This window comes from Papio anubis, chromosome 12 (assembly GCF_008728515.1).
Source record: "Papio anubis isolate 15944 chromosome 12, Panubis1.0, whole genome shotgun sequence".
In the NCBI taxonomy this organism is placed as follows: domain Eukaryota; kingdom Metazoa; phylum Chordata; class Mammalia; order Primates; family Cercopithecidae; genus Papio; species Papio anubis.
Genome location: NC_044987.1, coordinates 103,424,578 through 103,697,651, shown reverse-complemented (window position 1 = coordinate 103,697,651; position 273,074 = coordinate 103,424,578). Strand labels below are relative to the sequence as shown.

At 42.9% G+C, this 273,074-nt stretch overlaps 5 protein-coding genes and 1 pseudogene across 62 annotated transcripts; 3 read left to right on the top strand and 3 right to left on the bottom strand.

Annotated features, from left to right (window-relative positions):
• Positions 1 to 1,698: 1,698 nt before the first annotated feature.
• Positions 1,699 to 22,521, top strand: MAPK8IP1 (mitogen-activated protein kinase 8 interacting protein 1). 2 transcript variants are annotated; one of them, XM_003909979.4, is made up of 12 exons: positions 1,699 to 1,994; positions 14,163 to 14,268; positions 16,225 to 16,539; positions 18,065 to 18,146; positions 18,432 to 19,244; positions 19,426 to 19,501; positions 20,049 to 20,221; positions 20,515 to 20,624; positions 20,784 to 20,900; positions 21,037 to 21,107; positions 21,217 to 21,315; positions 21,713 to 22,521. In XM_003909979.4, the coding sequence occupies exons 1-12, from the start codon at positions 1,894 to 1,896 to the stop codon at positions 21,783 to 21,785; spliced, it is 2,136 nt and encodes a 711-aa protein (XP_003910028.1). In that variant the 5' UTR covers positions 1,699 to 1,893; the 3' UTR covers positions 21,786 to 22,521. The 2 variants fall into 2 exon arrangements, with proteins under 2 accessions (XP_003910028.1, XP_017803925.1); XM_017948436.1 differs by lacking the exon at positions 1,699 to 1,994 and adding an exon at positions 12,569 to 13,034.
• Positions 22,522 to 22,597: 76 nt separating this feature from the next.
• C12H11orf94 (chromosome 12 C11orf94 homolog) lies at positions 22,598 to 25,589 on the bottom strand. The gene is made up of 3 exons (XM_003909983.5): positions 23,191 to 25,589; positions 22,910 to 22,983; positions 22,598 to 22,750 (listed from the first exon to the last, which is right to left on the bottom strand). Exons 1-3 carry the CDS (start codon positions 23,289 to 23,291, stop codon positions 22,629 to 22,631), a joined length of 297 nt encoding a protein of 98 aa, XP_003910032.1. The 5' UTR covers positions 23,292 to 25,589; the 3' UTR covers positions 22,598 to 22,628.
• A 96-nt stretch (positions 25,590 to 25,685) lies between these two features.
• On the bottom strand, positions 25,686 to 34,831 carry PEX16 (peroxisomal biogenesis factor 16). Of its 9 annotated transcripts, none has more exons than XM_021925847.1 (11): positions 33,712 to 34,829; positions 33,419 to 33,505; positions 31,900 to 31,976; positions 31,367 to 31,500; positions 31,132 to 31,232; positions 30,268 to 30,348; positions 29,978 to 30,130; positions 29,793 to 29,865; positions 29,481 to 29,600; positions 26,929 to 26,993; positions 25,686 to 26,206 (listed from the first exon to the last, which is right to left on the bottom strand). In XM_021925847.1, the coding sequence occupies exons 1-11, from the start codon at positions 33,821 to 33,823 to the stop codon at positions 26,115 to 26,117; spliced, it is 1,095 nt and encodes a 364-aa protein (XP_021781539.1). In that variant the 5' UTR covers positions 33,824 to 34,829; the 3' UTR covers positions 25,686 to 26,114. The 9 variants fall into 9 exon arrangements, 6 of the variants coding, with proteins under 6 accessions (XP_021781539.1, XP_021781540.1, XP_009184487.1 ...); XM_021925848.1 differs by having other exon boundaries at positions 33,470 to 33,505; XM_003909981.3 differs by having other exon boundaries at positions 25,692 to 26,337; positions 33,470 to 33,505.
• Positions 34,832 to 39,193: 4,362 nt separating this feature from the next.
• Positions 39,194 to 45,339, top strand: LARGE2 (LARGE xylosyl- and glucuronyltransferase 2). Of its 3 annotated transcripts, XM_009186222.3 has the most exons (15): positions 39,194 to 39,308; positions 39,399 to 39,542; positions 39,636 to 39,745; positions 40,051 to 40,133; positions 40,403 to 40,526; positions 40,751 to 40,922; positions 41,026 to 41,130; positions 42,275 to 42,387; positions 42,458 to 42,583; positions 42,678 to 42,833; positions 42,947 to 43,107; positions 43,547 to 43,825; positions 44,152 to 44,301; positions 44,409 to 44,604; positions 44,862 to 45,339. In XM_009186222.3, the coding sequence occupies exons 2-15, from the start codon at positions 39,461 to 39,463 to the stop codon at positions 45,075 to 45,077; spliced, it is 2,073 nt and encodes a 690-aa protein (XP_009184486.1). In that variant the 5' UTR covers positions 39,194 to 39,308; positions 39,399 to 39,460; the 3' UTR covers positions 45,078 to 45,339. The 3 variants fall into 3 exon arrangements, with proteins under 3 accessions (XP_009184486.1, XP_009184484.1, XP_009184483.1); XM_009186220.3 differs by having other exon boundaries at positions 39,399 to 39,745; positions 43,677 to 43,825; XM_009186219.3 differs by having other exon boundaries at positions 39,399 to 39,745.
• A 3,578-nt stretch (positions 45,340 to 48,917) lies between these two features.
• On the bottom strand, positions 48,918 to 240,309 carry PHF21A (PHD finger protein 21A). Of its 47 annotated transcripts, XM_031653481.1 has the most exons (21): positions 238,557 to 238,739; positions 237,552 to 237,610; positions 236,731 to 236,923; positions 210,501 to 210,541; positions 208,781 to 208,892; positions 202,843 to 202,979; positions 197,225 to 197,257; positions 195,847 to 195,933; positions 98,063 to 98,269; positions 88,980 to 89,231; positions 87,676 to 87,765; positions 83,132 to 83,425; positions 70,474 to 70,572; positions 66,772 to 66,823; positions 65,966 to 66,045; positions 65,449 to 65,509; positions 62,419 to 62,582; positions 54,495 to 54,650; positions 52,841 to 52,916; positions 51,986 to 52,089; positions 48,918 to 50,586 (listed from the first exon to the last, which is right to left on the bottom strand). In XM_031653481.1, exons 6-21 carry the CDS (start codon positions 202,894 to 202,896, stop codon positions 50,329 to 50,331), a joined length of 2,067 nt encoding a protein of 688 aa, XP_031509341.1. In that variant the 5' UTR covers positions 202,897 to 202,979; positions 208,781 to 208,892; positions 210,501 to 210,541; positions 236,731 to 236,923; positions 237,552 to 237,610; positions 238,557 to 238,739; the 3' UTR covers positions 48,918 to 50,328. The 47 variants fall into 47 exon arrangements, 45 of the variants coding, with proteins under 45 accessions (XP_031509341.1, XP_031509373.1, XP_031509353.1 ...); XM_031653513.1 differs by lacking the exons at positions 236,731 to 236,923; positions 237,552 to 237,610; positions 238,557 to 238,739 and adding exons at positions 167,700 to 167,797; positions 239,775 to 240,309 and having other exon boundaries at positions 195,847 to 195,912; positions 208,781 to 208,907; XM_031653493.1 differs by lacking the exon at positions 208,781 to 208,892 and having other exon boundaries at positions 236,731 to 236,954.
• Positions 240,310 to 240,837: 528 nt separating this feature from the next.
• On the top strand, positions 240,838 to 263,755 carry LOC101009147 (annotated as a pseudogene).
• The last annotated feature ends 9,319 nt before the right edge of the window (positions 263,756 to 273,074 follow it).

Here is a 273,074-nt window from a genome sequence, read left to right as displayed (position 1 = left end):
GAAGCTCCTCCTGCTGGCCTCCTTCCTACCAAGACCTGGGCCTGCCTTTCCCTCTTGCCCTTCTCCTGGCTTCTCTCTGATAATGGCTTTGGGTTGACCTTTGGATCTAAGGTATCTTTGTCTTGAGCAAAAAGTTCTGGAAGAGGGAGTTGTCCTTTACATACACCCCTGACCTGCTGAGAATGTTCCATAGCTGAGGCAAGTCCGCATTCTAAGGAACGATTAGTAGCCATGATGGCAGGACTACTTTCCTGAGAGGAAAAGCCAGGTGCCATGGCAGCAGATGGTTACCGTGAAGGCCCAGTGAAAGGGGCCTGAGCCGAAAGCTGAGAAAGTAGTGGCCACCCCTCTGGGCCCCAAGGGTAGGGAAAAGAGAAGCAGCCATGACCTTTGGCTCTAGGTCCTGGGATATTCTCAAGGCTGGAGGTTGGGGGTTGCCTTCTGCAGGGCAGGTGCCTCCAACTCCTTACTAGGTGCTGCACTGAAGGAAAGGGGCCAGCATGACTGGTCGGCGGTCCAGATTTGCAAATAGGACTCCACGAGTTGTGGCACAGTTTGCACGTTTTCTGCCCTATCCTCCCCTGGGGACAGGGTCTCCAGGGTTCTCTTGAGGGACCAGAGAAGCCAATGAGGTTTGGCCAGAGGCTCTGTGATCCACCAAAGCTAGGGCCCTAGCCTTGGCAGTCCATACTCTGTGAAATAACTCAATCGGGAAACACAGGGCCTTGAAGGCCTGAAAGTCCAGGCTTAACACCCTCTTAGGGGAAAGACAATGAGGAAGAAACCATGGCCAAAGACTAGCAGGGATGGAGGTGCCAGAGGGAACAGAAACAACCAAAATGACCCCAAGAAGTCAACAGTGGGAGCCGAGGGAAAGGCCCCAAGCCTTAGAATGTGTGTGTGTGGGTGCAGAAGAGGGGTGCTTTGCAGGAAATGAAGTTGAGGCGCTAAGAAGAACGCTGGGAAGGTCCTGGCGAGAGACTGAGAATCCCGGATGGCTCAATTCACCACGAGTAGCTGCTTGGGGCTGAAGAGAGGTTTGGGTCAATCTTTAGAGAGGACAGCCTCTAGGGAGAGTCTTTGGGAGGGTCCCCTCAAGGTAAAGGGACAGGACCGGGGTGAGGCCTGGATCCCAGCGCAGGAGGTGGAGTGTTGCCGGGTCTCAGTGGCAACACATTTGTGTTACGTTACATTCTCACAACAACCATGAGAGGGACCGTTATTGTTCCATTTCGCAGATGAGAAGACCAAACCTTAGTGCTCTGAAGTCACTAATGCAAGGCCCCACTGTCCAGTCACTTGTGGAGCCAGTGAATTCACACCACCTGACTCCAAACCTGTACGCTATAAGAGCCCACTGACATCCTCTCCTTTCTCTGCCTTCCTGCACGACCCTCCTTTTCCGCCTGCCTTCTTGGTCTCTGCTGCGGGGAGCCAACCTGGATCTTGGGGTCCAGTGTCCTGCCATTAGTCATCTGATACCCAGGCACTAAGCCCACCCGGAGGGATAAGGCCCACACCGGCCACGGGGTGGAGGAGAGTCGGTGTCGGATTTAGGGCGGGGCTGAGCCAAGCCCAGGGCCGCGGGGGCCGTGGCTTCAGCACCGCGGAGAGCGCCATCTCCGGGGGCGGGGCTGGAGGGTGGGGGCGGGGCCGGGGCGGGGCGCGCGAGACCCCGGCCGGGGCCCGGGGGCGCGCGCGGGGCGCTCTCGCCAGTCCCGCGAGCCGTGCGCGGTGCGGTGCCGCGCCCTGCCAGACACAGGTGCGCCCGCCGCGCCCGCCTAGCCCGAGCCCTGCGGCGGAGGCTGCCCCCTCGCCGCGCCTCCGCCTCCTTCGCAGCCGCCGCCTCCTCCGCGCCGCGCTCCGCCCGGATGGCCAGGGCTGTGCCCGAGAATGGCGGAGCGAGAAAGCGGCGGCCTGGGCGGGGGGGCCGCGTCCCCGCCCGCCGCCTCCCCGTTCCTGGGGCTGCACATCGCGTCACCTCCCAATTTCAGGTGAGAGTCCCTAGCCGCCGCGCGCCTCGCCCTTCAGCCGGGACTGATTCGCCTGGGCTGCCCTGCCCGCCCCCCACCCCAGAACCTCGGGAACCCGGGAACGAGAGGGCAGAGTGGGAATGGGGTCTCTTCCCGGGACAGAGCCCCACCCCGCCCCCCAAGAAGCCCCGCCAGCCTCAAGTCCGGACTGGTAGCCGCTGCATGTTCATGAGGCTATTCCCTCCGCCATTCCTTGTCCTAGGCTGGGAGGTCTGCGCTGGAATTGGAGGAGGGGGCTCGGAGGCCGCCTTCTCCCCGACCTCCGGGCTGCGGCAGGGTCTGGGGTCGGGGCGATCCCGGAGCGGGCAGGCAAGCTGCATCTTAGCCTGTGCCCAGTTCGAAGGTTTCTGAATAGAGCTGGGAACAGCCTGCAGGGGCGGGGGTCGCAGTTTCCTGGGGCAACGACGTTGTTGGTGCTGGGAGGAGGATGTCTTGGGCCCCTCCCCGAGCCCTGCCTGCCCAGATGGGCCTACCTGCCAGGCCTGGCCGCCAGGCCCCTCTGGATTGGGCAGCACCGACCTGGGCAGGTGTGTCTCTCAGGGCAGGCGCTGAAGGCTCAGCCTCAACCTGGGGAATCCTAGGCCTGGCTGTGGGAAGGGAAGTCGGCTTGGGAGTAGCCAGGGCCAGCGAGGGTGTGGAGGGAGATCCCTGCTGGGTTAAATACCCAGAACCCTGACCTGAGCTCCCATTCCACCACCCCTACCCCCCAATCTGGTGTTAGGCCCGTTGCATTTCAGAGAAGTGAAGGGTGAGTGTTGTGTGGAGGAGGAACAGATGTACCTCCCCCATAATTCTGACCCCTAGTTGGTGGGGAGGAAGAGGCCGAAGTCACTGCTCCCGGCCTAGAGAGGGAGGCTTAGACATACCTCATTGTTTCCCCATCTCAAGAACTGGTGCCTTCGCCTCTCCTGGGGCACCACCCAGCCAGGCTCCAGCTGGGCTATTGGCGCCAGCCCCTCCTGGGAGCAAGGGGTCACTGGCTCCCAGGTCCTCAGGTGGGCAGAGACCCCTGGGGATCTCTAATGGCATCATCAAACCCAGAAACCTTCCCCGAGGCCGTGAGCTGAGCTGGGAGGATCAGAGGGAGCCAGATGGAGGAGGCCGGGCCTGAAGGCTCCAGGGCTGCAGCTCTCTGATAATGCCTTAGACTCACAGGCTGAGGTCTGAGACTCCACCTGGCATGGCACATGAGGCCTCCATGCAAATACTGCCTCCTCACCTGGAGGCCTCTACCGTGGAAGCACATGGGGCTTAGAGGGACCTGGGTTCAAATCCTAGCTCCACTACTTTCTAACTGCATTACCCAGGCAGGTTTTTGTCCTCTCTGGGTGCCATCTGTTAAGTGGGCTCATTAATATTGATTCTTGCCTGGAAAGGAGAAAAAGCACATCAGGTCAGTGTTCAACAAGTGTGTCAGCCCCCACACTCGCAGACAACACTACGGCTCGCTGCTGTCCAGAGCATCTTCCCAAGGCCCCTCCCTTAACCCTCATAACTGCCCCAAGAGAGGGTAACGGTCTGCCCATTTTATAGACGAGGTGATTGAGATTAACAAAGGCAGGGTGGCTCCTCTGGGGACTCCAAAATAGTCAGAGGCTAAGGCCACACCGGGACCCAGGTCTGTGCGTGTTCAATCCTCTCTACCTCCCGGCCCTGCCTCTGGCCCAGCGGGCAGCTTTTCCTCCTCAACCTGCTTCCCCAGGTGTCATGGATGCTTTAGTGAGAGGAGCTGAGGAAGCAGACACCAGCCAGTGAATGTGTGGCCAGCTCTGCGGCACATGGGACGAGGGTGGCAGTAGGCCACGAGGTTGAGGCGTGGGCCAGCCCTCTGGGACATGGTGGCCTGGCTGCGGAGACAAGGCCAGCGCGTGGGAATAATAAACGTCAGTGTCTCAGGCCCTGCTGGCCTGCCCCACTGCTCCCGAAGCCCCCGCTGCCCTTTCTCCTGGCCCGCCTCTCACTGTGCTTGGCTGGGCTCCACTTAACCCTGGGTGGGTGGGTAGTGCTTTCTTGTGGCTCTTTGGTGGAGTCATGGATCCAGCTGGCCTGGGTTTGGATCCTGGCTGGCCCTTCTTAGCTGTGTGCCCTGACACTGGGCATTTAAGCCCTCTGAGCCTCTGAGATGCCAGCACTGGCCCCTGCTCAGGATGATCCTAAGAATCAGATGAGATAACATGTGTTGAGTGTTTTAAGGGCTGAGGAGAGCCACCTGTAGGCAGGGCTGTGTGTATGCACACGCACGCAGGTGCCTTGACCCCCGGTGCCACTGTCAGCTCCCAGAAGACACAGGGGTTCTGTACCCAAACTTTGGTATCCCTGTTGCTCAGCACAGGATAGTTACTCAGTAACAGTGGTAAGCGCTGACATTTGGAAGGCACTCAGTTCACCCAGGCACCATTCTAAGAGCTTCCTATGTGCAAGAGTATTTACTCCTCGCAATAACTGTATCAACAGAGCGTTGTTATTATCCACACTTGCATGAAGAAACTGAGGCAGAGGGAGGTTAGGTAAGTGGCAGAGCTTGTAAGTGGCAGGCAGTCTGATGTCAGAGCCACCTCAAAAAGAAAGAGCCCTGGAGTACTGGAGGAGCGTGTGTGGAGGGGTGAGCATGTGGGCCTGACCTGAAAGAGTGGGAGCATTCGTTTGTTGGTGTTGGCTGAAATAAATACGTGTTGATTTTTGTTCTGATTATAGAAATGCGCCAGCTGGTTATAGTGGTTGGTCACCTTTGGGTGTGGTATGGGGCGAGGGATTTTCGCTTCGTATTTTACATCCTTTTTTTTTTTTTTTTTTTTGGGGGGGGATGGAGTCTCGCTCTGTCGCCCAGGCTGGAGTGCAGTGGCATGATCTTGGCTCACTGCAACCTCTGTATTCCGGGTTCAAGCGATTCTCCTGCCTTAGCCTCCCAAGTAGCTGGGATTACAGGTGCCCGCCACCACACTCAGCTAATTTTTGTATTTTTAGTAGAGATGGAGTTTCACCATGTTGGCCAGGCTGGTCTCAAACTCCTGACCTCAGGTTATCCACCTGCCTCAGCCTCCCAAAGTGCTGGGATTACAGGTGTGAGCCACCGCGCCCAGTGTCATACTTTTACAGGTTGAGTATGCCTTATCTGACATGCTTTGGACCCAGAAACGTTTCAGATTTCTAATTTCTTTTGGATTTTGGAATATTTGCATATGCATAATGAATGAACTTGGGGGTGGGAACCCAAGTCTAAACATGAAATTGGTTTTTTCTTATATATCTTACACTTATAGCCTAAAGGTAATTTTATATAATAGTTTAAATAATTTTGTGCATGAAACAAAGTTTGGATTGCACCTGTCACGTGGAGTCAGGTGTGAATTTACCGCCTGTGCTGTTGTGTTGGTCGCGAGCATTTAGGATTTTAGAGCATTTCAGATTTCAGGCTTTTGGATTAGGGCTGTTCACCTGTATTTGACTTCTTATTTTATCATGAGCATAGGTTACTTCTGTGTCTTACAAAATAATAAAAGAAAATTCAAAATTGAAGTGATACATGTTCATTATAAAGAAAACTCTAGAAAAGAGAATTTAGAAATTTACACAGTGGAGACACTGGCACTGGGTAGGTGGGACAAAGAGGAGGGACAGAGGGACAGTTCACATGGGAGGAACAGTAGAGACAAAGGGGGTTTCATGGGCAGGAATGGAGCGAGCGGCCTGTCTGTGGTGTGTAGAAGGGGAATCTTGGATCAGAGAGAGACCTTAGAGACCAGGTCATCCAACCAGCTCCCTCCCCTTATGAAGAAACAAGACAGAGCGAGTGCTCCCCCAAGAGCACACAGCAAATTAGTGGTGAAGCTGGGACAGAGCTGAGCCATGGCTGCCTGGATGGTTTCCGTCTGCCCCACCACCCTGCCTCAGGGATGAGAGATGAGGCCACCGAGAGGCTTCTTCCTTCATTCACTCAACAAACGTTTGCACTTTGCCTAGGTCACCAGGGAAACACTGCAAAGGCCCAGACGTGGGCCTGGCCATCATGCTGGTGGTGGTGTAGAAGGACGACAGACAAATGGACAGACGGCTTTACAGATGGGCTGGTGGGTGTGATGATGGCTCAGGTCAAGGGACCCAGGCTCAGCGGGTCAGGACAGGCCCCCAGAGGCAGGGACATTTCAGCTTAGGCCTGGTAGACGCATAAATATCACCCAAGGGTGTCACTGGAGTGAAGGGCTGAGACCAGAGCCGTGGGCAGGGTGCCTGGTGCGCAGTCTGGCGGGAGGGTGGAGAGCAGGATGTGCAGGAACTTGTAGGCCATGTGAGGACGCTGACCTCTTCACTGACAGAGGAGCCGGCAGGGGGTTAGGCAGGGAATGACAGGGTCGGACAGATCCTCTAGGACAGGGGCGTCCAATCTTTTGGCTTCCCTGGGCCACATTGGAAGAAGAAGAATTGTCTTGGGCCACATGTAAAATACACTAACACTAACGATATCTGATGAGCTAAGAAACAAAAACAAAAAATCACAAAAACATCTCATAATGTATCAAGAAAGTTTACGAATTTGTGTTGGGCCGCATTCAGAGCCATCCCGGGGCTCGTGCATCCATGGGCCAGGGGTTAGACAAGCTTGCTCTAGGAGGATCACCTGGCTGCTGGGTAGAGTGTGGCCGGGGGCCTAGCCATCCTGCTGGTAAAAAGGAGGGACAGGTTCAGGGTGTGAGGAAGAGTTAGGGGGCAGATTAGCCCACTTGGTGAGGAATAGGGAGTGGAGAGGCAGTAGTCTAGGATGAGGCTGGGGCTCCTTGGTGGGTGGGGTGTCCAGTGGGAGACCAGAGGGGTGGTGGGCAGCGTGCGAAAATCATGTGGGGACCTGCTGAATTTGAGACTGGGGATCATTGGAGGACCCAATTGGAGGATTCATACAGTCAGTTGGTTTTGGGTCTGGAGCTCAGGGGAGAGGATAGGGCTGGGGCCAAAGACCCTGGGAGTCTGAGTGTGGAGGGATGGCCACTGAAACCTCACAGAGGACATCACTTTCCAGGGAGACTGAGCAGAGGGCAGGAAGATGGCCAACCAGTGGCCTATTCAGCCAAACATGTTTTGCTGGAGGTGAGGAGGTGCTGCCGGAGCTGCCTCATGCCCAGGACTGCCCTGGCCTGGCCCCTGATGGACCTTGGATGTGGGGGCAGAGAATGTTGACTTGCCTCACACAGCCTGGCAGTGGCCAGGGCAGAATTTCAACCCCAGGTCGCTGATGGCAGAGCTTCAAAGTTCATCTCTGGATTGCTGGAAATGAGCCACAACCCACTTCTAACCCGGGGCCCCCATGGTTCCCACAAATTGGGTCACAGCCACCATCCACACGTAGTTCTTAACCATTCTACGATGCCATCTTTGTTCCCTGGCCCCACTCTTGTATTCATTCCAAAATAGCAGGCACATCTCTGAGTGCCTTGCCTTGTTCCACCACTGAAGATGCCAGCGGAGAGCTTGTGGCTCCTGCTGTCATGGTGCTTGCAGTGCCTCTTTAATAGGCACTGATTTAGCACCTAGGGTATGCAGGGTCTTGGGCTTTGTGCATAGATAGGAGCGAAGGTAGGGAGTCAGTGCCCAGGTGAGTATGATGGCCCCGCCCTCAGGAAACTCACAGCTCTGGGGAGGGCAGGCAGCCCAGCAGCAGACAGGGAGCCCACGCTAGGCTGGCATGGCCCAGGATGAAAGTCTGTGAAGGAGAGCAAAGGAGAAAACAGCGTCCCAGATTCTACCCCATCTCACAACTCAGTGTCCATGTGAGTGTTTCTTCCTGTGTGCGATTCATCCTAGGGAGACCACTGGATCATATATTCTGTCTTTTTGCTCATTTTATTTGTTGCTGTTTTGCACCTTAATACGCAGACTTTATAATGTTCATTCCAAAAGACTGCATCACATTCCGTCCACTGATGGTGACGGTGGAACCAGCCCCCGGTGCTGGCGACGCAGGTGTTTTCAGTTGTTTGCTATGATGAGGAAGGAACATCCTGTGTGTCCCAGTTCTTCTCCAAACAATGTGGGATTGTTTCCTCAAAGCCGTTTCCCAAAAGTCGAATCACTGGATCCCAGAGTTCTTGCAACATATCGTCACGAAGATGTTTAAACAGATCAAACACGTTATACCCCAAGTGGGGCTGTCCCTCGGGGCTCATTTCTTTGGTTGGATTCAGTTTTCGTTGGAGATGACCCCCGTCCCCGTATGGAGGTGGTCAGGAAGGGAGTTCCGACCCAAAGAACAAACCCAGCCCAACCCCATGTTCACCCAGAGCCGGGTGGTGCAGGTAGAGACAGGGCCTGAGAGGGATGCTGGACCTGGCTCATCCCCACCCCACCATTTCAGCCAGTGCCATCTTCCCGGACGACCTGACGTCCTAGTCCAGACTCCGGTGTAGGTGGGAACACAGGAAGTTGATTTGAAAAGTGGACTGACAGAGATTTCCAAGGCAAAAATCCAGAGAGCCCCGGGACACCTGTGGTTAATTCATTCAGCATTTGTTAAGTACCTATTAGGCACCACACATGTTGATCGAAACAGATATGATCCCACCCATATGGATTAACTGACTCCAAGGGGAGGCCACCACGGGCCGCATAACCCAAAGGTAAAATTACAGTGATTCGGAACCACAGCCAGGAGGGACTCCGAGAGCCCATAGCAGGGCGGTTTGGCTTGGTCCCAGAGGTCAGAGAAGGCTTGCAGAGGAGACCATGCTACTGCTTTGGGAGCTGCGTTACTGGGGGAAGAGATAAAGGCGGGAGGTGGGAGGATTGAGGGGAAATGATGCTGGTTGGAGGGAAAGGAGGCTTTACAGAGCCTTCAGGCCACAGATGAGAATTTGGGGCCCTTCCCCTAAGGACCTGAAGAAGCTATTAAAGGGCTCTGAGCTGGGGAAGAGGGACCAGACCAGATTTGTATTTCAGGGTCAGCTTTGCTGTCATTGCCTGGTGGAGAGTGGCTGGTAGAGGAACCAGAGGGAAATGGGGAACCCACATAGGGTTGAGCAGCCAGTCAACAGGTGTCTTGATAACTCATTGGGAGCCAGCTTCGTTCTCAGCACTTAGAGGGCTGCAGAGAGGCAGGCTGGACCCCTGGACCACACGGGCCCTCTGTCACAAGAGAGGCCTGTGGGGCATTGTGGCCAGGACCCAAGGTCAATCAGTTGGCATCCTTACCTCACCACAGCGCAGCCAGGAATGCAAAGGCCAAAGAATGGCATCCAAACAGCCAATGCCTGGCTCAGATTCGGCCTTGCTCAGCTAAAGCCTCAGCATTTTACCACTTAACCCTTACTTTACATACACTTCTAACTCAGCCTACTACTGAGCTGAAATAGTCCATCAGAAAGGGCAGGACTGCGGTCGGTAGAAATGCGACCCAGCAAGGCAGGGGAAAAACGCCGGAAACCAACATCAGAACACAAAAGGCATGTTTGTTCAGGGCCATTTAGGAAAGCACAAGCTCAGGGTGGGGTGGGAGCAGGGGCTGGCATGGCCAGAACTGTGAGGAGCTGGCAGGGCCAAAAGCAAGGACTGAGGCAGCAGGGTAGGAGGAATCAGGTGAATGCAGGAACAGGGGCCTCACGTAGAAAGGTCGGGGCGGTCTCCAGAGACCAAACTCATGGCTCAGAGCCACCAAACGTTAATATGGATGACGTCTGAAGGATCACAGCACCCAGGATAGACAAGCAGGTCTGAAGGGTGGGCAGGGGCTGCTTCCACAGGAGGCTGCTGAAACTTCCAGACCCAGAGGTGAGGGAGGCTGGCCTGTGGAGGGCTGTAGGATTCAGTTTGGAGGCCTGCTGGTGCTAAGGCTGCCATGAGCAGGGTGGATCAGGCAAGACAGGAGGAAATAGCCCTCTTTTCCCCTTCCTTCTCCCCTCCATCCTTTCCTCCCTCCTCCTTTCCCTCCTTCCTTCCCCACATTGACCTTCCATGAGCCTTCAGGGACCAAGCATCTGTTTAGCCTTCTCTCCATAAAGGAACCCCCCAGGGTTTTGGCTGGGAGGCCAGAATATCTGGTGCCTGGAAAAGAGGAAAGGGCAGAGTCTTGAATGGGGGGTGACTTGCAGAGGGGACTCTTTGACCAATCAGTCCCCCTGGATCCTGGGTAGTGACCTCCTACTCACACAAACTCCATTCTGCTAACCCTCACCAGCCCTCTGAGGTGGGTGGGCAGGGATTGGTGGCTTCATCCTGTATGTGGGAAACTGAGGCATAAGGCACCTTATGTCTAAGCCTTAGTGTTCCTCATCTGTAAAATGGGAAAAATGGAACGAACCCTCTCCCAAGGTTGTTGCAATGAGGATTAAGAGAGATGCATGGCATAAATGTTGAGGCCAGGATAGGGCAGCTTCAACGTGAAAGAGTCAGGATTTATTTCAGGCCTCCCGCTTCCAAGCCTGATACGGTGATCATTCTTCCATCCTGCCTTACTTATGAGAGGCACCCAAAAAGTTAGACAAATCATCCCCCTTAACCCACCCCAGTAGGGCCAGGGATCAGCCATGGGTTCTCTGACTCCCAGCCCAGTATTCTTTCCAGCATTGCCCAGTTAAAGCCCACTGCCCTCAGCTGTACCAGAAGATGCTGCTGTCCTTGCCTCACCCAGACCTATTGTCCAAGGAAGTGGGAATATCAGGTGATGTCGAAGGTGTGGAAGTGAACTGAGAAGCCTCTAACCCAGGTCTAAGCCAGACCCCGCAGGCCCTGCTCCAGCCTGCAGTTCGAGAGGAGCAGGTGGAGGCGGAGGCTGTCCTTTGACAGACATCTAGCAGGCTCATGCTGAGCACCCAGTGTGTGCAGGATGAACTCGCCAGCTCTGCCCTCCAGGAGCAAGGGGAGGAAGGGGTCTTGATCACCTGCTGGGTACAGTATAGGGTCATCAGTCAGGGTGCTGTGTACAGGCCCCATCCACCTTTGGAGCAACCAGGGTTGGGGAAGTGGGTGTTTCTGAGGGAGGGCTGGCCCTGTCTGCTGCACACACTACTATACATCCAGGCAGATGGTGACATCAGCCGCATGCAAGGGCTGGGAGGGCTTCCTGGAGGAATGGGCTTAACTGAGCACTCTTCCAGCAAGCATGCTTTGAGAGTCTGCCATGTGCTCCATCTGAGCACTGGTTTTGACACAGGGCCCACGCGGACTACGCATGGAGCCGGAGGCCTTGTCTGCAGGCACAGGAGCCTGCTGCTAGCGGAGAGCCTTGAGGGTTCCAAGTGGGGCGGGAGGGATGATGGCATTTCTGGCAGTTTTGTCTGATTGTCTGATAGTGGCAGGTGAAGTGGGATGGTGCAGGCATGGGGAGACTGAGGCAGACAGGCCAGTGGGGACATCTGGGAGGGCAGAGGCTGGACTAGGGCTTGGCAATGAGGAAGAGGAACCACGTGTGAGGAGACACAGATATGTGCAGGGGGGCCGGGCGCCTTGGCTCCTGCCTGCAATCCCAGCACTTTAGGAAGCTGAGGCAGGCAGATCACCTGAGGTCAGGAGTTCAAGACCAGCCTGGCCAACATGGTGAAACCCCGTCTCTACTAAAAATATAAAAATTAGCTGAGCGTGGTGGTGCACACCTGTAATATCAGCTACTCAGGAGGCTGAGGCAGGAGAATCACTTGAACCCAGGTGGCGGAGGTTGTGGTGAGCCAAGATCATGCCATTGCTCTCCAGCCTGGGTGACAGAGTGAAACTCTGTCTCAAAAAAAAAAAAAAAAAAAGTGCAGAGGTCACTGACAGAGCAGGGGCATTTGAGGGCACCTCTGGGTCAGCAGTCCTGCAGCTCTCCCATGCCATCTGAGTCCCAGGGCCTCCCCTTTGCACCACTGGCCTTCTCGGTGACCATCTGGGCAGCCAGTGTGAATTGAACACTTACTTGGTGTCGGCCACTGGGTTACTGTCCCTGAGCTAGAGATGCCACCCTGTCCTGGACGGATGCAAGAGGGCTGCTCTGGCTTCTGGGCCAGGCCCTCCTCCCCAGTTCCACCCCAGCTGGCCGGCCACACCCTCCCCATGGCCCGGGGAACCACCACCCTTGGGCTGCAAGTCAGAAGTGACCCTACAGGGCACCTTGTCCATCCAGCCCCCATCCCCCACCCCTCTGTGCAGTGCCCTCCAGGGGCCTCCAGGTTCTGTTTATGTCACTCCAAAGGGACAGGAAGCTCGTTACCACCCAGCAGCCCTTCCAGCTCTGCTCTAAGGGCCCAAACACTGGCCCGCCCTTAGCTATGGCTCTGGCACCTCCTGCATCCATAGGCCCTGCCTTCCTGGGTCCTGAAGGCTTTGAGCCCTGGCTGCAGGAGGAGGCAGCCCAGATCAAATCCAGTCTGGATGCATCCTGGGCCCACAGAAGCCTCCCAGATGAGGTCGGAGGGCTGAGCCTATGGCAGTGCGAACGGAGTGTTCATTCTTGAGGTGTTTGGGAAGCGCCCCCTCATCTCCCACCTGGCACCCTGACTGGGGCACTGGCCCTTTAAAGCCAATCAAGGGCTGGCTTTTGGGGGGAAACATCCTAGATTTCTGCCATCTACTTACAAGCCTGGGCCAGGGAGGGGGGCCACCTCAGTCCCCGACAGGGGCATTGGAAGGGCAGGTGGAGCCAGTGGCATTGATTGAAGTAACCTGATCCCGTGAGGGAGGCGGCCACAGTGACAGCAGCGCAACGGCCAGCCGGGAGGAAGCTGCCTGCAGCTGAGGGCTGCGTTGGGAAGAGCTGGGGCTGGGACCCGGGTCGGCAGCTGCAGCCTCCTCTCCTGGCCTATCTATTTTTAATGAGCTCCCCAGGCTTCTGCAGCGGGCAGGACGCAGAAAGAGAGGCCCAGGCGGTGGAGGCCAGAGGCCCCCAGCCCTGCCCTGAGCCCTGGCCCCCGCACCCTTCCGGGCATGAGAGGGCAGCCCTGGGGCCCCGCAGCCCCCCTGCCGGGCAGGGCTCTCCATGCAGCTGGTGCTGAAGATGGATTCGAGCCCAGACAATGACAGCTGGTTGGAGGATCAATGGGAGCGCTGGTAGGGGCTACCGGGGCTGGCGGGGGTGGAGACCAAGCTGGGGTGAGCTCCATCGAGCTCAGGGTCTCTATTTGGTCTGATTGAGGCGAGCGGCAGGGAGTCTGGGCCTCCTAGGTTCCCCTGGGGGCTAAGCCACCATCTCTCCTGGGTGACCTTGGACTCGTGGGTTTCCCTTGCTCTGTGCCTCAATTTCTTGGACTTATCTGGGAAAAGCCTCATACATTCTTCCCAACTTCCCAAATGTTCTACCCTCCAGCAAGCCAGGCAGAGTGCCCAGGACTAGAGGTGAGCAAGAGACAGGCTGCCTTGCAGTGGCTGGCCCAGCTCTGCATTCTGAGGTGGGGACTCAGGGCTGGCCTAGGGAGAGGGGGGTTCTGGTGGAGCTGGTTAGTGTTCTAGTGCCCTGGTGCTCTGAGCTATCTCCTGAGCTTATAACACCTCTGATTCCACCTGGGGCTTTTCCTGACCCCATGTGTGCAGCCTCCTGTTCAGGGTCCTTACGATGGAAAAGGAGAAGATTTTGTGGTTGAAGAGATGAGACCACCAAGTGCACAGCATGAGGCTATAGTCCTTTCTGGAATAGGCTGAAACTACCCACACCAGATTTTCCTTCGCTTGTTCCCTGGGCTCAAGGGGCATGAGTCTTCCTGAGCTGGGGCGTAGGGCCCTCCTTTGAGGCTGCTGCCAGCGCCTCGGGTCTTGCTACTGCAGAGATTGCACTGGGAGCTCTCCTACTCCAGGCTTGCTGCTCTTCTCAACTCCATGGATTCTCCATGGTGAACTGGCCTTGGCACCTGCCTTGACCCTGGGAGGAGGCTCTGACCAGTTAGGCCTTCTAAGCACTGCCTGCTGGTTGGCAACAGAATGACAACTCCCAGGGAGGAGCTGGAGTAACCCAGAGCCTCCTCTTCCGCTGCCACCCTAGGAGGATTGCCTTTTGGCCCGAGCCCCATGCTCTTTCCCTGCCTGCTGACTACCCCCTGCATTGACACAGATGGACCCCAAATCCTGTCCTCTGGGGGCTGTGTTCGGCCTTCAAGAGGCTGCCCCCTGAAAGAGGTAACAGGGAGATGTGAGCGGGCATAGCAGTGCCCCTGAGTTGTAACTTTGGCTTCCTGTCCCCACCAGGCTCACCCACGACATCAGCCTGGAGGAGTTTGAGGATGAAGACCTCTCGGAGATCACTGATGAGTGTGGCATCAGCTTGCAGTGCAAAGACACCCTGTCCTTACGGGTAAGGGTGAGCTCCCAGGAGCTCCTGAGTGGGGTGGCAGGAAGACTAGGGACAGGGGTAAGGGCATCCCCATATCGATAAAGGGGTTTCAGGTCTGTGCTGGCACCCTCATGAAATGAAATGATGTGCAAGAAACATAGGTATACTGCTTGGCATGTCTTGGGTGTACAATCAGAATTTTATTTATTATTATTATTATTATTATTATTATTACTGCTGTCGGGGACTAAGGCAGGAAGTAGCTCCTTCAGCTGCCCACAAGATGAGAGAGGTAGGAAGTCTTGAGACCTAGGGCATTAACAATTAGGACCAGACTTAAGGGAGACTCAGGGCTACCCTAAATCCTTTTGGGAGCAGCCCTGGAAAGGGCCTGAGGCAGACAGGGTGGAGTCTGGTAGAATCTGCAGTGCTTTGGGGCAGGAAGAAACAGCCAAGGCACTCCTGGAATAACTCCTGTGGCTGCTGGCTGCTATACACCAGACAGATGGCACTGCATGGCCTCCCAGACCGTCTCTGGCCCCTAGTCCTAAAGGCCCCCACTGAGGAGTTTGCCCAGCATTGCTGCTGGTTTGGGCCCTTGGCTTTGTCCTAGGGAAGATGACTTTCTCCTGTCCCTAAAGATCTGAATGCTGCCAGGAGGTCCCCAGCACCTGGGGAGCTGCGGTCAGATGGGGATCCCAACTATGTCTTTTCAGAACAGGAAGAAGGGGCTGGCTAGCCAGGAAATGGAGGACAGAGCACAGGGGTTGGTTTTAGAGCCCAGAGCTCCTCTGAGCCCCCCAGAGGGCAGGTAGCCAGATATGGTGTCAGGAGAGTGGTTACCATAGGAGCATGCATTATGCCTTGGGGAGGGGGTGCCTGTCTCTGTGTTGACCTCCTGCTACCCCCAGAGACTCAGTAAGCTCTGCCAGGCAAGAGGAAACCAAGGGGTGTGGATAACCCCCTGGTCCCCAGTACCCCAACCTTCCACTCTCCGGCCAGGCCAGGAAGAGGCAGAGGCCTCTAGATTTGGGGAATGGTCTCAGGGCCCTGACTTAACTTCTCAAAGGTCAGGCACCTGTTCTGGACTCTCACCCTGCCCTCTCCCCCAGCTGCACTAGCAGAGCCTTGGAGAGGGTTGCCCCCCAGCTAGGCAGGGCCCCCAGGCACTACTGGCCAGAGGTGTGCCCCTGAGGGGCCTCAGACAAGCTCCAGCGGGCTTCACACACGTTCCAGTGAGTACTCAGCTCTCTTGGAGGTTGGGAGGCAGTAGTGTTGTCCCCACTCAACTGATGAGGGGCCTGAAGGGTCAGGGGATCTGTCCAAGGTGCCAGGGAGTTGGCGGCAGAACTGGAGCTAGGATGGGGCTCTGCATCTTCAAGGCAGACTCATGGAGGGCCTATCTCGGGCTGGAGGGGCCTGGGCCGGCTGGCTTAGGACGGGGCTTCCACCGCCTTGGTTCGGGGCCCCGCTCGCCCCTCCCCCTCGGCGTCCCCTTCCCATCCCTTTCAGGTCTCCGCCGTTCCTTGCCTGGCTGAGCCTCAGTTTTTCCCGTTTTCCTCAAGTCGCCTTCAAATACTCCCCCCCCCCCCCCCCCCCTCCCCCCCCCCCCCCCCCCCGAACTCCTTGGCGACCACTGAGTCCCCATAGCAACAGCGGTGACTTCACTCTGGGCTCGGCTTACAACCCCAGTGAGGTCACCGGCCGTTGCCAGGGGAACGGGAGGGCGCAAGGAGTCCGGGGTGGGGACTGTGGGGAGGTGCAGGCAGTCAGAGGCACGGCTGGAGCCGGGAGGCGGCGGCCTCGCGCTTCCTAGCGGCCGGCGGGCGAGAGCGCCCCAGTCTCCAGCGGCCCCTGCTCCGCTCCCCTCGTGCCCCCTTCGCGCAGCAGAATGGACTCGCCCGGGAGGGGGGCGGTGCAAGCGGCCTCGGCCCCGCCCCGGCCCCGCCCCCTGACGCCCCTCCGTGCGCCACGCAGCCCCCGCGCGCCGGGCTGCTCTCTGCGGGCGGCGGCGGCGCGGGGAGCCGATTGCAGGCCGAGATGCTGCAGATGGACCTGATCGACGCGGCGGGGGACACTCCCGGGGCTGAGGACGACGAGGAGGACGACGACGAGGAGCGCGCGGCCCGGCGGTCGGGAGCGGGGCCGCCCAAGGCCGAGTCCGGCCAGGAGCCGGCGTCCCGCGGCCAGGGCCAGAGCCAAGGCCAGGGCCAGGGCCCGGGCAGCGGGGACACGTACCGGCCCAAGCGGCCCACCACGCTCAACCTCTTCCCGCAGGTGCCGCGGTCTCAGGTGAGGTGCCAACGCGGGGGGCGGCGCCCTGGGCCGCCGCGGAGATGTGAGGGGGAGCGCAGAGGGGCTGCAGCGGAAGGGGACACCCACGGGTCCAGTGTCTGGGGACAGCGCCTGCATAGAGGCCGCAGTGGCTTGCTCCCGGGGGTGGGATCCGAGCAGCGGGCAGAACCATCCTTAGGAAGAGGGCTAAGTCCAGCTGGCCGGGCTTGGAGCCTTGAGGCGGGATTGAAGGAGGAAAGGACTGGGGTTTGTAGAGGAGTAGGGAATTAAGAGAATGAGGCTTTGAGGGGTTCGAAGGGTTTGGAGCGTGGGACCGCAGGCTGTGGCAGGGTTTCTCCTTTAGGGTATGGGGTTCCTGATGAAAGCGGGGTAGGAGCAGGGCCTGGAGAAAAGGGCATCCGAAGTGGTCATCGTCGGGGAGGCCATGGGAGATTGTGGCGAGGTGGGGATGGGGAGCTCAGGGGCCACAGGCCGTTTGAGATCTGGGCAGCTGGGGATTCCCAGAAGGCAGGGGAGAGGAATGGGGGATGGAGCTGCTTGGCTAAGTTGGGGGCCTAGGGCCCCTGGGAGGGTGGCTGGATGCCAAGGAGAGTTGAATAGGGTTGGGGGAGCCGGCTGTGGCCCTTTGTCTTCCAGGCTCATCAGGAGCGGTGCAGGGAAGGAGCTCCTGGGAGGTGGGGCTGCTGGGGCTGCAGGGAAAGGCTTGGTCCCTTTCCCAGGATCCTGTGAATGGCTTTTGGCAGCCTGGCTCAGGAACGTGAGGGCTTGGGAGAGAGCTCCCAGGGGAGGGAGCCTCCGTGGAGTGGAGGGAGCCCTGTGTGGGCATTGTGGGGAGGGGTCCCGGGGCTGAGAATGTAGAATGGGCAGCCCGGGATACCCAGGAAGGAGGGCTGCTGACAACTGCATCTGTCAGTCCTCAGTCACGTGCCACTGTGGTGCGGGGTGCAGGAAAACTCTGTTACGGATTTGTCACTGGGATGATTCATCCCTGTCCCCCAGGCCAGCTGCTGGGGAGACCCTTCCTTGTGCTTTTTCCAGGCTCTACCAGAAGGTTCCCACCCCTTCTAGGCCATAACTTCCCAAGCTCCAGAGCAGAGAATCACCTGTCTCTGACTTGGGCTGGATTTGAGCATTTTCCAAGTAACCCTCAGTGTCTGGGACTGGGTATCTGACTGTGTCTCCAGAGAGCTCCTGCTTCTCTTCTCCCCCACCTCCTACCCCTCTTGCCACCACACACATTGACCATCACCACCTTTGTTAAGGGTGATAAGAGCATCTCCCTGAGGGTTGACCAGCTTCCCTGAGCAAGGCGGAGGGCCATCCGGAGCCAGCAAGCCTGGCTGTGACTTGCCACCCTTCCTGCCTGCTCCAGAGGAGAGTTGGGAGTGAGGCCTTTGACAGTGGAGGCGGGGTGAACACAGCAAACGGCCCTAGGGATGGCCTGAGGGGGCAGGGCCGGGGCCTCCCTGTGCCGGGCACTGTTGACCACTTCCATCACAAGAGCCTTTTGTTCCCCGCACAGGACACACTGAATAATAATTCTCTGGGCAAAAAGCACAGTTGGCAGGATCGGGTGTCTCGATCATCCTCACCCCTGAAGACAGGTAAGTCAGGGCCCTTTTCCTTACCTGGACCTCCGCCTGCCCTGACTCAGTCCCCACTGCAGAGAGCAAACCCTGCAGTCTCCAAAGGGCTGAGTAGAGGTAAACTGTCCACCCACATCCCTGCACAAGCCCATCCAGGGGCTGAGATCAGTGGTAGCGTGAGTGAGTTGACTGGCCCCAGAGAGGCTTTGTCTTGGTTTCTGTGTCACCAAGCTGAGAGTGGCGGGTGCAGGCAGCTGGGAGTTGGGAGAGAGCCCCTGCCTTCATGACCTGCCTGCTCTCCAGGGGAGCAGACGCCGCCACATGAACACATCTGCCTGAGCGATGAGCTGCCCCCCCAGAGCAGCCCCGCCCCCACCACAGACCGGGGCACCTCCACCGACAGCCCTTGCCGCCGCAGCACAGCCACCCAGATGGCACCTCCGGGGGGTCCCCCTGCTGCCCCGCCTGGGGGTCGGGGCCACTCGCATCGAGACCGAATCCACTACCAGGCCGATGTGCGACTAGAGGCCACTGAGGAGATCTACCTGACCCCAGTGCAGAGGCCCCCAGACCCTGCAGAGCCCACCTCCGCCTTTCTGCCGCCCACTGAGAGCCGGATGTCGGTCAGCTCCGATCCAGACCCTGCTGCCTACCCGTCCACGGCAGGGCGGCCACACCCCTCCATCAGTGAAGAGGAGGAGGGCTTCGACTGCCTGTCGTCCCCAGAGCGGGCTGAGCCCCCAGGCGGAGGGTGGCGGGGGAGCCTGGGGGAGCCGCCGCCACCTCCACGGGCCTCTCTGAGCTCGGACACCAGCGCCCTGTCCTACGACTCGGTCAAGTACACGCTGGTGGTGGATGAGCACGCACAGCTGGAGCTGGTGAGCCTGCGGCCGTGCTTCGGAGACTACAGTGACGAGAGTGACTCGGCCACCGTCTATGACAACTGTGCCTCTGTCTCCTCGCCCTATGAGTCGGCCATCGGAGAGGAATATGAGGAGGCCCCCCGGCCCCAGCCCCCTGCCTGCCTCTCCGAGGATTCCACGCCTGACGAACCCGACGTCCATTTCTCCAAGAAGTTCCTGAACGTCTTCATGAGTGGCCGCTCCCGCTCCTCCAGTGAGTCAGCAAGGGGAAGCAGTTGGGGGGTGGGGGTTCCCTAGTGGGACAGAGCCAAAATGCGAAGTGTTCTGGGAGGCGACCCCAGGCCCCATCTGGTTAGGACTGAGGCTTCTACCTGCCCCGCTAAACCTGGATCAGAGCTTCAACCTCCCATCCAGCCACACCCCCTCATCTGCAGGTGCCGAGTCCTTCGGGCTGTTCTCCTGCATCATCAATGGGGAGGAGCAGGAGCAGACCCACCGGGCCATATTCAGGTGAGAGCCATGGGCTGGCTGGGCCTGGCCACGCAGCAGTTTGGGCCACACACCACCCTCCATTTGTCACCCCTACATGGCCTCAGCCTAACCCCTGCCATCAGCATTCGTTGATCCACTCAGCCCTGGGAGGACAGTGTCCACTCTCTAGGGACTCAGAGTATGGTGACAAAGAGGATGGCTACAGTGAGGGATCCCAGGACTGTGCACCTAGTCTGGTCGGGGGCAGGGCACCCAGGAGGGTGACCAAGAGGATGCCTGCCCACACCCCACCTGACCCTTCTCTAGACAAAAGCCTGCGCTTCCCACAGCCTCTCCATTTTAGAGGGTCCCTGCCCGCACCCTCCCTTGGCCTGTGTTTCCTCAATGGCAGACGCATGTTTGCTTGACCTTGCTCTCCCCTGGGGTTAGCACTGCCACAGGCACACAGGATGCTTTTGCAAATGTTTACTGAAATGACGATGCTGCTGTGGCTCCCAGACCTCAGAGTCGGCCTGGCCTGACAGGCCCTGGTGCCGAATTTCTCACCTGTCCTTGCTGGGGACAGGTTTGTGCCTCGACACGAAGACGAACTTGAGCTGGAAGTGGATGACCCTCTGCTAGTGGAGCTCCAGGCTGAAGACTACTGGTACGAGGCCTACAACATGCGCACCGGTGCCCGGGGCGTTTTTCCTGCCTATTACGCCATCGAGGTCACCAAGGAGCCCGAGCACATGGCAGGTAGTGTTCCCTGCCTGGCCTGTGCCCCCAGCCACCACATCTGTCTGCCCTGACTTGCTGCTGGGTGAACGTGTACTCCAGATCTTAGCCAGACAGGTGGGGGGCTGAGTGGAGGTGATTTTAGGTCCTTTTCACGATCGAGCAAAGTGAGGCCCGGCCAAGTTGGGCAGCCAGGGATTGTGGCAGCCTGTGTGGGCTCTGCCATTCCCTGTGCCTCACCCGCCCTCCTTCGCTTGGCTGCTCAGCTCCCTCCTGCTGTTTCTGCCCCTCCTCAATTCACACTTGCTTTCCAGCCCTGGCCAAAAACAGTGACTGGGTGGACCAGTTCCGGGTGAAGTTCCTGGGCTCAGTCCAGGTTCCCTATCACAAGGGCAATGACGTCCTCTGTGCCGCTATGCAAAAGGTACCTGAGCCCTCTCCCTTCTCCTCCCTTGGATGCTCCCTGGGGCAGAGGAACACAGGTGTCTAGAGGCAGTAAAGGCCTCAGGGTTCAGGCCCTGGGACAGGAGGGATCAGCAGAGGAACAGACAGCAGCTGACGTGGCTCCGTGTGTCACCTATAGATTGCCACCACCCGCCGGCTCACCGTGCACTTTAACCCACCCTCCAGCTGCGTCCTGGAGATCAGCGTGCGGGGCGTGAAGATAGGCGTCAAGGCCGATGACTCCCAGGAGGCCAAGGTGACTTCTCCCAACCCAGCCCCTTCCTTCCATGGCCCCCAGCTTTCCCCCAAGACTTGGAGTGAAGAGGCCGTCTCCTCTCACCCTCATTGCAGGCCAGGTGACCGCCCTCTTGCTTCTTTTCTCCCTCCTGTAGGGGAATAAATGTAGCCACTTTTTCCAGTTAAAAAACATCTCTTTCTGTGGATATCATCCAAAGAACAACAAGTAAGTGGGGGTGGGATAGCAGTGGAGGAGGCACAGGTGGTCTGCAGCCTTCAGGTGGTTGGGTGTGGGCCGAGCCCCTGTCCCAGCACAGACAGACCTGTCCCTGCAGGTACTTTGGGTTCATCACCAAGCACCCCGCCGACCACCGGTTTGCCTGCCATGTCTTTGTGTCTGAAGACTCCACCAAAGCCCTGGCAGAGTCCGTGGGGTACGTGTGCATCCTGCTGAGCAGCCAGCCCGAGGGAGCACACCTCATCCCAGGCCCTAGGGCTGCTTCCTGGCGCTCAGCTTTGCCCCTTGGTTCCCCCGCAGCTCTGGAGAACCATCTCCAGACCCCAGTGCAGTGGCCTGGAGGGAGGGTGGCAGGGCAGGGCGAGCCTGAGGAGTGGCTTCCAGGCTTGGTAGCTGCTGAGCCACGTCTTCAGCTGACATCTTACTGGGAAATGCAATGGCAATTCTGTAGAGAACAGAGCCAAGTGGCCCCAGCCAGAGGAAACAGAGCCACATTCAGGCCCCAAGGCTCCGGTGGGAAAACCCTGGGTCGGGATCCCATTCCTCCCTTGCCAGTGGCGGTCTGAGCCATCTGTGTGTCCCCTGGCTTCTAGGAGAGCATTCCAGCAGTTCTACAAGCAGTTTGTGGAGTACACCTGCCCCACAGAAGATATCTACCTGGAGTAGCCGCGCAGCCCCGCCCTCTGCGTCCCCCGGCCCTCAGGCCAGTGCCAGGACAGCTGGCTGCTGACAGGATGTGGCACTGCTTGAGGAGGGGCACCTGCTACCACCAGGGGATGAGGAAGTGGGGGCTGCTGGCCCAGGGTAGGGGAGGGTGGGGCAATGGGGAGAGGCAAATGTGGTTTATTGTAATATATGGGATTAGATTCATCTATGGAGGGCAGAATGGGCTGCCTGGGGATTGGGAGGGGCAGGGCTTGGGGGGCAGGCCTCTGGCAGAGAAGGATGTCCGTTCCAGGAGCACACGGCCCTGCCCCATCCTGGGCCTTACCTCCCCTGCCAGGGCTCGGGCGCTCTGGCTCCTGCCTTGATGAAGCCCGTGTCCTGCCTTGATGAAGCCTGTGCCACCTGCAAGTGCCCACCCTGCCCCTGCCCCAACCCCCACCGAAGAGCCGTGAGCTCAGGCTGAGCCCAGCCACCTCCCAAGGACTTTCCAGTGAGGAAATGGCAACACGTGGAGGTGAAGACCCCGTTCTCAGCTCTGTCATTTGCGGGACTTTGGGTGGCTCCTGCCACTGACCTCACCGGCATGCTGGCCTGTGGCAGGCCTAGGACCTCAGTGGGGAGGAGGAGCTGCCGCAAGGCCCTGTCCCAGCAGGAGGGAGGCTTCCTGACTGACACAGGCCAGCCCCATCTTGGTCCTGTCACCCTGGCCCCAACTATTAAAGTGCCATTTCCTGTCTGGACTGCAGTGGATGTATCTGTATGGACCCCTCCTGTCCCCATCTCACTCCCAGCCCAGGAAAGCCAAGCCTTTGTCATGTGTAGTATCTTTATGGGGGCCTTGGGTCATAGGTGTGCGTCGTAGTAATACTCAGCAAGGTCGGGCCCATCCCGCTTGCGCTGCTGGGCCCGGGACAGGAGGGGTCGAGGCCCTCGCGGCCACGGGTGCTTGGGGAGGATGCCATAGTCTAGAGAGAGAAAGGAGGGCGTGGGTGGGAGGGGCAGCTGGCACCCTTGAACAGATGTGGTTTGGGATGACAAGCCCCTGAAGGCTGGACTTGGGGCACCCCTTAGGGGAGTCTCCACTGTCAGGGAGGGGCAGGGGAAGGGGACGAGGGAGATACTACCATCCACCAGGCCGGAGAGTGGCTGCGAGAGTTCCAGGGGTGCGGAAAATGCCTCAGGAACAGACTGCTGAGACCTGTGGGAGAGGTTGGGGTGCTCGGCCCTGGGCCAGAAAGCCACCGCCACCTCCTTGTGAATGGGGGGATGGCCCAGTGTGGGGGCACTTGGCAAACCCTCCAACACCCAGGGTACCAGGGCCAGCCAGCCCCACTCCAGAGAGGGGAGGGGCAGCACTTCTGCTGTCCAGCCCGAGTGCCCTGCCCCTCCGTGCCCCAGGAGTCACCTCAGAGGCTGGGAGTGAAGCAGTGCCACTGCCAGGATGAGGTGGAGGAAGAGGCTGAGCCCAGCCCGGGGGTGCAGAGCCCCCAGCATGGCGAGAACCATCTCCTACACAGGTCCCAGCTCCTGTCGTCCCTCTCCTGGCAGGACGGAACCTGTTGCCAGTTCCCAGGGCCACCTCACAAAGGGCCTTCATTCCAGGCCTGCGTCAGCACCTGCAGGGCCAGCAACCTCCACCCTGAGGCTTTTGTTCTTATTGATGCTGTTGGCTAATAGGTGCCAAACCTGATCTTGTTCTAGTGTCGCTGCCCAGGGAATCAGGGCACACACTGTACAGTCAGATCTCAGCTGAGGTCCTGACCTTGCCTCTTGGTAGCCGGACAAGTCACTTCATCTCTGTGTGCCGGAGTTTCGTCATCTGTGATGTAGTCCATAACACACCCTACAGACACAGGCCCTCCGAAGAGGGCAGGGGCTCCTCACCACCCAGAGCCCCAGCCATTCAAACAGCCTCCCCAACTCCCGCTAGCATAGCAGGAGGTACGGGCAGGTCCTGCCAGCTGAGGAGCCCAGAGTGGGTCTTTCAGTTCTGCCCGTCTCAGGGTCTACGTGAGAGGGAGTGTCCAGGCTCCCCATGTCCCCGGCTCAGGACCTCCCTCTCTCGGCTGCCTGCAGCTTAGAGCGGCCTGAGGCTAGATGGATGGCTTCCAGACGTGGTGGCAGAGCTCTGGACCTGCCCCTCAAATGCAGGCTTCAGGAGGGCAGGGAGAGCTTTGTTCACTGGAATCTGCAGCCCTGGACCCCTGGTAGGCGCCCAGTGAGCACGTGCAGCTCGGCCCTGCACTGGACATCCTCCCCTCGCAGGCCTGGGCTCAGCTGCAGGTGCCACCAGAAGGCCTCTGGCTGGCTCCTGGTTCTCCACTCAGCAGCCAGGCTCAGTCCACTTATACCTGCAGCGCGAACCTGGCTCACCAGAACCACAGCAAGCCTTCGAAACAAAGTTCCTGGCCCCACCCAGATCTGTAGTATCAGAACCTGAGGGGTGAGCCCAGGGCTCTGGAGCTTTGGTAATCCAGTTGCTTGAGACGGCCAACCTGCTGGCTGGCCTAGCTGCTCTCCTCTGACGGCCGAGGGCCCCAGGGAGAGAAGTCCCTTGCTTCCAACCCTGGCTCCTCCGGTGGCCTCATTCATGCTCCTGGTCCTGAGAACCCAAGGCTGACAAGTTATTGGGGTTCCTTCAGCCCAGTCACCCCCTGCATGTTGTCCCTGCACTCACTTCCCAGTGGCCACCTCCCTTTGTAAGTCCTGGAGACAACACGTCTCCACGAGCCTGCCTCAGCATCCTGTGCACACCAAGGCTCGCTCTGCCAGGAACCTGGAATTCTGTCCACTCTGCCTAACCCCAAAGTCCCTCGTCCTTTCTGCTCCTCGTCTCCTAGACACCATCTTCCTCCTCCACGCCAGTCCCCAACACTAGCTGGGGTTACCCCAATCTCCCTCTCTCTGCTGCCACTGCCATTGCCCCTCCCACTGCTACAGACCACTGCCTCCAATGTCACGGCCCCCATTCTTCCACCTCTGCCCGCCAAAGCATCCTCCACCAGGCTGCTGGAATTTTTACAACACAGGCCCCTCCCTGCCTACCACAGACCAGGTCCAAGTTTCTTCCCTGGGTATGTGATGCTGTGTTCAGTTTGGCCCTGACCTTCCCCTCCAGCCTTCAGCTCCCACCTCCCAAGGCTACACACAGCGGTGACCCCGGGCACACAGCCGCCCCGTGCAGGCTGCCTATCGAAAAACTGGACAGTTCTACCGGCTTCAAGCCTGCCTGAGTCAAGGCTTCGCCGATGGAGCCTGATGAAACCCTTCACCTCTGTCACCACTGCAGGCAGGCAGTCGCCACTACCGGGCCACCCCCAAGCTAGACCCCACTCTGGACATGCCACCTCCTCCCAAGCCCCCAGTGTGGCACCTGCATCCACGTGCCTGTCTCCTCTGTTGGTGAGAGGCGGAGGACAGGGGTCCGTGCTTCACTGCTGGTTTCTGATGGCTGGGCATGTGCCCAGAAACGCCTGTTCCACTAAGCTGGAGACCATGGGAGCCCAGGCAGCCCCTTCTCCTGCCTGTGGGTGAGGGCCTGGGGGGCGCTCCTCAGAGGGCCCTGAGGAAAGCAGCGTGTCTGGGAGGAGCTGAGGCATGGAGGACCCAGGTGCAGATGGAGCCCTCTCTGTGGGTTTGAAACTCTAGCAGGAGAGGCTGGCTCTTCACAGGGCCAGTGGCTGAGGACAGGCTAAGGTCAGGGAGAAGAGCAGCCTGCAGCCCACCCTGTCCAGGCCCTCCCCCATAGCAGCTTACATGGCTCCAAGTGGACCCGACCTCTGGAGCCTGTAGGGCGAGTGTGGGGAACCCCCGCTCATACCCCCTGAACTGGCCCTGGCTTCCTCCCCAAGCCCGTCCAGCTCCCACTCCCTCCCCAGTGCTGGCCGGTGCCGGACGTCCTTTTTCTAAGGAAGAAAAGCCTTTTACTCTCAACCAAGGATGCAGGGCTTGAAGTGCCACTTGCGTGGGAGCCAGGCTCACTGTTCACCAGGCTCTGTCACAGGGAGGCTGCTGACAACACCATGGCCTTGGGCTGCCAGAGCCACACGGCCCTGCAGAGCAGGGGCAGGCAGAGGGCCCCGGCCATAAGACACGCTGGGCAGCGTTCGGTCATCACCCAGGTTCAGCCTTCCTGCCCTCACCAGGGGCCAGCGAGAGAGCAGCAGTGTTCGCTCCTGTGGCTGCCGAGGCAAGCGGCTTCCCGGGCTCCATGAGGTGAAGTTACCGCTTTCGGTGGGAGAGGAGGCTGGATTCCACTCCTAGTGAAGGCTTCTTGGCCCAGCAGTGACAAGGTGCGGGTTGCAGTGGCATCGTCACAGGAGGGCGCAGTCAAGGGGGTCCCGGGAAGAACGCTGGTGGCGACCAGGGCTGTGTGCAGGGCCTGGCCGGTAGGCACGGAAAGGCCGCACGCTGGGACGCTGCTGGAGTCAGTTTTATTAGGGAAGGGGGCCCCCTGCCCCGCCCCTCCCCACACCCTCCTTCCGGGCGGTCTGTCAGCCCCAACTGTAGAAGTAGATTTTCTGCCAGGTGGGCAAGTAATCCATGAGCGGCCCTGCAGTGGGAGAGGGACACGTCAGGGCGGGCCAGACCCCAATCTGCGCTGTGGCGCCACGTACAGCACCTCACCCCTGCGGCCCAGGAGCCCGGCTGGCTCTCTTGCCCTGCCCCTAGGGAGGCGGCATTGCAGGGGACTCTGGCACCATTTACAGACGAGGACCCTCAGGCCCAGGGAAGCTCAGCCAGGGTAGGCACTGAGGGGCCTGAGTCAGGTCCAGTCACCCAGTGCAAGCCCAGTGGGCCTCTGCTGAGGGAGGATCTCAGCAGCCCGGTGGACTGCTTCTCCACCACTGAATCCCCCCACGATGAGATGGTCCCGTATTGCTCCAGGATACTGTGACCAGAAAAAGGCTGGCAGCTGATGTGGTCTAACAGTCGCCCCACCACTGGACACCCTCCTTCCAGCCACCCCTGGCTCCTCAGGCCACCCTGGCTTTGGCCAGGGTAGTCCCACCCAATCCTGACTTCCCGACTTCCTCTCCTGACTGTGCCAAGAATCGAATTGCAAGGAGACACAGGAGTCAGGAAGATGGGGCACGCATGCGCCTCCCAGCACTACAGCCATCACGTCCCCGCCCCAGCTTACTTGTGACCAGGCCAACGCCAGGGATGTGGTCGGCCAGCAACTGGAGCAGGAAGAGGATCCTGGCCCTGGCGGAAGCAATAAATGGGGAGCAAGTTGAGTTGGGGGGGGTCCCTGCAAACCAGGAGGCCCAGAGGCCTTCGCTTTTGAATGCAGCGCATTCCCAAAAACAAAGGTGACTTTTTTGGGAGCTAGGACAGAGCCCGGTACACACAGGCGAGACCTCTGGAGTTGGCTCTGGCCTCCGCGCCCTCCACCAGCTCAGCTTCGGGGTGGCCGCTGGCCCACAACACCTCCTCCCATTCCTCCTTCAACTTCCACTGACATCCAACACCAAAGGCCTCTGGAGGGTCATGTGTGGAGCAGCGCCCGGGCAGTATGGAGGCGGGTTCAGGGAAGACAACCCCACCCTGCCCTCGGGAAGCCCCCAATCTGGCAGAAGCGCTGGCCTGCATGGAAACCTCATAAGCCACCAACAAGAGTAGTCAGGACCCCGGGAGGGGACACAGTACTGAGGAGGGCACATTTTGGTTCAGGGGAAGGGCAAGGGCCAAGGCCCTGTTTTAAGAGATGAGGGTTTTCCACAGGGGAACTCGGGTGAGATGAGGATGCTGATGACAATACATAGTACTAGGTGCTTACTACGCCCCATGCACTGCCGTATGCGTTAGTCACTGAACCCCCGAAAGTGGGTGCTGTCATCATGCCCACCTTACAGGTGAGGAAATGCGGCACAGGGCATCAAATAACTTGCCCAAGGCCACACATCTGGAAGGCAGCCTGGCTCCTTATGTGTCTGTCTGAGCAGCAAGAAAAGAGGAAGGCTGGCCGGGTGCAGTGGCTCACGCCTGTAATCCCAGCACTTTGGGAGGCCGAGGCGGGCGGACCACCTGTGGTCGGGAGTTTGAGATCAGCCTGACCAACATGGAGAAACCCCATCTCTACTAAAAAATACAAAATTAGCCAGACATGGTGGCGCGTGCCTGTAATCCCAGCTACTTGGGAAGCTGAGGCAGGAGAATTGCTTGAACCCGGGAGGCGGAGGTTGCGGTGAGCCGAGATCACGCTGCCAGCCTGGGCAACAAGAGTGAAACTCCATCCCAAAAAACAAAACAAAAGAGGAAGGCCGGCTGGGCGCAGTGGCTGTAATCCCAGCACTTTAGGAGGCCAAGGCGGGCCTTTGTTTCCCCAAAGGACAGGGAGCAGGGTCCAGAGAGATGCCAGGGTGCAGTCCGGAAGGAGCAGCCTTAAGGTTTTTTTTTGTTTTAAAAAAAGAGACGGTGTCTTGCTTTGTCACCCAGACTGGAATGCACTCACACGATCTCGGCTCACTGCAACCTCAGCCTCCTGGGTTCGAGCGATTCTCCTGCCTCAGCCTCCTGAGTAACTGGGACTACAGGCACCTGCCACCACGCCTGGCTAATTTTTGTATTTTTAGTAAAGATGGGTTTCACCATATTAGCCAGGATGGTCTCTATCTCCCGACCTCATGATCCGCCTGCCTCGGCCTCCCAAAGTGTTGGGATTACAGGCGTGAGGCATCATGCCTGGCTAAACTATGCCAGTTTTATTGTTGTTGTTTTCTGTTTTGTTTTTTTTGAGACAGGGACTTACTCTGTCACCCAGGCTAGAGTGCGATGGAGTGATCATAACTCACTGCAGCCTCAACCTCCTGGCCTGATCCTCATGCCTCAGCTTCCTGAATAGCTGGGACTTACAGGCACACACCACCATGTCTGGCTAATTTAATTTCTTTTTTTTTTTTGTAGAGATGGGTTGCCCAGGCTAGTCTCAAACTCCTGGCCTCAAGCAAACCTCCTGCCTTGGCCTCCCAAAGTGCTAGGATTAGAGGTGTGAGCCACTGCTGCCCAGCCTATGCCAGTTTTTATGCAGTTATTAGGTCCTAGACAAAGGGGGTCCCGGGAGCCTTGTCTGTCTCACAGTCCCAGCCACTGCACAGGGTTCCCCCATCAGACTGTGGCCTAACCTCATGCAGTCACAGTGGCACTGGTCCCAAGCTGCCCCCTGCTCAACCCAGCAGGCCTCTCTGAGGCTGGGAGCTCTGGAACCTCACAGGTGACTGAGTGGGGGCTGGGCCAGGCAGGGAAGGCCAGGGGAGACCATGGGTTTGGGATCTAGCTCTACCACTGGCCAGCTGGGTGTCTTTAAGTTGCCCAACCTCCTTGAACCTCCAGGTCCTCCTCTGAGAAGTGAGGATAAGCCAAACTATTTGGCAGGAAGAAGTGGAAATGAGCTAGAGGCCATGGGCGCTCACCCTGTTGCCATCCCTGTGGGCCACCTGGCAATGCCCTCAGCCCTGCCCTCAGTGCCTCTCCTGCCAACCAATGTTTAAGTTCCTGCTCAAGTGGCCTGATGGCCTGGAGAGCTCTGTGGGCGGAATGGCTGGCATCGGTTGATTGCCACCCAGACAACACACAGTGGGTGCTCGGTGAAGCCGGGATGAGGCGTGGGGGAGGGAAGGCACCAGCAGGGACCGGAGCACCAGTGCCCGCCTGCCGGCCCTCTCCCTGGCTGAGGGTGGCCTGGGTGCTCACTCGGAGAAGCGGTCATAGAACGGAGAGCGGAGCAGGTAGTACAGCAGCAGGATGGTCCGGCGCCGCAGCTCCCGCCGTTCCCTCCGGGTCAGGCCCCTTCTGTCACTCAGGAGGCTCAGGCTGGGAGGCAGGTAGGACATGGTCAGGGCCAGGGGCATGATTTAGGCCCACGGAAGGGGAGGAGCCATGGGCTGGGTGTCCAGAGGGGCAGCAACAGGAGGAGCAGGGGCTGCTACTGCCCTGCCTACGTGAGGCCGGGATTGTAGCAGAAAGCCCAGAGGAGAGTGGAGCCCCGGGCGGGCCCAGGCTCACCTGGTCACATCCACAACACCAGCCAAGAGCCAGGGTTTCCACGACCTCTGACCCCACAGCCCCAGGCTGAACACTGACGGCCAAGGCGTCAAGGATGTCTCCAGCACAGGGACCTTGCTCAGCGCACCCCCCACTCAATCCCCAGCCCACAGTGCCAGCCCTATCCTGCCCCGCGCTAAGGATACAGTGCAGCAGCGGCCGGGCAATGTACAAAAACTCTGCGATGGTCTCCTGCAGCCCCAGGGGGGTGGGGGTCGCACTCAGCTCCTCGTGGTGCTGCTGCTGCCATCCCTCCCGCTGCTGGGGAGCTCCCCAGTGCCTGGAGTGCAGGGACGGCGCTAGAACACAAGGGCAGCAGATGAGCGAGCCAGGCCCAGGCTGGGGCAGGGGAAGGTGGCTGCTGACCAAAGCCAGTCCCTCAGGCCCAGGCAGACACAGCACCTAGGTGCCCAGGCCAGCCACATCCTCCACTTACTGTTCTGGAGGGTTCGCACCACCCGGTTTGACCGCTTCCCCACGTAGGACTGCTCATGGCTGCCATGGCTGTGGTCACCATCTAGCAGGGATAGACAGAAGGCCATACAGTCAGAGGGACATGCTTCCAGCGGAGCCTGCAAAGAACATGCATGCAGTGAATGCTCAGGGGCTAAGGGGAGAACGGATGAGCTTCTACTATGGCAACAGCTGAGTCAAGGGAACTACAACTGGGGTGGTGGCTCAGCACGAGACCTGTCCACAGAGGAAAGCACTCTGCAGCCCTCCCTGGCCTGGGGAAAGCTCAGCATAGCTGTGGCCAGAACCAGCCTCCTGGAACCCATGGACAAGCAAGGCAGGGAGGGCCCAGCCTGACCACATCTATGGGGACCACAGCACCAGAGGGGCTGTCTCCTCTCAATCCTTTGCCTTCAAAACAATCATGATGAGAGGCAATGAACTGCCCCCACTCAATGTCCAGAGAGTGAGGCCCAGAAGCTGACAGGATGGGCTCAAAGCCTTGAAGGGACAGATGTGGCAGGTGCCCTGCCTTCTGCCTCTACAGGCTGTGGCTCTGGACACAGAACCAGGCCCAGAGGCAAGGTTGGCAGCATCCCATCTGTTCCCTCTTCCTGCAGGCCACAAAAATGAATGACTCTGGCCATGACAAGTACTGGGTTTGTGTTCTGATTTTGTCCCTAGCCGCATCACTGTCTTCTTCATCGAATACAGAGCAATGAGAACAGAGGTGGTGGGGTCAGGTGTGCTCCAAAAACAGATACTACTGTATTCATGCTGGTTGGATCTAAATCCTCAAGTTAGTCCCACAGCCCATTCCACTCTAGGGCTTGGGGAAGTAGCTCACCCGGGGGCTGTGCCTGGGTCTCTCTGTCCAGTGGAACGATGGGGGGTGAGGTCTGGAGGCCAGCCTTGAACCAGAGCAGCAGGAGCATCCGCAGTACAGCCCTGGGTTGGGGAGTATGTCAGGGCTGTGGGGAGGTGGCTAGCCGGCGGGAGGTCAGGGATGCTCTGCTGAGCACCATCTGTGTAGTTGGCCTGCGTCACCCCGACCCAGGACCCCCTCCACAATCCCAACCTACTTGGCCAGTTGGATGAGGGCGATGACAAGCCAGCGGCCCACTTCGCCCCACACCTTGGCAGCTCCCATCTCCATGAACACCTCCACGCACTCCAGCACGCTCAGCCATGTCAGCAGCTTCTGCTGGGACAGCGACTGCAAGAACCCCAGGCCAAGAAGTCAGGGGGCTGCCTGTAGTCCCAGGCCCTTCTCCTAGGAGGGAGCTTCTCTGACAAGAGATGTGGACCTGCCCCTTTCCAAGACTAACTGTGCAGGTGTGAGTTCAAACACCAACTCCACCACTAACAGGCTGGGGGACCTGAAACAGCTGACTCTACCTCTCTTCATCTGAGACAGTCTCTTCATCTAAGACAGTCTCTTCATCTAAGATGGAATACTCACACTTTACAGCTCCCCTAATGAGATGGTTGAGGCTCAGATGGACATAGGCCTGCCTCATACTCCATGAGACATGTGCTGCATGCATGGGCTAGCTGCTACTATTTCATTCCTGAGTCCCCATGCTTCCCACCCTGTTCCTGGCACAATTCTCACCACAGGCAACTTTTTCCGAAGCTCCTTCCGTAGGATCCCGTCATTGAGCAGCACAAGCAGGTTAGAGGCGGAGTACACTGAGGGGTAGAGTGTGGCCTTGAGAGGCTGGCTCTGCAACCTCCATCCCTCTCACCTTCTGCCCAGAGCTGCAGGGATCACCTGTCACCTGCTCTGCTCAGACACCCACAGACTATGTGGAAACCAGCCTGCCTCTCCACCCACTTCCTCAGCACTCCCCTCTCCCCAACATGATCTCACAAGGGTGGTTGGACCAAGAAAGGATGGGTCAATCTCAGTGACAAGCCAGCTACTGCCCTGTCGGATGGCACTGGTCATCCAGCTGTCCACAACTGCCCATTGCTCTCTGAACTGCCACAGATATGCGGTCCTTCCTCCTGGCCTTTTCTCTCTCGGCAGCCTGTCCCTGAGGGTCTATTCCACCTCCACTTTTCCTTTTTCTTTTTTTCTTTTTTCTTTTTTTTTTGAGACGGAGTCTCGCTCTGTCGCCCAGGCTGGAGTGCAGTGGCCAGATCTCAGCTCACTGCAAGCTCCACCTCCCGGGTTTACGCCATTCTCCTGCCTCAGCCTCCCGAGTAGCTGGGACTACAGGCGCCTGCCACCTCGCCCAGCTAGTTTTTTGTATTTTTTAGTGGAGACGGGGTTTCAGTGTTAGCCAGGATGGTCTCGATCTCCTGACCTTGTGATCCACCCGTCTCGGCCTCCCAAAGTGCTGGGATTACAGGCTTGAGCCACCGCGCCCGGCCCACTTTTCCTTTTTCTTTTCTTTTTTTTTTTTTGAGTCAGAGTTTTGCTCTTGTTGCCCAGGCTGGAGTGCAATGGCACGATCTCGGCTCACTGCAACCTCTGCCTCCTGGGTTCAAGCGATTCTCCTGCCTCAGCCTCTCAAGTAGCTGGGACTACAGGCACCTGCCACCATGCCCAGCTAATTTTTGTATTTTTAGTAGAGATGGTGTTTCACCATGTTGGCCAGGCTGGTCTCAAACTCCTGACCTCAGGCGATCCACCCGCCTCTGCCTCCCAAAGTGGCTGGGATTACAGGCGTGAGCCACTGCACCTGGCCTCACCTCTGCTTTTCAAAACCCACTTCATTCTTTCAGGACTGTGACAGCAGTCACTGGACAAACACTCTTGAGGTAGTTACAATCTGCGAATCCTGGAATCTGGGAGATCTAGACTCGAATCTTTGTTCTGGGACCATCAGTAAGTGTTCTGTAACCTCACTGAACTTCTTCCTTAAATGGACAGTGAGGACAACAACAGTTCCACTTAATATGACTGTAGGGAGGATTAACAAGTAAAGGTAAGAAAGGTACTTAGCCCAGCTCCTGGCCAGTAGTGAATACTCAGATAAGGTCCCCAGGCTGTCTCTTGACTTAGGGACATGGAAGGCCCAGGACAGTGAAAAACAGACCTTGTTCCGATTCAGTCATAGCACAAGGAGTCTAACGGGCAGTCCAGGACCTCGGGTTGGGGTGTTCACCCGCTCTGGGGAACTCACCTGGGGCCAGGCAGCCGATCCCCCATCCCCCACCCCCAGAGCCCGGCTCACCCAGCTCTGACAGCTCGTGCGAATCGGCGAATCGACCTGGGGAGAGGGTACAGAGGGAGGTGTGAGTGAGCATCTGCCTTACATTTAGTCTTCAGGTCCCGGACGTCCCCTCCCTACGCCCTTTGGGAACCTGGATGGGTCTTCTCAAGCACAGCGATCACTACCCTGACTCCGCAGGGAAGGGGGCCACTGGGGTCATAGGTCAGGGCCCAGAAGGAACGGATCAAAGGTCAAGGTGGCACCTGCCAGCAGGTAACTGAGGCCCCGCACTGCCGTCTCCAGCTGGGCCGTGGCGGCCGGGTGACGAGTCACGTACTCCTGGTAGCGGAGGCCCAGGAGCCGCAGCTTCTCCATCCTGCCCTCGGCACCAACAGATCCACGGAAGGGCCGTACGACAGGCTGCGGCGCCCTGCTTCCTGCGCCCTCCTTCCTGCTTCCGGTCTTAGGCCCACCTCTCGGTTGCTTAACTTCCGCGGGCCAGAAGGCTGGTGACTTGAAGAGCCGGTGAACCACCCTTCACCCCATCTCTTGAACCACTTCCCACTCGGGTAGCGCTTAGCAACTGAGGGCCCAAACCCGGCCCCCTACTCCCTCAAGTCATTGGTTAGCACGCTCACCGCCCCTGACCCGCCCAGTGTGATCGGCACCCAGCTCTTCCGTTTACTGGGTTGGCTGCCTTTGCACCTGCGCAGTTAACACTCCGGGAAAGCTGGGCGGCAGTCAGAGCAGTTCATTCTAGAGAAGGGAGCTGAAGCGCCGAGTCTTTCCAATGGAACGCCGAGAGACTCGAACGGCAGGGCCAGACTTTAAAGGGCTGGGAGATAGCGGGTTCTTGAAAACAGTAGCCTCGATCAGATTCGGAGAGATGCGGGCGTCTAAATGCAGTCGGACTGTGTCTCAGAAGGCGCGCGTTCGGCCAGTATCCCCATCTCCGTTTCCTCAACAAAGGTAGTGCCGGGGAAACTGAGGCAGTAAGGAGTCCAGCCCCTAGTGCCGTCTGGATCCCCTAGACAGCACAGGTTGTGCTGGGTTTCGGCCCCAGCTCCCGTATGCACTGTGCCCCCCAAGGGCGCGAGCCTGCATTCCCACGTACGCGAAGAAAGCCCTGGCCCGGGCTTCTCTCGGCTAGGGGGCCCTTGGGCGGGAGTGTCCCTTCTCTGGGTCTCGGATTTCCCGATCTGTAAAATGGTTTGAGGGCAGACTTGATCCTTGAACTCAGAATCGATCTCAGCTTTTCGGCCCTCGGACGCACCTCGCAGTCCTCAGCTGCGCCCCAAGGGAGGGGGCGACTCCTGCGGAATACCTTCCCAAACCAAGCAGCCTCCCTGGAACGGGTGGCATCAGGAGAGCTGCGGCGAGTGGTGGAGGGAACGGGCGCTCTGGGGAGGCAGCCGCTGATTGGCTGCGGGGAAAGGGGCGTGGCAAGGGTGAAGCAGTGGGCCAGCGGATTTATGGTACCCTGAGAATAGTAATAGTAATGCTTTTTTTTTTGAGACGGAGTCTCGCTCTGTCGCCCAGGCTGGAGTGCAGTGGCCGGATCTCAGCTCACTGCAAGCTCCGCCTCCCGGGTTTACGCCATTCTCCTGCCTCAGCCTCCCGTGTAGCTGGACTACAGGGGCCCGCCACCTCGCCCGGCTAGTTTTTTTTGTATTTTTAGTAGAGACGGGATTTCACCGTGTTAGCCAGGATGGTCTCGATCTGCTGACCTCGTGATCCGCCCGTCTCGGCCTCCCAAAGTGCTGGGATTATAGGCTTGAGCCACCGCGCCCGGCAGTAATGCATTATTTTATCTAATCCTCTCCACCAGATATCTCCAGATGAAGAAAACATCCGTTTAAGAACGCCCGGCCAAAATTTGAGTGCTGGTCTTTTCTGACCTCAGAGACTAGGCGGTTTCTTTTTATTCATTTTTTTTTTTAACTTTAATTTTCTTTTTAGAGACCAGGTCTAAGCATTACACCTCACCAGGAAACCACAGCCTTCCTTCCACTGCCTCACCCCACCCTACTCCATAGCTTAGTTTTCTTCTCTATCAGGTGGGGGATTAGAGCTGCCCTCTACTCACATCAAAGAACGACGACGCAGGGAAAGGTGACCAGGGAGGAGGTGGTCATGGGCATTGTCGACATCATTTCTGGCCACCCTCTGGGTGCCAGGCTTGCTTACCCTCCTCCCAGCAACCCTAAGTTGCCATGAACTGTTCACAGATGGGAAATTAGAGGCCAATAAGGAGGGGAAAGGATTTGTCCCACATGGCACAGCAAGGCACTGGCCAAACGGGCCACAACGCAGGTCTCCAGTGGCAGTGACCTCTCTCCTACTGCCCACAGCCCACAAGAACTGTGACATGTTGAGGCTCCTTGGTCATGAGGCCAGTTAGCAACTGGGATTAGGACCTAGGCTCAGGGCCCTCAAGGTGAGGCTCCTTCTCCTTTCCTCTGCCCCACCTTGTTTTTTGTTTGTTTGGTTGTTTTTGAGACGGAGTCTCACTCTGTCGCCCAGCTGGAGTGCAATGGTGCAATCTCAGCTCACTGCAACCTCTGCCTCCCAGGTTCAAGCGATTCTCCTGCCTCAGCCTCCCAATTAGCTGGGCCTACAGGCACCCGCCACCACGCCCAACTAATTTTTGTATTTTTAGTAGAGATGAAGTTTCACCATGTTGGCCAGGCTGGTCTCGAACTTCTGACCTCAGGTGATCTGCCTGCCTCAGCCTCCCAAAGTGCTAGGTATGAGCCACCATGCTCCAACATCTTAATGAACTTGTTCCTCAAACCTCCAGGTTGGCCACTCCTCCAGCCCTCCCTCTGCAGCTGTGGAGAGGGTGTGGAGGGAGAATTTGAGGTTCTTCAGCACTCCTTGGGCTGGAGGTCCTGTTTCTGAGGAGAGCAAGGTGTGGAGGGGAGAGGGGCCGACTCCCCAGGACAGAATAGGTAGGGGCTTGGGCTGGAACCAGTTTCTCTTCCCTCCCTCCAGAACTGGGAGGGGGAGCATGGGCCCAGCCAGGTTGGCAGCAGCAGGTCTGCCTGAATTTCCTCTCTAGATCCCAAGCCTGATTAGGCCCCAGAGACAAAGAGTTGCCGTGTGTGCAGGAGGCTCCTAGGGTGGCCCCTCCCCTGCTCCCTGGCCCCCTGCCTGGACTTGGCCGTCTTGTTGGGCTGGAAGGATTTTTGGGCAGGTTGAGCTGTATCATATCTCCTTCAATTTGCCCCAAGTCACAGGGGAAGAGAGGTAGACCAGTCCAACATGTACAGATGAGAGTACCAGAGGCCCAGAGAGGGAGCCTCACTGGTCTAAGGTCATACAGCAAAGTCCTGGGCAGAGCTGGGTCAAAATGGGTCTTAGGCCAAGAGGAACAGCACCCATTTATATGCCCATACTTGTCTCTTTCTCCCTCCACGCCCCTAGAACAACCCCTTGGGGGCCTAGAAGGCATCTCAGCACTTCAGTTTCCCTGAGTGGTGAGGCTGAGCCAGAAGAAGGGCCAGCATTGTGAGTGACCACAGTGAGATCTGCAGACCCAGCTTCCTGCACTGACTCCCCCGGCCCCTTTACTGAAGATGCATCCTGGGCCAGCCCCCAACTGTGTGTGTGCTCTAGCGGGTCCCACATGGTGTTTGTTTGTTTGTATTTAGAGACAAGGTCTCTGTCACCCAGGCTGGAGTGCAGCGGTATGATTATGGCTCACAGCAGCCTTGACCTCCTGGGTTCAGGTAATCCTCCTACCTCAGCCTCCCGAGTAGTAGGCGCATGCCACCACACCCGGCTAATTTTTGTATTTTTTGTAGACATAGAGTTTGGCCACATTGACCAGGCTAGTCTCGAATTCCTGGTCTCAAGCAATTCACCCGCCTTGGCCTTCCAAAGTGCTGGGATCCCTGGCCTGGTCCCACATGTTTAACCCCCACAAACAGTCTCTGTTGAGGGTCCTGGAGAGGGAATCACGTTCCCCCACCCCAACTTTAGGCTAGAGATGAAGGTCAGGGAGGCTGGAGGCTCAAGCTCCAGATGCCTGAGTGGCCCTTGCATGGCCCTTCTCAATTCCCGGGTATACAAGGAGCCGCCGTCAGTCTCCATAGCAACCATTATCCCTGCCCTCCAGAGACCCAAAGCCTGACCTTCCCCATCTTCCAGAGGAAGGCTCCTGGCCTCACAGAGGAGGAGACTGGGGGGTCTCAGGCTGGGCTGCTTTCCACAGCTTCTTTTTTTTTTTTTTTTTTTTTTTTTTGAGACGGAGTCTAGCTCTGTCGCCCAGGCTGGAGTGCAGTGGCCAGATCTCAGCTCACTGCAAGCTCCGCCTCCCGGGTTTACACCTTTCTCCTGGCTCAGCCTCCCGAGTAGCTGGGACTACAGGCGCCTGCCACCTCGCCTGGCTAGTTTTTTGTATTTTTTAGTAGAGACGGGGTTTCACCGTGTTAACCAGGATGGTCTCGATCTCCTGACCTTGTGATCCGCCCGTCTCGGCCTCCCAAAGTGCTGGGATTACAGGCTTGAGCCACCGCGCCCGGCCGTTCCACAGCTTCTTTTGAGTTTGCCTCACTTTTTGCAGCCAGAAGTTGGGCAAAGGACACAGACTGAACCCCCTTTCCAGGGTCATGGGAGGGAGATTCTCATTCCAATTCACTTTCCACATGTATTGAGCACTTGGTATGTGCAGGCCCTGGTTGGGCACTGGGGACTGGACAGACAAGGTTCCAGTCCGGTGAGCAGCTTACATTCTGGGAGGCAGACCAGCAATAAACAAGCAAACAACTTCAACTTTCCATGAGTGCTAGCCAGCCCTGGGAGGCTCCGCTGCCAGAAGGAACGTCAAGGGCATGTCCTGGGGCGGGAGACCCTTCCGGAGGAGGAGCAAGAAAGCTGCTTCTGCAGCGCTGAGCCTGGGGAAGGGGGATGAGTGGGGCCGCTTGAGACGGGAGGGGCCGAAGGGTGTTCCTGTCTAACAGGTCACTTAAACTCTCTGGGGGAGAATCAGCCCGCATCATAGGATTAATCGAGGGTAGTTAAACCCTTAGCACAGGGCCTGGCACGCTGTTCTGGTTTAGGGTCCAAAGCGCCCTCCACCCCTTCCCTGGCCTGCTATGGGGTGCGAGGGGAGAGGGAGGAAAGATGAGCTCCAGGCCGGGTCGCCCCGGCACAATCACGACGATTTGGACAAGAGTGGGGATCCCCGGCCCAGCCCAGGCAGTTTAGGCCGCCCGCGTCTGGGGCCCCTCGCCAGCTCCCGGGCGGGAGGCGGCCTTCACAAGGGCGCTTTGTCCTGGAGGCGCCGGCAGGGCCTGGCTAGGCCACCTGGACTGAGAGTGGGGGAGTTAGGCGAAGGCTTCAGGTGCCTGGCGGCTCTGGGGCAGGTGTCGGCCGGCTCCGCCCCTGTCCCCAGAGCAGGTGTCCCGGACCCCTGCGGCCTGCATTCCAGCCCCCTCCCCCTCCCTGGTGTCGAACTCCGGCCGTGTCTTTGATCCCCGGCCCGGGGACACTGGCCCCTCCCCTTGGGGAATGAGGGGAGGAGACGGGGCCCCAGAGCGGGGGCAGGGCAGGTAGCGGGGCCTGGGCCTTCGCGGGTGGCTGCTCCAGCTTCCCCAGCCCTCCCCGCGTCCTGGTGGGAAACTCAGCCCAGAAGGAGTCTTCGGGGGCTCCTCGCGGGTTGGGGAACCGTCGGACGCTGGCGCAGGGGGCGGGGCAAGGACCCCGGGGGGGTCACCCCGCCCCTTCGCGCTCAGCCCTGCCGAGATGAAACCTGAGCCCAGGTCGGGGGCGGGACCGGCCCGCGCCTCTCTCCCGGTCCCCGCACCCTGGCAGAAGGCGGCGAGCGCAGGGCCCGGCCGGGGAGCCGCTGGAGCAGGTGAGGGAGGGCTTGGCGCGAGCCGTACAACCCGGCCGTCGGGCCCCGCCGCCCAGGGCTGAGTCTCCTATCTCTCCCCTCGGTCCGCAGGGCCCGCGATGGAGCCTGCAGCCCCGGGTCGCGCCCCTCCCTGAGCGCCCCCGTCGGCGGCCATGCTGCCCCGAGGGCGCCCCCGGGCGCTGGGGGCCGCCGCGCTGTTGCTGCTGCTGCTGCTGCTCGGATTCCTCCTGTTCGGTGGGGATCTGGGGTGTGAGCGCCGCAAGCGGGGCGGGCGAGCCGGGGCCCCGGGATGCTTCCCCGGCCCGCTCATGCCACGTGTCCCCCCAGACGGGAGGCTGCGGAGAGCCGCCGCCCTCGACGGAGACCCGGGGGCTGGCCCCGGGGACCACAACCGCTCCGACTGCGGCCCGCCGCCGCCGCGGCCGTCCAAGTGCGAGGTAGGTGCGCGCGGCCCCGGCGGCGGGAGTCCCGGGGGCGCCGACCCCCAGCCCAGCCTCTTGGACAGCTACGAGAATCACAACACCTGGCGTCTGTCCAGCACTGGCCAGCCGGCTGGGGCGCGCCTCGGACGTGCAACTTCTCTGCTCCCGACCTCAGTTTCCCCATTTGAAATGAAGGGTTGGCTCCTGCTGCCCCGTCAGCACACTCTCGCCGTCTCTGCTGCGGGGTGGGGCAGCTCAACCATGGGTCCTCACCGCCTCGCGAAGGGGGGCCTGCTGCCGACCTGGGCGTCCCTCCCCAGCTCTTGCATGTGGCCATCGTGTGTGCGGGGCATAACTCCAGCCGAGACGTCATCACCCTGGTGAAGTCCATGCTCTTCTACAGGTACAGCCAGGTGTCCGTGGAGGAGGGTCAGGAGTGGGGAAGGGACAAAGTCTGGGACACGCTGCTGGTCTCAGAGCTTCAGCTTCCTCATCTGTGACGTGGGGACAGTGTCCTCTTCCTCCCTTGAAGGGCAGTTGTAAGAACATCCTGAGCTGGGCGTGCAAAAGCTCTTTGCAGATGGCGCTTCCATCTGTACGCCCCTCAGGGTGGGGCTGTCCCATGTTGCTCCTGCTGGGGCCTCTCAGGCTTCCTCTCTGCCCACCCAAAAGGAAAAATCCACTGCACCTCCACTTGGTAACTGATGCCGTGGCCAGAAACATCCTGGAGATGCTCTTCCACACGTGGATGGTGCCTGCTGTCCGTGTCAGCTTTTACAACGCTGATGAGCTCAAGGCAGGGGCCCAGCCCTTCCCCACTCCCCCTAGCTGTGTCCACCGCTTTCCTCTCTCCAGGGCGTGGTGGGGTTGGAGAAGAGAATCCTCAGTCCCATCCACCTACTGAAGCGCAAACCCCTCTCTTTTTGGGGTTTACCCCCTCTCCTCTGTGTCACTCCAAGCATGTGTTCTGGTGCTCATAGGCCCCTCTGCCATCTCATCCCCTGCCTTTCCCCCACACAGTCCCAGGTCTCCTGGATCCCCAACAAGCACTACTCCGGCCTCTATGGGCTAATGAAGCTGGTGCTGCCCAGCGCCTTGCCCGCTGAGCTGGCCCACGTCATTGTCCTGGACACGGATGTCACCTTCGCCTCTGACATCTCGGAGCTCTGGGCACTCTTTGCTCACTTTTCTGGTGAGAGGCCTGGGAGCCTGCCTGGCCTGCCCACAACCCCTGCATCTAGCCCTGAGCCCAGGTCCTGTGGCAGCCTCAGCTCCCTTATGCCCTCCCCTCCCAGACACGCAGGCGATCGGTCTCGTGGAGAACCAGAGTGACTGGTACCTGGGCAACCTCTGGAAGAACCACAGGCCCTGGCCTGCCTTGGGCCGAGGATTTAACACAGGTGGGGACAGTGGTGAGGGGAGGCAGGGGGGGTGGTCTGCTGGTCCTTGGGCCCCTGGGGTTGGGTGGGGCAAAGAATGCTAGGAAGCCCCCCAGGAAGAACATTGCTGTGAAAAGAACCCTGGATGAAGAAACAGACAGCAGTTCCAACAGTCCTGTGTGTGCTGGATGACTTTGGCCAGCTCTCCTGCACCCTCTGAGCCTCAGTTTTCTCGTCCATTAAATGGAGGATAATTTTAACAGCCCTGGGCTCACCAATGTGAGAAGTCGGCCATGGATGTGCTCTGTAAGCTGGACAGCGCCTCCTCTTCACCCCCAAGAGGACTGACTGTTGACAAAAGTAGTCTACGAGCAAGCTGGGTGCAATGGTTCATGCCTGTAATCCCAGCACTTTGGGAGGCTAAGGTGGGAGAATCGCTTGAGCCCATGAGTTCGAGAACAGCCTTGGCAACATAGTGAGACCCTTGTCTCTACAAACATTAAAAAATTGGCCAGGCGTGGTGGTTCATGCCTGTAATCCCAGCACTTTGGTAGGCCAAGGTGGGCAGATTACTTGAGGTCAGGAGTTCGAGACCAACCTGGCCAACATGGTGATGTGTAGATGGTGAAACCCTATCTACACTAAAAATACAAAAATTAGCCGGGGGTCGTGTCACATACCTGTAATCCCAGCTACTTGGGAGGCTGAGGAGGGAGAATCACTTGAACCCAGGAGGCGGAGGTTGCAGTGAGCCGAGTTCACACCACTGCACTCCAGCCTTGGCAATAGAGCGAGACTCTATCTCATAAATAAATAAGTAAATAAATAAAAAGAATAGGTGTGGTGGCATACCTGCAGTCCCAGCTAGTTGGTGGGGATTGTGGTGGGGTGCTGAGATGGGAGGTTTGCTTGAGCCTGGGAACTCAAGGCTGCGGTGAGCCGTGATTGTGCCACTGCACCACTCTAGCCTGGGTGACAAAGCAAGACCCTGTCTCTAAAAAACAAAACAAAACAACAACAACAAAAAACAAGTGGTAGTCCATGATCATGTCTGAACAGTCAGAAAATACCAATAAGTCAAAAAACAAAGGATACCTTCGTGACCCCCATGTCCCCCAGGAGCTGGTCGTCCCAGGTGGGCATGACAGCATCTCTTCATTGGCAGGTGTGATCCTACTGCGGCTGGACCGGCTCCGGCAGGCTGGCTGGGAGCAGATGTGGAGGCTGACGGCCAGGCGGGAGCTCCTTACCCTGCCTGCCACCTCACTGGCTGACCAGGTCTGGGGAAGCCTTGCCAGGTGGGGTGTGGCAGGCTGGGGGCTGGGGTGTCATGGGTGTCTCTGCTCAGGACATCTTCAACGCTGTGATCAAGGAGCATCCGGGGCTAGTGCAGCCTCTGCCTTGCGTCTGGAACGTGCAGCTGTCAGATCACACACTGGCCGAGCGCTGCTACTCTGCGGCGTCTGACCTCAAGGTGAGTGGGACAGGAGGCTGCATGGTGGTGGGGGGCCATGGATGGGGACTCCTGCTCCCTGCTCCCATGGCCCCAACACCCTCCTGGGTCCCAGGTGATCCACTGGAACTCGCCAAAGAAGCTTCAGGTGAAGAACAAGCATGTGGAATTCTTCCGCAATTTCTACCTGACCTTCCTGGAGTACGATGGGAACCTGCTGCGGAGAGAGCTCTTTGGGTGCCCCAGCCAGCCCCCGCCTGGTGCTGAGCAGGTGCGAAGGAGCTACCTTCCCCTGCTCCTCTCTGCTTTGGTGGGGCCCAGCCTTGTCTGGGGGATGTGTCATTCTGCCCTACCCCTGGTCCTTGTCACCCCTTATCCCCTCAGTTGCAGCAGGCCCTGGCACAACTCGACGAGGAAGACCCCTGCTTTGAATTCCGGCAGCAGCAGCTCACTGTGCACCGTGTGCACGTCACTTTCCTGCCCCATGAGCCGCCACCCCCCCGGCCTCACGATGTCACCCTTGTGGCCCAGCTGTCCATGGACCGGTGAGGGTGCAGAGGGCAGCCCAGGGAGTATGGCATGGGCTGGGTTGGACATTTCTGAGAGGGGGTTCCATCTGGCAACCTGATGCCGTGGTAGTGAGCTGCCTGGCCCTCAGGGAGTTCCAGAAGTTGGAGACATTGGATATGGTGGAAAGAGCTTGGGCTCTGGAGTCATTCAGATGCCCGGAGCTGTCCCTCGGTCGCTGTGGGACCATGGGCAAGTCTTCGTATCTCTGGCCCTTTGTTTTCTCTCTCAAATGAGAAAGTACCCACCTGGTGGGGGTAGTTGTGAAGATTCAATCAGATTGGCTCTGTAAGTATTTGAAGGGTGCTCAGTAAGTCACTTGAGGAGGTGGCAGCAGCAGCTAACTGGGGCGGTTTTCCAGGCCTCCCTGAGCTGTGCAAGAAGGGCAGAGCTGTGCTGACCTCCCCCTCCCCATAGGCTGCAGATGTTGGAAGCCCTGTGCAGGCACTGGCCTGGCCCCATGAGCCTGGCCTTGTACCTGACAGATGCAGAAGCTCAGCAGTTCCTGCGTTTCATCGAGGCCTCACCAGTGCTTGCTGCCCGGCAGGACGTGGCCTACCACGTGGTGTACCGTGAGGGGCCCCTGTACCCTGTCAACCAGCTCCGCAACGTGGCCTTGGCCCAGGCCCTCACACCTTATGTCTTCCTCAGTGACATTGACTTCCTGCCTGCCTATTCTCTCTACGACTACCTCAGGTGGGCCAGCAGGCAGGGAGGGGAACAGTGTATGGGGTAGATGTGGACAGGGCACACGTGGGACCCCAGGCTTCCATGTCCCTGCTCCTTTCTGGGCCTCAGTGGCCTCTGTCAAGTGGGGTTTGTATTAGGCTGTTTCTCTAGGCTGTCAACAGGGAAGCCAGGGCCAGCTTCAACAGCAGCTCCACCTGTGGTTGTATCCACCCATAGCATTGGACAAGATGGCCCATGGTGGACGGGTCCTGTGGCTAACGCCCTGATGAGGGTCACTGGCCCAGTCCTGGAGGCTCCACTCTTCTCCCCTGCTCATGGGTGCTCCTCCTCAGGGCCTCCATTGAGCAGCTGGGGCTGGGCAGCCAGCGAAAGGCAGCGCTGGTGGTGCCGGCATTCGAGACCCTGCACTACCGCTTCAGCTTCCCCCATTCCAAGGTGGAGCTGCTGGCCTTGCTGGATGTGGGCGCTCTCTACACCTTCAGGTAGGAGAGGCTACTTCTCTGCCCACTCCACTCACTTGCCCACACTGGCCCCCACTACCCACAAGCTCCTAGCCTCAGCCTGGCTCCCACCTGACCCTGCTGCACAGGTACCACGAGTGGCCCCGGGGCCACGCACCCACAGACTATGCCCGCTGGCGGGAAGCTCAGGCCCCGTACCGTGTACAATGGGCGGCCGACTATGAACCCTACGTGGTGGTGCCACGTGACTGTCCCCGCTATGACCCTCGCTTTGTGGGCTTCGGCTGGAACAAGGTGGCTCACATTGTGGAGCTGGATGCCCAGGTGAGGAGGGCAGCTTGCTGCCACCACCTTTGATTCGAGCACCTCCAGGTCCAGGGAACTCATGACACCTGCATGGGGGACCACACTGCTAGGCGGCACTGTTACAAATATCCTCCTTCTGTAGAACTAAAATCATCTGCCCTTTGGCCCTTGCTTTAGCTCTCAGGGGCTACAGGGTAAGCCTGTTTTCGGGAGCTGCACCTTCCCCGCAGGCCAGGCAAGCCAGGCAGCCACTGCTCCTCTGCCCCACCCTGCAGGAATATGAGCTCCTGGTGCTGCCCGAGGCCTTCACCATCCATCTGCCCCATGCTCCAAGCCTGGACATCTCCCGCTTCCGCTCCAGCCCCACCTATCGTGACTGCCTCCAGGCCCTCAAGGACGAATTCCACCAGGACTTGTCCCGCCACCATGGGGCTGCTGCCCTCAAATACCTCCCGGCCCTGCAGCAGCCCCAGAGCCCCGCCCGAGACTGAGGCTGAGGCTGGGCGGGCACTGCCCCTTGTCTTAGCATTGGGCAGACACCAGGGCAACCCGGCCTGCCCTCCACCATCCCTGCTATTTAAATTATTTAAGGTCTCTGGGAAGGGCTGGGGCTGAGCATCTGTGGGGTGGGGTCTTCCCCTTGCTGCTATTGTTTGGCTGGGGTCTGGTCTCCCTCTGCCCCAGCCAGTTTGGGGCTGGTTCCCCCATCTTCAATCGTTCATCCCTTTTTCATAATTAAAGTTTTAAAAAATCCTTTTTGTGTTCCTCCTGGTTTGGGGGAGCAGGGGCACTCTGGGGCTAGGGTGTCAGTGCATAAGGGAGGTGCTACATCCAGCTGGGGTCACAGGAGGGCCTGGGCCCTTAAGGGCAAGCACTCCCCCAACCCTCAGCCAGCCAGTCAGGGAGGGCAGAGGCTGGGACTGGAATGTGTCCTGCCCACCCTCCCCTGCCCCAAACCCAACACCAAGAGGCTGAGAGGCTTTATTTGGCTTTATTTAGTAAAATGTTAAAATAAATAAATACAAATTGATCAGCTGCTCTGTATCCCCCCCACCCCCTCAAAACAAAAACCAAACAAACAAAAACAAAAACTTTGAAGCACAAAACTCCAAATACAAGTCTACCAAGACTGAAATCACAAAGGGCATGGACAAGAGACAGGGTTGGGGTCTGGCTGGCTCTTCTCTGCTAGGAGCTGGCTGACCTCTGGCCTGCCCGTCCCACCCCGCCTGACTGCAGCTCACCCTGGGCTGAGGACCCACGGACATCAGAGAGAGGTGGGGGCCCAAAGGCTGCTGGGGAAGGGGTAGGGATCTGGGGTCCTCAGGAAGAAAGGGCCTTGTGGGAGGGGGTGCCAAGTGGAACTGGGGAGCCCTGCTTCCGTTTAGAGGAGCTGTTTTTCAGAGTTCCCACCCTGGCTGTCTGGAGGGCAGCCCCAGCTTCCTGCCTCTCACTTTAGCAAGGGGGCCAGAAGACTGCCCAGGGCTGCCCACTCCCGTCTTGGAGAGGAGCTGACTCAGAGGACAGTCTAAGTTAGGGTGAGAATGGGAGTCCTGCTTCCTGCCAAGGGTGCCCGGCCGAGGGACAGGAGCACCCAGCCGAGGGACAGGGGCGAGGTTCACACAGAGCAAAGTTGCCTCCACTCAACAGAAGCCACGGGATCTGGAGAACCCAGGCCCTGGAAAATGCACCTGGGCCACCATCCATCCCATTACCCTAGGAGCCTTTTGCCCCTGGGTAAAAAGTCTCCTAAATTCAGCCCTTTAGATAAGTAAGAAGGACCACGCCCTGTACGGGAATGAAGGTAGGAAACCACGAAGAGTGTGTGAGCTGAGAGGTGAGAGTTTGGCGGGAGTGCTCTGGATAGCCCTGAGAGAAGTGGTTACAGGTCAGAGGTGGCTGGACTGGCGCAGCCGTAACACGGAAGCGCGCCGTGTGACACGTCACCCTTGTGGGAAGTCAGCGTGCAACGCCCCCTGGCGCACAATACACATCACTCGCCGCCGCGTTTCATTGGGCCTTTGCTGCCGGGCAGCAGCAGGATGCATAAGGTAGGAAAAGTGCGATGCTTACGTAGGGAAACAGGCAAGGCCGCCAGTAGAGGTCAGGGCGCCCTCCTACCTGTGGACTGCCCCTTAACTGCCTCCCTCCTCTATGCTGTGGGTAAGGTGCAACCAGCAGGCTTACCCCAAAAGGCCTGATAAGGAAAGAATAAATCAAAACCCCAGATGAGCTCAGCACAAGTGAGACAAGACCCAGCAGGCTCCATGAAAGAAGGAGGACCCACAGGCAGCAAGAACGCAGAGGTGGAGATGACAGCAACATGGCCTCACTGTCACCAGGGTGCAGCGCCTGGTCAGGAGCTGGCAGGGGACGCCCAGTCATCACCGCCACCAGGGCGCAGTGCCTGATCAGGAGCTGGCAGGGGGACGCCCAGTCATCACCGCCACCAGGGCGCAGTGCCTGATCAGGAGCTGGCAGGGGACGCCCAGTCAGGGCCCAGTGGGCAGCTGCTCCAGCTCTCTGAAGTGACTGCAAAGCCAGCTGGTCTCAAAAGTGGCTGTCAAAGCAGCTAAATTCTGGGCCATGGGGAAAGAGCAGCGGAGGGAAGGAGGAAGAAGCAAGTGGAGGTGGCTGGGGTGGGGCAGTGTCACGAGCGTATGTCTCAGGTGGTCACAGGCCCCCCCCCCCAGGTCTGAGGGAACAGTGAAGGGCAGGGAGATTGACTGCCAGGGGCCTCTTCTTTACAGTAAAGCGGTGTTTTGGAATTTGAGTCCAGAATGTAGGTTTGGGGGCTGGGTTGCATCTCATACTCCATACTAGCTGACTCCCAAAACAGCTCACATCTGAATGTCAGGAAGAAACCACAGCCCAGCTGCAGGTGAGGTCGGAATGTACTCGACACTGCTGAGGACGGCAGGCAAAGCCCTGGTCAATTCCTAGCCCTGTCCCCCCAACCCCTGAGACTCCTCAGGCAGCTCCTCTCCGAGCAAAGGCCTCTAGTGATGATGGCTTCCCAACTTCTTTCAGAAAAAGGTAAGTTAGGTGTTGTGTGGCAACCCCCAGATGGGCCCGGACAAGTTGAGGGGAAGAGCTCTAGACAGGGCAGACAGCCTGCTGCTGGTCTCTGATCCTCTGCCAACGATTCCTCCAACTAGTCCAGGCATCTCCAAGGCTCCCTGACTAGACACAGCACCTCGGTTTCTGAATGAGAAAAGCGAACTCTCCCCCTCAGCCAATCAAGCAGCCAGGGCCTAACTCTGAGGCCTGTTCAGTCAAACTTAATTCCTTCTTCTGAGGCCCTTGGGAAGATGAATGGCGACGGCTGATAGGGATGAGACACATTTTCCTCTAAGAAGTGTCTCTTCTCTGTTCTATTTGCTTTCAGATCTGTCTTTGTCTCTCTGGGCCTAACTGGGTGGGAGAGAAGCCGATGGGACCGTTTCTACCTCTCCTAGACTCTGGCCATTCCCAGGGCCTGGAGTGGGCTTGGGGGAGATGCTCCAGCAGGGCCAGGGTACAGAGCCTCCACCGCCCTCCCATCAGCCAGGGGCACGCAAGGGGCAAAGGTCTCCAGCGAGAGCACGCATCTGACACAATTTACTTCTGACGAGCCAAGATGAGACAATGGTCTGAGCCTTTCACAACCCTGGTTTTCCCAAGGAGAGGCCACAACCAGCCAAGCCAAGGCGAGCGCAGTAATTCTAGCCAAGGGTCACCCAGGAGGTTTGTGGGTGGGTGGAGTGGAGTAAATTTCTGGTGCCTGGAGCCAACAGGCAGAGAAAGGAGCAGGAGTCTCAGACCTCTCCCCAAAGGCAAGACAGAGCGAAGTCCACGCTGGGGCTCTGTCTCAGAGACATAACCTCAAAACATGTCACTCCTCCTCTGTTCTTTCTAAGCACCAAGGACTGATGCAGCCAGCCTGCACTCCCGCACCCTCCTGTCACGGCCAGGGTGCGTGCGCACCACTGAGCTCCGCTGGCCAGTTCCCTCGGAGGTGTCCCCCAGGCACTCATAATGCTGGTGGCTGAAAGACCAAAAGCAGCACCAAAGGAAGGGATCTTATTTAGGCACCAGCCTTTTGCTCTAGCAGAATCTGAGAAGACCACGGGTAGGGCCCTGATACCATCCACACTTCCATTTGGGCTTCACAACAGGAGACAAGATCCCTGCACCAAGAAGAGAGCACGGTCTTTTCTGAGGAGAGAGAAGGGTGGGGAGCTCCGCCTCTGTCCTTCAAGGAGACTGGCCCACCAGTCTAGAGACACACACACGGCAAAATGTCATTGTGATCAGCAGGGTCTGTGCTAAAAAATTATAACTACACGGCATTTTCTCCAGTTCTGACACCTTTTTAATAGAAATCACTGTTTTTAGGAAACAAATAGCACTTTTGTAATTTTTTTTTTACAATGTTTCTTACCTTCATCTTAATTTAAGTAACACTAGGAAGACCTCAATATCTTTTATTTTCCTTTTAATTTAAAAAAAAGTTGTTTTTTTTTCCCCAGATACAAAGATTTTTGCCCTTGCATAAAAAAACAGTGCCCGAACGATGACACAAGGACTCACAAAGACTCACGGGACCTCACTGACACTATGATTCCTACTCTACCATGCAAGGTCTCGGCTACCCTTAAATGGACTGTCAGCCTGAAAAACAGCTTTTCTATTCCTTATTTTAGTTTTTGTTACCAAGAAAGTAAAATGAACAGTAAAATAAAACTTTCCTTAAAGAAAAAAAGAACAAAAACAAAAATTAAAAAAAGAGAAAAGAAACGTCTCCATTCAATTCACACACACCTGGGTCGCGTGCTGCTTCACTCAAGATCTTCTCTTCTTATAAATATAGAAAAGGGATGGAGCTTGTTTTCAAGTAAAATCACTGATTCACCTTTTTTTCCTTCCTGGACACACACATCCTTCTTCCCTGCCTTGGGCAAGGGCCAGCGGCCCGGGCTCTGCTTGTTCTTGGAGAGGAGACAGCGGGATAACCACGGGGATGCGCGATTCACCAAGCAGGGAAGGAAGGAGACTGGCCAGGCTTCAGGAGTGGTGGGGTTACTGCGCAGGGAGCAGAGCGCAGGGGAGAAGAACCTACTGGCTGTTCTCGGTGTGGGTCTCCCCTTGCACAAGTCCCCCGCCAGACGTGATTAAATACTGCTTATTTGATACACTGTCCCACCCCCGCGCTCCCTCCAGCCACTCCCCTTCCCTCTTCTGGGCACTGGGGTTGGTTAAATCTCAATTCCTTTTTTTGGTTTTATAGTAGCGAAAGTTTAGAAACAGGAAAGCCCACACACTCTTTGGACTTGTCTTCTCTACCTAAACAAACGGCTCGGCAAGTAAGGATCTGAAACCTGCTCTCCTCCCTCCGCCCGTCCCTGCTCCCCACCCAAGAAAACAGAAACAAACCCATCGTGGCTGTGGAGGCTGCTGCAGGCACACACTGGTGTATAATAGAGAGAGTAAATATATTATTTCACTTGGCATGGTGCTGGCAAAGAACCTCCAGCTGGCACTATTTCATGTAACATGGTCCAATCTTTGCATGTACACACAGAATAAGAAGGATCAATTGGCAAACTCTGGTGCCACCTGGCACAAGCATCTTCTCTCTCTGGAACCAAAGAACCAAAAGAACTCTGCACTTTCCAGAAATCCGGCTCTGCTTTTCTAGAGTCTTCAGTGTTCTGCTCTCCTCGCTGCCGGGATCCCGTGGCTTCTCCTAGAGGGGCTCTGTTATTTAGTCTCTTCCCCCTGGTTACAGTTCGCTGTGCAGCTCTGGGAGGAGGGGGAAGGGGCCGGCGTGGAGGCGGCGGCGTTGGCAGGGGGGGTGCAGTCCGGGCCGTTGGAGATGGCCCCCACAGTGGCCTCAGAGTCTACAGGTTTGGAGAGGTCGATGCCATGGATGAGGCGAATCAGCTGTTTTACCTTCTCCAGGGAGCTGTGCATCTCCTTCTGCCGGGCCAGAATGGTGTTCTTCATTTCCATGCATTTCTGCAGCAAATGACAAGGGCAGTGGCACTGAGCCGCCTCGTTTCTAACAGGCCTGGCAGCCCCTGAGAGCAGAGCGCCTTCTCTCTGCCCAGGGAAAAGCAGCCCTCCTGACTGCTGTGCAGCCCCTGGGCCTTGCTGTGCTCCTCAGTGGAGTGGGCGGCTACCACCTAAGGAACAGGGCGGGTGGAGTGGGTAGGCTGGAGGGGTCCAAGAGGCAACAGAGAGAAAGAGAGCATGCGGGCACCAACACGCGGGAGTACTAACGCTTAAAAACAAACCGGCAGAGCCGCCATCAGACTTCCAAACAAAGGTTGTTAAAAAAAAAAAAGTTCCCACAGCTGCCCTGCAGCCTGTTTGGGCAGGTTTTGATACGCTTCTGTCATGCTAACTGGGGAGCCTTCAGGACTGGACTGAGCTCTCCAGGGTGGAAAACACGCAGTGCTATCTGGATTCCATCTGAGAGCAGCAGGAAGTGAGAGGACAGGCCACCAGCATTTAGGAGGATCGAAGCCCCAAGAACAAAGGCCTGCAGCCAGCACACCTACTGCTCAGCCAGGGACTTGGGAGTCTTCTGCCCTTTTGCCCTCAGCCTCCCACACCTGCTGGCTTCTATTTTAGGCAGGGAAAGAGATGAAGGAGGTGTTAAATCTGCATGCCACGGGTAGGTATGGTGAGGAGGAGAAAGCAGGTAAGCAGGACAGTTCAACTGCCACCAGGTACAAGGCACCACCTGGTATCCGTGAGGGCTGAGGTCACTTCACTCCAACAAGGGTGACCTACTCAATGGAAAAGAAGACTGGCTCCTTGCCTAGGAGGAGCCTCTGTCCCCTGCTGCAAATACAACCCTCTTTCCCACTTGGACAGGCCGGGCTGGGCAGTACTTACTTCCAATACTTGTCTCTAGAAAGCCCGCTTCCTCACACTGGTCAGGAAAACCGGGAAATGCAATCAGCATGGTGTGGAAGAAAGAGCGAGGGAGGGCCGTATGGATGGGCCCACTCACTCAGGTGACTAGGAAGAATCACATGAGGGGACCTGGTCTGTGTCTGCTCAGTGTCAGGTGAGGCGCTACGCTCCCCCCACACACTGTCAGGAATACGCAGGGCTGTGGCTACACTGTTGTAGCTGTTACTTATTCAGCCTGAAGACTGAAGATCCTCTTTCAGATTAAAGCCAAGAGAATGTTCCAGAGCTTGGGTAAGGCACCACCTACCAACTGGCCGCCTGTACCTGAGGGCTGCACTCTAACTGGATGGCAAACTGCATTTGCCCAAGTTAATCACGTTAATAAACAGAAGGACCTGAAGCAGCCTGGGGCCCACACGTACTGTTACGTATATGGAAAGGCCTAGGTCTCTGCACCTATGTATCGACTGCTGAAGGCCTGAGGTTTACTTACACTTATGGAATTGCTGAGCTGTTTCACCTTTTGCTCTAGTTGTTCTCGTTCTTGTTTTAAATCTGAACTCCATTTAAGTAACTTCTGTTTCTCTTCTTCTTTTGCTAAAAACAAACAAACAAACAAACAAACAGTTTTTGACAATTAATTCTTTGAAAAGGCCACTGTGCTCAGGATGCCTGCCAAAGAAGATATTTTCCCCAGAGCTCCCATGAGTCCCACAACCAGTGCAGAGAGTCTGCCCACCTGGACTTTTCCTTTTTCTGTGAACGGTATGCTAAGAAAACTGTCAGTGCATTGGGTCTGGCTTTACATAAATGAGATACCACATCTCATTTCTTTCCCCCAAGAAGTGCTAACAGGCCAGGCATGGTAGCTCATGCCTGTAATCCTAGAACTTTGGGAGGCCAAGGCAGGTGAATCACTTGAGCCCAGGAGTTCAAGACCAGCCTGGGTAACATGGCGAAACCCGTCTCTACCAAAAAATACTAAAGTTAGCTGGGCATGGCAGTACACCCGTAGAGTCTCAGCCACTCGGGAGGCTGAGGTAGGAGGATCGACTGGGCCCAGGAGGAGGAAGCTGCAGTGGGCTGTGATCACGCCACAACACCCTAGCCTGGGCGATACAGTGAGACCTTGTCTCAAAACATAAATGAATAAAAAAAAATGCTACAGAAGTTTTCCACTTTATCTAATAAAAGGTTTTCATTTTTTTGTTTCCTCCAATAGTTAAGAGCAAAAGGTTTTCATTTTTAAATTTAAATTTCCTTTTGAGAATAAAACAAATACTGCCAATATTTTTTTTTTTTTAACAAGGGGAAGCTTACAAAAAAGTAGGTATGGATAACTCCTTACCTGCTTTGTAGGCAATATAGGAATGAACAATTGCTAAAGTTCCAGGCCATGGAATTGCTTCTTCCTTCTTCAGCATCTGAAAAGATTTTTAGAATTTTACCTTGAGAAGGAGGTTTAAACACACATCCTCTATGTAACAGCTAGCAATGGTATTGATGGCTACTGGCAGATAAAATCCAGGAAGGATTTATGGTAGCAGTGTTGCAAAACCCTGGTCTACAGTTTCTGGACTAAAAAGTTCCAAATATCAGCTTAGGAGAATGAAGTTCAAGGCAGGAAAAGCCAGGACACTTGAGCCCAGGCTTAGAAGGAGCTGGGACTTGGCTGGGCAGTCCTATCTTTTCACGCCATATGACACCCAACCACTCCCGACAGCTAGAACCACGCACACAAAAGCCACACATCAGCATGATGGTAGCAGCCACTGGCAGTTTTGTCCTTGACCTGACATGGGCTGCCTGTCTCAATTTTAGATTTCTATGTCCCTCAAAGATAGCCTGACCAAGGAAATTAAATATTAGTTCCAAATACTAAAGTATAATCTAGACCCTATGTCAAAAATCATCAGAAGGTCACAAAGCAGCATGAGGAGGAGGACGGTGAGAGAAGTGTTCCGCTGCACCACAGGCTGCAGGATGAGGACAAGATTACCAGGGAAAACCAGAATTCATTCAAAGCAAGATTCCAAAGAACTGAGCAGGATCCCAGGGCTTGCTGAGCTATTGAGCTTGCTTATTTATTATTTATACTTTGCATACTTCTAAAAAAGACTTGAGACAGCTTATAATAAAATCATAAAGACATAAATATACACGGATAGTTGAAAAAAAGGCAACCAGAAACCAAACAGAGAAGGAGGGAGGCAAGGACAGTCAGAAATATGTTTGCCTTTTAAGTCTGTAAAATATTGACAGCACTTTACAGTTAGTTCTCTGAGCCTGAAATAGGTTAAAAGTGAAATGGGTGTTATTTTATTATTATTATTATTATTATTTTGAGACAGAGTCTCGCTCTTGTCACCCAGGCTGGAGTACAGTGGTGTGACCTCTGCTCACTGCAACCTCTGCCTCCCGGGTTCAAGCGATTCTCCTGCCTCAGCCTCTCAAGTAGCTGGGATGACAGGCGCCCGCCACCACGCCCAGCTAATTTTTATATTTTTAGTAGAGATGGGGTTTTGCCACATTGGCCAGGCTTGTCTTGAACTCCTGACCTTAGGTGACCCGCCTGCCTTGGCCTCACAAAGTGCTGAGATTACAGGCGTGAGTCACTGCGTCCAGCCCAAGGTGTTATTTTAATTAATCAACTGGGTACTTTCTCTTAATTTTATTCCCAAAGAAGAGTTTTAAAACCATATACTTGGTCTAGACCATTCCTAGAGAATGAGGCACTCTGGACTTTTAAGGGTCTTGACTTTTAAAGAGAAGATAAATCATTTCAAATACAAGGAAGCGTCTATCCAGCTCAGTAATAAGGCAGAGAGTTTCTGAGGGAATGAAGGCCATGAGCCTGCATGCTGTGTCATGAACAGGGAAGATGCAGCCTGGAGACCGACTGGGAGAGGGAAGAGACTGCCATTCCCTGGGAAAGGAATTCCTCCTGATGGCCGTGTCTTTGTCCTCCTTGGCCCTTCCCCCGTCAGACCCACCCACAGTACCTGGTCCTGACATCTGGGACAGATCCACATGCCCTTGGGAATTGTTTTCAGAGGGGGGTCTAAGCAGTCCAAATGATATACACGGGAACACGTGTCGCACATCAGTAACTGGCCACTTTTTCTGCAAACGCTGCAAAAATCCTCATGAATATCACCCTATAAAGTTGAGAGGAAAGGTAAGAAAAAGGACAAAAAAGGTAAAATTTTAATGTTAACATGCACATTCTAGATGCATATAAATGTTTTCGGACAATCAGCTGCCTCGGTCCAGGAGTACTCAAGAGAAGTAGGAATCACCATTAGCACAGGCCCCTACTCACTCCATATAGCTAAGGCTCCCCGAGTGGGGACAGTACAATAGTCCCCCCTCATCCATGGGGGCTATGTTCCAAGACCCCCGGCGGATGCCTGAAACCTCCGTACTGAACCCTATATATATGTTTTTCTACACATGCAAACCCACGATAAAGTTTAATCTATAAATTAGGCACAATAAGAGATTAACAACAGTGACTAAGAAAATGGAACAACTATAATGATATACTGTAATAAAAGATGTGAATGAGGTCTGTCTTCTTTTTTCTCTCTCAAAACATCTTAATATTTTCAGACTGCAGTTGACTATGGGTAACTGAAAGAGTAAGAAGTGAAACCTCAGATAAGGGAGGACTACTGTATACTTTTTTTTTTTGAGACGGAGTCTCGCTCTGTCGCCCAGGCTGGAGTGTAGTGGTGTGATCTCGGTTCACTGCAAGCTCCGCCTCCTGGGTTCCCGCCATTATCCTGGCTCAGCCTCTCGATTAACTGGGACTACAGGTGCCTGCCACCACACCCAGCTAATTTTTTGTATTTTTAGTAGAGACGGGGTTTCACGTGGTAGCCAGGATGGTCTCGATCTCCTGACCTTGTGATCCGCCCACCTTGGCCTCCCAAAGTGTTGGGATTACAGGCGTGAGCCACTGCGCCCGGCAGGGACTACTGTATTCTTAAAATTAAGAGTTTACAGGAGAGGTCTATAGTCGCCTAGGCCAAAATTAACATTATAGGCGATACCTAAGAGTTTATTATGTTTTAGTAGAGGACAACCTACGTATAGGCATGGAAGTCCATTCATCAAAGTGTTTCACAATATGATACAAACAATTCTCATCACCTATCAATTTTGGGGGGAGTTTAGAAGGACTGGGAAAGAAGACAGACAAAAATTGGAGTTTTCTTGCTTGCTCAAGAAGAAAAAAATACAGTGAAAGTTCAAAGGGGAAAATATTAAGTCAGAACAAATTAAATTCATATGCGAGTTCTTTCTAAAATGAAGAATTTAAAAAGCCAAAGCAACAGCTGACAATATTCTCCTAAAACCAGTATTTTGTGTTTGCTGTTCAATGGGCCATTCTATTCTGGGAGGCTTTATCCCTATAAAAACTTCACCAGCTGGAAAAAGATGAGCAGCCCCAGTCTGTTGTGCCAGTCCTGTCTCTCTACCACCCCCATCACAGTGATAGTTATAGGACCCAGGTAAGTCTGCTGGAGTCTCTGAACAGAAGGCACCATCAGAATAAAGCAGATCTACTCAAAATTGGAAGAGGAGAACATAGCCAAACAAAAGAGCTATTGAAGAGGTCTTTTCCAGTGAGTCAACCCCTAGCTCATTCTCTGGATGGGATTAAATCCACTGAGAAGGACACCAGGGAAGGGAAGACTGAAGGGAAGTGCCAGAGGTGACCCAGCAAGTCAAGCCAATGTGCCGCTGTGGATTTCCTGGCTATTCTGCCAGAGGGTCTAATACAGAAATTATGCACAGGATGAATCCCTCCTTTCTATGATGTAATCCCTCCACCATCACCACTGAAGGAACACATCATCATGGACCTACAATTTCACTCCAAGGGAAACTTGCTCTGTAATCCACTAGGGTATCTGGCAGCCCAGAAAAGAGGCTACAAAAGTTTTAAGATACATCATAGTGTGGATGGATTTTAATCTTTTTCTTTTTTTTTTTTTTTTTTTTAAGACAGAGTCTCTTGCTGTGTTGACCAGGCTGGAGTGCAGTGGCACGATCTTGGTTCACTGCAACCTCCGCCTCCTGGGTTCAAGCGATTCTCCTGCCTCAGTCTCCTGAATAGCTGGGACTACAGGCGCCCACCACCACGCCTGGCTTATATATTTTTAGTAGAGACAGGGTTTCATCATGTTGGTCACGCTGGTCTCGAACTCCTGACCTCATGATGCGCCCACCTCGGCCTCCCAAAGTGCTGGGATTACAGGCGTGAGCCACTGCGCCTGGCAGCTTTTAATCTTTCTTAGTAGGAAAATGTGACCCCTGGACAGTAAAAAAAATACTTAACATATGTTCTAAAATATTACATGTGAATGTAGCCTAATAGTTTAACTTCTAGGCACCAAAAGAGGTAAGGTTTCATCCCTAGATCAACTACGATTTTCTTCATTATTAAAATCAGGCTGAGGGCTATTCTCCTCTAGAGGGTCAGCCTTTCTTGAAACTTATCCCTAAGTGGTGAGTCTGCGTCTTTAGAAAGTTTATTTAAAATGTGTGATTTTAGAGACTGTTTTACGTGAACCATAGAAAAAATTATCAGTGATGGAGTGAATGAGACAAACTGGGCATCTTATTCAGCGGCACTTGGGATAAACGAAGAGGTGTTCACTTTCCTTTGCTTCTGAGCAAGGAGACCATCAAGAAATAGAAGGCAGAAAGACAGAAAATAAAAACTAAATTATTATTTAAGTTCCCAAAGGAAACTTCCTATCTTGTTTATAGATCCTGTGATTTTTGGTGTTAAGATTCCTTTTCACTCTTAAAGTTACTGAGGATTCCAGAGAGCTTTTATATGAGTTATATCTATTAATACAACTTAGGTAACAGCAAACAATTTTTTTGAGACAGGGTCTGGCTTTGTCACCCAGGCTAGAGTGCAGTGCTGTGATCTCGGCTCACTGCAGCCTCGACCTTCCAGGCTCAGGTAATCCTCCCAACTCAGCCTCCCAAGTAGCTGGGACTACAAGCGCATACCACCATGCCTGGCTAATTTTTTAATTTTTTTTTTTTTTTTTTTTTTTGAGACGGAGTCTTGCTCTTGTGCCCCAGGCTGGAGTGCAGTGGCTGACATCTCGCTCACTGCAAGCTCCACCCCCGGCTCACTTATTCTCTCCTTGCCTCAGCCTCCCGAGAAGCTGGGACTACAGGCTCACCACCTCAGCCTGGCTAATTTTTCTTGTATTTTTAGTAGAGACGGGTTTCACCGTAAGCTAGCTACAGATGGTCTCATCTCCTGACCTCGTGATCCGCCCGTCTCGGCCTCCCAAAGTGCTGGGATTACAGGCTTGAGCCACCGCACCCGGCCTAATTTTTTAATTTTTTGTAGCGATGGGGGTCTCACTTTATTACCCAGGCTGGTAAAAACTTTTAATTCTGAATTACAGAACCATGAAAAATTACAAACATAGTATATCAAAACATTTTTAAACTTCAAAACACAGAGGTACACATTCCATTAGCTGCCAGAGTGACATCATCATCACACATCATGCAATATCAGGTAAACTCCACTGTTCCGTCTTGAGAGAATGAGAATGAAAATGGCAAATGACAGTTTAGTATCATTGTGAAAATAGTTTTGATTTTATGACTCCCTGAAAGAGTCTCGGGAACTCCCAAACTACACTTTGAGAACTGCTGCCCAGAGAAATGAATATAAGATGCCAAAACATTTTATCCATACAGAACCGGTTCTTTGCCTAAAAAGAGCAGAGGAAGTGCTACGGAGGCACCATGCCAGGTCAAAAGGCTTAGGCTTTGATGACTGACCAAATTATTACTATAAACCAGACAGTAGGTAAGTTGAAAGACAGCTGGCCCATGATGCTTGGCTAGGCGCTGAGGAGGTGTGTTTTTAGGAAGCACCATGGCAATATCAACTGCAATTTCATTAAGTGATAAAAAATTTTTATAATTATATTAACGTATCTTCCCTTCTCATAAAAATGATGATAGTGGCAACAAGGTACATCTAGAGGATTAGTGCCTGGTAGGTCCTGTATTACACCAAGTCCCTCAAAATGGTTATTGATCCCTAGAAATGCCTGCCTCTCAAGTGTTATTGTTTAATTAATGTTGTTGGAACTTATGCTACCCAGCAGCAAACATACAGAGCCCTGTGTGCTGATTTTAATCACTGCCACTACTGGGATACGGTAAAAGGAGAAGTCAATTATCTTAAAAATATGTTCTGCTGAGTTTAACTTAGGGAGTTTGTTAAAAAAGCTTTCTTTTACCTTTAGATTTCTGAAAAGAAATATGTTTCAATTTTTAGACAAAACCTGGCAGAAGCTCTTAGTTTGTGAGTTGATGAGTGGATCCTTTGGGTTCAATCTTTCTAAGAAAACCATAATCCCATTTGGCCCAAAAAATACAACAAAAACAACATTGTTTAGGAGAGAGACTCACATGCAGAACCACAAAATCATCTGTCCCCGAGTATTTGTGTACCACCCTAGAGGGAGAGCTCTACCAAGAGGCCAATGAGCTGGCGATCCTTTGGCAATACTTCAACTGAGAAGAAGTTGGGACAATCTTTGGCGCTAGCAAACAAGATTTCTGAGAGAGACCCTGCTGCTTATTAACAGGACAGTTAGAAAACCTGTCAATTATTAATGCCAAAAGTTGGGAAAGCTGGACAAAATGCTGAATCTTTAGAGAATGATGAATCTGTAACCACCAATGACGTCTAAGGAAGGAAACAAGGAAACCTGTCAGAGAACAGAATTATTCTATGACCCTAGTCCTCCAAAGATAACATTTTCTTTGTTGCCTCTGGAATTTTAACTCGGAATATTCATATGGCATTCTGCTGCTCCTTGGAGAGGGGTGTGCCATTAGGAGGTTCTGAGAACCTTCAAGTTCAAAGGACATTTCATCTTAGGATGGTCAATGGCAAGCTCTGTAATTCACCAAATAACTGAGACATGTGTGAAGTGAAACTCTTTATTTCCCTCCCCAGATCTGCTCCTCTTAATCTTTAGTAAATGGAAGCTTCATCTTTCTAGTCATTTAGGCCAAAAACTTTGGATTTCTCCTTGACCATTCTTTTTCTCATAACCCATATTCAATCCTGATGGCTCTTCAAAATATATGCAGACGTGATCACTTTTCTCCATCTCTGCTTCTTCCATCAAATTAGGCCAAGCTATCATATCATATTTCTTTCCTTTTTTTTTTGAGACAGGGTCTTGTTCTGTCACCCAGACCAGAGTGCAGTGGTGCAATCATGGCTCACTGCAGCCTCAACCTCCCATGCTCAAGTGATCCTCCCACCACAGCCTTGCAAGCAGCTGTGACTAAAGGGGCACACCAGTATGCCCGGTTAATTTTTGTATATTTAGTAGAGACAGGGTTTCACTACGTTGCCATCACACCTCGCTAATTTTTTAGTGTTTTGTAGAGACAGGGGTCTTGCCATGTTGCCCAGGCTGGTCTTGAACTCCTGGGTTCAATCAGTCGCCCACCTTGGCCTCCTAAAGTGTTAGGATTTACAGGTGTGAGCCACCGTGCCTGCCCATCATCTCTTGCCCGGACAATTGCAATAGCCTCCTAACTGGTCTTCCTGCTTCCATCCTATTTTCCCTATAGGCCCTTTTCTTCTGCATATTTTAGACACAGTGATCCTTTTTAAAATCCAAGTTGATTTTGCGTACACCTTAAAAATAATAAATGCAAGCAAGAATCATTAAAGGATGCTAAAAACATTAGGTAACAGTTTGTTGGGAACAGTTTTTATATAGACTCAAAGCTATCTCCACCACAGGAAAAAGGCACATTTACAGGTAGAAAAATCTGACAGAAAACTATCTGAGGAGACGCAAGTTAACATCATCAACAGGAGAGACTGACAACGTGTGCCTCCTGCTGTGATGCCCTGATAACGACCCATCGTCACTTATTAGCGCTCCTGCAAAAATGCATACCCTGAATCTACTGCTGAGAAAAAAAAATCACACAATCCAAACGGAGACGCATTCTACAGAGGAACTGGGTATCTTTTTAAAAACATCAATGTTATGAAAGACAAGGAATGAGAAACTCTTCCAGAATAAAGGATTACCAAACAGACAATATCATGACAATAAATGTCAAGAGTAATCTTGAATTGGACCCTGGAGCAGAAAAAACAAAGTGTCACAAAAGCAAGTAAGGGACAAATGGAGCAATCTGAATATGGACTGTATATTTTATATAGTAATATTTTACTAGTGTTAAATTTCCTCAATTTGATAAAAGCATTGTAGCTACATAAGACAGTATTTTTGCTCTTAGGGGATATATAGTGGAATATTTTAGGGTGAAGATTCATGAAGTCTGCAACTTCTTGTTAACTGGTTCCCCCAAAATAAGTGTGTATGGTAGGTGAGAGGCATATGTGGCAAAATGTTAACAACTGGTGAATCAATGTGAAAGATATACATTGGTTCTTTGTACCATTATGGTAACTTTTCTGTAGGTTTGAAAATTTTCCAAATAAATATTGAAAAATTATGTCACTCCTCTGCCCAAAACTCTCTAATGGTCTCCCATTTTACTGAGAACGAAAGCCACAAAGTCCTGCGCAACTGGCCCGGACACCTCTGAGGCCTCATTTCCCACCACCCTGGCCAGCTTGCTCTGCCCCACTATCCTGGCCCTCTTGCTTTTCTTTCAAGATGCCACGCACACTCCCACTTCAGGACTTTGAACTGCTGTTCCCTCTGCCTGGCAGGCTCTTTCCCCAGATCCATGGTTCACTCCTTCACTTCCTGTCAGAGAGGCTTCACCACTCTTCATAAACATCAGCCTCCGGCCAGTATGCTGTATGCCCTTAATCCACTCCAATTTTGTTTTCTTTTTAAGAGATGGAGTCTCACTCTTGTCACCCAGGCTGGAGTGCAGTGGCGCAATCTCGGCTCACTGCAACCTCCGCCTCCTGGGTTCCGAGATTCTCCTGCCTCAGTCTCCTGAGTAGCTGGGATTACAGGAGTGTGCCATGCTCGGCTAATTTTTGTGTTTTTGTAGAGACGGGGTTTCACCATGTTGGCCAGGCTGGTCTTGAACTCCCGACTTCAGATGATCCGCCTGCCTCGGCCTCTGAACGTGTTGGGATTACAGGTGTGAGCCACCACGCCCAGCCCCATTTTTCTTCATAGCACTTATCATTACCTGACATATTATATATTCACTTTCTTATTATCTGCCTCTTCAGATGAGCTCCTTGAGGACAGGGAGTTGGTTTTTTCCCTGCTGTGTTCCCAGGCCCAAGAACAGCACTTGGTCAGCAGAGTAGCACTCAGTAAGTATCTGCTGAGTGAATTCTGAGCTTTGTTGAGGTTCATTTAAACATTCAGAGCACTAGTTCACATTCCTGCAGTTTGTGGGTGAAGGGCTACTAAGTATTTGACAGGTTTTCAAGAAGCTGTTTCTGATCAACTCTGCTGAATACATTTGCTCTAAAGAAAACTTTCCACTTCTGGAATTGTATTTGAAGCAGCAAACAAGGGCTGCTGGGGGACCGTATGCCTTGTTCACTTTTCCCCACTCCCAAAACACTGATGACAGAAACCTGCACACCTCTCAATTGTATGAGCTGATCTCCCCGCCCCATCTGTTTTCTGAGAACTCATTCACAGTAGATCAAATTCAGACTCTGAAAGCTGGCTGAGTTCCATGAGGTTATATTTAACATGTTTCTCAAGGACATGGAAGGCCTGGAAACTCAAAAGAAAGCTGCCTTACATGGTATAACAAGCATTCTATAGGGTTTAATTGCTGTTCCAGGGTTAGTCAAGAAGGTGCAAGTCGGTAAGGAGACAACATATGATAACGCTTTTCCCAATTTAAGCTCTCAGAAAGACAGTGTGCTTTTCCCAAGTTACTTACGTCTGTGGAGGTGGGGCTGGGCAGGGACACAGGCTGAACAGGTGCAGGGAAAGTGAATGTGGTCTCTGTCTTTTCATTTTCAGGGGAGTCAGGATGACTGGATTGGGGGGATGTTGGGGTAAGGGCTCCAAACCCCAGCACTGCATTGTATTTTGGAGGACGACCTATATACCAAGAGAAGGGAACAAAAGGGAAAAAGGGGGAGGGAAAGAGAGGGGGAAAATGATCTTACATACCTTTGGCCAGTGTTCCTCATTGGCTAGCATGGAAAAGGAAGTGAGGTAGCAGACAGAAGGTTAATTCAACAGTCCCAAAGGAAGGAAGAGAAGCAAAGATTTAAATGTCATTAGAAACAACTACATGACTCTCAAGAGAAGGGAGGATAAGAGAGCTCTGGAGAATGACAGAAGGTGCTGGCTGATATAGAAAGACCTCACCTTGGGCAGATTGTGGTGAAGTTCCTGGACTATTGCAATTTGAGATTTCTAGTGCAAGAACCAAGATAACAGAGCTCAGTGGGAGCCGGGGCCAGGAATGAGTTTATTTTTATTTTTATTTTTTATTTTTTTGAGACGGAGTCTCGCTCTGTCACCCAGGCTGGAGTGCTGTGGCGCGATCTCGGCTCACTGCAACCTCCGCCTCCTGGCTTCAAGTGACTCTTCTGCCTCTGCCTCCCGAGTAGCTGGGACTACAGGCACATGCCCAGCTAATGTTTTGTATTTTTAGTAGGGATGGGCTTTCATCGTGTTAGCTAGGATGGTCTCGATCTCCTGACCTCATGATCTGCCCATCTTGGCCTCCCAAAGTGCTGGGATGTGAGCCACCCCACCCGGCCGAGTTTACTTTATTTTTTCATATCTTTTGCATACTGTTCTCTAAGTTTCTCTGCAATCAGCATTCTCACAATACTATTAATGATTCTCAGTTCCCACAGACTGATTTATTTAGGATTTCTGCTTTTCCTTCTCTCTTCTGTCTGCATTTTATGAGGGTGGAGACAGGCAAAATTCAAGTTAACTATTCTTACCCCTTGCTGGTAGAGCTACTGAGAGGTATGTTCTGGGAGGAGCTTGAAACCTAAGAGCTTAAAAGATGCTCTGGGCTTAGCAATGAATTTTTAAGTATGAATTTTAAAGTATTTCTGTCCCTGGATACCCTCCCCAGTTGACTGGCAGCTGTCTCTCCATTTTACATGACAAACATCCTGATGAACTACATCTCTAAAAATTGGAGCTGTTTAAAAGTCTCAGGAAAGGCCCTGGCATCAGCACTCCTGAGACATCTGATTTGTATAAGAGCGTTTTGACTCAAACCTCAAGGCTACAAAGCAACTTAAATGAGCCCCATGGGTACAGAAAGTCTAGGGCAGCCACTCTTGCCTCACCACATATCTAAGTCAGGGCCCTTGTCTTCTAAGGGCCAAGGTCATTGCTTCTAAGCTATGAGTGATCAAATGTATATGCCCAATATACCAAGGGGAAAAAAAGGTACAGAGAGGTACGAAATTGCCTATAAGCACTGGTAAATGGTATGTAGGATCATGACTTTGCCAACAGTTATGATTTATATTAGGATTATGCACAAGAGTCATGATTCTGTCAGATGTTACAAAAATATTACCTCTCTGTGTTAAATTGGTGATGCCTACAGTACAAAGACAGTTCTTACTGGTTTGTCTTTTCTAGGGAGTTCAGTGCTGCTGGAAGGGGAAGAACAAGATGAATGCTCTCTTGTTTACCCACAAAAGGCATATCCTAGGCACTGTGGATGCAGGCTTTTATCCTCTGACCTTGGCAAGAGATGCCAAGGTCTTTCTGGCTCATTTAACCCCTGTCCTCTTGGCAGATGCTGCCCACTATCAGGCCAATTATTGTGGCCTCTGGCTGGGGGGCTCCTTTTTGAGAACTGCATCGGGGTCACTAAAAAAACCACCAAACACAAAACAAAACAAAAATAACTTAGAGTACTGGTTACTGTGGCCCAGGAATCAATATAAAGTCATGACTTACAGTTTCCCATCTAAATATTTTTGAGTACTTGAAGGACAGGACTGATGAAACATTAGAATGGGTTACTAAGGGTGGCTATGATATCTTTTTTGTGGGGAGGGAATGGTAACAGTGTAGTCCTGCCTAAGGCAGACAAAGGGTCAGGATGACCTCCTGAGCTTCTAATAGCTCTGAGACTGTGTGTGCACATGCAAAAATTAGTATGCTACTCCACTCACTCTGCAACCTTTCTAGCCTGGAACTGTAATTCAGGGACACATTACCATGTGGAGAAAAGGACCTTGGGATGTATTACTGACATCAAAGAACATTTCAGTACCTTGTTTATGAGCTCAAACCCTGAGCTGTTAAGACCTATTTAGACCTGCATGGTGAGAGATGCTGCTCCTGCTGCTGTTTTTTCTGCTCTGCCTAAAAGTAAGATTCTGGAATGTCCATGGGAAGGTCTGAAATACGGGATTGGAGCTCTTTAGGAATCTGTTCTTTAGGGAGCCTGTTTTGAGAGTGACCTTTACTTCCTTAGTTGGAGATGTCCTCTTTTCAAAGATTCTAAGTTCTCAAGTGTGGCTATCTCTTTCCTTCCTGGAAAGTCTGCAGCTCCAAGAAACTCAGCGTCACACTCTGGCCTTGCCAGCAGTAGGACAACCAAGACACTATTAGGAATACCTTGGCAACGGCAGTGCTCTGTTCTGCTTAATAACACTCAAATGCTTCCTTTTACATGGGGTTCTGTTCACTGTGCTACTCATGGATGGCCTGGCAGGCTTGGGGCAGAAATGCTACATTAAGCCATTCCCCTGAGTCAGCTTTGCCAGAATCCTAGTAAAGTCAGCTTTTGATTCAACATACAGAACTCTAATAAGAAATCTCATTCTCTTTTCTCTCCCATTCTCAGAGAACAAAACTATTTTCAAAGGATAGAGGAGTTAGGTCCTATAATGATGGGAGGAGGGAAGGAGAAGAAACACACACAGAAAGCAAAAGCAACAGCAGCAAGGGAGAGATATAAAAAGGTCCTCACCTCTCTTCCGGGTCCCAGGGTGCATTGTGCTGTTTAGGTATGTGACTGCACTCTTCTTACGCTTTGAGGATTGAAGAAGGAAAGGTGACTGTTGAATAGTGTGGTTATTACTAATACTGGCACAAGCTAAAGATCAAGCACGGCATGACTGTCAACATGCCAACTAGTTAGTGCTAATCATCCTAAGGTCTCAATGCTCAAGGGTTTTATTGTATGTACTTGGCTCTCAGAGACTATCTCAGAGAAGTCTGCCTCTCTTGCCGATGACAGTTGTATTGAAGTCAGGATGAATTAAAATTTTAAGGTGGGCGTGTATCTGCTGAAACTTAGGGAAAAAAACCTAAGGGGTAAGCAGTGACTAATAAAAATGATAAGTCAAAAAAAATCTACCACTTCACAGAACTGGCCAAGTACAATCAGGGTGCTGTTCTTCAGCAGGTTTTCAGAGAGGAGGCACCGAACAGCTTATAAATAAAACTGGAACATGAGGGAAGGGCCAGGCGCTGGCCAGTAATACCTCTGGCTCAAAGACTGCTCCGCTGTAGACCGGATTTGCTGTTGTTCTTCTTTTTCGCTCTTGCCTCTTGCTTTGGATTTCTTGAGAGAAGAAAAAGTTTTGATTAAAAGAGAGACATGGAGAACCTAAAAAACTTAACTTCATTGTTTTATCTATTGGTTTTCCCATAAGAAATCAGAATTAGGGACAAGTCTCTGTCTCACTGAAGCCTCAACAGAGGCAAGCACACTACTGGCAGCAAATGTGTAGGACCAGCTACTCTCACCTGCAAGACCACGCTGTCCCACACGTGGCTCTCTGTGGAGAGTTTAACAATAGACAGCCCTTGTAAACAAGCTGTCCTGATTTTTAGACTGCTGTATATTCAGGTCTGGATGAGCTTTATCCATAAGACTTAAACTGAATAACCAAAGTTCACCATTCTTGAATTAAATAAGCAGGACAGGTACAGCTTTGTAACTGTTCTCAACATTCTGATAACCTGGAGTGACCAGAAATTATAGACTTGTTGGAAGAGCGCTTGCTACTTTGTGCTGTTTGGAAAAAGAAGAGTTCCCCTAAATGAACAGAAGTCACCTTAATTTAGGCAACTGGCGAGGTTTTCCCAGGACAGTAGTTTGGATAATGATAGGAACATTAGACAGAGGGAAGGCAATTTTCCCACTAAAGGAAATAAAGTCCACACTGGCTGAATCATACTCTATTTGTGTTCCAATTTTCTATTCTAGGAATTCAATCAAACACCATTTTCAGGAACAAAGCTGTGGGCCAGAAAAAAAGGCAGTGCCAAGAATATCTTCTCTTACCTTCTAGATGGTCATGTGTTACCAACCCTAGAGACACCATGAAGGCAAGTTTCTGTGCCAGAGAAACAAAAGAAGAATATACTTCAGTCTGGGTTCTCACAAAGCCAATTGCCAGTTCCTAGTAGGACATTAGGGAAAGCCAGCCCAATGGGCAGGTCACATATGAACGCACAAGAGCAGACATTCTCTAAGGAGCCATGGAGATCCTCTACAGCAGGGGTGTCCAAAATCTTGGCTTCCTTCAATGTGGGCCACATTGGAAGAAGAAGAATTGTCTCAAGCCACACATAAAATACACTAACACCAATGATAGTTGATGAAATTTAAACAAAAAATCACAAAAAAACCTCACGATGTTTTAAGGAAGTTTACAAATTTTTATGGGGCCACATTCAAAGCCATCCTGGGCCACATGTGGCCCATGGGCCACAGGTTAGGAAGTTTGCTCTAGAGGCTCTCTGGTCTAACAGGGCCAAAAGAGAAGGACTGGGGCCTCATCTTCTTTCTCAATGACAGAAATCAGTATCTTGTGCGATCCGAGTTCCCCGCCCCACAGAAAAATCCTCTTAAAAAGAAGAGGATTTCATACTCACAAAACATGCAGAGGGTTTTAAAGAGCCTCCCATTTAACAAGCTCCAAATTCTGAGTGTTTCACTTGTCACGACTGGGTCCCAGTTTCTCACATTTATACTGCCACAATGCTAACTCACAGCTAAATGATTTTTAGGACAATGCTAACTCACAGCTAAATGATTTTCAGGAACGACAGCAGGTGTTTCTGCTGAATACTATGATTTTTCAATCACACGTGAACCTAAAATTATGGAGCAATTTCTCTTTGAAGACCACTCTTAGGACTCCATCAGAAACTAAGCTGGTGAAAATACTGGGCCCCGAAGATGGAATGTTAAGACTCTTCAAGCCGGAGAGGGAAACAAATTGATTTCTATTCTTTTCTTTGCTTGCATGTGGTCTGAAAAGCGTGTCTTCATTTTCTGTTGTACTACTGCATGCAGTTTCTAAATATGCCAAATAATACATTATCAATTTCTTTCTCTGATGAATAAAGAACATCTTCAATTGTAAAAGACATACTCCTGTAGACTTATTTATACCACAATTTGATCTTTAAAAGTCCTGACATCTTATCCTCGATATTATGCCACTTTGGCCTGAAGTGATAGGGTCAGTCTATTTGAAAATAAACTTCTTCACCAAGCCACTTGAGAACACAGAAATGTCCTTTACTGGTAACTTCAGAGTCCTGAAGAAATGTTTTTATATTATTTCTTATTTCAAAAACTTAGATGGGTACCTATCCCCTTGACAGCCAGATTAGTCCGGTAAGAAAAAGCAGTCTTGGCCTTTCCAGTTTTCTAAACTGTATGTTGAAGTGACATACACTTTGTGGTTGCCAACTGACTACATTCCTAATTTTCACTATTCCTTAGAAATATAATCAAGATCAAGAGGCTCTCCCCTAACTGTTGCTCTTTTGATGAAGCAGTGTGTGGACTGATATTCAGCTGCACCCTCTTTTAAGCAAGTAACAGCACCCTTCTTGGCCACTCACACCCAAATCATCTTTGCCAGTTTAGATCAAGTTCACAAAATAATTAAGTGAGAAAAAAATTCCTCTCTTGTGGAATAAATTTTTTTTTTTTTTTTGAGATGAAGTCTCACTCTGTCACCCAGGCTGGAGTGCAGCGGCACGATCTCGGCTCACTGCAACCTCTGCCTCCTGGGTTCAAGCAATTCTCCAGCCTCAGCCTCCCGAGTACCTGAGACTATAGGCATGTGCCACTGCGTCCAGCTAATTTTTGTATTTTTAGTAGAGACAGGGTTTCGTCATGTTGGTCAGGCTGGTTTTGAACTCCTGACCTCAGGTGATCCGCCCATCTCAGCCTCACAAAGTGCTGGGATTACAGGCATGAGCCACCATGCCCAGCCTAAATTTTTGATGATAGAATAAAAAGCTGCCAAGAACTTTTACCTCATATATGTACCCCACCTATGCCAAGAGCTAATTTACTTTGTTTATGGCAGTGATTCTGTCCAAGTAGAAGGTGAACTATCTGCTACTACACATGATGGTACTTGCTTGCCCACACTGGGTCTCCCTCCATCACCTAGGCTGGAGCGCAGTGGCACCATCTCAGCTCGCTGCAGCCTAGACCTCCCGGGCTCAAGTGATCCTCCCACCTCAGCCTCCTGAGTAGCTGGGACTATAGACATGCGCTACCACACCTGGTTACTTTTGTTTATTTTTTGCAGAGACAAGGTCTCACTATGTTTGCCTAGGTTGGATCCTTCAGTTTCCTTTGATAGGGAAATTCTGCTCAATTTTTCCTCCTCAGAGCATAATACTTGTTATTAATTCTGTGGATGATTTCACAAGTTCCTCAGCAATTTCTGTGGCTAGTATTTCTTTATCGCTCAAGTTTTGGCCCTCTTTTTAAAGATAAAATTAAAAATTCATTCATTTCATATTAGAAAGAATTATATTTTGTACTTGTTTTAGGAAACCTGAACTGGCCCAATAAATAACTACTTTAAAAAAATGGCATGAAGCTTTGATGACTTTATGCCACTATTTCACATGGTTTCATTATGAAGAATGCACTAAGGATAGAGGCAAGTGAATTACTGGTCAAATGAAATCTAACTGTCAGATATTCATAATCATATTACCTGTCTACATTTTCTGTTTATAGCTGCTTATGCAAAAGCATCAAACTGAAAAAATCTCCTTGTCTAAGGACATACAGATTCACATTCTATATTTTTATCAGGGTCTTCTTTGCTATTTATGTTTATAATTGTATTCTAAATTGTGGTATAGATGTTACTATTTTCATCCCTACTTTTATGCTTCAATGGATTACTTTTGAGCTAATTCATTTTGGGTTTGGTGTTCTAATGTAATACAATGGTTATAACAAAATGCACATTTAATAACTGCAATTGATAATATAAATACACATTAGCTGAGTGAACTGGATATCTTATAAATGTTGGCTGAGACAAACACAACACAGTAATGATTAGGAACGCAATGGGACAGCTGGGAAAATCATCGTTCATCTTAACATTTCGAATTTGTAACATGCATATGAAGAATAATGTTTTAAAAAACTTTTCCGGCCGGGCGCGGTGGCTCAAGCCTGTAATCCCAGCACTTTGGGAGGCCGAGATGGGCGGATCACGAGTTCAGGAGATCGAGACCATCCTGGCTAACACGGTGAAACCCCGTCTCTACTACAAAATACAAAAAAAGAACTAGCCGGGCGAGGTGGCGGGCGCCTGTAGTCCCAGCTACTCGGGAGGCTGAGGCAGGAGAATGGCGTAAACCCGGGAGGCGGAGCTTGCAGTGAGCTGAGATCCGGCCACTGCACTCCAGCCTGGGCGACAGAGCGAGACTCCGTCTCAAAAAATAAAAAAAAAATAAAAAAAAAATAAAAAACTTTTCCTTTGATACAATCAAAATGCCTATGTACAAGTGCATGGACCCTCAAGACTACAGTCTAAGAATTCCACTCTAGACCAATTTGACTTGGCAATAACATTGCTGAATAATAAAAGTGCATTAGAAGATGAACATCAAGTTCATTTCATCATTCAGAGAGTAGGTGCCCCTTCTGGTACATGAGAATAAACCATACACCATAGACTGCAACCTGCCTTTGGAAACACAGGCCTACCTGAGGGTTCTCCTCCCGTTTTGGTTTGGGTGCAGCAGGTGGGGTGACGGTGCGGTTCTCTGTTTGTTTCTCATCTGTTTCTGTGTGAGATTTAACTGTCTAGGAAAGAAAAATTAAATAAAAATTCAGAATTTGTTTTTTATTAAAAGGGTGAAGCAATCAGAAGTTTAATAGTAGCGGCCGGGCGCGGTGGCTCAAGCCTGTAATCCTAGCACTTTGGGAGGCCGAGACGGGCGGATCACGAGGTCAGCAGATCGAGACCATCCTGGCTAACACGGTGAAACCCCGTCTCTACTAAAAAAAAAAATACAAAAAACTAGCCGGGCGAGGTGGCTGGCGCCTGTAGTCCCAGCTACTCGGGAGGCTGAGGCAGGAGAATAGCGTAAACCCGGGAGGCGGAGCTTGCAGTGAGCTGAGATCCGGCCACTGCACTCCAGTCTGGGCGACAGAGCGAGACTCCGTCTCAAAAAAAAAAAAAAAAAAAAAAAAAGAAGTTTAATAGTAGCAAGAAAGAAGACAACATATTCAAATGTGGAACATATTAATACAAAAGTTAATACTATAGATTTCATGGGGGGAGGGGCAACTAAAATGTAAAGCCCCAGTTGAAGTTATTATATTGCATGGCTACATATGGATCTATAAATACAACTCTAAATAAGGTATATGGAAAGAAAAATACAATTTAATTCCTAAGTATAAAAATATGGTACAGGTTGTCCTTTCTGATTTCCATGTATTTTAGGATGTGGGGGTAGTTTCCCAGAAGCAAGCCTGCTGGTTTTTTTGCTGCTGTTGTTGTTGTTTTGAGAAGGAGTTTTGCTCTCGTTGCTCAGGCTAGAGTGCAATGGCACTCAGTTCACTGCAACCTCCGCCTCCTAAGTTCAAGCAATTCTCCTGCCTCAACCTCCCTAGTACCTGGGATTACAGGCACCCACCACCACACCCGGCTAATTTTTGTATTTTTAGTAGAGACAGGGTTTCACCATGTTGGTCAGGCTGGTCTTGAACTCCCGACCTCAGGTGATCTGCCCACCTCAGCCTCCCAAAGTGCTGGGATTACAGACATGAGCCACCCACTGTTTTTATATTATAGGTCAAGCTCCAGCCCACAACCTGCTTAAGATCAGAATGATATTGAAAACAACTTACATACATAGCCTTCTATTTCAGAACACTTCCAGTCATAATCTCAGAGAGACTGCAGAACTACCCTTACATGGAATATTAAAAATCTGTCTATATAATCCATCAGAGGAGAGATGCAATTGCTAAGAGTGGGCCATCTTGCAAGAGGCTGACTTCCTAATTTTTCCAAGCCTCTTCTTCCAGAAGCGTCTACTCAAGCAGAAGAAACACCAGTTGATTACCATCTTCAAATACTAAAGGTAGCTAGCATACTGGTAGACTGGGCTTGCACTACTATTCTCTTTTTTTTTTTTGAGGCGGAGTCTCCCTCTGTCGCCCAGGCTGGAGTGCAGTGGCCGGATCTCAGCTCACTGCAAGCTCCGCCTCCCAGGTTCACGCCATTCTCCTGCCTCAGCCTCCCAAGTAGCTGGGACTACAGGCGCCCGCCACCTCGCCCGGCTAGATTTTTGTATTTTTTAGTAGAGACGGGGTTTCACCGTGTTAGCCAGGATGGTCTTGATCTCCTGACCTTGTGATCCGCCCATCTCGGCCTCCCAAAGTGCTGGGATTACAGGCTTGAGCCACCACGCCCGGCCTATTCTCTTTTTTTTGAGACGGAGTCTCACTCTGTTGCCCAGGCTGGAGTGCAGTGGTGCGATCTCGGCTCACTGCAACTTCCACCCCTCCAGGTTTAAGCAATTCTCTGCCTCAGCCTCTGGAGTAGCTGGGATTACAGGCACGTGCCACCACACCTGGCTAATCGTTTTCTTGTATTTTTAGTAGACTGGTTTCACCATGTTGGCCAGGCTGGTCTTGAACTCCTGACCTCATGATCCACCCGCCTCGGCCTCCCAAAGTGCTGGGATTACAGGCATGAGCCACTGTGCCCGGCCCCATTACTTTTCTTACCATGACCAATGGCTAACTCATTTTATGAAGTTCTCTGTAAATACTCAAATAATTTTAAAACAGGAAATATAAAACTGTAAACACAAACCTAATTTACTTTTTCAAAATTAGAAAAAATGTGGAAGTAATGCTCCTTTCATATGGCAACAATAATTAAATAAGTGAGAATAAAACTGGTTATTGATGGGCAGGGGCTACATGAGACTTTGGTCCTACAAACAAGACATCTAAAGCTCTCAAAAATCATTATGCTGGAAATATTTTACTAGATCTGAAAAACTAACACAAGCACAAAGATCTTTCATTTTCTTTCCTGGTCACTTCCATATCTTCCTTCTGCTTTTATATGATTACGTAAGGAAAGCGTAAGCATCTGCCTTATCAATACTGTGGCAACCAGTGCTCTGGGGCACAAAGGCTGCTTTGCATTTTTTCCCCACTGGTGTTCTCTCATATTTCCCCCTTTATACTAAAAGCTATGTAAGAATGGGAATTGTTTTATGCACCTCTTGTTTTTGCACCCCTTTGCGCCTATTATGGTACTTCATGCAGAGCAGGTGTACAGTAAAGAGCTGATTGGTCTTCTGAGTGAAGAGTATGATCTAAGGGACAATCACTCAGGTCTTTCTCTCTCCATCACACACACACACACACACACACACACACACAATTTTTAATCAAAAAGGACACATTTCCTCCATAAAACAAACCACCAATGGGAAAGTAGTTTACAGTGACATTTTAAAAGTCCTGGATGCCCAGAAAGCTTATTTTCATGTCTCTTTGAATAGGAAGGACAGAAGTATGATGGAGGAGGGAGAAAAGAAGGTCAACTATAAGGGTGTGCTGTTCCATTCCAAGGCTGTGTGAAGTCTCTTGGAGTCTCTTACTTACATTTCTAAGGCTGAGTAAAGCAATTAGCGGCAATGCTTTTAAGGAAGGGCAAATCAATTCCTCTCCACTAAAAAATTACCCAAGGTTTAAATTTCTCTCTCTCATGCAAGAAAAAGTATGATTATCTCAGTGCTATATAAATAATACCAAAAGTATCCAAAAACAAAAATACAAATAAAACAATCAAGACATTGGTGGTAGTGGAGGGTGTCTTTCATTCATGGATCTCTTGCTCTGGGGGAAGCCAGCTGCCATGTTGTGAGCAGCACTACGGAGAGGCCCAGGTGTGACGAACAGAACCTCCAGCCAACAGCCAGTGAAGAAGAAGTGAGGTCTGCCAACAACCATGTGATGAGCTCAGACGTGGATTATTAAGCTGTAGCACAGTCTTAAAATTACTGCAGCTCTAGCCAACTAGTTTGACTGCAAACTTGTGAGGGACTATCAGCCAGAACCATCCAACTAAGTTACAGACCAGAAGGAAATGGGTTAAGATATTTAAAGTGCTGAGCAAAAAAAACCCCTATCAACCAAGAATTCTATATCCTGCAAAACCATTCTTCAAAAATGGAGAAATTAAGACACTCCCAGATAAACAAAACCAGAGGACATTCACTACTAGTATACTAGTTCTAAAAGAGATGTTAAAGCGAGTCCCTTCAGGCTGAAATGAAAGGACACTAGACAGTAACTCGAAGCCATATAAAGAAATAAGAACTCCAATAAAGCTAACTAGATGAATAAATATAAAAGCCAGTGTTATTATTTATTTTATTTTTAACTTCTCTTTTTGTTTCCTATATGACTTAAAAGACAAATGCACAAAGTAATTATAAATCTGTATTAGTGGGTACACAATGTATAAGATATAATTTGTGACAGTAACAACATAAAGTGGGGGCAGAACTGTATAGGAGCAGAGTTTCTTTTTCCTTTATTGTCATTGGCAAAGCTTTTATTATTTATTTATTTATTTATATTTATTTTAGATTTGAGGGTACAACGCAGGTTTCTTACATGGATATATTACATGATGCTGAGATTAGGGCTTCGACTGAAACCATACAAGCAGGGTTTTAAAAATCTGAGCTGGGGTTAATTCAAACTAGACTGTTAAAAATGTATGAATGTTAACTGTAATCCCCATGGTAACCACTAAGAAAATAATTATATACAGAAACAGAAATGAGGAAAGCATGAAAATGACACACTAGGAATAAAAATCAAACCAAAAGGCAGTATTAGAGGAAATGAAGAATAAAAAACATAAGATATACAGAAAACAAATAGCAAAATGGCATTAAGTCCTTCCTTATCAGTAATCACTTAAATGTAACTGGATTAAACTCACCAATTAAAAGACAGACTGGCAGAATGAACAAAACACATGATCTAACTATATTCTGTAAGAGAGACTCATTTTAGAGAAAAAGACACAAAAAGGTTGAAAGTGAAAGGATGTTTATAATGAATGGCTATAGGACTATCAGACAAAAGTGACTTAAAGTCAACAACTGTTACAAGAGACAAAGAAGCTCATTATATAATATACTGACAAAAGGGTTGATTCAAAAAGATGATATAACAGTTATATATGTACCAAACAACAGAGCCCCAAAATATATGAAGAAAATTTCGAAAGAATTGAGGACAGAAATAAACAGTTCTACAATAATAAATGGAGACTTCAATATCCCACTTGAAGTAATGGATAAAACTTGTGCAGAGATTAAAAAGGACATAGGGAACTTGAACAACACCATACACCAATTAGACTTGTCAGGCATATGAAGAATACTCCACTACACAAGAGCAGCATCCATATTTTTATCAAGTGTACATGAAACATTCTCCAGGACAGATTATATGTTAGGCCACAAAACAAATATTAATAAATTTAGAAAGACTAGAATCACATAAAGTATCTTCACCAACCACAATGGAAAGAAGCTAGAAATCAATGACAACAGAAAACTGGAAAACTCACAAGTGTATGGAAATTAAACAATACATTCTTAAACAAGCAATGGGTAAAAGAAGAAATCACTAGGGAAATTAGAAAATACTTTGAGAGAAATGAAAACAAGGCCACAACATACCAAAACTTATGCGATGCTGTGAAAGCGGTACTCAGAGGGAAACTTATCTGCTAAGAGTCTATATTAAAAAAGAAGAAAGAGCTCAAATCAATAACCTAACTTTACAACTTAAGAAACAGAAAAAGAACTAAATTCAAAGCCAAAAAAAAAAAAAAAAAAAAAAGAAATTAAAAGACTAGGATGAGGATAAATGAAATAGAGAAGAACAACAAAATCAACAAAATCAAAAGGTGATTCTTCAAAAAGAATAACAAAATTGACAAACCTCTGGTTTAGACTAAGAAAAAAAGAAGATACAAATAACTAAAACCAAAAATGAAACTGAGGACATTACATCTCACAGAATTCAAAACGATTATAGGAGAATATACTGAGAAACTGTACACCAACAAACTAGACAACATAGGTGCAATGGAAAATTCCTAAAAACACACACATTACCAAAATTGACTCAAGATACAGAAAATCTCAACAGACCTGTAACAACTAGAGATTGAAACAGTAATCAAAATTCTCCCCCAAAAAGAAAAAGTACAAGATCAGATGGTTTTATTACTGAATTCTACCAAACATTTGAAGAATTAGCACCGATCTGTCTCAAATTCCAGAAAATACACTCTTAAATCATTCTACGAGGCCAGCACTACTCTGATACCAAAGCCAAAGACACCAAAGAACAGAAAATGGGCTGGGTGCAGTGGCTCACGCCTGTAATCCCAGCACTCTGGGAGGCCAAGGCAGGAGGTTAGCTTGAGCTCAGGGTGGTTCAAGACCAGCCTGAGCAACATGACAAAACCTGGTCTCAAAAAAAAAATAATAATAAAAAATATATAATATATATATTTATATATAATATATATATATAATATATTATATAATATATTTTTATATAAATATATATTTAATATATATAATATAGATTTTTATATATAATATATATTTAATATATAATATATATATAAAATTAACCAGGCATGGTGGTGCAGCTGTAGTCCCCATGCTTGGGAGGCTGAGGTGGGAGGATCACTTGAGCCGAAATCGTGCCACTGTACTCCAGCCTGGGTGACAGAGCAAGATCCTGCCGTGTCTCAAAGGAAAAAAAAAAAATTAAATTATAGGCCAGGCTTGGTGGCTCATGCCTATAATTCTAACACTTTGGGAAGCCAAGGTCGGGGGATCACTTGAGCCTGGGAGTTCAAGACCTGCCTGGGCAAGAAAGTAAGACCCCATCTCTACAAAAAAATGTAAAAAAATTAGCCAGGGATGGTGGTGCATGCCTGTAGTCCTAGCTACTTGGGAGGCTGAAATGGGAGGATCACTTGAGTCTGGGAAGTTGAGGCTGCAGTGAGCAGCAATTGCACCACTACACTCCAGTCTGGGTAACAGAGCGAGACCCTGCCTCCAAAAAAGCAAAAACAAAAAGAATAGAAAATTACAGACCAATATCCCTTATGAATATAGATGCAAAAACTCTCAACAACAAAAGTTCCTCAACAAAACACCAGTAAACTGAATTCAAGAGCATATTAAAATGATGATACACCATGATAAAGCCAGATTTATCCCAAGAATGGAAGGGTGGTTCAACGTAAGAAAATCAGTATAATATACCACGTTAATAGAACCAAAGGGAAAAAAAAAAAAACATGACATCTCAATTGGTGTAGAAAAGGCATTTGTCAAAATGTAGCACCCCACTACACACACAAAAAGGGTTAACTATGTGAGGAGATATATTAATTAGCTTGATTATATTAATCATATTACTATGTATATCAAACCATCTTATTGTATACCTTACACATGTACATTTTTTATTTAAAAAATTCCAGTATCTGTTCATAAAAACACTCAGAAAGCTTGGAATAAAAGGGAATTTCCTTGACTTTAGAAAAAACATTTATGAAAACACAGCTAACATCATACTCAATGGTGAAAACTTTCCACTTGAGATCAGCGACAAGACAAGAATGTTTGCTTTCACCATTGCTATTTGATATTGTACTGGAAGTTTAGGTCAGAGCAATTAGGCAAGAAAAAGAAATAAAAGACACCCAAATTGGAAAGGAAGATGTAAATCTCTATTTGCAGATGACATGATTCTACACAGAAAAAAACTCAAAGAATCCATAAAACAAATACTAGAGCTAATAAATAAATTCAGCAAAGTTGTAGGGTACAAGATCAAGACAAAAATCAGCTGTGTATCAAAGGACTGTATCAAGAAAGCAAAAAGGCAAACTACGGAACGGGACAAAATATTTGCAAATCATGTATCTGGTAAGGGTCTAGTATCCAGATTATACAAAGAACTCTTACAACTCAACAACAGAAAAACAACCCAATTTAGAAATTGGCCAAGGATTTGAATAGACCTTTTTTCATTGATGTACAAATGGCCAAGAAGCACATGAAAAGATGCTCACCATCATTAGTCATTAGGGAAATGCACATCAACACTACTTCGCACCCACTGAAATGGCTATAAATGAAACAAAAAGGAAAGTAATAGGTGTGGTAAGGATGTGGAGAAAATGGAACGCTCATATACCGCTGTTGGGAATGAAAAATGATTCAGTTGCCGTGGAAAACAGTTTGGCAGTTCTTCAAATAGCTGAGCAGAATTACTGTATGACCTAGCAATTTCTACTCCTAGGTATATACCCCAAAGAACTGAAAACAAGTAGTCATTCAAATGCTTGCACATGAATGTTCACAGCAGTACTATTCACAATAGCCAAAAAGTGGAACCAACCAATGTCTTATGATTTCCTAGGTCTATCAAGAGATGAATGAATAAACAAATTGTGGTATATACCTGTCATGGAATATTATTCAGCCATTTAAAACAGAAGAGGGCACTGATACGTATTACCATATGGATGACTCTCAAAAACATGCTAAGTGAAAGCAGCCAGACATAAGAATCACATATTGTATGATTCTATGTATATGAAATACCCAGAACAGGTAAATCTATGGAGACAGAAAGCAGATTGGTGATTGCCAGTGGCAGGGTGGAGGGCAAAAGTTAAGTAACTGCTTAATGGATACTGGGTTTTATTTTGGGGTAATGAAAATGTTGTAGAACTTAATAGAAGTGGTGGTTGCACAATACTGTGAATATACTAAATGCTACTGAACTGTTACTCTAAAATGATTAATTTTATGTGATTTCACCTCAATTTTTAAAAAAACATTAGATTAGAAAACAAAAAAGAATTCATAGATATCTCTTTGATGCACCTGAAATTTGGTCTCTATCTGAGATTATAAACCATTACGCAGACTCGAAGTTGTCTTGCAGATGTTATTTTCTGCCTATATGGTGTTTAAACAGTTACCAGTATTTTAACAACTAGGCAACTTTTAAAAACATCTGGATTTCAGGCTTTTCTTGAAAAAGTCTCCATGTGATAAAACTTTGTTATTGCCAAGAAGCAGCTGCTTCCTTGAGCTGAAGCATATTACTGTGCAGTTTGCCACAGTTTCTTCCATTTTCTATTGTCAATTATTATCACGCTTGTCTTACTTATTATTTTAAAGGGGAATTAAGAATAAACGTGGGATATCTCTTATACTCATGTTCCCACTGAAAGTGGAAAAATAAATAAAAAATCCAGTTGTTTACTCCTAGCCTGTTTCACTCACTTACATCTCCTCTTCGAACCCACGGTTATCAGAATTTGCAACTCCTATTCTTTTTGGTATCATAAAAGAATCCAAAAACTCTGCACAAACCTAGAATGAAGTTAATCAAGTACACTTTATATACCTGTCTGCATGAAAAATCAAAGTTAGGCAGATGCAAATAAATGTTCAAATAATTTTGTTCATCCAGATTGGGATTGAAGGCAAAGCAAAACTCATGGTTTGGTCACTTGGATCTATTTTCCCTACTATAGCACCAGTATTAAACTGGGGTAACGGGAGGCATCAGCACGGGTTTACTAAACAGGGAAAACAGAAATTTGAAGATAATACATCGGATAATATTATTATCTTGTAAGTACTCCTCTTTAGAAGATACTGTGCAGATTCGTATGAAAAATATTTATGGTAATGTGGCAATTTTTTCCCCATAGAACCTTGGATATTTTTCAGTAGCTCCACCTTGACGACATACATAGAAGTCTTTGTTGCAGGGTGTGCAGTGGGGTGGAGAAGAAAGAAACATAATTCCTGAGAACTCCATCAGGCACAGTCTAATAAACATTAAATACCTTATCTCATTTCATCACCAACAGGTGTTAGCCCCATTTTAGAGCGCTGGAGAGGATAAGGACACAAAGGGAGGTGATGTGGAGGCTCTATCATAAGTCTTCTGGCTTCATCTACTTTTCTGTCTAAAACAAGTCTTCAGCTTCAGAGATTTTTAAACCTTACCACTTGTTTTCTCAGAGCCACAATGTAATGTGGTTTCTAACAAGGGATAAGATCTCTTATCTGGGGTGGATAAGGAAGTTGGTTATGTCTGACAGGGGAAGGACACATGAGACCACTGCTGTTAGGACTGGCATTGCCTTCTCCCATTCCTATGCCAATGTGGGAGGCCATGCTTCCTTCGCCTGGAGACACAGCCTCAGTGCCTGCTCCAAACACACTAGAAACTGAGTTCCGTGAGGGTACAGGCTTTAGTTTATCCACCTTACATATGGGCACCACATGCAGCATAGCAACCAGCACTTAACACATTTTTATTAAATGAATAATGTTATTATCTAAAGGGAATAGCAGAAAGCAAAAGGGAACCCATTTAGCCTGGTCATAGAGAGAACGTTGGATACAGGTTTGGTAACTCTGTGAACAGGTTCTTCCATGGCTACAAACATTACGTTGTTTTACCTTTAGCTCTAAGATCTATGAGATCTCTTACTGGCTATAAATGTGATATTGGAAATGAAATATAAATAGAAAAGAAGGCTAGTTGAAAGAAATAAAGTAAGAGAATCCAGAGAATGCAATCTAGTGTAAAGAGAGACTCTACTGATTGGGCTTGGTAACCTCTAAGACTATTACGCCAGGCTGCCCAGCAAACTAAAATAACAATGACTGAATTCCTTTATTAGACCAAAAAGAAGAGAGAACATTGGCCGGGTGTGGTGGCAGGTGCCTGTAGTCCCAGCTACTTGGGAGGCTGAGGCAGGAGAATGGTGTGAACCCAGGAGGCGGAGCTTGCAGTGAGCCAAGATGGTGCCACTGCACTCCAGCCTGGGCAACAGAGCAAGACTTCGAGAGAGAGAGAACATGAAATTTACTGCTACAAAAGAAATTATTTTAATTCTTAAGAATTCAAGGATATCTTTTTGTAATATTATAATTAAAATAAAAAGCTCTATCAACATGAAGGCCAGGACATGAAAAGATGTTTAAGATCTATTAAAGTAGGAAAAAAACCAAATTACAAAATATATAGTTTGATTTTGGTTTTTGCTTAAAAAATGTTTTACATGTACATAGAAAATATCTGGGGGACGTGCGTGGTGGCTCACGCCAGTAATCCCACCACTTTGGGAGGCCTAGGCAAGTGGGTCACCTGAGGTCAGGAGTTTGAGACCAGCCTGGCTAACACGGTGAAACCCTGTATCTACTAAAAATACAAAAATTAACCAGGTGAGGTGGTGGGCACCTGTAATCTCAGCTACTCGGTAAGCTGAGGCAGGAGAATTGTTTGAATCTGGGAGGTGGAGGTTGCAGTGAGCCGAGATCCCACCACTGCACTCCAGCCTGGATGACAAGAGTAAAACTCTGTCTCAAAAAAAAAAAAAAGAAAAAGAAAAGAAAAAAAAATCTGTAAGAATATAATCTAAACTGTTAATAGTAATTAACTCTTGGGGGTAAAATTATGGTAAAAGTTTATTCTCTCTTTAGATTATGCGGAAAAGCACTTTCTACAATTTATATTTTTGTAATGTCTGAATTTGTTTTAAAAATGAACTTGTATTATCTTTGTAATCAGAAATGTAAAAATGAAACCAAAATAATTTGTCTCCTAAAATACCTTTATCAAAAAAAGAGGTAAAGAGAAATAATATTTAATAACCTAAAATAGTGTTGTGAAACCAGGTTCTGAGGAACACTGAGGCTCCTCAGAGGTTCTTTGAGAGCCAGCGCAAGACAACATGTCCCCACCCAAACTCATAAGCTTGAGCATCTGACTCTCAGTAGCTTAATACCAAAGTTCTGCTGTCAATAAGTTTGAAATTTTCTGTTTTAAAATATGTGTAAATAATTCATTTCTGGGGCTGGGCGTGGTGGCTCATGCCTGTAATCCAGCACTTTGGGAGGCCGAGGCAGGCAGGTCACCTGAGGTTGGGAGTTTGATACCAGCCTGACCAACACGGAGAAACCCCGTCTCTACTAAAAATATTAAAATTAGCCAGATGTGGTGGCTCACGCCTATAATCCCAGCTACTCAGGAGGCTGAGGCAAGGAGAATCGCTTGAACCTGGGAGGTGGAGGTTGTGGTGAGCTGAGATTGTGCCATTGCACTCCAGCCTGGGCAACAAGAGCAAAACTCTGTCTCAAAAAATAATAACACGTAATTTATTTCTGAATGTTTCTGAAAGCACTTCCTGGGGTTTGAATAGGTTCCCCAGGAATTGAGATGTGTTCTTGTGTTTCCTAAGCACAGATTTTGATACCTAGAGCTTCTTGAGTGCAAGGTCTACTGCATTTGTGAGCTGCCTGGGTATAAGGCCTAGTACTCTATGCATAGGTGCCTCTGCTCAAGAAGACTAAGGCAGCAGGCAGCATCTGAACAGCCTCTCTGAATCATGGTCCATCCAGAAGCAGAAGATTCAGGATCACCACAGACTATTTTCAGATAAATGAGAAGTCAAGACTGAACAATCAGAAATAGGTCGATGACTTTTTAAAGCAACTTTCTTGAGAGAGAATGCTTTTCTTTGCCAAATTCTTCTTTCTCATCACTAGTCATTTTTCAAATAGGATACGGCGACTGCCTATAAATCCTTTTTGTTGTTTTCAGAGGTCTTTCTGCTACAGAACCTTCAAGTATTTTTGCAGGTTACTTGTATGTCTCTAGCCTCGTTTTTTAAGATAAAATCTGACTTCAGGAAATATAAATGAAATGTTTCAATATTTGAGCTAAAATGTCTGCATCCTCTAAAGTTAACAGAATGCTTTTTGGAAATTTTAATTTTTTTTGTTTGGCTCCCCGTTATCTGTAACAATCAAAGAAAAGTCTTTGAAATGAAATCCCTTTCCCTGTTTTGTTTATTCTTTCTGACTTTCACAGTCCTGTCTTCATCTGGATTCTTATTGGACCGAAACTAACATGGCGTTTTCTGTTTACTACCTCATCTGTTTCCTGACGGAGGGTAGCAGAGCCTGTGAATTTCCACATCAGAACCACCAGGGGGAGCTCACTCACACAGGAATCCCAGCCCATCTACGAGGGGATGGTTGGAAAAGCAACCCAACTTTCTTCAGTAAGAAGAATGACCCTTTCTGCACGTGGATGAATTATCGCACATAAGCGACATCTTACTGACAATGGTGGTGAGATGAAGAGCCCTTGAGAAAATGTATTTAGAGAAAGCCCAGCAGCCAAATGCCTCAAAGACAAGGCTACTGCCCAGAGCAGGTACATACTCTGCCTATACCTGTTTTTCAAGACTTGGCTTGCTAAGCTGTACAGTTTGAGGTCCAGCGAGTCTGGTCCCTGGAGTAGCTATCACAATGCTGGTGAGCTGGGCCATGGGGAACGTTTTGGCTATGGTTGCAGTCTGCCCATTGACGACACGGACGGGGTGGATGGAATTCTGGGATGTGGGAAGGGTTGTGGGGGTGAACTTGGTCAGCATGACGGGCCTCTGGATAAGCTGAGGAGCTGCGAGCATGGGAGGTGGTGCTGGGGCAATAGGAATGTTATTCTGGGCCACAGGCTTGGGTCGAACCTATAGGGGAAAGAGAGAATAATTATTGTATTACTTAAGCTGCTCAAGTCCTATAAAAGCAAATCTTCCACACTCTATGTATGAAATAGTATTTAATATACTTACTAATGTTCATTTTGGTATATTAATTCTATAGACCTCAGGGCATATAATCTTATATAAGACTCATCAGCTCTTGAGGTTCATACCTCACCCTAGAACACAGCTTTTGATTCTAAACCCTGAGCTCCCTCTTCTACACCATGCCACCTCTTCTGGTTGAGCTCAAAGGCCTAATCCAGAGACTGGTTCCACCCAGAACTTGTGCATAGTATAGTCATAATGTTGCCAATAGCCTTAACTCACATTTGAAATTTCTTCATATCCACAGCTTCAGCTCACCCCCATTTCTGGCCCTCTAACTCCCTGTTCTTGGCCACTCCTCCTCTCGGTCTCCTTTGTGGGCTTACTCTTCCTCTGCCTCATCCTAAATGTGACTATTTCTTAGGATTTTTTTCCATGGTACCCCTTTTCTTCCCAATGTTCCCATTATTCCTAGGACCTTTCGCCCATGTCATGGCTTCAATTACCATCTGTGTACTGAAGACTTTCACATTTTTACCTCAGAACCTGAGACATTTCCTGAACTTCAGAATTATATTCAACTTGAGTATCTCATAAGTTCAAAATCAACATATCTATGACTCATTAATTTCTTCTTCCAATCCTCTCTTCCTCCTATAATTGCCTCAGTAAGAGACCTTTTCTTGACAAACTTTGGAATCACTCTTAATGATTTTTTACTCCACCCTCTACTCTCTAAATACTTCTCAAATCTGTCTACTTCTATCCTCACTCCACTATCCACTATCCTAGTTTATGTGTGGCTCACTGAAAACAGTGAAAAAAAGTTACAGTTAAAAACATGAGGTCAGCCTTGCTTGGGTTCAAATCCTGGTTCTACCACTCACTGGCTGTGTAACCTCAGGTAACATACTTGATTTTTATAAGCCAGTTTTGTTGTTGTTGTTGTTGAGATGGAGTCTCGCTCTGTTGCCAGGCTGGAGTGCAGTGGCGCGATCTTGGCTCATGGCGGCCTCTGGCTCCCAGGTTCAAGTGATTCTCCTGCCCCAGCCTCCTGAGTAGCTGGGGCTACAGGCACACGCCACCACACCCAGCTAATTTTGTATTTTTAGTAGAGACAGGGTTTCACCATGTTGGCCAGGATGGTATCGATCTTCTGACCTCAGGATCCACCCGCCTTGGCTTCCCAGAGTGCTGGGATTACAGGTGTGAGCCACTGTGGCCAGCCATAAGCCAGTATTTTTCAAACTTTTAAAACTGTGACCCTGTGGGCAAAACCCTTTCCCCTTAGGCATGAGGTTTGACCTTCAATTAACTCTTTAGCTCTGCTCTCCTGGAAACCTGGTAAGGGTAAGAATGTCAACTATATTACTAGGCAAAATTGCTTATGATAAAAATGACCCCTTACTGGCCGGGCACAGTGGCTCACACCTGTAATCCCAACACTTTGGGAGGCTGAGGCTGGTGGATCACTTGAGGCCAGGAGTTTGAGACCAGCCTGGCCAAAATGGTGAAACACCGTCTCTACTAAAAATACAAAAATTAGCCAGGCATGGTGGCACACACTTGTAATCCCAGCTATTTGAGAGGCTGAGACAGGAGGATTGCTTGAACCCGGGATGTGGAGGTTGCAGTGAGCTGAGAGAGCGCCACTGCACTCCAGCCTGGGTCACAGAGTGAGACCCCATCTTAAAAAAAAAAAAAAAAAAAAAAAAAAATTCCCTTATTGCTAAATCAAATCTGGATGGGCTTGAGGGGACCCCATGATTTGGGCTTCCCTAAGTGGGGTGACTCTTATAACTTGGGCACATCCATTATGGGGACCTTGAAAGCCATGCCTATGTAGTTTTTTAAGATACATTGGCTCCTGTGGGCATAAGGCTTCTATGCCAAGGTGGCTTTCCCATTGTCTTAAGCAAGCAGCTTATTTCCTTACACCTGAGCTATCCTTGGACCGCTGTAGGGACTGCTGTATGGACTCATTGAAGACAAATGTCTGATGCTATCTTGCTCACAAGCTGTGGTTTCTGTCCTGTATCATTCCAAGTAGACTGGTGCCAAGTGTGGCCCATGAAAGTCTTGTTGCTATGAATGTTTGGCTGAACTTAAAATGACCCTATGGTGGGTGCTACTAACAGTAAGAAATGTATTTTACTCTGTAATCAGCATGCACCTCTAGACATGTATCTCTAAAAACAAAAACTTTCTGAAATAGAGAACACAGTATGTGCTATGTACTCTTAACAGTTCCTATTCTATTCTATTCTATTCTATTCTATTCTATTCTATTCTATTCTATTCTATTCTATTCATTTTATTTAAACACTCTGGTTACAATCCACTAAACTGCTTTCACAACAAGTGGGTCATGATCCACTGTTTGAAAAACATGGACTAAATCTTAGATTCCTTACCCTAAAAAGAGTAATACCTATTTGCATAGGGTTGTTGTAACAATTAAAATAGATACGCCATGTAAGTGCCTAGCATAGTACCTAGTATGTAGCAAGATTCTCTAAACATTGGTTAATACCATTATTGACAATGTCTTAACTCTTCTTCCTGCCCACAGTCTTGACCATTCCCAATTTATTCTCTGCACAGAGGCAAGAAGAATTTTCTAAAACATAAATCTGACCACATCAAGTGCTTGCCTGAAAAACTTTAATGAATGCCTGCTGCTCTTAGGGTAAGGCCCAGGTTCCTGCATAGCCTACAATATTCCACCAGCTCTGGCCCCAGTGGACTTCTCCAACCTCAACTCTAACTCTAGCTTGCATGAGCCACATGGCCCTCTGTGCTCAGCCACAGCAAACCTCCTTTGGTTCTTTAAACTTAACGCATTTCTCCACCGTGGAACTGTATACATGTTCTGTCCTCTGCCTGGGACATTTTTATCCTTCTTCCAAAGTTTTATTAGGCTAACTCAGCTAGGATTTTAGGTCAGAATGAATGTCAACTCATCAAAGAAAGCTTGAAGGAACCTTCTCTAATACTCTAATAGGCAGGTAGGCCGGGCACAGTGGCTCAGGCCTGTAATCCCAGTACTTTGGGAGGCCGAGGCAGGTGGACCACCCTGAGGTCAGGAGTTTGAGACCAGCCTGGCCAACATGGCAAAACCCCGTCTCTACTAAAAATACAAAAATTAGCCAGGCATGGTGGCGCATGCATGTAATCCCCAGCTACTTGGAAGGCTGAGGAAGGAGAATCGCTTGAATCTGGGAGGTGGAGATTGCAGTGAGCTGAGATCACACCACTGCACTCCAGCCCGTGTGATGGAAGCAAGACTCCATTGCAAAAAAAAAAAAAAAAAGGCAGGTATCCCTCCCACGGGCTCTCTCAGACTACCCTGCGAGGTATTTATTAAGGTATTTATTAAGAATTTATCTGATAAACAAGTGAAATCATCTTATCTAGTATTAGCATTGCCCAATCTCTCTCCAGAGGCTACTTGGAAATCATTTACACCACTGAACCACAAAACTCCTTCTTCTTCTCTCTTTGTCTGAAAACTAGGGCCTCAGATGGGAACTCTCACAGCCTTTCTACCAAGGAAGTCAACACTCCTCAAGGCCCAGAATGGGGAAATCTTGACATTTTGCACCGGGAATGGTGAAAGTTAGCCTAATTGCTGGAAGAACACTCTCAGGAGAATATGGTAATGTAGGGCTGCTCGGGCCTAGGGAGAAAGTCCTCTGTACAGACCCCTAGCCCGAGCCTTTAGAAGCAAGGCTTTGCCTTTATGCATGATGCTCAATCCTTAACCATCCTTTCCAGGGTAGAACTGAAGAATGGTTTCTACTAGTTGGTTTAGCTGTTGTTTCCTTCCCTACTCTTTTTGGCATGTAGGAAAGAAATAAGAAGTGTTAATTGCATTCTTTCCCCACTGCCAGGCAGACTTTGGCTAAATTCTTCTAGTAAGTTCAAGGTTTATAATGATTTTAATTATTTTAAATTTAGAAAATGTTCCCTTTCCTTTACTTCCCCCTGCTACTACCTTTGGTCATTGTTAATATACCATGATGACAAAATAAGCTTCTTCATGGTACATAAATCAACAGTCAGAATTTTTAGCTAAGTGGGATAGACAGCTGGGCTGACAAGCCCCATTACAGCTACTTAGAAAGAGCCCATGAGGGTTTTTGTCCCATCTAACCTATCATTGGGCTTGCCATTGGTTTACTCACCTGTGGAAGAAAGTTTGGACGTGGAGTGAGTCTAGGAGGGGGGATAAACTGTGGTACTTTGATGGGCTGAGGAGGTGTTGCCTGAACCTGCTAAAAAAATGAGGAAGATCAATAAACCAGAGAGAACAATCACGCTTCAGTATCAAAGCTAGTATTTTTAGCATCACTACTCTTTGGATCAGACAATATTTTCTACAACATTTCATCATAAGTTCATCATCTGAATTAACATTGCATTAGGAAACTTTTTAATTCTCCCACCTGCGTGCTTTACCCTATAAAACGAACCAACCACACTTCTGTTTCCTCCTACACCTAATGGAGAACAGAGCAGGCTCAGTAAATCTTAGACAATTTTCTTTGACACTCAAGAACTTTTGCACTAATATATTTTAAAAGTCAAGACTGGATCCAAAGTAAAATCAACCTTGCTGCTTAGCCAAATAGGCTTTTTCCTGATATAAGCTAACAGTGAATGGCTTTATTCCTACAGAAAATTTTCTAACTCTCAGTATCTGGTTGAGTGACCTGGTTGCTTCTCTAAAAATTCCTGGGTAAGTGGTGAAGCTTCACTTTATTGTTCTCTAGTTTCACTCACCACTGGTATCATTCAAAAGCCACCAAGAGCTCTTAGGTGCCATTTTAAAGGAATTTTACATCAAAACTTAGATACATTTCTCCCAAGCTTCTGAGAATATCAGTTTTCTAAATGGCTCGATCCTAGAACTCTCATGAAAATTCTTGTTCAAGTACTTCCTCCTTAAAGGGATTTTTTTTTTTTTTTCCTGAACAAAACTTGGGCACTGACGCGGTTAATTTGTGAGTTTCTTGAATATTTTTAAAGTGCCTCAACTAACTCCAGTACTTTCTGGGTACAATCAATTTAAAGGGATATTAAACTAAAAGAATCATCAGTGAGTTTTCACCAAGGCAGTAATACAGCATAAGAGAGTTTAAGCACTCAAGTTTCACAGGAAAACACTGTAGACAGAGTGAAGGGAGAGGGAGAGATAAATGAAACAGTGTGTATGCCTCTGTGAAGGAAACCTTCTCCCTAAAATCAAGTCATACTTTGACGTCAGATAATGCACTGAATTTGGTCCTTGGTGTCAGGACACTTCTGTAGTGATTTGAGCAGATAGCAGAAATGCCATATTCCCTTCTCAGCCCCAAAGGGGAATTTGGTATGCTAGAAGAATGATGGAAACTGAGAAATCCAGCAGGAGCCTAGAAGGGATATACTACACAAATGCATATCCTAACCACCTCATGTGATCACACATGAGGAGCAGCTGCTGGCTTACCAGAGTGACTGTGTTTTTTGCCACAATTTGGACAGCCTCTGCCCCAGGCCCAGTGACCTTACTAGACGTCTGGAGGTTGACTGGTGTGTTCTGCACATCAGTGCTGAGCACAGCCTTCTGACTGTTGATGGCGGTCACCATAGCAATGGTAGGTCTCTGGCCCACCACAGAGGCAGGCATGGTCGCAGTTGCTGCTTTCAAGACGAGAGGTAGTGTCTTTGTGGTAATCATAGAAGCTGTAGTTACAGTCTTCTAGGAGACAGGGAAAACAGATATTAAGACACTAAATCTAAACTAAATAATAAACTAAATCCCACTAAACAATATGCTGCTAAACCTCGGAAGAAAACAAAACAATAATTCTCATAATCAATCAAGTTTCTCTGTAGAACACAACATTTCTTTAGTGTACATACAGCACACTCCTTACTACAGAGAAAGGCAATCTCTAGTTTTCAAGAGTTCTCATGTTGGTGTCACTTGTAAATGGGTAAGTGGATAGTAATAACTGCAGACTAATTCAGGCACAGGGTTTTCAACAACAAATGGGGTAGGTGTACAGATACAGAATGTGAGTATACTTATTTCTTTTAGTTTTTCTAATTCTTTGCTTGCTCTTAATTAATTTAAACTTTGTACTAGTTGCAAATCAATAAGCTACGTATCATCTCTATCCTAACTGCTACAACCTCAGCAATATGAAGAAAGCCACCATATAATTTTGGATATCTGCTTCCTGAGACACAAAGGCTGGGGTAAAAGGACAGTGTCTTTTTCTTTCCTTCTTTCTTTCTTTTTTATGGTGTCACCCTGGAGAGACGGAAGGGAAACTCAACATAAGGATTAGCATGTCACCTCTGAGGCAGTTACCTTGAAGGCAGTGAGTCCCAAGCTCCAGATAATGAAACATATTAGCCAACGAGTATACAATAAATACCAGTTCTTGATGCCAAAGGGATATTATGAGTTACTACCTATAATCTTTTCTCTGGAGAACTGCTGCAGAGGTGATCAAAGATGCAATGAAACATGACAAGGTGGAAACAAACATCTGAGTTTTAAAAGCCTGAGAGATCAGAAGATGAACTGAGGTGAGAGGACTTGACTGATGCTCCTTGGAAGTGCTATTGCAGCTTTGAAGCTGCACTTCTCTACACCTTTTACTAGAATAATTAAAGGAATCAGTTACAAAACAAACAAAAAAAATATAAACTAACTCATTACATGGCCTAAGCATCTATCTGGAGATAGATAGACATTTCGGGAACATGAAAATTTACCTGGTCAAACTCATTGATTCTGATTTCGATACTACTCCACCTTTACTGTGTATTTGCACTGTCTGATTTGGCAGCTACTAGCCACAAGTTGCTATTTAAAAGTAAATTGGGCCGGGCGTGGTGGCTCAAGCCTGTAATCCCAGCACTTTGGGAGGCCGAGACGGGCGGATCATGAGGTCAGGAGATCGAGACCATCCTGGCTAACACGGTGAAACCCCGTCTCTACTAAAAAAAAAAAATACAAAAAACTAGCCGGGCGAGGTGGCGGGCGCCTGTAGTCCCAGCTACTCGGGAGGCTGAGGCAGGAGAATGGCATAAACCTGGGAGACAAGAGCTTGCAGTGAGCTGAGATCTGGCCACTGTACTCCAGCCTGGGTGACAGAGCAAGACTCCGTCTCAAAAAAAAAAAATAAAATAAAATAAAATAAAATAAAAGTAAATTAATTGGCCCAGTGCAGTGGCTCACGCCTGTAATCCCAGCACTTTGGGAGATCGAGGCAGGTGGATCACCTGAGGTCAGGAGTTCAAGACCAGCCTGGTCAACATGGTGAAACCCTGTCTCTACTAAGAATATAAAAAGTAGGCCAGATGCAGTGGCTCACGCCTGTAATCCCAGCACTTTGGGAGGCCAACGCGGGCAGATCACCTGAGGTCAGGAGTTCAAGACCAGTCTGGCCAACATGGCGAAACCGCGTCTCTACTAAAAATACAAAAATTAGCCAGGCGTGGTGGCAGGCACCTGTAATCCCAGCTACTCGGGAGGCTGAGGCAAAAGAATTGCTTGAACCCAGGAGGCAGAGGTTGCAGTGAGCAGACATCATGCCACTGCACTCAGCCTGGCGAGAGAGCGAGTCTCCGTCTCAAAAAAAAAAAAAAAAAATTAGCCAGGCGTGGTGGCAGGCACCTGTAAGCCCAGCTACTCGGGACGCTGAGACAGGGGAACTGCTTGAACCCAGGAGGCAGAGGCTGCAGTGAGCTGAGATCGCACCATTGCACTCCAGCCTGGGCAACAATAGTGAGACTTTGTCTCAAAATAAATAAATAAAAATAAAAAATAAATTAATTAAATTTAATTAATTAAAACAAAAACAAAACACCAGCTCCTCAGTTGCACTAGCCACATTTCAAATGTCAAAAGTCACATGTGGTTAGTGGTGACCAAACTGAACAGTAGAGACAGACGGTATTTCCAACATCATAGAATGTTCTATCACTGTGCAAGACCAGTGAAAAGTACTTCCATTCTCTCAGAAACACATCTGGACAACTTCCCTTATGAATTTCTATTTCAGTGTCTATGCTTTTCTACTTCAGGGTATTAAGTTGTTTGCTTCTAGGGAATTATTTATCTCCATTTTTCTGCCTTACGCACATATACACATATTATCTAATCTTTTAAGATCATCACCCAAATCTTTGTTTCCTCTTCACTAAGTGGCTTATTCTCTTTGCCATTGCTCTTTAAATGTGAAATGAGAGTAAAGGGGGAACACTGATATTTATTTTGGGGTGCAGTGGATTATCTATCTTTGATCAGTGATGAAAACCAAATAAAAGCCAAATGCTATTTATTATTAGAAATGGTATATTAATAGTAGTATAACAACAAGGACTGACTGTATTATCAGCAATTTGTAGTAAGTGTTTTTGCCACAGTGTATTAGCCCTAGTTTTCCATTTAAAACATGTTGATTTAAAGAACTTCTGAAGTGGTGGTCCAGTCACACCAGATGGCATTCAATCCAGTGCTACCACGGATTGTGGGAGTAAAGTGCTAGTCAGAAGAACTCACTGACATGGATTTTAAAGACACGCATGTTGTTACTGCTTTAAGAGAAGTCAATATACTTTTGTTTCAAGTAAATCACCAATATTTTGAATAACTCTAAACTGATGAGTCTACAAAATACTGACTAAAGCCTCAAACTCACCTGAATTGTATACTTACCATTAACCCAATGCTTTAAAAACACTGAAACCTAACAAGTTTGTTCACATCTTAGGTTAGCAGTTTTCTTTTATAACTATGGTTACGGCTGATTTCACTACATGATTTCTAGCATCTACATACCTGTTTGTCTACTATCCAGGCACAAGACCTAGTACTGTATGCTTCAGTGAAAACTTTTTGAAGAATATATTTACTATTTATTGACACCAAGACCCAGGTAGTGCTTAGATCTTTACCCCTAGTCTGGTGCTTCTTCTTTCCCAGGTATTAGGGAACACAAACTAAGCTCCTGAGTTTAGATGACAAAAGGAATTTAGAACTTTGAAATGCAAGTCTAATGAAAAGGTCTGAACTGTTCTGGAAGGAGGAAGAAGAGACATAGAGAAGAAAGGTGTCCAACAACAAATTTTTATTATCGCTGTTGTTGTTTATTTATTTTTGAGATAGGGTCTCACTCTGTCACCCAGGCTAGAGTGCAGTGGCACAATCACGGCTCACTGCAGTCCTGACCTCCTGGGCTCAAGTAATCCTTCCACCTCAGTCTCCTTAGTACCTTGGACTAAAGGTAGGTGCTACCACACCTGGCTAATTGCCACCACACCCAGCCAAGAGATTTATTTATATGAAAGCTGTGATTTGTTTTTAGCTAGTTAACAGTGTCTAAGTATGATCACCTTTAAGAGAAGGTAGCTATTTCTCCAGTTTCACGAAGGGGTTTTTTATTTTGACAAAACACAAACTGCATGAGCTAGAAATTAATGCAGAAATACATGGCATGGCACATACTGCCAATAGCAAAATCCTTATTTATTTATTTATTTATTTGCTAAGTTATTGTTGTTTGCCTGCCAAATATGAAGTATTGATTTAAAACAGATGGACTCAGGCTGGACACAGTGGGTCACGCCTGTAATCCCAGCACTTTGGGAGGCCAACATGGGCAGATCACTTAAGCCTAGGAGTTTGAGACCAGCCTTGGCAACACAGTGAAACCCTGCCTCTACAAAAAAATATAAAAATTAGTTGGGCATGGTGACGCACACCTGTAGTCCCAACTATCTAAGAGGCTGAGGTGGGAGGATCACCTAAGCCTGGGAGGCCAAGGCTGAGGTGAGCCGTAATTGCACCACTGCACTCTAGCCTAGGTGATACAGTGAGACCCTGTCTCAGAAAAGAAATAAAATATAATAAAACAGATGAACTCCAATGTACAAATCAGAATTTAAGGGATTATTACTATGGGATCTAACTAACCTCCACATCTATTTTATATTATTTTGCTGGTTTAATTTTGAATGCAGTCATGTTGTATACTCAAACAACCACAAATAGAACCCTTCTCCCTTTTTTGTCTCCAAAAGTTTCTTTTCCATTTGGTTTTATTAACTGCTCTCTTCTTTACATTTGCATTATGCCATTAAAAATTAGAGGGCTGTGAATATAAGTTGGAGAGCATACCTGTATTTAACTGTTCTATTCTTTCACTTTTTCTGTAGATTGGAAAACTTTCAAAGTAAACATACAAGCATGAGTTGGCGTTAACTAAGTAAAGCAAACTGTCCCCATTCCCCCTCCCAAAAAGCATTCCTGATTGCTTCCTCTATGCCTTGATATACACCAATCACCCGACTTAGAATAAAAAAACTTTCTCCTCTTAGCATCTCCTCCTGGCCCACTGATTGCTACTTAATGTTTAATTCTTTCTGAAGTTGTGTATTTAATATATGTCATATATAACCTCCCATTTGTCCTTGTCCTCACGAACCTTCTGACTTCCCTATGACAGTTACAAAACCCAGAAGTTTTGGCATGCTTTGGAGGGCTTGGCCTTATCTCCTCTCCATCGTTTCGTGGATCCCACGCTCCAACCACACCAGCCTACCTACGATTCCCAGGGCATGCATTTACTTTTTTGACTCCATCTTTTTGTTCATACTACTCTCTATACCTGTGAAGCTCTTTCCCCTTTGCTCTATCGCTAAAATCCCATTCATCTGTCAGGGTCCTGCTCAGATGCAACCCTCCTTGACATGTACTTTCTGATCCCTCCAGTCAAAATTACTCTGTCTTCAAAATTCCTCTACATCTTAAATTTTTTAAATTCTTGAAGAAAATAGAAACTCTCTAAATTTGTGAATTTAGTCTCCACATTACCTAGAACAGTGCTTGCACACAGTAGGAACGCCACAAATATTTACAGAATGAACAAAAATTACTAAAAATGATATACCAGATTTCTGGCAGGGACCACTGCTCTTTGGATACCAGAATCTACCACATAGACTGGTAGTACCAATAAATAGATTGGTAGTGCCAAGCGCAGTGGCTCATGTCTGTAATCCCAACACTGTGGGAGACCAAGGTGAGTGGATCACTTGAGCTCCGGAGTTTGAGACCAGCCTGGGAAACATGGTGAAACCCTGTTTCTACAAAAAATACAAAAATTAGTTGGGCATGGTGGCCTGTGCCTGTAGTCCCAACTACCTGGGAGGCTAAGGTGGGAGGATGGCTTGGGGCAGGGGTTTCAGTGAGCTGAAATTGTGCCACTGCACTCCAGCCTCAGCAAAAGAGCCAGATCCTGTCTCAAAAACAAACAAACAAACAAAAACTAAAAACCAGATTGGTAGTTTACCTGTAAACTCAAAAACCAAAAACTTAGAGGATGCTTTTGGTTTTTATCATTAAACATTTTCACTAAATAAAACAATATTTAAAAAAGGTTGGCCAGGTGCGGTGGCTCACGCCTGTAATCCCAGCACTTTGGGAGGCCAAGGCGGGTGGATCATGAAGTCAGGAGATCGAGACCATCCTGGCTCACAGGGTGAAATCCCGTCTCCACTAAAAATACAAAAAAAAAAAAAAAAAAATAGCTGGGTGTGGTGGCAGATGCCTGTAGTCCCAGCTACTTGGGAGGCTGAGGCAGGAGAACGGCATGAACCTGGGAGGCGGAGTTTGCAGTGAGCCGAGATCGCACCCCTGGGCGACAGAGCGAGACTCCATCTCAAAAAAAAGGTTAGCAAAATCAATTAAATATATCAGGTGGGCTACTGGATGGAGAGGTGCTATACAACACTGTTTTGGAGGTAGCCCTGGGCCTCTCACCATCCACCATCCCAAAGCAACACAGACTACCAGGGAAAGGAAAAGCTATTATAAGTATTTTGGAAATGTTTCCTTTGTTGTGTGTGTGTGTGTGGTTTTTTTTTTTTTGGAGATGGAGTCTTACTCTGTCGCCCAGTGTGGAGTGCAGTGGTACGATCTCGGCTCACTGGAACCTCTGTTGCCTGGGTTCAAGTGATTCTCATGCTTCAGCCTCCTGAGGAGCTGGGATTACAGGTACATGTTACCACGCCTGGCTAATTTTTGTATTTTTAGCAGAGATGGAGTTTTGCCATGTTGGCCAGGCTGGTCTCAAACTCCTGACCTCAAGTGATCCACCCACCTCGGCCTCCCAAAGTGTTGGGATTACAGGCGTGTGCCACTATGCCCAGCCTTCTTTGATTTTTATAACATAAAATGTTACTTGCACAGAATGTTTCCATGGGTTAAGACAGAAAACTCCTACGTAACAGGAAACAATGAATTCTACCACACTCCTTCCAGGTAAACATTTTCTGATCAACCTGTACTTTGGAAAGAGAACAATCTAACCCAATTCTGTTTAAAACTTAAACAAAAAGTATCCTCTAAGCAACCTTTCAGAACCAATACAAGTGCTGGTAAGAAGATTTTTAAAGTCAGTTTTGAATGCCTAATTTCCAAATAGCCTTGGGGTGGTGATTAGGGTAAAAATTATGTAGGCTGTCCTAGCTATCTGATTTACAACAGGGATTTTTCTTTTTCCTTCTTTGGTTTTATACAGTATTGGCACTGCTTTTTTCTTTTTCCTTTTTTTTTTTTTTTTTGAGGCTGGAGTGCAGTTCTATATGACCAATAACAATGAATGGCAGTATAGAAGAGTAGTTGAATGGACATATTTTTCGGCCAGAACATCTAGGTTCAAATCTTAGCTCCACCACATACCACCCTCCATGATCTTAGGTAAATTACGTGACCTCTCTGTGCCTTAGTTTTCTCTTCTAAAAAACAGAGATGGTGGGCCGGTTGCAGTGGCTCACGCCTGTAATCCCAGCACTTTGGGAGGCCGAGTTGGGCAGACCACAGGGTCAGGAGTTCGAGACTAGCCTGGCCAATATGGTAAAACCCTGTCTCTACTAAAAATACAAAAATTAGCCAGGCATGGTGGCACGCGCCTATAGTCCCAGCTATTCAGGAGGCTGAGGCAGAAGAATTGCTTGAACCCGGGAGGGTGGAGGTTGCAATGAGTCAAGATTGCGCCACTGCCCTCCAGCCCGGGCGACAGAGTGAGACTCCGTCTCAAAACGACAACAACAAAACAAAAACAAAAACAAAACAGAGATAGTAATCATAATAACTTCCTCTTAGGATTAGGGTGAGGAGTATGTCCATTATATAAAGTACTTAGGAGACTGCCAGTATACAGTAACCTCTATTAAATGTTAACTCATCTTTAGTGTTCTTATAAAAAATTCATTCTTTACTTGCAAAATGTTGCACATGAACCGGTCCAATGTCCATAAACAGTGAACAGCCAAGTGAATTATACTCTTTTACTCTACATATAAAGACACAACAAAGACCTGGTGTTGGCTGTAAGAGGTATCCACGCTTAGATTTCAGAGGATCCCAAAGTCCCTGAAGTGTGCAAAAATGAGTGTATTAAGTGAATGTATATTCTTCTGGAGAGGGATCTATAGCTTTCAACAGAGTCATAAAGGGATCTGTGACCTTTGAGGATCCAAGTATCATTTGGAATATCATTTCCAAATACGCCCTTTTTGTGTATCCTGATTGCCTCACTATTCTTAAACTGTATGCTTGTTTAAATGCCCTTTTTGGTAAAAACATCTGCACAACTACGCCAAGTTAGAATTTTATTAAGCTCCCACTTCTTTAGTTTTGACCTGTAGCTTTCATTTCAGATTCCCATCAGTGTATTAGAACAAATTTATTTCCTCATAAATATGGGCTTAAAAATGAGTGTTTCTATGAACAGTGCAAATATAGCACTCTTCTTTTTTTTTTTTTTTGAGACGGAGTTTTTCTCGTTGCCCAGGCTGGAGTGCAGTGGTGTGATCTCAGCCTACTGCAGCCTCTGCCTCCTGGGTTCAAGTGATTCTCCTGCCTCAGCCTGCCGAGTAGCTGGGATTACAGGCGCCTGCTACCAGGCCTGGCTAATTTTTTCGTATTTTTAGTAAAAATGAGGTTTTGCCATGTTGGCCAGACTGGTCTCAAACTCCTGACCTCAAGTGATCTGCCTGCCTCAGCCTCCCAAAGTGCTGGTATTACAGGCATAAGCCACTGAGCCCAGCCACAGCAACTTCCAAATGCTTCTTTCTATCTGGTCCCAAGAGCACTGATCCTGGAATAGCTCTAGGCCTACTTGCTAAGAATTCCAGAAAAGCAATTCCAGAAGAGGTCAAGTCATAAACTTTTAGAACAAGTGTAAATAAATACCTCGAAAAATTCAAAATAAGATTTTAATTCTGCTGTAAAGCAGAGAAGTGATTTTTCTTTGTTATTGACTACCTTTCTCCCCTTCTTCAGACAGGTGGGAAATCATTTGATTTTTGCTTCTTAGTAATGCTATTTCCTTCTGCCAATGATTTCAAATGATACTTATCTAGGTTATGATATAAAAAAGCAATCAAAATAACTTTTGTTTAGTTCTAGCTGAGCTCAGTATAGTCTGAGACAGGACCCAGTTCTATATGACCAATAACAAATCAGTCTACTATCTGCAGCCTGCAATGTTCCATCCACACGTTTACCTGTGAAGCAGTCAGGTTGGGAGAGGCTGCAGCTGACTGCTGGGTGTGGTGGTGGTGGTACTGCTGCTGTTGTTGTAGTTGCTGTAGTGGTTGCTGCTGTGCTGTTTGTAGTTTGTTTTCAGATTGTGGCAATGGCTGTATTTGGAACTTGTCCGGTTGTTCTTGCTTTACTATCAGGTTCTTCCGTAGCTGTTCAACTACTCTTTTCTACCAAATGAAGACAAAAAGAAATAAAATATATTATAATACTGCTCTATCAGCTGCATAGAAATATGCTCTGACATCTTTCCTGTAACTAGCTTCATCTAAAACTTATTACATCTAAATTTACACAGGTTCTACATATGAAGAGCTTAAAGCATTTAATATACATTATTGCTAATACAAAACTGATGGTGTAAGAAATGTTTTATATATATAGGGCAACTGAGGCAACACAGCAGAGGTCAGATGTCCTGTTATTAACTTAGCATGCTGAGGGCAGTATACAATGTAGCAGTAAAAAGCAGGACTCTGGAGCCATCCTACTTCAACTCCAATTTCAGTTTTGCTACTCACAGCTCTAAGATGTTGGGTAAGTTTATGAACCTACCTGTGCCTCACTGTCTTGCTCTTTAAAATGAGGTGGTTAACAGTACCCTTGAGGTTTTTATGAGCACCAAATGACTTGTTATATGGAAAGTGCTCAGAACTGTGATTGGCACGCTGTTGGTCATTATTATTATTATTAGAGATAGGGTCTCTCTATATTGCCCAGGTTGGAGTATAGTAGCTATTCATAGGTGTAGTCATAGTGCATGCACTACAGCCTTGAACTCCTGGCATCAAGCAATCTTCTCACTTCAGCCTCCCAAGTAGCTGGGACTACAAGCACACACTACTGGGCCCAAGTTATTATTTTTTGCATATGATAACACAGATACTAGCCCTAGTAATTTTTATTAAGCAAACATCATGTATCTGTCCCAGTTGAAAACATTCAACAGATTGTTAAACAAAGAAACTTTGATCCCAGTAACATGTCATATAAACAACAGATATTCTAAATTACTGAAATGTGTAACTCATGAGCAGGACTTCTTCGCTGGGACAGGTTCTGTGGAGGTATACACGTTTGTTTAGGCAGAGTAGGGATTTAACTGCACGGAGTGAAAAATTAAAGTCAAAATTCTTCAAACTTCCTAGGCCTTGCTCAAATCCAAGAGAAATGTGTTTCTGGATACCTTCATTATTATAACACATTTCAACAGAATGTAAGCCCCATGTGTTCAGGGGCTTATTTTGTTCACAACTATACTCTGCACTTAGAACTATATTGCTGGCTGGGCGCGGTGGCTCATGCCTGTAATCCCAGCACTTTAGGAGGCCAAGGTGGGTTGATCACTTGATGTCAGGAGTTCGTGACCAGCCTGGCCAACATGGTGAAACCCCATGTCCACTAAAAATACAAAAATTAACCAAGTATGGTGGCACATGCCTGTAATCCCAGCTACTCAGGAGGCTGAGGCAGGAGAATTGCTTGAACCTAGGAGTTGGAGGTTGCAGTGAGCCGAGATCATGGCATTGCACCCTGCACTCCAGCCTGGGCGACAGAGTGAAACTCTGTCTCAAAAAAAAAAAACAAAAAACTATACTGCTGAGTAAATGTCCTTGTTCTCTTTACATGATGTGTAAAGTGGTGGGACCAAAGACCAACAAACTGCTCATAAAGCACGTAATAACTATTTGGGGGCCATATTTGGGCTCTGACTCTCCTGCCCTAATGGGAGGAAGAAGGTATAAGCAGCATTCCTCTCATATCTCATATACTTTCAAGTTAGTTCATTAGCGGAGGTGTGCTATTTCTGAAAAAAATAGATTGTGATTTTCTAATATAGATCATGAATGAAGAAAAAGAAGTGAACGAAGAGCTTTAAATAGATGAAACCATAAGAGCCAGGTTAATTTTCAAATACCTGCTTATGGCTATAACCAACTTCATCCCCCATATTCTCTAAAAAATGCAAATCTGTGCATTACTCGTTTAACATATTTGAACATTAAAATATGTATAAAATGAATTTCTAAAACATTTAAGTAAAAAAAAATGTTTTCTTGAGAGTTGTTTTTGTTTGTTGATTTTTTGGTATTTTTCTCTCTTTTTTTTTTTTTTTGGTTTTTTTGAAACAGGGTCTGGCTCTGTCACCCAGGCTGGAGTGTGGTGGCACCATCTTGGCTCATTGCCACCTCTGCGTCCCAGGCTCAAGCGATCCTCTCACTTTAACCAGCCGAGTAGCTGGGACTACAAGAGTGTGCTACCATGCCCAGCTAATTTTTTTATTTTTTGTAGAGATGGGGTTTTGCCATGTTGCCCAGGCTGGTCTCAAACTCCTGAGCTCATGCAATCTGCCCACCTTGGCCTCCCAAAGTGCTGGGATTACAGGCATAAGCCACCATGCCCGGCCAAGAGGCTTTCAGAAAAGTATTTTTATTATTGATTCTTTTCAGACAACTAAAATATCATATAAAGGCCAATTTTTTGGGAAAAAAAATTCTGCTATGCATCACGTTCTGCTAGCACTGCCTCTCTAAGAAAATATTTTTTTAAATGATGCAGAGTTTAAAGTCTTTGCAAAACTACCTGCAAATTAATACAATATCAAATGCTTATAATAATTAACTTTCAAGTCTTCAAAATTGTATTTCTCCATTATAAAAGGCAGAATAATTAAACTGCTATAGTTTAGGAGAAGGCGAAGTAATAGCAGTGGTGCTGCAGATAATGTTGAGAATCTCATATAAATTTTATTGCTTGGTGACTGCCAGAACATTTAGACATTTAAAAATTAAATAATTATTTAGAGTTGCTTTCAGTCTTCCTCCCCATCACACATCAAACATATTAACGAACTAGCTAACATGCAGCAACAGCAGCCAGAGAAAGGAACCTCAAGAGCTCTTACAAAACAAAAACAACAATGAAAAACAAAACCCAAAACAGATCAAATCAGAGGAAGGAGATAAGTCAGGAGGAAATAATACAACATAAACATGACACCTGCCAAAAAATTAACTTTGGACAAAAACGGCACAGGAAACTAATTACTATACCAGTCACAAAAGGAAAGGGTGTTTTTTTCTCCTCTACAGCCATCCTTAGGAAATACAGTGTGCTCTCCTACTCACTGCCCAGCTAAAGTAAACTAGAAGCAAGAAACAAAGCCCAGAACCTGCTCCCAATGTCGTGTACAACAGAAGGGAACAGTAGGGAAAGCAGGAGCAAGGGATGCGGGCTAGAGTACTACTCTTCAGCCATATGGCTAGAGCAAGGTGACGACCAATCAGAACCAGAATCAGGAGCGTGGGAGTCAAGTGAGTCACACTGCATTCACAACTGCTCCTCCCCCAGGACCTGAAACAAAGCTGTGGAAGCTTGGGGTGGGGGCTGGTGGGGGGACATGATCAAAATACTTGCAAACTTACATCAGTCCTTGAGAGGAAAGGGAAAAAAAGGAAGAAGAAAGAGAAAGAGCCCTGCATTACAGGTCAGATCATATGAGCTGGGTAAAGCTTTTCTTTAAAAGATAGCTTTGGTATGTCAAACTGCCACTCAGAAATGAATTGTCCCTTACTCCTTGCTGTGTTCACCAGATGAGAATACTGCATGTGTGGTTATACATGTCTGTCGTTATCTGTGGGGAAAAAAAATAAAAATTAAATCAAGGTTTGGAGGAAGCACTGATGCCCTCTGTCACTTAAATATGGATGACTGCACTTAGAAACCAGTAACTGAAAGCCAGGTGAGTTCTGCAGCAGAGGTGCTCCTTAGGTGTGGAGACCCTGCAAGCTCTTCCAAGGACTGGGAGTAAAGGAGAGTTGCTGTGCATATTAGCTGGCTTTTCTAAGTCTCACAATCCAGTCTCGTTCTAGCTCAGTCTTGCAGCTCTGGCAAACACAGCACTCAAATGACTTCAGAGGGACCCTGGATTTAGGTCAGTACCACTTCTGGGTGGCAGCAAGAGAATATGGCGAAAATATCTCAAAAATCCTAGCTGTGTGGTGTCATCCAAGGTTCTCACTGCCCCCTATACAAAGGATATCCTCTCATCTCCACAGGAGATGAGCCTATATTTTTACTACTATGTGTTTTAAACGAAGAAGTTATGACTGCTGCTGGTCATCAACGAAGGTTATACTGGCATACATGATTTGATATTTTCAAAGGTATTCACGTATAATGGAGATCTTTAAATGTAGCTAACTATATTGGAACATTATCCTGAAGCTTTGAGAAAGGGCTAAATTTCACAAACTGGCCATTCATCATTCACTGATAAGTTAATGAGAGTTAAAAGAGAGGGAAAAAATCAGGGAAATGAAAAAAGAAAGCTCGAAAGAACAAAGGCAGAAGCAAGAGGGGGAGAAAAAAATTAATAACTTATCATCTTTTCTTAATATATTTCTATAAACAATGAGCCAATGTGCCAGGCCTCCAGAACTGCTAGTACCGCCCCCTTCAATCCATCTGTCAAGAACTGCTCCATAAACCCAGCGTGTAACACGGAGCCTTAGATTCCCTTGACATTCACATCACTGGGTTTCATCAGGGTTTGTTCAGGCAGAAGAGTTCACAGAGCCTCTGACACTTCAAGTCACAGTTTCCAAGACAGGTAGTCACAGTGATCAATATTGTGACATTCAGTGATACTATCAACGTGTTCACACGACAGCAAGACAGGTCCTGAAGAAAAATACGGAATTTTATAGGTCTAATACAACAGAAAATCAGGTTCGTTTTTCCACCATCTAAGTCAATCGTTCCATGTTCCATGGCTTTTTTCAACAGAGAAGGGAGACAGAGAGATGGAAAGACTGCCCCCACCCCTCCAATCAACCCACTAGTTTATTTCTATCAAAAATTGCTCCCACAAATTTTAGAAAGCTTCTCTCAAAAGGAACTTCAAGACCCTGCCCCGCACAACTGGATGTCAGTGCTTCAAGTCTCTGCTTTTTCACACATTCAGTCATACTCAACTGGTTTGTGCTCTACATGGCAGCATCTGTTGCATATCAATTATTAGACGGCCACGCCCACTCAAGACATCTTCTTACACAGCATTGCCTTAAAGATGCATCCTTTTATTCCTTCCACAAGTCAACATGCAATCTAAAAATACAACCTTCACTCTTTATACCAGAGGCTGATAGAGACTTTAACTTTTCACAAATCCAGAAAGTTATCAAATCTTACTCAAAATCTTTCTAGGTCTTCAGACACACCAATTGCTCAAAATGAAACCAAGGATACTAAATTTTACATGCACAGAAAAACTAACCTGGAGAAATATTTATTTGTTGATGAGATCAGAACTTACACAAAGAAAAAAAAAAGACTTTCTACTGTCTAACTAAAACTCAGTCATTGCATTGATAAGTCACACCAACATTCATCAATGCTGAGGATACAGGAAGGAGACAGGGCAGTCTTCAGAATGTGCCACACAAGTATCCTCTAAAGAAGAGGGGATGTGTTACTGTTGTAACATTAGAGACAAAATTACAATCTAGAGTAAAAGGTATGTATTGTTTAATGGAAACAGAAACTAAGTGAAGATTTCACCATTTTATGAACAAAAACACAGAAGAGAAACTCAAGATAAACTCCCTCCTTAATGCAAGTAAAATTCAGTAAGAGAATCTGCACTGGAGTTATTGGAGGGGATAGTCCAGGGGAGACGCAGGATAGAATTCTAACAGAGGAGGACGGGGAGGAATACTAGTGGCAGAAGCTATAAAAATATACTTAGCTAAAATAATAGCACTTTTTTCATTTTGTAAGAAATAGTTGGCCGGGCGCGGTGGCTCAAGCCTGTAATCCCAGCACTTTGGGAGGCCGAGACGGGCGGATCACGAGGTCAGGAGATCAAGACCATCCTGGCTAACACCATGAAACCCCGTCTCTACTAAAAAAATACAAAAAACTAGCCGGGCGAGGTGGTGGGCGCCTGTAGTCCCAGCTACTAGGGAGGCTGAGGCGGGAGAATGGCGTAAACCCGGGAGGCGGAGCTTGCAGTGAGCTGAAATCTGGCCACTGCACTCCAGCCTGGGCGACAGAGCGAGACTCCGTCTCAAAAAAAAAAAAAAAAAGTCCATATCCTTTTAAAACACCACCTGTTTGACAGAAACAGCATCTACAACCTCATCTTTCACAGTGAACTGGATATGATGTCTACAAAAGAAGGTCTGTTTCCTGGTTTTGAGATTTGAGGACATAATTATTTTACAGTTCTCAAGTTGTCATGGAATTTATAAAGCACAAATAAATTAAGAACAGCAGCAGTTGTAATTATCAGAGATTTTTTTCAGTAAAGTTCAAAATTCTCTGCATGGATGTTTAACAGATGGCAGAGAATGCATATGTCATGGTATTGATTAGACTTTGGCTTACTTTTTTAATTAAAAAATATTCTTTGGGACTTATTCTTCCTTCAAAACACACATACACACACACACACAGAGGTATTTATATCAATGGATTTTACATCCCATCTCCACAGGAGATGAGACCCTTTACTAATATCATTAGGATTTACAGTCCATCTTTCTAAAAATTTAGACTTTAGACCTTTAATTTGCTAGCTTGATTGAAATGCAGTTTACTTATTAATTCACTCACGCTCTAATAAGTAAACTCAACCCCATCTTCCCCCTAACTTGATAACTATGACTATACAAGACTAATATTGATATAGTCAGACTTTGCCTAAATTTAGGAACCCTTCTGAAAACCTGGGACTGCCTTTAATTTGTGTCAAACAAGAAAGAGTGTTGCTGTTGTACTCGAGAGAGATGTGACTCCTAGAGAATTACAGATTCTAATATGTAACATATGATGATGCTGGGGCAAAACAGTATAAAGACATAAACTACAATGGAACAATGCATACTAGGAATGGTAGTTGTAATATATTTACATGCGATAAAAGACCAAAAAGTCCAGATGGCTTACATTCAAGTTTTCTACATTTCTTTGAAGTACTAAACTATATAGTCCTCCCTCCTTCAGAAAAATGTTGGGAATCAAATGAATTAATGGTGGGGAATGCTTAGGAAACTGTTAGGGGCAATGTGAAAAAAAGGGATAATAACCAATGAATTATACAATTTGTCTAGTATGAATTTTTAACTCAGAGCAACAGCTAATTAAATGTGACTTTTATTTCCAATGTCAATTGTATTTCAGTCACTTGATTTTTAACATCTAATCATTTTAATGCTAGTTCAAACTATGTTTGGCTATTTTTTTTTTTTTTAAATGAGAACAGCCAAAAAGAAAGTACAATATCAAAGCAAATGTTACCTGTTGCCTTTTAATCTCAGAAATCAAATATATTAGTGTATATATCCCTGTGGTAATCTAGGTACATCCCAGATTTCTTGTACCTCTATAGCGGTTCAGGGCCATAATTATGAATGCATAAAATAGATGCCCAATTTAAATGTAACCTGGGCCAAGCACAGTGGCTCATGCCTGATAGTCCCAGCTACTTGGGAGGCTGAGGCAGGAGGATCCCTTAAGCCCAGGAGTTTGAGGCTTCAGTGAGCTATAATCATGCCACTACATTCCAGCCTGGGCAACAGAGCAACACTCTATCATAAATAAATAAATAAATATATGTATGTATGTAACCTGACCCATCAAAGATCCTAGACACAGTAATGAGGACTATGGGGAAAAAAAAACATAAGAACCATTTATAATCTGCACAATTTAGCTGTTTGTTACCATAAAAAAGCACCTGAGGCCGGGCGTGGTGGCTCACGCCTGTAATCCCAGCACTTTGGGAGGCCGAGGCGGGCGAATCACGAGGTCAGAAGTTCGAGACCAGCCTGGCAAACATGGTGAAACTCCGTCTCTACTAAAAATACAAAAAATTAGCTGGGCGTAGTTGTGGGCACCTGTAATCCCAGCTACTTGGGAGGCTGAGGCAGGAGAATTGCTTTAACCCAGGAGGCAGAGGTTGCAGTGAGCCAAGATCACACCACTGTACTCCAGCCTGGGTGACAGAGTGAGACCCCGTTCCCCCCCCCCCCGCAAAAAAAAAAGCACCTGAATCATTATGTTTGTACCACAGTAAGATATAACATAGAGGCTATTAATTTGTACATTAAGCTCCAATAGAGCAAAATGTCTGTCCCTCTGTAACTGTCTGTTTACAGAACATCACTGTACATACCACCAGCTAGTCATTCATCATTACATGGCTGTATCCCACAACCTAAAAGGCAGCACTGCCTTGTTAATATCAGAATTGTCTTGGACACTACCGAAATGCTCCCATTCTCCTGCGCTGTTGCTGCTGTGGTTTTCCTCACAAAAGAATGCTGACTGGAGATGGCTGCACAGTAGCTGTCCCTGACAAGTTGGATATGAAAATACAATTTAAGTACAGTGATGATGCTAAATGGGAGGAGGGGAAAGGAGGAACAAAACCAAAGCCCCTATCATTTTATGGAACACTGCTCAGACAAAACAAATTGTTTTACCTACTCCAAGCCCTAGGTACCATTTGAGACAATGTAGGAAGTCCCATTTTCACAGAAACACAAGACAGAATCAGATGCTAGACGAGGTAAATATAACAGATTATTTAACCAAATTCTATGCAGAATACATCCACTAAGAAATAGATCCATTATTTTCAAAGATGAGGATGCCGTTTAAGAATCCTCAATTCTGTATGTTTTCTTAAAAGACAGAAAAAGACAATAGTATTAGAAAAACATATTGTAGCAGGCAGTATATATCATGTAGAAAATATTCTATGATGAAATGTAATATTTGCCTTACATTTAAACAAAAGTAATGCTTGTAAATAACTAAACACTGGTATTTTTAATTGGAAAGTATTTTAACCAAAGTACATTCTGAACATCACACTCTTGATGCTTAAAATCATAATTAAAAAATCATCTACAGTAACAGCATAGACACATACATTTTAAAAGATTCTAAAGCTGCTAGGCCAGGCGTGGTGGCTCATGCCTGTAATCCTAGCACTTTGGGAGGCTGAGGCTGGAAGACCACTTGAGACCAGGAGTTCAAGACCAGCCTGGCCAATGTGGCAAAATCCTGTCTCTACTGAAAATACAAAAATTAGCCAGGCGTGGTGGTGGCACAATTGTAGTCCCAGCTACTCAGGAACCTGAGGCATGAGACTTGCTTGAACTCAGGAGGTGCAGGTTGCAGTGAGCCATGATCCTGCCACTATACTTCAGCCTGGGCGACAGAGCGAGACTCTGTCTTTAAAAAAAGAAAGGAAAAATTCTAAAGCTGCTGAATGCTACCCTCTTAATTTCACAAAGTATTCCCAATTTCAGTAGTTAAATTTACCACCAAATATTTGTTATAATCACTGAAACAAAAAAAAAGAACAATGTTACAAATTTACTTTCTGACAAGACCCCTCATCAAACAACAGGGAGGGTGCAAGTTTGTCACAAGTGTAGCCTGCCAAAATGATGGCTGATTAACTTCATGGGATTGGCTCTTCCAAGACATGTGACAAAGGATAATTTGCACTTCTCTGTATTTAGTCTGAGTTTACTTCATCAGAGACACAAGAAACCTGAACTCATCTTTCAGAATTTCAGAACACATGCGCTTTTGTTTGCTTTAAATCATTAGTACTAGAAATTTTATTAAAGAGAGAGGTTCAGCAATGTAGAAGAAAAGCATGAACGGTCTCTTAATGAATAAAACGAATTTGGTTAAAAATTTAGCTGGGGTGGGATGGGCGCAGTGGTTCATGCCTGTAATCCCAGCACTTTGGGAGGCCGAAGCAGGCAGATTACGAGGTCAGGAGATCAAGAACATCCTGGCTAACATGCTGAAGCCCTATCTCTACTAAAAAAAAAAAAAAAAATTAGCCAGGCATGACGTCGAGCACCTGTAGTTCCAGCTACTCAGAAGGCTGAGGCAGGAGAGTATCTTGGACCCAGGAGGTGGAGGTTGCAGTGAGCTGGTATCACACCACTGCACTCTAGCCTGGGCGACAGAGCGAGGCTCCATCTCGAAATAAATTAAAAAAAAAAAAAAAATTTTATCTGGGCACAGCGGCTCATGCCTATAATTCCAGCACTTTGGGAGGCCAATGCAGGAGGATTGCTTGGGCCCAGGAGTTTGAGACCAGCCTGGGCAACAAAGTGAGACCCTGTCTCTACAAAAAATACAAAAATTAGCCAGGTGTGGTGGCATACACTGGTAGTACCAGCTACTCAGGAGCCTGAGGCTGGCTTGAGCCCAGGAGGTTGAGGCTGCAGTAAGCCATGATCGTGCCACTGCACTTTAGCCTGGGCAACAGAGTGACACCCTGACTCAAAAAATAAATAAATAAATAAAATTAAAAGAAAAAGAATTTAAGTACCTCATTAAATATTAACCATGAAGAAAAACATTTTTCACAGGTGAGGAAAATTACAAAATCTAATTACAAAGTCTAATCCACAAATTTCTACACAAATATTTACAGTCTTCACACCTGAACATACACATGTATGCACCCACTACCACAAACATACACACACCCCTCTCACCTTTTAGAAAGGATGGAATGGCCACAGTAAAAATAATTATAGTGTTTTCATCTTTTTTTTTTTCCCCCCCCAGACAGCATCTCACTCTGTCACCCAGGCTGGCGTGCAGTGGCATGATCAGGGCTCACTGCAGCCTTGACTTCCTAGCCTCAAGTGACCCTCCCACCTCAGCTCCCCAAGGAGCTGGGACTACATGAATGTGCCACCACGCTCAGCTAATTTTTTGTATTTTTAGTAGAGACATGGTTTCACCATGTTGCCTAGGCTGGTCTTAAACTCCTGGACTCAAGCGATCCACCCGCCTCAGCCTCCCAAAGTGCTGGGATTACAGGTGTGCACCACTGGACCCAGCCCATTTTCATCTTCTTCCAGTATACTTAAAAGTACTGAAGCTGTGGCTCATGCTTTTACTATACTGTTCTTCAGTTTCTATATACAGCAAAAGTACTGACATGCAGGGTCAAAAGAGTATAGTACAATGAACATAAAATCAGTCCCTTGATTTTTGTTTTAAAGAAGACTTCATTTTTAGAGCAGTTTTAGGTTCAGAACAAAACTGAACAGAAAGTAGAGTTCCCACATACTCCTGGCCTCCCCACCCCACATCTCCCCACTATCAACAAGCTACACATAGTGGAACATTTGTTACAATTGAACCTACACTGACACCTCAATACTGTGGAAGTCCACAGTTTACACTAGTGTTCACTCCTGATGCTGTTCATTCCATGGATTTAGACAAACACATAATGACATGCAGCCACCATTATACTATCACACAGAATAGTTTCACTGCCCTGAAATTCCTCTATGCTCTGTCTACTCAGCACAACCTTCCCTTACCCCTCTGGCAACCACTCCTCTTTTTACTGCCTCCACAGTTCTACCTTTTCCAGAATGTCATAGAGTTGGAATCATACAGTATGCAGTCTTGCCAAATTGGCTTCTTTCACTTAGTAATAAGCATGTAAGGTTCTTCTATGTTTTTCAGGATTTGGTAGTTTATTTCTTTTTAGCTCTGAATAATATTGCATTGTCTGAATGTATCACAGTAGTACCTTGATTTTTTCCATATGGTCTAATGTAGTATCTAGTGAATTCTATAACAGTTACATAAAAACAAAGTAATAATATCAGATGGATATTACTTGCCAGGAAGAACAATGAGGCTCTGAGTAAGTGACTAAACCTAGGTCACAAATCAGGGATAGAGTCAGACTTAAAGAGTTCTAACTCCTGATAACTAATTCCATATTCCCCCCTCAAACCCCCAACACCAGTATCTGGCTTGCTGGTAAGGATCTGGAGCCCTCACACCTGTAATACAGCTGCAGTAAGCCACAAAAATATATAGCTAAAATCTTAAAATTACACACACACACACACTTTTTCTCCTCCACTCTGCTTCTAGAAAAAATAAGTAGAGAGGCAGTATTGTGCTGTAAAAATAATACAATGGGTCGAGAAACTTAGGTTCTGTCACTAAACAAGGTTTGTGACCTTTGGTCAGTTATTTACCCAATCTTGGTCTCAGCTTCTGCACTCAATCTCTAAATTATCTTCTATTAAAATTCTATGAATCTCTGAATGGCAAGAATACAACTTCCTGATGTCTATCTTTACTTCTATAGCACTGCACAGAGAAAACAAATGCTCACAAAGATGATCCTGACACACCTAAAGAAGCTAAATCATTAAAGAACAGTTTCATTCAGGGGTTGAAATCTCACTCACACGAACATGTAAACTGATGATTACATTTTCCAAGAACATGTAATAGGATGATTACCTATTGCCAGGCAAGTAATATTAATACAAGACAATGAAGCAGGCCAGGTGTAAGATACTAGGCATGACATGGACTAATGTCAACTGGAGAGGTAGTGCCCTAATAACACTAATCAATGAACTGCTTTTAATATTGTAAGTCAAACAAAGTATCTTTGCTGATAGATAAAGCCCATAGGCTACCAGTTTTCAACCCTCACATGGTAATTACACTCACTGAACTGTAACTATTAGGAAAGTGGAATTAGACATTACTTAGAAAAATTTTCAGCCGGGCGCGGTGGCTCACGCCTGTAATACCAGCACTGTGGGAGGCCGAGACAGGCAGATCACGAGGTCAGGAGATCAAGACCATCCTGGCTAACACGGTGAAACCCCGTCTCTACTAAAAATACAAAAAAAAAAAAAAAAATTAGCCGGGCGAGGAGGCAGGTGCCTACTACTCCCAGCTACTCGGGAGGCTGAGGCAGGAGAATGGCGTGAACCCAGGAGGTGGAGCTTGCAGTGAGCCATGATCGCACCACTGCACTCCAGCAATAGAGCAAGATTCCATCTCAAAAAAAAAAAAAGAAAATTTTTCGACAACACAAGGTGAACCAAAAATGATTTTAGATAACCAGAAAATTCAAATGGCCTTCTGACTAATCAAAATTTTATCATAATGAAAGAGCTGGGATGTGACTTTAGTGGGAAAATGCACAGACAAAAGGCAAGTTACGAATGAGTTCTGAGAAGAATATGGTAAAATAAAATAACTGAAGACACAGGGAGACACACAACTATAAACAAAATATAACAGTGGAAATGAAAATGGTAGTAATATGTTTCATAATGGTGCCTACTTTATCAAAACAGCTTAAAGTAGCTTACAAATAATTTAACCCCTGTCACATAAGACTGACACAAGGATAAACTGAAATCCGTTCCTCTACCACTGAACCGCAGCTAACTCAAGTGGTGGAGAAAGCAGTTGTTTCAAGAGCTGTACAGTAGGGGTCAGAAAACTGAAAACTACCTTGCTGAAGCTATCTAGGGAATTACAGTAAGCAAAATGTAATAATCTCCCTTGGAATCCAACCAGAACACTGAAACTAACATCTTTTACACTTAACTGGTTCTCATTTCTGAGTACTCTGATTTTTCAAACTTATTTAATTTACATGATTAAGAAAAAAGAATTCATGTTATAAACATATGGACTATTTAATAATTTTTCAAGAATCTTACTTTCTGAGTAGATCCTAAATGAAAAATGATGGTACTATTTTCCACAAATATTTCCCTAATGATGTGATTTTTCTGTGTGCTTGTGTAAGTAATCACATATTTACGCAGCACTTTATGATTGTAAATTTTCAAACCCTCTTATCAAATAAGACTCTCAGAACTGTGTGGGGCTACTTATGTTAACTGTCATTGATTCAGATGGGGAGAGTGAGGCACATGGTGATGGGTGACCAATCAAAAGTTACACGGTTCCGTGACAGTAAAACTGGGACTAGAATATGGAATCCCTACCCTCTGGAAAACTAGTTTGAATGAAGCTCTGTTCACTAACAAAAAGCTGGAGCTCATTTTTCTGAGCCAACTTTTCTGGGGCTGACAGGAGGTTGGGTGGCATCCAAGCAGACTGACTGAATGCAGAGTACACTAGTATGGGGAGCTGGGCCAACAGGGAGAGATGTCCCTTTCTGGTCATAGTCTCTAGATACAGTCAACTGCCAGGAAACAGAGTCAGGCTGTTGAGATCCAAGGAACCAGAGTAACCTGTACAATAAACTGAAAGGGCCAAGCAGGAGAGGAGCCAGTGGATGCAGTGATGCTGGGAAACGGGACAGTCAGGGATGAGGCTCGGGCAGCTAGCGAGATGGTTCTGGAGCCTGCTACACCGACAGTGCCTATCTGAGGTGAATATCCTAGAAACTGCTCTAAGTACTTGGAAGGGCTGGGAACGTTCCTAAAGGGACTGGACAGAGCTAGATAACTTGCTCCTAAGTGCCAGGGAGACTGTACTTCTGTCATCCAAGACAGTCTCTTTGGCAGAGCTGCTGAGCAGGGATAAATGCTGGAGCCAACCCAACAACGATATACTTGTCTACGGAGTATGATGGACAATTTTAAGATTCTGTTGCTAACCTTCCAGCCTCAAGCCAAAAACTTCAATTCTGGAATAATGACTTCAATTTTTAAAATGGAATGGACACTGGCAACATTTAGACTGGGTAAAGTGCTGGGCTCTGGTGGGTTTTTAAAGAAGTCATAGCAAACTTTACTTACCATCCACTAAAGCTGGATTTAAAAATTTGATTCACTAACAGGCTTATCTTACTGCCATAAAAACTATGTAGCTATTTGTCTTTTGAAATAGAGCTCAGATAATCAAAACCCATATGCAAAGGGCCTGTGGAAATACCATTACAAACCACACAGAGAGGTTTTAAAACCAGCCTCCCTGTTTTCAGAGCTGCTACTAGGAATCCTGGCTGCCCCTCCTCCACCTATCAGGCAAGACCAGGGCTCAGTCAATAGGACTGCTGTGTAAGTGACGCAGCCATCACTTCTGCTTAGTCTCCACAGGCCTAATGTATGTGATGCTGAATTTACTTATCTCAGTAGGCAGCACAGCCTCACCAAGAGTGGTTATGTTTTAGGCTTTGTAAGAACAAGATGTCAGGGGTTTTGCTGTTGCATCATTCTGCAACACCTTATTTCAACTCTGTGCTGAGCTGGCAAAAGCACTAAATCAACCCGGCTCTGCAACCCAGCTCTGCTTAGCTTACCCTTCAGATGTTCCAGTAGTAGGACGACTTTGCAATATTCACTGGCAACGTGACACACTAGTAACAGTTTGTCTAGTCATCACACGCGTTGAATGTCTCCCTGGTATTTGTCCTCGTCCCTCTGTGCTGCATTTTCTTTACTAAATATTTCTGATAATATTTTCAACCAAAGGACATACGAATCTGACTCCATCTTGAGCCCACAGAAATGTGTATAATCTCTGTGCTATATGCAGACCTGGGAGAAAGACCTAATTGTCAGACCGTACCCAAGCGTCCGAGAGTCTACTCCGCTTAGATGTTGAGAATGAGAAGAGACAATTATTTCCATCCCATTTATAAGAATACAGTTGATTTAAGGTTGGCTGCTAAGGCAAGTGTGATAGACTTGCTTGGAGAGAGCATGGATATTTGTTGTCTGATGGGATACAGTGGAACGAACCCATTCATCGCCAGGATATCAGCTTTACCACTAATCAGAGGGGAGAAAGCACTTTTAGGAAAAGAAAATGGAACAAATTGAGTGGAAAAGAAGAAGTGACACAAAGTGCAATGCTTAACAAGCAGGTGCTCTTGGTGGCTGAAGGTGCTCCTGTCCTAACAGAGACTTCCCTAACAGGAAGGAATCATTCCTACACAGGGGTGCATACCTATACTTCACAGCGTGTTTGTTTGTGTGACAGTTACACTGTCATAATTTTAGATGGTTAAACCTCTGCTCCAGGGTTTATGAAAGATCAGAGCACTTGTCACTCTTGGTGCAGGTAGAGTGAGATAGAGTGGTTGAGCAGTTCATTTTTCTTTATAATTACACTCCATTAACCTTCCACATGAGAGCTCCCCTGTGCTTTCATACCAGCAGCACCAACTGGCTGCATTTGATAAGGCTCTACAGAGTCTGCAAGACCAGCACATGTAACAAAAGGAAGACTTTAATACTGCAGACTTAAGCAGAAGCTGAACGCAGCTCTGTTACTTATTGGCACACATATTCAGCTCAATTATACATGTGTAGACAAAAACAAACCAAAAACATAAAGCTGGAAACCAGCAAACAAATGATGGGAGCTTATTTAAATCAAAAGTGATTCAAAAACCTTCTGGTAATCTTCATAATATTCAAACCCCAAATTTATTATTATTTTCAGTGTATGTCTTTTTTTAAAAAATAATTTTTATTTATTTATTTAGAGACAGGATCTCCACTCTGTCACCCAGGCTGGAGTGCAATGGTGTGATCATAGCTCACTATAACCTCAAACTCCCAGGCTCAAGTGATCCTCCCACCTCAGCCTCCCAAGTAGCTAGAGCTACAGGCACACACCACCAAATCCAGCCAATTTTTAAGTTTTCTGTAGACACGAGGTCTCACTGAGTTGCTCAGGCTGGTCAGAAACTCCTGGCTTCAAGTCACCCTCCTGCCTCAGCCTCCCAAAGTGAGCTACCATGCCTAGCCATTATTATTTTTCTAATCTTTGATAATGCGGCATCCTATTAAAAACATAGGATCTAGTACTCAACGTACTAAAACTTACAGGTTGACACATTATACAGTGATCTATATTACAATTAGATCACATTGGTCTCTACAAGCTACATGTGGTAATTTACTTGCTAAAGTATTTCTCTTTATGTGTTGCTCACTAACTCACTTTAAAAATACACTGGTTAAGAACTAGCACTAAGTCTGTCTCTATCCTTGACAGTGGCCACATAAATGATTTCCCTTTTTGAGAGAGAGAGAGAGAGAGAGAGAGAGAGAGAGAGGTATTCCATTAATAATGCATTCTCCTGGAGTTTTTAATGCAGTGCCAGGAATGCTACTTTCCATACGCACAAAGGTAGATTAGTGCTTTTTCTACCCTGAGCAAAGGCTAGGTGTACATGCTTGAGCAGATAAAATGAAAGGCAATTTTGAAAGTAGGTGTTGGCACAATTAATCTTGAATAGGATCCCAATTATTTGTGAAACAAAAGGTAGCTGTATTTATAACTCTGCCTTAACCAATGGCATTACAGCCTTCACAGCATCTCAGAATAAAGTTTCCATCATAGCAGTTTGTGTTTCTGAGTATATCCCTAATCACAGTAACCTAAAAAAGATCAATAGTTAACCTAACAATACTGCTCACTACTACTTTACTTTCTTTGGGCACAAATGTATCCATTGTAAATGTTAGGCTATGGTACAGTGAATGTGATAATCACAAAATTAAAGTATAGGAAGTCAAGTGGTACACCAATTTATTCATCAAATGCCACATTTAAAATACTTTTCCAGAGATATAAAACTATCACAAAATCTTGGTTTTGAAAATTAATAAGATGCTTAGTACTTCTGAAAGTGTTTGGCAGAGAAATGTTTGTTTATATTTACATTTTGAAGATGGATGATTAGATCTAGGAATTCTACTACACTCTTCCTTTTTCCTATGCTTGATGTATGAAACTGAGGGATTTTTTCCATGAATGTTTTTCCTTTGCTTAATACCATTACAAACTTACGTTGCTCTATGTTTTCATGACACTTATCACTAGTGTATCCTTTTTAAAAATGCTTTTCTTAACCCAAATATCAGATGTGTACTTGCAATGAACAGTACTATACTTCTTAAAATCCAAATATAAAAGACATCATTTTACTATCTTCTTGCTGCACGTTATATGCTAGAGGATTCAGCAAAATGATGTTGAGTAACGGTATGCTAAAAGATGAAGCCAGCCCATGCCTACGTAAAACAGCTCCCGAAAATGTTGGTTTCTCAATGTCTAGATTCAGTGACAATCAAATTTCTCCTCTGCCTAATGACGTTTTTCATTTCCCAATGAAAAGAATTTCTTTCACTAAATGCTTGTTTTGCAGCCTTAAGAGTGGCAGACAAATTAAAATTCCACTCTCTATAACCACGTTAAGAATCAGACAAAAGCCAATCTACCTGTTCAGGATCTGTTGTTCTGACTCATTGTTGGGCCATCTGTTTATGTGTGCTGCTTGTCTCATGGTGCAAATCAACCTGCTGCTGGGCAGACCTGCCTCATGCTGCAAACTCATTTTGCAATTTCAACCTCCCTCACCAGCAATAGGTCCTCTTATCAGCATCTAAAACCACCACTTCAATCAACTCGAGTCAGACCTTATTCTACTGCTCTTGTATAAAAAAGTGATACACCACAGGCCCATGTGCAAACAGGTCATCTCTGAACACTGGGCTTGTAAGGAAGATGGCAGCATGGTTTTGCTCCTATCGAAACATTTTAGTACCATCAGTAGCAATCAGCCTGCTACCCAGGAATACACATGTACTACTGTGGAGAGAGGCTAAAAAGATTACTGAATCCCAGAGGACAAGAATATGAACTACAAATACAAACCATTCTAGTCTTCTTTGTTTTAAAGATTGGTAACTTATTCACAGCTAGGTTTCCATCTGTGTTGTTAGCACACAAATTTAAAGCAGTTTAGAAAAGGTTCTCAGAACATCCTTTCAGTCATCCACAAATATCAATTTGCCTGCTGCTTTGCAAGCACTGTGCTAATCACTGTCTCCTCTTAGATGTGAAAGGATGTTAGGGCCACGGATAGAGCGGTAGGCAGTATAAGGTTTGAAGACAATATTAAATGAATATGCCTACTGAGTATATGGTATTATAATAGATGTAGTATATTAAAAAGTTAAAAAATTATTTAAGAAGTTTCTACATCTATTTTAGGAAACAGAAGATGTACATGCAAAATAACGCTACCATTTCTTTTTCTTTTTTTTGAAATGGAGTTTTGCTCTTGTTGCCCAGGCTGGAGTGCAATTGTGTGATCTTGGCTCAGTGCAACCTGCGCCTCCCGGGTTCAAGTGATTCTCCTATCTCAGCCTCCCAAGTAGCTGGGATTACAGGTATGTGCCACCACGCCTGGCTAATTTTGTATTTTTAGTAGAGACAGAGTTTCTCCCTGTTGGTCAGGCTGGTCTCGAACTCCAGACCTCAGGTAATCCGCCTGCCTTGGCTTTCCAAAGTGCTGGGATGCTGGGATTACAGGTGTGAGCCACCACACCCGGCCTTTTTTTTTTTTTTTTTTTTTTGAGACAGTCTCACTCTGTTGCCCAGACTGGAGTGCAGTGATGTGATCTCAGCTCACTGCAGCCTTCGCCTCTTAGGTTCAAGCAATTCTCCTGCCTAAGCCTCCCGAGTAGCTGGGATTACAGGCACGTGCCACCACGCCCGGCTAATTTTTGTATTTTTTGTAGAGACAGGGTTTCACATGTTGGCCAGGCTGGTCTCAAACTCCTGAGCTCAAGTGATCCCAAAGTGCTGGGATTACAGGTGTGAGCCACCGTGCCCGGCCAGAGCTCTACCATTTACTTATAGAATATCAACAAAGAAAATTATTAGAAAATTTCAAAAACCATGTAAACAGAGAAGAGAGCAGTAAATAGAGAAAAAAGGGCCACAAACAGAGGTCAAGATCAAACCTGGGAGAGTGTATATTTTGAGCAATGCTAACTAACTCAAGGAAACTTTTTTGAGATTAAAAAATAAAATTTGGTCTATCATTAATAATTAAAAAGTATTACTTTGCAGCAATGGAGTAAGGCAAGTTTCCCTGCTAGTGGTTGATTATAGGTCTCCAAACAGATAAACTAATATGTACCCAGTAAAATGGCACACAGTATATATTTCCACCGGGTTCTATTCTTTACATTTAAGAAGACTGTTCCTTGAGACTAGAATGTAGAATTAATCTACCTTGTTTCTAACAAATGTACTTCAAAATGCAAGCTTATTTTGAGAAGGGAAATTTAAAATTTAAAAATATATCTATAGAGGACAAAAAATGTATAATTTAGGAGGAGCTGAATATTTAATGAATCAGTGCATTAGAAAAAGAAGAACAATATCAATAACATGCAGAAATAAATCTAAAAACACACATTTGAAAGGACCAAATATTATGTTACTTATTTAGTGATGACAAAGCACAGACATGATAAGGGACTGATACCTACATGAGAATTTATGTATCTCAGTGGGTGAGAAATTCATCATGTTTCATATTGTTCAAGCACCTACTCTCTCCAGTGTATACAAACATGGTAACTTTTCTCTTGAGGATGAGGCATAGCAGTGGTGAACAGGAAGGCTTGTCTTACCCTCTGTGCTAAGAGAAAGTTGCAGTCTTCTGTAAGGCTGCAACATGACATTTACTAAACAACCAGCAACATCTCCAGTCTTTTTAAACAAAATTGATAAATAAAAATAACTATCTAGAGGAGATTCTAATTTTTCGATTTACTAGAGAGCTGATGATAGTGCATTAGCCCTTTTAACTGCTCGATAGTTTTAAGCGAAACAAGACAACACAATAGTACCAGTCAAATTGTAAGTGAAGGCAGCGAACTATAGAGAAGAAACCAATATATTTAGCATGAAGAAACTGCTACACTATTTCCCACACTATGCTATGCAAACAAATTATTCACTTCTACACTATATGCCAAGGAATACAGTGTTATTTAGAAAATATATTCTCTCACCTCTAGCTGTAACAGCAGTTAAGCACTACCTCTTCTTCATACTCTACTGAGAGTTGCAGGATCTCTCTCATCAAGATATGATAGTAAAGCACTTCTGAATTCACTGCTGAAAACGACCATTAGCTGAGATATGGGACTAAAGACAAGTACACAATTACCAGAAACTAGGTAACAGTCAAATGGTGAATAATTTTAAATAGCTTTAAAGAATTTATGATGTTTTTCTTTTGAAAAGTTGTAAAGACACTTAAAATTGACCTATGATCTGTCAAATTCAATTGTCTAATGATTTTAATCCAACCCCTCTGAAACATTCCTATTAAGATAAAAATTTATGGCTGGGCATGGCCTCATGTCTGTAATCCCAGTACTTTGGCAGGCTGAGACAGGCAGATCACCTGAGGTCTGGAGTTAGAGACCAGCCTGGTCAACAGGGTGAAACCCCGTCTCTACTAAAAATACAAAAATTAGCCAGGCATGGTGGGGGGTGCCTGTAATCCCAGCTACTTGGGAGACTGAGGCAGGAGGATCACTTGAACTCGGGAGATGGAGGTTGCAGTGAGCCGAGATCACGCCATTGCACTCCAGCCTGGGCAACAAAAGCAAAACTCCGTCTCAAAAAAAAAAAAAAAAAAAAAAAAAAGGATATAAATTTTATGTCAGTTTTTCATTGTTTCATGTTCAGAGATCACTGTGTCATTTTCTATATTCAAAACCTATGTTAAAATAAGAATGTGACACTCTAAACTCCAAGCAATGCTACAGCAATAGCTCAACATATCTTAACCATAAAATCAGACATTTTGCTAACACAACTGAAATAATTCACTGGAACTTACTAATATAGCTGCTTCAGAAGCAGAAACATCACAAAAGTCTGAGAAGAAAAACTTAAAGCCATGTATGGTTCTGGTAGAGAATCTGAAGGGAATGTGGAAACTGAAAAACCATCAAGGTTAAGTCAAAGGTTCTGTGACCACTAGGGGGGCTGGAAATGGGGCCCTAAGATGTTCTGTCACCAGGTCCAATGACAGCACACTAGATATCACCAAAGAACTATCACCATATCAACAAATTTCTATTCTGATAAAGTAATGCCATGTACTCAGCCAATGGGCCTGTAGATTCTAATGAGATAGGCCCACATTGACATAACCTAGAAATTAAATAACAAGACTAACAATGGAAGCTCCAGTTGTGCTGACTAATTGGTGTCTCCGCACATGCACCACAGCTTCAACAGACCACCTAATAACATAGTGAGAAAAACAAAAACACTGCTAGCTAACACTGCATTTTTGTATAATAAAAGAACAGGAAAAGGATTAACTACATTCTTCCCCCTCCCCATGCTTACATTTTTAAAATTCCATTAGTATCTTGCCAGATTTTCAAGAGAAAGGCTATGTGCATCAGAGTTAACTGGTATGATAGGCCATGGGAGAATAAAACCAATAAGAAATCTTTCTGTTCTGCACTTCACAGGGCTGTCACTCGTACTAGAAAAACGTCACTTTGAAGCCCTGTTTGCATTCCATTTTTAACTAGAGGGAAGAGGATGGAGGTCTTTGGTTTCTATGACAACCCAGATGGGCCATAATACAAGATACTTACAAATGTTCAATTGCAGGGATGCCAAATCAAATTAAGGCAGAGTTAGCACTACTTCATAAAAACTAGATGGGGGAGAAAACAAAATACTTATGGCAAGACGATGCCATTTCTAGAAGTGGTTCGGAAGGATTTCATGAGAAAATATAAAGAAAAGAGTGACTATTTTTAGTGAAAACAAATAAAACAGTAAAACTAATATATAAAAATAAAGCTCCAATTTACATGAGTAAATGCTTTCATTAAAATTTAGACTACTGAAAAATTACTACTTCACTTAATGTTTTTAAACTCTCCCTTTCAAATAACATGACATTCATTAGTGATTTAAATCATTACAATCTGGCACACTGGGCTGGGTTTTAATGGTGGGTTGAGCTCCTTTGGGCAACTTTTTCTTTTGCTCCATCCTCACGATTTGTTCCTATATTTGGCTTTCATAACTAGAATGCACAGTCCTCAAAATAATTGTGGAATGGCTAATGCTTCAGAAATAAACTAATGTGTAACTTGTACTTTACTACTACATTACCTTTCCAATAATAACCTACCACATCTCTTTCCATTTATAAATGATGATTTATTTGAGAATAACCCTCGGCAAATACTTCTAAGCTTTTGAAAGCACTATTTGGGGGGAAAAAAAAGGAATTCACACATGGCCCTTTTCATTTAAGGGCAGAAAATGTTGTATATTCAAACTTCATAAGGGAACTTATTTAAGTCCCAGATATTACCATTAGAAAAAGGGGATGTCATATACACCTTTAAGGGATATAATGAAGAACTTTGGACTCTCTCCCAGTAAAATGTCCCTATGTGTGCAAACATATACAACCATTTTGCACACATTTCAGGAAATTTAGAGGCACTCCCCACAAACCCCCTCCACAGAACTAGTTTTATCTTTATTCAAAAGTCCCTTCTTCCCCAAGGCCAATATTCCATATTTGTAATGAAAAAAAAGTCAGTCTCTAAACAGAGCAAAACAAAAAAACACCCAATGTATTAAACATGAAGTAGATCATTGGTACCTTTTTACTTAAAACACAGCTCGAATTAAATGAATTCAAATTAAATGAATTAATTGGATAAATATCTGCTACAGAAAGTTTACTAAAGATTGAATACTATGATTTCTAACTGTTTTGGATTTGCAAAATCAGGTAAGTTTCTGTGACATTCTCTTCTCCCCCAGATAGCATAAACCCATTTAAAATTATCTTGAGACATTCTGAGACTATAAAAACAGGAGTAGAATAATTTCCTCAATAGAATCTTTTTAAAGCTCAGATTTTCTTGCTTTGAAAAGAAAATCTGTATATGAAGAGTTTCACTAAAAAAAGTCCTAAAAACTTTGTACATATACTGTGTGGAGGAAAGAGCTTGGGCTAAAGGCTAACATTAAAAAAAAAAGCTCAGTTTTCTTTTCACACCATCTATGTGTCTAGTCATCACTCAGCCTCTCTTCGGTGTTAATACTGTTACAAAATGAGGAGAATACCTATCCTCTCCCCAACTGCAAAAAGAAAAAAATATTTTTTAAAACTAAAGAGTTATAAAATATTCAATATTCATAGTACTAATAATGACACTAAAACAAGAAATTGACAGCTTAAAAATGCTGATGAACTTGATTTTTAAAACACCATAAAGCTGCCCTGCTGCCCATTATGATGATGACATTTTCACGAAGGGCAGAGTGAGAAAACGCTACAATTCTCACTAAGATGATGACTAGTACTTATAGAAGATTAAAAATAAGAATGATACATTATGTAGAAGAGAAGTAAAGATGGAAGTATGAGTATGGCTCAGCACACTACAGAGCACATGAATTTTAATTTGGAAAGTACTGGCAAGGCCTTGCATGCAGGCCCACACAAGTGCCTTTAAAAGCTTCATTACACTCTGCAGACATTTGCCCTTCATCAATTGCTTCCTATGCCAGGATTTCCTTTTTGAGTGTTGCAACCTAATATTCTTCACCCAGGCAACCACAGCCTATTTTGGAAAGGTTCCCTATTTCAGAAGCCTCAGTGCTGTTTCCATTTGGAAATACATCTTTATGAAAATATGTATCATCCTCAGAACAAAAATGCTTCAATATATTAAGTTTCAGCTGTAAGTGGTATTTTTAGAAAAGTGGTAATTTCAGAATCTCTGCTTCAAAATTACAGGGTTGGTTTTTTTAAATGGAGTCACAAAGTAGAAAATTAAAAAGATATACCAATGAATAAAATCCTGTCTCCCCTTTTTCTTACCCCATTTCATTTAAAAATGTTTAAATTTATTTTCCATAGATTCTTAAAATCATCGAATTATGCATACTGGTAAGAAATTTCATCCAATATTCATCTTCATAAAAACCAAATAACTCAAAGAAAAAGAGCTCTTAACAGTCAATTTTCTAAGAAATGGTCTGACATTACAGATGGTGTTTTCTATATAACAAAGTGAATCAATTTGAGATGTCTTGGACACTGTAAAAAACTTGTACTTTTCACCAAAGGAAATAGATTTCACTTTTAATAGATAAGAAATAAGAGACACTGGTGAGTGGGGAAGGGGTAGAGGAGAGAAGGAAGTCCTTGTTCTAAGATTATATTAAAAGCTACTTAAAATATGTAAGTGACAATATTTCATAAACTGAAATATTTTATCAGTAGCTATGACAGAATATTCTCTATACTTTTCTTCAACATAAAAGTTTTAAAGAACTGTGCTTATTTGACCTCTTATCAAACAAAAACTCATTTTTCTTCATATTGGTTTGCATAGCACAGACTATTTACTTTTTCATAGTACTTAAATTTTACTGTGGATGAGGGCTGTATTTGCCAGGCCTAGATTGCTTTCCATTGAACTGTCTCCTCAAGACTAAAGGACTCATCATCAAAAAGATGTCTTTGTAAAACACAGTTTATGCCTCCTGAAAACACCATCTCTCCCTCTCCCCCATTCACTACACACATTCCTACATGTGCTCAAAATTTATTCCCCTTGTTCATCCCTCAAGAAAAAACACAAGGAAAAGAGAAGCACTACACAACAAAGTTTACTTTTTCCCTTTACAATAATATCTGTTTCTTACTGCAAAATGTCTCTGAATATGGAAAATGAGATTATGCAGTTAAATTTTAACACATGCATGTATACACCCAACTAATACAGCAGTCCTCCCTCATCAATAATTTCACTTTCTGCAGGCTCAGTTACCAAGATCAACCTCAGTCCAAAAATTCAGGTTGAGCATCTTTTAATCTGAAAAATCTGAAATCCAAAATGCTCCAAAATCCAAAACGTTTTGAGCACGGACGTGATGCCACAACTGGAAAATTTCACACCTGACCTCAAGTGATGGGTCACAGTCAAAATGCAGTCAAAACTTTGTTTCATGTACAAAATGATGTAAAATATTGTATAAAATTTATACAAATTTATGCTTGGGACCAGAAGTGTTTCAGATTTTGAGATTTTTTAGATTGTGGAATATGTGCACAATATAGTTACGCCTTGTATATACCGAATAATCTTAGGCAGTTGCTTTTTCTGGTTGAAGGTTTCTAAGATAACAAGAAAAGCAAAATCCTCATTTGCAATATTAACTTAATTAATGGGCACCAAATGTTCAGACCTTCCTGTTCTGACTTATAAAACAGGCTATTTTGACTCCACTGGCAAATGCCCCTGATTATTCTCAGCTTTTTATTACATAGGTAAATGAAACTATCAATGATCCTTTTACTCAGAAATGTGAACTGCCTTATACGGGAATAGTTAAATAAACATTAGGGGAACCATCAGCACCAACTACTCACTCCCCATGAGCAATGAATAAAACGAACAATATTTGTAGCGCAATTAAGCCTCCATAGCTCAAGATGGATCATCCCATCAATTCTGAAACAATTTACTGGAGCTGTATGAATCTGATCATAAAGAAAAAAGAAACAGTTCTAATGAAATGTGGAAATGCTTTTTTTGCATGTGAAACGTGTTCATTTCTTTAAAAAACTTCAACTTCAGAACTCTTAAGAACAGTAAGAAAAATAAAACGTATAATTAAAAAAGTTTAATTATTTGGAGCCTACAAATGCCCGTGGAAAAGCACAATTTTAAACTTTGAAAATGGATTGGTCTAATATAAAAGTGTCTTTGTAGATAATAAATAATTCAAATTCAGACAAGAGAGAATTAAAAGAATTGGGATGTTCATTGTTATTTTACATTTATGATTAAAGAACTAGATTAACTGACAAGCAGATCACTGTTGACATAGTTCCTATAAATAAGAGCCGAATGATTTTAAAATTAAATGTTATAAGCTTCATGCTTTAAAAAATGTCTGCTTCCCATTTTCATTTGTTTTCCAATGCTTCCAGAAGCCCACACAAGAATTATTTTAACAGGGCAAAAAACCAAGAGAAATCAGTAAATTCTTAATCTTTCGGTTGTATATACAATTAGGGCAAAGGCTAAGTCAAATCCAGAATTACCAAGCACCTAACGAAATACTGCAACTTGTTATAGTTCTTTAGTTTGAATAAATCTGCCCTCAGTGTTCTATCTTCCTGAACTTTCTGAATAACCTCCACAAATCACGCTATATAAACAACAAGGAGACTAAAAGTTTACTGCCACACTCACTCTCTAAAGATACTAAAATCAGTTCATCTACACAGGCAGCTGTCTGCCTGAGCTAGAGGATGAAGTTATGCCTTAATGAATTAACGCCATCTAGTGGGATCAGTGAGATTTCAGCTGAAACTAGTTTACAACAGGTTACTACAATCTATTCAGCTGGTCAAATGTCTTATTTAAAAAGATACACTTGTATTAACTATGGAACTGTCTTAAATGCCTATTAGAATGTTATATACTTGCCTACAATAAAAATGGCACAAAAATATTTTAAGACCAACAACCCTTCCTTGGAATAATATTTCTATTCTTTCCTTCAAAGGCACAAAATACAAATCAACAGGTACTAACAATAGGTATTTTCAAAGATCTCAGAAAATGCAAAGTCAAAGTCAGAACAACAGTAAGTAAAATTTAAAGATAACAATAACAAGAGCTATTATTTACTTATTAAGTGCCTAGCATATGCCACACACTTCACAGTTTTAATCTTTAGAGCTTTCCTGCAAGCTCGTTTTACAGGTGATTTCCCATTACAAAAACACTTAAATATAGAGTGACTAATTTAAAAAGTGATATTTCTTCCCTCCAACCAACCATAACGTGACTGTCTCATCTATCAACACTAGCTCACTCATACCTACCATGTGTTCACAAACATGCAAAGTGACAGTGAGGTTCTAAGAGATGAAAAGGGCCCTGGCTTTTCAAGGAATCGAGGTAACACTGAAGCCAGGAATCTGTGGCACTTTACAGAAGATACTTCCATCTACCTTTTTTCTTCTTTTTTTCCTTTTTTTTTTTTTTTTTGAGATGGAGTTTCACTCTTGTCGTCCAGGCTGGAATGCAACGGTGCGATCTTGGCTCACTGCAATCTCCACCTCCCAAGTTCAAGTGATTCTCCTGTCTCAGTCTCGTGAGTAGCTGGGTTTACAGGTGCCCACCACCAGGTCCAGATAATTTTTGTATTTTTAGTAAAATAGGGTTTCACCCTGTTGGCTAGGCTGGCCTCGAACTCCTGACCTCAGGTGACTCACCTGCCACGGCCTCCCAAAGTGCTGGGATTACAGCCATGAGCCACTGTGCCCGGCCCCATCTTTTATCATAGTTTTACTATTAATTTTATTCACATTAAAAATAAACTGCTAGCATCAATATTAAATCCATCGTTTTAAAATTTAGTTACATTAATTTAAATCAAAAAAACGATGAGAAAGAAGTGAGATGTGTACCCTTCACATAATCTAACAATGGACATTTCTTCCTTTAATTTCCATTAACATTACTTATTTTTATCATTTTCAAATCTTAGGACAAGGGACTTTTCCATCTTACTCCTCAGTGGAATGTCAGAGTCTTTAAAAAGGTACAGATCTATCACAATAATCCATGTTACTATGTTATTTGCATTTCTAATCACATACCTGCTTCTACTTTTTCTCTTTGTACTTGGGATTACCATGCTCCAGGTAAGAACAGAAGGGAACTAAAGTAAAATGTGTTTAATGTTGTTCTACCCACTGACTGGTAGATGAAAATTAACACAAAGTGAAGTTCAGAAAGTAACCTGCAAACTACCCCATTTTCTATTTGGGAATATTAACTTCATTTTAGCACCTTCCCCTACAACGTGTATTTGTTTACTCACATACGCTCATATACTCCATCATGTAAAATGCTAGACTAATCTATAATGTTCAGATGATAACTCAATAAAATCTCAAAACATTTGTGAGGTCTTCAATTGAAATTTTCCTCTGTGTGTGTCCTTATTAAAGAAAATACAGAGCAGAGTTCCACACTGTGAAGCATATCCGGGCCACTATGGACCACATATGGCTGAGTTCTGAAAAGATGAGCTAAACTTAATCAAAATTCCTCTCTTGCTTTCCTGAAGGACTCAGGAAATGGGCAGCATACATCTCATCTTGACCCAGATTTGCTTCAGTAGAGAAGTGCCAATGTCTTGAAAGCTACTCCATGGGTCAAAGGTAGAAGATGGGAAAAGAGTCTGCTTTGATTGGCTGTCAAATTTACCTGTATATCTAGCAAAGGAAGAGAAATGGCAAGATATGGTGGAAATGTGACTCAGTTTTGTGTATGAAAACCTGGTGCTGCTGGACAAGTCACACTATCTGAGTTCCAGTATATTCATTTGTAAAATAAAATGAAAATAATAATATAATGTATCTTTACACATCTCATATAAATAAATCAGAATTTGTTAGATTTAAGCAAATAAATGTAAATTCAACTGCAAAATGCTATGTTTGCAACTGTAAAATGTGAATGCAACTACAAAATAATCTTGTCAGCCCTATCCACTCCTATTCCACTACTTATTTGACCAGGGTTAACCCTCCATCTTAATCAGATCCTTCAATCAGACTGGATTCTTTCCTGCTTAGTGAACTCAACAAATTGGTTCACATTTCTTTTTTTTTTTTTTTGGAGACGGAGTCTCACTGTCACTCATGCTGGAGTACAGTGGTGCGATCCTAGCTCACTGCAACCTCTACCTCCCGGGTTCAAGCGATTCTTCTGCCTCAGCCTCCCGAGTAGCTGGGATTACAGGCATGCACCACCACTCCCAGCTAATTTTGTATATTTAGTAGAGATGGGGTTTCACCGTGATAGCCAGGTAATCCGCTCAGTCTCCCAAAGTGCTGGGATTACAGGGGTGAGCCACCGCACCCGGCCATTGGTTCACATTTCTAACCTTCTGTTGATGATGTTCCCTGGTCCCGGAGTACCTTTTTTCTTTTGCCCAATTCTGTTTATCCATCTACCTGTGAGGGTTCTGATACATTCCATTTCTTTTATAAAACTTTTCTTGACTCTACCTGCCTAGAATGATCTGTGAAACCCTATTATACCAACTGTCTGAACCATACAATTTAACACCTAAACATATAACAATAATAGCAGCTGCACACATTTATTATAGTTCTTACTACAAGGCAAGCACAGTTCTAAGCAGCTATTTTTACATAATTCAATCTTCAAAGCAATCCTAGGAGATAGGTACTATAGTATGCCATTTTACAGATGGAGAAACTAACGCACAGAAAAGCAACTTTCCAACATTTCAAAAGTAGCAAATGGCAGAGCCAGAGCGGCCTTCTAACTTGGGCACTTTGGGGCTACAGAGCCCATCCGCTTAGCCACTGTACAATACAATTAATATAATTCTGCTCATTCATTGTTTTATGTGTTCTGCTTTGTCTTTTGGCCCAGAATGTGTGGTTACTCAGGATAACAGTCATTTCATCTGGTATAACTCTTTCACCACCTTGCATTTTTCTGGCTTACACAGTTAGGTGTTCAGTATTTCCTTGAAACAGATACAGGGGCCGTCAGTCACTTTACAGTATTTTCATTAAACAAGTATCCTAATTTTTTCAGCTTCTGACAAAAGATTATTCCTGCTTCTATCCCAGAATCAAAAATTTTGGGGAAGTCTGAGGAACATTCATTTAGTCGCTTAACAATATCACACTAAAAGAAAGGGGAGAAAAATATGCCAAGTTTGAGTTACTGCAGGAATGAGAATAATCATTTAAAGACAAAAACTAAAGCTCTCTCCTGATTTACACTCATGAAGCAGTCTCCTGAGCATTTCTAAAGAAAATTAGTAATGGAGATTTAATAATTCCATGATTAAGTCACCTGGGACCAGAACAGTCCAAGATATACAACTATTTTTAAAATGTCAGCATTTTGTAAATATAACTGACATTACAGTTAACAAAGGCTTTTCTCTTAAATACATTATGTTATTTATACCTCACAACAATCTTGTGAAGACAGTTTACAGAAGAATAATGTGAAACTCAAGGAGATTTAGTAATTTGTCTAAAATTATACAGGTAACTAGCAAAGCCAGGAACCAAATCTTTGTTTCCTGATTCTAATGCTTGAATTTCTTTCTGCTTTACAATATTGTTTGGGAATAGTGGTATGAATAACTCAAAATTAAATTATATTTGGCACTGGAGTATGCTTTTTGGGGTCTCATCTTTTGGTAATTTGTAATACTGCAAGTCAACAATCACAAAACAAAACAATCTTGGCTGTGGAAGAAATAACAGATTTTCTAAGCCAGTGTGCAAAGCCTTGACCCACAGAAGTTAGAGAAGAACAAGGAATCAAAATAAATGTATTTCTGTGCCTCTCTTTTCCCCTTATCTCGGAAATTCACTGTGCCTCTCCCTGACTAACTCTACACTCCTACCCAGTGGACTGAGGATAATAATGATTAGTTCATTCATAAGTCTGAATTGTTGGGGGCAATTAAAGTAACCAGGCAGTGAACAGCATCATACCAGCTCCTTTCTCTCCTACTATAATATAATAAATAAGCATGATCAAGTCTCCTCTGTATAAAAAAACTGTCTCTTTCTCTCTCTGTCTCTCTCTCTCTCTCACACACACACACACCCCTCTCAAAAAAGTGATCAATAGAGTACCCAACAGAAAATAGGCATCTGCTCAATTACAGTTCCCTTTTCCCTTTATCACAAAACTTCTTAAAGGAGTTACTGGACTCTTTGATCTTGCCACTAGATCGTGAGCTCCTTGAGGGGAAGAATTAACTGTTTTAATTTGTAACTTCACTGTTTAGCCTGGCTAGTGGTAGGGTGTTTGAAAGTGTTCAATGAGGTTGGGCGTGGTGGCTGACACCTGTAACCCCAGCACTTTGGGAGGCGGAGAAGGGCAGATCACCTGAGATCAGGAGTTCAAGGCCAGTCTGTCCAACATGGTGGAACCCTGTCTCTACTAAAAATATAAACTTTAGCTAGGTGTACGTAGTGCATGTCTGTAATCCCAGGTACTCAGGAGGCTGAGGCAGGAGAATCGTCTGAGCCCAGTAGGCAGAGGTTGCAGCAGTGAGCGGTGATGGTGCCACTGCACTGCAGCCTGAGCGACAGTGCAAGACTCAGTCTCAAAGGAAAAAAAAAAAAAAAGTTCAATGAACCAATTGTTGAAGTAAGATTGGCAATTTCTAAGATAGGCAATTTCTAAGATGCTTTCTAGCTCTGGAAATCTAGGATTTCAAGACATGTCCCACTTGGTGGTACTAAGCATTGCTTTTCATTTCTAAATTCAGAAGAGTTTGGGTTTAGGTCCTTTCTCTTTTCTGACTTCTGCAGAAATACAGATGTTCTTTCAAGCAATGTATTTAGCTAACAAAAATTCCTTAAAGCAAAACACTGGATGTCCATGAGCTTGGCAGAGGGGAATTTCAGAGCAGTTTTTATTTACTGCTTGACTGCAAAGATAAAAGAATCACTCTCAACTCTTACCTTCTTTTTATTCTGTCTATGCAACACAACAAAACAAAAAGAGCAAAAACTTCTTTAGTGTAACATGAATTTTAAAATATTATGCACAAAAATTAGAAACAACCTGCACACTCTAGGTCCTTCACTCTATCTAGATTTCAAGATGACTATCACCTTTACTTCCTGTCCATCCTGGGACCCATGATAAACCACTTCTACTATGTTCTCCCTTACACTAGACCCCTTTTCCTTCTGACCTTCATAATCCCTAGTCCTGAGCTGCTCCTTACTACTGGAAAGAATCCTTCAACCAGGCCAAAGGCTCTGCCTGAAGTTCATGCCATCTTTACCCTAACCTTCTAATCACCCATGTGTGATCATCTATCCATTTCCCTCAGAAACTATTCAAATCTTTGTCTTTCCTGACCTCTTTGTGCAACTGCACTATTACTGACCATGCTCTTCTTCAGCCTCTCTGCTTTCCTGTCACCATCTGCTTAATTCTCTTTCTCTTGGCCCTGAAAGCTCCTTCTTAGACCCTTTTATATTCAGATGCTTTTCAAGTTTCTGGATAACAATGTTCAATCTCAACGAAGCAATTATCTCCTTCACAAACAGTGAAGGACCACACACCTTGGACAGAATTCTGGCCCTCATTACTAGCTATTTGGTCTTATGCAAGTTAACTCCCAGCAGTCTCTGTTTACTCACCTCTTAAATGGAGATAAAAGTAACTACCTCAAAGGACTGTGAAGATTAAATGAGGTAACATATCAATATAAAATGCCTAGAAGATCGTGGAGGTCAGTAACTCTGTATCTCCAGCGCTGGCCTCTCCTGCAACCCTACACCCACATTTCTAATTGTATGATAAACATTTCTATCTTATCCCACCAACAACTCAAATCTGGCCTGCTTAAGACCAAACTCATTGTCTTCCCTGTCTTGCAGTTTCCTATCTTAATGATACCCTAAGAGTTCATGCTGGGATTTCCAAGCATGTTTACTTCACCACATTCCCCCAACTCTTTCCATCTAATTAGTCTTGGCACTGTCTTGTACTTCTGTCCTGCTGCTGTACTTCAGTCCTCATAGTGGGAAATTTTACCGTCAGTCCCCCTTTATCCTTGGGGGATATGTTCCAAGACCCCCAGTGGATGCTTGAAACTGCAGATAGTACCAAACCCTATATATACTAAGTGTCTTCACAATAATACAGATTATAAGAATATACTATAATAATGTGAGATGAATGGCATAGGCACTGTGAATAGAAAATTCCAGAAAAATAATCCGTAAGTTTTAAACTGCATGCTTAGAGTAGCCTGATGAAATCTCTCCGTCCCACCCCTTCCCACCCACATTGCCGCTGGTCACTCAGTAGCTATCTCGATTATCAGATCAACTGTGGCAGTATCACAGTGCTGTGTTCAGGTAACCCTTATTTCACTTAATAAATGGCCCCAAAGCCAAAGAGTAGTGATGAAATTTTTTTGGGCCTCAGCTGACCATGGGTAACTGAAGCCACAGAAATGGAAACTGCAGGTAAGCGGAGGAGTACTGTGTAATGTCCTCCTAACTGATCTCTCCCCATCTAAAGTAGATACAGTCATGTGTTGCTTAACAACAGGGATACGTCCTGAGAAATGCATCCTTAGGTCATTTCATTGCTGTGTGAACATCACACCATGTACTTAAACAAATTTAGATGGTACAGCCTACTACACACCTAGGCTATATGGTAATAGCCTATTGCTCATCGGCTACAAACCTAGGAGCATGTTACTGTACGGAATACCATAGGTAACAATGGTAAGTATTTGTGTATCTAAATATATCTAAAAATGGAAAAACTATAGTAAAAATACGCTATGAAATATGAAAAATGGTAAACCAGCTTGCAGGACTGGAAGTTGTACTGGGTGAGTCAGTGAGTGAGTGGTTAGTGAAGATGAAAGCCTAACACATTACTATATACTACTCTAGACTTTATAATACTGTATACTTAGGCTATGCTAATTTTAATTTCTTTGAAAAACATTATTATTATAATTATTTATTTTAGATTCAGGGGGTACATGTGCAGGTTTCTTACAACAGCATATTTCATAATGCTGAGGTTTGGGCTTCTATTGATCCTGTCACCCACATGGGGAACATAGTACCCAATAGGAAGTTTTTCAGCCCTTGCTCCCATCCTTCCCTACTCACTTTTGGAGTCCCTAGTGTTTACTGTTCCCATCTCTATGTCCAAGTGTACCCAATGTTTAACTCCCACTTATAAATGAGAACATACAATATTCAATTTTCTGTTTCTGCATTAATTCCCCTAGGATAACGGCCTCCAGCTGCAGCCATGTTGCTACAAAGGATATTATTTTGTTCTTTTATATGGCTGTGTAATATTCCAGTGTATATGCACCACATTTTCTTTATCCAATCCACTGCTGATGGACACCTAGGTTGATTCCATGTCTTTGCTATTGTGAATAGTGTGGCAATGAACATACAAGTGCAAGTGTCTTTGGGGCAATGAACATACAAGTGCAAGTGTCTTTGGTAGAATGAGGTATTTTCCTTTGGGTATATATCCAGTAATGGGATTGCTGGGTCAAATGGTAGTTTTATTTTTTAGTTCTTTCAGAAATCTCCAAATGGCTGAGGCTGAACTAATTTACATTCCCACCAACAGTATATATGTTCCCTTTTCTCCACAGCCTCTCTGACATCTGTTACTTTTTGACTTTTTAATAATAGTTATTCTGACTGGTGTAAAGTGGTATCATTGTGCTTCTGATTTGCATTTCTCTGATGATTAGTAATGTTGAGCATTTTTTCATATGTTTGTTGGCTGCTTGTATATCTCCTTTCAAAAGTGTCTGTTCATGTTTGCCCACTTTTTAATGGGGTTATTTATTTATTTATTTTATTTTATTTTATTTTATTTTATTTTATTTTATTTTATTTTATTTTATTTTTGAGACGGAGTCTTGCTCTGTGGCCTGGGCTGGAGTGCAGTGGCCGGATCTCAGCTCACTGCAAGCTCCGCCTCCCGAGTTTACGCCATTCTCCTGCCTCAGCCTCCCGAGTAGCTGGGACTACAGGCGCCCGCCACCACGCCTGGCTAGTTTTTTGTATTTTTTTTTTTTTTAGTAGAGACGGGGTTTCACCGTGTTAGCCAGGATGGTCTCTATCTCCTGACCTCGTGATCTGCCCATCTCGGCCTCCCAAAGTGCTGGGATTACAGGCTTGAGCCACCACGCCCGGCGGGGTTATTTATTTATTTTTGTTGTTAACTTCCTTATAGATTCTGGATATTAAACTTTTGTTGGGTACATAGTCTGCAAATATTTTCTCCCATTCTGTAGGCTATCTGCTTGCCCTGTTGATACCTCTTTTGCTATGCAGAAGCTCTTTAATTAGGTCCCAAATGTCAATTTTTGTTTTTGTTACAATTACTTTTGAGGACTTAGCCATAAATTCTTTGCCTAGGCCAATTTCCAGAAAAGTATTTCCAAGGTTTCCTTCTAGGTTTTATAGGTTGAGATTTTAAAAATTTACTTCTTCAATAACAAATTAATCTTAGCTTAGTGTAATTTTTGTGCTTTATAAAGTTTAATTTTTAAACTTTTTGACTCTTTGTAATAACAGCTTAAAACACATTGTATAGTTGTATAAAAATACTTTTTTTATCCTTATGCATTAAGTTTTCCATTTTTAAATATTTAAATTTTTTAAAGTTTTTAACATTTTAATTAAAAACAAAGACACAAACACACACATTAGCCTAGGCCTATACAGGGTCACAATCATCAACATTACTATCTTTTACCTCTATACCTTATCTCATTGGAAGGTCTTCAGGGACAACAACATCCATGGAGCTGTCATCTTCTATGATAACAATGCCTTCGTCTGAAATACTTCCTGAAGGACCTGCCCGAGGCTATTGCTGTTTTACAGTTATCTATCTATGTATCTATCTATCTATGCAGAAGGAGTATATTCTACAGTAATGATAAAAAGTAAATACATAAACTGGTAACATAGTCATTTATTATCAAATATGTACTGTACATAATTGTATGTGCTATAGTTTTTACATGACTGGCAACACAGGTTTACACCAGCATCACCACAAACATGAGTAATGTATTATGCTACCAAGTAGATAACGATGGCTACTAGGCAACAGAAAATTTTTAGCTTCACTATAATCTTATGGGACCAGCATCACATATGTGGTCTATCGTTGACCTAAATGTCTTTGTGTGACTGTAGATCCTTTTGCTAGTAGAACAATCTTTCTCAGAAAGGGATATCACCATGTCATTTCTTGACTTAAAATTTCCCAGTGTCTTCTCCCTAAACTCCTAGGTAAGGCATTTAAGGCCCTTAACAACTATACTTCACCTCCCATTATATCCATTCTTTCAACCACTATGAATTATCTGCTATTTCCAGAACTCAAAATGCTTTTTCCTGCCTCTGTATTTTTGCTTAAATTATTCCCTCTCTCATGCAACACCTTTCCCACCTGTCCAAACCTTACCCATTCTAGAAGACCCAGATCAAAAACCATTCCTTACACAAACACTTCCCTAACCCCCTACTCAGGATTAATATCTCCCTTCTCTATTTTCAAAGAGCACCCATGTATAACTTTAAAATGGCACATGACATAATCTATTTTACACTGCAATTTGTCGTTTATGTTTGTCTCCTCTACTACACTGCCAGCACCTTGAGAACATGGGGAGAACTAGGTCTTGCTGATTTTATAGCCCATCACCTGGAGCTTGGCAGCCCTCACAAATGTTTGTTAAACTGAACTAAATCATTATATGATTCTATCATCTAGAATGCAGACCTATAGCACTTAAAAATTAACTAAACAGACACGACCTCAACCAATGATCAAAATTTATATCAGTAATTCTGGGGCAAATCAACATGATGTGCCCTGATGTGATGAAGTCACAAGGTAGTATTCTTACTAAAAATGTTTAACCTGGAATTTTTTTTTTTTTTTTTTTTTTTTGAGATGGAGTCTCACTCTGTCGCCCAGGCTGGAGTGTAGTGGCGTGATTTTGGCTCACTGAAACCTCCGCCTCCCAGGTTCCAGCGATTCTCCTGCCTCAGTCTCCTGAGTTGCTGGGATTACAGGCATGCGCCACCATGCCCAGCTAATTTTTGTATTTTTAGCAGAGACGGGGTTTCTCCATGTTGGTCAGTCTGGTCTCGAACTCCCGACCTCAGGTGATCCGCTCGCCTTGGCCTCCCAAAGTGCTGGGATTACAAGCATGAGCCACCTGGCCCGGCCTACATCTATTAATTTTTAAAGGGCATATTTGCTATTTTCTCATAGTTCTAGCAAAGGAAAAAATGAGATTTGTTTTTTAGCACTCAGAACGACTAAAGAAGTAGGAGATATTAAAGTATATTGAAAGCTAACAAGACTGTAAACTACTTTTGCAAATACTACTTGGATGTTTTCTTGCTTTGGGTATGTGGACTGATAAGACTCTTTCTGTGGTGGTATATCAGGAAGTTATTTGGTAAGCTGAAACTCCTGACAAGGAAGAGCTCCCCATTTATAAGTAACACTTCAGGATTTACTTTTAAGGGGGGGGAAAAAAAACAAAAAAAAAACAAAAAAAACCACCTCCCCCATCTCCTCAAAAAAACCAAACTAGAAAAGAAATCATTATCTTTACTCACTATAATATTTTCTTCCAAATTTCTACAAAATTAACAAAGATTACGTAAATCAAACGTAAATTATTTTGTCCCTAAAAACTATTCTTTATAAATATATAGACTGATAGGAAAAACTAATCTTTCCCCTAGAAATAAACCAAAGTTCCACAGAAGAGGCTATCATATAGCAAAGCACAGTGTAATTAGCTACCCAAATTGCTCTTATTACTTTGCCTTTTCAATGTACACAAAATGAAAATTTATTCTTTTGGTTAAATTCATTACTCTAACTAGCTGTAGGGGTTAAAAAATGTGTCCTATGCTTCAAAAGTTTCCTTATAAAAGCATCAAAATGTACCTCCCCAGAATGCCCAATGATCTGTTAGCTGTTCATCGTGAAGGTCTGGGCTCAAGCTCAGCACCATCTTCAGGAGAATGTACAGTATAGTATTAACATTTAGCCTCGGGTGTATTTGGCCAGTTGGGAAAAATCTATAGGGGAAAAACAAAAGACTCTCCTTAAAACTGAAAGAAATTTGTCTAAAGACTTCATCTCTCATCAATTCAGAGAAAACAGCTATCCTGAAATAGCCGTCTGTGCATAATTTATGTGTCCATTTAATTGCCTTTTAAATCCCACTGACCTATTTGACTCAATTACATATGGAAGAGACTCCATACAGGTATGTATGTCACATGACTTGGCAAAAGAAAATTTGGTAAATATGAACAAAATCCTGATATGGACAACACATTTTTTTTTAAGTCAAGAAAATGGAGACAGCAGTTGATGGCTGTAGAAAAAATGATGATGTTGTACCGAGAATAACTGTAGGTAGGAGCAGATGGTGATAACTCACTTAATGGCACTGCTTACTGCATACCATGACATGCTCTCACAGATGCACATCACCAATTTCTAAAATAACATCTCAGAGTAATGCAATCCAATGCAAGACTTCGTATGACAAAATCAATGTATCAAACCGTAAGCAGCAAGAGCACACACATCATGTAAGACGCTAAAACTGTGTTTAAAGACAAACTCATTTGGTCAAAATAAGGCAAGAAAAAGAAAGGGGGAAGAAAATAAGCCTTTCTCATTCTGGAAGCCTAATCTATTTTTTTTTTTTTTTTTTTTTTTTTTAATTTGGAGCCTTTGAAACTCACAGACTGCATTTGCAAACTTTTGTGACTGTTAATTTCTCAGTTATTGGTTTTTTGCTTTATCTTCTCTAAAGAGAAAAAGAAGAAACTGCTTTTTAATGCTTTCTAGAAGATAGGGGAAAAGAATGTCGCTTTTAATGGTACTTTTTGATTAGTTTGGGATCTGAGTTCCAAATAAAGTCACATCAAAATTAAGTATCATGTCAAATGAATCATGTTAACTTTTTTCACTTGAGAACTAACCCAGAAAGCTAACTTTCGTTGGTAAGCATGCACACCATGACAAAAAGTAAGATGGCCTTTTATAAACTAAGTGGGAATGAATCAGGTCCACACAGCCCTAAGATATGGCCAATCCAGGCAAGGCTGGCTAAAAGCAGGGATCAGAGGAATTTAGTTAAACACACTCTACCATACTCCTGAACACGTTCTGGAGTGGATATTATGGAGTACTATGTTCTTTCTGATGCTATAAATTGCACTCTATTTGCCTGTAACCAATTTTTCCAAGATCCAAATGCTTTACTTTTATATTAACTTAAGCAATCAGACAGCATTCCAATCTTAGCAATGAAATTTAGTCCCATTAGTCTCTGGTTAGATTCGACTGGTTCCTTTGTTTTTATATTTCTGCTTGACAGTTAAACAGCAGCTCTGCTCTAAAAATGATAACACAACATTGAAATACAGAAGCAAGTAAGACATATTATATCTGTGAGTTACACCTCCTAGGTAGAAAAGGACCACACAACCATAAGAAGCAGGAAAGTCAATGTGCTTAACTTTCAGGTTCCTAATAATCTTAACCATCATGTCATCTCATTTCGAATTGTGTTCCTGTAAGGGCATTTTGCTATTTTCTACATTTTGACTCTTTTTTTTAGCCATCATTATGAAGAGACCTGAATGATGGGAACTTAGGCCAACTACGAAAAACAAAGATACTATTGTGAAGGCAGGTTTCTCACCACTCCGTTTTATTTATCCTGGTTAATGACCAGGATAAATGGGCAATTCTGCCACTCAAAAGTAATCAGGCTGGGAATATGATTACTTTTTCTTGGATTTCTTGGATTTGTTCCCTACTTTGTGGCATCAGTGGTGTCATTTCCTAATGTCTTCTTTTGTTCCCTGTTGACATTCTCAGACATGGCATTTCATTCACACATCTGCAGAGTAAGATCCTATGACATGTTTGGGGACAACACTAGAATTCCCTGAAGTGGCTGCTAGTATCCTGCAGCAAACCAATTTTTCATTAGAACTGCCACCAAGGACCAGGAGCGCCTGATCTGACACTGTTCGATGGGTCTTTGCGCAGCAGCAGGAGGGAAGCACGTGTACATATGCAGCGGGTGGAAGTGCTTACCAGGCTTGTGGATTACTGCCGTATCTTTTAAAGCAGGCCCTGGATACAACTAGCTCCCACTTTCACTTTTTCTGCTTCCCTTGTGTCTAACACCATCTGATGATCTAGAATATAAAATATTATCCTCTTTGGTCCTATTTAGCTCTAAAAGTTATGAAATTTCTCAAATATGAACATGACCCACAGTTCTCTGTATTTTAAGTTATCTTTTGGGGCCTGCGACAACTGTACTGACTCCAGATTCAAAAACAACCTGTTTTGAATGCTGATGTCCTATAAAGCCATGATAGTTATGGTTGAAAAACATTATTCTTAAACTAAGCATTTCAAATACAGACAGTCCCCAACTTACAGTGGTTTGATTTACAGTGGTACCAAAACGATATGCATTATTCAGTAAGCTTCTCAACTAACTTATGATGGCATTATGTCCCGATAATTCCATCTGAAAATCCATTGTAAACTGAAAATATCCTAAGTCGAAAGTGCATTTTCCACTTACGATAGTTTCAATGCATGATGGGTTTCTTGGACCATAACTCCATCATACACTGAGGAGTATCTGAATATGGAAGGGACCATTAGATAGATTCTTAAAAAAAAACCAAAAACGAGAGAGAGAAAGAGAAAGTCTTGCTCTACCACTCAGGTGGGAGTGCAGTGGCAGCATCACAGCTCACTGCAGCCTTGACCTTCCGAGCTCAAGTGATCTTCGCACCTCAGCTTCCCAAGCAGCTAGAACTACAGGTGCAAGCCACCATGCCTGGCTAATTTTTTTTATTTTTTGTAGAGATGGGGGTGTCACTCTGTTGCCCAGGTTGGTCCTGAACTCATGGTCTCAAGCGATCCTCCTGCCTTCCAAACTGCTGGGATTACAGGGGTGAGCCACTGTGCCTGGCCGTTAGACTTCTAAAATAACATCATCACATTTTAAACTATTAACAAGTATACACCATACCTCCATTAGTATTGTCAATCTAGAAACAGTATTCATCCTGGGCCAAGCACCACCAAAGATGCCACAGAAAGCAATTAAAGAGACCCTTATCGCACACGTGTGTGCCTGCGTGTGTGTTTGTGTGTGTTCAGAGACAGGGTCTCGCTGTGTGTGTGTGTGTGTTCAGAGATGGTCTCACTCTGTCATCCAGTCTGGAGTGTGTGAGAGTGTGTGTGTGTGTGTTCAGAGACAGGGTCTCGCTGTGTCATCCAGTCTGGAGTGTGTGTGTGTGTGTGTGTGTGTGTTCAGAGACAGGGTCTCGCTCTGTCATCCAGTCTAGAGTATGTGTGTGTGTGTGTGTGTGTGTGTTCAGAGATGGTCTCGCTCTGTCATCCAGTCTGGAGTACAGGGGCATGATCACAGCTCACTGCCTTGAACTCTCGAGCTCAAGCGATCCTCCTGCCTCAGCCTCTCAAGTCGCTGGGACTATAGGCACACGCCACTATGCCCAGCTAATTTTTATGTTATTTTATTTTTTTGTAGAGATAAGGTCCCACTTTGTTGCCCAGGCTGGCCTTGAACTCCTGGCTTTAAGCGATCCTTCCACCTCAGCATCCCAAAGTGCTGGGATTATTATAGGTATGAGCCACCATGCCTGGTCACTTATCTTCTTTGAATTCACATTTCAGGAATTCCTGAGGAAGGGCAGAATAATTCACTTTGGAAAGGAAAAAACCACCACGGGAACAGAAAATACAGAAATCACACTAGTAGGAAAGGAAAAGATCTGTGTGTGTGCAGTGTTCTAGTGAAGCAGAGATAACTAAGTTAGCAATATTTTCTTTAAAGAGACACAAATGCTGTAAAGAAAGGAACAAGAGAATAACATAAAAGAACTAAAAATTAATCATATAGTTATTTTTCTATTATAGAACAAAACCACATTCTGTTTCTTTCTTTTTTTATTTAAGAGACAGGAGCTGGTTGTGGTGGCTCATCGCTGTAATTCCAGCACTTTGGGAGGCCAAGGTGGGAGGATCACTTCAGATCATGAGTTCAAGACCAGTCTGGGCAAAATAGCGAGATCTCCATCTCTACAAAAAATTTAAAAATTAGCCAGGCATGGTGGCTCACACCTGTAGTCCCGGTTACTCAAGAGGCTGAGGTAGGAGGATCACTTTAGCCCGGGAGGTTGAGGCTGCAGTGAGCTGTGATCCCATCACTGCACTCCAGCCTGGGCAACAGAGTGAGACCCTGTCTCTTAAAAAAAAAAGAAAAAGAAACAAAAAGACAGGGTCTCCCTTAGTCACCTAGGCTAGGGTACAGTGGCATGATCATGGCTAACCGCAGCCTCAAACTCCTGGGCTCAAGCAATCCTCCGGCCTCAGTCTCCCAAGCAGCTGGGACTACAGGCACATGCCACCATGACAGTGTACTTTAACATTTTGTTTTAGAGACAAGGTCTTACTACATTGCCCAGGCTGGTCTCTAACCTCTGGGCTGAAGTGATTCTCCTGCCTCAGCCTCCCAAGTAGTTAAGCAGTTGGAATTACGGGCATGAGCCACTGCGCCCGGCCCACATACTATTAGTTTCTTCTCTTTTTTTTTTGAGATGGAGCCTTGGTCTGTCACCCAGGCTGGAGTGCAGTGGTGTGATCTTGGCTCACTGCAACCTCCACCTCCTGAGTAGCTGGGATTACAAGTGTGCGCCACCACACTTGGGTAATTTTTGGACTTTTAGTACAGATAAGGTTTCACCATCTTGGCCAGGCTGGTCTTGAACTCCTGATCTCAGGTGATCTGCCTGCCTTGGCCTCCCAAAGTGCTGAGATTATGGGTATGAGCCACCGTGCCCGGCCTTGTTATTTTCTATTATAGTATATTTAGGCTAAGGTCTCAGACCTTGAGTGATATGTGGACAATCTGGAAAAGGAACAAAAATAATTAGAAAAAAAGAGAGAGGAAAAGTTAAAGGACTTTGTATTATTTGGTCTGTGAAAGAAGCCAGGGACTTATGAAAGGATGCAGTTTAAGTGTAAGCAATGGTTTCTTAGCCTTCTATAAGGCAGGCCAGGGTCTGGCAGAGAGACAGCTGATGGCTAATTACTCAGGTCCCTTCGATTTTGAACATTTTGTGAGTCTGTCTTGCACAGGGCTTTTTTGCCCAGAGCAAGAGGTCATGAGCAGAAGGGATTTAGGTAACATGTCAGAAACAGACTAACATTTGGGAAGTGCCAAAATCCATTTCCAAAATCAGGTGAAGAAATTAAGAAAGAAGACTGCTCTCTTTCTACAAACGGTTAGGTCAGTATTCCTAAACTGTGTCATATGGAATACTGGTATCCCCTGAGATATGAAAAGGTGTGTTCCTGAAAAAGAGGGTAGTAAGTTTACCAAATACCAAGTTAAACACACTTAAATAGATTTTTACTAACGGATTCTTATCCTCAGTTGCTAATGTGTGTTAAGAATCACTGAATGGAGGCCAGGCGCGGTGGCTCACGCCTGTAATCCCAGCACTTTTGGAGGCCAAGGTAGGCAGATCACCTGAGGTCAGGAGTTTAAGACCAGCCTGGCCAACATGGTGAAACCCTGTTTCTACTAAAAACACAAAAATTAGCCAGGTGTGATGGTGGGTGTCTACAATCCCAGCTACTCAGGAGGCTGAGGCAGGAAAATTGCTTGAACCCGGGAGGCGGAGGTTGCACTGAGCCAAGATCGTATCACTGCACTCCATCCTGGGCAACAGGGCAAGACATCGTCTCAAAAACAAACAAACAAACAAAAAGAATCACTGAATGGCATAGAGCACATAGCAACCTATAACATGTGGGAACACTGATATTCTAAGGAACACAGTTTGGGAAATACTGGATTAGTTGCAATTGATTACGAAAGCAAGGAAAGGACACGGTGGTGTCTGGGGATATCTCCCAGCTTAATGGTTTTATGTATTGGGCTGACTTGCTGGTCCTCTTTCTTTCTCCTCCTTCCCATCAGGACCTGATCCAGGCATAAGTCTACCTTCCATTAAATTATTATCTTCTTTGACTTTCCTATTTCTCCCACTTACATGTCTAGGCTATCAAAACTTTCCCTCCCTCTCTCCCTACATCTCTTTCTTCCGTCCTTCTCTTTTTCTTGTTAGTAGCCTCCTTTCTCCCATGAAAGTGCTTTCTGCTTGTTATTAAGCAACATCACTTTTCTTCCATTAAAACAACGCTTTTAATTGCTTTTCACGTAATATTAAGTTTCTCTCTGATATAGCCATCTAGTTTAGATTCTCTTTATTTTTTCTTCTATACTTTAATTACTTGTTTAAGACTTGACTTTTGGGCCTGGTACGGTGGCTCATGCCTGTAATTCCAGGACTTTGGGAGGCCGAGGAGGGTGGATCACTTGAGGTCAGGAATTCAAGACCAACCTGGCCAAAATGGTGAAACCCCATCTCTACTAAAAATACAAAAAATAAGCCGGGCGTGGTCACACACGCCTGTAATCCCAGTTTCTCAGGAGGCTGAGGCAGGAGAATAGCTTGAACCCAGGAGGCAAAGGCTGTAGTGAGCCAAGATTGTACCACTGCACTCCAGCCTGGGCAACCAAGTGAGACTCCATCTCAAAAAAAAAAAAAAAAAAAAAAAAGACTTAGGGACTTCTTTAAGAATAAACCTGCCATCCTGATGATCCCTTCATTTCCCTTTTCTCTACCATAGTGACTCCTAGTTCTAGACTAGTCTATAAAGCCATCATCCCTTATTATTGAACATCCCTTCCAATAAATAATTTCTCACAGGAAGCTACTCAAGATCAGCATTACGCTATGTTGTTCCATCTTGCTTCTTAATCTTGTCATTAACACTATCAGCCAGCTGCGTAATGGTGTTCTATAAACTTTATGAAAATAAACACACACTGCCTATCCACAAGGAGCTTTCTCTGAAAGAGATAACAGTGACAGGAATATGTTGAAGGAAAAGAATTTTCTCTGGGGCATATGTATACAGATTAAAAACAATCAAAGAAACAAAAAAACTTCTCTCCATTTCCCAACACAGTATGATTGTATACCACAGACAGAAAGAGGTGGAGTCTTCTTCTGTCTTATCCCCATTGAATTTCCTCTTTTCTCAAACTTACTATGTCCCTTTCACACCATATGACCAATAGGAAAGTGAACATTTCAGTTAGTTTTCAGGTCAAATTCAAATACTTTCTGATGAAGTAGATATCCCCTTTCTTCCTGCTTTAGCACCAATTCCAGACTTTCCATGATAATAGATTAGGTCAGCAGAGATGTCATATTCCTGGTCTGATCATTCTCTTAATCATGTATAGTTCTGTACTACACACACACACACACACACACACACACACAAAAAAAAAAAAAACCTTTACCTGAGAAGAAATGATTCTCTGGTATCCTAAGAAAATTCCAATTTGATTATGCTCTTATAATCTCATTTTTTAAAAAAAATCTCACTTTGACACAATTTCAGGGTTACAGAAAAGTTGTAATGGCACAGAAAATTCCTATATACCTTTCACCCAAATTCCCCAAAAATGTTATCTTCACCACATTTGTTTTATTCTCCTCTCTTACTCTCTCTCCACAAACACACAATTTTTCTCTGGAATCATTTGCAAGTCATAGGCATAATATGACTTTACATAAGACAGATTCATGGGCAGATATGTGATGGAGCAAGCATAGGTGATGGACTGTGACTGCTCACAGCCCATTGTAAAGTGCTTTCACACTTTTATTGTAGGTGAAAATATTTCAAAATAAAATGTTGAGGGGAAAAATCAGAAAATCAACACTGATACAATACTATTATCTCCAGACTTTATGCGGATTTTGACAATGTCCCAAGAATGTCCTTTAAGTAAAAGAAAGTCTCAGATGGTGCCAAGTTATCTAAATATATCCTGGCATCAGAGGAAGTTGGCTTTCTGATTATTCGTACTTAGGTGAGAGACCTGGGCTAAGGTTAAACCAAAATACTAAAATATCCAAAACTTCGTATATTTGGCTTTAAAATTTTCAGTCCTTTGGGGATAGATATATCTATAAAATTATGTTTTGACTAAGTTTTAAAATTAAAATTCCATTAGAGTGCTCTGAAAACACCCCAGCTCAGTGGCATGGGATATGTTTTGTAGTAAAATGTGCCTTAGGGGGAAACTGCCCAAGGTGGAATATTGAGTTGCAGAAAATCCATGATGTAGATATCATGCACAAGGTACAGGAAAGCTGACAATGCATAGGACTTAGAATATCATTCCAATGCTTTATGATCCTTTGCATAAACAGGTGTCAAGGTTATTTTTATTAATATACCTCTTTTTGGCCCTTTAAAATAAACCTAAGGGAGAGCATTGAGGCTTTTTCCCTTGTAGAAAAGCTTCAGCTACCTCTTCTCTACCCTGTTTGCCCCTCAAACAAGTTTATGTGGTAAACTGTTTCCACACTGAATGGTTGACTGCCTTTTATAATCTGAATTAGAAAATGCAAAAAAAAAAAAAAAAATCCTTTAAAGTCAAACAGTGGAATTCACATATGAGCAGAGCTCCTGTGGGCATTTAAATCCGTAATTAAAAAACCTGAGACACGTTGGCTTGGCAATCGTTATTGTCTAACGTGCACAGATAGCCAAAAGGTACTGAAATGCGACATTCTGTCCCACATGACTCACTCACTCAGCAGAGCCAGCATCACGAAGAATGCTGAGAAGGCCTTACATCTTTAAATGCCTGGCCCACCAAAGGTCTTTTCCCAGCATTGAAAAATGCCCAGAGGTCCACTGGAGAGACTGTTGAGTGTTTGGAACACAGAAAATCTGCTTTTGCTAGCATGCTCCATTTTTATGTAGGAAAAGGAATCCTTTTCTGAAAAATTAGAAGTCTGAGAGCAGGAACACACACACGCACGCAAATCATCATTCCTATCTGATGTGTGAGAGCACAGCACACAGCACAGCAATCTAGCAACGAGCCTCCCAGATTATAAATAGGCTGCCAATCCAAGCAGCAGCTGTCTCACATCACTCTGCTTTTTCTCCCTGATTTTATTATATTTCAAAGATGATGCACTGATTTCTACAAGTTTTCTCCGTGTTAACAGGTACAACATGCACAGGCCAAGGAAATTTGTTTTTAAGATTATTCACATCAAACAATATTCCATGCTAATCTGCCATTGTTTACCTTATTTATACATGTATAAGGGGTTTAACAGGTTTGCACTTCTGCATTTTTCTGTTATAAATTAAGCACTCAGTATTATAATTCTGCGCTCAATCGCAGTCAACCAAGAAATTGCCTTTATAAAGGCAACTGAGCACCCTGCCCTTTCTGGGCTGGGAAAACAGTACTACCTACACCTGAATGCAGATGCCTGCACAGGAAACACACAAAATACAATGCAATTTGATTAAGTCTTTAATGCACACAACTCTTTCAAGAATGAAGCAAGCCAATCAACTAAATGTACTGCTTAAGATCTTTAAAATACCCAAGTGCTAAAGACATTCTCTCTATTCACCTTCCATCACATAAGGACTAACACACGGAGCTATGAGAAGACACCTATTGTTCCCGTATGGAAAAGCTACTGTCCCAGGAATCAGTATTCAGGGGATACCTGTTAAAGAATGATTCATATCTTCTTTTTATCCTGTTTTCAGCATATAATTCACACTGGAAAAATACTTAAGCCAATATTTTACTTTATTTTGTAGTAAGTACATACAGAATTCTTATTTGAACATCTCAGAACTGTCACTCCCTATCCATGACATAGCCTATCTCACGCCAAACGGAAGCAGCCGGCACCTACCATTTTCTTTGTCAGTAAGGAATTCATTTCACTTCTGCCTAATAATACAAACAGGGTAACATTTACTACAGCTGCTAATTCTCTAAATGCTTGAGCTGGAAATCTTTGGGGACAATTTTTTGTTTTTTGAAGGATGGGCTTGAGGGGATACAACAGAAAAGGAATTGAAAAAGTTGTGCAAAAACTACATTCGTATTCCTATCCCAAAAACTTCAACATTCCAAAGAGTTTGGTGTCAGGATGCAAAATTATTTCAATTTTCAAGTACATGCACTCAGGGCTGTCCCTGAACTTTTAAAGTCATGGTTCTTTTGAAATAATCTCACATTAATTTCTATAAAAATAACAATTTTGTACATCAAAATGTTAATAGTTGAGTGTTAAGTTTACAGGCAATTCTCACTTTGCTGAACTGGCTGAAGGTTTTATGATCAAAACATATTACTTTCATAACTAAAATAAGTATACAATCTACTGCATTTTAAGGGAAAAAAAGTTTTTCCCTCCTGAAACTCTAAGACTTCCTGATTCTGTTGTAATTCTCACTTTTAAGTTTATATGCTAAAATACTACTTTATACTTTAAAAGCTTGCCTTTTAAGGCATTTCTAATTTTTTATTTGCTTCAATATGTATTACTATGCCCCAAAGGACTATATGAACACAAGCTGACTACAGACTGTTAGATCCACTTTCATTCCTATTGGATCTACAAATTGTACCACAAGTCTAATATGGATGCAATCATGGTTTATTAATCTGACCATTACCTTTTCAAAACAAAATGTAGCTTGCAAAAGAGTGGTATCTGTCATGATAAGCTAAACCTTGGGGAAATTAAGGGGTTAACTCAAGAAGTCAACAATAACTTCTTGTCTCATAATCTTTGGTCAATTTTTTGCATTTAATGTGGAAATGCTCTTTCACTGATTAATTCTACATGATACTGACTTTCACAAAGTCTAACAATTACTTACTGAATTTTTCCTCACATAATAGGTTCCCAAAACAATATTTTATTTTATTCTAGAGGCCCAACTAAATAACTGTTCTGAAAACAGACTTGTTTTTATTCTATATTCCCTTTTGAGTTTAAGGGTTAAAAAATTCTTCACTGGCTAGGCGCAGTGGCTCACGCCTGTAATACTAATACGTGGGGAGGCCAAGATGGGCAGATCACTTGAGACCAGGAGTTCAAGACCAGCCTAGGCAACATGGTGAAACCCTGTCTCTACTAAAAATACAAAATTAGCTGGGCATGGTAGTGCATGCCTGTAATCCCAGCTACTTGGGAGGCTGAGGCAGGAGAATCACTTGAACCCAGGAGGCAAAGGTTGCGGTGAGCCAAGATCACGCCACTGCACTCCAGCCTGTCTCAAAAACAAAAACAAAAAACACTGTCTTCATAAACTATATTTTCTTAGATATGTACAAACTAAAAACCTAGCAATAAATTTCATGTCATTTCCAATAATGCACCTAGCTTAAAAATAACAAATGTCCATTAGAGTGCTTTTAGTTAAAAGTATTTCAACTTTACTCCACCTTACCTATACTGCAGTTATACAGTAAAAATAATAACAAAGGCACAGAAGAAGATAAGAATGTGAATCCCTAATTGGTAGGTAAAATACTTTTGTACTTATGAAAGTGTTTTAAAATTAAAGACATTATTTGGATAGTCTCTATAACTTGATTTGATAAATATCCTCCTCACTTAAATTTATTTTCAAAACTGAAGTGTACTAAGCTCTGTACAAGAAAAGAGCCCTGATATATACAACTAATACAGTAGGTTGTTATTCATTACAGTCTTTGGACAAAAAATCAACGCTAAACAATAGAGCAAACTGCTGACTCTATCTGGAGAATATCTTGCTAATACACTAAAAGCTACTGCAGGTTTAGAATCCTAGCCTCTGTAAAGAGCTTATCCAGAGAATAATATCAAGGTACATTTTTAGTTTCTATTCTGATTTCTTTAAAAGGGTGTCAAGACAATATAAAGTTATTTTTTCTCTCCGTAAGTTCTCTTGCTCCAATCAAGAATGCTTCTTTCATAACAAGACAATCCTGTATGATCTTTTATTCTTACCAAATGATTTGCCCAGGTTTTTACCATTTGTCTTCTAATATTATGATCAAGACATTCTTCTTTGAACCAATGGGGGCTAATAATCAGATTTCAATACCAGTATTTTAAAAAAATCCAAAGAGAGACAAGGAAAGCATTCTTTTTCAGTCTGAAGTGTATAAATAAGCTACTTTTCATTAGTCTGTTCTCTGAATGTTACTAAAATTTAACTTTTACACCACCTTGAACACAAAATTTAAAAAGAACCTTTAATCCTAAAACACATACTTGTGTCTTTTAAACAACTGCATCATAAACATAATAAAACCAATTTTCACTGAATCTCAAATTTGCATTCAAATATTTTATGTTCCCACTCAACTATATTTACTTCCGTTTTTTTAAATTTGTAATTTTAAGAAGGTGAAGATCATTTCTTCTAAACCACATAGTGTGTGTGTGTGTGTGTGTGTGTGTGTGTGTGTGTTTCCAGGAGCAATTTCTACTTTTTAGGGGAAGTGGAGGGGACTGACCAGAGAAATTGCTGATTTTAAAACAGTAGCATCCATCAATATTTGTTCACAAATAAATAAATGTCCTAAAATGCAAATAATGCGGAGCTGTAAGAAGCTAGAGCCTATACCAGTGAGCGAATTTTTACAGGAAATTCATGTATGACAAGGGATCACATAGTAAAGCTGTGTTCCAGTGCTATACATTTTTAGCCACCCAAGCTCAAAGCCTCAGAATCACCTCTCATTCTTTCTTCCTCTACCTTGTGGCCCAGTTCCAAATAATGCCTAATCCTGCCGATTGTTCTGCAATAATGTACCTTCCAACCTCTCCTCTCCATACCTCGTCCCTTACCAGTGTCAGAAATTGTTTCCTTAGCCTTAAGCCACAATAATATAATTCTAACTATACTCCCACACCCCATTTCTTCCTTTCCATATAGCACTGCCAGATTAACAGCAAGAAAACGTAGCTCAGATTGATTATGTCACTTCCTTGGATAAATAACAACAAAGAATCACAGACTATTACTGCTGGAGGGGCCCAGAGTAGGAAGGGAAGGTAATGGGAGCTGGAGCCTGGAAACAGGAACCCAAAGATAGTACACAGGACCCATGAGGTGAAGGTCTGGCAGGATTTAACCTAATTGTTCATGCAGTCCATACAAAGTCATTATTTTTCTTAAAAGTTGGTAATAAACATGCATAATAAGGCAGTTACATATTTTACATTGTTTAGTTAGTGGGTTCTTTTCTCTTTAGATTAACAGGTGCTCCAAGGCAGGTCAAATCAAAAGGGTTTGGCTGAGATTCTTTTTTCCTCTGGCTTTGTCTGTTAGGTCTAATAGTGTCTGGAAAAGAACTCAATAATTTTTTTCCAGAGACTTTACTAACACTATACTCAAAAGCTGGAAGAATCTGTAAGTACTCAGGGGTGACACTCAGAGGCTATGGAAATGGGCTGAGACATAAACGCTTGATTAAAGTTAGCAGAAGCATTATCAGGTACAAGGAACTGGATTGGATCGGGCCACAGAGTTACCCAATTTTCCCCAATGCACATCTTTTTGTTCTCTTCTACACTGACATGAAAGCCATAGCTTTATTAGCTGATAACTTAGACCACAGTCAAAGCCCAACTCTTAAGTGCTGCTTTAAAAAGAAAACTGTTTGAATCTCTACAAATTTCTCAAAAGGAGACACACCAGAGTTTGATTTAGATAGTCTAGAGCAATGTCCAGTGTCCTTAGGATCACCCTGCTACACAAAATGATGCCAATCTCATAAAAAAGCAAAAATATTATATCTTCCTATTTATAAATGTAATATAATTTCATTTAATTTTTTTCAAGAAATTAAAATATCATGTAATCTCTCCAACCCAGAAATAAGTTCTGTTATTTGTTTCTAATGTTTTTCTGATTTTATATAACAATTTGGGATCACATACTGCATAGTGTGCTACCATGTCCTTTGTTTATTTAATAATGTGTCATGAATACATTTCCATGTGAAAATCAGTATCGTCTACTTCCTTTTCTTAACAAGTACACTCATAAATACACCAAATGTTTTTTCAATTCTCCACTATTATTTTAAAAAAAACTGTAATGAACATCCTTATAAATGTATCTTTATTCACTTATCTGAATCCTTCCTGAGAATAAATTCTTAGAAATCATGCTGCTGGGTTAAAGGGTAGCCTAATTTAAAATGTAGATTCCTACTCCAAAACTACTGTCCAAAAAGGCTGTATACTTTCATCAGTAGACTAAGGACTGCCTGTTTGTCTATCAAGTACAGACTTGATACCCTTAAAATTTATCAGTTTCATGAGCAAAAAAATTTCATTATTGTTCTAACATAATTCTGATTAATGAAACTGAACATCTCTTCATATTTATTGGCCATCAGTGATTTTAATATGGTTAATGATGCATACAAGAGTGTAAGTGCATGTGTGAATGTACATATGAATGTGTATGCATACATGTACATATATGTACACATATATGTATACACATGTACATATATATGAATGTATGCATACATGTACATATAATCTCTAATAAACAGGCTAGTTTTGGTATCTCGGAATCCCTAAGAGCCTCTAATTGCATCCCTCTCCTTCTGCCCAAAAGGTAGTCACTATTCTGAATTTTTTCTTTCTAACTTTACCACTTATATAAGTGTCCATATATAATGTTTTATTAGTTTTTATATATTCTGTGACTTGTATTTTTTCCCAAGTCTTATGAAATTCTCCATGTTATACATATACCTGCAGTTCATTCATTTTTTAAAAACTACAGTATGGTATTCTACTGTAGGAGTGTCCCATAATTTATCCAGTCACAGGATATTTGGACTGATTCCATTTCCTGTTGTTGTTAGTATTATTGTTGTTAGTATTATTATTGCTGTTGAGGCACAGTCTCACTCTGTTGCCTAGGTTGGAGTGCAGTGGTGCAATCACGGCTCACTGCAGCCTCTGCCTCCCAGGCTCAAGAGATCCTTCCACCTCAGCCTCCCAAGCAGCTGGGACCACAGGTGTGCACTGCCACACCTGGCTAATTTTTGTATCTGTGGTAGAGATGGGTTTCGCCATGTTGCCCAGGCTGGTCTTGAATTCCTGGGCTCAAGCACTCCACCAGCCTCAGCCTCCCAAAGTGCTGGGACTACAGGCGTGAGCCACTGTGCTCAGCCCATTTTCTGTTATTATTAACAAGGCTGTTACAAATATTCTCATGCAAGTCCTTCTGTATGTCTGTAAGAGTGTCTTCAGAGCTGCATTGTCCAACATGCTATCTACGTACTAGCCATGTATGGCTATTGAGCACTTGAAATATGGCTACCCCAAACTGAGATGTGCTGCAAGTGTAAAATATAAACACCAGATTTCAAATAGTTAAAATTGATTAGAACTCTGTTTACTTTTTTGTAATGTGGTTGCTAGAAATCTTTTAACTACATATGTGTTTTCTGTTACATTTCTATTGGGCAGTGCTGCTCTAGAGTATATATCTAGGAGGAGAACTGGTGGGTCATAAAGTATACACATCTTCAAATTTGCTAGAAAATCAAAAATTGTTTTCCAAAGTTGTTGAACAATTTTATATTCCATTCAGCAGTGTATAAGGTTTCTTGCTGCTCTATCCTTGCCAATAATTGTTGGATATTTTAATTTTTGCCAATCTGTCAGAAGTAAAATGATATCTCACTGTGGTTTTAAATCTCATTTTCCTCATTACTAATAAAACTAATCATCTTTCACATATTTACTGTCCTCTGATGTTTCCTTCTCTGTGACATACACAGTTTTTTACTTCTTCTGCGAGTTGCCTTAATATTAGTGCCCCCCCCCCCCGCCATTGCATATTTTCCCTTGGGAGGCTCATACTTTAGATTTATAAGAACTCTTTATATATATACTAATAACCCTTTGTCACACATGTGTTAAAAATATCTTTCTTGAATTTTTTATTGCTGTTTTTGCAATTTTGTTTTTACCACCTTTGCCTTAAATAAAGTTTCTCCTCTCTTTTATCCTCTTACATTATTAGGTCCTTTCCTGTATGGTTTCTGGTCTTCTTATCACGCAAAGGAAGGTCTTCCACACTCCAAGATAAAAAGAACAAAAAACCTGTTTTCTTTTAGTATTTTTATAATTTTATGTATTGAATCTCTAATCTACTTTAAATTTGTTTTTTAGTATGATGTAAAACAGAGGTAACAGCAGACAAAAATTACGGTGACTATCCAGCTCATGACAGGTCTCCCAGTGGCTATCTATGGCTGTGCTACCCGCCTCCTTTCCTGGGGAGGCTTTCTTTTCATGTTCATCCTTCCCCCAAACCACACACTGAGACATATGCACCTGCAGAAACCAATATGTCATATGTGTAAGAAGTCTTACATGACCCAGTTTCCCGGGATACAGTGATTGGTCTGAGCCCTACAAGGGGATAGTGGGCATGTGACTCTGGCCACACAAATCAAAGTACTTCCTCAAGTATTTTCAACATGCCAGAGAACACTTTTCTTCAAAAGGTGACAAAACTTGGAAACTGCTAAAGGCTACATTCTCTACCACACAGAGTTAGTCTACTGTAGGTAAAAATGAAGTGGAGAACATAAGATATAAATGAAAGAGTAACTAGTCTATGAGAACTGAAGAGGTTTGATGCTTCTTGCATTCCTGAGGGAATACTCTTCCCCCATTCCCTCCTTTCTACGATACCTTAACATCCTCCCAATACGTCTGCTCTCTTTTTGGCTTTAGCTAGTTTGAGCTGAATGCGTAATTTGCAATCAAAATAGTCCTGACTAGGAGCATCACTTGATATTTTTTCCTGAAGTGGACAGCCAATTGTTCTTATACCATTTCCTGAAAAAAATCCATCTTTCTCTACTGATCTGAACTATTATCTCTATTATATTAAATTCCAATTTATATGAATGTTTTATTTTTAAGTTGTTTTGCTCTGCTAATCTGTTTGTTCCTTGCCAGCATCATACTGCTCACTGACTATCACCTTCTAGTATGTTTTGATTCTGTCAGTTACTTCATTCACTTAATGTACTTATTTGGTACACTACATTGTGTTAGCCACAGAGAATATTCCCTTGAATAAGCAGGTGGAGTCCTGACTCTCACTGAGTTTAAAACCTAGAAGCAAAGAAAGACAAATCATTATGATAAAATATAACGAGTGTTAGGATAAAGGGAATAAGGTACACCAGGGTAAACATCCAACAGGTGGACCTAACCTAATCTAAAGGTCAGAGAAGGCCTCTAGGAAGAAGTGGTTTTACACTGAGACTTGAAGGATGTGTATGAGCTCACCAAGGTGGGGAGGGGAATAGTGTCTCAGAAGGGAGACCAGTAAGTTCAAAGACACAGAAAGACTAGGGTCCATTTAGTTGTGAGAGAAGTTCAAAAATGTCTAGAGTTTGAAGAGAGAGAGAGATAAGAAAGGTTGGAGAAAGTAGGTATGTATCATACAAATTTGCGAGCCATGTTAAGATTTTGGACTTGGTCCTAAGAGCAAAGAGAAGACACAAGAGAGGTTTTAAGCAACCATTTAAATTTGCATTTTTGAAGATTCACTCTAGCTACAGTAAAGAGAAGGGAAGAAGGCTGGAAGCAAGAAGATTCAAAAAGAAACTCTTTAAATAAGCCAGGCAAGAGATAATAATGGCATGGGCTAAAGTAGTGCTTATGAAAAGAAGATAGATTTAAAAAGATATCTAAGAAGAAGACTGGCGGAACATGATGATTGAATTTCAGAGATGAGAGAAAGGGAAGAATCAAGGAAGGCTTTCAGAATCACCACTGATGTTTAAGATTCTGACTTTTTTATTGTAGTAGACTGTGAGAAATTTTACAGTCATAAGGAACATAACTGAAAACACTGGAGAGAAAATAATGAGTACAGTTCAGGACATCCTGAGTTTAAGATGCCAGTATGACACAGAAGTGAAGTTGTTCAGTGGGCAGCTGGGCTAGAAATGTAACATTCTCCTTAATTCTTTTTCAAAGTTTCCTTGGCTACATCTGGGTGAACTTTAGACTCAATCTGTCAAATTCCCCAAAACATTCACTGGAATTTTGAAGAGAATTATAGTAAATTTACAGATTTCGGGAGAATTAACTTCCTTAAAACGTTCAATCTCCCCACTTAGAAAGAAGGTACGAATGATCTTCATTTATTTAAACTCTTTTATGTCCCTAAGTAAGAGTAAAGGTATAGGTATACACATTTCTTCACATTTCTTGTGAAGTTTTATTTCTAGCTTTTAAAAGGTTTCCTGCTTTTTTGACTAGACTATTTTTTTTCCACTGTTATTTCCTCACAGGGTACTGGTGACATAAAGGAAAGTTCTTGGTTTTGATTTTACCTTGTATATGGACACCTTACTGTTACTATTTGTAATAAGTCATTGATTTTCCTGGTTTCTCTAGGTAGACAATCAGGTCATCTGCAAATAATGATGATATATATCTGTTGTTCCAATAGCATTTTTTATGTTTTAAAAAATTTGTTTTTGTAGAGATGAGGGTCTTGTTATGTTGTCCAGGCTGGTCTTGAACTCCTGGTCTCAGGCAATCCTCTCACCTCAGCTTCCCAAAGTGATGGGATTATAGGCAAAAGCCACTGCACCTGGCCAGTATTTTGCATTTTCTTGCCCTATGTTATTGTACTAGCTAGAATATCCAGAATAATAATCTTTTTTCCCTTGGTTGGTATAGCTAATAGTTTGTTAATTTTGTTGATCTTTTCAAATAATCATTTTTTGGTTTTGTTTATTTTACTGATTCTTTAATTATGACTAATTCAGTGCACATCCCTATCAAAAATTTTTCAGAAAGGCTATGTTTGTAGTATATTTTGTGAGTCCAAATATATCTTTCTTTGCCTTTCCTAAGTATAAAATTCTAGTGTCACAATCCTGTACCCTCAGAACTCTATGAAATTCCATTATCTTCTACCATTCAAACCTATTGATAAAAAATGGAGAGCTCAGCCAGGAGCAGTGGCTCACACCTGTGATCCCAGCACTTTGGGAGGCCAAGGCAGGCAGATCACCTGAGGTTGGGAGTTAGACACCAGCCTGGTCAACATGGAGAAATCTCATCTCTACTAAAAATACAAAATTAGCCGGGTGTGATGGTGCATGCCTGTAATCCCAGCTACTTGGGAGGCTGAGGCAGGAGAATTGCTTGAACCTGGGAGCCGCCTCTGTTGCAGTGAGCCGAGATCATGCCAGCGCACTCCAGCCTGGGCAACAAGAGTGAAACTCTGTCTCGAAAAAAAAAAAAAAAAAAAAAAAAAAGAAAAAACAAAACAAAAAAAACAGTGCTTATCTGATTCTTATCCTTTTATAAGTAACTTTTTTGGTGGTTGCTGTTTATTATTGAGAAGTTTGTGGGATTTTCTTCTCTTTGCTTGAGAACTTGAACAATACTTGAAAATTTTAGCAACAGGATGAATCTTTTTTTTTTTTCTCCAAATTATCTTGCTTGATGCTTAGTAAGAGCTTTATCTCAAGATTTGAGGCTTTTTCAGCTCAGAAATTTTTTCTTCTGAAATTCCTTTTAGGATCACTTTTCTTTTGAAGCTCCTATTATAAAATTTAAATATCTTAAATCTAGTCTCCATGTTTATTTTCTCTACGATATTTCCATCTCTTTGACACTTGCTTTATTATAGAATTTCTTAAGTTTCTTCTAATTTGCTAATTCACCTTCTTGCAGAGTCCATTTTGTTATCTGCCTCCCTCTCTTGAGTTCACTTGTGTACTTCTATTTCTTTCTCTCTCTCTCTCTCTCTCTCTCTTTTTTTTTTTAGATGGAGTTTTGCTTTTTTTTTTTGTTACTCAGGCTGGAGTGCAGTGGCACAATCTCAGCTCACTGCAACCTCTGCCTCCCAGTTTCAAGCGATTCTCCTGCCTCGGCCTCCCGAGTAGCTGAGATTATAGGCATGCGCCACCACACCCGGCTAATTTTTGTATTTTTAGTAGATACGGGGTTTCACCATGTTGGCCAGGCTGGTTCTGAACTCCTGACCTCAGGTGATCTGCCCTCCTCGGCCTCCCAAAGTGCTGGAATTAGAGGCGTGTGCCACTGCGCCTGGCCTATTTCATTCTTTCAAGAACTATTTATTGAGCACCTCATGTGCTACATACTGTTCTAGGCTCTTGAAGGAGGTAAAGGAGTCAGTTGTGTGATTATTAGTTTACTATTGTTTACGACGTAAGACATGAAGCTAGGTAATTTATAAAGAAAAGGAATTTATTTCTTACAGGTACGGAAGCTGAGAAGTCCAAGGTGGAGGGGCCATATCTGGTGAGAGCCTTCTTGCTCATGAGGACTCTCTGCAAAGTCTCAAGGCAGCACAGGGTATCACATGGCGAGGTGGCTAAGCATGCTAGCATACTTGCTCAGGTCTCTCTTCCTCTTCTTATAAAGCCACTAGTTCCACTCCCATGATAACCCATGAATCCATGGATTGATTAATCCATTCCTGAGGAGAGAGCCCTCATGATCCAATAACCTCTAAAGGCCCCATCTTTCAATGCTGCCACATTGGGGATTAAATTTCCAACGCATGAAACTTGGAGGACACATTCAAACCACAGCATTATCAAAGAGCTTTCCAAGCAGAGAAAACAGTGTTATAAAGACCCAAGGTGGGAGCAGGCTTGACATGAACAGAGAACAGCAAGGAGCCCAAAATTACTGGAGCAGAGTGAGTGGGCTGAATAACAGTAGGGAAAAAGGATGGGTTGTGGGGTCTGACAGACAACTCTGAAGACTTGACTTTTATTCTGAAGGTAATGAGAATAGCCTATTTTTGTTTTACTGATGAAATAATATGATCTCAGATCTTACTGAGAATACTAATGAAACATTTAAAAAGTTATCTCCTGTTTTTGTGCATTTGCTGTTTCAGTATAGGTAGGGTAGAGAATTTGTTTCGATTACTCAGCTTCATTCCCCACTTTCAATCTGCTGATTCTCTTCATAGAACTGGTAATTTTTTCTTGTCTGCTTATAGTTACAAATAAATGTTTAGCTAAATCAATATATGTGTGGCTGCAAAAAGTCCAAAAGCCTTTGTCCCAGGCATAGTGAATATATGGGGAAGCCTGAGAACAGTCAGTACAGGGCCCACCTTGAAGGAAGTAGCTAACCACGATCTTTATTATAATATTAATTCTCAGGAAGCTTGCAGGTGTCAGCATGAAGAATTCTATACCCTAACAGTCATATTCCTCCTATGAATCAACAATATCTTAAAAAGCAGGAGAGGCATAGGCTCAATTTTAGATCTACAAAGACTGAATTAAGTTTGATATTGCACTCCACCCTTCTCAGTAGTAAAGACAAAAGGTCAATATTATAAAGAACAAACTAAAATTACAGATCACTATCAGGATCTCAGTCAAAACTGCACAATCTGCAGCTTTCTAGAGTCCTTGACTAAAGTCAGAGGAAATAATTTTAAAATTTCCCTAAGATTAAAAATATCTGCATGAATGAAAAATACTGAGTACTTATCAATCTGTTTAGCTTTCTGCATCTTCCCAAGACTTCCAAGTAATACATCTATTTTTAAAAACTCTCAAATGAGTTTATTCTTATTTGATACAAACAGCACTTTTTGGGAAAAAGAGATTAGGCCTTTTATAAGCCTAAAGCACATGTAACTGAAAATGTTCCAGTAGAAGAATGCAACCTTCCAAGTCTTTTTGTGCTGGCTTCTGAGTATGAGCTATGCCAGATATAACAGGGTTACTAGATGTGGTTTCTTCTGAACAACCTCTAGCAGTAATCCCAAGTGACTTTTCACTCTACTCTTATACTTTAGTGGGTAGAACATAATACAAGTCATGTAAGAAACAGAGTTTCATTAAACATAATGATCCCACCTCAGTGGAGAACAGAGGAAAGATGGAGGCAAAGTGGGGAGGTGCTGGAAGGAAATACCTGCACTACAGTGATGATACTACTGGTAGTTATAAACAAAGAAAAATACTATTTGGCACAGACAATAAAAGTTTTTTTTAGTATTCTTTAATTCCAAAATAACTTAGCAATCTAATTATAAGTAGAAGAGAAAATGTCTGAATAGTGATATTTAAAAAGTGGGGAGGGGTGAGGGCTTGGGGTACTGTAGCCCTTGTACAATGTAAAATGACTCTGAGAGTAAAATAGTGGATTACTCATTATTGTGGTACATTAGAAAATTAGGGTTTAGCAACTAATACAATCTAGTGCACTAAAAATAACAGTGTGCGCTGAAGGACTGTATTAAAAGGTCCTGCTGGTAACAAACCCTTGCTCACAATTCCATCCTGAAGCATCTTACGTGAAACTGCATACTATGTTGGAGAGCAGAGGATTCTGTGTATGTTCAAATTGAAACACCACTGCAATTTTTTTCTTATAACACTGATTCTTTCTCATGAATTGATTATTTAAATAGCAAAAGCCCAGGAATAGCTTCCCCTTTCCTCTTTGGTTAAATATAAATCTATTTCACCCTTAGTTAGAACTACAATGACAGGAAGACGACACATACACACACACACACACACACACACACACACAGAGAGGAACATACAATTAAGGTTCTTGATCTCTAGCAAGAGTAAGAGTTTCCCAGGTTGGCCCCATCCTTTGTCAATGCACTAGATTTGAACACGCCTGTACAGTAAATAGGTCGCCCTCACTGACTTTTCATGGTGAATATAATAAGGCAAGCACTAGATGCATGGACTTCTTTCTCTCTTTTTAAACATGTATAAAAATCCACCTTCTTATTCTCTCTTTCCCCATAGCCCACCACCACAGTTTCAAATACAGAAGCAGAAATAGTCACCTTTTTTTATAACTGAATTTTCCCAATACACAAACGCTTTTTAGAATATACAGTAATATGTCGCTAGAAAAGATAAAAAGTAAGGAGGGTGGGAAAGATAAGTCATTAATAAATGAGATCTTAGAAACATTTAGGATGTTCAAGGAAATTACTATGTCAACCATGATTTGGGCATTGTGCGTACTTCTTTCGAGCAATAACATTTTTTGTTGCACACTACTAAAGACAATGAAAACGGATTATTTTTTAGTCATCTGAGTCAAATGTATATTGGGAAACCAAGGGGTAATCTGAAAGTCAGAAGTCTCTTCATCTTGGTTTCAATTACAGCCAGGCCAAAATTACCTGCTTCTTTCTGGGGCAGTGTGATTTATTAAGTGATGTATATACGTCAGGATTCCAAAGGTACAGGTCCTACCCAATTTGTTTCTTTATAAGCATACTCCATACATGAAAACCCACATTTAAAATAAAGAAAACATTTATTTTTAAGACTTTTTATTTTGTAAAATTTCAAACATACGTAAAAGTTCAAAGAATAGTATAGTGATCCCTTTGATAAATCAGATACCTATATATCCTTCCACGCTCCCTGAACTATCATACATCTTTCTTCTCCCATGAACCATCTGAAAGTATGCCAGATGACATTATTACATTTAACCCTTAAATACTACACTAGTAGCCGTTTCTATTACAAAAGGATCTTGTGTCTTATAGTAAAGACAGAGCCCAGAATTCCTCAAAATTTTACACTATGAGATCCTGGGGACAGGATTCATCTCTTGTATTTTTAAAATCCTGTATGTCTGCTTAAGTGTTAAAAATGGCAATTTCCCTACTATACTTAACATGATTTGAGATTCACAAAACATCTTCTGGAACACAACCACTGTCTATAGGGAGCTGAATAAATAATTCCTCAGAAGCACCAGTTCAATATTATACTGGTTATTTTTTAGGGTGCCAGGCAACTTAATATAATAAATATTTTTTATAAAAAGCAAGCACATCTTGGGGCCTGTGGGAAAGCCACATGACAAAATATATTCCTCAATAGGGCATATTCCATATTTTTACAAATACTTGAACCAAACTTTAAGACTGCTGGACAGGTATTTGGCCATTGTAAACTGGGAGCTAGAATCTCACAGTAAACCAGAAGATCCTAGAAGCAGCCATATTAGTATGTCTGATAGTGCAACTCCGGAAACTTCATCACCACTTGAGCTGTTCTATGCTGAGGTACAGGACGGGCCAGGTACACGTTATGAAACTGGACTAAAATCACTGAATGGTTTTTATAAGTCCTAGAAAACTAAAGAAAGAGATTGGTGAAATGTATAACATGCCTCCTAAACAAGCAACCTGAACTCTCTCAATCTCATCCGTGTCTTATGACTAGGACATGGTGCTGGGATCTGAATGTTAGCGTCCACTCAAAATGCATATGTTGAAATCTAATTCCCAGTGCAACTGTATTAAGAGGTGAGATCTTTAGGAGGCCATTAGGTCACGAGGGCCCTCCTTCATGAATGAGATTAGTGTCCTTATAAAAGAGGCCTACAAAAGCTTGTTTTTCCCCTTCTGCCATAGATAGCACCTTCTTGCTATGTCCTCACAGCAAGAAGGTGCTATCTATGAAGCAGACAGCAAGCCCTCACAAAATCTGCTGATGCCTTGAACATGGACATCACAGCCTCCAGAGTTGGAAGCAATAAATTTCTGTTATTTATAAATGATCCAGTCTAAGGTATTTTGTTACAGCAGCCTGAATAAACTAATACATGTGGTAATCAGGATCTCCAGATCTCTCTCCATCCAGAATTCCTATTATTACTCTAACTCTCCTTCCTTTCTCATCCTACTGTCCTACCCCTCCTTTCGATAGAAGATACTTGAAATTTTAATTTTGTGAGGATAAAAAGATGGCATTCATGTTTAAATGCCATTTGGGTCCCTTAGATGTAAGAAATTCAATCAATGTAAAGTACACTTTAAATAATAATTAAGCAGAAATAAATGATGTGGGAATAAGACTGACAACCTATCAATGATCCCATTCTATCCAAGGACTTCTTTTGAAAGTTATCATGTCCAAATAGAAAAATAAAACAAATTTATGTAACTGTGGAATTTGTTCAGAAACACCATGCATCTGAAGATACAGGTTACTGCTGTTTACTTACATCATCACCTTTATCAATACAAAGTTTTCCTCAAATTAATCCTTTCTGGTTAACATACTACATTCTATATCTAGAAAAGCAAACAGAGTGGCAAATAAAGCCAATATCACAGTCTTATTAGTTATTAATATCTGCAATGCCTCTCTTTCCACTGGCCTAGTGAAGCTTTGGCCCCTGAAGTGATAAAGATGCGCTCTGCCAAACTGTTCTCCATCTCTAAGGCAGTATTAACATGTTACAAAGTGCCAAAAGGACCATTAAAAAAAAAAACAAAAACTGACCCACTTTTAGAAGTCAGCAGCTTTTTCCTTCTGGTGAAGTATGAATATTTAAATCAGGCAGACAAGTCAAGAAGCAAACATTTCATCCTGAATGCAATGTCTGCATCTCCCACTCAGAGCTGAGAGGACCCCAATGTCATATACCCACATTGAAATGAATGCTCACTTAGGACTCCAGAAGGGCAGTTTTCTAATCATTTCACTGTTTTTCGGACTTGAAGTTCTACATTTGGATGTGAGTGCAGAAAACAGTAAAAGATGGATCACAGCAACTGCTTCAAATTATATACTTAATGATTTATATCAAGCATAGTAGAATTTAATTTGTAGTAAATCAAGCAAACCGAGGAAAGGTTAAGATTGTGGTTAACAGCTGTAAATTTGTTTTTACCTTCATCATAGAGTAACAACGCATTACAGGAGTACTACATTTGAAAAGATGGTAAACTCATCATAATAAAATTGACTAGAATCAAGTTTCAACCTAAGCACTACTGTTTAAATGAGATAAATAATAGCAACTATTAACACAAGATACAGGAAAACAAACTGGAAGATAAATCAAACTACTATTCAAACGCTGTTCTATAGTACAGCTAGAAGTACCTTTTGGCTTTATTGAGAATACATTATTAAACCAAATGCACCTTAAATGAGCAGGAAAAAAAAAAAAGAAAATTCATGCAAGGTAAATGAAGTAATTAGAAATTTGAGGGTCAGCTGACCTACTCAAATCTAGAATGAAAACTTACAACGGAAACTCCCAATCTTTACACTTCCAGTGATCCTGGTACTACTTTTTCCCCTCCCCTTTCCACCCCCATTTGGATTTCATATCTTATTTTCCAAACAAGCAGCATTTCAAGTAGCAACCTGTGTAACCTTCACACAGGGATATGCAGCACTTCTCTTATTCTTTCAGGTAACCCAGATTAGGAAGCAATGTTATAAATCCATTTTGCTTCTGTAACAGTTATCCAAACTCTTCTAAACATTAAACATTAAACCTGTGCTTTCACTCACAAACAGTCTCATTTCTAAGCAAACAGGCCAAAATTTCACAATTATGAAATAAAATTCCCTTTAATGAAAAAAATCTGCTTTCTTAACTATATACCTGACTCCCTTCTACAAGATAAAGAACTGATTTAATTCTCTGAATATACTGCCCTGGCAAAACACACACACACAAAAAGCAGACAGGCCAATGAAACCTTATTTCCTCCAATATAAGCTCATTTTACCCTTCAAATGCTAAAGTATTCCATTCAAAAGATAGGAACTGATCAAAGCTTTCAAAGCAAGTGTAGTTCTAGGCAAGCACAGTATGGTCATATAAGGCCTTCTAGTACCAGGTCCTGTCATAACTACTTAATCCTATTTTTGATTGTGGCCCAACACTTTTTATGAAAAGTGTTACACATATAGCAAAGTTCTTATCTGTGTTTTGTGTTCATTCCTATATCGCTGCCTTAGCTTGTGTGACTCCCCTGACTCAGAATGCCTCCATTCTTTCTGTTTCTGGAGCAAAGTCCCAATTGGGTTCCCAAGCTGTTCCTGCTTTCTCTCTTCTCATTATCTATACCACATGCTAATTCTTCACTATGTACTGTCCTGGTCTACCATGTGTGTTTATTTCTTTTTCCCTATGAAAGATCATAAGCATTAGCACACATTATTACACCAGGTATTAACACAAAGGAGAGGCTAAAAATATACTTCCTGGCTGATGAATTTCATATAAAAATACATAGTCAAAACTTGCTGAGGGGAGTTGGGAAAGGTAGAGAAAGAATAGAGAGGTTGTCTGATTCAGTGGCTGGTATGTTTTTAGGACACTACTATTACTCCAATCTAATCACTTGCTATATTTTACCCAAGTAAGCAAGCTAGGAATTGGAAAAAATTTTAGAGCTTCTAAAATTAGCATTTTATATCCTAGTAAACAGAATCACAAGGACTCAAAGCACTACAACGTAGTCAAAAAAAGAATGGTTAGAAGTCAAGATTCTCTCTTGGAATATTTAGTTAAATGAAAAAGAGAAGGGGCCTAACTTCAAAGGAAATCACTATCTGTTCTCTAAAACACATAGGTTACTAGACTTTTTGGAAGCCCTACTCTTGCCTTCTGTGAGTTTCTTAACCCCCTTCTGCTCCAAGACCCCTTTATGAGACCATGGCAGCCAGGTGTCCTAGTAAGACTCTGCTCATGGTTTACCTTGAGATGTGGTCACCAGAAAAATGAGGATAAACTCCTCACTGGGTTGGACTCAATAGCCCAAGAGTTCACAACGGGGTCTGTTTTCTTGCTTACAGAGATAAAGTACCATATTAAAACTCAATACATTTTGGGAAGAAAAGATAAAAACACAAAAAGAGTCTGTCTTATCTTCAGAAATGCAATTCTCAGCTTTGTGAGCTCTGGCATTCAGCTAGCCAGATTACCAAGCTTATTTGAAAGCTGAAGGCTTTGCCCTGACTCCATCTTTTGCTATTTTCAGGGTTTGTTTTCATGAGTGTCCCTGAGCTTATGCACATGTGCTTCACTCAATTCACACACATCAGTGAACAGCAGCAGCAGAAATCCAGGTCCACAGCAGGAGGTTTAATTAACTGTACACAGGACAGTGCCAATAGCACTGGGGCCATCCTCCTATGGGGCAGCACACCAACAAGGCTAATATGCAAGGGAAATCCACTTCTGGAGGCAAAAAAAGTATTTCCCCATCAAGCAAAATGAGAGATCAATATGGCAAAAGAGAAACCAAAAACCAAAACAAACCAAACCCAAACCGAAAAACCTTGCCAGGATAGCCTCAACAACAAACCAGAGCTTCTCTTCACACAGGGCAAGAGAAACGCCAGGATTTAATGTTTTCCATTGTTTGGGTCAGGCTTCAGTCTGCTTTTCTAATGGTTATTAGAAGCCATTCTAAGGCAATCTCACAGAGGCCTTTCTAATCATTTTGCGCATATATTTCCCTCATATATCTTCTCTGTCAAAAGGGTTGGTAACGGTATTACGCCACAAGACAAAAATAATATTAAATGACGATGGCAGCGGTGAAGATCTAGGTGGTAATGCAGATGGCAAATGAGCTTTCTACATGTAAACACACTATAAAACCCAACAACATAGAAAGAAGCCTGCCTTCGCTCTGTGAAGAGTGTCTGGACAAACGAGAGTAGTTTCCAAATCCTTATCAAGGATTTCTCCCATCCACGCAGCAAGACACACAGTTGTCACTGCTCCCCATGATGAAAGTTCGAGTCAAAAGTGTATATTCAGAAGTTTGACCTGTTTGCTAGTCTAGATTGAGGATGACATGGGCAGGTCAAAATAAACAGCTTTACCTCTGATAAACTTTAAGCTAATTTAAAGTGATTCAGGAAGGCTATTTAAACATTTTTCTCATGTTTAACAAGTAACAAACTTTTAGAAAATAAATGTAGTTGACCAAATAAATGTCACTACAGAGAAATTAAGGAGCAACTGGTACAGTATAGACCCAGCCTGAGATAAAGGCTTCAGGCACGTTACTTTGCTCTAGCTCTTTTGATACCAGTTCCCTATGTAACTCATAGGGATGTAGGGAGGGTTAATTTGATAGTGTCTGTAAAATGCTTTGAACTCCTTAGCGACAAGTGACATAAGTGGTTACTATTATACATTGCTGGAGTTGAAAACATGAAAGAAAGGGAAAAACAATACTCCTTGATGGTTTATTATGAAGCACTTTTATAGACTGGTAAGGTATTTTATAATTGTTTTTTATTAGTTAGTCTTCATTATGTGCCCAAGGGATAGGAAATATTCCTGGTTTGTTCTTCCGGATAAAGAAACCAAGTCAAGAAGGTAAATGACTTTTAGTTAGGAAGCATTATTTTTTTTATTTTTTATTTTTTGTACTTTTAGTAGAGACGGGGTTTCACCGTGTTAGCCAGGATGGTCTCGATCTCCTGACCTTGTGATCCGCCCGTCTCGGCCTCCCAAAGTGCTGGGATTACAGGCGTGAGCCACCGTGCCCAGCCCGGAAGCATTATTATCTCCATTTTTCAGGTAAGGAAAGCAAGACAGAGGTGGTGAATGACTTTTCTAGTCACATTCAAGAACTGAAAGGGTTAAAGCATAATGAAGAGTCTGGAAGATATTATTATTTCTCTGCAATGTTCTGACATTGTTCTGACAAGAAGGCAGTGACTAACAACCAGAAAGCCTGAGATTAAATACTTGCTCTACCAATTCTTGGTTGTGTAAGCTTAAGAGAAGTCACTTTTTCTTTGTGTCAATTTCATCTGCATGGTGAGGTCCAGTGGGGATCAAATTACATAACGCATGTGAAAACTCTGGGTAAACAACGGCACACTATGCAAATAAGTTATTACCATTATTAGGCTGGTATCCTTTATTGAAAATATGGGTTCTCCTAGCCAGTATAACTTTGAATTAAAAGACATTTCAGTGCCCTGAGACCAAATGAAATATGTAATACTTTTTTAAAACAGATGTATTGAGATACAATTCATGTATCACACAATTCATCTGCTTGAAGTGTAGAATTCAATGGCTTTTAACATATCCACAGTTGTACAACCCCAGAATTAATTTCAGAACATCATCACTGCCCCAAAAGGAACCCTGTGACATTAGTAGTCACTCCCCATTCCCCAACCACTCATACATATCCACAATTCCCCCAGCCCTGGGCAACCATTAATTGACTTTCTGTCTCTAGGGAGGTACATATTCTAAACATTTCTTACAAACAGAATCATACAGTATGAGGCCTTTTGTGATTGGCTTCTTTTACTTAGCATAATGTTTTCAAGATTCATCCATGTTGTAGCATGTATCATTCTACATGTAGTACTTCATTCCTTTTTACTGTCAAATAATATTCCACTGCATGGATATACCACACTTTATTTAACTATCCATCAGTTGATGGGTTGTTTCCACTTTTTGGGTGCCATGAATAATACTATGAACATCCATGTAGAAATTTTTGTTTGAGGGCTGGGCGTGGTGGCTCACACTTGTAATCCCAGCACTTTTGGAGGTTGAGGCAGGTGGGTCACCTGAGGTCAGGAGTTTGAGACCAGCCTGGCCAACATGGTGAAACCCCATCTCTACTAAAAATACAAAAATTAGCGGGGCATGGTGGCATACGCCTGTAATCCCAGCTACTCGGGAGGCTGAGGCAGGGGAATTGCTTGAACCCGGGAGGCAGAGGCTGCAGGGAGCCAAGATGGTGCCACTGCACTCCAGCCTGGGCGACAGAGCAAGACTCCATCTCAAAAAAAAAAAAAAAAAAAGTTTTTTCGTTTGAACGTATGTTTCCATTTTTTTAGGATCTATACCTGGAAATATATATACCTAGGAATAACTGCTCAGCCACATGGTAAGTCTATGTTTAATATTTTGAGAAACTACCAGACTGTTTTTCAACTGGCTGTACCATTTTACATTCCCACCAGCAATGTCTGAGGAATAGATAATTGAAGGTAGACCATAGAAGGGAGACTATTAGCTAGCTGTCTGTTAGGGAATAGCTAAACTAGCTCTGTAGTAACTAGCTGTCTGTTAGGGAACAGCTAAACTAGCTCTGCAGAATGACAGCTTTTGTCACTGACAGCAGGGATGACAATGCTTCATACCAAGTTTTCAAAAGGAGAGATTATCGTTGTTGGGGCATTTTCCTCCTTTTCTCCCCACTTGCCTAGGCCTGGTCCAGGCCAAGGCAATATAAACAGCTTTTTACACACAAACTAATGTTGTTCCCATCTCTAAGAGAAAGTAACACAGAACTGTCAGAGCCAGGCTTTAAAAAGTCCTCTATCATTTCTGAAATCCTGATAGTAAGGTATGTTGTCCTTTTGAGTCTCCATAATTGCTGTGTATAAGTTATGAAATTTTTTATGCCCTCACCATTCCCTTTGATTCATTAGGTTGAACCCAGCCCAAATACATACGTTCAGTAGGTCAAGCATAGGCTAGCTTCAACACAGTGTATTCCTGTACAGTGGCATCTGCAAGCCAAATAGAACTGGTAGAGGGAAACAGATGGCTTCTAAAAGGGGAAGAGAAGAAAAACAGAAGGTCAGGTAGAAGAGGGTGTGGGGGGGAAGGAGGGATAGAAAGAGGATAGGAGAAAGGAGAAGCATATTTCTGGTTTTGCTCTTCCCACCTGTCACAGCACTCTCCTTGCTGGTTGCCAGCATGCTCCCTTGCAAACACAGCTGCAAGTGACAAAGAGCAGCCACTGTCCTACTCAGGGGGTCCCCTCCACGTTCCATATTGTAAACTGTACTGAAATGCCAATTGTTTACAAGGAAGGGAATTATGCACCCATTAGAGTCACGAATAGCAAACTGCTGTCTATATCCAACAAATTAGCACTGAGAACCATAGGTTCCCTACAAAACAACATAAGACTCTCCAGCAAACAATAAAAAGCAACAGAATCAAGAGATTAAGTACTAAAAAATGTGGCTTATTTTAATTTTGTATATTTGTCAGACCTGTGATTAGCTCAATCAAAGTAAGACCATATTCTATCATATATTTCATGTAGTCACCACATGTTCAATTTGCTGTATTGCTCTGCTCTTATGCAATTAAAAGAAAATTAGCAAGTCTTTCCCCAGCAGAGTTAGCGATTGCCACTAGGGATTGCCACTGAAAGGAAATGCTTCACGCCAAGTTTTAGAAAGAAGAGATACTAGCTGTCAGGACATTTGCCTCCTATTTTCCCCCCTTAACTTGGCCTAGGCCAAAGCTATGGTAAAGGGAACATGAGCAGCTTTTTTACATACAGACTAATGTTGCCAGCAGCATTCCAGTGGCCTTGCTCACGGCAGGAGAAGGCATGGGGACTAATACCGCTGGGTCTTGTTGAAGAAAAGTGGCCGGCTTACTTTGATCAACTGAGTGGTGTGCTGATCAGTGTGATTTCCCTGTTCTGCTGACTGTGAGCATGTTGGGGAGAGCAGGAGAGCTGGCTTCTGAGAGGCCCATGCAGGGAGGCAAATTCCATAGCTGCCGAATCACAAAAAGCAACAAGAAATAAAAGAGGGCTGAACTGGAAGCAGACACCTTAATTCTGCCAGCATGTTACTTACTGACATAAGCATCTCTGGGAGGGGAATGAAGTAGGTACTTCCATAATTTTAATTCATCAATTGCAGTACTATACATGAAGTATAATGTACAATGTTCAAGAGCATGGTCCAAGCTCCTGAAACTATAATTTACAATTTTTAATTACTTCAATTTAATGGCGAAGAGAAAGAATTGGAATTAATAAGATTTTTAAAAATTAAAATTGAGGAAACAGGAACACATCAGCCTATGCGGCTCTTGGCATCGAGACAAAAGAAGTATGTCCAGCACCTGAGTGTGTGTGCAGGACTACAGCTATGACATACACCCCTCTCTACTATTTGCCAGAGAAGCAGCTGCTGGATTAACATGAGTTAATCTGCTTGCATGCTACACGGATTTTTTTCTAGTAAATTGCAAAAATTTACCTAAAGATAAATATAGCAGTCTCTGAGTTCTCTGTCCCATTCAGCTGCTGCTGAGAAACACTTCTGTTATCTTAAATCTCATCAGCAGATTGTACTCCTTCCTGGGAAACAGCAGCAAAAAGTAGCTTTCTAAAAGCATAGTTAGTCTCTCTGAGGTAAAATACACCACATTTAAATGGCTTCTTCCAAAAAGGATAACTTTCCACCTTTCAAGTTTTAATTCTTGATAAATAAAGTATGTGGTTTCTTACGCTAGATCTAATCATCGCTGCTTTAAAGAGTAAATAGTCAATTGCAAATTGAGCAAATTGCTTTGGCTATCCTAGTACCAGAAATGAAATGGATTAGGTCAGCAGGTGGCATGTCATTTCAGTGCTGCCTGGGGGCCCAAAATACAGTTAGGTCATTTTTATTCTTGTGACAGTCGGAATGAAAACCAGAGCATTTAGCGTTACCTCCCGCCTCCATTCTCATACCATCTTGGGCACAAAAGAGTTTACTAGGCCTTCATTTCCAGTGTCTAGACTCCTTCTGTGGCCTCGAGAGACACATGGGTTGAAGCTGCCTAAGGAAACCTGAAACAGAGTACTCTGACTTTGGTCTTCAGAAACACAAAGCTTCTTGTCTACACAGGGAAAATGGAATTCTCATTTAACCAGCTGTTTTTAAGTATGCCAATGTGCAATTCCATTCTGTAGTACTTCCCTTGAAGGAAGAGAATGGTCATCATGTCTCAACTCACAGGAGTGAGGAAACTGGTCTCTGCTCCCACGGAGGAAGACATTAGAGGAAGACAAAGGATTGGATGAAGGAATGGACTTAAGCTAAGAAGCAGAAAGAAAGGTGATAGTGGATGGGGAAACACGCAGAAGAAGAAAAGGTAAACTGGGACAAAAATTCTTCTGTACAGAAACCAGGAGCTTCTTGCAATGGTCGGAACATTTAAAATATCCAAAAATAGCTTTTCTATCAAACTTCCTTTCCCCCATATGTTTTTCAAACTACTAGTAGAATTCCAAATATAAGGTAGCCTCCCAAAGTTTACTCCTATGAAAACAGTCAATGGAATAGTCAATAGTCAAGGTTGAGATGATCCAGGAGTAGCATGTGACCCAGGCCCAGACAATGAGGGGACTCCAGTTCCCCAGCCACAAAAGGATGACTGATTCGAAAATGGACCTAAAAATCATGCCTATGCTCTATGCTGGTACTTCCAGGAAAAAACAAACAAACAAAAAAACTTACCTCTTCATTGGAGTGATTAAATGGCAGGTTGTAAACCTAGAGCTGCCAGAGGTAACCTCTGCCAGTACAGGGCAGCCTGTAAGCAAATGAAGCCAAAAGAGGGAGAAAGTGTCCTAAAGCTCCTAAATCCATCCATGCCCGAAAGCAGCTATATCCCTGAACTTACTAGTTATATATACCAATAAATCTCTTTTCCTTCAACAACATTGAATTGAGTTTCTATCACTGGAAAGCAGAAGAGTCTTCACTCATACACCTACCGAATACCTTTGTACTAGCCATTCAACCTCACTGCCTATCAGTTTTCTGAGCTCCGATAAGAAAAAAAAAAAACATGTTTACTTTACAGAATTGAAAACTGCTAAGTACTACACAGGAGCCAACAATATTTTAACTAAAACAAAAGGTAGGGATAGAAGAAGTAAGATAGTCATGGAGCTAAATTGCTCCTAGCTGCTAGTGCTGGTAAGAAAATATTCTATTTCTATCAGTTTTTCACCATGTGCCCTGATGAAATCTTTATCAAAGCAGTTAATCGCCTAGTAAATCTTTAAATATTTTCCCTTTTACTTCCAGTTAGCAAGGCTTTTCCACCTTCTTGGACATCTTTGACCAAGCCATCTTACCATGTTGGGAACAGTCCCCCCAAAATCTGGCCGTAAACTGGCCCCAAAACTGGCCATAAACAAAATCTCTGCAGCACTGTGACATACTATTGATGGCCATAACACCCACGCCGGAAGGTTGTGGGTTTACCCGAATGAGGGCAAGGAACACCTGGCCCACCTAGGGCAGAAAACTGCTTAAAAGCGTTCTTAAACCACAAACAATAGCATGAGCGATCTGTGCCTTAAGGACATGCTCCTGCTGCAGATAACTACCCAAACCCATCCCTTTATTTCAGCCCATCCCTTCATTTCCCATAAGGGATACTTTTAGTTAATCTCGTTTCCCATAAGGGATACTTTTAGTTAATCTAATATCTACAGAAACAATGCTAATGACTGGCTTGCTGTTATTAAATACGTGGTGGTAAATCTCTATTGGGGTTCTCAGCTCTGAAGGCTGTGAGACCCCTGATTGCCCACTTTACACCTCTATATTTCTGTGTGTGTGTCTTTAATTCCTCTAGCACTGCTGGGTTACGGTCTCCCCGACCGAGCTGGTCTCAGCATTACCAGGCTTACCATGATGAATAAGCAAAGGGATCACAGAAACGGAAAATTAACAGTTCCATCTTTAAGGGGCATGTGCGTGTGTATGATGCCCATGCAGATACACATGTGCTACAAGATGAAGTAGAAGAATAATTCTCACATGAAGGCAAATCAGGGATGAAAAGAAGCTACTTCTACACAATAAGGTGAAAATCTAAGGGCCTCGAGTAATGTACCTGCTCCCAAAGCATTATTATTCTAAAGGCAGAACTGAATGATTAGGACTACATTTTCAACTCAAAATTCATAATTAAATGTAATGTGTATTTTGGAAGTTGATTTAGTGTCCTGATAAATGTTTGGTTTCACAGAACACTAGATCACATCTCTCATGGAGAGCAGAATAAAACACTTTTTATAATATATGTAACTGATTTACAAAATATCAATATGAAAGAACTACTAGTGAAACAAATACCTAAAAGTAAAGGGTACTAACTTCTAGTCCTCTTTTGATATAAGTGTGTAAATAAAAGCAAGAAATGCACAACTAATATTTTGCAAGAGCTAGGAAGAAAAATCATAAATGTGCTATACTTTCAACCTCCAAAGTTGCTGGACCTAAAGATTAAGTATAAATGAAATCATTCTTAAGAGGATATTTTATTTTAAGATGTTATCAGTATCTTTGACATCAATTATTCTTTCTTCATTATATATATAATTACATATATACTATGACTGGTAAAAAGAACCCCATGGCTCAGCATGGAGTTCTAACCTTAATCAGTGTTTCATATAGGCTGAACATTAATTTTTTTTGTTCCCCATCTTATTCAATGACTCATATAAAATATTCCAGATAAATGAGTTTCAATCCTCATCTTCCTCCTGTTCTTCTACCTGGTTAATCTGGAAGTAACATAATTTGTAACTCCATTTGCTGTTAGCAACTATGTGCAATCAATCACATAAATTATCCTTCTTCAAGGATTTTTTTGTGATATATTTCAAAAACCTTTTGGAAAAAGGCACCTCAAAAGTTACAGTGGCCTTGCTCTTGCTGCATGTGATGGTTACAACCCCTCCAACGAGATTCCAAGCTTTTCCTTTCACTTTCTCTTGGAGAACCTGCTAAAAATTGGCAGCATCCACGATTCCATTCAGATCTTGCTTATTTTGCCCCCCCTTCGCCACAAGCTTTTTCACAAGCATCATCGTGGCAGTGGAGGAAGAAAGTTGAACATTAATATTTTAAGCAAATAAAATATATGATGCTTTTCTTGAGGCTTCTGACCCACTTAAATGTTTCTGAAAACTAAAATACACTGGTAAAAGTTGTATTCCTCTAACTATAGTCAAAAAAGAATTTCAATCAACTCATTTTAAAAAATGTTTTTCTAAAAGGAAAAGCTGAAAGTCAGAGTATTAATATGATAGTAACCCTTGAAAATTATATTACATAAAGTTTCTTCTCTAGCAAGATTTAAACAAACAAATCATTAACTCTGACAAACTAATAACATACAGATTTGCCCCTAGATGATTTAGGAATAAAAATGCTATGTCAAATTGGCTTGGGGTTATCCAATTCAGTTTGGGCAATATTAAACAACTTTAACTAAAATCCACTTACCTACTCCTACACATCTTTGTATGCCTGGGTGCCATTCTCAAAGATTCTGATTCAACTGGTCTAAGGTGCAGTCCCGTATGCAGGATTTTTCAAAAGCTTTTCATTTTATTAGGGTACAAGCTAGGGTTGAGAACCAGCAGTTTACAAGAAGATGTGGCACTGGCCTTCAAATCAAAGCCTAGATCTTATTACTCTACAACTGTTGAGAAAAATCATTACTATTCAAATCACTATACTCTCACTAATATGCCACCAGAAGGTAAGTTCCTTAAGAAGAGAAGCTTTTTCAGCCTTGTTCATCACTGAGGCTGAGTGGAATGCCTCCAAACAATAGATACTCCATAAATATTTGTGAATGAATGAATTAAATGCTGAAAGATTACCTTTCAGGTCTAGTACCCTGAAGCAATACAATAGAAGCTCTCTTAACCAGTAATGAATAGGACCAGCAGTTGATCAGATAAGGAAAAAAAGTCATACAAAGCAGGAAATCACAAAAATTTGATAAGCATACCTAAGCATTTTATTTTAGTTTAAATGAACCTTCATTTGGTAATCTTGTAATATAGGACCAGACTTTCTGTTTATATGGATCTACAGGTTAGAGTGCCAAAATGTCTGTCTTTCATAAACCATAACTATAGTGCATCCTCCACCATTTCCATTTTGGACTTTTAAATTATGGCGAGAACTTAAGATACTCTGAAGCAATCTGAATGTAGAATCCTTCTGGACATTAATAATTTACCCCGTTCTGTTATAGTTCTCTTACCCAAATATAACAGCAGCAAATTTTTAGTATTTTTTTTTATCATTTCCAAAGCATTAAATTATAGATTTCATGAAAACAACTTGGTTTTTTAAAACTCATTGGTTTAATAATGGTTAATTAAATTGCAATAACAAGAACAAATGGCAGAATCAAGTCTGGAAACAAACACAACTCACTCTTGATAACTGGTCTACAACTGATGGGAAAAGTATAGAGTACACAGTAACCCACTAGAACCGGCATTCAGAATGAGGCGTGACAATTAAACCAGTGAGTCAGTTGAGACTTTGCTCTCCACAGAGCTTTTACTGTTATACAAATGCTAGCCACAGGTTTCTTTCCATTGACCTTTCCAATTCCCTAGAGCAGTCAATTCATCCCTTTACTAGTAGGTCATCTGAACTGAGATCCAACAAAATTACCAAGTCTATACATTACATCATCAAAGGACTGTCAGGCACAGAGGCAGAAGGAGTCATGGAATCTCTTAACATAGACGCCCAACAATTTACATGCAGACTCCCTGATTTACCTTTAAGGCATTTATAAGTTACATAGTAGGGGATTCATTGAAAATATAACACGATCTAAGCCTAAAATCAGAATTTTTAAACGCTCAACACATTATTTTACTTGGCGTTAAAAGGATATGGCAAATTGAATAGTTTTGTTTTGCTAATTCAGAATCAGTTCCCATTGGGCAGGTGTCTCAAATGAGGACACTGGCGACAAAGAACTGCTGCCACCAGGAGGCTCTTTAATGCACCTTTTATTGAAAGTCTTGACATTTAAAATATTTTTGCTTCTTTATAGCTCATGCAATACCTTCTCAATGAGAAGTTTTCCATGTAACCTGTTTTTTTTAAAAATAAAGTTATTGCTTCTCTGTTTCCTATCTTAAAGTAACAAAATACCCTTTATGTAATTTAATGCCTCCAGTTTTGAATCTCATCTTATACAGAGAAAACAGAACTATTTACATTTTTTTAAGTTAGGTAGCAATTTAGCAATTTTGTTTTCATTAAGTCTTTCTCAAGACAGTCAGTAACTCCAATCTTATTCCATGGGATAGCTGGCAGGGGATTCAGAGAGCAAAACAGGCTTTGCATTTTCACTGGCTTGGGCTGTGTGGGTCAGTTTCTATGAAAAAGATAACTCCAATTATGTCCTAGGTTAAATATGGAGGTGATGGACAAAAGGAAAACTTTTACTTTAAGAACTGTAAACCCTGATAGTTCTCAAATTAGCGTGAGCTAATATCACAGTCAAGATTTTAAAAAGAGAAACTGGACTTTTAAAAAATAGGTCCTTGTAAAAGTCTTTCTAAAACGGGGAGAATGGAGACAGGAGAAATTAACAGTTTCTGTTAACATCAAGATATCTGAACTTGTTCAAGAGAGACAATGTCATTTTTATGGCCCATGAAACTCTGTTTTACCTGTATGTTTACTTCACCAATAAAGGCTCTCCCAATCAATGAATCAGGATTTAGTTGCAGAAATACAATGTAGATTTATTTCGCATTTGCTGCTGCTTAAAAGACCCTTAGAAAGGGAAACTTTCAGATTAGCTATAGAATCCTTGTGCTTCCTGAAAACTCTGACACTTTTAGCCAACAATCCTTATGCTGTCCTCCTCCCCAGGACTCAGTTCCATAAAACAATTACATTATTTATAAGCACAAACAGTGGGCTGAGGTGCTTTTTGTTTATCTACTTTAAAAACTAATCGGCCGGGCGCAGTGGCTCACGCCTGTAATCCCAGCACTTTGGGAGGCCGAGGTGGGCGGATCACGAGGTCAGGAGATCAAGACCATCCTGGCTAACACGATGAAACCCCGTCTTTACTAAAAATACAAAAAATTAGCCGGGCGTGGTGGCGGGCACCTGTAGTCCCAGCTACTTGGGAGGCTGAGGCAGGAGAATGGCGTGAACCCGGAAGGTGGAGCTTGCAGTGAGGCGAGATTGCGCCACTGCACTCCAGCCTGGGCGACAGAGCGAGACTCCGTCTCCAAAAAATAAAAATAAAAAAAAATAAAAATAAAACTAATCAAGTACCTCAGCTTAAAGATAACTGATTTTTTTGCTTTAAATACAGTAAAAAAAAAAAAAAAAAAGTCAAGATGGCTATAGTAAGTGCTGAAAAAATTAAAATGTTAGCACACAAAAAATATTATTGACATTCATCTGTTTTGGTTTATATAAAAACTACAATTGGGAGTTTTTTTTCCCCCAAGCTCATTTTGTGCCTAAGGAAACTAAGAGCAGAACGGTTTTTACTGGGTCATGTCCAGTGGTCATGTCCAGTAATGCTTAAGACCTTTTTATTTTCCATCTTAGAACTACATAAGCAGTTACCCTATCAATGTACACTCAACTCAGCTATAATCTTTGCATGTCTACAAGTTTTATGGGAGAGGGTTTCCCATCAGCCTTCCTCAGCCAGGATTCCTCATTTAAACCAAAAAACACAAATATTTCAGTGACTATTTTCTCAATTATCAATCTAGATGCACAGGAGTGTATTAGGTGCCAAGTGCATTAGGGCTTTATTTTCCCAATGAACCCAGGCTGGTTTAGAAACTGCAAAACGAATGAAATGTCTTGACCTATAAAGAGAAAAACTGTACTTTCTGTTCTCCATGTTTTGCTTTTCAAATAGAGGAAAAAAGAGAATTGGTATCTCTTTTAAAATGTCATCTATATGACTCAGGCTGAAATAAGTAAAATCACCTAAAACCCTAACTCCAGCAGCAAGAGGTCTCACAAGTGCAAAAGGCACTAGGCTGTTCTAGAACTTACCCTAGCTCACTTGAAGGAGGACCTATGAAACTGAGATCGGGTCTCATGAGAAGGCACTCCACACTAACCTTGGCATAAATGCATCATAAATTTTCTAGATGAGAGCCGACTCAGAGGAGCCAAGTGTAAAAATATGGTGCTTAAGGGAATTTTTCCTCTAAAACTCCAGTCTCACACAGACTATTTTCAACTTTGTCAGTGAGTGACTTAACTACTAACCTGACTGACAGGCACAAATTAAAGAAAAAAAAGTCTAATTTGTTTTTGGTAGAAATTCAAAACATACCTGTTTTCCTACTTTGCAAAGGTTTTTCTGTCAGTTAAGTTTCCAACCTGGAGAACTCTAGTCCCTAACATCTCACCTTTAACAAAGCCTTGTTAAATGTGAAGGATCTCACTTAAACCTGCAGAAAACAGAAACTAGAAAGTCATAGCCTGAACACCTCCCTACCCTCTACTGCTGCCCTATCATGGGGGTAAGAGGAGGAGAAAGGTTAAACTGTTAACATTCTTAGATGTCAAGTATCATAACCTCACAACTTCCAATCATTTACTTAGAAAAAAATGAATGGTATCCAACAGAGGAAACATTATAGGTGTTTCCTCTTTACACCAGGCTTAACTGTGTCATGTTGTTGGTAAAATGAAATCTGATTAAGACTTTGAAAGGATATTTTGAAGGGCAATTCAAAGGAAACTCACCTTCTAACAGCTGACTAAAAAGGACAGGCACGAACTTAGTCTTGTAGGACTGATATATTCTCAGCATCTAGAAAGGTACCTGGCACATAGGAAGTGCCCGATAATTATTTGCCAAATGAATTGAGGATTAAAACTTTTCATTAGATTCAAGGTAGGAATTCCATCCAGCATGTTAAATAACTTCTCCTTTAATAAAATGACTGACCCTAAACATGCACAGTCTTTCTAGAGAGCAATTAGGTAACATAAAAGGCTTCAGAAACTTTCTAGGCTATCTGCCTAACTCAGAACTCTTTTCTCTGAGATGGGCTCTCTGATCTAGCCATGTCTGTACTAGTAACATGGTCCCCTGGCTCAAAGCAGGCTTATTACATTCTCTTTCCAAAATCTGGAATGAGAACAAGCCAGTGGGTCTGGGATAGTGTCTAGAATGGGGACGATACAAACATGGGAACTTCACAGTGACCAGAGCCTTTTGCCTGCTACGAATACAGGAAAAGCTGAGAAAGTCAATCTCTTGACAGCGGAAATGAAGCAGATGCACAGAAAGACGAAGAGACACAAGAGACAGAGACTCCAGTTCCAGCCCCTAAAACTGCCCCAGGGTCACCCAAGGTGCCCTAATACAGTTCCAATAATTCCCCTTCAAGATTAAGCTAGTTGGAGTTAGATTCTACTAAACATACTGAAGAAGTCTTCACAAAGATGTGTAGAAGCATCTATTTATTTATTTCTTATCTGATTTTTTTTTTACTTCTAGGAAATAATCAAAATTATGTACAAATATTTATGTCCAAGAATGTACACTGCAAAGCTAGGCATGTAACAGTAAAAAACTGTGAATAATTTAAATGTCTAAAAATAGTGAACTGATTAAATAAACTCTGTATATATGATACCCTACCCAAATGATAGGATACTATCAAGCCACTAAAAACTATTATTCCTGAAGAATAATTAAGAATGTAAAGAAATGCTCAAGATATAGACAAAGTAAGTATTTCTAAAATAATAAGTATAATACCAATCTCAATTTTATTTATTTATTTTTTAAAAGACAGGGTTCCACTGTCGCCAAGACTGGAGTGCAGTTAGGTATGATCATAGCTCACTGTAACCTCGAATTCCTGGGTTCAAGCAATCCTCCTGACTCAGCTTCCCAAGTAGCTGGGACTACACACATGCCACCACACCTGGCTAACATTTTTTATTTTGTGTAGAGATGGGATGTTGCCATGGTGCCTAGGCTAGTCTCAAACTGGCCTCAAAAGGATCCTCCTGCCTCAGCCTCCCAAAGTGCTGGGATGACAGGCATGAGCCATTGTACCCAGCCTCCATTGTAGTATTTATTTATTTGAGACAGAGTCTCGCTCTGTCGCCCAGGCTGGAGTGTAGTGGCTCAAACTTGGCTCACTGCAACTTCTGCCTCCTGGATTCAAGCAATTCTCCTGCCTCAGCCTCCCAAGTAGCTGGGATTACAGGCACCCACCACCACGCCCAGCTAATTTTTTGTGTGTATTTTTAGCAGAGACAGGGTTTTGCCCACGTTGGTCAGCCTGGTCTCAAACTCCTGACCGCAGGTGATCCACTCGCCTCGGCCTCCCAAAGTGCTGGGATTACAGGTGTGAGCCACCGCACCCAGCCCATTTTATTTTTTAATATACATTTATGGAACAGAAAAAAAGACTCAAAGGATCTAAAACATGGAAGTAGGATCACAGTTAAATTAGATTTCTCTCTTTACTGAATTTGCCAAATAAATATGCATGACTTTTTAAAAACATGGATAGGGTCTTGCTACGTTGGCCTGGCTGGTCTCAAACTCCTGGCCTCAAGCAATCCTCCCATCTCAGCCTACCAAAATGCTGAGATTACAGGTGTAAGCCACTACACCCCAACCATGAATTACTTTTATAAACTTTTGAAAAACAAATGTTTAAAGAAATGATGGACTTCAACTCCTACTGCCAATATTCTAGTCTCCTCCTACAGCTCTAAGAAAGAAAAAAGGCAAGAAACCACAAGTTGTAATCTTAGCACATACTCATATAAAATTATGTTATACTATATAAAGTAATATTTTTTACTTAAGAATTCATTGATATTAAAAGAGACTATTTCTAAGCAGATGGAACCATTCATTGTGGTTCTGATGTGCACTTCTCTAAAGATCAGTGATGTTGACCTTTTTTTCATATGATTGTTGGCCACATGCGTGTCTCCTTTTCAAAAGTGTCTGTTCATGTCCTTTGCCCACTTTGTAATGGGGTTGTTTTTTTTCTTGTAAATTTGTTTAAGTTCCATATAGATGCTGGATATTAGACCTTTGTCAGATGCACAGTGTGCAAACATTTTCTCCCATTCTGTAGGCTGTGTTTACTCTGTTGATAGTTTCTTTTGCTGTGCAGAAGCTCTTTAGTTTATTTGGATCCCATTTGTCAATTTTTGCCCAATTGCTTTTGGCATCTTCATCGTGAAATCTGTGCCAATGCTTATGTTCTGAATGATACTGCTGAGGTTACCTACCAGGGCTTTTATAGTTTTGGGTTTTACCTTTAATCTACCTTGAGTTTATTTTTGTATATGATATAAGGAAGGGCTACAGTTTTAATTTTCTGCATATGGCTAGCCAGCAATCCCAGCACCACTTACTGAATAGGGAATTCCATCCCCATTGCTTGTTTTTGTCAGGTTTGTCGAAGATCAGGTAGCTGTAGGTGTGCAGTCTTATTTCTGGGTTCTGTATTCTGTTCTATTAGTCTATGCTGTTTCTGTACCAGTACCATGCTGTTTTGGTCACTGTGACCCTGTAGTATAGTTTGAAGTCGGTTAGCATGATGCCTCCACCAGCTTTGTTCTTTTGGCTAAGAATTGCCTTGGCTATTCAGGTTCTGTTTTGATCCCATATGAATCTTAAAACAGTTTTCTCTAGTTCTGTGAAGAACCTTAATGGTCATTTAATAGGAATAGCATTGAATCTGTAGATTGCTTTGGATAGCATGGCCATTTTAATGATTAAATCCACATTTAAGGCTTGTATTGTTATATAAATAACATTAATTAATTGGTGAGACACCTATACTTCTTATACAACATTTTGCTATTCCTGGAACTTAAAATTGACTTGCTTTGTCATTCATTTGGTTTTCTATAATTCTACAATTAATTCTTTCCCATACTTTCCAAAGAAACTATAACATATCTCTCAATAATGGCTCAAAACACATTGTATGTTATATTGGTCCACTTTCTTAGCTTTGTTTCTCCTAAGTCTTCCATCCTCCTGTCCAAACTAAACCGGCTGTTTTCTAAACCTGTTGTACAAGAATTATTAAGTTTTTCCCTTCATCAAATGGGATTTTCTTTGATACTGAAATCCCTGTTTTCGGAATCAATGCCTTCATCTTTATTGGTTCACTTTCTTGTTTGATGGAGAACTTCCTCCAATAGCTCCCTCAAAAAAGATGTATGGGAGGTAAGTTTTGTGACCCTGCATATCTTAAAATGTCTATTCTATCCCCAGACTTGATCAAGAGATGGGTTGGGTACAGAATTCTACACTGGAAATCACTACTTTTCAGAATTTGTAAAGCATCATTCCAATGACTGCTAACTTTCTTTGTTGTTGCTGAGAAGTCTGATGCCATCTGATTCCCAATTCCTGTTCGCAACTGTTTTTTTCCCCCCCTCTGAGGAAGCTTTTAGGATCTTTTATTCTTGTTTTGCTAAAGTTTCACCATGTTGTGTCTTGGTATGAGGTTTTTTTCATTCACTGTTTTAGGCACTCAGTGGATTCTATTAATCTGGAATTATATGCCCTTCGGTTGTGGGACATTTCCTTGTATTAGTTATTGGATGGTTTTCTTTTCTCCATTTTCTCTGTTCCCTTGTCTCAGAACTTTTATTAGCCAGGCATGAGACTTTCTGGGTGACCCTATTAAAATTTTTCTCTATTCTGCTGTCTATCCCCCTCCTTGTCTCTTCCATCTATTTACTGAGAGACAGCTCCAATTTTGTTTTCCAACCTTTTTTTTTTGTTGTTAATCAAGAATTGTTCTTATTTTCTAATTGTTCCTTTATTTCTAGCATCCTCTCCTTGTTTCACTGATGCAATATCTTCTTTTACTGTCCCTTCCAATTCTCTTGGCCTGCTCTGACTTGCACATTAGTGGCTTCCCTTAAATATCCAGTGATTCTTGGCTATGTTCATATTTAAGATTGAAGTGCTAAGAACGTGGAGCAGCTAGAACTCTCATACACTACTAGAAGGAACGTAAAATAGTACAACCACTTTGGAAAACATATTGGCAGTTTCTTAAAAAGTTAAAAACACACCTACTATACAACCCAGACATACTAAGGCATTTATTGAAGAGAAATGAAAGCAGATCTCCACACAAAGACTTGGACATGAATGCTCAAATTAATGTTATTTGTAACAGCTAAAAACTGGGTTACAAAAAGCAGACCAGTGTTTGCCTGGGGACTAGATTGAGAGAAGGATGAATGAGACGACCAAGAACACTTCAGAGGTGATGCATATGCTCATCTTGATCATGATGATGGTTTCGCACCATCAAAAATTAGACTCTTTCAAGGTGTATCATTTTTTACATTAATTATGCCTCAATAAACCTATAAGAGAGAGGTGGGGAGAGGAATAGAGACAAAGAGAATAAAAAATAAAAGTGGCTAAAAAAATGAGGTATTCAAAATGAATTGAATTCTCTGGGGAGCTGGCATGTTTATAAAAGAAGGAGCTCTTACTATTCCATATACACCATATATCCTGTTTTCAGTATACGTATAGTCTATATACAGTGTAGCACTCACTCCTGCCCAAGGCTGTTACATGGTGCCTAATATCTCTAAGTTGAGTGCCTTTCTGGTTAAATTTCTCTAGAGTAAGATTGGTAAACTTTCTAAAAATAACCAGATAGTAACTACTATAAGGCCATACTGTCTTTGTTAAGACTATTTAACTCTGCCATTGTGGCACGAAAGCAGTCAGTCATGGAGAATATGTAAATGGAAAGAGTGTGGTTGTGTTCTAGTAACTATACAGGTGGCAGGACAGATTTGGCCCATGTTCAAGTCATAATTTTACCAATCCCTGCCCTAGAGAATCATACTAGTCTTTCCATTTTTGGAGAACTAATCAATTTCTCTTCAGAAGGATACTCTGAAATAATAGCTAAAACCACTTTACCCATAAAGTATATAATTGAGCAAGTAAGAGCTAGGGGAAGGGAAGCTGTAAAAAGGAATACTAGAAATTTAAAGAGTTATATATAATTTTATCAGCTATTAGCAGGAGCTGATGAAGCTAAGGGGCAGCACTTCTGATAACCTGCAAATACTGTTTCATCTGATGAACCCACATCATGGGATAAGCAGAAATCAGTCTCTATGACAGATGTTTATAAATGTTACAATTAAAAGGCACTGGTGGATTAACTCAAAATCATATGTGAATTTGTCTCAAATTCAAGGCAAACTTCTAGAATCTCTAATAAATAAAATCACATACTCAGAAAAACGAATTTCAAGTTCTGTTGATTAACACACTCCCCCAATTTCACTCAATTATTTTCCTTCAGGTAACAGAACTTTTCAGGGTAAGTTCATTTGTGCTTCTTCACTCCACAAGAAAGGAGTTGTTAATTTTTTCCCCCAATTCCTATATTACACGACAGAAGCACTAGATAAAACCAGATGAGTAATAATCATTCACTGCTCATAGGGAAAATTAAGTTCAGAACTGATCTCTATCTTTAGCATCCTTCTTGGTCAAAATGATATGATTTGTTTAGGCAAAGTGGGAGAGGTTTTTTAAACGGCAATGGAGGTGGGAGTAGGAGAAAGAGTGACAACTGAACACATTAGTTGAAAATTTCTAGGGCCTCATTTCTCAGAGCGAAGGAATGTTTGGTGCTTCACTGACAGAAACTAAGAATCCCTCTCTCCTTTTCAGATAGAGTTAGGATGAGAGAGGTTAGCTAAACCCTGCTGATTCACACAAATACTTGCTTCCTAAACTTGGAGTAAATCAACTTTTAGAAACATCTTCTGAAAACATAATTTTGCAGGACAGCCTCTCATCTAACCAGCTACCATAAAAAGATACCAGTTAAAGAGTAAACTTCTTTTTCCCGTCTGGTTCTTCACCCTAATCTGTTGGGGGAAAAAAAGAAGTGAAGGAATATATGATTTGGCCTGTCATTTAACATATTCGACATTTTAAAAAGGAAAAATCCAAAACGCCATATTAATATCAATGACAACAATGATAATTTATAGATAATTTTTAAATATCAAAAAATTAAAAAACAATTTATAATTCACATTTGAAATAAATTACATTATTTTCTGTAATAGATTTACCCTTCTAATAATGTATTGCTTTGGCAAAGAGTAAAATTGTTTCTGTACTCCTTGCCCTAAAGCAGGCTGCTAGCTAGGGCGGCAAAGGGAGACTTTTCTAAAATAATCCACAGAGCCAGTATCAAGCACTAATGATATATTGTAACTTCATGGTATTTCAGCATGCATATATCTTTAGATATACATTATCCTTAATTTACATTAGTAAAGGAAAGTGTTACAGGGACAGACATTGTTAACTTTCTTCAATATCCATTATTCTCCACCCTTTCTCTTCCCTGATAACAAAAAACAACTTTAGGTATCTAGCTTCCAAATGCTCGAGAAGAAAATCTCCAGCTCCAGGACATAAATCAATCTTGGACTCCTTCTTGCCAGGAACTAGGCATTGGCAAATGACAGAACTGTGGTCAATGAGATGCAAAGTTCTGTTGAAAGGCTTCTAATTAAAGTTTTCCATAATCATAAAAAGAGATATTTAATAAGAAATGGTCCTTTGTTGCCCCAGGATGTTCATGTGTGAAGACGTAAAGCCTGGGGCCACAGCAGCCATCCTGTGACAAGGAGCAGTGCTTGCTGACATGCTGAGTGTGGCAGTGCAGAAAGATGACCAGAATATGGGTCCTGATAGTGTTGCTGAGCTGCTGAACTGAGCAATTCTAGCAAATTCTCCTTATTCGAATCAATAAATCCACTTACTACCGTAGCCACTTTTAGTTGGGCTTTCTGTTACATACAGCTAAAAGCATCTGTAGAGATACAATTATAACGTCTATATTACAGTTGAGGAAATCAGCTCAGAGAAATTCAATGGACACAAAGTCTGTCAGTGACTAGCACAGCCATGACTAGAATTTACTCCTTTTCTTTAACAAAAATGGTTTAGGTGCCACTGTGTGTGAAGCACTAGGGTATAAAGCAGGTGTATAAGGGTGAAGGGATTGCAGTTCACAGAGGCTTACAATCTAGAGAGGAAGAAATGACACACAAACAAATAGTTAAAGATATGTGGTAAGAGCTACACAAAAGTCACAGAGCAAGGAGCTCCTGGCTCACAGAAGAGAAAGCACCTGACTACGTATGCCACGAGATGTTAGGGTGGACACATCCAAGAGATGAAAAACTTTTTTTCTTTAGTGATTTAAAATTTTAAAAGACAACTTCCTGTGAATCTGTAATTATTTCAAAGTAAAAAGTTTTTTTAAACTTCAAAAGAAAGGGATGTAGTCTCATAAACATGCTGAACAAAATAAGCCAGACAGAAAAAAGTAGGCTCTATTTTATTTGATACATAGGCAAAATTAGTCCATGTTAGAAGTAACAAAGGTATTTCCTCTGGCAGAGGAGGTAGTGAACTGGGGGAGGACAAAGGGATTTCTGTTGTGATAGTGATATTCTGATTACTAATATAGGTATTAGTTACCTAGTGGTTTCAGTGTGTAATAATATATTTGAGCCATATGTGCATACATATAAATATACATTAGATGTCTATTTATGTTATAACTCAACAGTTTTAAAAAATTAATATGCGTTCCTTATAAAAAATAAATTCAGCCAGTCATTGTGGTTTGAACCTATAATCCCAGTTACTTGGGAGGCTGAGTCAGAAGAATCACTTGCCAGGAATTCAAGACCAGGCTGGGCAACAAAATGAGAACCTGTTTCTAAAAACATAAAAATAAATTAGCCAGGCGTGACGGTGCATGCCTGTAGCCCCAGCCACTCGGGAGGCTCAGGTGGTAGGATTACTTGAGCCCAGGAGTTCAAGACCCCAGTGAGCTATGATTGTATCACTGCACTCCAGCCTGGGCGACAGAGCAAGACCTTGCCTCTAAAAATAATAAACAAACAAAATAAAAATAAATAAATTTAAATTTAAAAAGCATATATAAAGTTAAAAGTGTCAGCTTTCTTGGCCACCTCTCTTGAACCTCACTTCTTAGAAGCAATCACTGTGAATGGTTCTGTGTAAATAATTCTAGATAATCTAGACCTTTTCCCATGCATTTTCAAGTATAAATGACCATGAATGCATAAATACAAACACAGTTTTTTAGTATTTTGTATTTTAAACTAATATTGAATTATACTGTATGTCTGTTTTACAATTTGCTTTGTTTTTACTTTCTACTCATCTTTCCATTCAGTTAAGCACCTCATTCTTTTTTAACAGCTACATACTATTCTATAATATGCATATATAGCTAATGTATTACTTACTAATGCACCTTATGTATTACTTACTAATGCACCTTGATTCAATCACATTTGTTTTCAAATTTTCTTTTGTGGTGATTTCTGTACTATATGGTCCTGTAAGTGGGTCTGCCAGAAGAAAGGTATAAAGTGACCCTAGGTTTGCACTATGCAAAGACAGGTAAAAACATCCCAGGTTGAAGAAACAACATAGCATAACAAGTATCTGAAAAGTCTAGAGGATAAGGTATGTATCGATTCATGGGGAGGCAGGCATGGGGGAGAAAATGAAGGGTTTTCTGAGGTAAGCGATGTAGCAACACTGCAGAAGAGACTTGTTTCTAGATGTATCAAGTTTTCAAACTGGTGGCCCCAGATTCGTTTACTAGTTTATACAACTTCACTTAATAAAAACTGTCCTTTTCTGAAACTAAGATAAAGCTGCTCTAAATTGGAATAGAGTTAATAATGGCACTGAATTCTCCCGAAACACTGAAGTAGGAAATAATAATGAGAATATTCCACCCCCTCCACAAAACTGAATTGGACCATTTAAATGGGAATTTTCTTTTGATGGTGAACCCTTGGTATGGACATCTTTGGCCACCTTACTAGCTTTCTGAGGGCATAATGAATTAATAACATTCAAAAACACTTGCTGCTAATCTACCATTCTAGACTTGAGGGGTACAAACGTGAGCAAGACACAGTCCTTGCTTGTGAGGATCTTACAAGCAATTACAATACAACTCGATGAGTGCAAATAAGTACCACAATGAGTGCCAAATAAAGTAGGCACAAGTACCAAGTACCATGAGTACACAGAAGAGGAGTGTCTAACTCTGCTCGGAAGGTAGAAAGAAGTCAAGAAAAGCTTGTAGAGGATCTTGCTTAAGCTGAGTCTTCAAAGTATATGTAGGAATTAACCAGGTAAAGAGGTAAGAAAATTCCAGGTATAGAGAAGAGGATGTGTGAAGAAGGCACAGTCTTGAGAGAGCCCAGCAAGTAAAGGTGACAGCAGGGAATTTATGGGGTATGTATGAGAATGAGCTGTTAAAGGTACCAATGCTAATGAGCTTGAATGCCTTGTAGGTCATAACCAGTCACATGGAAGTGATACTGCAAGATTTTCATTCTCTGCATCCTCCAAGGGCCTAGTATCATGCCTTTCACCAGAGTAAACTCGCAATAAACACATGTGGAATAAGACAGATGAATCAGACTCTCGGAATGATAAAGAAGTCTGGAAAGCACACATCCTAGAGAAAAGGGAATAAATATGGGGGAATGGATTATTTGAAAGCACATATATATATAAGCACATTATTTGAAAGCACATGATATAGTAGAGAGGTGGTGTCAGTTGTATTGGCTCCTAAAAAGCATTTGTTATTCACACTGCCCATCATTCAAAAATTAACGTTCTCTAAAGAGTGGAAGAGTCCCTAAACATTCTGAAATACAGATATGTTCTATGCAAAAGAAAAAAAAAGGCAGATACCACAGGCTTGAAAAACATTCCACAAACTTGGCCTTTGATTTTATTTTCATAGCTTGAAGCAACTGCTCTCAGCTAAGCAATAGATGAGCAAAGTGGAAAAAAAAAAAATACAGTAGATTCCAGTCAGTATTTTCTAGTAGCCCAGTGTCAAGATATATAACACCTGATGACAAGGGCTAAGAAATTCAATTTGAATTTTAAAAGTCATTCAGTTTGCCAGCACCAAAAATAAGTTACTAGGATAAACTCACATGAAGATTGCTCTGCCTTAACTCAGCAAACAGATTGATGTATCTGTAATAAGTCATCAACTGACTTGATTTCCTCTGCCATACTCAGATAAAATGCCCTATAATAATGTGGCACGTTACTAAAGTATAAGTTACTCAATCAAGTATCTCTTTCTTAAAGAGATAGTCAAATCTTTCACCACTTAGGTAAAACTAGCAGCAACAGAGACAATCACACTCCAAGAAGACAGGTAAAAAGGAGAGGAGATAATACAGCACTGGGAACCACGGTCACATCACATATATACAACCTCTCGATCTTCAGAACTTTCATACTTGTAGCCAGTTATTTCTGAGCCTTTCCTTCATCTCATCTTGGCTGAATATAAGCCAACAGGATTTCACCAGCAGAAATCTGAAATATTACATTTCCTGTATTTGATGAAAAGGAGGAGCTGATGTCCTTTGATGTACACAAGTGGCAATAAACTCAACAAACAATTGGACCAATGGCTTCACATAAATATTACACAGGAGGGATGAACTAGACTAAATCTTAGGAAATTCCTAAGCTCTGGATAAAGTCAGGTTTCCATCACAGTGAAAAGATTTCTAAGACAACAATTTTAAATTCCAATGTGATGAGCCAATCACACTAGTTTGGCTGTGAGGCACGGAGAATAACATTTTATGGTAACTGGTATTAGAGGCTGGAGATAGTCATATATCAGGTAACAAACACTAGGACTATAGGATCTAACTTACTTATTTGACTCCAAGGTAATGAGGCCTAAAGGCAAAGTAATTATTTTGCCTAACGTCCTATTTCAAAAAAATATTTGATAGATAAAGCTTTACAGAGTTACTAAATAAAACTGAATGAAGAGTACAGCAATCTGGATTCTAGTATTGAATCTGATAACTGATAAATTATACGATAATGGTTAAGTCACAAAGTCCACATCTCAGTTTATGTATTACAATGACACACTTGTCATTGAGTTAAATGTGAAATGTTCTAAGCTTCTTAGAAAAGTAGTACTTTACATGTAAGATGAAAGTGTTACATATGAGATGAAGTTAACCACCATGACTACAGCCAATAATTTCCTTTTAAATAGAACTCACCTACAAAAGAATTCCATGCACTCAATGGATACACATGCATTAACTCCTCAGTGCATAATCCAAACATTCCGCAAATATGGAAAAAGACATATTAAGTTATTCAACAATGAAAATCTATCAACAAGTCTATTACAGAGTCAGGAATAGAATCAAACTTCTGGTTCCCCCATCCCTACCCAGTCCTTTGTTTCAGTTACCTAATTAGCTTAAATTATGTTGTTCTATGCATCAGAAACATAACTAGTAATAGGAGGGACAGAAACTTATTTCCCAAAAGCTTCAGAATCTCGTATTAAAATATATTCAAACTTAAAATTGAGAATGATTCCATAAATGGCAAGATGAACTTACTAAACCCAGAAAAGTATTTCATCCAGTATTATGTTGAAGAGATCTGTAAGAAATGGTGACTATATATATATATATATTTTTTGAGATGAGTCTCGCTCTGTTGCCCAGACTGGAGTGCAGTGGCACCATCTTGGCTCCCTGCAGCCTCTGCCTCCCAGGTTCAAGCAATTCTCCTGCCTCAGCCTCCTGAGTAGCTGGGACTACAGGTGCTCACCACCACACCCGACTAATTTTTGTATTTTTAGTAGAGACAGGGTTTCGCCATGTTGGCCAGGCTGGTCTCAAACTCCTGACCTCAGGTGATCCGCTTACCTCGGCCTCCCAAAGGGCTGAGATTACAGCTGTGAGCCACCGCACCCAGCCAGGTGACTGTAATTTTTAAACAGAGTCAGAGAAGCAAACTTGCAGAAAAAATCAAAGACTACAGAAGGGTCTATCTGTCTAAAAAGGAGTAAAAAGAAATAGAAGAAGGTGTGAAAGAATAACAAAATTTAAAACCAAAAGATAATTCTATGGAATACTGTAATAGATTTGTGCCATGGACAAATGGCAAATTCTTTGAAAAATATACTTCCTGATAAGCATCAAATACAAATCAGTACATCTTCCAAATTAGCAGAGTGCTTTTTTCCCCTGTGACAGATAGTATCTCCTGGGGAAAATCACTTATTCTCAATATATGCTATTAATGTGAAACAGCCTTTTCTGGGGGTTATTTGGAGATATTTGGTAAAAATTTTTTTTTTGATGTAGCAAAAGCTTTTTTTTATACCTTTAGACCAAGTGCAGTAGATGAATTATTGTTTTCAATTTCCATATCCTCTCTGTTTTAAAATTATACATTCACAACACCCTTTGTCATATAACTTTGCAAGACTTGGCCATGTGGCTTCTTTTGGCTAATGAGATGTTAACAAACCTGATGCCAGCAGAGTCTTAAAATGTATTTTAGTAGTTTGGCCTGCTTCCTGTGCTCTTAGGTAAACTACGAAATGAATACGCCCCAGGTAGCTGCTATCCCTTCATGCAAGGCCTCAGAATGAACACATTTAGAGTAGACTTAACCAAACTTGCAGCCTGAAGGCAAGTTCAGCCAGCCCACAAACTGAGGCAGAGGTGCCTGGCCAAGTACAGCCTAGATCAGGAGAACCCCAGATGACCTATAGACCCAGTGTGAAAATAAACACTTAGGTAAAATGCCCTATAACAATATGGCACATTATTAAAGTGTAAGCTACTTCATCAAGCTTATTTTTCTTAAAGAGATAATCAAATCTTTGACCAGTTAGGTATAAGTACTGGCAGTGCTGAAAGCCACTCAACAAAACACTAGTTTCTGATGCAGAATTGTTAGGGTAATAGGTGACCAACACACGCAGTCATCACCCATCTAGGAATTTCTCCTAAGACAATCAGAGAGAAACACGCATTCATATAGAAGGGTATATCTATCAAAGCAATATTGATAATAGCAAAAAAACTGGAAATACCCTATCATCAAGAGAAGAATAGTTTTAAAAATCATGATATAGCCAATTATACTAATATTTAAAGCTGTTAAAAATCATACTCTCAAAGAACACTCAAAAATCTCAGAAGATTTTCATAAGTTAGGTTTAAAAAGCATAAAAAGCAAGACACACCATTCTATAAAAAAATTACGATATAAGCAGAGCAAAAGATCGGGTGGATAAAATAATACATTTAAAGAATATAAGTGCCTCTTCTGTGTTAATATCATTCTATGTTAAATATTATACTAAATATTATACTAGGAATAAAAAAGCAAATAAAACAAACATGTTCCCCGCCTTCCTGAAACTAACAATCTAATGAGGAAGATAGATATTTAAAAAACAGTAATGCTACAGATACAGATATGCTACTGTAATAGAAAATGCTAATTATTCCCAGTATTTATTTCCCAATTCTTACTCAGTAATAGTCCTTGAATTTTATCTGGCCACGACCACAGGCAATAAACTACCTACATTTTCCAGACTTCCTTGCTCCTAGCGGGGGCCATATGACTAAGTTCAGGCCCATGGGATCTAACTGGAAGTGGTGCATGCAACTTCTAGAAAACATCCTTAAAAAATAAAGGGCTTGCTCTTTGTTGCTTCTCCCCCTTCTTACCAGATGGAGCAGCTATTTTGGACTATGATGTGAAAGCTGCATGCTGAGAATGGCAGAGCAACAGAATAGGAGGAACCTGGGTTCCCTGACACCATGCAACCACTCTTCACAGGCCTAGCCCTAGGGGCACCTACAGAACTTTTAGATGAGAGAGAAATTAAGTTTTCTCTGTTTACATCATTTTCATTTTGGGTTTTCAGTCATTCACAACTGAACATAATCCTAACTAGAATAACTATGAAGGGAAAGTATGGTTCAATGAGAGATAACAGAAACAGTTGATTTTGACTAGAGGAAGGAGTGTCAGGGATAGCTCCTCTGAGGAAGTGACATTTAAGCTATGACATGAAACCTCATCAGGAGGCCACCAGGTAAAAGGAGACAGGACAGCAAACTGTTCAGGCGGGGGAAACCAAAGCTGCAACCACGAAGGCCTAACCCTGAAGCACCACAGTAACAAGCAACAAATTTTGGGATGTTAAGATTGCCTCCATAAGGAATTAAAATGAAAGCACAGAACTAGAGCAACTAAGCACTTTGGCTCCATATCGGAATATCTCCATAAAAGACCATATATGCCTATCAAAAAATAAGGGTGTGGGGAGTGAGCATGACAGTGAATCCTGTTAAAGAAATTAATAGTTGCTTCCATACTTCAGCATTACTTCACGCCTGTAATCCCAGCACTTTGGGAGGCCGAGGTGGGCGGATCACAAGGTCAGGAGATCTAGACCATCGTGGCTAACACAGTGAAACCTGGTCTCTACTAAAAATACAAAAAATTGCCCAGGTGTGGTGGCGGGCACCTGTAGTCCCAGCTACTTGGCAGGCTGAGGTGGGAGAATGGCATGAACCCAGGAGGCGGAGCTTACAGTGAGCCAAGATTGCGACACTGCCCTTCAGCCTGGGTGACAGAGCAAGACCCTGTGTCAAAAAAAAAAAAAAAAAGTTGGATTCTCTGACTAAAGTGGTTCATGTATTTAATACCATGAGAAGAATGTCATTAGATTTTAAAATGTGAACTATGCCTGAAACAGACAAGAGCTTGATGTTAAAAAATTTTTTATATCATATTTCTCGTCTATTTATGATTCTAAAAGTGAAACATATTTATTGTGGAGCATTTAGAAAATATACATATGAGTATACAGAAAAAATAAATCACCTGTAAACTTAACCACCTTCCAATATCTTATACTGACACTGTTTTTACGTACATTTACACACCCACATACATATATACACAAAATAAACATAAAAATGGGACTGTAATGCACATAAAGTTGTGTATACTCTCTCACTTATTATTTCAGAGCACATTCCTGTATCATTAAAATACTTTCCAAAACCATGATCTTAATGGCTATATAACATATAATTTATTTAGCCAATTAAGTCAGGGATTTTCTGAGTTAAAACTGTCCGCCACAAATTGAAGCCCTGCAGGTCAAGAAGCTGACTTAGAAATCTGCCAGAGTTTCTTTCAGAAATCTCAAGTTACAGTTTTAAAGCGCTAGAACCTTCCAACCAAGAATTCAGTGAAATTCACTGAGTTTTAGCCATGAAGGATGCTCACTAAAGGCTGTATTTTCCCAAATGGAGCATACAATTACATAGTTTTAAGGAAGAAACTGAGTAAGTATCAAAGATTGAAGTAGCAACAGTGAATAAGAACTAGTGTCTACTGCAAGAAATAGTGACTATCTGCAATGGTCTTTCTCTTTTTTTTTGCTCATGACTTTGGAGGTCAGATGCAACTTTTAATAAAACAAAAGAAGAGAATATATGAGTCCATTATTTGTATAATTAAAGTTTTCTAATAAATATTGAAAAAATGATTACAGAAAAATGCACAAAGAAAAAGAATGGAAGCAAATACGACAAAGAGTTAAGTGCGAAATATGCCATTATTCTCCAAACTTTTCTGTATTTAAAATTTTTCTAACAAAAAAATTAATGTTAAAATATTAGTCATATGGATAAGGTAATTCAGATTTTAGTTATTAAAGTGGAAGGAAAATTGGTTAGGTTCTGCCAGAGGATAAGTGGCTCTTTTGAGGGGGGGGAGAAAAAGGGCACATAGCATTAGGAAACTGTTCTAAAATAAAACTTTTATTTTTTTGAGACAGCGTCTCACTCTGTCACCCAGGCTGGAGTGCAGTGGCATGGTCTTGGCTCACTGCAACCTCTGCTTCCTGGGTTCAAGCAATTCTCCTGTCTCAGCCTCCCAAGTAGCTGGGACTACTGGTGTGCACCACTACCCCCGGTTAATTTTTGTATTTTTAGTAGAGACAGGGTTTTACCACATTGGCCAGGCTGGTCTCGAACCTCTGACCTCAGGAAATCCGCCCGCCTTGGCCTCCCAAAGTGCTGGGATTACAGGCATGAGCCACCATGCCCCGCCAATAAAACTATTCTAAACTAAACAGTAATATCACATGTTGAAAGTAAGTCTGAGGAGGGATGAGCTTTTGAACTTTACAGCTGTGCTTCCTTCAAGTATTAGCCTACCTAAAAATGGTATTTTTCTGTTCCATCAAGAAGGTTGTTTTAACAGTTAAGGAAATATAAAAATTGCAGGACTGGATTTCAGTTTCTAACTCTAGTTTTATTTACTTTGTATACCTAAAGTTTTCCTGATGTTAGACATTTTTTAAAATTCCAGTTTCTGAAATGCAAACTTAGTTCAGAGAACAATTAGAGCTTGCCACTTGATGAAATGTCTTAACATAGATAGTTGCAATTTTCTATTCAGTAAGGTCCCTAACAGAAAAAAGATTAAAGAATAAAAAGTTACAGAATAAACCAAATCTATGTCAGTTCTCACAAACAAAAATTTCGAGTAGATGTAAATTTCTAAAAATTGTCCCACTTTCCCCAAATGTAGTCTTAAGTTACCTTAACTTTGCAATAGCATCCCCTAACCCCTATTCCACTAATCAGTTCTCACCTTCTTTCCCTGCTGGAACACGTGAATTTTTCAGCAAATGTGACTCATTCATTGGCGTCTTGTCAAACTAACCCTGAAACTATAAGGAGGCTCAGCACTAACAGAATTCTAAAGCTAGAACACTTTCACTAACACACATCATGTTGACTTTAGAGAACTGAATCACATTCAGAGCCAAATACATACTAACCAACTCTGTTTATATTTTTTCTTACAAATTGTTCTCCACCATCCCACCTCCTCCCAATTTTAGTTTGGCAATTCCCTAATCTAAAATACCTCCTGTCTGTGGAGAAGACAAGATGGGGACGCATAAGAATAGGAGGGAAGAATATAAAGCAGTTGTTCACTCAGCTTGGAAGATGATTCTATTCTGAAACATTAATGATTCATATCTCTTCCACATAGTTCTCAAAGTTTATTTCTCCCCTCAGTTAAATGAAACCACAATAGAAACACAATAAAAAATCTCCAGGAATAAATTATTCTCATTGTTATTATTTCACTAAATAACACCAAATAACACACAAAAATCAGTTATTTAGAACTATTTAGTCAAAAATCTTCAATAAAATGTCACTGGCATGAAATATCAACTGCAAATCACCTTATTCTTTTGATTAACACATTCACCTCCTCCAAGACAGAAAACCACTCTTTCTAACCAAAGGGAGAGCGGTGGGGAAGAAACAAGAAAACAAATGCTTCATGGGATTACCATAAACATTTACTTATAACTCTATCAATTGCCACACTCCACCTGGTGGCAGGCACTGCCTGAACTGGTAAAGTGGAGGTCATCATACAAAAAATTCCAAAGAATATTTTCCTGGTGTCCTTGGAAAAAACCAAGATGTTCTTCTCCTGCCCTGCCCTATATAGAATACGTCTAATAAGTTTTTTCACGTAATAGTAGGTCAATATCTAATAGAGATTAACATAAAGGCATGACCATACTTAGAATGGGAGACCTACATTTAGAGCAATCTACTTACAAGAAAATTCTCTCCACAGTAAGTTAAATGTCAGCTCAAGGCTTTAAGACAGGTAACAAGGTACATGCAGCACCTACAAGATTCTCTATCTCCTATTCTCACTAACTGCCTTTACCCCATCCCCTATGGGTAAACTATAGAGTTTAATTAACACAGTTAACGGCAGCCTGCCACATTGCTTTTAGGTATTTGCCAGTAACATATACCCATGGGATACTCTAGAGACTGATTTCAACCAAAAATAAAAATAGATAAACAGAGCTCAAACAAAATTAAAACCAAGTCTGGCTGCCCACACTTATTTTCACACATGAGGAAAAATAGCAGTTCTCTTAGAAGCCTCGAGCAGACATATCTTTAGAACACAATGTTAAAAATATGCCCCCCTCCCCTTTTCCCCTACCTGTTTCTCACTCAAAGCTGTGATTTTGGCTTGGAGTTCATGAAGCTGTTTCTTTAAGTCAGCATTCTGATTGGAAAGAAAAAATATCTGTGAGAAAGATAGTTCATTTGTTAACAGAATAGTAGCAGGAAGACTATGCATACTGTATTACAAATGATGAAGCAACCTGAAGCATTCAGCCAATCAAATCTGTCATGCATTACACTGTAGCCATAATACCATCACCTAATGCACAGATCCTAAATATAGGCTCCTCTCAGCGAAACAGGAGCAGCTACTCTGCAACTGTTTTAAATTACAGAAAGTTTTATATTTGAGCATCTTATACTCTAAGAGTACCTGTCCACTAAAATATTCTTATTCTTTATAGAAAGTATCCATTAACAGAAAACCCAAAGCTCCACTAATCACACAAAAGTAGGAAAATGGAGGTTATAAGTATGCATACATTACATGCTTTACAGCATTATCAACAAAGATAAGAGGTTTTTCTCCACTTGCCCTCTCCCTTATTTAGCAAAGTACATTTGTTATTTTAGCCTAGATCTGAAAAGCTGTCAGTACAGCAACTGCCTTAACACTACATCATTCAAATTAACACACTGACTACCAGGGCATTTTCTCAGTTCTAAAATTCTAGGAATCAAAAAAAGAATACTATTTTAGATGAGATACACTGAGCATGATTGCCTTTTACTAAAGTAGGCAAAAAATTCCAAAATTAAAGTTTTCAAATGCTTAATGTAGCAGGACAGCCTACTAGCAGACTGAACACCACCCTAATGAGAGACTGCTTTTACTTGATTTGTCTCACATACAATTATTTCAATTTACCCTGCTTGGTCTTCTGTCAGGGTTAGGGAACACATCCTCCCCGTCTATTGAATTTGGTTTACTCCATGTGGACTTTTTTATTAGTGTATTTGACATAAGGCTTCCCCAATGAGATCACCCACAATGCTGTCCAACAAGTTACTGCCCTGCCCACCTCAGGTTCTTCAGGTTAAGACAATTCTGTTACATGAACACCAATATTACGACAGAAAGCCTCAAACACTCTGATTTTGAATAAGTGGGTTTATGGAAATGAATTTAAGCTATATGATGAGTATTAACTCAATATTTTTCTCCAAAATACTCAAACCAATTAATATAAAACCAAAATAATAGTAACAAAAATGAAATAATAGCTATATTAAAATAGAATGAATTTTTCTAAACTCTTAAAACCTGAAGATAAATGTATTAAAAATAATTGCTATTAGAAATGAAGTAATTCTTAAAAGTTAAGTACCATCTATATTTAAGTATTTTATGGTGATTTTATTTTAAATTATTTTTAAATTTAACAATTACATGAATAAAAATAGTAGTTTACCTGTGGATCCTGCTTCATCTGAGCAACCAGTTTCTGGTAATAAAGAGAGAAAAAGAGCCATTAGTCTTACATATTAACTCCCTATGGCTAATCAGGTTTGGACCAAAAAATCTAGGATTTTAAGTTAACACAAAACAATGAGCAACACCACAATCAGAACAGACTAAAACCTTCTGTGATGCATGTAACAGGCTCAGGAGACACTTCCTTCAATAAAAAAATCAAACCACCACTTTATATTTGAAATGAAAAAGTGCCTGATTTTTAAATCTGGACAGAGATGGGTGACAATGGCTTCCGAAAGGAATTTAAACAAGCTGGATGCTCCAAAAGCCAAACATCCCTTTCAAATGCTGTCAATGTCTGGAGTCCCAAACAAGGCCTGGAAAGAAGCTGGCCGCACACAAAACCGGCCTGTTACATACAGAGCAAAGTACAGATTTGGCAGGTCTATTGATTTGGTTCTTACCACTGAAGGAGTGTAGTGTCCTATGTGACTTTGCCACAGTCTTTTCTCAAGAAGGAGTTAGGTGCAGGGGAGGACAAGTTCAGTGGGGCAGTGATACTCAGTATTTGAGAACAAAGAAGTGCAGGAACAATACAAAATTCTATCTAACTCGATTCCTCTGGGAAAGAGAGTGCTACCCAATACTGAATGGAAAAGATCTTTGCTAGGGAAAACAGAAGCCCAAACAAATAACAAAGAAAGAAAGAAAAATGAATGTCTTTTGACCTAACCCAACTTCTAAAATCATTGCTGCCCAAAGGTAACAATAACCATAGACAGAAGAATTTGAAGGATAAAGGAGCATCAGAAGTCCTAAAGTAACTGGGAATAAGCTATTACCCAAGTCAATTTTTCATGTAATGGAAAAATTTGTCACTCTCTTTTGGTGACAAGGCACTTTTAAATTGTTTAGTTGTAAAATAAAACCTTTCTAAAAATATACTATATATTTATCTAACTACTACCTTTTTTTTTTTTTTTTTTTTGAGACAGGGTCTTCCTCTGTCACCTAGGCTGGAGTACAGTGGTGTGATCATGGCTTGCTGCAGCCTTAACCTCCTGGGCTTAAGTGATCCTTCCACCTCAGCCTCCCGAGTAGCTAGGACCCCAGGTGCACACCAGCACACTTGGCTAATTTTTAAACTTTTTGTAGAGACAGGGTCTTGTTATGTTGCCCAGGCTGGTCTTAAACTCCTAGTCTCAAGGAATCCTCCCTCCTCAGCCTTCCAAAGTGCTGAGATTAAGGTGTGAGCCACCACACCCACCCTAACTTCTTTTTTTTTTTTTTTTTGAGGCCGGGTCAGCTCTGTCGCCCAGACTGGAGTGCAGTGGCCGGATGTCAGCTCACTGCCAAGCTCCGCCTCAGTTTCACGGCTATTCTCCTGCCTCAGCCTCCCGAGTAGCTGGGACTACAGGCGTAGCCACCTGCGCCCGGCTAGTTTTTTGTAATATTTTTTAGTAGAGGCGGGGTTTCACCGTGTTAGCAGCAGGATGGTCTCGATCTCCTGACCTCGTGATCCGCCCGTCTCGGCCTCCCAAAGTGCTGGGATTACAGGCTTGAGCCACCGCGCCCGGCCCCACCCTAACTTCTTAAAAAGAAGAAAAAAAATTTTTTAAATCAAGCTTTTATTGATACTTAGAGGAATGATTATATTAATATACTAAACTATAAACAATAGGGTCCTTACAAAAAAGGTCCCAAACTACAATATTTTAAAGTTCTTAAATCCACACTGTAGTTTTCCAGTCCACTCCTTAACATCAAGTAGTCAGCCAGAACATTTTGCTACTATTCTTTTTTTTTTTTTTTTAAAGATGGGATCTCGTTCTGTCACCGAGGCTGCAGTGCAGTGGCACAATCACAGCTCAATGCAGCCTCCAACTCCTGGGCTCCAGCAATCTTCCCACCTTATCTTCCTAAGTAGTTGGGACTGCAGATGTGCATCAACATATCCAGGTCTGGTTTTTGTGTTTTGGTTTTTTAAAATATTTTTAAGAGATGAGGTCTCGCTGTGTAATGCAGGCTGGTCTCGAAATCCTGACTTCATGCGATCCTTCTGCCTCAGTCTCACAAGTAGCTTGGATTATAGGTTTGAACTACCAGGCTTGGTTAATTTTTATTTTTCAAATATTTTTAAGAGATGAGGTCTCACTATGTTATCCAAGCTGATCTCGAAATCCTGACCTCAAGCGATCCTCCCACCTCAGCCTCCTGAGTAGCTGAGATTACAGGCATAAGCCACCATGTCCAGCTCTTGCTACTATTCTAACAACCCTGAAACCCAGCTCAAATTTGCTGTTTCAGACCTGCTGTGTGGTACGCTCACTGGACTAATTTTAAGACGAGGGAATAGGTTGTAATAATCTAAGAAATCCTCCTTTAGTAAAATGTATAATCTTTAGTGTATCACTTCAGACATTTATTCTAATTGGTCAAGTCTTTCTCCCTGGTGCTAAGACACGTTTTAGATAACTGAGGTTGCCAACCATGTGACCTCCAAATACATAAGGTATGTGTCACTATATTCTACTTCATATTTAATGGTAGTAGCTCTTCTATATCCTAGTCTTAATCCACAAAACAGAAACAATACATATTCCAAGAGTTTAAGGGAATTGAAACACAAGGTTTTATACATATACATTTTTACATTAATGCTAGCCACACTCTTCAATGAAAAAAGCTCTTGATTTTCCTTTTTGATTTGGTTACCAGAGGGTTGAGCTGAAAAAGGTTTTCTTCCAGACACTGGAATTTAAAAATTCACTGATAACCACATGAAGTCTTCACCTCTAAAGGAAATAAATAAGCCAACTTTTCTATCTATAAGCAGTTAAACTGCATTTTAGACAATCAGGGGTAGGACTGGACAAGCTGGGCAACTTACTGGACCATCCAAATCCCTAGTAACTTTAAGCTGACATCATGTTAACAAAGTTAAGTTACTTTCCACAAGAATGTGGCAATATTTCTTGAGGATATACTTTATGCCAAAGGTAAGCAGAAAAACCCATAGGCCAAATCTGGCCCGTCATTGTTTTTGCAAATAAAGTTTTATGGAAAAAAGTCATATTCATTCATTTATATATTGTCCGTGGCTGTTTTGTACATGCAACTGCAGAGCATAGTAGTTGTGACAGACCATAAATTACCCACAAAGCCAGAAATATTTTACTATGTGTCCCCTTTCAAAAAAATTTGCTAACCTCTGTTTTATACTATTCTCCGTTTCATATAGAGTAAATACCCTGAAAATTTAAATGTGATTTCCATCAAATCTAAATAAGGTCAAAGAAAGGAGGAGGAGAAAAGACAATTTCCCCAAAAAGATGAGATGTCCATCACAGGACATTATTACTTAAATATTTATTGAACATCAACTATGTGTACATTACTACTTTCATAACTATCTCCCATTCGTAACAAAAACACAAAGAACAAAAATATACTTTAACTACAGCAATACCAGGTAGTTTCAGAACACATTTTCTATCCAGTAAGCTCAATTTCAGCCCTAATCTCATTCCCTAGCTGGAAATGCAACCAAGGGTGGCTTTTGTCCCAATATTTAGTCAAATGTATGTTCTGGCTTTGGTCTCAGCCTAGTAACCAACGCCCCTACCTTGATGTCATTTCTAGCATGCCTCAACTTGTCATGATCAATGATTGTGTAGGTGACACCATATAAATTATTTTTCCAAAAATAGTAAAGTATTACAGCTATAACTGGAGTGAAATATATGCTTTCTCTGTTAAAATATTATTGGCATATAAATAAATGTTTATTATCACACAAACAAAATGTTGTATAAATAAAGGATGAATATAAAAGCTATTAATTTTATGCTCAAAGCTGACAGTTAATATGAATAGTAAGAGAATGTTTAGAATAACTTTAGGAACTATATCCCTTTTGAGTCAACAAATGTAAATTTAAAATTTTAATTAGATTTAAAACAGAATAATAAATATTAAGTATTTTCATAATTGTGATGTTTATAAAATTGGTATGCTTGAATTCAGAATATGAAACAAAATATTTAGTAATTAACTTCAATTAATTTAGATCATGAGCCTTTCAAGAAAGGATTATTTGGGAGACTTGCTCATATCTTGTGAGGAGGAACTAAAGCAGAATGTTAACTTTGCCATCTCAATACTTCTTTAGAGGAGGAAAAACTCCAAAAATCACACACAACATCATAAAATTATCCTTGATCCATATAAATTTCAGATTGACTACTGTACTCCCAAAATTCATTCTATGATGATGTTAGCTTTGCACCAAATGTGAATTTAATTTTTATCACTTGCCATTCAGCCAAACTGGGTATTCAACACACCTCTATGTTAAACTAGTTTCACTCAGAAAAAGACAAGCTTGTTTTTGTAACAAATTTCTGCTCTCCTCAGTCAGTACCAGAAGCAAAGTTAAAAAAAAAAAAAAAGTACACAGCTTATTGCCTACTTAAAGAAGCCCACGTGCACAGGGCCAACTCCGCAGCGGAACAAGAGTTTAACGAGATCCGGAGCAGCAGCAGGGATTTCTGAACAGGTGCTTTTGAAGCTTCCTTTAAGTTCTCACCCACACTAATTCTGAGCAATGTGCAAATCTAGTAGTTATCAAAGGCCCAAGATATTCTCCCAATGATTTCAAAAGTTAATGTTACCTTAGACTACTCAGATAAACAAAGGAAACTATACCTAAGAACAAACACCTTTAAAAAGTAGTTTTACTTATCCTTCTCTGCGCTCCCATATCCCCAATTGTTACAAATTCAAAAGCAGTCAATGCATCATCCTTTATCACTTTTGAGTACCAAGGATTAGATACATGCATGTGTATGTGTGTCTTCGGCCTGATGTCCAGCTAAAGTCTAGAAAGATATAGAACAATGGTACTCTGTTTACATAACAAATTTTAAATGTAATTATTTAAAGATAGCTTTTTGTCTTGATTATAGTTATGTATATTTTTACTTTTATATATTCATATATAAATTATATTTAGTATTTTAATATTTTACTATTATATACATAAAATATATTGTTTTACAAATGTATTTAAAATATATTTTATTTATATATACATTTTTATAGTTACTTTAAATGTTTGTTTAGTCTGGGTATCTGAGGTAAAATATAAGAATTGTAAAATCTGAAATTTAAACATCTGTGAAGATAATCACATTTTCTTTAAGGAAGATTGGAATCAACGCATAAAGCTGAGTCATATGATCTGTAAAAACTTTAGTACATATGGTAGTTGAGTTAGACATGTTGTTATTTAAAACATGCAAGTTAAATCACATGAATAAAGTCCTTCAGATGAACCAAAAAGCAGAAAAAAGATTTCTTTCTTTTTTGTTAACACCTTTGGTGTATGAAAAAAATCTTTTCAGTGCTTTTCTCTACAAAGGAAATCAGGAATACTTTCTTTAAGTTCTTAAAAGTAGTATCTATGACTTTGCTGAGTAGTGATAAAAGGCAAACGACATGACTCTTGGACAAAATTGTCTTAAAGATTATTAAAAACCGTACTAAACACCAGAGATAGGCTTGTTTACTAATCTTAACAACAATGTGGGAGAAGCCAATAATACAACGTACCTGGTGAACCTGAATTTCCACTTTAAGAGCCTCCTGTAGAGTCTGCAACTCCATCCTCTACCTTCTCCACTTTCTCTGCTAATTCTATAGTTTCTTCAGCCTCTGTTTAAAGTAAAAAACTCCTCTTCTCACTGCAGCTGTAAAGATCGTAAAATGTTTTGGATCATTACATTTGGAACAAATATAATATTTATGTCAAATAAATTATGTTAGTAAAAAAATATCTGATTCTCTAACGCAGGGCAAGAAATTTCCCAAAGAGACTTTTTTTCCCCAAAACAATTCTTCAAGTATTCCTCTAAAGAACACTTCAAATAACTAAGAAATGAAAAACAAAAAAAGGGTTTAATCTGGTCATGGAAACATCTAAGCATCCACTACATGCTCAGCACTGTATTAATCACTACATACTGAGGATACAGAGCTGAATAAGACCACTTCTGCCTTCAATGAGACTATAACCATTCAGGACACACTGTCCTCAGAAAGAGACATATAACAACAGTATCATACATTTTTAAACTTCACACAGAGTGGACTGGAGAGTTCGGGGTTTCTCAGAGGTTAAAGAATGCCGGGGTAGTTTCATTTGGATGGGTTCTCACTCTACATAAAAAACAGAGAAACTCAAAATGGGGAAATTCTGGTATAACTTAAACATTTACATTTAACAAATTAATACTCAACACAGACAAATACAATGCAATATAACTGTGCTATCACAAAGTTATGATGTGGATATTTTTAAATCTATCGTGTGTAACATGAGGTAGTCTAGTAATGGAACACACATCCAGCTTTACAATGAAAATCATCTTTCAAGCTTGCCAGTCATCTCTTTGACTATACATATGGCAAGTGGAGATAATGTCAAAAGTCTAAATCTGTTCATGTGACACCCAGCTTGACCTTCCTATCCTCCTCCAATCATCACTACTCTAATTTAAATTATTTCAATGGCTAATTTATCCTTTATTATTTTTTTTCCATTCTTGAATGTGGCCTTAGACATTATTTTAGTACTCTGCCAAAGCAAAAGTCTGTTTTTGCCTGAATAAATTTAAATTTTACTTCAAATTTCTTTTCTTCTTTGCACCTATAAAACTTGTAGCTAGAGCTGCTTTTTAGCATTCATATAAACTGGGGAAGAGAACAATCAGAAAGTTAGAGGAACCACTACTCCTTAAACCAATACAATAAGATTCATGATCTTCATACTTCTAAATATTATTTACCTATGGGTAAAGTCTATATTCAACCTAAGTTTTCTAAGAGCCCTTTGAAAACTCTTTTAACAGAGTTATAATGGAATCATTAACTAGGGAATATATTCCTGTGAATATGAGTTTTCATTATATTTGCTTATTCTCATTAGGCATAAAACATCAGCAGAAATCTCTCTCTTAGGGCTTATATACTAGATTATACAACATCAAAATACTCAAACCTAAGAAAGAATAAATTCCAAAAATGCAAAATTCCTTTAAATTCACATTTGCAAACGACAGGAAAAGTTTACTGTAGAATGATAATGTTAACCAAAACATTTTAAAACGCAGTATATTTAGGGGAGATATTAATAATTTAGAAAGGGAGACATACTGTGGTGAACAAATCTGGGTAGTTTTAGCTACTATCTTTTAAAATATTTGGAATGATAACCAATCAGTCAGTAAGTATCAGAATCATTAAGTCACTAAGCCCAAGATTTTTGTTATCATGTAAGCTTACTCTAACTGCAATACTAAAGTTAAAACTACACAGCCACTTTAAATACCAAAATAATCTCCCTACTCAAATTCTTGACTTATATATTACAGGTCTTCTTGAAAACAACACTTGGTTTTAATTTTTACAAGGCTCTACCAGAAAATGTGTCCAAAATGATTCCTTATAATTTCTGTCAAGAATCACTTTGAAGTTGAAGGGGTATTTTTCAAATATTCATACTTCATTCTACTGGTAGTAACATAAAACCATAGTTCAACTCAATTTACATAAACTCTGGAAATGAACGGCAGGTTAAAACAAGAAGAACTCACATTATACATGACAAAGGGCTAATATAGTTTATACATTTAGGGCCCTCACAAATTGATAACAAAAATCTATGAAAAAACAATTTACAGAAGAAATAAGAATGACCAAGAAACATGAAGAACTTCCATCATCAATTAAGACACAGAAATATAATTAAGATTATATGCTTTGTCTATTAAACTGAAGACCTATAAAATAATAATACTCTGAGCTGTCTAGAATTTATAAAGTGCCACTTTATAATTTGCTGATGGTTATCTCTAGGTAGTAGCACTGACAATTATTTACTTTCTTCTTTTTGGGGTATTGATATTTTCAAAATTTTCCATAAAAAATATGCACATTTTTTTAAACAAGAAAACATTAACCAAGGATTTGTAGATAAAGCATCAGAAAATGTTATACTATCAAACAAAATGCTCAGGAAAAGAAAAAGTTAAAACCAGGGTTTAACCTGAAGACTGTAAATGTCAAAGAGTGCCTCGCACAATAATAAGCCTGCAACTCAAGTTAATGAGGAGCTGATGGCTTTTACTTTCTCCATCAGATTGTTGTCTGCTTCTTAGAGATACACAAAGGCATGAAGTTTTATTCAGCAAGGACTCTGAATGCCAATTACTCATTTTATTTCAAAATAAAACTGAAGGGTTAAAAAAGTTAGGACTAGTTGTAGAAAAACATATGAAGGATTAGAAGATTCATTTGAAATTCTTTTTCTTTTCTTCAGAAAGGTCTCTTTCTGGATAGTAATTGTAAGAGATTGGTCTGTGCAGAAAGAAATTATAGACATGTATCTATAGTTTACAAAAAAAAGGCAGGTACAAGTTGAATCTTGTTTTTTTAATTTTATTTTTTCTTGTAGAGAAGAGGTCTCATATGTTGCCCAGGCTGGTTACGAATATATGCTGAATCTTTTGAAGAAATTTTTTTCCTGAGACAGGGTCTCACTGTGTCACCCAGGCTGAAGTGTAGTGGTGCGATCACAGCTCACTGCAGCCTCAACTTGCTGGGCTCAAGTGATCCTCCTGCCTCTCAGCCTCTTGAGTAGCTGTGACTACAGGTGTGCCCCACCACACCTGGCTGATTTTTGTATTTTTTTGTAGTGACAGGGTTTCGCCATGTTGCCCGGGCTGGTCTTGAGTTCCTGGGCTAAAGTGATCCATCCACCTTCAGCCTCCCAAAGTATGGGATTACAGGTGTGAGCCACTACACCCAGCTGAAAAAATATTTTGAGGTCTTGGACATCTCATGCAGTCATCATCTGAACACCACTGGGAGGCAGTTTATAGCATCAAAAGAATTATTTGCTACATTTGTAAAAGATGATTTAACATATTTTGACCAATTCTAACAAGTTATAAATAATAAATCAGTTGCTGCAAGGTGAATACCATCAGACTCACAAGACGGTAACACACTGTATTCCAGCATAATGAATGACTCTAACCATCCAACAGTTCTACAAGTCACTATCAGCAAGGCCACTTGCCTAGCCCAAAATACTAGCATATGCAATCTTCCAAACTGTACACGTCAAACCATTCTGATACCTAATGGCCTCTAACCTTCCAATAACAACAACAACAAAAAAAACATAAAATCAAACACACAAACCAAACAAAAACAATAATCAAATCCCACTAAAAAGGTCAGTCATGATATATGGAAAGCACATTCACCACCCCAAAAACCAAAAAATGCTAATTCTACTTACTCACTGTGTGACTACTCTCATCCTCGGGGTTTTTTTGTTTGCTTGTAAATCAGGAAAATGGAAACAATATCACCTACTTCATAAGACTGCTGTGGTTTAAATAAGGCAAAATTATATGAAAAGCCTTTTGCAAACTGTAAAGTTTTATGATGGTTTTAAAACACTTAATTCTTTTCTCTATACAGAACTTTTAATAAAACTTCTCTACATAGTATATATCTAGAAGACTGTAGCCTTTTATGTTCTCAAATTCTCTGTGGAGGTTCTTCTAACTATTTCTCTGGGTATACTTCTGCTTGAAGGTATGTGACCTGCAGGTATTTTATTATGATTCTAATAACTCGTAGGAAAGCTGTAACTCCGATTTGGATGTTACTGACTTGACAGAAACATTTTTCCAATCAAAACTTGACTCATCAACCAACATTTCTTTAACAATAAGTCCATGCCAGTGTGCCCCCAAACTGTCCCTAAAAAGGACAACTCCATGTTCTCTATACCATGCATTTATTTGATGTGAAACTCCTCTGCTTTTTATCTATATTCTGAGACACAATGTTTAAGTTTAATTCATTTTCTTACATAGGAAAAAGTAGAAGGTCTTGACAGATCTATGTATCTTTACTTCTTGTCCCATGCTTAATATCTGAATATCAGGTTTCAATTTGTACAAAATACTTACTTCTTACTATGTATCTAACACGTAGGGAGATAAAATAATATCTTTATTAGCAGTAGTGCTAAAATTACCATGAATGCTAAAAATAAAAAAATTCTTGGCCGGGCGCGGTGGCTCACGCCTGTAATCCCAACACTTTGGGAGGCCAAGGCGGGCGGATCACAAGGTCAGGAGATCGAGACCATCCTGGCGAACACGATGAAACCCCGTCTCTACTAAAAATACAAAAAAAATTAGCCGGGCGTGGTGGTGGACGCCTGTAGTCACAGCTTCTCGGGAGGCTGAGGCAGGAGAATGGCGTGAACCCGGGAGGCAGAGGAGCTTGCAGTGAGCGGAGATCGCGCCACTGTACTCCAGCCTGGGCGACAGAGTGAGACTCCATCTCAAAAAATAAATAAATAAATAAAATTATTCTAATACTATTTATGAAAACATTAACATTTACTAACATGAATCAATACAAATGACAACATTAAAAAACACAATATATTGTCTATTTTCTTATCATTTAGCAAATTTTCAACACATCTTGATTTATTTTCGTCACAGTGTTTCTTTTATGACACTACACAAGTGAACAGAAAATACTACTGCACAAAGCGCTTGGCAACCCTGATTTTAGAGGCGAACCCTCTGAATCTGGTAAGGTTACTATGTTCAAATCCCAGTACGACAGCTGTTGACAAATACCTCCTTAGCTTGTTGGATATTTCCATACTATTAAATTATATTTAATAATGTTGTTTCCTATTAAATTAAATCAAAAAATATATATACATACATATCATTACATTTATGATATCTAAATACCTGAATGTATGTGAGTATAAAGTATCTTTCTCATCTCTATTTGTTTTGGAGGGGGTTGGGGGCAGGTCCTCACTTTTTAAAAAAGGAATCTCTACACAGGTCATACCTCCACTGCAATGTGCAGGCTATTATGGTGCCTTGGGCCAGGCTGGGGTTCCCCATAGCACCCTCCTTCACAAGTCTATGTAGTGTCCTGGACCCCTCCCTACCATCATCAGTGCTCAGCCCAATATACAGTTTCTACCTCTGCTTCCTGGGGTCCAGGCTGTCTGCATACACACATTCTTCTATTTCCTAACTTTCTTGACGAAAATTAAGCATGTCTACTAAATTATCCCAACCACATCCAACAAAAGGAAAAGTAAGTAAATTTTAAAATACACAGATATTGAAAATGGAGGAGGCTGGGGAGTAGGGTGAGAGCATAGTGACAATGAGGCCAAGGTTTTAGAACTAGTTGTCACATTTACCAGGTTATTAATATTTAATGACTATTTTTTAAAAACTGTCCAGACAAGCCTGGCCAGAATCTTACAAATACATACCACACAAAGGATAACGCAAGTGGGTGTGGTAGTCTCAGCATAACCAATAAATACTTAATAGAAGTGGAAGTTATGGGAGATAGACTTCAGATCAATATAAGGAAAAGGAAGAACTAAGGATAAGAGTTGTACAAAAAAGGAATGGGTTACCTTATGAGGTAGTGGGCTCCCTGTCATTAGAAGTATTCAAGAATGCTGCATATCATATCCCCCTCTTGGAGATTCACAATGCACATTAGCATATTAAAGGTTCTGAGAAGTCCTGCAGTAAAGAAACCTGTTTAACTTTGTTTAATGCAGCATTTCCCAAATTATTTGACCACAGAACCCTTTTCCCACCCCCACCCCACCTCAATAATACTTATTTTCTGTGGGAGTAGAATTCCTCAGAATACATTATAGAAGATGAGCTACATTTTTTAAAAATGTGGTATTCAATATGTACCTGAATAACAACCTGTCAGGGATCTAGAAGAAACGGCCACACAAGGTAAAATATTGGAGAAGGTCCTTAACTCATTTATACCTAGTGTTCCATTATTGGAACACTAAGCTTGTGGGAGTTATTTATATCCTACTGCTCAAGGTCATCGCCAAGGTCTGATTTTCACAAAAAAATCTGCAATCTCCGGTATAAATGGGTTAAGGTCCCTTCTCTAAAATTCTATCCCATGTCAAAGTAAAGAGCTATAGGATCTTGATTATTTATTTTAAAAGGTTTAATGAGAGAAAGGCTAGTAGAATAAAAAGGTAGTAAATGCAAGGATTAACTAGTTCAAGTGCCTCCATGAAACATGTTCAAATCCCAGTCCCCAAAAGAAAGAGAGACACCACAAGCACCATAAACTATCAAAAGGAAACCTTGGCCAAATATCTGCTATATCTACTCTACCCACCAAGTTAATTACTATTTGAGAGAGAGGATTTAAATTTTTTTTAAAAAAGTAGTAGTCTTGCATTAGGTGACTACCCTATTCCAGCTATCTTATTTGAGTTTAATTTTTTTCATAATACATACTCTCCTAATAAAGTTAATATTTGTTTGATGGTTAGTCACTAGATTGCCCTGTGCATTCAAAGAAATGTTTAAGAGTGATGAACAGCCATTAAAAAAATCTATCAAAGTAGATATTAGGAAAAAGTGTTCGCCTATATGCCCCACATGCTTACATTTCTCTCTCTCTCTTTCTTTTTCCTTTTGAAGAATTATATAAAACAACACACGCTAAAAATTTACTATCAGATATGAGGCTAACTAATCCAATATTAAGTTTAAGAATGTAAATAAACACTAGTCCCAAATTTCAAAGTCAAGTTTCCACAGTTAAATTAACCTAAGCCATTTTGCACATATACTAAGGCCATCAAATATAACAGCATATTAAGTAACATAAAACACTACAGGAATCTTAATCTTCTTTTTTTTTAAGAGATGAGGGTCTTGTTTTGTTGCCAAAGCTGAACTTGAACTGGCTCAAGCCATCCTCCTGCCTCAGCTTCCTGAGTAACGGGGGCTATAGGCACACACCACTGGGCCTGGCTAGGAATCTGAACTTTTGAATTTCTTGACTTTTGAATTCTCAACCCGAACCATTGCATTAAGGACATTTTTGGAAAAACGGGACTTTTACATTTTAACAGGTTATCAAATGGTGGAACATGCAGGCCTAGTTGTATTAGCAGAAACACAAATGCATTTGAAATATAGCTACATGAAATTAGACAGTTCATTTCCACTTAGTGCAAACAGCAAAGCCCCATTTCTGAGAGAGAGCTTTTGTGCAAAAAAAAAAAAAATCACAATATTTGAATTCTTATCCAGCTAGCATCAGGATCAGGCATACTATGTCTACCTAGTGAAAGTACTTACCAATTTTGGGGAAACTGGCTCTCCTTCAGCAATCTAGCCCCCTATAACAGAAGAACGGGAAAATGGAATTAGACAACACACACATATTTATGACATGTCATTAAAAGTTGAAGACTCAAAGATTTCTGATTTTAAGAAGAAAAAAACAAAACACATGCAAGTTTCCAAAGTTTTAAAACCCAAAAGAAAAAAAGAGAAGCAATAGGTAACTTTTACAAAGCAAAGAAAGAACTCAAGGGCAGTTAAATCGCTACTTTTCCATACTTTTTCAAGACAAGGAAAAGTAAGTAGTTGATAATTTTCCTTTCGTAAGAGACATATAGAAATGAAATGCACCTCACTTAAATAACATACAAATACTCCTTCATCCCCAACAAGTGACCTCTACTATCAGTTGTTTTACATTAACAAATTAAGCTAACATCACTAGTTCTTAGTTTGGTCCTCATAAAAGGCATTTTCTTCAATTAATCTTGAAATGTACTTGCCTTATGTAAGGCTTTAAAATCACAGCATTTTATTATAATATATAGTCAGAATTTTAACTAAACTTTTCTTCACATTCTTAGATGTGTCTCACCTTTTTCTTTTTTGAGACAGAGTCTTACTCTGTTGTCCAGGCTCGAGTGCAGTGGCACAGTCACAGCTCACTGCAGCCTCAACCTCCCAGCCTCAAGCAATCCTCCCACCTCAGCCTCCTGAATAGCTGGGACTACAAGTGTGCCACCATGCCTGGCTATTACTTTATTTTTTTGTAGAGTCAGGCCTCACTATGTTGCCCAAGCTGGTATCAAACCCCTGGGCTCGAGCAATCCTCCCCACCTCAACCTCCCAAAGTGCTGGGATTACAGGTGTGAGCCACCGTGCCTGGCCACGTCTTACCACTTTAGATTGTAAACCACATACACAAAAGCTATTTGTTTCCATGCCACATATCTAATCAGTGATAAAGCCAGAAAGAAAATTTACGTTTTGGGATCCCAATCCAATATTAGGAAAACAAAAATTAAAACTTTTCCCTTAATATTTTAATATTTAATTATTTAAACTCCACTATGCTATGCTCTAAAACTACATGTCTTCTTTTTGCCTTAAATATGGTGTTTGTTGACTGATATTACCCCAACAGTGTCTCCTTTCCTCAGGGAATATTTCAAAAGAGCTTCACGTCTCTCAGATTGTAAATCTTTGTTTAACCATGTACAGTTATACCAAACATACAATAAAATTATTTGAAAGGGCCCCAGTTCATACAGTTAGCATTCATTTCCAAAAGAAAGTAATGTGCTATTCTATTCTGCCTTTTCTTTAGCAGCTGTCCTTTTTAAATTTCTCAGGCCCATGCAAATAACAATTTTAATCACAAAGGTTAGGATGACTCCCAACCAAAAGAGAAATCATGCAACAATCTGTAGAACAATGCAGCTATTAAAAAGTGGATTCTTAACACTACTGATATCTATAGGATTCTGTGCCACTCAAAAGGTTGCCTGAAACAGTAGCAGGCACATAGTAAATGCTCAATAAATGTTTGTTAAATCAATGAATTGACTAAATAGACACTTAAGCTGTCTGTTGAGGGCTTATCTTCCCTATTAGGGCTTTCATGTTAGCTCCTTCAGGCTGGCGATAATTTCTTATGCATCGATTTCCAGCAGCATTATTTGTTAAATGAATGACTTTCTGGAACTGTTTTCATCCACGTTGTTGATTAGGAAGTAAAATATTACCACTTTAAAATATAATAAAAAGGAAAAGACTGATAAATTGGACAAAATTAAAATTAAGAACTTCTGTTCATCAAAAAAACACCATTAAGAAAGTGAAAAGGTAAACCACAGAACTGGAGGTGATAATTATAGTATATATAATCAACACAGGCTTATACCCAGAATATATAAAACATGTTGAAATTCAAAGTGATGAGGATGGGACGGGGATTTTAACTTATAGAGCATTTGAGAAAGTATTAATAAATGCTGCTGAAAAGGCATATCCAACAAAAGACAGCACAATGTACATATACCTTATCTCCAAGGCATTTTCCCCAAAAATGAGTAGCAGGGCCAATCCTAAACTGATAAAGAATTTTGCCATGATATCCTGAAATCATGATGTCATCAAACTGCTCATAAGACTACTTGTAGGGACTGCAGAAATCGCATAGAAAATCAAAGCTGGAGGCCGGGCGCGGTGGCTCAAGCCTGTAATCCCAGCACTTTGGGAGGCCGAGACGGGTGGATCACAAGGTCAGGAGATCGAGACCATCCTGGCAAACACGGTGAAACCCCGTCTCTACTAAAAAATACAAAAAACTAGCCGGGCGAGGTGGCGGGCGCCTGTAATCCCAGCTACTACTCGGAGGCTGAGGCAGGAGAATGGTGTAAACCCGGGAGGCGGAGCTTGCAGTGAGCTGAGATCTGGCCACTGCACTCCAGCCTGGGCGACAGAGCGAGACTCCGTCTCAAAAAAAAAAAAAAAAAAAAAAAAAAAAAGAAAATCAAAGCTGGAGAAGTTAAGTGATTTCCCCAAAGGTCACTCAGCTAGCTGATAGTGAAGCTGGAGAAGAGCTTACAGGCTCGAGATTCCTTGGCTGAGCTCATTTTCCACTAGACCTTACTTTTTCTTAACCCGCTGCAGCAGTTACTCTTCTAAAAAACAAACTACAATAAACACTAGCAAAATATTTTTGGAAAAGTCTGCACATAAAGTTTTAAAGGAAAATCACATAAGTAAGCCATCTAGGGCAAGTCTTAAAACATGAAATCCTGGCCGGGCACAGGGGCTCATGCCTGTAATCCCAGCACTTTGGGAGGCCAAAGCAGGCAGATCACAAGGTCAGGAGATCGAGACCATCCTGGCCAACATGGTGAATAATAATTATTTAGTAGAAGTCACTACTAAAACTACAAAAAAAAAAAAAAAAAAAATGAGCTGGGTATGGTGGCGTGCACCTGTAATCCCAGCTACTTGGGAGGCTGAGGCAGGAGAATCCCTTGAACCTGGGAGGCAGAGATTGTAATGAACTGAGATCGCACCACTACACACACTACACTCCTGCCTGGCGACAGAGTGAGTCTCCATCCTCCCCCCCAAAAAAAGAAAAAAAAAAACCATGAAATCCTTTAAACCTAAGGGATCCCCATGAATGGGCTTCAGAGGGGTCTGTCAACTCCTTCATACTATATGCTAAATTCTATACATATCAGCAGAGGTACAGTTTTCTTGGAAGAGGGTCCATGGCTTTCACTGGTTTCACAATGAGGTTCACATACCCAAAAAGAAGAAATTATTTTTAGACTAATAATTCTTAAACACTGTGCACATGAGAAATCCCAAAGTCTTTCTTCTTAACACTGCATATTAATTGACTACCATTTGGAAATTGACAAAAAAAAGAAAAGCAAATATTTTATTTCTATAATTTAAGAAGACTGAGCAGCAAAAAGCAACATCTATACACACATTTGTGCTTTTTACACTATCCATATGTAAAACATATTTAAGTTTGAAATTCAAGTTTGATTTCTTCATGTTAAGCTAGTTAAAAGCCACTTTGTTTTTCACATACATTTCACGCTTCTAACTAAAGTACTTCAAAATTTTAATCATATTTGCTTAAATTTTTAAAAGATAGATTTGTTCTTGAAAAATATATCCAAAACACCTAAGTTAGAGTAAATGAAAGTATTTGTGCTTTTAGAGGTGTTATATTATCTTGCTAATATAATGTCATACAAAAACTGAAGATTGTTTACCTCTCCAGAACTTCAAAGGTAACTGCTCTAATTAGAGCTGGTAAAGAAACAAATCATCTGATTTCTGATATGGTTATAATATTTTTAATATTATAAATAAATCTAAAGTGATTAATAATTATTTAAATACCTTTTGTAAAATATCTGAAACCCTTGCATATGAAGAATCTGTATCAAACAAACAAAACTTGCAGAGAAAAAGTTTAATACTAGCTCATGTTTTAAATTAGGCTAAAATTTAATTCACCCTACTACAAATTTCAAATAATTAAATTTATAGCCTGTGCTCAATCATAAATTTTGATAAGGGACTAGAATAGCACAGATAATTGTCATTCAAAGATACTTTAAAATGTCACCTTACCCAGAAGATTCAATCTCTTCTCTTCCCCTACTATACCAAACTGATAGAGGCCCCCAAACTGAGTTTTATATACCACTGGCTTTACTGTTTTTTATCTGCCCTTCCTAACTTCCAACAGAAAGCAAGTAAGTTTGAAATAAATGTAAATGCAGATAAGTGGTTAGAAGAAAAGGCAGAATCCCACTTGATCAGTTTAGTCCTTGGGGCCCCAACATCTTAAAAACCATCCCTCTTGTCCCCACCTCTCTTACCCTCTCCTGGACATTCCTCTAGTTCTTCTCCCTTTACTCTCATGGAGCATCGATCTTCCCCTCATCATTACTGGATCATTTTGTTCCTTCTATCTTAGAAAATAATAATTAAAAAAAAAAAAAAACCCTCCCTTGACTCCATATCCTTCTCTAGTTATCGTCCCTGTCTGGGCTCACATTTATAGCAAAACTCCCTGAAAGAGTTAACCATACTCCCTCGCTCTAATTCCTCTCCTCCCATTTTCTACAGAACACAACCCATTAGGGCCTTTGCCTCCCTCCATTCTTGTGAAGATCACCAATGATTTAACAGTTGTTAAATCCAACAGAAAACGGTCTTCACTTCCTTGACCAGTATCTTTTGGCCCATTGATCATGTCTTCCTCCTGGAATTTTTTTTCTCTTGACTTCCAGGAGATCATCCTCTCTTGATTTTCTTCCTCATCAATCTGGCTACTCTCCTTGGTTTCTTTTGCTCGTTCCTCCTTGCCTCCAATACCTCAAAATGTGGAACTGTCCCAGGACTCAGTTCTTGGAACTCTTCCCCTTAGGTGATCTCACACAGTCTCATGGCTATAGAAGGATCTACGCACTGGCAATTCCCAATGTTTACCTCCAGCACACATCCTTCCCCTGAATTCCAAACTCATATACCCAACTGCCCACTCAACACTGGTCAAATAGGTATCTCAAGCTCAACACATCCAAAACTAAACTCCTGACTACCTCTCCCCTAACTTTCTCCTCAGAGTCATTCCCATCTCAATAAATGGTAACTCCACTCCCTCAGAAGAAAAAATCCTAAAAGTCATCTTAAGACTCTTAGTTTTCCACACTCCACATCTACTCCAACAGCCAACTATGTGCCTCTACCTTCAAAATACATCCACCATGATCACTTGTCTCAACTCTCCTACCACCTCCCTGGTCCAAGTCACCTTCACCTTTCACCTAGATAATTACAACAGCCTCCTAACTGGCCTCCCCAATTCTACCCTAGCCCCACTAAGGTATATTCTCTCGCGAGTCAGAGTAAGCTTTTCAAAATCCAAGACAGATCTTGTTACTCCTCTGCTCAAAACCCTCCAATGGCTTCCCATCATACACCGAGAAAAGATGAAGTTCCTTTCAATGGCCCACAGGCACTAAGTGATTTGGGCCTCTGCCATTCTAAGCCGTCCCATCTCCCTATTGCTCAATCCATTCCAGCAACACTGGCCGCTTTTCCTTACTTCAGACCCTCCAGGCAAGTTCCCTTCTTGGGGCTCTGGAATGCTCTTTTTCTCCAAATACCTTCATGGCTCGCTCACTCCCTTAAATTACTGAGTAAATCTACAGCAGTTTCAGGAGCAAAAGAAAACTAAAATAAAGACTAAAACTATAATCAGAATTATTCTGCTCCCCAACTTTTACTTATGCTCTTCCTTATATCAAGAATAATACCTTTTTACCCTCTCTCTAACTATCCAAATCGTACCCACACACTAGGGTCCAGATAAAGACTTGCTGATTAACAGAGATCTGCTCAAACCATCCTACTTCCCAATTCTTCCTTTGTTTAAACTCCTGAAGTGTTTATCATCTTTCTCATTCATTTTTAAATTTAACCACATACTGCCTCACATTTTAATCTAACCCATATGACATCTCCCTAACTAGACCCCACACATACACATACACAAAAGAATAGAATACCTTGTACAAGTAGTTCTCAATACTAGATCAGGATAACACATAAAACTTCAAAAAATACAGATCCACAGGCCCTACCCTTAAAGATATTGAATATATTATGCCTTATTTAGAACCCATAGATCTGTATTTAAGTTTCCCCAAAAGATTCTAATAGGGAGCCAGGATTAGAAACCACTGCCCGCCTTACTGTACTCTATTTCCTTCAGTACCTAGGAAAGTAGGCCCTCAAACAGCCTCAAACTAGAATGGACACCTCAGAGGGCCAGATCCGTAACTTCATTTCACGGAGAAATAGAGGTCCAAGAAGTCCAGATGACTAGCTAATATCTACAAAGATAATGATAGGCAAAGCTCAGCCTAAAAGCCAGATTAATTGCTCTCAATCTAGGAATCTTTCCATAAACTGTACATAAATAAATGATAGCAATAAAAATCCACAAATCACAGATAGGTGTAGTAAACACTGATTATTTATTACTTGACCAATGGTTATAGTGTCTAAGTTCTAAAACAGTGCATATTAACTTCTATATGCTTGAAAAACGTGAGCCATACTAGCTAATAAAAGACTTTGAGGCCAGAGGGCAATTACAGGAAGGCTTTTAAGTAAAATAAAAAAACAGAACAATTTTTCTAAGTCCTCTTATATACAAAAACTGTTAGACCCATTTTTTATGGTTGAGAAGAAATAGCAGAAATAAATGGAAAGAAGAAATCTTGCTTCCTCACTCTATAAAGTATAAAAATTCGTATTCACAAGCCTCCACAGCTCTCACAAAGCTGTTTACTGAGCCTAATCATAACGAAAACTTCTTAATTATAGATCAGACTTACTAAATCACTCCATATCCCAAGACAACTCAAACTCTATCTTAATAATCAGTTAACCTCAGGACTAAACCTCTTGTCATTAACAACAAAAAAACAACTCAGGTATCTATAAGGCATTATAAAAGAGTTCGAGCTTACTTTGGTGTACAGGGATTTAAGGAAGTGCCTCCTATTAACACTAATGGGAGTTCTGGGTGTAAACCATAAGCACCAAGGAGGAGGATCAATGCCCAGCACTGCATCTGTGAGAACCCTTTCTATTGCACTAACTGTAACTACTGGGAGTTGTTCACTCAGAAATGGGATAATAGACCCAAATTCCTATGTCTCTAAAGCACAAAGATAATTCAAATAAAAGTCACTAAGAAAGGTCAGTGCTAGATACCAGATTTTAAAAATAAACAAGAAAAAGCTAAACTAAAAGAACAATTAACACATTAAGAAAATTTTATAAAACAGCATCAACGTACATAGAAGAAACTAGTGAATTGCTAGAGAAAAATATCTCACACAAAAATAAATTCAACAAGATTAAAACAACCAAATTTTAAAAAATTAAAGCACAGTAAACCCATCTATAGCCAGAAGCTTATCCAGAGAAACACATACACACAAAACAAAACTCAAGTCCTGCCCTGAAGGAGCCCTCAGTATACTACAGTCCTTGCTTTAAACACAGAAGAAAACTCCTGCTGCATTGATAGCCAAGAATAATCAGAGTACTTCCAGATAAATGGACAATGATCACAAGCTACCGAGGACGAGCAAAACTAACTAAATAAAAATTATAGCACCTTATTGTGTTCCATCCTGCCTCACTTCTCAATATAGCACTGCTGTACTCACTAGGCTGGAAAATGAGCAGGTGCCTTTCAGGCTATAGAAAAATTACACACACACACACACACACACACACACACACACCCTAAACACAAACACAAACACAAAGGGAATGATACTCTTTCACTTGAAGGGGCTTAAAAAACGCAAGGCTTTGCTGCAGGCCTACAAAACTCAGAGTAGGCCTTACCGAAGAAGTGAGAAAAAAGCCAAGGTTTATTCCAAATCCACATTTCAAGCACTAAAAGAATTAACATTTATTTCAGTTAAAAGGTTTTGGCAACAATCCATTTTTTAAAAAGGAAAGAGAAATTAAGATTTTCCCTGTTTCTAGCCTGAAAGAAAATTAGAATCTCTTCTCTCTGACTATACAGGTTTAGCTCCACAACACAAATAAAAAAGAACCCTGACTTTAGGCCTAAAAACTAAAAATGGTTCCATACAATTTACATTTTTAAAAAAATCTTCATAGTCCAACATATTGATCCTCTCTCACCACTGCTATCCTTAATGAACATTTATCTTTTTAATCAGTACTTTGAAATGTCAATGAGAAGCGGAAACAGCTACAATACACTGGGAATTTTAACTTTTGAAACAAAAACCACAAAGAAACAGGAGTCTGAAACATAAAGCCTCAATCATGCTGATAAGTAAGTGGTCCTAAAACTTGAAAGTGAAAGCAATACAGACCTCAAAAAGAAGTTGTTTGCTTGATATTAATGCTAGCCTTTAAAACCAAAAATATGTTCTGTTACAGAAGACTGAAATCAGGGCTTCCATTAACCTTGTTTAAAAAAAAAAAAAAATCCCACGAGCATGGATTTTTTTCCTAAGTCTCTTCATCAGAGCAGCATGGGGTCCCATTAGGCACCCTATTTTACTTCCACCTTATAAATAACGTTAGCTATTCGCTATTTCCATGGAAACCAAGTACAGAGAAACCCACTTAAATGAATACCGGTTAAAAGAATAAGTTTTATTTTAGAAAGATTTTACTGCTATAGATGAACTCTTCTGGGGAATACTACAAAGTCTTCTTAAGTATAATTTTTTAAAAATATATCTTTGGTGTAGAGGGAACTTATTAAAGGTCCTGTTAAATAAGTATACTCCTTGCACTAAATGGTAGATGTCAAATAACATCATAACATTAAAGACACATTTTCAATGCACAGGGGTTTAGATGCACAACTTCCACTGACTATGCTTCCCCATGCATTGGGGTGGAATAATTACACCTATGGGTCTAATTTAAACTAATGCAACCAAATAAATTCAGAAATAAGGCTACCATTACCTTGTAGTGACTCCTAATGAACACACCCCACAACTGCAGGCATACGTACAACTTACAGTGCAAAGAAGAGCAAACAAGGCAGCACGTAACAAGTTTCTAACCACTGTTACCACGTCTAAAGATAGCAGGTAATCAAAAGTCCCTCCTCAACAAACCATTTTATAAGTAAAACAAGCATTCCTTAACCAATACATACATTCGCGTTAAATAGAAATAGAATATGCACAAGAAGGAAGTGTGGAACAAGACTTGTGACCTGCAACTTTAAGCTGACTTACATATTGTCCTGCTTATGCTAAGAAATGATGGTCCATACAACCGTCACAGATAGGCAAGTGTACATAAAATAAAATGCAGCTCCTAAGAACACAAGCTCAAAACTAATAATCTCAGAACTTCTAAAAGCAGAAGGGGTAAGAGAAGCTAGAATCTTTCCAGCAGGCATGGTTCTTCATTAAGTTAGCAGTGGCTCAGACCTCTTCAGTAAGTTAAAAGACAAATGAAAATATTATCCTAAAAGGGATTACCAGTATTAAACTAACAATGTATGGAAAGAACATTCTCATACACATTTTTCCTTTGAGTATACCAATGTACCTAACTGTAGTGCATGTTTTGAAAACACAAAGTTACTTTTCTGTTATGTTTTACACATTATAGATAAAGATTGGCAAAATGCTGGTAATTGTTAAAGTTAGGGAACAGGTTCCTGGGGTTCGTTATATTATTCACTCTATTTTTATAAAAGTTTTTAAATTTCCATAATAAGAAGTTATTTAAAATCCTATAAAGTTAAGGCTCTTGTCTCAAATGTTTTTCTCTATGTATAATTAAATAATAGATGAAATGCCTGGTATAGATCTTAGAAGCTACTGAACTGATTGACTGACTGAGACAGTGTTTTGCTCTGTTGCCCAGGCTGGAGTTCAATGGCATGGCACAATCGCAGCCTCGACCTACCAGGCTCAATCAATCCACCCAGCTCAGATTCCCTAATAGCTGGGACTACAGGCACATGTCACCACACTCGGCTAATTTTCATATTTTTTGTAGAGACAGGGGTTTGCCATGTTGCCCGTGCTGATCTCTCTCTTTTTGTTTTTGTTTTTTTTTTAAGACGGAGTCTCGCTCTGTCGCCAGGCTGGAAGCAGTGGCGCAATCTCAGCTCACTACAACCTCCGACTCCTGGGTTCAAGCGATTCTCCTGCCTCAGCCTCCTGAGTAGCTGGGATTACAGGCATGTGCCACCATGCCCAGCTAATTTTTGTATTTTTAGTAGAGACAGAGTTTCACCATGTTGGCCATGATGGTCTCAAACTCCTGACCTCATGATCCACCCGCCTCGGCCTCCCAAAAAGCTGGGATTACAGGCGCGAGCCACCACACCCGTCCCCATGCTGGTCTCACCTGAGCTCAAGTGATACAGCAGCCTCAGCCTCCTAAAGTGCTGGGATTACAGGCATGAGCCACCACACCCGACCAGAAGCTACTGATTTTAAATCCAGCATAGACATTAACTCAACATGTAACCGTAATTAATTTCCAAGTTTTACTTTTCTTACCAAACAATTACGTTAACAATTTAAACCCACTAGGAGAAATCTAAAAAGGAAAGGGTCTGCTCCTTTTCAACTATCAACGAATGAAATGTAAAAGATCAATATACAATAAGGCATCATCATCATATTTTGTATTTACAAATCAAGAAAGCAGTCTTCTCAATTAATAAATCAAAATATTTTAGCAATTCACAACACCAAAATTTCCATTTTATTCTCTAATTAGGTCCATGAGACTAGAGAGCAATCTAATAAATTAATGCTTATTTTAGTTAAGTAACATGCCTACCTCTCCCTCAACTTTGCCTCTATCTCACCCACAACCAGAAAATACAGCAATTTCTGAGGTAAAAAGGTATTTTTATATTCTCTCCCTTAGTTCAGATATAAAGTATTTTACAAATATTCAGTTACTGTGCAAGTGATTTTAAGCTATCTATTCTCCAAATTCCAGCTGAGGGCCCAAAGTAGGGGGTGTCCCCACAAACTGTTAAAGCTTAAGGTTTTGATAATAGCTCAGTATCTCCCTGTTTAAAAACTAATAATTACAATGGTGTTTTGTTTTTAAGAGAAATAGAAATAAAACAGTGGTGGTTTGAAGGGAAGGATGAACAACAGGCAGGGGACGGAGAAGAGACCATCGAGAGAGTAAGCAGAGAAGTGGGAGAGGACAGGCAACAGAGGGAGTCTGGGCAATCATCGGCGACATCTCTACACAGGAGCACCACCGGCTGGACAGGGTCCTGCAGAGCTGAAATGGGACTGCACCCCCGTCACATACAGCACCACTTTTTACAAATTAAGCAGGGACAAACTGATTTTCAAAACTGTTAAATTCTTTAACTCAACCCCCAAAACGCTTGTAGAATCTCTTTCTAACACATATTTATCAAAATAAAATATACTTCTAAACTTTCCACAATTCCATTCAACTTCAACCAAGTGAAGCAACTTTTACAGATTCTGCAAAGAGCTAAAGTAAAGAAAACTTAATACTATATATTTGCTATGCTAATTTTAAAACTATAATGCTTTACTTACTGGCCACTCTATTGCAAAATAAGATTACAATTACTTAACTGAAAGAAAACTATACAACCCACTATAAAATTGCTTAGTTTTAAAAATACTTACTGAGTCAAAGTACAACACTTTATTTTTTAAAAAACTGGTTGTAATTTCTCCTTAAAAAGCAGATACAATGTTTTAGGAACAGGGACAAAATAAAATATACACCAATTCACCTATAGTAAAAACACCTATTCACCTACTAGACCTTTATCAAACGGTACAGCTGGGTTAGTGAGAACAAAAAGTTAATAGGAGCCATTATGCTACTTTAACTTAAATTCTTGCTAAGGGTAACATATACCATATTCAGAATGTTTTGGTAAGCTATTACAAATACTTTTGTTGAATCACAGAAAAAAACATATCAAGGATCAAAGACCAAAAACGTTCAGATCCTAATCAGTAGTGAATGAATAAAGTTAATTATATTTTACACTTAATGATCTTTCCCCTTACCTCAATTACTGGTTTCACTTATAAGAGAGATACATACATACATTCTAATGGATATATTAACTCAATTATTTACCCCAAAACCCCTCAAATCTGAGGAGATCATTGTACCTTTTCTCATAATCAACTTGTTCTCAGGCTCAGTTTCTAGGCTCAATATAGGTAGCTTATGACAATTAAATATAGAAAGAAAATAACAATTACCATAAGAAAACATCAGGCACCAAACGAGAGGAAAATTCACAAAGGCAAAATGCCCAAAATCAAAAAGCAAATAAACTGTGCCCATCATTAGAAAGCATTTGTATGCCACTTTTATATCTCTGAGGTTCTACAATTGTTTCCATTAGTTGTTACACCCAAGCATGAGTTTTCAAGGGTTAAATACACACAATTTGTCAGACCCAGTGGACTGCCCAGCTATTATTTAAGACTTTAGAGTTATAATGCCTAGTCTACTACAGACTTGATTCTAAGAGACCTACGATAAACTGCATCAATATCTTGGTGCTGGTCTCACCAGCTGTTGAGAAAAAAAAAGAAAAGCTTATATCACTATGGGCTTTAATAAACATTAAATCCCTTAAAATATTTAGCAGGCTCTGTTAAAACTGACATATTCCCGTGTATTTTCTATTTTTTCCCAGAGGTATTCAAAAATAAGAACTCATTAGATAACACTTTTATCATCCATACTCTTTCTTACCATGCATTTCAAGGGAGGAAAAAACCTCTCCAGCTAAATTGTTCTGTATTTACTCTTTTCCCATAAACTTTTAGTGGGACTGTAATAATAACAATAATAATGATAAGAGCAGCTATCACGATCGAGTGTCTCAAGATTTCCTCATTTTATCATCACATGAACCCTAAGAGGTTGGTATTACCGTCTCTATATCACAGATGGAGAAACTGAAGTTCCAGTGACCAGCACAGTGGTATGCAGTATGTATGTGATACCTCTTTATTGGAGTGAGCTTAAATAATTAGCCCAAGGTCAAACATTAAACTTTAAGTGGTTATACTGAGATTCAAATACTGGGGTCAGATGCCAAAGCTCAGGCTCTTATCCTAACACTTGTCTGAATCCTTGAGAAGAGAAGAAAGGAGCAGAAAACTAAGCTTAAGTACCATGTATTTAGTATTTACTATGTGTCAGGCACTTCTACTAGTTTATACATTAATTCACTTATTCCTCATAACCACTTCATTTTATTCAAATTTTACAGGTGAAGAAACTGAGGCAGAGGCACAGAGCAGGAAGTCATTTGGACACAGTCTGAGCTAATATATGGCAAAGCTAGGATGTGGGCCCATGCAAAGTGGCTCCTGCACCAACATCTTAACCTCTGTGCTCTACCAACACGCTATAAACTCCCCTTCACTTGAATTACACGAAAACAAAACTTTTAACCTTTTCACCAAATTACTAAATTGTAAGCTTCACTGAGAGAAAACTAGTAGTGCTTTTCTAAGCATGTAAGCCAGACGTCTTTACAGGCACACAGGATATGCCCCTGATGATTAGATCATTGCACGACTCAGGAAGTAGCACACTGTAAATCTGGTTAAGAGCCCCCAGCCCACCTTTCTCCACACTCAGACCCACACTAACCAGGAACTGCAAGAAATGGGCAATTCAGAGACGTCCCTGTGCAATCTTCTATAAAACGAATGTCACTCTGAAAATATCCCAGTGTGTACAGTACACTTCCATCACCCCTTCTTCTTCCCAAACACCATAAAACACACACACACACACACAAAAGGAATGAATGAGTCTAAGCTACTTAAAAATCATAACAAATGTCCAATGATAACTACAAATTTAAATGAGAAAAAAGCAAAATTCTCATAATTTTGTAACTTGTCCAAATTTTACATTTAAAAAGCAGTAGGCCTCTTTGACTCAATTCTTAGACTACCTTATCATAAATGTGCCTTGAAAGATGCAAAGAATTTTTGCTTCAGATTCCGAATATCTTGATAGGCGTATTTAAAACAAAAAACGTTTGACTGTTGCAGTATAAGTTATTGGGCTTTTTATACTAATATCTAATAGCATGACAATGTATTTCATTACACAAATAAAAGTATTAGGCATGGATTTAATATCTGTATATTAACATGTAACACACAGAAAATAAATATAAGAAACAGGACTGGACCTAAAGGTACTGAGAACCTGACACAATGAAAACAGGAACTATTGCAGCTCCCTCCATTGACATCGTAAAGTTGCCACATTTTCTGGGCTCTCTTTTGAATTAATGTGGCATCTGTTCCAAGTACAGCATGCTAACATTTTACTAAAAGATATTTTCATTCTACATTTGTATCTGATTTGCTTTTTATTTGAACTCCTGTTTTATTTCAATGGTCATTATTTCTTTATACCAAGTTGTCAATTTGGCATTCCTAATCTATCTCCCCTGAGCACAAAACGGTGGGGGGGGAACCATCAGCTTAAAACTCTCTCACAGCAATAATTACAATATGTTTTGCATATAGATTAAATAAAGAAAATAAATAGCACAAAGATTTTTGTAGGCTTTTTAGTATCAAGTCCTGATAAGTTAACGGCATCTGTTCCTTTCAGAAAAAGAATTCTGCTCTGAGGTGTTGGGGGTTGGGGGAAGTAAACAAATACTAAATAGAATAATTCAAGTTACAAAGTTTGGTCTTGAAGAAATGATGATTTCAATAACTTGCACATATCCAACTCCATCCACTGATAATTGCTTTTTAAGACATCTTCAAAAATGCTGCAGCAACAAGCCAAACACAACCACTTGTACTTAACATGCATGCTGCATACTCCACAATGTTACGTCACATCAGGCACAGAGAAGACGCTTACCAAGCTATCCTGCGTTCTATAAACTGCCTAACAACAGAAAAAGGCACTGCCATCTCAATGGGAGTAGAAGCTATCAGGGCAGGCAGCCCTTTCCCTTTTGGTCAACTCTGAGGAAAACAAGTAAGGTTTATATTTCTGTCTTTTAAAGCTCACCTCTCTCCAGGCCTATACTTTCAATCTTTCAGCCTTTCACAGAAAGAAAGGCTGTTTCTTTAAAATTAAAAAGCTGCAAAAGATCACTCCAACTTAAAAGTCCCACACCTTTTACCAACTGTCCTCCAGCTGTCCCCACGGCTGCCTCTTCTGCAAGAAGAATGGCCTATCTTCAGCATTCGTCTCCAAGTGGGTGTGGGTACCCTGAGGAAGGGAGCCACTGGGAAGAAATTATTACAACTTATATTTTAAAATCTCATCCTTTTAAAAAATTCAACTTTCCTGTATGCTTGATAACATACATAAAACACTAGTCTAGACTATCACACATTTAACTGGTAACCATAATTTTTTAAAGTTTAGCGACTACTGGTCAAGATGACTGAGTCTAGAATAAAAAAGGAAAACTAGGCTCTACCACTAACTTAGTCAAATTCTTGTCTCTTAGTTTCACCATCCATAACATTAATTGAGCCCTCTGTACACTATTAGACTATAATGAACGAGAATAAAATACTCTGTAGGGCATGGTCTGAGACACTCAAAAGGAAAAGCACATTTATGAATGCTACCAATGAGAAAAACTAAACTTGGCTTGTAAAAAAGGCTGACTACTCTATAGTTTCAATAAACTGCTACATTCTACAAGGTCCAATTCTTAGAATTTTAAGGCAAGGCTTCAGCACTTCATGGATCTAAAAAAGCATAAAGCACCTTAGATGCAAGGAGTGTATTCTAGGATTAGAAAGGCTTTTTAAAAAACTTCTATAATGAAAACCTTTTTATTACCTGTGTAATAACATTTTTTAATTTAAAAATTATGAAGGTGAATTATGATTAATAATCTTAGCAACAAGTTAAAACTCTCAGAGCTGGAATCAAAAGTTTTATTTAATGTAGATTATAAGGCCTTTAGTATGTATTTCTAAATATAATGCCAGAAAAAATGAACAGCACTCAAATAACTTACTTTTTTTTCTTTAACTGCTTTAAAAAGTCCTGAGTTATCAGCATAGCATTCGGTAGTGGTTGAGTGAGTAGGGATAGGCGATGGGGATGAGGTCAGCCCACACTACTCACATGAAGTTGTGAGGACCAGGACTAATTCCTATACAGGGTATCTTTATGCTGATTAAGTTGTACTAGTCTGAGTTTCTATTAATTAAAATATTACATGTATTATCTTGGTTTTAAAATCCTATTTCACATTTTTTCTTTTTTCTTGTTTACAGGTTTGCCCAAATTCTTACCTACTTTACTTTGTAAACGTGAAGTAAATGTGTCCTAACAACCAAGAAGAGAGACTACCAGTTTTTTAAAAATGTTATCTGAAAACACAATTTCTCTCTTTATAAGTAGCTACCAGAACAAACTAGAATAATTTAATTCAGAAATGATGCCTCTTAAATTACTTATACAGGACAGAAAACAATGTTGTCCTTTTAAATTGATTTTTTTTTTAAGTTTTAAAAATAACAATGACCATTTCCTAAAGCCTGAGGTACAATCAATCTAGGGTATTAGGTTTGGAATCTTAATGTATAAATCTTACCCACCTCTCTTCCTCCAACCTTACTCCCACTTCCCACATGAGCCCTATTTTCAAAAATAAACAAGTTTTTTAAACAGTCACCTGGAAAAAAGTAAACTTTGAAAGAGTATTATGGTATAATTAAACATTTAAAAATTGTGTGTGTGTGTGTGTATATATATGTATATATATATAAAATACATATGTAAATGCACAGAAAAAGTTTAAAAGTAGGATGGGAACAGAATGACTAATTTTCTACTTTATACATATCTATATTGCTAGAATGACTTTCTAACTTAGATGCACAGTTTTTGTATTTCTTGAAAGGACACTTATCTAACACTCTAAAACGTTGATAGTTATGTAAGGACTGACTGAAATAGTGAATGTAAACCATTTGCACCTATTAAAAATGTATTAAACTAACTTACACTGTGCTTCATAAAGTGCCCAACTTCCAAACTTTGAAGAAACAGGTATTAGACCCCACCCCATGCTACACACTATGCTTGGCAATGGATATACAAGGATGAACAAAGCAGGCACTGTCCCAAATGTCTTCATTTCCATCCCATTCCAATGTTTACTACTTTCAAACTATTCAACCTAACCCAACCAAAATCAACAGGAAATAGCCTCAAAATGATACATCGTAGCTGTGGCCATTTCAGTAAATTGAAAACTTCTTTAGTAATTCATTTCTAGGTTTCCATGGGAATTACATAGTTTAGCACAGCATTTTGGACATTTAAGAGCAAGGGCTCAGGAATCAAACCTGGGCTTGAATCCAGGTTGTATCATTTGTTACCTATGTGATCTCAGGGAAACCTCTACTTCTTCATTTGTAAAATGGAGGTAGGATAATAATAGTAAATCCTCAGAATATTGCTGTGAGGATTAAAACTAAATGAGATCCTATGTGGAAAAAGGCTTAGCACTATACATAATAAACACTCCATATTATTGATGACAACAGATAAACCTAACGTACAAAAACCGTTCACAACCTGTCAAACATTTAAAATCTATGTCATTTCTCCAAAATGTGTGTATGTCACTTCTCCAAACACAAATAAATATATTTTTGTAAGTTTGTATATTAACACATAAAATTTGTATAGTTAATAAAATAAAATTTTTAAAACACTAAAGTTCATAGTTAAAATTTTTCATTCCCATGACAACATACCAGCACATTTATGATACTTATAATATACACACATATGTATCAATGTGTATGTTGTTAAGAACTACACCATAAAAACACACGTAAACACATACGTAAACACATGTCAAGAACTTGTCTATTGGGCCAGGCGCGGTGGTTCAGGCCTATAATCCCAGCACTTTGGGAAGCTGAGGCAGGTGGATCACTTGAGATCAGGAGTTAGAGACCAGTCTAGCCAACATGGTGAAACCCTGTCTCTACTGAAAATACAAAAATGAGCCGTGTGTAGTGGCACATGCCTGTAGTCCCAGCTACTCGGGAAGGCTGAGGAAGGAGAATCACTTGAATCTAGAAGGCAGTGGTTGCAGTGAGCCGAGATGGCCCCCCCCGCACTCCAGCCTGGGCAACAGGGCAAGACTCCGTGTCAAAAAAAAAAGAACTGGTCTATTGGGAGCAGGGTGGATCACTAATTTTTTGGCTCTGACTCATTATTTAAAATTGTATAATATTAATATTATTAACATGATATAGACAAATATCTTAAAACCCAGCCCCTTACTGCTGATTAAAAATTCAATTTACATATACAACTTTAGTAATATAAAGTACATTCACGAGTATTATCTTATCTAATCCTTTTAATATCATAGTGAAGCAGGCCCTTATTATTATCCCCATTTTACCACTAAAGCCCAGCAAGGATGAATTTCCCAAGAGTGTACAACTAAGTGACAGGAGTATACTTAAGGCCAAGTCTTCTGACATCGTCGCAACATCACATTCCTTTATACTGACCTGGGACATTTCATTAAAAAAGAAAACTGCTCAATAATTTAGGTGTGTCAAAGGTCTCTACACTGAATCCACATGGTTGCCCAGTTTTACTCTCCTTATTTCCTCTCCTGATTTCCAACTTTAGTATTTCAGTAATCACATGGGTACCATAATGATAAAAATATGGAATGAGTATTCCTCCAAACCTAATATTTTCTGTATTGGCCCATTAACACCAGGGACTATTTTTCTCCTTATATTTAACCCTTTGTATTAACTCCTTTGTAACTGCTGAATTTATTTCATTTTAATATTAGGTCTTGAAAAGACAAATTGATGTAATATAAATAAAACAGCTTACAAAGTAGAAGCATATCAGACCAGATCCCATACATTTTGGACACATCTAAAGAATCTATTTAATGTCTAATCTACATATTAACTTTTTTTTTTTTTTTTAGATGTAGTGTTGCTCTGTCTCCCAGGCTGGAGTGCAATGGCACAATCTCAGCTCACCGCAACCTCCACCTTATGGGTTCAAGCGATTCTCCTGCCTCAGCCTCCCGAGTGGCTGGGATTACAGGCGCCTGCCTCCACACCCAGCTAATTTTCTATTTTTAGTAGAGATGGGGTTTTGCCATGTTGGCCAGGCTGGTCTCAAACTCTTGACCTCAGGTAATCCACCTGCCTCAGCCTACCAAAGAGCTGGGATTACAGGCGCTGAGCCACCATGCCTGGCCATATTAACAAATTTTAAATCACAACTATGTCAGGTGGAGGCTAGTATTATTACAGTGGATTGGTCTGCTATATAAACAAATACTTTAAAAAATATTACTTGGGCTGGGCGTGGTGGCTCACTCCTGTAATCCCAGCACTTTGGGAGGCCGAGGTGGGCAGATAACTTGAGGCCAAGAGTTAGAGACCAGCCTGGCCAACATGGTGACACCCCGTCTTTACTAAAAATACAACAATTAGCCAGGCATGGTAGTGCATGCCTGTAATTCCAGTTGCTCGAGAGGTTGAGGCATGAGAATTGCTTGAACCTGGGAGGCAGGGGTTGCAGTGAGCCAATACCGTGCCACTGCACTCCATATCCAGCCTCGGCAACAGAGCAAGACTCCATCTCAAATAAATAAATAAATAAACAAACAAATAAATAAATAAATAAAACTAAAGGCAGAGTTTTCTTAAATAAACATGGTAGCCCTCAGCAACAATATTCTAAGAACTCCTCGCAAGAGAAAAAGTTGGAAGAAGATACTGGCTAAGCAAGTAAGAAAAGCACTGCCCTGCTTCTGCATACATTCAAACTAAGACATATACATTGCAGTTTACGCTTTGCTTACATTTTCCAATATCCTCAGGCATTCCTTTCCCTTCTCAAACAGCCAGAAGGGACCAGCCATGCAAATAAAACTATCCTACAGGTTCAAGAGCCTAAAAGAAGTCAGTGTCCTAAAAGAGAAAATTAACGTAAAGATTTAAGATTTTTTGAAACTACACTTTCTTTCTGGGGCTGCTTACTGGCCTCCAATAGATCAATCCTGTAATATTGTGAATTACAGTGATAGATTGGTACATGCTTCTAAACACAACAGAATTTTTCCAAGGTTACATACACTGTAACACAAGGGGCATTTTGCAGCATCTTATTTTCCTTAATCAACTAGTTTGGATATTCTACCAGTGCAAACATTGTAAACAAATAAATTTTCATTATCTTTTGAACTTTCTGAAGTCAATCAAAGGCTTGTGGTATAGATGCAATGAGTACTAGACCGGCAGAGCTGAATACCAGTCAAAATATTCAGCTGCTGGTGTGATAGTCCTTTTGGAGGCCTACATCACTTAGGGAGAAACTGAGGTGCAAGGACATCTTATACACCGCAAAAACATTCTCAGGAATTTGCCACATCATTACCATAAGCCAAGAATCTCAAGGTCTTAGAACAGCCTGGGCTTCTGATCAAATTATATTGTAAAAAGAGAGGAAAAAAATGTGAAGCGTGCTATTTTTTAAAATAACAGTAACTACTACTACTACTACTACTACTACTACTACTACTACTGCTGCTGCTGCTAATTCTAAACATTTACTGAGCCCTTATTATGTGCCAAGCTCTGTGCTAGGCACTGTCATAGATTTTAACAATTAATCCCTGCAACAACCCTCTGATATTAGTTAACAAAATTAAAGTAGAATCCTCGAAAAAAATTTAAATTTTTCAAATAAAAATATAAACAAATTATTAAAGACATCTCACCTCTTTCTCTGCCTCAGACTACCTCTTCAAGTACTAAATTTACACTAAAACCACATTTATTTTCAGGAATTCCAGTTAAAGAGTACTGATATTCAAGATGTTGACAGTTATTACAGAAGAACCACAGAACTCTGAAATTAAATACTGGCACAAAAAAAAAAAAATCCAACCTTACGGAATAACTATCCCCATTAAAAAAAAAAAAAAAAGGAACAGCATATATATCAGTCTTGATAATAAGAGGCTTCTCATGCCCACACTAGCAATCAATGATGCCATAATTATAAAGAGACTTGTATCACCACATGCATAAAAATAATTTACATCTGGAAGTTAAGTTTTCAATATATTATTTTGTGTGTAAACCTTATAGTATCTGATAAAAAATACAATCAACTAATCTAAGGTAAACTAAAACACTAGGTTGTTTCTGAAGACTCACTTTAGAATTTGAGCAGTATAATAATCGTAATATTAGTAATCAAACTACTTAGCAGAAAGTTCTTAGAGGCCTGGGAAGCTGTGTATAAAATGGAGTAGACAAGAGGGAAGGGTTTTCCGTACTGTTTAAATCAACTACAGGTCCCAGAATGCAGTGCTCCAATCTGAAGTTAAGCAAAAACTGCAATGCATACTGGGACTTGTAGTAAGTAAACCACGTTATCACAGCAAGTTTCAAGAAAGTCTGAACTATCTAGCACAATTTGACTGTATCTTATTATCAGGGTCTAATCAAATTTAGATCAAATTTGTATATTCTCTGCTGTGGCACACAGTTTCTCTAGCACATACTGGAAAAAGTATCAATATTTAGATCAACATTTTCACATTAGAAAAATCTTATGTAGGAGAAGCAAAGAAAAAATGCTTAAAAAGCAAAAAGACTTGATGTAATAAAAAATATAATTTTTGAAACAGTTTTTTAAAGTTTGAATGGATCCATTTTAACACTCTCTAATCCTCCCTCACAAAAAAGTTTAATTGTTTTGGCTGGTCACGATGGTTCACGCTTGTAATCCCAACACTTCAGGAGGCTGAGGCTGGTGGATTACAAGGTCAAGAGAGCGAGACCATCCTGGCCAACATGGTGAAACCCTCTCTACTAAAAATACAAAAATTAGCTGGGTGTGGTGGCGTGCGCCTGTAGTCCCAGCTACTCGGGAAGCTGAGGCAGGAGAATCACTTGAACCTGGGAGGTAGAGGTTGCAGTGAGCTGAGATCATGCCACTACACTCCAGCCTGGTGACAGTGCGAGACTCCATTTCAAAAAAAAAAAAAAAAAAGCTTAATTGCTTTAACAGGTTGCCTTTTAACAATTATTCAAGATATATTTTATAAATAATTTTTCTTGAAGAAAATTCTCAGAAGCAAACATTTCCCATATTCTAATATTGCCCAATAGGAAATAATTTTTATAGTAATATGTACACACACCATCACAAAAACAAACAAAAAATACTGAAGTTCTACTTTTGTCAAGTCCTTACTCAGTATTTATGCCCTCCATTCCTCACCTCTAATTCCCTACACACACACATACACACACACACACACACACTTCTAGAAAGAAAACAGTATTCAACTACAAGCCCACTTCTCTCATCCACTGACCTCTTCTGAAAACACAAAAGATTTTTTTAAGCTATCAGTAATACGTCCAAACACAAGCTGATAGGTTTGAGCTGGAATTTACATATATACAGTTGCTACACACCCTCCTATTTTCTGCAAGACTGTGGAAGGAGGCTGGGAAAGAACTAAGTGCAATCTGCATCAGGAGGCCTAACACAGGTGGTGGGTTATTTTCAGGCAACAGCACCTTCACAAACATGTTTTGGAATATAGTCCAAGAAATTCCTAACAAGGAAAGATAAGCTGGCACACAAATTTAACGCAATCCAGCTAAAAATCATCTGCAACACATGCTACTACATTTCACCATAAAAGTGACGGGCTACTATAAAGGATTTGAAGCTTCATCAATACAACATATTGTCCATAAGGCCAGAGATAGCAGTTGCCATGGTTACTATCACCCACTTTTATCAGGAAATTATTGTCATTACCCCAAAGTTTGGGGTACTTAATTAAAATTAAAAAAAACACACACACAATTTAGGGTTCTGACTGTTAATTGAGTGAAAGAATCAACTACTGTTTGATTTGTAAGTACGTCGCTTTGGAGATGCACATGGTTAACAACACTTGGATCTGCAGCAGAAAAAAAAAAAATCAATTCCTTTCTGCTGCTCCTTCTCCTCAAGTACTGACAGTTTGTATTCTCAATGCAGCCAAAACAATAAAACAAAACCCATCTTTTTGGCTTCTGTGTTTAAGTTATTTTTTCCCCCTAGGCCCACAAACAGAGTCAAAATAAAACCTAGATCATCAACCTGTTAGGCCTCATCCCCTTCCTAGCTCCTCCATACTGGTTCACTTTCTTGACTACTTAAAAAAACAGAAAACATTTCTGTAACTGATTCCAAAGTATAGAAAAGAATAGTTGCCTTCAACTGAGAAATTTTCACTAAAGTCTTTTTTATTTATTTATTTATTTTAAGGCAGGGAGAGGGGAGAGCTTGCAGGGTACTAGAAGGGAGAAGTGGAGGAGTATTCAAATTGCGACACAAGTCTAGTGTGAGAAAGTTGCTTTAGAAGAGTCCAAAGGATGGCTGAACCTCACATATAATTTCTAAAAGGGAAGAGTTCACCGTAATATTAAGACTGAATTGATGGACAAGTAATAGAAAAGTTATTCATAAAAGTCTACTTCAACATTTTCACAAAAGATAACTATTCAAAAATTTAACACACATATAAGAATTACACGAAAGCCTACAAAATAGTATGGCTACATATACACACAAACATCCAAAGTAGAAAACATACGCTATTTAAGAAATAATTATCTACAATAAATTTAATGCAGTGTCAACATATTATCTCTTTTTTAAAAAATCGCAAAGCAGCAAAAATATACACCTGAGAAAATTAATGTGATCAAAATGTATTTCTATGCTTCTAAAGAATTATTAGGCCTACAAAAAAAGCCCATGTACAAAAGTTCCTGAGACGTCAACATAAATCATTAACATTTCCCAGCACAAAATAATATGAAAATTCAAACATGTTTCAAGAAATCAGTTATAGATATAAATATAGAAGAATTTTACCAAAGGTCAGAGACCTAAAACTTTAATTCCTTCCCTTCTCTCTTTGAATAGTAATTAAATACAAAAGCCTTCAGCAATAAAATACGAGGAATACAAAATTTAAAAGCACATTAATATAACCTTAACTTCAGTTATGTCTTCACAAAGAGCTTTACTATTCACTGTCTGTAGGATGAAAAAGTTAATAACACCCTGAGAGGTTTCATTTTTATCTAAACAGTTAAGTGTTTTTCTCACCCTTCACAGAAGCAAGTTTCTATATTTACTTTCTAAAGGGGGCAATTTCAAAAGAACAGTCACTTCTAAAATTTAAGATACTATATACCTTTTGATGAGCTCACAAACACAGGGTCCTTAATTATCTATATTTTACTTTAAAATGTTTATATTCCAAATTTGTGAGCAGAGTTTATAAGAAAGCTGAAACTCCAGGCTTTAAACTTTTGGGTTATTTTTACACAAAAATATTTCAGTGCACTCCTCTAGATTTGAGTAGTCATTTCCTCGTGCATCCTTCTAAAATAGAAAAAAAAATGATATAGCCACATATACCTAATACTAACACATACAGATATACATCTTTTTCACTGTGAAACAAGCTTGAAAGCTTCAGGCAGTAAGAATTTTTCAGAAAGTTAGTGGAGTCAGTCAAAACATTCAAAACTTTAACCATGACATCTGTTACTCTGTGTTAATAAGAGTCTATAGAAGAATCAGGGAACTTACACACTCACTAAAATCAACTACTATCACATCACATCAATGGAGAAATGAAGAAAAACTGTAACAGGGAACATACAATTCACAGGATCTTCAAAAGGGAAAATGACTTCTTTTTTTTTTTTTTACATATATTATGGGAAACTGACAAGGCAGCATTTTTTCAAAAGCAGCTTCAAAACTATAACAAAGACATTTTTGGTAACCACAGCAGTATTTAAAAACACAAATTTAGGCTGGGCGCGGTGGCTCATGCCTATAATCCCAGCACTTTGGGAGGCTGAGGCAGGTGGATCACCTGAGGTCAGGAGTTCAAGACCAGCGTGACTAACATGGTGAGACCCCGTCTCTACTCAAAATACAAAACTTAGCCGGGCGTAGTGGCAGACACCTGTAATCACAGCTACTCAGGAGGCTGAGAGGCAAGAGAATCACTTGAACCTGGGAGGCAGAGGTTGCCATGAGCAGAGATCATGCCATTGCACTCCAGCCTGAGCAACAGACCGAGACTCTGTCTTAAAAAACAAAAAAACTTACAGTGCCCAGTGCACTTTAAATGTATTACTTTCTCAATTGATATGGAAAAAGTTAGCATTTTAAGACAGAAGCTTCTGTCCATGTATTAATTAGTTACCTATCTCAACAACTTAATATTCGCATGCTTTCTTACCACTTGCGAAGAACTTTTATATGTATTATCTCATTTGGTCTTACTGAGAAAACAGTATTTTGTCTACAAAATAGACAAAATTCAAAGCAGATTTATCAAGTTTCTAGCATCCCCAAATTTTTAAAATTTTGACACAAAACTTTACAAGCAACCACAGTGGCATGATATTTCCAGTAATAATCAATTCACCTAACACTAACAGAGTTTCAAAGGACCATGCGCTATAAATGCTATGAAACTGTTAAAGTAGCTATATTCATCTTTATGCAGTTATTGTTATATCAGCAATGACCTACCACTGATAGAACTTGATTTACAGTTCAAGAATCTCAGTCTTTGCAGGCTAACTTAAGTACATCAACCATATGTATTTATAAAGCTGAGTGCCTAAAAATTGATCTATATTAGAATCATAGTCCGTAAATCCGAGGGGAAAAAAACTACAAGAAGTCTAAATTTTTTTCCACACACTATCCCCCTTTCCAAAATCTCAACTACTCTATATCCTATTTGTATTATTATAGGGATAACAAGACTTAAAGCCCTAAATCATACCAACTACTTTTGTTTATAACAATTACAAATACTTTTTTAAAATACGTGCTCAACACCCCACTCATCAACACAAGACTAATTCCTCTTCCAAATAAAATAATTCTAAACAGTGCTCTGTACCTAGGCCCAGAATCCTTAAGCTATCCACAATCACACATCTACTTTGTATAGTCAAAGACTTCAGTTTCAAGTAGCAAACATAATTTATGAATGGAATTTTTTAAATGGACTTACTCAAAATCTTTCTGGAACTTTAAGGTGTTAATCCTGCTGCTTAGCTGAAGCTAAGTAGAGCTGTAATAAGTAACAAGACCCTCAAAATTCACAAATTTCCTTTATCTTGCTGTAGCACCTCCTGCTGGATAGCATTTAGAGATCTTCATGTAAGCAGAAGAAGAGTATTACAGAGGCAGCTCCTTCCAGACGACTGAATAGGAAAAAGGATGGACCCTTCAAAGCTAAAAGAAATAGGCCCCATCCATCACTTATACCTTCTAAAAATACAACAGAGCCCAGGTAGGTGTCTTTTTCATCTATTACTACTCCAGTTCCACAAAGACTTGCCTGAGTCCAAAATAAAACATGCTTAAATACAGCCTGCAAAATTGTCTAAAAACTAAGTTAAAAAGTCTTCAAGAGCACCCAAGCAGAAAACTTTATTATGGGCAGCCAAGCAATGCCAGTCAAACTGCAAATACCATTACGTTACCAAAAGCAAAAGTCTGATGTTAACAAAAAACAAAAAAAAAAAAGCCCCTGGAATATTTGTAACATGTTAGCCAGATGTTTGTGTTTTGAGAACTTTGTGCACTGTTACTATGCTCTTCACTTAAGGACAGTTGTACATCTACAAACATTTTAAGTACAGACATTTTTTTATAAGCATTAGCATAACTGCACACAAAATTTCCTCTTTTCTATGAAAAGATAGGTACTGGGATTTGAAAACGTATTTTTCAGACATTTTTAATGACCCCCTAAAATAAACTAGTTTTAAGCCCACAACACAGACTCCATAAACAAGTGAGGAAGAAGAGAATTAAGAAGGAACTTACCAAAATTAAAATGAATAATAGTATTTCCAGTAAAAATGTAGTAACAGTTTCCAACAATGCTGCAAACCAAGTAAATTGTGAAACTTAAAAAAGGAAGGAGGGGGCCAGTCTTCAAAGACCAAAAGCAAAGCTGACCTATTTATTTCTATTGCTTAGAGTGAACACCAGATGTAAACAAATACCATAAACACTGAAAAGTATGCTTACATGGTTTAGCCCCAGTTTCAGTACCCTTACCAGGCCGTCAATAAAGCTACAGATGTTGGTGAGAATCCTCTCAAAAAGGAGATAATTCCAACCCCTCACCTTAAAGAATCCCTATCAAGTGAACCTGTGAAAAGACTTCCTTCCCATAGTGCACAACTGCTTTAAAAAAAAAACAAACAAACAAACAAAAAAAAAACACTTTCATCAGCCCCAATTAATCTGATTCTAATATTCAACTATCCATTATTTATATATAAACGTTATTCCCTCTCTAACTTCCCCAGCTCAAGCATCTACATTCCTGACACCGACTATTAGCAAAAATGCACAACTCGTTCCTCAGCTATGGGGCAAATCTTTGAAATCCGAAACACAGCCACAAAGTTCACTGTCAAGGCCAGGTGATGAGGCCCACACATGCCCGGACCTTCACTCAGATTTCAAATTCTAGAAATCCATACTCCCAGAGACATCATTCTAAAAACAACACAATGTGGACGTGCAGAGTGAGATCCTCTACTTCCAGACCTAAACAAAGAATATTTCAACATATGACCGGAATATGATGACACCAGATTCACCAATGAAAACAAAACCTGCCGACCATTAGCAGTCGTACCCTCATCACAACAACTCAACTACTTAGAAATCACTCTCGGCACATCTGCACCCCACAACCGGCCTGTGGCCTTCTCCGGGGGTGCAAGCCACAGACAAAGTTGAAAGAAGGCGTTCTCCCCCGGTGCCCAATCTCGATACCAACCCCTCCCCTACCAGGGCCACCTTGCTGCTACCCACCATCGCGAACGTGGTCAGGGGGAAAAAAAAAAAGAAATCCTAACAGCACCGCTCAGCAGAATAAAGAGACCAAAGAGAGGATGACGAGAAGTGTTGGGAACTGCGTGCACGACGGGGCTGGACCAAACGGAAAGAGTCCCACTCCGCGCGCCCCTCCCCCCGGCGGGGGCGCGGGCGGGGGAGGGGCGGCCGCGGCCCCTCTCGGAGCGGCCTGTCCGCCCCGGCCCGCTTGGGGTCCCGGGGGCGCCCCGCAGCCGCCGGCGGCGGGGGCGAATGCGAGAGGGCCGGCCCCGGGGTGAGGGGTGCAGGCAGACTCTCCGGAATAACAAGTTGCAGAAGAAGAAGAATAAGCGGAATTTCCCCAACGCTGCTCCGGCCACCCAAGACAAATGCACCAACACACTCACACTCTCACACACACATACACAAACACACACACTCGGGCCCGGCAGCGTCAGCAGCCGCAGCTTTTTTTTTTTAAACCAGATCCCTCAGTCACCAAACAAGATGGTTTTCCAAAAAAAAAATTTTTTTAATTAAATAAATAATCATAATAAAAACTTCCCCCCGACAGCATCCCGGGGTGGGGTGGGGGGGATGGAGGAGCCCCAGCTACCCTCCCCGGGCCGAAGGACAGCCGAGGGGGGCGGGCGAAGCTCCGTGCCCCCCGCCCCCGCCCGCAGCCCCCGGCCGGCCCCCCGCCGGGACAATGTGACGCCCCATCCCCGCCGCCCCCGGCACGCCGCCTCTGTCACCCGCTCCGGCCCTGCACTCTGCGCCCAGGCTCCCGAGGCTGCTCATAAACTTACTTCCAATTTATCCTGGGGAGGGGTGGAGGGCAGAGGGGAGGAGGGGGGGAGCCAAGGTTTTCCCATTGTCTTTTTTTTCGGGGGGGGAGGTATGGGAAGGGCACGCAGGGGGGCGCCCCGAAGGGGAAGTTATTGCTCAAATCTCAAGTTGACTGAGGGGTCCTGACGAGAACACCCCCCTTTCCTTCCTCCCTCCCACACACCCCTCCCCTCCCCCTACCTCCCCCCACAACAAACTCCAAGCAGGCAGCCCCTGATCCTCCCAGAGACAAACACCAGCGACAAGACAGAGGGAGAGAAGAGAGAGGCAGAGGGGGAAGGGGGAGGGAGGGGAAATAGAGCTACTCCAGAAAAAAAGAGAGAGAGGAGAGTGAGGAGAAGAGAGAATGGAAAAGCTGGGATACTGCACCCTCCTGCTGCTGGCTGGCTGTCCCCCCTGGCAGCTGGAGGCAGGAACTCTGAGCAGGAGAAGCAGGAGGAGGAGGAGGAGGGAACTCTTCTTCATGGGGAGGGAGGGAAGAAGCTGGAGCTGCTGCTGCTGCTTCTGCTGCTGCTCTGGGCCTCTCGCACTTTTTAGATATTAGTGTGTTAAGATGGTAGGTTGTTCCCTTCTCCCTCCTCCTCCTCCTCCTCTCCTCTCCTCTCTCTCACTCACTCTCTCTCTCTCTCTCTCTCTCTCTGGGCTGTTTCTTTCCTCCTCTTCCCCAGGCAAGGGGGGGTGGGGAGGAGGGGGTTGGGGGGAGGAACTGGATCCTCCTCCTCCTCCAGGAGGGACACACACAGGCCCCGGGCCGGAATCGGGAGGGGGGAATCAGAGCAGCAGGAGAGAAACTGTGGGAGACAAACAAGCCCAACTCTTCATCCTCCTCCTCCTCCTCTCAGCAGCAGCAGCGAGCACCACCAGCCCATTCACCACCCGGCCCCGGGCCGCAGCACCTCCGCCGCCTCAGCCCGGGGATCCCTCCGCCCAGGCCCAGACACACTCGCCCGCGCGGGAGCCCGCCGCGCGGCCCCGCCGGCCCGCCGCCGCCGCCGCCGTGCGCGCCCCCGCCGCTCCCGAGAGCCGGGCGAGAGGGACTGGGGCTGGGAAAGCGGGGACGAGGGCGAGGGGAGAGGAGGCGCCGGGGGAGAGCGGGCCGCGGCGGGGAGGGAGGGGGCCGCCGGGCGGAGTGGTACGGCGGCCGGCCCGGGCCCCCGCGCCTCGGCCCGCGGCTCCCGGGACGCTCGGGTCCCCCCACCGGGGGCGGTGGGGCGGCGGCAGTGGGGGCGACGGGGGCCCGCGGCGGCGCTCGGGCGGGCGGACTACTTGACGTGTCGGTGCGGCGAATTTATTTCACTTTGCCTAAGGAACGGGGTGTGCTGCGGCGCCCATTGCCTAGGGAAAAAACCCGGATGTAAAGTGAGTGAAACTAAACTAGAGTGAAGTAGGGCAGCGGCAGCCAAACTCCAGTGCAGTGGCGGCGGCGGCCGTGATGGGGCCGAGCACCGAGCGGCGGCGAAGGCGGCCAAACTCCGGGGCCGCCGCAATCCCGGGCCCGTGCAGCGCCGCAGCTCGGCTCCCGTGCAGCCGCAGCCGAGGCGAGGCCGGAGCCCGCGGCGGCCCCCCCAACTCCGCGGCCCGAGCCCAACTCCCCCCTCCCGCCGGCGGGAGCTGCAAAGAGGCTCCGGAGCGGCCCCAACTCCCTCCAGTGCAACAGCAGTTTGAAGGGGGTGGGGGGAAGCCGTGAGGGGCAGGAGCGAGGAGAAGCGATGGGGAAGCACTGCAATGGGGGAGCGTGGTCCAGGCAACAGGAGAAAGATGCAACCTCAAGTCGAATGCAACATGCCATCCCCGGCCGCCGCTCGCCGGCTCCCTCCCCTTGCCACCCCGCCCCCTTTCCAAATAACTACCCTTGAACCACTTTATTAGCAGTACTTAGTCCAGCACTCGCTCCCGGGAGGGGCGGGGGACGGGGGCCTTCGCTCACCTTTATTTATTGCTGCTTTCTCCCCCCTCTCCATGTTTTTTATTCCTAAGTTCTTTTGTTCTAAGGGGGATGATGGCATTTACTTTTCTGCTTTGTGTAGCAGGGCAATCACTGGGAATCGGCCACGTATAATCCGGCGGTTTGTCATATTTTATTAGTGAAAGTATTTTATGCCTATTCTACCTCCAAGGACTGTAACATGGAGAACTGCAGGGAGGAGAAAAACATCAGAAGAATTCTTGTTTTGAGAGATTTCTTGGTGGGGCGGGGGAGGGCCCCCCCTTTTTTTTTTTTTTGGAGGGGGTTTATTTAGATTTTCGAATCGATAGTTTTCAACTTGAAGCTTAACGTTTTTGCATGGATGTATTACCGGATTCTAAACCCCCAACCACAGTAAATTTTTTAAAAGTAAAAAATCGTAGATTAAAAAAAAATCCCTACTGGACAGTGATATTATCTGTTCTGTGCAGCACGCTGGACTTAACATAGTGTTGGCCTTCGAATGTTAAATAACAATAAACCCCAACCTCAACTGAATACAAATGGGGGGGTGGGGGTGGTTTTGTTTTTAAGGCTCAGCACTTTTGTAGCATCTGCCACTACGCATTTTCCAGGCATTGATTAGCCATGCAACTCCCATAGGCATGAAGTCCAGTTTTTGCAGATAAAGAGCAACAGTGGGGAGATGATTTGCCCAAAGTCAAAGTGAGTCATTCGCAGAACCAGAAATAGCCTTGGACTTTACTAGTCACATCTTTTCCATTAAATAATATTTCCTTCAAGAAATAGTATTTAAAAATAGACGTTCTTTACCTTGTTATGTATTTTCACCAGAGGTGCTTTGAGATCATTGGATATGAAGGTATTTTTTTACTTTTGTGACCTGCAAAATTAAGTTTAGTTTCTCAAGAAAAAGCAATTTTTAAAAATTTTGATTTAAAAAAAAATAAAATACGGACTTTATGGTACGTGTGTAGGCCATTTAGTAGTCTGAGCTTTATGTTAAAAAAAATTCACAGCAGAGAAAGTATAAGAGTTTGAGAGTGAAAATGAAAATTCCTATAAATGATTCAAGAAGCCTGGATGAACTCATATAATGTTGTGAAACTAAACCCATAACGCAGTCAAGATGAATAACGGGAGGACAGGTGGGTAGTAAGACCCAGCTTTACCATCTAGAGCTAACTGTAATGTATTTAAAATGAGGGAGGGGGTCTTTCAAGCTGGATCCGCTAGCTAGTCACGGAACTATAACTTAATGGTGTGATTTCAGATCATCCCAGGCTATCAACATTTTTTCATAGGAAGACTGCTCTGGTGTTCTTTCTGGAAAAAGGTAAAAAATTTTTTGGAATTTCATAGAAAAAAATCCAGAACCTCAAACTGTATCATGCTATAGAACTGGAGTTAGGAAACTTTTTCTGTAAAAGCCCACATAGTAAATATCGTAGATTTTGCACACCATACAGTCCCTGTCACAACGTCTCCACTCTATGCTGTTATAACCCAAAAGCATCTATACAACAACATGTAAATAAATGAGTCTGGCTATGTTCTAATAAAATTTGTATTTATAGGCCTTGACATTTGGATGTAACGTACTTTTCACATGTCATGAAATAATATTATTTTGATTTTTTTCAGTCATTAAAAAAAAATTAAAGGAAAAAAAAAAACCACCACATTCCCAGTTTGGGGACTTCACAAAACCAGGCAGTGAGCTGGATGGGGCCCACGGGCTGTCATTTTGCCAATCCCTGCTATAAAAAAGACTTAAGGTGGACTAGCCACTTAACTTGTACCAAAGGGTGCTTGGTTATGAAAATGTGTGGTAGCAACCAAAAATCAATGTTTGCGAAGTCATTGTCTAGATATTTAATTAAAATATTTTTAACTGAATATAGGAGTGTCTAACACTCCTGTAACTACCAAACTTAATGGAAAAAAAAAATACTCTGGAAGTATTGCTCCTTCAACTAAGGCACTTTGGGGCAGGTTACTTAACCTCTGACAGCCTCAGTTTTCCTATCTTGTAAATTACAGCTTAGAATACCTACTTCCGGCCCCAGGCGAGGTGTTGCATGCCTGTAATCCCAGCACTTTGGGAGACTGAGGCTGGCAGATTCCTTGAGCTCAGGTGTTCAAGACCAGCCTGGTCAACGTGGTGAAACCCCATCTCTACAAAATGTGCAAAAGTTAGCCGGGCATGGTGCCACACGCCTGTAGTCCCTGCTACTCTGGAGACTGATGTGGGAGGATCACTTGAGCCCAAGGAGTTGAGGCTACCGTAAGCTGAAATTGCCCCACTGCATTCCAGCCTGGGTGACAGAGTGAGACCCTGTCTCAAAAACAACAAAAGCCCTACTAAGTAGGGCTCTGGAGAAGACGGAATAAAATAATTAATGTAATGTGCTTAGCACAGTCCTGGCACATAGAACTGTATAATACATTTTCACTGTGCCCTTAAATTCATTTTCTTAGTTAAGAAGGTGAACAGGTGGCATCCCAGTATTTTGATGGTGCAGATGTACATGTGGGATTCAGGGACTCTCGTGTTGATTGAAGATTGTGAGGTTGGCATTATAAGCTTTGGTGGGTCTTTCTCAAGCTCTCAGCATCTCCATGTGCTTGACATAGGCACTCTGTGGGCACATACTAGCTGTGTGGCCTTAGACAAAATACCTAGGTTTTCTGAACCCTGGTGTTCCTTAAACATAAAGATAATACCTTGTGAGATTGTTGTAAGGGCTAAATGGCATAAGTGTTAAAGGAAAAAAAGGTAACAATTAGTATGTTAGCAGAAATTCCAGAAGTAAGCTAGAAATTGAAAGTTTATCAAAAGCTGCTTTGAGGTAAGTCCTTGAACTTTTAGACATGAATGACATAATCATAACAGGTGCACAATAACATAAAATTTGCTCTCCTGCCACCTAGTTAACCTTCCAAACCATTTAATTGCCATCAAAACCCTGTTGAGCAGGCCAGGCGCAGTGGCTCAGGCCTATAATCCTAGTACTTTGGGAGACAGAGGCAGGAAGATCACCTGAGGTCAGGAGTTTGAGACCAGTCTGGGCAACATAGCAAGAACCCATCCAAGCTACTAGTGGGGAGCTGAGGTGGGAGGATCACTTGAACCAAAGTTTTCAAGTCTACTGCAGTGAGCCACAGTGGAACCACTGCACTCCAGCCTGGACAACAGAATGAGACTCTGTCTCAAAACGAAAAAAAAAAAACAAAAAAAACTATTGAACAAAGGTTAAAACTCAAATCTTGAATGTTATTAAATATCAAATGCGCAGTTTTAAATTTTTGTGAAAGTACTCAAATCAGTATTTTCTTACATATTCCTGCCTCCTGTTCTATGCTTCAAGAAGTTATCCAAACTCCAAGATTAGAAAACTACTTACAGTTTTCTTCTTGTATTTTTATGGTTTCTATTTTTTCCATTTACTTTGCTACATTTGTCTTTAAAATTTTTTTTGGTGCAAGATATGAGGTAGGAATCTAAATAACTTTTGTTCAGTAGAAAGTATTTAATTAGACCGGGCGCGGTGGCTCACGCCTGTAATCCTAACACTTGGAGTCTGAGGCGGGCAAATTGCCTAAGCTCGGAAGTTCAAGACCAGCCTAGGCAACATGGTGAAACCCCATCTCTACTAAAATACAAAAAATTAGCCAGGTGTGGCAGCAGGCACCTGTGGTCCCAGCTACTCGGGAGGCTGAGGCAGGAGAATCTCTTGAATCCAGAAGATGGAAGTTGCAGTGAGCTGAGATCGCACCACTGCACTACAGCCTGGGCAACAGAGCAAGACTCTATCTCCAAAAAAAAAAAAGTATTTAATTAATACTAATACTGGGGTTCTATGGGACAATGTAAAATGCCACTCAAAATAATAAAACAGCTTCCTTCCTATTTGCACTATGAGTCTAATGCAGAGACACTATAAATATAGAAAAAAGATAATAGGCATTACATATTATATTATTATAAAGAGGCCTTATACACTATAATGGAGACTGAAGTTTTCTTATTTTACAGTTTTATACTAGCACAGCACATAACCACACCCATGGATATTAAGGTATTTTTGTATGTGTATATGATTGTGTCTGATGTCTGGAACTTGACAGTATTTCAAATAAAGTAATGAAACCCCCCCGGAAAGGACTAATTGATGGCTTTCTCATCCAACCCGGACCCCCTTCCCACTTCACTCAACCACTATCCTGTTTTCTGCTCCAGGCTGAAAAGTAACCTCATTATCTCTTAAAAGGTCAGCCCAAAGAAGATTTGAACTCTGTCTGAAAACCTAAGAGTTCTATTTCTTCATTGAGGCAGGAAGGTAAATATTGGAATTCATCAGGTCTTCTTTTTCTAATTCTTATTGGGCTGGAATAAATGAAAACCTGGCTTGTACCAACAAAGTGCTTAAATAAGTAGAGAAGACATATCAGTGTGATTTTTAAAGAATTATGACAGAAAATCCCCAGTGACTAGCAGAAGTTGAATGCACTTTCTCCCCACTGTCTGAATGGTTTCTGATCTTTTTGAAAAAATCTTCACTGTAAGTGTCTTCTGTGTGCATTTGTGGTAGGCCAAAATCATAATTGGAAATGGGTCAGATATAACTTGTAAATATATATTGGTAGATAAACAGTCCACTCTAGAGAATACCTTCAATTTCATTACTTTGCCATAATCTCCAAGGTCAATTCAATCCTAAGTAATTTCAGTTGTGTGTGTGTTTAACAGCATTCACTAGACCAGGGCTCCTCAACCTCTACACTATTGACATTTTGGGCCACATAATTTTTTTGTTGTAGGACTTTTAGCAGCATCCTTGGCCTCTAGAGGCCAGTAGCAGCTCCCCAACAGTTGTGACAACCAAAAGTATCTCCAGGCATTGCCAAATATCCAGTGCGTATAGGGTGAGGGTGGAGTCCAGTGGGAGGAGTGTAAAACTGCACTGGGGTCGGGTTTGTTGGGAGGGGATGGTTGAGAACCACAGAACTAGACTAAATGCCATGGAGAGATTCACGTGTGCGACTCTACCCTCCAAGAAGCAGATCCTGATTCCTCTTGCAAAAGTAACTGACGCAGATCAGGGGGCCTGGGCTGGACCTGTTTGTTAGAAACTAAAATGGCTGCAATTAGAGCTGTAGAAATGTCTGCCTTAAAGCTGCTGAACTGCTAAACGTATCACAGGGGTATTTTTCCAAGACTAGGGATTTGAAAGAATTTTATCATCTTGTTATTTCCACCTTCAGTGTCTAGTCTTTGATGTCTATTATCAACATAAATAAATTACACTGTGGGCCTGAGCAATGGCGTTATCTAGTGTAAGGTGTTACCAGATTTGGAGGCTGAGAAACTCGAGTGAGTCTGGGTTCTGCAGATGTCCAAGTAAACACTTTATCTTTGTGGACCTATTTCCTCCCCTAAAATGGGGAAAATAATAATACTTAATAGACTGGATTGTTTTGCTTTTGTTTTTTTGACATGGAGTTTCACTCTGGTTGCCCAGGTTGGAGTGCAATGGCGCAATCTCAGCGTACTGCAACCTCTTCCTCCCAGGCTCAAGCGATTCTCCTGCCTCAGACTCCCTCGTAGGTGAGATTACAGGTGTCCGCCACCACGCCAGCTAATTTTTTGTATTTTTAGTAGAGACAGCTTTTCACCATGTTGGCCAGGTTGGTCTGGAACTCCTGACCTTAGGTGATCCACCCACCTCGGCCTCCCAAAGTGCCGAGATTACAGGCACGAGCCACCGCACTCAGCCTCACTGGATTGCTTTGAGGGTCCAAGCAGTTAACGGGAAGTTAGCAGGGCTTATTCTTGAGGAATTAGTAAAACTGGAATCAAACAGTCCCAGGTTGACCTTGGACAAATGATGCACTATCGCAAACTGCAGTTTCCTTATGTGCAAAATGCAGAAATAATCATTTTACTTTATAGAGTTGTTATGGAGGTTAAATGAGATAATGTGTGTCATACGTGCTTGATAAATATTATTTTGGTTCGTTGGTAATTTGTATCACATTGCACAATTACGTATTTTATTTTTATTATTTCTTTTCTGTGAGCATTGAAACCTGGAAACCTGAAAAACTAATTAGTATACCCATATGAGTGAAACTGTGTTTGAAATATATTACATCCCAAATTCCAACCAAGTGAAAGCAGTTTTAAACTGTAGTATAAAACCTTCTGTCTTGCAAGTGAAATCAGTTAGGGCACACGTTTCTTACAATAACATAAGGTTCTCCCCTCATTTAAATAATGTTCTAATAAGTTTTTTACGACCTCTGTATTACATAAAGCACATGGGGTCAGACATAGCATGCCCAGCTAGCACAGTTTGTCCAGTCATAAGCATTTAAATGTGACTAGGTGTTATCCCAAAATTCACCTTTCCCCAAAACACTGGCAAATTGCATTGCAGTCCTAAAACTGAGTGCAGATGGTGAGATACTCAGGGATCTGACAGTATCTTTTACATAAACTCTTTAATTGAAGTATAACATTCATAAAGAGAAGTGAAAAAAACACAAGTTGTACGTTTTTGTAAATTTTCGCAAAGTTAACACACCTGTGCAGAGGTGTTTTCGAAGGTTAGAGAATTCTGTAATACACATGTTTTATCATTGGGGTGGGGGGATAGAAAGGGATATCATGAATCTGAAAGAAGACAGAGGGAGATTTCCCAGACAAGATAGCAATTGCCTTTGATATGCAAATGTGATTTTGAATTATCAAATGGAGATATTGTAAAATGATAAATTGGAATCAGATTACCAATGCAAAAGTTATATCACCATTTGCCACTTGATGTGTGATCTTGGACAATTTACTTCAAGAGCCTCAGGAAAAAAAGAAAAGGAAATTTTATACAGCAAGGCAGCTGGATCAGAATAGCTAAGGGATGCTGTCACAGAGCCCCAGGACTCACACCAGCAAGGAGGGTAGGTCTGTGGGAAAGCCTACAGAATGAGAGAAAGCAGGGTATCTGGGGGCAGCAGGCAGGGTGATGAACCAAAAAGCCGTGAAGATCGCTCGGTTCTGAACAGAAAGCCACAGGGGTGTGCCTGGCATCCAAACAGGACATGACCTGATTTTTTTTTTTAGAGACCAGAGTAAGGTCTAAGAGTGATTGCTTGTTTGATGTGGGTCTAGAGAGAGGAACGAGAGAAACTGCAGCCACAGGAATCATAATCCCAGAGGTCAGAGTCTTGAAAGGCCCGTGCACTAAAGGAGGGGGACTCGTTTAGGGCTTTATCCAAGGCCAAGTGACTGGAGCACCTTATAGCTTATGAATGACCTCAAATGTGTATCTTTAGGCCCGACATTCCCTCATACTGCAATAAGATGTAAGTGCGCATTTGAGTCAACCTGACTACTGAATGAGAGAAAGAGATACTATAGTACCGAAGGGGAAAGGAATGGGGCAGACTGGGTCTCGGAACCGAAACATGGCAGAGGAGTCCCCTTTTGGATGATAGCAACAGGGAGTTCCCCCAAATCCAGCCAGTAACCTGATCTGTCACAGCTGGACCGTTGGGTCTCCCATTTCTTTTTCATTGTCTCAATCCTATAAATGGCTTATCATCTTTGAAAGGAGACGATTTGGTTTCTCATTCCTTCATTGGTTGCAGAAGATCTATCAGCATACACAATCCAGCAGGACAATTATGGTGAAAAAGTGTGACCCAGTGTTCTTACTTTCATCAAACGTCTCTTGTTGATGGGCAAAGGTTATGAAATAAGCAAACCAGGGATGGCAAATCTGTGGGTTTCCCAGGGCCTAAACTTGACCTCAGAATCCTTCTCAACACAGTGCATCAGGCAGCCATTAGGAACTGTTTGGAGCTTGCCCAAGATACAAATCTATTTTGGCATACCTGGACTCAGCCCTGATGTCTTGCTATAATTAATGCACCTTTCCTATCCACTTCTCCCAAGCCCAGTGTAAAGGGTGTCAGATAGGAAATTATGCCCAGCTTCACCCCTGCATATTCAAATTAAGCCCTGGATAGGTAACAATTGCCTATTTAGGGAACTGTTCTCATATTTCTGAGTTTATTACTGATTTATGACCTATAAATAGTCACATCAACCTCATTGCTGAATAATTTACATACTGAGGTCGTGCTCTTTGAATGAACCTGACACCCATTAGTGTTAAACCAACCAGCCGTGTGCATTCAAGCTAGAACACATGGAGAACCACACCCCAAAGCAGTCGGAATGGAGAAGCAGAAGGCCTAGATTTTATTCTCTCGTTTTAAGTCCAGCCAATTACTTTCCTTTTAGCCCCATTTTCTTTCTCTCTAAAATAGGATTTTATTTCCTGATAAGTGGCAATGTTAGGAGAACAATTTAAATAATAAATGGGCTGGGCACGGTGGGTCATGCCTATAATCCCAACACTTTGAGAGGCCGAGGTGGGTGGATCAACTGAGACTAGGAGTTCGAGACCAACCTGGCCAACATGGCGAAACCCCATCTCTACTAAAAATACAAAATACTAACTGGGCATAGTGGCGCATGCCTGTAATCCCAGCTACTCGGGAGGCTGAGGCAGGAGAATCATTTGAACCCAGGAGTCAGACATTGCAGTGAGTTGAGATTGCACCACTGCATTCCAACCTGGGTGGCAGAGAGTGACTCTGTCTCAAAAAAATTTAAAAAAATAAAAATTTTTTAAATGTCTTCAAGGTTCTCAGAACTCAAAAACGTAAGACAAAAAGCATCATTTCTGTAGCTGTATCCTTCTTTGATGAAAGCCTTATTATCCTAGTGCTAAACAGAGGTTGATAATTTGTGTTTTATACTTCATTATGCAAAAAAACCCCAAATCTTTTCAGTACTATAATGTTGATGAGATGAGATGGGAGGGATACAGTCCACATTGTTCCCACCTGTAAAATGGACTTGCCATACCATTCATTTCCCTCTCCTTGCTTACAGAGAACTGATGAGATAGAAGTTGCAGATGACCAAGTTTACTGAAAACGGGCTCTGTGAGTGAAAGAAAGAGGAATGGATTAAATTTAAAATGACACTACTTCAACCATCTCAGTATCAGGGTTGGTGGACAAAACTAGAGGTAATAGTAGGTTGGGGACTTGGGGCTAAGAATTGCTTTGGTGGATATGGAGATGACACAGAGAAGAAGGGACCTGAAACATTATGGTCTAACCTAGTGAGAGTCAGAATTTAAAGACAAGAAGCATATTCCAATAGCCACTTGGGGAGTTTTGAGTCCCTGAAGGTACAGGTATTATGAGTTTCAGAGCCACAAACACTTTATTTTAATACTAGTTCCTCAATTAGCATAAGCATAAACTTATTATTTTTCCAAGTACATTGAGTTGTCGCTGTTCATCTAATAGAAAAGAAAAACTCATTCCAATTCCAATCTGGATGAATATTATATTTCCTTTGATAAACGTCAGTGGGTTGATGGGAACGGATTCATTCCAAGTGGAAATGCTCAAACCTAAGCTTTGTGACTAACTGTGCCTAAAGACAGCTCATTTCATACTGGAGTGTCCTCGCCTCAGCAGCACAGGCAAAACCAAAAAGATCACAGAGCAAAACCAATGGAGAGTATGACAACATTAACACAGAAATTTTATGTTCACATGTTACTGGAACCTAATTCAATTTACGAAAATGTTGTTTTAAAGAAACATGTTTTGTCCTGAGTAATTGTGAATAACCAGAAAAATCAAACAAATAAAATTGACAGTAGCCAATACAAGTGGGCCCTGTTTCCAATTTTTAAAAATGAACTCTTGGCCGGGCGCGGTGGCTCAAGCCTGTAATCCCAGCACTTTGGGAGGCTGAGATGGGCGGATCACAAGGTCAGGAGATCGAGACCATCCTGGCTAACTAAAAAATATAAAAAACTAGCCGGGCGAGGAGGTGGCGGGCGCCTGTAGTCCCAGCTACTCGGGAGGCTGAGGCAGGAGAATGGCGGGAACCCGGGAGGCGGAGCTTGCAGTGAGCTGAGATCCGGCCACAGCACTCCAGCCTGGGCAACAGAGCGAGACTCCGTCTCAAAAAAAAAAAAAAAAAAAAAAGAACTCTTGAAATGAGGGTGGGCTGGGCGTGGTGGCTCACACCTGCAATCCCAGCACTTTTGGAGGCCGAGGCAGGCGGATCACCTGAGATCAGGAGTTCAAGACCAGCTTGATCAACATGGAGAAACCCCGTCTCTACTAAAAGATACAAAATTAGCCAGACTTGGTGGCACATGCCTGTCGTCCCAGCTACTCGAGTGGCTGAGGCAGGAGAATCACTTGAACCTGGGAGGCAGAGGTTGTGGTGAGCCGAGATCGTGCCATTGCACTCCAGCCTGGGCAACGAGCAAAACTCTGTCTCAAAAAACAAAACAAAACAAAACAAAAAAAGAAAGGAAGGAAGGAAGGAAGGAAGATGTGTTCAGATATAATATTTTCCATTAAAGTTTTTATTTTTTATTTTACCAAACGTATAATTTCAGGGAAATTATATCTTCATTGCTGGTTGGATTTCATGGAAATAGCTCCCAAAGCTATAAATTTAAGTTTCTCTGTTTTCTCAGGTGCATTTAGCTTTTTGACACATCAGGGTGTCTTAAATTTCTGTGCTCTGGGAATCCAGGTCCCAGTTCTGCTATTAGCTAGTTGTGCACTTGAAAAAGTCACTGACTTAACAGGCTTCCATTTTTTCATCTTAAAATACCTGTATCTTATCACACTAGGATAGTTGGTGGATTTAAAGTAGGGATCCCTAACGTTTTCCTAACAAGTATTTTTTTCTCATGAAGGCTTATTGTTAATTATTAACGATAAAAATAACAACTGCCATTTACTAAGCATTCTGGGCCAGATGTTTTGTACATATTTAAAATTTTATAGATAAGAAAACTGAGGCACCGAGGGGTTAAGTAAATTGCCTAAGGTCACATAAATAGTACATGGCAAAACTGGGATGCCTGCCCACAGCTACTTAGATTCAGCTTCCGCTTTCTCATGGGAATTCACATGAGCCACAGGGAAGGAAGCGTGGGGCAGCACTGCGTTGAGATGAACCAGGCAAGGCCTTAAGGAGAATGGATGGATCCTGAGACAAAGGTCTCCGAAGAAGAGCAACTCATTTTCTCTTTGGCAAAAAAAGAAGTCAGTCTTCATCCTACTTAACAAGATGCGTGGTATGATGGAATATGTGGGGTTTGGAGTTAGAAAGGCCTGGGTTAGAATCTTCACTAAGTTTGATCAGGCTCGGTGGTTCATGCCTATAATCCCAGCACTTTGGGAGGCCGAGGCAGTCAGATCACTTCAGGTCAGGAGTTTGAGACCAGCCTGGCCAACATGGTGAAACCCCACTCTACTAAAAATACAAAAAAAGTAGCTAGGCGTGGTGGTGGACGCCTGTAATCTCGGCTACTTGGGAGGCTGAGGTGGGATAATTGCTTGAACATGGGAGGTGGAGGTTGCAGTGAGCCAAGATCATGCCAGTGCACTCCAGCCTGGGCAACAGAGGGAGACTCCATCTCAAAAAAAAAAAAAAAAAAGAATCTTCACTAAGTTACTACTTAGTTGAGGGGCTTTGGACAGGTGACTTATCCACTCTTTGCCTCATATGTCTTATCAAGGAAATAGGATGGGATGGGATAGGATGTGAAATGAGAATAGGACAATAATATTGGCAGAGCTGTTTCAGTGGGTAGAAATAATTCGTGCAAAGTGTCTTGAAGGCACATGAAGGCATACAGTACATGGCAGGCAAAATATCAAATCCTTCTATAAGTGCTTTCCTAAAGTATGTTGTTAATAGGCATTAGGCAATAAAAAGAGAAAGGATGGAAGAAGTTTTAAGGGCGGGGACAGTTTGGCAGTCAAGTAAATCTGGGAAGATGCTGTTAAGCAAAATTAAACTCCTTTACTGCAGGACTTCTCAGAGCCTTTAAATTGCAAAGATGCAATAGAATCTCCAAGAGGAAGCTTTTTATCAATTTATTTTGAGTCTCAATTTATTTTGGCCCATTTTAATGGTGTCTCTTACAGGACTGGTGTTTCTGGGGGCACGTATCAGGAAGCACTGATCTGGTGGCTCTTGGAGGAAAAAGCTGGCTTACTCAGGTCCAGTCATCATGGTGCATTTCCTGTTTTGTAGTACCTCTAGAACTGTCTCTCTTTTCTATCTATTTCTCCCAAAAATAGGATTTCTCCTCCTTACAAATGTCATAGAAGGAAGCTCTAAAGAGTGATTTCCAGCATCCATACGAGTGATTTCCAGCATCCATACAAGTGAAAAGTTCAGCTCCCAACAGGAGCAGACAACGTCCGCAAAGCAAACCAAGCAAGACCCATGGGGCCAAGGCATTAAGTGGTTTCTCAGGGTGGTGGAACGTGGCTCCTTCCCTGCTTCTCCCAGAGAAGCTTTAAATGTGCAGGTAACTCCCCAGACCACCAGAAGGCACCAACATGGGAAAAACAGACCCAGTCACTGGCCCAGAGAGTCAGAAATCAGTCCATCCAGGTGACCCCGCTTAGGCTCCTGTTCATGCACTTGTCAAAGGCCAGCCCAGCCCAAGGAGGGGGAAAGAATTAGACAGAGGATCAGCTTTTTATTTTCATGTACAAAGCACTTGCCCTCGGGTTATAAATGTTATTGCATTTGTGTAGCACTTTACTGCTGCCCTCAGCTTGCAAGCATCACAGGATCCCAGTGGCAGTACTTTCCTAACCCTTGATCAATAGCTTATTTCTATCACCTTCAGTCCCAGCTGCCAATCCGTTCTGTATAACGTGGGAGGCAGACTTCGCTGCTCTCCAGCTGTACATGCTATGAATGTAAACAGTGCAAGTAACATATGTATTATATTTATGTGTGTGTGTGCACTGAATGGGGGACATGAGACTTTTTTTTTTTTTTTTTTTTGAGACGGAGTCTCGCTCTGTCTCCCGGGCTGGAGTGCAGTGGCCGGATCTCAGCTCACCGCAAGCTCCGCCTCCGAGGTTTACGCCATTCTCCTGCCTCAGCCTCCCGAGTAGCTGGGACTAGAGGCGCCTGCCACCTCGCCCGGCTAGTTTTTTTTTTTTTTTTGTATTTTTTAGTAGAGACAGGGTTTCACCGTGTTAGCCAGGAAGGTCTCGATCTCCTGACCTCGTGATCCGCCCGTCTCGGCCTCCCAAAGTGCTGGGATTACAGGCTTGAGCCACCGCGCCCGGCCGACATGAGACTTTTGAACAAGGAATAACAAAAATGGGACCCTTGTTCTGGGAGACTCCCATAAAGCTGGGAGTTTTCTTTCTAGTTTCTCTCTCCTTTTCTCTCTTTCCCTCTCTCTGAAACGATGTACTTGGTATTCTGTCATGTGGCGGGAGAAATTCTCTCTTAAGTTTCTGTGTTTTTATTTGATACATATTTGGGGGAGCAGGTGAAAAGTGAATGGAAAGATCTAAATTCCAAGAAAGAAAGGGTTATGTCCATCTTATTTGTCACCCCTGTATTCCCAGCACTTACACTGAGCATAGCACAAAATAGGTGCTCAGGAAGTATTTGTTGACTAAATGAACGAATTCAGGAATGGGAGGATAAGAGGGCCCCAGAACAATCCTCTGGAACTGCCTGAGCAAAGAGGCAAAGGCCTTGTGTGGCTGGCTGCAAGGCGGACCACAAAAGGTTTAATGGGCATCTACTTTATTTATTTTATTTTTATTGTTTTTATTTTTATTTTTTGAGATGGAGTCTTGCTCTGTCTCCAGGCTGGAGTGCACTGGCATGATCTCGGCTCACTGCAACCTCCGCCCCCTGGTTTCAAGTGGTTCTCCTGCCTCAGCCTCCTGAGTAGTTGAGATTACAGGCGCCCACCACCACACCCAGCTAATTTTTGTATTTTTAGTAGAGACAGGGTTTCACCACGTTGGCCAGGATGGTCTGGATCTCCCGACCTCATGATCCAACCGCCTCCGCCTCCCAAAGTGCTGGGATTACAGGTGTGAGACACTGCTTCTGGCTGGGATTCTACTTTATTTAAGTTTCACTCTAGGCACCTTGGGAACCACAGAGAAATGAGATCATAAGCATAACCAGATACTACCGTTCCAGTTTTCCGGGGAGCAGAGTCAGCCAAGAAACTGCTTAGGGGACAAATTCCTCATCTCACCTTCTTTCCCTCATCTCTGAAGCTAGTTTTAAGACAAACCCACTCTGGGAGACACTTTGAAGGATGAAGGAGGACCCCAAAGCTCCGTGACATTCTCCAGCTCCAGGAAGATGACTCCATCTCGCAGTAAGGCAGCCAGGACTGCCCTTGTCTGAACCTACGTCCTTGAGGCTCAGCCAAACCTCTCCTTCCGTGGCAGAGGGATGTTTAGGTGACATTCTTCTCCCTGCCACTCAGCATCTTTTAAACAATCCTCCTCCACCTTGGGAGAATATGCATGAACTCACTGCAGTCTAGGACGACGGAAGCTGAAAATTGTCTTTCTCCCTGGGAGTGAAATTGGTCACAAGGGGAAAAACACACCTCCCCTGAAAAATAAGAATCTGGGGCCAGGCGCAGTGGCTCATGCCTGTAATCCCAGCACTTTGGGAGGCCAAGGCGGGCAGATCACCTGAGGTCAGGAGTTCAGGACTAGCCTAGCTAACATTTTAGTAGAAACCCCGTTTCTACTAAAAATACAAAACTTAGCCAGGCGTGGTGGCACACACCTGTAATCCCAGCTACTCAGGAGACTGAGGCAGCAGAATCGCTTGAACTCAGGAGGCAGAGGTTGCAGTGAGCAGAAATCGTGCCACTGCACTGCAGCCTGGGCGACAGAGCAAGACTTGTCTCCAAAAAAAAAAAAAAAAAAAAAAAAAACAATCTGGGATGACTGCAGGTTCTTTCAGGCAAAGTTCTTTTGCTTGCCGTGGTAGAAATCCATGCCAAGTGGAATTAGTGAAGAAGGGACCTCGTTCGAAGGATATCAGGGTATGTTGCAGGGCAGGGGCATTGGGCTCAGAAGGACCGGGTGCCAAACCCTGGAAGATGGACTCCCCAGGAATCCTTGGAAGCAGCGACACCCCACGTTTGGCTGCTGCCAGCTGCACTTGAGTTTCCTCGGCCTGCTCACCCCAGCCTCAGGGGCCTGTGACGGGAGGGGAGGAGGTTGGCACAGGCCCTTGGCTCTGCAGCACACCACCTGTAGTGCACCATGAATTAATATTTTAAATAAATCCTGTAATTATCTTGTGAACAGAACATTTTTGTTGCACTATGTTTTTCGGTGTTAAAAGCATTAATTTGTTCGATATAAACATTAAAAATATACCATCGTTTTTGTAACCTTGTTTCTTTATTTTCTTCATGGAAAGTGGGCTCTAAGGCCCCAACTAAGAGGTGCGCTTGGCTTTGCGTAGCCACCCCAAGTGGCCAGCCAGACTGCGGCCAGCTCTCAGACCCGGGTTGGAATGTCTAGGAGAGACGTTCAACCGGCATACTTAACTGTTAGACCTCAAGATCCCTTTTTCATGCAAGGAAAATCCTCTTCCTGGGCTCACCCTGTGCAGAATCTCAGATACTATAGGTCTCCAACCAGCTGAGCAGGGGACTCCCAGGACTGTGGAATCTCACCTGGGATTGAGGGGAGCTCACCTGGCAGCTCAACTTTCCTAAGTGTGTACGACTCTGCTTCCTCCCAATTCTTGTCTCTCTAGTACATCGCTATCTTCTCTTGATCCTGAAATCTTTTTGTTTGTAATGTTCTGTTTTATCATATGTTTTGCGTTCCCTCAAATCCTTTGTGGCAGGACAAAAGACCAAAAAGTTGAATAAATATCGGGTTTGTACTTAATGTCATCAAATCAACATACATCTTGTAGGCGCCTCAGGAGCCTAGCCAACCTCCAAGAGGGCTTGGTCCAAGTCAGAATTAATTTGTCCTTCTTCCTTCCCTCCCTCCGTTTCTTCTTCCCTCCCTCTCTTCCTCCCTCCCTCCTTTCTTCCCTCCTCCCCTCCCTTGCTATCTTTCTCTTTGCTTCCTTTTTTTTGTTTTCTTTTTTTTTTTTGAGACAGAGTCTCGCTTGGTCGCCCAGGCTGGAGTGCAGTGGCCGGATCTCGGCTCACTGCAAGCTCCACCTCCCGGGTTTACGCCATTCTCCTGCCTCAGCCTCCCGAGCAGCCGGGACTACAGGTGCCCGCCACCTCGCCCGGCTAGTTTTTTGTATTTTTTAGTAGAGACGGGGTTTCACCGTGTTAGCCAGGATGGTCTTGATCTCCTGACCTCGTGATCCGCCCATCTAGGCCTCCCAAAGTGCTGGGATTACAGGCTTGAGCCACTGCACCCGGCCCCTTTTTCTTGTTTTCTATGAGTAACTTTTTTTGTGGAAGCAATACAAATGTCTTTAAAAACACTTCTTAAACACTGAAGTATGACCAAAAGAATAAAAACAATTCAAATTCCCACCACATCCCCCCTAAGAGATAATTACTGTTAATATTTTGGTCTACAACTTTCCAGATAATTTTCAATCAAATTAGCCTCACTGTGAAAATAACCCTACTGTAATGCTGACTTATATCCTATTTTTTAACTTGGCAACCTGTTATGTTTCTTTGCACTTTATTGCATTTTCTTCTGGAAACATTTTATTTTCTAAACTGGAATCAACTTTGTTTTTCTGATATATAAAATATTTAACCAATACAGAGAAATAGAGTCCCTCATAATCCCACTTCCTAAAAATAATCACTATTAATTTTTAAAATCCTTCAAGTTTTTATGTATGTGTAATCATACATTTATATAGACAGAACCCTAACACATCGTTGGATAGTGTTTGGTAAACCGCTTTTTCCTTCTTAACACTAGATCATGAATATCTTCCCACATCAATACATCATGTGGCCGAGCACAGTGGCTCATGCCTGTAATCCCAGCAGGTGGGCGGATCACCTGAGGTCAGGAGTTCGAGACCAGCCTGCCCAACATGGTGAAACCCTGTCTCAACTAAAACTACAAAAATTAGCTGAGCATGGTGGCATGCGCCTGTAATCCCAGCTACCCAGGAGGCTGAGGCAGGAGAATCACTGGAACCCAGGAGGCAGAGGCTGCAGTGAGCCAAAAAGAATGCACTATCCTTCTTGATGGCTACATTGAATTCTATTCCATTGAATAAATGGACCATAATTTATTTAACCAATCACTTCTTGTTGGAAACATATTCTAATTTTTCAATTTTTAACTATCATAAAGAATTATTATTTTTTCAATTTTTCACTATTATAAGGAATACTGTGCTCCTTATAATGATGTAAGCATCATTGTGTATGCTTCTTTGTCACATATCTGATTATTCCTTTAGAAAAAAATTCCTAGAAGAAGAGTTGCTGAGAAAAAAAGATACATCTTTTAAAATTTAATCATATTAATGAACAGTCCTCCAGAAAATGGCACCAATTTACATTTCACCAATATGTGTAAGATAAACTGATTTTCCACACCATCTCCAACATTGACCATTATCACTCTTTTTTATCTTTGCTAGTAAGATGGCTGAAGATGAGATTTCATTTTGGTTTCAATCTGTAAGTCTTTGATTATCAGTGAGGTTGAAGCATGCTTTTATATCTTTATTTGTCCAATTTAGTTTATGAATTACCTAATTACCTATTCATGTGTTTTGCCTATTTTATTTTATAAAAGCATTCTTCTTTTCTTATTGATTGGTAAAAGTCCTTTATATATCAAGGCTATTAACCTTGATATCTATGTTGAAATTGTTTTTTCTCACTTAGTTCATTGTATCTTTTGCCATAGAAAATTTTCATTTTTATATGTTTGGTGGGTTTTCTTTTGAAATGCAGTCTCATTCTGTCACCCAGGCTGGAGTGCAGTGGCATAATCTCAGCTCACTGGAACCTCTGGCTCCCGGGTTCAAGCCATTCTCCTGCCTCAGCTTCCGGAGTAGTTGGGACTACAGGTGTGTGCCACCACGCCCAGCTAATTTTTGTATTTTTAGTAGAGACAGGGTTCCATCATGCTGGCCAGGCTGGTCTCAAACTCCTGACTTCAAGTGATCCACCCACCTCAGCCTCCCAAAGTGTATTTTTATGTATTTGTACCAGCCTGAGCAAACAAAAAGCCAAGTAACGGCCTTAAACCATACAATATTAGCTGTTTAATGAACCTGAAATTCAGAAGTAGGTGGTCACAGGATTGGTCTGGTGGTTCGGAGATGACATCAGTCTCTGTATGTCCTTCAGATTTGCCATTTAGTGTATGTTGACAGTGCCTCCCCTCAGTGAGACAAAATGCCTGCTACACCTTTAAATATCACATCCTCGTACTCTGATTAGGAAGGACAAGGATTAAAAAAAAAGGAGAATAAGGACAAGGAATTTTTTTGCCGTCTCACAGATCTGCTATTTTCATCGGAGAGGAAATTCTCTCCCAGAAGGTCCCAGTAGATTTTTACTTACATCTCTTACTGGTAACCAGTAGTGTGTGCTGGAATAATCAAACCTGCCAATCACTTCCTCTATGACTTATGGCTTAACACTGCATTACCAAAAGACCTCCCTGTCCCCAAATTCTCTTTTTTTTCTTTTTGAGACCAAGTCTCACTATGTTGCCAGGCTGGAGTGCAGTGGCACAATCTCGGCTCACTGCAACCTCCGCCTCCTGGGTTCAAGAGATTCTCTTGCCTCAGCCTCCCGAGTAGCTGGGACTATAGGCACATGCCACAATGTCCAGCTAGTTTTTGTATTTTTAGTAGAGATGAGGTTTCACCATGTTGGCCAGGATGGTCTCGATCTCTTGACCTCATGATCCACCTGCCTTGGCCTCCCAAAGTGCTGGGATTACAGGCATCAGCCACCATGCCTGGTCCCCACATTCTTTTAAAATGTAATCCACTACTATGTCCTAGAACTTTTGAGTTTTTATTTGTTTTATTTCCAAATCCTTAAACTATCTGGAATTTATTTAGGAGTATAGTATGAGATAACTTTGCTTTTTTTTTCCAAAGGATATGCGATGTACGGACAACTTTTATTAAATAATCAATATTTTCCCCATCAAGTTGAAATACCATCTTAATTATTTACCAAATTCTCCTAAATTCATGGGTCTAGCTCCATGGATCTGTCTTTTCTTGCTCCAGTACCACAATGTTTTCATCACTACAGTTTCATAGCAGGTAGCACAAGTTATTCTTCCTTCGTTATTTTCTTGGCTATTCTTTATTTGTTTATTCTTCTAGATAAACATTAGGATTAGTTTAACTAGTCCCCCCCACCTACCAAAGAATGTTTTCTTTAGCATTTTGATTTGACTTACATTAAACTTATAGATTAACTTTAGAAGACTTCACATCTTTACCAATATTCAGTCTTTCCTCCCAGGATCTTGGACTGTGCCTCTCCACTTTTCATCTTCTTTTATGCCCTTTAGCAAAGTTTATCATGTCTTCATAAATATCTTGCACATTTTTGTTAAGCTTATTTATATGTATTTTATTTTTTATGCTGACTGTAAATGGGATATCTTATACCAATAGGAAAACTCAGAAAGGATCATTTGTTCATTTCTTAAATATATTCTATTTGGCTGGGTGAAGTGGCTGACCCCTGGCATCCCAGCACTTTGGGAGGCAGGGGCAGGAGGATCACCTGAGGTCAGGAGTTCGAAACCAGCCTAGCCAACATGGCAAAACCGGGTCTCTACTAAAAATACAAAAATTAGCCAGGTGTGGTGGCGGGTGCCTGTAATCCCAGCTACTTGGGAGGCTGAGGCAGGAGAATCGCTTGAACCCAGGAGGCTGAGGTTGCAGTGAGCTGAGATCATGCCACTGCGCTCTAGCCTGGGTGACAAAGCAAGACTCCATCTCAAAAAAATATATATATATATATGTATGTGTGTGTGTGTGTATATATATATATTCTATTTGGCTATGATTATTTGAAAATATTTCTTGATTTAATTTGCTAATATTTATTTGTCATTTATTTCCAAGAAAGGTAAGGATGAAATATTTTTATCCTTTGAAGGACTTTTATAATAATGTTTGCAAAGTTTATAAATGAATCAGGGAACTTTCAATCTTAATATTACTCTAGAAATGTATCATTCAATAAATACAGTAGCCACCAGCCATGTGTGGCAAATGAGCACTTGAAATGTGGCTACAGTGGCCCACTGCTGTAATCCTAGCACTTTGGGAGGCTGAAGTGAGTGGGAGTGGATCCCTTGAGTCTGGGAGTTTGAAACCAGCCTGGGCAACATGGCGAAAACCTGTCTCTACTAAAAATACAAAAAATTAGCTGAGCATGGTGATGTGTGCCTTTAGTCACAGCCACCCATGAGGCTGAGATGCCAGAATCATCTGAGCCTAGAAGATCCAGGCCACAGTGAGCTGTGATTACACCACTGCACTCCAACCTGGGCGACAGAGTGAGACCCTGTATAAAAAAGAAGAAGGAGAAGGAGAAATGTAGCTACTGCCAGTGAAGAACTAAATTTATTTTTATTATTATTTTGAGACAGGGTTTCACTCTTGCCCAGGCTGGAGTGCAGTGTTGCATTCATAGCTCACTGCAGCCTCCAACTCCTGGGCTCAAGTGATCCTCCCACCTCAGCCTCCTGAGTTGCTGGGATTATAAAGCACACACGATCATGCCTGGCTAATTTTTCTTTTTTCTTTCTGTAGGGATGGAGTCTTGCTGTGTTGCTCAGGCTGGTCTCGAACCCCTGGCCTCAAGTTATCCTCCCACCTTGGCCTCTCAAAGTGCTAAGATTCCAGGCATGAGCCACTCTCCCTAGACAATGTTATTTATCTTTAATATTTAAAATTAAAAACTGATGTTTGACTTAGTTACTGGAAAACTTTTAAGCATTTTGGAACAATGTAGGTATGTGAATCTGCTTTTCAACTGTAAATTTACTTTATAAAATCTAAATCTTCAGAGATAAGTATTTCTGATGAAAACTTAGTGTCTGAATTGAGATATGCTGTAAGTATAAAATACAGAAGAGTCAGACCCGCTGGGGCGCGGGCGGCCCGGGATGTCCACCCCCTCCTCCTGTCCTGGATGGTTAGGACGTGCTTCCCCACCTGGACCTACTCTCACCCGCTTCACGGTCCCCTCTGGGGCACGTGCTTTCTGAAGAGGAGGCTCCTGCTCCAATGGGGGCCTCACTTATTGCGGACTTAGAGCAGCTGCACCTGCCCCCGTCCCCACCCCCACCACAGACCCCAGCGGAGGGACCTTCGGTCCAGCCTGGGCCGGATACCCTCAGGCCCGTGGAAAAAGAGCTGCTGCCTCCCCCAGCAGAGCTTGTTGAGAGAGAGGCGTGCACAGACATCCGTGCCTTCTACCATAAGACTGTGTCCCCTCCAAGAACTGGCTGTAGATGCCATGAAGAGGCAGTACCATGCCCAGTACTTCACGTGCCGTACCTGCCGCCGCCAGCTGGCCGGGCAGAGCTTCTACCAGAAGGATGCGCGACCCCTCTGCGAACCCTGCTGCCAGGACACGCTGCAGAAGTTCAGCAAGTGTGGCGAGGTGATCCCGGAGCACATCATCAGGGCCCTGGGCCAGGCCTTCCACTCCTCCTGCTTCACGTGTGTGACCCGCGCCCGGTGCATCGGGGATAAAAGCTTTGCCCCGGGCAGCCAGAACGAGGTGTACTCCCTGGACAACTTCTACAGGAAATTTGCCCCCATCTGCAGCATCTGTGAGAATCTCATCATTCCTCGGGATGGGAACTATGTCTTCAAAATCGAGTGCACTGGAAGAAATTTCCATGAAAATTGCTACAGGTATGAGGACTGCAGGATCCTCCTGTCTATCGAGCCCATGGACCAAATCTGCTACCCCCTCAACAACCGTCTCTTCTGCAAGGCGTGCCACCTGAAGCAGAGTGCTGCGGGGTGCTGCTGAGAGTGCCCGCCAGTGTCAGGCAGTGAGCGGACCACTAGCCCCAGCTGGGGCCCTTCCCTGACTTGGTTTCCCTTCCTGACTTGCTCTTGCACACTTTCCTTCTGAGCCTCCACGGGGACCAGCCTGCAAGTCGGCACAGCCTGTCTAGGACACAGGGGGGCTGAGCGCCGTCAGACCTTCCACTCCTCCTCTACCCTCTGGGCGCCAGAAGGTTCCTGGACCATGAGTGTCACCCCCAGAATTCCTTGCTGGTCCTACCCCACTTCCAGGGAAAAGCTGGGGGGAGTCTGCGGGGGACACTTGGACCCCTAGCACTGACTGTAGCTGTCTGGTCGGGGTGCTGAGACCAGCATGGCTTTGCACAGTTGAGCTGTTTGAGTAAAAACTCCAAAGTCCCTTAAAAAGTGCTTTTTAGCCTGAACGCAGTGGCTCACGCCTGTAATCCCAGCACTTTGGGAGGCCGAGGTGGGCGGATCACTTGAGGTCAGGAGTTCAAGACCAGCCTGGCCAACACGGCGAAACCCCGTTTCTACTAAAAATACAAACATTAGCCGGACGTGATGGCACATGCTTGTAGTCCCAGCTACTTGGGAGGCTGAGGCAGGAGAATCGCTTGAACATGTGAGGCAGAGGTTGCAGTGAGCTGAGCTTATATAACTGCACTCCAGCCTGGGTGACAGAGTGAGACTCCATCTCAAAAAAAAAAAAAAAAGTTTTTGAAAATGTTGAGGTTGGCTGGCCACAGTGGCTAATGCCTATAATCCCAGCCAAGGCAGGTGGATCACCTGAGGTCAGCAGTTTGAGACCAACCTGGCCAACATGGTGAAACTCCGTCTCTACTAAAAATACAAAAAATTAGCAGTCATCATGGCTGGTGCCTGTAATTCCAGCTACTAGGGAGGCTGAGGCAGGACAATGGCTTGAATCCAGGAAGCAGAGGTTGCAGTGAGTTGAGATCGTGCCACTGCACTCCAGCCTGGGCAATAAGAGTGAAACTCCATCTCAAAATAATAAAAAAAGAAAGAAAGAAAGAAAGTAAAGAAAAGAAAACGCTGAGGTTGAAATGATGGGAATCAACATTCTTTGGATTTAGGGGAGAGAGTGTAATAGCAAACACCTCCCCTTGGTTCACACACATACAAGAATGGGACCCATTGGGGACACAGCCGTGGACTTCCCCATTCTGGAATGTGTGGTGCTAAAGTGAGGCTGGGGCCCAGGCCTAGGAGGAGAAGGTGGCCCATAGATACTCCGGGATATCAGCAGCCCCCGATCTGCCTTCTGGCACCTCCTCCCGGGTGCTGTAGTGAGTCAGCAGGCATAGGGTGAGAGCTTGTTGCATGCTGGACACAGGGCCGAGTGTGCCTCCTGCAGCCTTGAGAGGATCCATGCACCACCCCACCCCAAACACACACAAGCACTTCTCCAGGACAGTTCCAGGAGAGATGTCCCTTCAGTCCCCTAGTTATGACCCCCAAGTCCCACTTGCGCCCTGTAGCCCAGCCTGTCTTGTAACCACTGCCTCCTCAATGCCACATCTAGAAGATTCTTCTTCCCTTTGAAAGAGAATCATCGTCGTTGCTTCATCACTTCTAAGACATTTTGTAGGGCATGGACAAGTTAAACAGAATGTGCTTTCCTCCCTGGGGTCTCGCTGTACCACAGGCTCCTGGGAGAATGTCACAGGGCCCATGCACTGGGTAAGCTTCTCTGTAGAACCCCAGGGGCTTCAGCCCAGAGCACAGAGTCTCACCCTAAGCCTGGAGCAGTGAGCCCCGAACTTCTGCATTCACAGACCACCTGCACAATTTTTTATCATAACCAAAGGTCTCCTGTTCTGTTATGTCACTTAAATCAACATGCTATTTTGTTTTCACTCACTTCTGACTTTAGCCTTGTGCTGAGCTGTGTATCCACGCAATCATGTTCACGTGGCAGTTATGGCTGTCTTCTTACACATGAAAATAAATGCATAACTCTTTAAAAAAAAAAAAAATACAAGCCGGGCACGGTGGCTCACGCCTGTAATCCCAGCACTGTGGGAGGCTGAGGGGGAGCAGATCACCTGAGGTCAGGAGTTTGAGACCAGCCTAGCCAACATGGTGAAACCCTGTCTCTGCTAAAATTAGCTGGGTATGGTGGTGGGTGCCTGTAATCCCAGCTACTCGGGAGGCTGAGGCGAGATAATCACTTGAACTCGGGAGGTGGAGGTTGCAGTGAGCCTAGATTGCACCATTGCACTCCAGCCTGGGCAGCAAGAGTGAAACTCTGTATCCAAACAAAAAAAAAAAAAAAAAAACCCGCAAACCCCGCCCCCCCAAAAAAGCATACTCAAGTTTGAAGACTTAGTGTGAAAGAAGAATGTAAAACACCCCAATAACAATTTTTACATTGCTTGCATGTTGAAATGCTAAATTTTTGAAATATTGAAACATTATGAAAATTAATTTAACTTTTTTTACTTTTTAAAACATGACTACTAAAGGATTTTAAATTATATATGAGGTTTATGTTATATTTCTATTGGACATCACTGCTCTAGATTTTTAAATAATAGCATTTATCTGATTCTTAAAGTCTGCCAGAACTACACTTGTTTTTTATAACTGCATACTGTTTCGTCAAATGGATATACTAAGTGTGTCTAACCGATCTGTATCTTTTACTTTATTAAATTTTTTTTTTTGTTTGTTTTTTTGGAGACTGAGTCTCACTCTGTTGCCCAGGCTGGAACACAGTGGCATGATGCTAGCTCACTGCAGCCTTGAACTCCTGGACTCAAGTGATCCTCCCACCTTGGCCTCCCAAAGTGCTGAGATTATAGGCATGAGCCACCACGCCTGGCCCAATCTGATATTTGTGAACATTTAAGTTTTTTCATCCTTTCTTTCTTTTGGTAAATAATTTTGTGTTTAACAAGTTTGTGGCTGTATCTTCGTACAGGGGAGTGACATAATCAGATTTGCTTTCTGAAAATCATTTTGGCTATATTGTAGAGAACATGCTGGCTAAGGGCAAGCATGGATTCAGGGAAACCAGTTAGGATGCCCTTGCAAAAGTTCTGGGGAGATGGGACCAGTGGAGACAGAAAAAAAGGGATACTCTCTGGAGACACTTAGGACATGGAGCCCATAGGACTTGGAATGAATTGGATACTGGAGTCATGAGGAGGGAGTCCAGGATGACTCCCAAGATTCTCGTTGAGCAACCAGAGGTTAGCGAGACAATCACTGAATTGGGAACCCTAAAAAAGGAGTAGTTTGGGGGAATAAACTCCTGAGTTCAGTTTTGGAATGCTCTTGAGATATCCAAGTAGAGATGTGGAATGGCCAGGTGTACAGCAAGAGGAGAGGCAAGGATAGAGATAAAATTTGGGAGTCATTGGTGTACAGATAATATTTAAAGCCTCAATGGGCCAGGCGAGGTGGCTCACGCCTGTAATCTCAGCACTTTTGGAGGCCAAGGTGGGAGGATCACCTGAGGTTGGGAGTTTGAGACCAGCCTGACCAACATGGAGAAACGCCATCTCTACTAAAAATACAAAATTAGCTCGGGACATGCTTGTAATCCCAGCTACCCTGGAGGCTGAGCCGGGAGAATCACTTGAACCCGGGAGGCAGAGGTTGCGGTGAGCCGAGATCGCACCATTGCACTCCAGCGTGGGCAACAAGAGCAAAACTCCATCTCAAAAATAAAAAATAAATAAAAGTCTCAGTGGGCCTGAATGAGGTTGTCAGAGGAGAGAATGTAGATGGAGAGGCCTGGGTGTTTGGTGGAGAGGGAGGAAGTAGCTAAGACCAAGTGTTGTGCAGCATCAATATTGAAAGCCAGGGAAGGAGGAGTCAGGACTGGAGACTGCTTGAGAGAGGCCAGAGGTATAGATAGAAACAAAGCCAAGAGTGGTGTGGGGCTCACAGAAGCCAAGAAAAGGTGGGCATTTTAGGGAGGGTGCCAACCTCTTGCTGAAAGGTTAAGTGAGATGAGAAACTTAAGCAATGCCTATTGTTCTATCTCACTAATAATCAGTGACATGCAAATTAAAACAATGAGATATCAGTGTTCACCTATTCAATGGTAAAGATTTTCAAGATTAATAATATCCCGTGTGGGCAAAGATGGGGGAAGAGGTACTTTTAGACCCTGTTGGTAGAAATGTAATGGTACCAGCTTTGGGGGTGGTCTTGGCAGCATCTATCAAAATATAAACCACATATACTCTTTTTTTCTCTTTTTTAATTTCCCAGCTACTAGAACTGATACATATACTCTTTAACCCAGCAATTTCTCTTCTAGTTTATTTATCCTAGAGAAATACTGGCTCATGCGCAAGAGATTGCAATTACAATACTGTTCACTGCAGCATTGTTTGTAAAACTGAAACACTGCTAATAACATAAATGTCCTTTGGTAGAAAGAAGACTATGTACATACTATTGAAGACTGGGGAAGTAGTTTAAAAGAATGATGCAAATTTATATACACTTAAATGTAAATGTCCCCAAGACAGTGTAAAGTGAAAAAGTGGCAGACCAATGTGTATAGGAAAGTCCTATTGGTATACATTGTAAAACCTGCATATTTAAATATGTATGTTAAATATATAAATATGTATTTATATATAATATATAATAAATATGTATTTAATATATAATTAATATTTAATATATAAGTATAAATATAAATATATTATATATATATATTTTTAGATGGAATCTCACTCTGTCGCCCAGGCTGGAGTGCAGTGAAGCAATCTCAGCTCACTGCAACCTCCACCTCCCGGGTTCAAGCAATTCTCCTGCCTCAGCCTCCCAAGTAGGGGGGACTACAGGCATGCGCCACCACACCCAGCTAATTTTTGTATTTTTAGTAGAGATGAGGTTTCACTATGTTGGCCGGGCTGGTCTTGAACTCCTGACCTCAGGTGATCCAACCACCTCGGTCTCCCAAAGTGCTGGGATTACAGGCGTGAGCCACCATGCCTAGCCCAAATATTTACATTTACATGCATATAAATGCATAGAAAATTGTCTGGAAGGATGTCTAGCAAACTGTTAACAATGATTAGCCTAGAAAGTGGTTTGGAGTGGTAAGGATGGGCGAAGGAAGACTTACCTTTACTCTGTGTACTTTGGAATGGTTTACATTTTTAAAACAAAAAGTTATCTATGAATTTTTTAAGTTTTTGGTTTTTGATGTCCGTGGGATTCTGGAACATGGGAATTACGGGCAGTGAAGTTAGTTAGCCAGGTTGTGTCAGTGATGGGTGATGGGGTGGGAATCATACTGGGAAGGTTTACCTATTTATATATGTGCTATTCTTCCACTATTACCCACATTAGATCTGCAACACTGTGCCTGGGTCAGGATCTGGCGGAGAAGGGCAGGGGGGTGGTCAGGAAAGAATACGAGTTTGGCGTTAAAAGACTCAAATGGAGATCCTGGTACCACCATGAGCTAGCTGAGTCTTTTCTTATTTGTCTGTTTCATGAAAGTGTTGATAGAGGGTGGCTGAAGGGTGGAAAGAAAGCGAGATAAAGGGCCAATTTCCTGGGAGAGGTGGTGGAGGAACAGCCTTTGCCTCGCTCACTGCCTTGTATAAATAGGAGACACGTGCGTGGCCAGGCACCCCTCCTGCCTCCACTTCAGACATCGCCCAGGGATTGGTGATGTATTCATGGGCTGGGGGGCAGTGTGAGAATTAAATGAGATGATATTGTGTTATAAACCATACTTAGGAGGTTGCTAACGTTATCATAACATGGGATCTTGCACCACAAAATCCAATTTTTGCCCCGAATCTTGAAATGACTGTTTCAAGTGCTCATTCCAGGTAGCTAAGCCTTGCCCAGGACCTGGTCCACAGGACAGGGCAGCTTCATCCCCACAGCCTGCCCCAGCTGACCACTAGTGGCACCCTGGGAAGCTGTGTTGAGAAGGATGCTCGAGGCCGGCGGGCAAGTGCATCACAGTCCTGGGTGATGTCTGAAGTGGAGGTAGGAGGGGCGCCTGGCCACGCACACACGCCTCCTATTTACATAGGGCAGTGAGAGAGGCAGAGGCTGTCCTTCCACCACCTCTCCCAGGAAATTGGCCCTTTATCTCGCTTTCTTTCCACCCTTCAGCCATCCTCTTACTATCAACGGGTTGTATCTAATCCTTTCTGAGATGTCAAACTCCCTATTACGTCTCCTAGGGATGTTTACATTTATTAAGGACCTTCTTAAAAACAGAAAAGCCTTCAAAATCCCCCCCCCCCCCAGATGACTCTTTAATGGTGGAATTAGAGCACAGTGAAAGGCAGTCATTGAAATATTTTTGGATCGAGAGCTTTATCTTTAATTCTTCAATCACACTTCAGAGAGCCCTTCTTTTTCTGCTCCTTTTAAAGTCAAAATGATACTCTGAGGTTTCAAAGGCGCAGTTTGATGACTCCTAGAAGGGCACCCCTCCCAGCCTAGGATAGCCACACTGCCTGCCTAGGTGACAGTTCAGGGAGGTTGGGGGATGGGTGTGGGAAGCCCAGATGGAAGTCAGCCAGCCCCAGCAAGAGTCTGGCGTGGACTCCTTCTTCTGGGGACAACCGGCTTCTCACTTCGTTCTTCTTACAAACTCCATCTCTTCGCTCCAGGCCTTAACAAACAAGAAGGCGTTTGGGACATTAAAAAGGGCTTGTGCAGATGTTAAATAATGATGACCGCAGCACAGTGATGGCAGCTTTTATGGGGGCCACCTAGGACTCAGGGCCCAGCCCCTGTGCAGGATCTCAAGCCGTTTCCTTTCCCTCTTTCGCATACATAAAATAGTTCACCATCTCAATGATTTCCTAATCTTAAAATTGATTTTCCTAGAAGAGTGTTCTTTCATTCTGTCTGTATTGTTAGAGTTTTAAAATAATGATCATGTATTATTTTTTAGAAAGAGATTTTTCCATTTTGGAGGGAAGAACAGGCTTTCTAATAGCTTTCTCTGTCTTCTTCCTTTACAGCTGAGTTATTTCATGTTTTCTTGAGTTTACCACATGACAGCTACATATAATGTAAGAGTATTTGTACTTTTATTCATAGCATTTGGTTTGATTTTTTTTTTCTTTTTTTTTTTTGAGACAGAGTCTCACTCTGTCTCCCAGGCTGGTGCAGTGGCGCCATTTCAGCTCACTGCAACCTCCACCTCCCAGGTTCAAGCTATTCTCCTGCCTCAGCCTCCCAAGTAGCTGGGATTACAGGTGCTCGCCTTAGTAGAGATGGTGTTTTGCCATGTTGGCCAGGCTGGTCACAAACTCGTGACCTCAGGTGATTCACCCGCCCCAGCCTCCCAAAGTACTGGAATTGTAGGCATGAGCCACCGAGCCCAGCCTCATTTGGTTTGATTAATCCATTGGCATAGAATACAAACAACTTTACCTGGGTAGTTTGAAAAACTTTGGAGCCAGGAGCCATGAATGCTTTGAATGACAGAAGTCCACCAAACAGGCCCACGGTGCTGGATAAGAAAAGCATTTTTGTGTGTTTGGAAATGAAATGATCTCATTCTATTTGTCCTAAGTTGATTTTCCCTTCCTTTATTATTATTTTTCATTATCTATACTAGTTTTCTACTGCTGCGTGACACATTATCACAAACATTGTGGCTTAAACAACATCTATTTATTTTCTTGCTGTTTCCTTGGGGCAGATGTCTGGGCATAGCTTAGGTGGGTCCTCAGTGAGTTTCACAAACCTGCAATGCAGATACTGGCTAGGGCTGGGGTCTCAGGCAGTTGTTGGCAGAATTCATCTTTCTGTAGCTATAGACTCATGGCAGCGTGCTTCTTCAAGATCCACAGCATCTTCTCCAATCTCAGGCAAGGGACTTGAATTACATCTGCAAAACTCCTCTCACCTTTGTCATATAATGTCACCCATCAAAGGAGTGACAGTCCTTATATGCACATGTCCCCCCACACACTCAAGGGAAGGGGATTGATTAGGCAAGGCTCATTGGAGGTCATCTGAAAATGCTGCCTAACACATCATACATGATACACTGAGCCATCATTTATTTCATTCATTTTTATTTGTTTACATTTATTTATTTTATAATTTCAACTTTTATTTTAGATTCAGAGGGTACATGCACAGGTTTGTTATATGAGTATATTGCATGATGCTGAGGTTCAGAGTATGACTGATGATATCAACCAGGTAGTGAGCATAGTACCCAACAGTTTTTCAATTCTTGTCCCCCTCCCTCTCTCCCTAGGAGTCCCCAGTGTCTATCATTGCCATCTTTATGTCCATGAGTACCCAATGTTTAGCTCCCACTTATAAGTGAGAATGTGCAGTATTTGGTTTTCTGTTCCTCCATTAATTCACTTAGGATAATGGCCTGTAGCTGCATCCATGTTGCTGCCAAGGACGTAATTTCATCCTTTTTATGGCTGTGTAGTATTCCATGGTATATATGTACCACATTTTCTTTATCCAGTCCACTGTTGATGGGCATGTAAATCGATTCCATGTTTTTGCTATTGTGAACAGTGCTGCAATAGTGTACAAGCACATGTATCTTTTTGGTAAAATGATTTATTTTCTTTTGGATATATACCCAGTGATGGGATTGCTAGATCGAATGGCAGTTTAGTTGTTTTAAGTGCTTTGAGAAATCTCCAAACTGCTTTCCACAGGGGCTGCACTAATTTACATTCCCACCAAGCATGTATAAGCATTCCCTTTTCTCCACAGCCTCACGAGCTTCTGTTGTTTTTTGACTTTTTAATAATAGCCATTCTGAGTGGTGTGAGATGGTATCTCACTGTGGTTTTGATTTGCATTTCTCTGATGATTAGCGATGCTGAGCATTTTTTCAGGTTTGTTGGCCACTTGTATGTCTTCTTTTGAGAAGTGTCTGTTTATGTAGTTTGTCCACTTTCTTAATGGGTTTATTTGGGTTTTGCTTGTGAACTGCTCTGTTCCTTAAAGATTCTGAATATTAGACCTTTGTCAGATGCATAATTTGTGAATATTTTCTCCCATTCTGTAGGTTGTCTTTTCACTCTGTTGATAGTTTCTTTTGCCACGCAGAAGATCTTTGGTTTAATTAGGCCCCAATTATCAATTTTTGGTTTTGTTGCAATTGCTTTTGAAGACTTAGAAATTCTTCCCCAAGGCCAATGTCCTCAATGGTGTTTCCTAGGATTTCTTCTAGTATTCTTATAGATTGAGGACTTATATTTAAATCTTTAATCCATCTTGAGTTAATTTGTGTATGTGATGAAAGGTAGGGGTCCAGTTTCATTCTTCCGCATATGGCTAACCAGCTGTCCCAGCACCATTTATTGAATAAGGCATCCTTTCCTCATTGCTTATTTTTGTTGACTTTGTCAAAGACCAGATGGCTGTAGGTGTGCAGCCTTATTTCTGGGTTCTCTATTCTGTTCCATTGGTCTATGTGTCTGTTTTTGTACCAATATCATGCTGTTTTGATTACTGTAGCCCTGTAGTATAGTTTAAAGTCAGGAAATGTGATACCTTTGGCTTTGTTCTTCTTGCTTAGAATTGCTTTGGCTACTCGGACTCTTTTGGTTCCACATGAATTTTAAAATAGTTTGTTCTAAATCTGTGAAAAATGACATTGGTAGTTTGGTAGGAATAGTGCTGAATCTGTAGATTGCTTTGGGCAGTCTGGCCATTTTAACAATATTGATTCTTTCAATCTATGAGCATGAATGTTTGTCCATTTGTTTGTGTCATCTATGATTTCTTTCAGCAGTATTTTGTAGTTCTCCTTGTAGAGCTCTTTCACCTCCTTTGTTAGAGGTATTTGTAGGTTTGTGTGTGTGTGCGC

Coding starts and splice junctions, on each gene's coding strand:
- MAPK8IP1 (XM_003909979.4), top strand. CDS start 1,894: ATGGCGGAGCGAGAAAGCGGCGGCCTGGGCGGGGGGGCCGCGTCCCCG. Junction 16,540..18,064: donor CGCAGGTGCCGCGGTCTCAG/GTGAGGTGCCAA, acceptor TTCCCCGCACAG/GACACACTGAATAATAATTC. Junction 21,316..21,712: donor GCCCTGGCAGAGTCCGTGGG/GTACGTGTGCAT, acceptor CCTGGCTTCTAG/GAGAGCATTCCAGCAGTTCT.
- C12H11orf94 (XM_003909983.5), bottom strand. CDS start 23,291: ATGGTTCTCGCCATGCTGGGGGCTCTGCACCCCCGGGCTGGGCTCAGC. Junction 22,984..23,190: donor CTTCACTCCCAGCCTCTGAG/GTGACTCCTGGG, acceptor CCTCTCCCACAG/GTCTCAGCAGTCTGTTCCTG. Junction 22,751..22,909: donor ACTCTCCGGCCTGGTGGATG/GTAGTATCTCCC, acceptor TTCTCTCTCTAG/ACTATGGCATCCTCCCCAAG.
- PEX16 (XM_021925846.2), bottom strand. CDS start 33,823: ATGGAGAAGCTGCGGCTCCTGGGCCTCCGCTACCAGGAGTACGTGACT. Junction 31,501..31,899: donor TTCGGAAAAAGTTGCCTGTG/GTGAGAATTGTG, acceptor GGGTTCTTGCAG/TCGCTGTCCCAGCAGAAGCT. Junction 30,349..31,131: donor GACCCAGGCACAGCCCCCGG/GTGAGCTACTTC, acceptor TATCCCTGCTAG/ATGGTGACCACAGCCATGGC.
- LARGE2 (XM_009186219.3), top strand. CDS start 39,461: ATGCTGCCCCGAGGGCGCCCCCGGGCGCTGGGGGCCGCCGCGCTGTTG. Junction 42,388..42,457: donor CCACCTCACTGGCTGACCAG/GTCTGGGGAAGC, acceptor GTCTCTGCTCAG/GACATCTTCAACGCTGTGAT. Junction 43,826..44,151: donor TCTCTCTACGACTACCTCAG/GTGGGCCAGCAG, acceptor GCTCCTCCTCAG/GGCCTCCATTGAGCAGCTGG.
- PHF21A (XM_031653486.1), bottom strand. CDS start 202,896: ATGGAGTTGCAGACTCTACAGGAGGCTCTTAAAGTGGAAATTCAGGTT. Junction 195,934..197,224: donor AGATGAAGCAGGATCCACAG/GTAAACTACTAT, acceptor TCTTTCTCACAG/ATATTTTTTCTTTCCAATCA. Junction 65,510..65,965: donor GAGCAGTCTTTGAGCCAGAG/GTATTACTGGCC, acceptor CAATCCTCAAAG/CGTAAGAAGAGTGCAGTCAC.